At 43.9% G+C, this 277,691-nt stretch overlaps 1 protein-coding gene across 1 annotated transcript; it reads right to left on the bottom strand.

Moving 5' to 3' along the window:
• Positions 1–46,396: 46,396 nt before the first annotated feature.
• On the bottom strand, positions 46,397–233,021 carry COCH (cochlin). The gene is made up of 11 exons (XM_040411000.1): positions 232,565–233,021; positions 192,045–192,089; positions 123,249–123,405; positions 120,463–120,596; positions 106,578–106,640; positions 105,247–105,291; positions 76,370–76,517; positions 76,151–76,254; positions 58,444–58,670; positions 50,447–50,963; positions 46,397–46,617 (listed from the first exon to the last, which is right to left on the bottom strand). Exons 1-11 carry the CDS (start codon positions 233,019–233,021, stop codon positions 46,442–46,444), a joined length of 2,073 nt encoding a protein of 690 aa, XP_040266934.1. The 3' UTR covers positions 46,397–46,441.
• Between the last annotated feature and the right edge of the window lie 44,670 nt (positions 233,022–277,691).

The following is a 277,691-nucleotide window of genomic DNA, read 5'->3' as shown; positions in this document are numbered from 1 at the left end:
AATGGGCCCTAGTAGAGACCCGCGGGAGGTAAACCTCAATATCCAACCGGTCAGAGACTGAAAATCCCTGTAGGGGTACTACTTAACGTAAATTAAAATATATGTACTTTATTAGATCAATGTTAAAATATTGGTTTCTAACAAACCCTAAACCCCACAACACTAAAACTTTCAGGTGAAGCGCTGGTTAACTGCTTGTTTATTAAAGTCCCTGTAACCATGTGGCAAGAGGGAGCGTAGTTAGCTACTCGTTATATATGCAGCTAGTAATGCTCCAAGTGAGATGAATCCCTATAGGAGAGTGTGAGTTGGCTATGCCACACTCAGTGAGTCATCTTAGAGTTATATTTCTATCTCCAGGGTATCACCTCAAATGTGCATTGCTGGTTCACTGTATATTTAGTGCCAGCTAAGCTGTAGCGTACATGCACTTCCCAAAGGGCCACACTTGTTAGCAATTGGGTAATGGATATATTTCCATATATTCAAGGACCATGAACGCCCGTCACCTGCCTAAAATACGCGCCTAATACTACTCCCCACCCGATATGTTTCGCCGCAATGCAGCTTCGTCAGAGGTTCGGGATATTAGCATTGGCGCGCTACGAGGAGTCGAGTTATATTAATTAAGCCACACCCCCTGTTTTCCAGCGGTCCCTGCCCTGATTGGCCGCAGCAAAACGGATGGTCATGTGATCATCACGCCATCCAGATGCGTCCCCATTGGATTCATCTGGATGCGCACAGTGATCGCGTCAAACGAATGCGTCCCTATTCAATTTGGGTGCGATGCACACAGTGATCGCGTCACCAATGCGTCATCAGCGTGCGTTCCGCCCACTTAACCTCTATAATGGAGAGTCGCTGGATATGACGTTGCATGGTAAATAACACATAGAGAATGATTTATCCAGAGTGGAGTGGAGGTTTACCTCCCGCGGGTCTCTACTAGGGCCCATTAGTATTGTTTGTAATGATGGGGTGTTAATTACCCGTACTTTTGCCCAATATAGGAAGAACTGGTTTTCTCCTATTGAATTACAAATGGCAGGATTTTTGGCACAGGGCCTAAATAGAGAAGCACTATTAGCTGAAGCAGGTCAAGTATTCTCAAAACAACCCATCCCATTGAGTAGTACAGATATAACCACTGGCTTTAGGAATCTAAGCAAAACCTACAAACAATATTCCCGCTCATGGTGGGAAATAGTGAGCTTAGAAACATACATTGCTCAAGGCATTGTATATAGGGGCCTTAGGAACCCCTTGAGACCAAATAATCACACTGAGGATCCAGAATTTGTTAAGGGTTGGAATAATGTGATGACTGAGAATTCTCTTAGACTTATGCAATATATGGTTGAATACGAAAAACGACATCTGGAACGTGTATCTGAACAACTTACCCAAGAGCTTAAAGAAATACTCACCTTCAATCAGCAGCCTGAATTCAAAAATCAGGAAATTAAAGTCTAAAAACTGAGATCAAAGAAAGGAAACGCCGTAAATATATACGGGACAAATCAGATTTTGAGTCAGATCGTATATACTCCTGGAAAAATAGTAATAACGTACCAACCAGGAGAACCAAATACACTGATTACTCTGAATCAGAGACCTCTGGTACGGAGACGACCAGTACAATTGGTCCAAATAATCTTGGGACTAAGAGGAAAATCAGATACAACAGATATCGCAATTCGAAAAAAAAGCAGTAAATCCAGTAGAATGCACAACCCTAATACAAAGTGGTCAATCCTTAAACAATGGTGGCTCCTCCTTATTTTCATCAGTACTAATAGATGGTCAGCCATCATTCAGTGGGGTTTCAAAAACCCCCAGTATGAATATCTTGAAGAGTGCCACCACATTAATGACAGATCAGGGACCACATCTGGATCCCACAACAAGTGGTTCAATATTAGCAATGCCGATGGGACAATTTTCCACAAATCCTCCCGCCACACCACAAATAGCCCCCACAAACGGCAGAAACAGACAGTCTCGGATTGGGACGTTACTGACATACAGCCTCAAAGAAACTCAATACACTGTGATGGGGCAGGGAACATAATGGCATGTAATACACAGCATACAACTCAGGTCATAAATTTATCCTCTAAAAACCTCACAAAATCTCAAATTGATTTATTATGTAGGGGTCTCACATTCACACCAGTACCACAGTGTGATAAATTTAATTGGGTTAAAGATATTAATCTGTTCGCACGTAAACTTCACAAACAGCACTTGAGTTTTACACATTATTCACATAAACTAATGCAGAAGGAACAGAAGGCACTCCAAATCTTGGAGGGCTTATATGCGGAAGGTGAAGGTGCCTGTACTGGAATTGAACCCCCCTTAACTGATCTGAAACCCCGATCTAAATGGACCCCAGCGTTCTCTCATTATAAAAATATAGAGACCTTTGGCGACATGGTCACTGAGGAAATAACTGTAAAAATAAATAAACTGGGTGGCTCCATCAATCTGGGGAGTGAAGAACTAGCAGCCCTGGAACTCTAAAAGAGGACAATGATATTGTGATCAAATCCAGTGACAAGGGGGGCAACATAGTGATACAAAATCGTATCTATGATTTGATGGTGGAACGGTTGTTAAGTGACGATAAAGTCTATGAGATTCTAGATGAGAATCCTACAGACAGGTACCTTTCGGAACTGCATGGAATTTTAAAGGAGGCTGGGGATGGCCATTTAATTTCAAAAGAAGAATATGACTTCCTGTTTAATAAACACCCCACTATTGCAACTTTCTATGCACTTCTGAAAGTGCACAAAAATAAGGTCCCAATTCCGGGTAGACCCATAGTATCTGGGAATGATGCACTCACTCAACCTGCCAGCGAATATGTCGACATGATATTAAGACCTTTCGTGATGGCCTTACCGTCCTATATAAAGGACACCAATGATGTTTTATCAAAAATTAGTCACGCTATCGAAATCCACGTTTTTGGCTAGCCTCGATGTTGAGGCCTTATATACCAACATTGAGCACAAACTAGGAATACAGGCGGTGAGGTCTTTTTTGCACACTAAAAGCACTTCTTTTCATGCACATAATGATTTTGTTTCACGGTTCTTACAATTTGTTTTGACGCACAATTACTTTCTATGTAATGGTACTTTCTTTCACCAGATAAACGGGACCGCGATGGGCACACCCTGTGCACCGACCTTCGCAAATTTGTTTCTTGGGTGGTGGGAGGACACAATTGTTTTTTCTGAGGCTATGGATCCGTATACAAAGCATATCAGCTATTGGGGAAGGTTTATCGATGATGTTCTGGGAGGGGGGGGAGGCATGAATTTGTGGATATATTAACCCCTTCCCGACTGCAATCTGTATATATACGTGATATTTGCACATGCCCCGTGCAGCTATCACGTCTATAAACGTTAAGACAGTTCTTTAATCCAAGCGCTGCAAAACGCTTGGATTAAAGCCTCTGCCCCTGCCCTGCTGCTGTCACGGACAGCATACAGTCCAGTAATGCCGGCAAGGGACCAATCAGAGTGGCCCCTTGCCGACAATCGATCCGATTGGTTAGTCTGTGCAGACTAACCAATCGGATCACGGCAGTGAAAAAATGCCGGTTTCAGGCTCTGATCTGCGCTCTGCAGATCAGAGCCTGAAATCAGGTAGTGTCCTCGTAATACCCCCCCCCCCCCGATCTGTGCCCCTCTCCTGCCTCCTGCGCTCATCTCCTGCCTCTTGCGGTCCGCCCCCTCCCCGCCCCATGCATTAGTCCTGCCCCAGCCTCCCTCAATGGCATGCTGGCGGCCGAATCACCCCCGACCCCCCCCCCTTTCCAGCGCTGCCCCTGATCCTGTGCCCCTGCTGTGTGTGATGGCGGCGGGTCCATTCCTGAGCCGCCGCCATCAGCAGAGAGTGTCAGCTCTATGCTGACACTCTGCTGTAACCCCATAGATGCAGCGGCATCCATGGGGTTAATAGAGGGAGGGGGCTCCCTCTCTCCACCATCGGCGCTGCGATTGCAGCGCCCGATGGTTGCCATGGCAACCGGATGCTTTCCAAAAGCGTCCGCTGTTGCCACCTACAGGGCATCTGATTGTATTATACTTTGCAATGCAAGAGCATTGCAAAGTATAGTACAGCCATCAGCCCCACTGGATCTTCAAGATCCAAGAGGGACTTGATAAAAAAAAATGTGAAAATAATAAAAGTAAAAATAAATAAATAAATAAAAATGTAAAATTAAAAAAATAAATTGCCTTTTCCTATAAAAAATAAAAATACACATATTAGGTATCACCGCGACCTCAACGACCGTCTCTATAAATATATCACATGATAAACCCCGTCCGATAAACACCATAAAAAAAAAAAAAATGTGTAAAAAAAGCCATTTTTGTCACCTTACATCACAAAAAGTGCAACAGCAAGCGATCAAAAAGGCTTATGACCCCCAAAATAGTACCAATCAAACCGTCACCTCATCCCGCTAAAAATTATACCCTATTTAAGGCTACTTTCACACTAGCGTTCGGAGCGGATCCGTCTGATGTTTCATCAGACGGATCCGCTCCGATAATGCAGACGTTCGCATCCGTTCAGAACGGATGCGTCTGCATTAAAACTTAGAAAATTTTCTAAGTGTGAAAGTTGTCTGAGCGGATCCGTTCAGACTTTACATTGAAAGTCAATGGGGAACGGATCCGCTTGAAGATTGAGCCATATTGTGTCATCTTCAAGCGGATCCGCCCCCATTGACTTACATTGTAAGTGTGGACGGATCCGCTCGCCTCCGCACGGCCAGGCGGACACCCGAACGCTGCAAGCAGCGTTCAGGTGTCCGCTCACTGAGCGGAGCGGAGGCTGAACGCTGGCAGGCGGATGCATTCTCAGTGGATCCGCCTCCACTGAGAATGCATTGGGGCCAGACGGATGCGTTCGGGGCCGCTCGTGAGCCCCTTCAAACGGAGCGCACGAGCGGACACCCGAACGCTAGTGTGAAAGTAGCCTAAGACAATCGCCCAAAAAATAAAAAAGCTATGGCTCTCGGACTATGGAGACACTAAAACATAATTTTTTTGGTTTCAGAAATGCTATTATTGTGTAAAACTTTAAATAAAAAAAAGTATACATATTAGGTATTGCCACGTCCGTAACGATCTGCTCTATAAAACTGTCACATGACCCAACCCCTCAGATAAACGCTGTGAAAATAAATAAATAAAAACTGTTCCAAAACAGCCAATTTTTTGGTCACCTTGCCCCATAAAGTGTAATAATGAATGATCAAAAAATCCTATGTACCCAAAAATGGTACCAATAAAAACCTCAACTCTTTCTGCAAAAAACGAGCCCCTGCAGAAGACGATCAGCAGAAAAATAAAAAACATATGGCGTTCAGAAAATGGACACACGAAAACATAATTTCTTTTTCAAAAATGCTTCATTATGTAAAACTGAAACAAACCAACAAAGAAAGTAGACATATTGGATATCATTGCGTCCGTAACAACCTGCTCTATAAAAATAGCACATGATCTACCCTGTCAGATGAATCTTTTAAAAAAAAATTAAAATAAACGGTGCCTTTTTTCGGTTACCTTGCCTCACAAAAAACTTTATATAGAGCAATTAAAAATCATATGTACCCCAAAATAGTACCAATAAAACGGGCACCTTATCCCCTAGTTTCCAAAATAGGGTCACTTTTTGGGAGTTTCTACTGTAAGGGTACATCAGGGGGGCTTTAAATGGGACAAGGCATCTAAAACCAGTCCAGCAAAATCTGCCTTCCAAAAACCATACGGCGTTCCTTTCATTCTGCGCCCTGCCGGGCGCACTTACATCAGTTTACGACCACATGTGGGATGTTTCTGTAAACCGCAGAATCGGGGTAATAAATATTGAGTTTTGTTTGGCTGTTAATCCTCAATGTGTTAATGAAAAAAATTTAATAAAATGGAAAATCTGCCAAAAATGTGAAATTTAGAAATGTCATCTCCATTTTCCTTTAATTCTTGTGGAACACCTAAAGGGTTAACAAAGTTTGTAAAATCAGTTTTGAGTATCTTGAGGGGTGTAGTTTCTACAATGGGGTCATTTATGGGGGGTTTCCACTTTGTAAGCCCCACAAAGTGACTTTAGACCCGAACTGGTCCTTAAAAAGTGGGTTTTGGAACTTCTAAGCCTTCCAACGCCCTAAAAAAATAAAATGACATTTTCAAAATGATGCCAACATAAAGTAGACATATGGGAAATGTTAAGTAATAAATATTTTATTAGGTATGACTTTTTGTTTTAGAAGCAGAGAAATGTAAATTTAGAAAATTGTGAATTTTTTAAAATTTTTGGTAAATTTGGGATTTTTTCATAAATAAAGGTGAAATATATTGACTCAAATTTTTGACTATCATGAAGTACAATATGTCACGAGAAAACAATCTCAGAATAGCTTGGATAAATAAAAGTGTTCCACAGTTATTACAACATAAAGTGACGCATGTCAGATTTGTAAATTTTGACCTGGACACTGGGGCATCAATGACCCTTGGTCATGAAAGGGTTAAACAACAATGATATTGGGATGCATTTCACGTGTGAAATCCACTCAGATTAAATTTACTTTCTGGACCTGAAGATCCAGAAGGATGAAAATGGTCAGATCCAGACAGATATCTTTCGCAAATCGACATCAACAAATAGTTTGCTTCACTGGTCGAGCTGGCATCCAACTGCCCTGAAAAATGGCATACCGTTTGGGCAGTATTTACGTGCCAGAAGAAACTGCTCGACGGATGAATTATTTAAAATTCAAGCAGATGATTTATACAGACGATTTCATGCATGGGGTTACCCCCGAAAAGCTCTAAAAAGAGCCTATAACCGAACAAGGGATATAAGGAGGGAGAACCTCCTGGTTTGTGGAGATGTTCCCTCCGGGACCTCCCAGGACAGCAGAACCATTCGTTGTATATGCACTTTTGATGGCCACCATCATCTCATGACCAATATCCTGAGCAAGTACTGGAAAATACTTACGAGTGATCCGGACTTGCGTCAGGTTTTGCCGCCCCATCCAAGTGTTACTTTCAGGCGGGGACCTAACTTGAAGGACCAATTAGTGCATAGTTTTCTCCCTAAAATTGGACAGGACAATAGCACTTGGTTAAAATCCAAGGTGACAGGTTCGTACCCATGCGGGAACTGCACTTTTTGTAAGTTCTTCCCCAAAATAAAAAGATTCTCAAAACCAGTGGACGGGCGAGAATATGAAATTAGAGAATGGTTCAATTGCAAAAGCAGTGGGGTAGTCTATATAGCTTTGTGTACATGTCCCAAACTATATGTTGCAAAGACAGTGCAAGAACTAAGGAGGAGGATCTCTGGCCATATCCGTGCAATAAATACAAAAAAGGACACAACACTATATAGACATATCTCATATGCTCACAGTGGAAACATTGATGTTTTGAAATTTTGGGGCTTAGTCTCAGGTCAAACTGGGTCCCCGACTTGGTAACATTGACCTAAAACTTCTTAAAGAAGAGGCCAAATGGATTTATAGACTACATAGCATGGCCCCAAATGGCCTAAATGAAGGCTTCTCATATTCTGCTTTTATATAATGACTGGCCCTGTACCAGATGTGCAATTCAGAGAGGTTGTGAATTGCAATATGACTGTCATTGAATGGTATTTATATATACTGATAGTTGAAAGAATAGTTAATTCATACCCTACAAATGAGGAGTAGCCATAGGTGGAATCTGTCTGGAGTGCTTAAACAGTAAAAAAAAAGTGGGATTCATGTGATGGAATGATATCCAACTATGGGCCATGTATATATACTCAATCCATGTATAGAATTGTGAACTGCCAATATTAAATACTATATAGTTCACAAACTCAATCTCGAGTGTAGATCTATGACATATACACTCACCTAAAGAATTATTAGGAACACACTATTTCTCATTAATGCAATTATCTAGTCAACCAATCACATGGCAGTTGCTTCAATGCATTTAGGGGTGTGGTCCTGGTCAAGACAATCTCCTGAACTCCAAACTGAATGTCAGAATGGGAAAGAAAGGTGATTTAAGCAATTTTGAGCGTGGCATGGTTGTTGGTGCCAGACGGGCCGGTCTGAGTATTTCACAATCTGCTCAGTTACTGGGATTTTCACGGACAACCATTTCTAGGGTTTACAAAGAATGGTGTGAAAAGGGAAAAACATCCAGTATGCGGCAGTCCTGTGGACAAAAATGCCTTGTGGATGCTAGAGGTCAGAGGAGAATGGGCCGACCGATTCAAGCTGATAGAAGAGCAATGTTGACTGAAATAACCACTCGTTACAACCGAGGTATGCAGCTGTGAAGCCACAACACGCACAACCTTGAGGCGGATGGGCTACAACAGCAAAAGACCCCACCGGGTACCACTCATCTCCACTACAAATAGGAAAAAGAGGCTACAATTTGCACGAGCTCACCAAAATTGGACTGTTGAAGACTGGAAAAATGTTGTCTGGTCTGATGAGTCTTGATTTCTGTTGAGACATTCAAATGGTAGAGACCAAATTTGGCGGAAACAGAATGAGAACATGTATCCATCCTCTGATGGCTACTTCCAGCAGGATAATGCACCATGTCACAAAGCTCGAATCATTTCAAATTGGTTTCTTGAACATGCCAATGAGTTCACTGTACTAAAATGGCCCCCACAGTCACCAGATCTCAACCCAATAGAGCATCTTTGGGATGTGGTGGAACGGGAGCTTTGTGCCCTGGATGTGCATCCCTCAAATCTCCATCAACTGCAAGATGCTATCCTATCAATATGGGCGAACATTTCTAAAGAATGCTATCAGCACCTTGATGAATCAAGGCCACGTAGAATTAAGGCAGTTCTGAAGGCAAAAGGGGATCCAACACCGTATTAGTATGGTGTTCCTAATAATTCTTTAGGTGAGTGTATAATGGGATGAGCACTGACGATGACCCCCAATAGAAAGAATAAACACCTTTCTCCACTCTGAATAAATCATTCTTTATGTGTTGTTTACCATGCAACGTCATATCCAGCGACTCTCCATTATAGAGGTTAAGTGGGCGGAACGCACGCTGGTGACGCGATCAGTGTGCGCATCGCACCCAAATTGAATGGGGACACATTCGTTTGACGCGATCACTGTGCGCATCCAGATGAATCCAATGGGGATGCATCTGGATGGCGTGATTATCACATGACCACCAAGCACTCATGGACGCGCCACATTTACGTCACATCCGTTTTGCTTTGGGAAGTGCATGTACGTTACAGCTTAGCTGGCACTAAATATACAGTGAACCAGCAATGCACATTTGAGGTGATACCCTGGAGATAGAAATATAACTCTAAGATGACTCACTGAGAGTGGCATAGCCAACTCACACTCTCCTATAGGGATTCATCTCACTTGGAGCATTACTAACTGCATATACACTCACCTAAAGAATTATTAGGAACACCTGTTCTATTTCTCATTAATGCAATTATCTAGTCAACCAATCACATGGGAGTTGCTTCAATGCATTTAGGAGTGTGGTCCTGGTCAAGACAATCTCCTGAACTCCAAACTGAATGTCAGAATGGGAAAGAAAGGTGATTTAAGCAATTTTGAGCGTGGCATGGTTGTTGGTGCCAGACGGGCCGGTCTGAGTATTTCACAATCTGCTCAGTTACTGTGATTTTCACGCACAACCATTTCTAGGGTTTACAAAGAATGGTGTGAAAAGGGAAAAACATCCAGTATGCGGCAGTCCTGTGGGCAAAAATGCCTTGTGGATGCTAGAGGTCAGAGAAGAATGGGCCGACTGATTCAAGCTGATAGAAGAGCAACATTGACTGAAATAACCACTCGTTAAAACCGAGGTATGCAGCAAAGCATTTGTGAAGCCACAACATGCACAACCTTGAGGCGGATGGGCTACAACAGCAGAAGACCCCACCGGGTACCACTCATCTCCACTACAAATAGGAAAAAGAGGCTACAATTTGCACGAGCTCACCAAAATTGGACTGTTGAAGACTGGAAAAATGTTGCCTGGTCTGATGAGTCTCGATTTCTGTTGAGACATTGAAATGGTAGAGTCCGAATTTGGCGTAAACAGAATGAGAACATGTATCCATCCTCTGATGGCTACTTCCAGCAGGATAATGCACCATGTCACAAAGCTCGAATTATTTCAAATTGGTTTCTTGAACATGACAATGAGTTCACTGTACTAAAATTGCCCCCACAGTCACCAGATCTCACCCCAATAGAGCATCTTTGGGATGTGGTGGAACGGGAGCTTTGTGCCCTGGATGTGCATCCGTCAAATCTCCATCAACTGCAAGATGCTATCCTATCAATATGGGCCAACATTTCTAAAGAATGCTATCAGCACCTTGTTGAATCAATGCCACGTAGAATTAAGGCAGTTCTGAAGACAAAAGGGGGTCCAACACCGTATTAGTATGGTGTTCCTAATAATTCTTTAGGTGAGTGTAGAACGAGTAGCTAACTACGCTCCCTCTTGCCACATGGTTACAAGGACTTTAATAAACAGGCAGTTAACCAGCGCTTCACCTGAGAGTTTTAGTGTTGTGGGGTTTAGGGTTTGTTAGAAACCAATATTTTAACATTGATCTAGTAAAGTACATATCTTTTAATTTACGTTAAGTAGTACGCCTACAGGGATTTTTCGGTCTCTGACCGTTTGGATATTGCTATTATTTAAGTCCCACTAAGTGACTTCAGACATGAACTGGTCCTTAAAAAGTGGGTTTTGGAAATGTTCTGAAACATTTTAAAATTTGCTTCTAAACTTCTAAGCCTTCTAACATCCCAAAAAAATAAAATAACATTTACTAAATGATGCAAACATGAAGTAGACATATGGTAAATGTAAAGTAATAACTATTTTGTGAGTAACCACTGTCTGTCAGAGAACCAGAGAAATTCTAATTTAGAAAATTGCGAATATTTCCCAAATTTCTGTAAATTTTGGATTTTTATATAAATAAAGGTAACACATATTGACTCGAATTTATGACTAACATGAAGTACAATGTGTCACGAAAAAACAATGTCAGAATGGCTTGGATAAGTAAAAGTGTTCCAAAGTTATTACCACATAAAGTGAAACATGTCAGATTTGCAAAATGTGGCTTGGTCCTGAAGGTAAAAACTGGCTTGGTCTTGAAGGGGTTAAGGAGCGACCTGGCCTGTATCCACCAGTTCCTGTTTCCTGTCCTATGGATAGGACGCTTTCTGTGGAGAGCTACAAAGGCTTCAGGGCCCTGTCGGTGTATTATATCCATAGGGGTTACCTGGTACGGTGTAAGTCTCCACTGGGAGCCGCCTAAAGTCTGGATTTCCTCCCTTCCTGGCTAAGCCGAGAGGGGGATCCGCTTGCAGTCCAGCGTTACCGGGAGGTACTGCTGTCACGCCGGAACCTCCTGGCAGTGTTCAGGAGGTCCGGGGCCTCTTCCTCCCGCATACAGCTTCCCTTGTGGCATTACAGAGGCAGGGGGCGGAGTGGGGCTCTTGTTCTCGCGTTTAGGCGCGGACCAGAAGTGACATACGGCCACTTCTGGTATTTGGAACGCACGGCGTTCCGGAAGTAGTGGAGCAGAAGGCCACAGGTGGATTTCTCCAAGGGACCTTACCTGGGGTATTTAACCAAGTTAGTGTGCAGGTGGAAGGGTGCCAGCCAGCCTGAGAGGACGTCTACAGACCTCGTTTATGGAAGACTCTCCATCTCTACAATATACTATGGAAGAGGAGAGTGGTCAGTGCACTGGTGATCAGGACAACCTCGATACGCGATCGGTATTCCTGGTGGGGTAAGGGGGTTAATCTCCAGTATTATTCTTACAAGTTCCCTATTTTAAAGGGGCCATTCTGTTTATTTCTAGAATACTAAAAAGATCCCTAGGAAGGCGACTGCTAGGACACGTGGAAAAGAATGCGTAACTTGTAGGATAAAGTTAACCCCCTCCTGGCCAAAGTTGCTTTGCCATCACTGTATTATTGCATCATTTATGCAAAGTATCAAGAACATGGTGAAATCCGAAATTGCAGATTCTATGAAAGAATTTAAGAAACTCCTTCCATCTTCACCCCCGGGCAAACAGGCTCATTCTAGTCGCTTTTCAGATTCGGATTGTTCTGAGGCAGAACAGGGGGAGATCTGCGGTAGTTCGGATTCATCATCAGAAGAGGAATCAGTGGGTAAACCACTATTTTCCCATGATGACACAGACTCCTTGCTTAAAGCCATTAGGGCCACAATGAAGGTGGACGAATCCAAAGAGCAAAAGACAGTCCAGCAGATTATGTTCGGTGATCTGGGTCATAAAAAAACAAGGGTTTTTCCTATAAATGAGAACATAAAATCCCTAATTCAAAAATAATTGGAAAGACCAGACAAAAAATTCTTCATCCCAAAAAATGTTAAAAGGAAGTATCCTTTTGATGAGGGGGGAATACTCTTCCTGGGATAGGCCTCCTAAGATAGACGCTCCTATTGCCAAAATCTCCAAGAAATCAGCCTTACCGTTTGGAGATCTAGGGGCTTTAAAAGATCCAATGGACAGAAGAGATGGCAAATGCTCTGCAAACAAATGTGGATAGGGAAATGAATTAAAAAAACATAAGACATTAAAAAAATTAGGAATGATGTAGGAGGAAGAGGCTGAGGAGGCGGTGAATGGGAGGATGTGGCCGTGTAGGCTCACGTGGCGGTCTAGGTGGAAGCGGCGGCGAAGGAGGAATAGGTAGCCAACACAGATGTGTGTTAGTTTGCATTTTTACATAGGGGTATCCCCCAAAATATTGGGACATATAAAATAAAAAAAGGAATGTCTACTTGAGTACAAGGATGGATGGTTGAGGCTGTTAGAACTGTCTATTCTGCACAAGGTACAGACAAGTCCTGAGGGATCCAAGCCTGGTTCATTTTAATGAACGTGAGCTTGTCCACGTTGGCTGTGGACAGGCGGCTGCGTCTGTCTGTAATGACGCCTCCTGCCGTGCTAAATACACGTTCAGAGAGTGCACTGGCTGCAGGTCAGGCCAGCACCTCCAAGGCATACAGGGCAAGCTCTGGCCATGTGGACAATTTGGAGACCCAGAAGTTGAATGGGGCAGAACCATCAGTCAGTACGTGTAGGCGTGTGAACAGGTACTGTTCCACCATGTTGTTCAAATGCTGCCTCCTGCTAACACGCTCCATATCAGCAGTTGGGGCTGGTTGTTGCGGCGAGGTGACAAAGCTTTTCCACATGTCGGCCATGCTAACCCTGCCTTCTGAGGTGCTGGCGCTGACACAGCTGCATTGGCGACCTCTTCCTCCTCCCCTGCCTTCGCCTTGTGCTTCCACTTGTCCCACGGCATCAGTCGGGAATGCTCTCAGAAGCACGTCTACCAGCGTGCGCCTGTAGTCGCGCATCTTCCGATCACACTCCAGTGAGGGAATTAAGGACGGCACATTGTCTTTGTAACAGGCAACCAGCAGGGTGGCCACCCAGTAGCCAGCACACGTTAAAATGTGGGCAACTCTGCTGTCGTTGCGCAGGCACTGCAGCATGTAGTCGCTCATGTGTGCCAGGCTGCCCAGAGGTAAGGACAAGCTGTCCTCTGTGGGAGGCGTATCGTCTGTGTCCTCCGTATCCCCCCAGCCATGCACCAGTGATTGGTCCGAGCTGCGTTGGATGCCACCCCGCTGTGAACATGCTTCATCCCCATCCTCCTCGTCCTCCAGTAGTGGGCCCTGGCTGGCCAAATTTGTACCTGGCCTATGCTGTTGCAAAAATCCTCTTTCTGAGCCACTTCTAAAAGACTGGCCTGAAAGTGTTAGAGGTGACGCCTCTTCCTGGGCCACATGCTCTTCCATCATCGCCCTAAGTGTTTTCTCAAGGAGACATAGAAGTGGTATTGTAACGCTGATAACGGCGTCATCGCCACTGGCCATGTTGGTGGAGTACTCGAAACAGCACAACAGGGGACACCGGTCTCGCATGGAGGCCCAGTCATTGGTGGTGAAGTGGTGCTGTTCCACAGTGCGACTCACCCGTGCGTGCTGCAGCTTAAACTCCACTATGGCCTGCTGCTGCTCGCACAGTCTCTCCAGCATGTGCAAGGTGGAGTTCCACCTGGTGGGCACGTCGCATATGAGGCGGGGGGCGGGAAGGCCAAAGTTACGCTGTAGAGCAGACAGCTGAGCGGCGGCAGGATGAGAACGCCGGAAGCGTGCACAGACGGCCCGCACTTTACGCAGCAGCTCTGACATGTCGGGGTAGTTGTGATTGAATTTCTGCACCACCAATTCAGCACATGCGCCAGGCAAGGGATGTGCGTCAAACCGGCTAGTCCCAGAGCTGCAACGAGATTTCGCCCATTATCGCACACCACCAGGCCGGGCTTGAGGCTCACTGGCAGCAACCACTCGTCGGTCTGTTGTTGTATACCCCGCCACAACTCCTGCGCGGTGTGGGGCCTGTCCCCCAAACACATCAGTTTCAGAACGGTCTGCTGATGTTTACCCCTGGCTGTGCTGAAGTTGGTGGTGAAGGTCTGTCGCTGACCGGATGAGGAGGTGGTAGAAGAGGAGGAGGAAGCCGAGTAGGAAGGGGGAGGCAAAGAATGATGCCCTGCGATCCTTGGCGCCAAACAGCTCTCCGCCTGGGGCCCAGCCGCCACTACAATTACCCAGTGTGCAGTTAGGGAGATATACAGGGTGGGCCATTTATATGGATACACCTTAATAAAATGGGAATGGTTGGTGATATTAACTTCCTGTTTGTGGCACATTAGTATATGTGAGGGGGGAAACTTTTCAAGATGGGTGGTGACTATGGTGGCCATTTTGAAGTCGGCCATTTTGAATCCAACTTTTGTTTTTTCAATCGGAAGAGGGTCATGTGACACATCAAACTTATTGGGAATTTCACAAGAAAAACAATGGTGTGCTTGGTTTCAACCTAACTTTATTCTTTCATGAGTTATTTACAAGTTTTTGACCACTTATAAAATGTGTTCAATGTGCTGCCCATTCTGTTGGATTGTCAATGCAACCCTCTTCTCCCACTCTTCACACACTGATAGCAACACCGCAGGAGAAATGCTAGCACAGGCTTCCAGTATCCGTAGTTTCAGGTGCTGCACATCTCGTATCTTCACAGCATAGACAATTGCCTTCAGATGACCCCAAAGATAAAAGTCTAAGGGGGTCAGATCGGGAGACCTTGGCGGCCATTCAACTGGCCCACAACGACCAATCCACTTTCCAGGAAACTGTTCATCTAGCTGGCACGTTCCCTGAGTTTTTCCAGCACCACCACCACATTATGGGTGTCAGGTCCGAGCATTCCTAGATGAACAGCTTCCTGGAAAGTGGATTGGTTATCGTGCATTGTTTTTCTTGTGAAATTCCCAATAAGTTTGATGTGTCACATGACCCTCTTCCTATTGAAAAAACAAAAGTTGGATTCAAAATGTCCGAATTCAAAATGGCCGCCATGGTCACCACCCATCTTGAAAAGTTTCCCCCCCTCACATATAATAATATGCCACAAACAGGAAGTTAATATCACCAATCATTCCCATTTTATTAAGGTGTATCCATATAAATGGCCCACCCTGTAGTGTCCCTGGCCGTGCTTACTGGTCCACGTATCTGTGGTTAGGTGGACCTTGCCACAGATGGCGTTGCGCAGTGCACACTTGATTTTATCCGATACTTGGTTGTGCAGGGAGGGCACGGCTCTCCTGGAGAAGTAGTGGCGGCTGGGAACGACGTACTGTGGGACAGCAAGCGACATGAGCTGTTTGAAGCTGTCCGTCTCCACCAGCCTGAATGACAGCATTTCAAAGGCCAGTAGTTTAAAAATGATGGCATTCAGGGCCAGGGATCGAAAGATTTACGCTTTCTATCAAAGGTTTGTGAGATGGAGAGCTGAACGCTTCCGTGTGACATGGTGGAGATGCTTGGTGACGGAGGTGGTGTTGTTGGTGGCACATCCTCTGTTTGCTGGGCGGCAGGTGCCAACGTTCCTCCAGAGGCGGAGGAAGAGGCAGAGGGAGCAGGAGGGGCCTGAGCCCTTTCTTGGTTTTGAAGGTGCTTACTCCACTGCAGCCCGTGTCTTGCATGTAGATGCCTGGTCATGCAGGTTGTGCTAAGGTTCAGAACGTTAATGCCTCGCTTCAGGCTCTGATGGCACAGCGTGCAAACCACTCGGGTCTTGTCGTCAGCACATTGTGTGAAGAAGTGCCATGCCAGGGAACTCCTTGAAGCTGCCTTTGGTGTGCTCGGTCCCTGGTGACTGTGGCCAGTAGCAGGCAAACTGTTTTGGCGACGGCTGCTCTGCTTTTGCACCCTGCTCCCGCTTTTGCTACGCTGTAGGCTCGGTCTCACCACTGCCTCTTCCTCCGAACTCTGAAAGTCAGTGGCACGACCTTCATTCCATGTGGGGTCTAGGACCTCATCGTCCCCTGCATCGTCTTCCACCCAGTCTTCCTCCCTGACCTCCTTTTCGGTCTGCACACTGCAGAAAGACGCAGCAGTTGGCACCTGTGTTTCGTCATCATCAGAGACGTACTGAGGTGGTATTCCCATGTCCTCATCAGGAAACATAAGTGGTTGTGCGTCAGTGCATTCTATGTCTTCCACCCCTGGGGAAGGGCTAGGTGGATGCCCTTTGGGAAACCCTGTCTTCAAACAGCATAAGAGACTGCTGCATGACTTGAGGCTCAGACAGGTTCCCCGATATGCACGGGAGTGATGTGACAGACTGATGGGCATGGGTTTCAGGCGCCACCTGTGCGCTTTCTGCAGAAGACTGGGTGGGAAATAATGTGAACGTGCTGGATCCACTGTCGGACACCCAATTGACTAGCGCCTGTACTTGCTCATGCCTTACCATCCTTAGAATGGCATTAGGCCCGACCAAATATCGCTGTAGATTCTGGCGGCTACTGTGACCTGAGGTAGTAGGTTCAGTAGGACGTGTAGCTGTGGCAGAACGGCCACGTCCTCTCCCTGCACCAGAGGCTCCACCAACACCACCACCACGACCATGACCGCGTCCCTATATTAGATGTTTGCCTCATAGTTAGCATTCACAAAGCAAAGTAAAAAGTGGTTAAGTTGTCACGAGGGTGTCAAAAGCCACGCCTGACTCCATTATACCCGGGGTCAGAAAGTCGCAGCGGGTGGCTGCGCGCTCTATGTAGAAACATAGTGCTGTTTCTTTATGGTAGCTTTCTGGGTTTGCCTTGCAACCCTTTTTGGCTCACTCAGGGATCCGTAGCTCCTTCTCCTCAGCTGTTTCTTGTCCAGCACTCCCAACCTCCTTATATTCCCCTCTCACACTTCTCTGGTTGCCAGATATAGAGCTTCCTGCCTGGACTTCTATACTGACCTACTGGAGCTGTGTAACTGTGTTCCCTGGTTGTTGTTCCAGAGTGTTACCCTCCGGATCCCTGTGGGCCTTGGTGGTCTGCTGTTGTCGCCCACCTGGGATTATATGTTTTGTCTGTATTGTCTGTCCTCTCCTTGGTGTTTTCCTTTAGTGTCAGTGGTGCGGACTAGTTCACTACAAAGGGCTCATCTTAGGGAAAGCCAGGGTTTAGGCACGTGATCGGCGTACGGGTGAGGAACCCGTCTAGGGACGTCAGGGCAGTCAGGTGCCAGCCGCAAGGTGAGTCAGGGGTCACCACCTTTCCCTCTCCCTTGGACAGGGCCTTCCCACTTCCCTCCCTTTGCGTGACGCCGGTCATTACATTATATCTGGCCCTTATTTTGTGTAGGTAAAAAAAAAAAATATTTTCTTTCTACCTACTTAGAATCCAGTATGGATCCAGTTGCTGCTTTGTCAGAGCAACTTCAAGGCCTGTCTTTGGAGGTGGCAGGATTGAAGGCGTTGGTCCTCCAGCAACAGCAGCAATTACAACAGACCGCAAGCCCAGCGGTTGCTACAGGTAACCAGGTTGTTGTGGAACCCAAGGTTGTTCTTCCTGACAGATTTTTTGGGGGAAGGGACAAATTTGTGACGTTCCGTGAGGCCTGTAAATAATATTTTAAGCTGCGCCCTTACTCCTCTGGTAATGAAGAACAGCGGGTGGGGGTTGTTATTTCCCTGCTGCAGGGGGACCCGCAATCCTGGGCGTTCTCTTTACCCGCTGATTCCCAGGCTCTCCGGTCAGTGGATGAATTTTTTGGGGCCTTGGGTCTCATATATGACGACCCTGACCGAGTCGCACTGGCTGAATCAAAATTACGGAGACTCCTACAGGGAGAGCGGCCAGTAGAGGAGTATTGCTCAGAGTTCCGTAGGTGGGCTACGGATACCCAGTGGAACGACCCGGCTCTCAGGAGTCAGTTCTGCTCTGGGTTATCCGAAAGGCTTAAGGATGCGCTTGCGCTGTATAAGACTCCCTTTTCCCTTGATGCGGTTATGTCCCTTGCTATCACTTAGTCTGTACGGACTTAGACGAGCCTATGCAGCTAGGAGGAACTACTCGTCAGGTCCGTCCTCCTGAGGCTTGCCGTAGGCGTGGGGTTTGTTTTTTCTGTGGGGAGAGGGGTCATTTTATTAATGTCTGTCCTTCCTTCCTCAAAAACAAAAAAAACGTCGGAAAACTACTAACCCCAGGCTGTGTGGAGGATGTCAGCCGGGGGGTATACGTTTCCTCCATACGAACATCGCAATTTGTGTTGCCAGCGGTTGTTGTTTTTGGCGTTAAGATAGTGACTATTTCTTTTTTTCTAGACAGTGGAGCAGGAGTAAATTTGATAGATGCCCATTTTGCCCACACTATGGGTTTGTCTCTCTGTACGCTACAGAGACCTATTCCCATATTCGCTATTGATTCTGCTCCTCTGTCTCAGAGAAACCTCACTCACATTGTCCATAACTTACACCTTCGGGTAGGGGACCACCATAACGAGTTGCTTTCATGTTATGTTCTGGAGGGGCTTCCCACTCCGGTGGTGTTGGGTCTTCCCTGGTTGGTAACACACAATCCAGTGGTGGATTGTCAGGCCAGGGAGATATTGGAGTGGAGTGAGCATTGCAGAGAAAATTGCTTAAATAGCAATTGCTTAGTCGCCTCCATAGCTACCCTACCTACATTTATTTCGGACTTTGAGGACGTTTTTTCTGAAAAGGGTTGTCAGAAGTTACCACCTCACCGTCCTTATGATTGCCTGGTTAACCTGATTCCCGGTGCAAAATTACCCAAGACCAGGTGCATGTCAGACAGGTACTGCAGGTCCTACGGACGAATAAATTATATGCTAAAATTGAAAAGTGTGTCTTCGCCGTTCAGGAAATACAGTTCCTAGGTTATTTATTATCTGCTTCAGGTTTCCGTATGGATCCTAGGAAGGTCCAGGCAATTTTAGATTGGGATCTTCCTGAGAACCTCAAAGCACTGCAACGGTTCTTGGGCTTCGCTAATTTCTATAGAAAATTCATTAAAAATTATTCGGTGATTGTAAAACCCCTTACTGACATGACTAGGAAGGGGACTGATTTTTCTAAATGGTCTGACGCCGCTAAAATTGCTTTTTCCTCTCTAAAAGAGAGGTTTACCTCGGCACCTGTACTAATCCAACCTGATGTCTCCCAGCCTTTTATTGTTGAAGTAGATGCATCAGAGGTGGGAGTGGGGGCTGTGCTGTCTCAGGGTCCGTCTCCTGGCAAATGGCGTCCTTGTGCGTTCTTTTCTAAAAAACGATCTGCAGCAGAGAAGAACTATGATATTGGCAATAGGGAACTATTAGCTATTAAACTAGCATTTGAAGAATGGCGTCACTTTTTAGAGGGGGCAATCCACCCCGTCACTGTGATTACGGACCACAAAAACCTTCTGTACCTCGAATCAGCTAAGCGTCTCACCCCTAGACAAGCTAGGTGGTCGCTATTTTTTACCAGGTTTAACTTTGTTATTACCTATCGTCCTGGGGCAAAAAGTACCAAGGCAGATGCACTATCTCGTTGTTTCCCTGGAGGGGGTAATGTGAGTGATCCGGTACCCATTCTACAAAGAGGAGTGGTTGTCTCTGCGGTACACTCTGTTCTGGAGGGGAAGGTGTTAGAGGCCCAGGGGGACGCCCCGGTCTCTTGCCCCTCAGAGAAATTGTTTGTACCGTTGAACCTGCGTCTCGAATTATTAAAGGAACATCATAATTCGGCACTTGCTGGGCACCCGGGTAGTAAAGCAACCTTGGAGCTATTGTCTCGTCGTTTTTGGTGGCCAAGGTTGCGTCAGGATGTAATGGATTTTGTGTCTTTCTGTTCTACTTGTGCGCGCGCGAAAATCTCTCATACACGTCCTGCAGGGTCTTTATTGCCACTTGTCATTCCCAATAGACCATGGACACATCTGTCAATGGATTTTATCACTGACTTACCTTTGTCTGCGGGTAAAACAGTTATCTTGGTAGTAGTGGACAGGTTTAGCAAAATGGTACACTTCATTGCGTTACCCGCACTACCTAATGCTAAGACTCTTGCTCAGGTATTCATCAGTGAAATCGTGAAGCTTCACGGGGTCCCTTCCGATGTTGTTTCGGATCGGGGAACCCAGTTTATTTCTAAGTTTTGGAAAGCTTTTTGTTCCCGTTTGGGGGTACACTTGTCCTTTTCCTCAGCTTTCCATCCTCAGTCGAATGGACAGACTGAGCGTACCAACCAAAACCTTGAGACATATCTAAGATGTTTTGTGTCTGAAAACCAAGAGGTGTGGTCATCATATTTACCGTTAGCCGAGTTTGCCATAAATAATCGCCGTCAGGAATCTACTGGCAAGTCACCATTTCTTGGTGCATATGGTTTTCATCCCCAATTCTGTTCTTTCAAAGAGGGGGGGTCTTCTGGGGTTCCCGAAGAGGAACGGTTTTCATCATCTCTTTCATCGGTATGGCAGAAGGTGTAAGCTAACTTGAAAAATATGGGAGGTAAATATAAATGCATGGCTGATAAGAGACGGTCGCCAGGTCCGGACCTAGGAGTGAATGACTATGTGTGGTTGTCTACTAGGAATATTAAATTAAAGTTCCCTCTTGGAAACTGGGTCCTAGGTTCATTGGTCCTTACAAAATAGTAGCCATCATTAACCCCGTGGCTTTTCGCCTGGAGCTACCTCAGACTTTTAAAATCCATAACGTCTTCCATAAGTCGTTACTCAAGAAATATGTTCCACCTCTAGAACCGTCACCGATGCCACCCCCTCCTGTTGTTGTGGATGGTAATCTAGAGTTTAAAATATCCAAAATTGTTGACTCTCGTCGGGTCCGCCGCTCTCTTCAATATCTGGTGCATTGGAGGGGTTACGGTCCCAAGGAAAGAATGTGGGTTCCAGCGTCTGAGGTAAACGCCAACAGGTTAGTTCGGGCTTTTCATGCCTCTCATCCTGAGAGACCTAGTCCTGAGTGTCCGGAGGCCCCTCGTAGAGAGGGGGGTACTGTCACGAGGGTGTCAAAAGCCACGCCTGACTCCGTTATACCCGGGGTCAGGAAGTCGCAGCGGGTGGCTGCGCGCTCTATGTAGAAACATAGTGCTGTTTCTTTATGGTAGCTTTCTGGGTTTGCCTTGCAACCCTTTTTGTCTCACTCAGGGATCCGTAGCTCCTTCTTCTCAGCTGTTTCTTGTCCAGCACTCCCAAGCTCCTTATATTCCCCTCTCACACTTCTCTGGTTGCCAGATATAGAGCTTCCTGCCTGGACTTCTATACTGACCTACTGGAGCTGTGTAACTGTGTTCCCTGGTTGTTGTTCCAGAGTGTTACCCTCCGGATCCCTGTGGGCCTTGGTGGTCTGCTGTTGTCGCCCACCTGGGATTATATGTTTTGTCTGTATTGTCTGTCCTCTCCTTGGTGTTTTCCTTTAGTGTCAGTGGTGTGGACTAGTGATCCCACCGCTCCGTTCACTACACAGGGCTCATCTTAGGGAAAGCCAGGGTTTAGGCACGTGATCGGCGTACGGGTGAGGAACCCGTCTAGGGACGTCAGGGCAGTCAGGTGCCAGCCGCAAGGTGAGTCAGGGGTCACCACCTTTCCCTCTCCCTTGGACAGGGCCTTCCCACTTCCCTCCCTTTGCGTGACGCCGGTCATTACATAAGTCTGTTAAAAATAATTAACCGCCAATAAAAACCCTGATGTAGGATATTGCACAAAATATTTTTTTTTAACTCTATATGACCAGCAGTATTTGTGGCCTAAATTTCACAGAAACGTATGCACGTCTAATCCCAGATGTGCAGTATATCAGAGAGTTTTTTAACCCCAGTAAGCACAAAGCCGTATTTCTGGCCTAAATGTGACAGTCACTTATGCACGTCTAATCCCAGATGTGCAGTATATTAGAGGGTTTTTTCACCCCAGTGAGCACAAAGCCGTATTTGTGGCTTAAATGTGACACTCACTTATGTACGTCTAATCCCAGATGTGCAGTATATCAGAGGGTTTTTTCACCCCAGTAAGCACAAAGCCGTATTTCTGGCCTAAATGTGACAGTCACTTATGCACGTCTAATCCCAGATGTGCAGTATATGAAACAGATGTATTTTTTTCACCCCAGTAAGCACAAAGCCGTATTTCTAGCCTAAATGTGACAGTCACTTATGCACGTCTAATCCCAGATGTGCAGTATATCAGAGGGGTTTTTCACCCCAGTAAGCACAAAGCCGTATTTCTGGCCTAAATGTGACAATCACTTATTCACGTCTAATCCTAGATGTGCACTATATTAAACAGATGTATTTTTTTCACCCCAGTAAGAAAAAAGCCGTATTTCTGGCCTAAATGTGACACTTACTTATGCACGTCTAATCCCAGATGTGCACTATATAAAACAGATGTCTTTTTTTCACCCCAGTAAGCAAAAAGCCGTATTTCTGGCCTAAATGTGACACTCACTTATGGACGTCTAATCCCAGATGTGCACTATATGAAACAGATGTTTTTTTTTCACCCCAGTAAACAAAAAGCTGTATTTCTGGCCTAAATGTGACACTCACTTATGCATGTCTAATCCTAGATGTGCAGTATATGAAACAGATGTATTTTTTTCACCCCAGTAAGCACAAAGCCGTATTTCTGGCCTAAATGTGACACTCACTTATGCACTCAAGTAGTATGACGCTTGTTGATTGACTGCTTTGCAGCCTTTCAAAAAGCGCCATAAAAATAGCCAAACACCGAACCCGAACTTTTACGTAAATTTTCGGGTTCGAGTCCGAGTGCCGAAAACCCTAAAGTTCGGGTTTGCTCAACTCTAATCACAATCTTTGCAGACTGGGCCTGGAAAAGAGTCATGGCTTCCTGAGAAGAGTCATGGTTATTCATGAAGTCTTGCTCTCCTTTCCCACCTGCTGATGACTGACAGTCTTCTACCTAGTTTTCTCCCTTTCTCTCTAGGAGAGAACTGACAATCATCAGCAGATGGGTGAGAAAGCAGGAAAATATGAATAACCATGCCTCTTCTCAGGTAGATTTGACTCTTTTCAAGGCCTGTGCTGCAATGATTATGATGCTGGTTCTCGGGAGCCACTTAGGCTACTTTCACACTGGCGTTTCTAGGTCCACTTGTGAGATCCGTTTCAGGGCTCTCACAAGCGACCCAAAACGGATCAGTTTAGCCCCAATGCATTCTGAATGGATAAGGATCTGTTCAGAATGCATCAATTTGGCTGCGTTTGGCCTCCATTGCGTTTTTCAGACGGTCACTAAAACGCAGCTTGCAGCGTTTTGTTGACCGTCTGACGATGCGGAGCCAAATGGATCCGTCCTGACTTACAATGTAAGTCAATGGGGACGGATCCGTTTTTCACTGACACAATATGGTGCAATTGAAAACGGATTTGTCCCCCATTGACTTTCATAAATAATGCAAACGGATCCATTATCAACGGATAAAAGCGTTTGCATTATAGGTGCGGATCCGTCTGTGCAGATACCAGATGGATCCGCACCTAACGCAGGTGGGAAAGTATCCTTACTTTTAGCTCATGAATGACACCGCTGAAATCAGCATTTCTGTCACTATTTTATGCTGTCCTCAGTGAGGTCAGAATAAAGTTGATGACAGGTTCCCTTTAAGCTCATTTCCAAGTACAGCTTCTAATGTGGTACATTGCTGCCATCTTGTGGCCATATCAGTATGTTACACTGTAAATCCTATCCTATGGCTTGTTAGTTTTTTTATTATTAAATTGATCCAACTTGATTTTAGATGTAATGCCTTCCTTCTGAAAGTGAACTTTTCTGTCTCTGAGATTGCTTGCTGGAAAACTTTTCTGCTAGATCACCTTCAAGCGGAGATGTTGTTGTCTTGGTAAAGGGCTTTGTATGGTCATAGCCAAATACTGAAGTGCCAGCTGACTTATTGTTGCAACAAAGGGAGCCTGACACAAGTAGGCCCTATAACCAAAGAAACGATCACATACAATAGCATTGAAACCTTTTCAGTGCCTCTGCCTCAAGTGCCTAAGTTCCAATGAATCTGCAGTGGTTGGGTTTGGGGTGGCCCCAACGCTGCGCTGGATCCCCGACCACTGTTGTGGTGTCACCATGTGTTGCTGCTCTCTGGAAGAGATGGTAAGGCATAGTGCACCCCAATGGGAAATAAGTCCAGAGAGTCAGGGTCTGCAGTAAACCCAGGGTGCTTCTTTACTGGAGGAGTTCAGGTACAAAATACAGGCGAGGCATAGGGCTGGCTTCTCCAGTCTCCTCCTTGGCAGAAGAAGGGTTTAATGCTAAGGAAAAGCCTGAGCTAGCTGTCCCTCTCTCTCTCTCTCTCTCTCAGAAGGCTGGTACCCTGGTCAAAGGCCCACGGTCTGTAGCTCAGTAGTCCAGGTGGCTCCTTGGTCACAGGAGCTCAGCATCGTCTTCTGGTCACTCATGCAGACTGGCAGAGTCTTCCCCTCCAAGCATTGGTCCCTAACTGCAGAACACTAGGGGCTCTGACCGTTCCCCTTTTATATACAGTTTCCAGCTGAACTAGAACCTTCTAGTGGGAGGGGTGGAGTGGAGAAGCTCCGCACAAACAGTTGCAAAGTTACCATTTCCATCTCTCATAGACTTACATTAGTGCTCAAATGATACTGAATTGCAATGGTACAGCAGTTTTTCCAGACACAGTGCTAAACCAGACAGTCATAAGGTCAGTCTGTCTGGTTTTAGTGGTAAAAAACATCTGGCTTTTTCCCTCCAGAACATACTCTTCTTTAAACCCTATGGCAGCTGTGGAAAATTACCAGCTACTTATTCAAAGTCCCAAAAGTCTCTGTGTTCATTAACTCCTTTCCACAGAGCCTTGCAAATGCAGTGCAAATTAACAGGATATATATCACAACATATACAATACATTTACACAGTATTAACAGTGTAACTTGCACTGTTAATACTGTGTAAATGTATTGTATATGTTGTGATATATATCCTGTTAATTTGCACTGCATTTGCAAGGCCCTTTCAGATGAAAAAGTTAAGTTTATAACTTTGCATAGGGGAAGTAGGCAAATGTCCAGACTTCACAGTACCCCTGCTCCAGGGCACTACAAATCATAACCAGTGTTCCCTCTGAGCTTTGGCCTCTGCTGAGTGGGGTTGGTTCGGAGCTGGGCAATGTTCCATCAAAGGTGGGCGAAATGAAAGCTTAAAATAGATCATTGTCACTTCTGAGAAATATGTGAAGAGGTTATGCAAATGAGTCCTTGGCAAGCTCTGCCTCTAATGCCTTTTAGGAGCTCTCCATAAGGAGATATATTACCCCCGGAATTGGAGAAATAGTTATGCAATAACTAGAGTTGAGCAACGTGAGCTTCGGATTTTTAATCTGAAGTCGCTTCGTTCCAAACCTCAGAATAATACTGTATGGAGATTTGTCTCCTTACAATATTAGACTCCAATGAGCCAAAGTAAGTTATTCATGAAGTTGCGCGAGACTTCATTGAATAACTTCGGTAGTTGATTATTAAAGTGGAAAACCACTTTTAAACTTGAAACCGAGCTCTGCTTCGGTCCCGACTAATACCTTGGAACCGAATCCGAGTTTCAAGTTTTAAAGTGGCTTTCCACTTTAAAAATTAACTACCGAATTTTTTCAACGAAGTCACGCGCAACTTCGTGAATAACTTACTTTGGCTCATCGGAGTCCATACATTCTAATCGAATCTCCGTACAGTATTATTCCGATGTTTTGAACGAAGCTACTTCGGATTAAGCGTCCGAAGCTCTCTTTGCTCAATTCTAGCAACGATCCTCATCACACCCTTAAATATGTGAACTGCAATGCCAACACGAAAAGGAAAATAAAGGCATAAAGTAGAAAACTATTCCCATAGTTAGGAACATAAATCACTTTATCAGTCAGGGATGAATGTATGGTAGCACTGTATAAGCACTAATAAAAAATACTGTCATACAGTGACCATATAGTGGTCAGATACCAAGTGGTATTATCATGCTGCAGTCTGTAAAATAGAATACAGCTCTGACCACAGGCAGACTACACATCAATTGGAGGAACTGTCGGCTCTGTTAAAATGTAATTTTATGTAATGTTAATTTTCTTAAACGCTTATTTCCCATGAAATAATGAACCTGTATTGACTATTCTTTCATGGTGTTCCTCTGTTATTCTTCCTGGAAATACCTTTTTTTTGTTTTTTCAGAGGACTGTATGCCTAAACACTGACAGTGAGCATCACGCCGTGTAGTAAAAAATCCTGTTGACAAGTGGAATCACATTAGGCCTAGGATACATGGATACTTTCTGTAGTGCTGTTGACTGATTTTAGCTGCATCACAAAAAGTCTCCTTGGAGACCAAGTCGTAAGGCTGTATTAGGGTACTTTCACACTAGCGTTTTTATTTTCCGGCACTTAGTTCCGTCATAAGGGCTCAATACCGGAAAAGAACTGATCAGTTTCATCCCCATGCATTCTGAATGGAGAGAAATACATTCAGGATGTCTTCAGTTCAGTCACTGAACGGTGTTTCGGACGGAGCATATACTACAGCATGCTGCGGTATTATCTCCATCCAGAATTCCGGAATGCCATATCCGGCATTAATTTACATAGAAATGTATTATTCCCGTATCCGGCATTAAAAATACTGCAATGCCAGATCTGCATGCGCAGACTGGTAAAAATGTGAAAAAATATATGACAGATCCGTTTCTCCAGATGACATTAGGAGAGACTGATCTGTTCTTGCAATGCATTTGTAAGACGGATCCGCATCTGGATCTGGCAGCCATGGTAAAGTGTAGTGGGGAGCAGGGGAGCAGTATACTTACCGTCCGTGCAGCTCCCGGGCGCTCCAGAGTGACGTCAGGGCGCCCCACGCGCATGGATGACGTGATCTCATGGATCACGTCATCCATGCGCATGGGGCGCTCTGACGTCATTCTGGAACGCCCCGGGAGCCGCACGGACTGTAAGTATACTGCTCCCCCGCTCCCCACTACTACTATGGCAACCAGGACTTTAATAGCGTCCTGGCTACCATAGTAACACTGAACGCATTTTGAAAACGGATCCGTCTTCAAATGCTTTCAGTTCACTTGCGTTTTTCCGGATCCGGCGTGTAATTCCGGCAAATGGAGTACACGCCGGATCCGGACAACGCAAGTGTGAAAGAGCCCTTAGACAGCCAGATCAGGCAGGCAATTGTCAGGGGTAAAGAAGAGCGAATCGAGCTTTGGGTCCAAGATCCGAATCCTCATCCCTCTAAACTTCATTTATAGTCACCGTACAACATTAAAATGTATGCACTCTGGCGAGGCAAAGTAAGTTATCTTCAGTGATTATCTTCGGCATTTGATTAATAAACTTGAAAACCGTTTTAAAACAAACATCCGAAGTCTGCTTTGGTACAGATTGGTACCTCGGTAACGAAGCTGAATTCGGAAACAAGTTTTACAATAAAATGTTTTTTAAAGTTGAAAAATCAAATCCCGAAGTTATTCACCAAAGTCCTGCGAGACTTAGGTGATAACTCACTTTGCCTTGCCAGAGCGCATACATTTTAATGCTGTATGGAGACGGATCACCGTTCAGCATTAAAACGAAGTTTGGAGTGCAGCAACTTCGGATCTTGGATCCGAGGCTCACTTCGCTCATCTCTTCCCAGCAATTGTCTGCTTGTCAGCAGAGGAGACCGCTGCTATTGCATGTAGTGATCTCAGTTTAGAGAGGACCGATCGCGAATGCCATCGCACGCACCCATATGGAGTCATCACTTACCGGCAGCAGACCGTGATTACACAGAACAATTTGCTTCCTGCAACTGATTTTATTTTTTAAACCTGTAGAAAGATTGGCAATATTACACTGACAGATCATCGCTAACGAGCATTACTAGGAATGCTTGTTGCGATCATCTGGCAGACAATCTGCCTGTCTAAGGGCTCATGCACACGACCGTATGTATTTTGCGGTCCCCAAAAAACGTATCCGCAAAAAATATGGATGACGTCCATGTGCATTTCGTATTTTCCAGAAAGGAACAGCTGGCCCCTAATAGAACATTCCTATCCTTGTCTGTAATGCGGACAATAATAGGACATGTTTTATTGTTTTGCGGAACAGGCATACAGAAGCTTTTTTTTGGGGGGGGTTTGCGTATCCATTGAAATGAATGGTTCCGCATATGGGCCGCCAAAAAAAAATTGACACGGAAAGAAAATATGTTCGTGTGCATGAGCCTTAATAAAGCCTTTATTTATTAATTACCTGGAGGAATACTAAAGAAATGTCACAAAGAGTTCTAAGCAAAAGTATTCCAAAGTTATCTCAGATGATTGTCATGCGCCTGGTTGCTTGACTACACTTTAGTAAACCAGAGCATTGCGGGGGAAAAAAAGTATGCAGCATGGTATACATCTATTGCAATGTGAGGCAATCTGTGACATATCCAACAGTTGGATAAATCCAGGCCATAATACAGTGAATAGACCCTAAGGGCATGCTTGCACATCTGATTTTGAAAATATGCTTAAAAATATCCGCACAGACCTTGCTGATTTTCTTCGTGGTTTTGGCATATTTTTTCAGCTTCCCATTCATTTCAATGGGAGAATCAGTATGTATTCCTCTCCTAGAGCATATTGCTTGTTTTTCACACTTTTTTTTTAGCTTTTTTTCACAGTTTTCCACACCAAAAAGAACCTCTAAAAATATAGTAATATAGTCTGTTAGGCTGAAAAAAGACATCTGTCCATCCAGTTCAGCCTGTTATCCTGCAAGTTGATCCAGAGGAAGGCAAAAAAAAAAAAACCTGATATATTTATACATAGTTATTAGATCTCCCCTCAGTCGTCTTTTTTCTAAAGTAAATAACCCTAATTTAGATTTTTCTGGGTACTGTAGTTGCCCCATTCCAGCTAATACTTTAGTCGTCCTCCTCTGAACCCTCTCCAGCTCTGCTATGTCTGCCTTGTTCACAGGAGCCCAGAACTGTACACAGTACTCCATGTGTGGTCTGACTAGTGATTTGTAAAGTGGTAGGACTATGTTCTCATCAAGGGCATCTATGCCCCTTTTGATGCACCCCATGATCTTACTGGCCTTGGCAGCAGCTGCCTGAAGCTGGTTTCTCCAGTTATGTTTGCGCCCACTAAAATTCCTTTTCCATGTCAGTGTTAGGCCTCTTTCACATGACCGTTTTTTTCCCCCCGTTTACGGGCCTTTTTTTTGCGGTCCGTATACGGTCCGTATACGGAACCATTGATTTCAATGGTTCCGCAAAAAAAACGGAATGTACTCCGTATGCATTCCGTTTCCTTATTTCCGTTTTTCCGTTCCGTTTTAACATAGAACATGTCCTATATTTGGCCGCAAATCACGTTCCGTGGCTCCATTAAAGTCTATGGGTCCGCAAAAAAACGGAATGCATACGGAAGTGCATCCGTATGTCTTCCGTATCCGTTCCGTTTTTTGCGGATCCATCTATTGAAAATGTTATGCCCAGCCCAATTTTTTCTATGAAATTACTGTATACTGTATTTGCCATACGGAAAAACAGAACGGAAAAACGGAACGGAAACGGAAACAAAACGGAAACAAAAAACGGAACAACGGATCCGTTTAAAACGGACCGCAAAACACTGGAAAAGACATACTGTCGTGTGAAAGAGGCCTTACCCAGTGTTTTACCATTTAGTATGTACGGTTGACTTGCATTATTCCTTCCCATGTGCAAAACCTTGAATTTGTCAATTAGAGGTGGTACCTGCTTTTTTTCCATGCTGAAATAACAGCGTGGATAAAAGCAGGCTGTGAGCTCTGAGCTGCGATTGGCCAGCGCTACAGCAGAACAAGGGCAGACTCCGCCTGCCATAACTTAGTGACCGAAATCTCCGCCTGCCATAACTTAGTGACCGAAGATACCGGAGGGCATAACGGGAGAACGGAGCGGCGCCCAGGAATAATAGTAAGTGCAGTGAGATCGCCGGGCGCCGCTCTACATGTCAGCATACTTAGTTCACAATGTCAGGATTGGTGAAAGGTCCTCTTTAACCACCTCAGCCCCCAGTGCTTAAACACCCTGAAAGACCAGGCCACTTTTTACACTTCTGACCTACACTACTTTCACCGTTTATTGCTCGGTCATGCAACTTACCACCCAAATGAATTTTACCTCCTTTTCTTCTCACTAATAGAGCTTTCATTTGGTGGTATTTCATTGCTGCTGACATTTTTACTTTTTTTGTTATTAATCGAAATTTAACGATTTTTTTGCAAAAAAATGACATTTTTCACTTTCAGTTGTAAAATTTTGCAAAAAAAACGACATCCATATATAAATTTTGCTCTAAATTTATTGTTCTACATGTCTTTGATAAAAAAAAAATGTTTGGGTAAAAAAAAAATGGTTTGGGTAAAAGTTATAGCGTTTACAAACTATGGTACAAAAATGTGAATTTCCGCTTTTTGAAGCAGCTCTGACTTTCTGAGCACCTGTCATGTTTCCTGAGGTTCTACAATGGCCAGACAGTACAAACACCCCACAAATGACCCCATTTCGGAAAGTACACACCCTAAGGTATTCGCTGATGGGCATAGTGAGTTCATAGAACTTTTTATTTTTTGTCACAAGTTAGTGGAAAATGATGATTTTTTTTTTTTTTCTTTTCTTACAAAGTCTCATATTCCACTAACTTGTGACAAAAAATAAAAACTTCTATGAACTCACTATGCCCATCACGAAATACCTTGGGGTCTCTTCTTTCCAAAATGGGGTCACTTGTGGGGTGGTTATACTGCCCTGGCATTCTAGGGGCCCAAATGTGTGGTAAGGAGTTTGAAATCAAATTCTGTAAAAAATGACCTGTGAAATCCGAAAGGTGCTCTTTGGAATATGGGCCCCTTTGCCCACCTAGGCTGCAAAAAAGTGTCACACATCTGGTATCTCCGTACTCAGGAGAAGGTGGGGAATGTGTTTTGGGGTGTCATTTTATATATACCCATGCTGGGTGAGAGAAATATCTTGGTCAAATGCCAACTTTGTATAAAAAAATGGGAAAAGTTGTCTTTTGCCAAGATATTTCTCTCACCCAGCATGGGTATATGTAAAATGACACCCCAAAACACATTCCCCAACTTCTCCTGAGTACGGAGATACCAGATGTGTGACACTTTTTTGCAGCCTAGGTGGGCAAAGGGGCCCATATTCCAAAGAGCACCTTTCGGATTTCACAGGTCATTTTTTACAGAATTTGATTTCAAACTCCTTACCACACATTTGGGCCCCTAGAATGCCAGGGCAGTATAACTACCCCACAAGTGACCCCATTTTGGAAAGAAGACACCCCAAGGTATTCCGTGAGGGGCATGGCAAGTTCCTAGAATTTTTTATTTTTTGTCACAAGTTAGTGGAAAATGATGATTTTTTTTTTTCATACAAAGTCTCATATTCCACTAACTTGTGACAAAAAATAAAAACTTCCATGAACTCACTATGCCCATCAGCGAATACCTTGGGGTCTCTTCTTTCCAAAATGGGGTCACTTGTGGGGTAGTTATACTGCCCTGGCATTCTAGGGGCCCAAATGTGTGGTAAGGAGTTTGAAATCAAATTCTGTAAAAAATGACCTGTGAAATCCGAAAGGTGCTCTTTGGAATATGGGCCCCTTTGCCCACCTAGGCTGCAAAAAAGTGTCACACATCTGGTATCTCCGTACTCAGGTGAAGTTGAGGAATGTGTTTTGGGGTGTCTTTTTACATATACCCATGCTGGGTGAGATAAATATCTTGGTCAAATGCCAACTTTGTATAAAAAAATGGGAAAAGTTGTCTTTTGCCAAGATATTTCTCTCACCCAGCATGGGTATATGTAAAATGACACCCCAAAACACATTCCCCAACTTCTCCTGAGTACGGAGATACCAGATGTGTGACACTTTTTTGCAGCCTAGGTGGGCAAAGGGGCCCATATTCCAAAGAGCACCTTTCGGATTTCACAGGTCATTTTTTAGAGAATTTGATTTCAAACTCCTTACCACACATTTGGGCCCCTAGAATGCCAGGGCAGTATAACTACCCCACAAGTGACCCCATTTTGGAAAGAAGAGACCCCAAGGTATTCGCTGATGGGCATAGTGAGTTCATGGAAGTTTTTATTTTTTGTCACAAGTTAGTGGAATATGAGACTTTGTATGAAAAAAAAAAAAAATCAGCATTTTCCACTAACTTGTGACAAAAAAAAAAAAATTCTAGGAACTCGCCATGCCCCTCACGGAATACCTTGGGGTGTCTTCTTTCCAAAATGGGGTCACTTGTGGGGTAGTTATACTGCCCTGGCATTTTCCAGGGGCCCTAATGTGTGGTAAGTAGGTAAATGACCTGTGAAATCCTAAAGGTGCTCTTTGGAATATGGGCACCTTTGCCCACCTAGGCTGCAAAAAAGTGTCACACATGTGGTATCGCCGTATTCAGGAGAAGTTGGGGAATGTGTTTTGGGGTGTCATTTTACATATACCCTTGCTGGGTGAGAGAAATATCTTGACAAAAGACAACTTTTCCCATTTTTTTTATACAAAGTTGGCATTTGACCAAGATATTTCTCTCACCCAGCATGGGTATATGTAAAATGACACCCCAAAACACATTCCCCAACTTCTCCTGAGTACGGCAATACCAGATGTGTGACACTTTTTTGCAGCCTAGATGCGCAAAGGTGCCCAAATTCCTTTTAGGAGGGCATTTTTAGACATTTGGATACCAGACTTCTTCTCACGCTTTGGGGCCCCTAGAATGCCAGGGCAGTATAAATACCCCACATGTGACCCCATTTTGGAAAGAAGACACCCCAAGGTATTCAATGAGGGGCATGGCGAGTTCATAGAAATTTTATTTTTTTGGCACAAGTTAGCGGAAATTGATATTTTTAATTTTTTTCTCACAAAGTCTCCCGTTCCGCTAACTTGGGACAAAAATTTCAATCTTTCATGGACTCAATATGCCCCTCACGGAATACCTGGGGGTGTCTTCTTTCCGAAATGGGGTCACATGTGGGTATTTATACTGCCCTGGCATTCTAGGGGCCCTAAAGCGTGAGAAGAAGTCTGGAATATAAATGTCTAAAAAATTTTACGCATTTGGATTCCGTGAGGGGTATGGTGAGTTCATGTGAGATTTTATTTTTTGACACAAGTTAGTGGAATATGAGACTTTGTAAGAAAAAAAAATAATAATTCCGCTAACTTGGGCCAAAAAAATGTCTGAATGGAGCCTTACAGAGGGGTGATCAATGACAGGGGGGGTGATCAATGACAGGGGTGTGATCAATGACAGGGGGGTGATCAATGACAGGGGGGTGATCAGGGAGTCTATATGGGGTGATAACCACAGTCATTGATCATGCCCCTGTAAGGCTTCATTCAGACGTCCGGATGCGTTTTGCGGATCCGATCCATCTAACAGTGCATCCGTAAAAATCATGCGGACATCTGAATGGAGCTTTACAGGGGGGTAATCAATGACAGGGGGGTGATCAGGGAGTCTATATGGGGTGATAACCACAGTCATTGATCACGCCCGTGTAAGGCTTCATTCAGACGTCCGGATGCGGTTTGCGGATCCGATCCATCTATCAGTGGATCCGTAAAAATCATGCGGACGTCTGAATGGAGCTTTACAGGGGGGTAATCAATGACAGGGGGGTAATCAATGACAGGGGGGTGATCAGGGAGTCTATATGGGGTGATCACCACAGTCATTGATCACGCCCCTGTAAGGCTTCATTCAGACGTCCGGATGCGTTTTGCGGATCCGATCCATCTATCAGTGCATCCGTAAAAATCATGCGGACATCTGAATGGAGCTTTACAGGGGGGTAATCAATGACAGGGGGGTGATCAGGGAGTCTATATGGAGTGATAACCACAGTCATTGATCATGCCCCTGTAAGGCTTCATTCAGACGTCCGGATGCGTTTTGCGGATCCGATCCATCTATCAGTGCATCCGTAAAAATCATGCGGACATCTGAATGGAGCTTTACAGGGGGTTGATCAATGACAGGGGTGTAATCAATGACAGGGGGGTGATCAGGGAGTCTATATGGGGTGATAACCACAGTCATTGATCATGCCCCTGTAAGGCTTCATTCAGACGTCCGGATGCGTTTTGCGGATCCGATCCATCTATCAGTGCATCCGTAAAAATCATGCGGACATCTGAATGGAGCTTTACAGGGGGGTGATCAATGACAGGGGTGTAATCAATGACAGGGGGGTGATCAGGGAGTCTATATGGGGTGATCACCACAGTCATTGATCACGCCCCTGTAAGGCTTCATTCAGACGTCCGGATGCATTTTGCGGATCCGATCCATCTATCAGTGCATCCGTAAAAATCATGCGGACATCTGAATGAAGCTTTACAGGGGGTTGATCAATGACAGGGGTGTAATCAATGACAGGGGGGTGATCAGGGAGTCTATATGGGGTGATAACCACAGTCATTGATCATGCCCCTGTAAGGCTTCATTCAGACGTCCGTATGCGTTTTGCGGATCCGATCCATCTATCAGTGCATCCGTAAAAATCATGCGGACATCTGAATGGAGCTTTACAGGGGGGTGATCAATGACAGGGGTGTAATCAATGACAGGGGGGTGATCAGGGAGTCTATATGGGGTGATCACCACAGTCATTGATCATGCCCCTGTAAGGCTTCATTCAGACAACCGGATGCGTTTTGCGGATCCGATCCATCTATCAGTGGATCCGTAAAAATCATGCGGACGTCTGAATGGAGCTTTACAGGGGGGTGATCAATGACAGGGGGGTGATCAGGGAGTCTATATGGGGTGATCACCACAGTCATTGATCACGCCCCTGTAAGGCTTCATTCAGACGTCCGGATGCGTTTTGCGGATCCGATCCATCTATCAGTGGATCCGTAAAAATCATGCGGACGTCTGAATGGAGCTTTACAGGGGGGTGATCAATGACAGGGGGGTAATCAATGACAGGGGGGTGATCAGGGAGTCTATATGGGGTGATCAGGGGCTAATAAGGGGTTAATAAGTGACGGGGGGGGGTGTAGTGTAGTGTAGTGGTGCTTGGTGCTACTTTACTGAGCTACCTGTGTCCTCTGGTGGTCGATCCAAACAAAGGGGACCACCAGAGGACCAGGTAGCAGGTATATTAGACGCTGTTATCAAAACAGCGTCTAATATACCTGTTAGGGGTTAAAGAAAACACATCTCCAGCCTGCCAGCGAACGATCGCCGCTGGCAGGCTGTAGATCAACTCTCTTACCTTCCGTTCCTGTGAGCGCGCGCGCCTGTGTGCGCGCGTTCACAGGAAATCTCGCGTCTCGCGAGAGGACGCGCCGGCGCGTCCAGGAGGAATGAATCAACCACCTCCAGGACGCGTCTGTGCGGATACATGGATCGGATCCACAAAACACATACGGACATCTGAATGGAGCCTTATAGGGGGGTGATCAATGACAAGGGGGTGATCACCCCATATAGACTCCCTGATCACCCCCCTGTCATTGATCACCCCCCTGTCATTGATCACCCCCTTGTAAGGCTCCATTCAGACGTCCGTATGATTTTTACGAATCCACTGATACATGGATCGGATCCGCAAAACACATACGGACGTCTGAATGGAGCCTAACAGGGGGGTGATCAATGACAGGGGGGTGATCACCCCATATAGACTCCCTGATCACCCCCCTGTCATTGATCACCCCCCTGTAAGGCTACATTCAGATGTCCGTATGTTTTTTACGGATCCACGGATACATGGATCGGATCCGCAAAACACATACGGACATCTGAATGGAGCCTGACAGGGGGGTGATCAATGAAAGGGGGGTGATCACCCCATATAGACTCCCTGATCACCCCCCTGTCATTGATCACCCCCTGTCATTGATCACCCCCCTGTAAGGCTGCATTCAGATGTCCGTATGTTTTTTACGGATCCACGGATACATGGATCGGATCCGGAAAACACATACGGACATCTGAATGGAGCCTTATAGGGGGGTGATCAATGACAGGGGGGTGATCACCCCATATAGACTCCCTGATCACCCCCCTGTCATTGATCACCCCCCTGTCATTTTTTTGGCCCAAGTTAGCGGAAATATTTTTTTTTTTCTTACAAAGTCTCATATTCCACTAACTTGTGACAAAAAATAAAAACTTCCATGAACTCACTATGCCCATCACGAAATACCTGGGGGTGTCTTCTTTCCAAAATGGGGTCACTTGTGGGGTAGTTATACTGCCCTGGCATTTTAGGGGCCGAATGCGTGAGAAGTGGTTTGAAATCAAAATCTGTAAAAAATGGCCGGTGAAATCTGAAAGGTGCTCTTTGGAATGTGGGCCCCTTTGCCCACCTAGGCTGCAAAAAAGTGTCACACATCTGGTATCCCCGTACTCAGGAGAAGTTTGGCAATGTGTTTTGGGGTGTCTTTTTACATATACCCATGCTGGGTGAGAGAAATATCTTGGCAAAAGAAAACTTTTCCCATTTTTTTATACAAAGTTGGCATTTGACCGAGATATTTATCTCACCCAGCATGGGTATATGTAAAATGACACCCCAAAACACATTGCCCAACTTCTCCTGAGTACGGCAATACCAGATGTGTGACACTTTTTTGCAGCTTAGGTGGGCAAAGGGGCACACATTCCAAAGAACACCTTTAGGATTTTACAGGGCATTTTTTACACATTTGGATTCCAGACTTCTTCTCACGCATTAGGGCCCCTAAAATGCCAGGGCAGTATAACTACCCCACAAGTGACCCCATTTTGGAAAAAAGACACCCCAAGGTATTTCGTGATGGGCATAGTGAGTTCATGGAAGTTTTTATTTTTTGTCACAAGTTAGTGGAATATGAGACTTTGTAAAAAAAGCATGGGTATATGTAAAATGACACCCAAAAACACATTCCCCAACTTCTACTGAGTACGGTGATACCACATGTGTGACACTTTTTTGCAGCCTAGATGCGCAAAGGGGCCCAAATTCCTTTTAGGAGGGCATTTTTAGACATTTGGATTCCAGACTTCTTCTCACGCTTTAGGGCCCCTAAAATGCCAGGGCAGTATAAATACCCCACATGTGACCCCATTTTGGAAAGAAGACACCCCAAGGTATTCAATGAGGGGCATGGCAAGTTCATAGAAAAAAAAATTTTTGGGCACAAGTTAGCGGAAATAGATTTTGTGGTTTTTTTTTCTCACACAGTCTCCCTTTCCGCTAACTTGGGACAAAAATTTCAATCTTTCATGGACTCAATATGCCCTTCAGTGAATACCTTGGGGTGTCTTCTTTCCAAAATGGGGTCATTTGTGGGTGTTTGTACTTCCCTGGCATTTGAGGGTCTCCACAATCATTACATGTATGGCCAGCATTAGGAGTTTCTGCTATTCTCCTTATAATGAGCATACGGGTAATGATATTATTATTTTTTCGTTCAGCCTCTGGGCTGAAAGAAAAAATTAACAGCACAGATTTCTTCATTCGCATCGATCAATGTGGATCCTGCGCAACCTGTGGTCTAGCAACACGGGGCCGGGTACGCCTGGTGCTATCAGGGACCTCAACCTCCTCGTCCGAACTTTGGGTCAGACTGCCACTGCCTTCTACAGGTTTATATTCTGACCCGCTAGATTCGTCAGATGAGGGTTCCCATTCCTCATCCGACTGGGTCAGAATCCTGTAGGCCTCTTCAGAAGAATACCCCTTGTTTGCCATTTGGTCAACTAAATGTAGGGGGTATTCCCTGAGACTACCCAAGAAAAAAAGCAAGCCTGTCTTACAAATGGGAGGCTAGCGAAGTACCGGAGGCCGCTGCGATAAAAAATGTCAAAACTGATTTTTTTTATCGCCGCAGCGCTTGTAAAGTGATTGTGCAGTGATCAAAAAATAGTATTTTTTTGTCACTGCGGCGGGGCGGGCGTGGGTGAACGCACGTGTGGGCGAACGATCAGGCCTGATCGGGCAAACACTGCGTTTTGGGTGGAGGGCGAACTAAGGTGACACTAATACTATTATATATCTGACTGTGATCAGTTCTGATCACTTACAGATACTATAAAAGTACAAATGCTGATTAGCAATATGCTAATCAGCGAATCAGTGACTGCGGTGCGGTGGGCTGGGCGCTAAACGATCGCTAACTATCTAACCAAGGGACCTAAACTATCCTAAACCTAACAGTCAATACTAGTGAGAAAAAAAAGTGACAGTTTACACTGATCACTTTTTTCCCTTTCACTAGGTGATTGACAGGGGCGATCAAGGGGTGATCAAGGGGTTAATTGGGGTGATGGGGGGTGATCTGGGGCTAAGTGAAGTGTTTGGTGGCTACTCACAGTGATGTGTGCTCCTCTGCTGGAACCAACTGACGAAAAGGACCAGCAGAGGAGCACAGAAGCCAATTTAACACCTTATATTTATAAATATAAGGTGTTAGATGGCTTCTGATTCGATTTTTTTAAAATCGCCAGCCTGCCAGCGATGATCATTGGCTGGCAGGCTGGTGACGAAACGCTCCTTTAACTTTTGCCAGCCCGCAATGCGGATGCGCGGGCCGGCTGTGAGCGTAATCTCGCATCTTGCGAGATGACGTGTATATGCGTCCAGGAGGAATGAATCGACCCCGCCAGGACGCATACCTGCGTTAGGCGGTCGGGAAGCAGTTAAGCACTACTACTGGGTGTAATCCATCTGGACCAGGAGCCTTGTTCACATTTACCCTATTTAACTTCTCTTGGATCTACAGTTAGCCAATTGAGTATATCACTGGATGTACTAACAGCCCCGGCGCCACAGATATCAGCTCCTTTCTCTTCTTTTGTATATGCAGAGCTAAAAAAAAACATTTAGTAACTCTGCCTTTTCCTTATCTTCAGTGATACCCCCCCTTTACCATTATTTAGCTGACCTACCTGCTCAGGCCTAGGTTTTTTAGTATTTATATATTTAAAGATTTTTTGAGGATTTGTTTTGCTGTTCGTTTTGTATTTTTGCTAATTTTATCTACTTTTTACAGATTTTATTAAGCCCTTTGTAATCTTCAAACGCTACAGCTGACCCCTCAGATTTGTATTTTTTAAATGCTCTCTTTTTGTCTTTTATTGCCCTTTTTACAGCAGCTGTAAGCCATGGGGGGTTTAATTTTAGCTGTTTATACTTGTTACCTAACGGGATACATTTTTTAGTGCAATTACTCAATGTGGATTTGAAGCTCTCCCATTTATCCTCAGTATTATTATGTGACAGTAGCTGCTCCCAGTCTATGCCCTGAAATGCTCCCCTCAACCCAGGGAAATTAGCCTATTTGAAATTCAGTGTCTTTGCTCTGCCTGACAGAGTTTGCTTTTTATAGTTTAGGGGGAATATAATTATATTGCTTTTGGCTTGTGATTTGGTAGCCAAAAGCAGGAGTAGGTAGAAAACACAGAAGACATGCAAATATTCCATTCACGTGTCATCTCTGGTTTGGATCCACTCCTGTTTTTTTTGGCATTAGAAATACTGATGGATTACTGACCAAATGCTGACCAGTGAAGGCGTATGCTCAACAGACAGGATCCGTTTTTTCGGGGTTATTGTTCTGACGGATCAGAGGAAGGGCAAAATAATCAGTGACGTCAACACAAACTTACTGCTGACACCCTCTGAACTCTGTCGGGGGGCTCTACTTGTATAAGCGTTTAATAGAACAGGTTCTGTAGACATCTATGTGGAATCAGCTGTCGACGGTGTAAAAGGAGTGCGCTTCTGCAGGGTCCCACTACGTGGCTGTGGGCACCGCAAACTTGTTTTTATTGTGTCTTAATGTCTTATATTATGTCTGTATGCGGTACTTCATCTCATGTCATATTCTCTCATGTCACAATGTGATTCTTCATGTAAGATCCTTTACACAGGCTTAGTTAGGGTGCACTACACTAGTTTCTCCACAAGATGGGGCAGTGTTACAGTGTATATATAGCTTAGCTCAGGCCCAAGTTAGGCAGGTTCAGACAAGTTTAGTCAGAGAGCAGCCATGAAGTAGCTGCCTGCTGGAGGGAGGCCTGCTGCCTCTCTGCTCTCTCCCTGTTGGCTCCACAGCCCAGGGTAAATGCCACAAGATTCCACCCAGAGGTGAGAAGTCCACTTCTACAGCTCACTCTTCCGGGGTGACCAGTGTCCAGCTACTAAAGCAAGTATTCAAGGGAATTTTTATATTGTCTTAAAGTCAAAGGATAGCACACGGCCATACTTAATGGCTTCCCAGGCACCTTTGCAAGTAGGTGTAGGACACAGCTTCCGGCATACACACCTCCAGTTTAAACCCTGAGGACAGATGGGCCATCTGTCAGAAAACACTGGAAAAATAGAAGTTCAAGGACTCCGCAAACCACCTTCAAGTCAGGTTAGAATCAGGCGAGAGTTTTTACCAGCCAAAGACTTTTATTTCTTCAAAGCCTAGTCTGAAGCAGTAGCTTTCTTATATATACACAGGACTAAGAGCCTGTTTCTTCTGAGGACTTACATTTCCCTACCCCTGTATGCATGAGACTGTATTTCATACTGGCATGTACCAAAGACTGTTTTATAAATTGGATGGAATTGTTACCAGGAGCAACGTTCAGTAAAAGGTATCATTTGGATTGCACCATCCTTGTCTCAATCTTCAGTTCCTCAATTAACACTACAGTTAATGGTTGTACCACCACAAAAGGTACTGGCGTCACGACTACAAGGGACCTTGCCATAGGCACATTAATACAGACCATCAAGGGCACCTCGAACCACCATCTGGCCTGTGTCCCTTACACCAGAGCGTGCCCCAGAAAATTCTTGTGCCGTTCTCCTCTTCACTTATGCAGGCCTGCCCACAGACGGCGTGACCGTAAGTAACCAGAACTGTATTTACCTCGGCCCACCTATTGCTCACACCGTGACCTCACGTATAATTCCCCTGTTTGGTCTGGCATACCGCACTTCTTTTTCACACTAACATCTACCTGTAAGGCTGAGTTCACCCTTGAGTTATTTGGTCAGTTTTGGCCCCCTGACTGCCCTAATAAGTGAAGTGTGCAGTGACTCTAAGAGCGACGGCTGTCATCTGCATGTCATACGGACTCATAGTATTATTTCACTACCACAGCAGACTCCCTATGCGTGTTACTGAAAGGCACAGTGTTCTACACCACTATAAAGGCTCTCTGCAGACAGGAAATAGCCTTTTTTTAACGCGATTAAAAATAATTCAGCGAACCGGCCGAATCGAATTTTTGACAAATTCGCTCATCTCTAGCCATAGCAAAATAAAAACTCCAGTATAAAATCACCACTAGATGGTATAGAACTCCATTGTTGCTAAGTAGATATAATTCTGAAGTTTCTAGTGTATGCTGGAGATGCGGACAGGGCATTGGAAACTATGAACATATATGGTTCTCCTGCCCTTCTCTAACCAGCTTTTGGAAGGATATATGTAATGTGATTAACAAGATTTTTGACACGGATATTACTCTGTCTGTTAACTTGGTTTTGTTTAACCTATACAACACGCATCAACAAGTCGTAAAATCAGACCTATGCGATTACTTCCTAAATGTAGCTAAGATACTTATTCCAAGGAGATGGCTTCAGAAGGATCCTCCGACTTTGAACGACTGGTTCACTAAATTTTTCAAAGTGTATAATTTTGAACGAAAAAGATGGCTTACGGCACACAGATCTGATAAGTTCAAGAAGATTTGGGAAAGATGGCTTGTTGCAGAGAAATCAGACATCTTTTCTTCATGGATTACAACAGATGGACACTAAAATATACCTAGATAGCTTTAGGTTCACGAGTGATTAGTCTACCAACAGATCCTCATTTATTTGAGTAAGATAGGTCAGGTTAATTCATGCTTATTTTAGATAGTGATAGGGCATTATTGATTAATAACCATGCTCCCCTCCTTGCCACCCTTTTCTCATCTCCCTCCCCTCCCAATTTACTTGATGCTGTTTTATATGATTTATATTGATAATTTGTTTTATTTATCTTGCGACAATGTATGTTGTTATGCTCAGATTGTCTATGTAATCTGCTTTGTACTTATGAAAAAAATAAGTATAAAATCCAAATAAAATAATAATTCACACAAAATAAAAATGCCTGTTTTTTTATCTCCTCTCCTCCCAAAAAATTTACTAAAAAGTGGTAAAAGTCTTACACGCTCCAAAATGGTTCCAATAAAATATATAGATCATCTTGCAAAAAATGAACCCACACATAGCTCTGTAGATGAAATATAAGAAAGTTGTGGGGGTCAGAATATGCCGATGCAAAGAAAAAGTTTTTTTTCTTGTGTATTAAAACATAAGAAAAACAATATAAATGTGGTATTGCTGTAATCACACTGACCTGGAGAATAAAGGTAAAATGTCAGTTTTACCACATGGAAAACACCATAAAAACAAAACCCATAAAACTATTGTGGAATTATGTTTTTTCCCAATCCTACCACATTTGGACTTTTATTTCAGCTTCGCTCTACATCGTACGCAATATAAAATGGTACCATTAGTAAGTACAACTTGTCTCGCAAAACACTAGTCTCCCTACAGCTATGTGAATGGAAAAATAAAAAAGTTATGGTTCTAGGAAGTGTGATAAGGTGGAAGTGTACAGTGTAGGAAGGTGTGTATATCCCACTCAGATACCTCAGCTGGGTGCGATAGCTGAAATCCGGGATACAATAGTCTCAGCAGCATGTAGGTTGCTGAGACAAGGTTGTTTTTGGTATATTCTGTGCTGGATTTTAGTTGGATTGGCAGATAGGACTGGAAGTGGGATCTGCCAATCCTCACCCTTTCAGGACGGGTGTTCCCACGGTCAAGAGAGGATCGCAGGTGAGGTCTGTGATAATCAGACTGGGATAAAGCACCTCCCAGGGTGTCAGTTAGGAGAGTGTGTTATCCGGAAACACAGACCTGCTGAGGCTCTGTGTGTGTGGTCTCCGCTGAGCTAGGCTGAGGGGCCACGAGGCTGGGAGATAGCCTGTAATTTGTGGGACGCAGTGATGCCTGCGGCACAAGGGTCACAAGGCCAGAGTTGGGAGGACTGCTGGACCACAATCCCCCAAAGGGACTTGAATTTGCACAGCTTGGAGGCTACTGGACTATTGGGCTGAGAAAGCCGCTCCTGAGACAGTGTGTGAACTGTGATGTATAGGTGAGTCAGAGAGACACGTCATATGTTTTAGTTAGAGCCTAGACAGGCAAGTGTTTATTATTTTGTGTGGATGTCCCACGTGATGAGTTGAAGCTGCGACTTCATTACCTGTTTTGCAGAAGTGTCCAGAATAAAGCACGAGTTTGGACATTCTACCCTTGTCTGGTGAAGTAATCTGTGATGGCGACCCCCTAAGAGTAAAAAAACTAAAATTGGCCAGGTCCTTAAGGGGTTAAGCCGGATTAAGAGTTCCCAAACTGTAATCCATATGTCTAGGGGTTAGAAAATAGTACAGACTGGAAGCAATTAATTAAAGGGGTTGTCCAGGATCAAACACATTTTTTTAAACATGCAATATCACCTTGTCTAGCAGTTTCAATGTCCCCCTGTTGGTTTTCAAAAATTTCAGCAATGTTTACATTTCTGTAATTTCCGGCCGCAGTGCCTTGTGGGTCCCATCGCCGCTGCCAGGCTATATGTCACAGCAGTCTCCACTCCTCCGTGTATGTAATCCCCTCATTGCTACTCCGCCTCCTGCCACTCATATGTAATGTAGATGGGAGGTGTGGACTATGCTAAATAGCACAGTTCTCTGCCTCCTTCTTTACAGGATAACGCTCCTGAATGACCGGTGACGTCACTGGCCCAGAGGGGCATTACCTAGCACTGCCAGTTACCGCCTACTAACCTGTGTGTAACCTCTGTGTGACGTCACCGGGCCCCTTGCGAAGCGGCAGAAGAGGCTTCACTCTCCACATAGGAGCCTGGTACGTCACTAACATTTAGAATATCCTCACTTCTGGCTCGCAATTTGGATCTGATGAATCGGGGATCACAATAGAAAAATAAAGATAACACACAGATATATATGCATTTAAGGTGACTTTGGTGCTATTAAACAAATGTCACCAATCCCGGACAACCCCTTTAATATCCAAAGATCATGTAGTAGCAAAACGTATTTGGTTTTTGATTCCTATTTCTGCACCATTCTATGCTTTTGGGTTCTTCCTTAAAGGGGTTGTCTGGGTTCAGAGCTGAACCCATAATTTTACCCAGGCAGCCCCACCTAGCTTGAGCATCGGAGCAGGATCACGCAGGGCAAGAGCTCTTTTATTTACTATAACACACTGCCAGGTGACGTCACCGGCTCTGATGGGCGGAAGCCTCCTCCTGGCAGGCCGAAGGAGAGCCCAATATGTCACCGGAACGCCACAAAATGCCTTTGCCCTGCGCAATTCAGCGTAGGGCAAAGGAGAGCATCGGAGCAGCTCTGAACCCAGACAACCACTTTAATGGCTTCCTATACAGTTCTTTGGAAAATGATACACAGCAGTAAAACCAAATGATTGTCCACCGTCGGTTTTAGGAATAATTTCGAAAGGAATGTTTAGCCAATGCATTTATTTGATAGTAACATTACATACTTGTGCTAATGTGTCAATCTTCAGTTATCAAACGTATAAATATATATACAGGTAAATGTACTATACAGGTACATCTTCGTATAAATACTGAACACGGTAGATAATTGTGGTCATCTGTGCAAAAAAAAACCTCAGGGTGGGATATTGGTTTATTGTAATCCTGGTTAATATTTTGTTTTATTTTGCTTGTTTATGCAGAATTTCAATGAAAGAAATTTTAGAAAGATTACAAAGATTTAAAATGAGTTTTTCCACTTTTGTTTTGTTGCATGCAGGTTTTGGAAATAATTTCAATCTGTTTTTGAACACTACCTGTCCACATTCACTTTTGTACTTACATTGAAGCTATTCTATGATATTACTGCGCCTGGTGTTGCTTTCTATATTGCACAGATTACTTGCAGATGATGGAATAGGTATGGAATGGTATTTTTCACATTCCCAAGGTGAGCAAATTTTATTAAAAATTTCTTTTTAAATAAAAATCCTGTCTGACTACTTTACAAGACAGATGTTGGTGAGTTGGATTACTGGGAAACAGTGTGCTATTCTCAGTGCTTTTCTTCTCATTGTCTTAAATATAACACACTTCTTATCTTATACTTTTTGCCTGATTAAAGTTGGTTATTAGGACTCCATCTTGTGTGTCTCCGTACATTTGTATAGACATACACTGTAGAAAATTAAGAACCATGTCAATCAGGGACAATCCTTCTGATTTAATCACTCTTTCGGTATAATTGCTGCGTCATACTCTGGGAACAGAAAAATGGTATACCACAAATAATGCATTTCTTAAACATACTCTATAATGTCAATGTGCAGACATACATTGCTGCACTACAGGTAGGCTGTGCATATATCATGTGCTTTTAGCAATAAATTCACAGGGCCATATTTATGGTCAGTATACTTTGTGTCAGAACCAAGATTGGATTCCATTAGAACCGGTGCAGTAAACATTTCCTGAGGAACAGTTTTCCTGTTTCTTACATACACCATAAATTGCTGTGTGAATGCAGCCTTAAGCAAAAAGCAGTGGGTGGATTTTAACTGATGTGATATGCATATATGCAAAGGTCTTAATGAAAGCCTATAAAGATGGATTATTTACATTTTACAAAATGATCAAACTTTTTGACAAATGATATCAGCTCATCTGATATCTGTACAGGTAACGTGCATAACATATCACCTAGATAAAGAGGCTAAATTTGCAAGGCTTCCTTTTTAACAATCCTTTCTAGGGAGATGTTCTGCCTCATAATTTCACTTCTGTGAATCCAGATAATCTCTACAGATGCCGCGAATAATGCTGGGAACAATTTGCTCCAGCCCTGGGAATTCTCTGGTGAAGAATGTGTGGGAATTCTTGGGTTCAGATGCCATATCCTTCAGGTCTTCTAAAGGCGCCCATGCGACACCAACAGTATAGACTGTTACTCCTAAAGGTATATGCAGAAAGAAAAGGTTATAACAAACACTGGTTTATAATATTAATGACATTCAGTAACAATTGCCTTTTTCTTTTATAAGGGGTAATTATACATTCAAATCAACCAAAGCTCCACTGTCAAATGTCTTTCAGAATACATTTTCTAGCTGATAGTCCATTTCTGAGGAGCAAATCTGCCTACTCTCTCACCTTACAACTTATAGGAGTTATTTCAAGACTATAAGATGCCCCCCCCCATATGCTGGGCCCCTCACATTGAAAATACTTACCTGGCTCCCCGCATCACTCCTGGCTGCTTTTCCCTGACACCGGATGTTTTCATCCGCACACAGGGAGAAGCAGCAGTGGAGGTGCGAGGACCACGAGCGGCGCAGGGAGTGGGGAGCCAGGTAAGTATATTCATTGTGAGGGGCCCAGCATATGGGGGGGGGGGGGGGCATTTTATAGTCTTGGATAACCCCTTTAACTAATATAATTTGCTATTCAGGAACCTCTTCTCCTTTGGAGGCTCTAATGACCGCTATGTTAAATGTAACTCTACTATACAAGAAAAGAGATTGGAAATGTAGTTGTTGTTTCAGTTTAAAGAGTAACTAAACTTTTGAATACATTTTTGTGAACATGTCCCTAATGCCCTAATAACAGGTTTTGTAATATACTTTATTAAGGTATTTTGTATTTTTAAAAGAATTTCCCGCCCTAAAGTGCATGACTTTTCTGTACACTGCTGACTTATTCTGTAATATTATTTTGCTTAGTCCTCGATATACACAGCGATGAGGAGGTGTGGACCAAGGTATCAAGTCAATTGGACAATCATAAGGATAATAGGGTGTGTGAGGCAGTGACAGGCCTCACGGCTGCTAGGGGAGAGATATGGCAGGAGTTTCCATTTCTTCGCTGTCAATCAGCAGGTCAGAGGCTGCACCAGGTGGAACAATCAGTCTGGGATAAGAGCCCAGTCCAGACTGTTAGGAGGGGGAAGAGTCTGTGTGCAGCAGAGGCCTGGCAAGGCTCTGTACAAGTGGGCTCAGCCGAGCTGGCTGAGGGGCCATGGGGCTAGGTGTTAGCCTGAACTTTGGGGGACTCCGCGAGGTCTTGGAATAGACGGTCGCTAGGCCAGAGTCAGGAGGACTTCTGGGCCACAATCCCCCAAAAGGTACTGGACTTTGTTACAGCCTGGAAGTGCTGGATTGTTAGGCTGGGTAAAGCTGCATGTTCTTCCCGTGTGTGAACGGGGCTTTCAGTGAGGTAGGGAGTCCTCATGTTTAGTTAGAGCAAAGCCGGGCAGGTGTTTTATTTGTATTGTTTGTTTTAGTTTTGCTAAGGTGCCAAATAAAAGCAATGTTTGGCCCCTAACCATGTGGTCGATGAAGATCATTGTGAGAATGACCCCCAAATAAGAGGTGATCCCTTCCAGGTGGCAGGGACTCTTTCTTGTCAAAATCATCAAGAAAACTATAGTATGCTACTGGTAGAGTTTGGGGTAAAAGTTGAGGTCGAGCAGGCTGAACAGAAGCTGGGTAGTTGGAATGACGGGAAGGTCCCCAATATAGAATTAGACTGAGACCAGGGTTTGGAACTGGATCGCATATTGGCCAACAGTGAGTGAGCCTTGGTGCAGAAGCTATCCAGGAAATGTTATTAGTGACGCGATCATTCCTCTCCCAGAGCAAGTTTATCCAGGCTTCAGATGGTGTAAGGAGGCAATGGCTGCTGCTGGTGGCTGCGGTAATTGTAAGGGTATTAAGGTGGGCATCGACATTATACAGGGATGACAATATTTGCTCTTGCTGTTCACACTCCTAAGCCATTTCTAGAACTAGATTTGGCAGACCCATACTGGTGGGCCAGCGGGATCCATGGCCTGAGCTTACTCTTACAGACAGTGCACGTGGACTCACTGTGCCAACTAACCGCTTTGGCTTGCGGCTATACCTAAGGGCATTACGTTGGTATGTCCCAGATTTTTACTCCATACAGGGATCTGGACTTTGTTGCAGGTTACCTCTTAGAATAGTCCCAGTGTAGTTGGCAGCTGAACCAAGGGAGTCAGAGACACCAGTGCAGAGCACCAAGTGATCAGGCAAAATATACCTAATTAGACACAGGCAGAAATCCGGACAGGCTGAGTTTGTGCATATCCGTTAAAGTGGTCTAAGTTCGGGGGCAGGCAGCAATGGTTTACTACAGTAGACAGGCTAAGGTTGGAGCAGGCAGTGGACAATCAGAGTCAAAGAACAGACACAGGCACGGTACACAGGCAGGAAAACAGAAAGCACATCTTCACTGAAATACTAGCACGCTAGAAATATAAAACTCAGGCACCTTTCTACTGAGGAGGGTGCATCAAATTCCCAGGCACATCCAGCCATTGGCTAGTGAAACATTTAAATGTGCATGTGCTGGCCATTTAAGAGGCCAATAGCGTGCATACGTGCCCTAAAAGCTGGGAGATCTAGCAGAGGATGCCTAGGCTGCAGCCTGAGTACACTGTCAAGAATGGCAGCGGCTGGAAGCACTGCCAGCACCAGAATGAGACCGGATCATGGCAGGGTGAGTAACGCGCAGCTGGCTTACTTTCCTCTGTGGGCACAGACCACCAGCGCCACAAACTACAAGACTGTATATCCAATTTAAAATAGCATGTGTTCAAAGTTTTTTTGTGTCATTTGTTTCAGTCACAAAACTGATGATTTAAAAGCTCAGGTATGTTGTCACATTGAAAATGGTATCTGAGCTGCCAGAAGCATGTTATAGAGCAGGAGAAGCTGAGCAGATTGAGGCATAGTTTTGGGGGAAAGATGCATTATTAGTTGTATTTGATTCATTTAAATTCCTGCTTATTCTTGTCATATCAGTGATTGACAGCCTCTCCTCTATGACATACAGCGATAGCTGTCAATCACTGATAGGACTGCCTCCTTGATGTCAAAGTATAGTATGAGCAGGAATTTAAATGAATGAAATACAGGTTAGGGTCCATTCACACGTCCTCAAATTGCGGATCATGGAAACACGGACATCAGCCATTTTGTGGACCGCACATGGCCAGCACTACAATAGAAAAGCCTTTTTTTGTCCGTGGCTGTGGACAAAATTAGGACATGTTCTTTTTTTTTGCGGGGCTGCGAAACGCGCGTCAAGGAGAGTTTCACCACCATCCCCGTCACTCTTAGGTGTGATATTATCGCATTTTACGGTGCATTGCTATGTCTACACTACTGACAGTTATAGAGACTAGTAGAGCACAGTATAGGTTTGAGGTGTAATATGCCCTATATCTATTTAGATTAATACTATTGCTACTGATAACTGGTCAGTGGTCACCATTTTGTGAATAGGCAGCTCCTTCATTATTAGCTGTGTAGACGGCATTAGTCATATTATAGTATGAATTAGATAGGGGTTGATACAGTGGTGAAATCTGTGTGTATTCCCCACTGATATTATGTTACATGAATCATGATGATATTATTATTATTATTTAATCATGTCTAATAAAGAGTATTTTTATGGTTAAATGAAATCAATTTCACTCATTTTTGTTGGATAAGTATCAATACCAATTATATTCATGTAAATATGAATGCATTTATCTACCTAGTACTGTGTTTATAGAAAGCCATATTGCTATACCACAAGTAAAAAACAAAACAGTCATTGATTGATATTGTCAATATGAAAACTGTGGATAATCAGTCACAACCAAAGCCTGAAAATGCAGCAATGCCAGGAAAAAATATAAACGTGGTTTGGAATCATCATCTGACATTTTGTAGTTGCAGCAATTTTAACAATACTTCAGTTTCATTTACCTGCTCTGTGTGCTGTGATGGCCGGACCCCTGACATCATCATATGACTGCCCATCAGTTATAATAACCAGAAAATTTTTGTTGTGTCCATCCTTGGTTGGCTCGAACACATTGCGTACAGTAAAACTGATGGCATCCCCGGTAGCAGTTCCTCCACTCATGTATCGGATGTTGTAAAGGGCTCGTAACACATCATCCTTGTTGGTGTAATCATTCAGGCCAAACTCTAGGCGTTGATCGTAGGTAAACTGTACTGCAGCCACTTTTGCCCCCACATCAGAGACCTCAAATGCACGTACAATGTTACTCATGAATTCCAACATAAGGCGGAAATTTTGGTCACCTACGCTACTGGAGCCATCAATCAGGAAAGCAATGTTGACAGAGTTGTAACAGGTCTTGCTGCAGAGAAGCCGTTCATGTGTACACAACTTCTGGACCAATGGCTTTGCATACTTTGCTGTGCCAAACCAGTTTTGCATATGGAAGGAGAAAAAACTGTTGTTCTTGCAGACAGCCTGGAAAATACAAGGTAGAGTGATTTTGTTGTAAAACTCTCAAACTATTCAACTATAGCTTACAATACTAAGGTTCAGTTCACATTTGCGTATGGTTTTTGTTATAAGTGGAAACCACAATGCAGCGCCAGATGCTTCATATGACGAACACAAGCTGTACCTGATGAACCAAATTGTGTTGGTTTCAACAGAAGAATATATATATATAAATATATATATTTTTTTCTTCTTTTCTTCAGAAGAATATACAATTAAATTGTATATCCAATAGTTTCAGATTGGGGGATGCTCACCAGCTGACTGGAGCCTGGCCTGCTGGCTACCTCTCAGCGAAAACCGTGGTTTTGTATGAAAAGACAAATTGGCCGGCTCACATTCATTTGCATGTGTCTTTACTTATACTTATAACAATTCATAAAATACATAAACACATTTACTTTTCATACAATACATAAAATCATTTAATACACATAAAAATAATGCTTTCAATTTAGTGATCCCAGTCCTTTAAATGCGGAGCTCACGCATATAAAATTAAAAATATACCAAAAATAATACAAAATGCGGTTATTAATATATTGGTTAGATTTTGCAACCAGATGTTGTCGGGTTATTTTTGTCACATAAGGTTCTCAATGGAGAATAAATTAGAAGCACATCGTTGTATTTGTTTCTCTTTATCTACCAGCTTACTTCGGGTTTATGTTGTTAGATAGTCTTTAACACATTAGTGTAACAACAGATTTGACCACTTTATTGCACTGTTATAACTTTAGTTGTACTGTTGGTTAGTACTTAAAATAGCATACTTTTTTAGTCCTCTTGCTGTTGTAACAGATTTTAGTTATGTTGTTAGTCAATAGGAAGTTGACCATAGATGACAAAGAATGGGGAGGATCCAGTGGATTCACTGGTGTGGTTATTATAGGAGAACTCTGCCCAAGGTAGCAGAGATACCCAGTTGTCGTGTTGTGCAGAACATATTGACTACCCTGATACATCTAGAAATACAGTGGATATAAAAAGTCTACACACCCCTGTTAAAATGTCAGGTTTCTGTGCTGTAAAAAAATGAGACAACGATAAATCATTTCAGAACTTGTTCTACCTTTAATGTGACCTATAAACTGTACAACTCAATTGAAAATGAAATATTTTAGGTGGAGGGAAGAAAACAAAACAAAAAAAATAATAATGTGGTTGCATAAGTGTGCACACCCTCTTATAACTGGGGATCTAGCTGTGTTCAGAATTAAGCAATCACATTCAAAATCCTGTTAAATAGGAGTCAGCATACACCTGTCATCATTTAAAGTGCCTCTGATTAACCCCAAATAAAGTTCATCTGCTCTAGTTGGTCTTTACTGAAATGTTCTTAGTTGCATCCCACAGCAAAAGCCATGGTCCACAGAGAGCTTCCAAAGCATCAGAGGGATCTCATTGTTAAAAGGTATCAGTCAGGAGAAGGGTACAAAAGAATTTCCAAGGCATTAGATATACCATGGAACACAGTGAAGACAGTCATCATCAAGTGGAGAAAATATGACACAACAGTGACATTACCAAGAACTGGACGTCCCTCCAAAATTGATGAAAAGACGAGAAGAAAACTGGTCTGGGAGGCTACCAAGAGGCCTACAGCAACATTAAAGGAGCTGCAGGAATATCTGGCAAGTACTGTCTGTGTGGTACATATGACAACAATATCCCGTATTCTTCACATGTCTGGGCTATGGGGTAGAGTGGCAAGACGAAAGCCTTTTCTTACGAAGAAAAACATCCAAGCCATGCTACATTTGGCAAAAACACATCTGAAGTCTCCCAAAAGCATGTGGTAAAAGGTGTTATGGTCTGATGAAACCAAGGTTGAACATTTTGGCCATAATTCCAAAATATATGTTTGGCACAAAAACAACACTGCACATCACCAAAAGAACACCATACGCACAGTGAAGCATGGTGGTGGTGGCGGCATCATGCTTTGGGGCAGTTTTTCTTCAGCTGGAACTGGGGACTTAGTTAAGCTAGAGGGAATTATGAATAGTTCCAAATACCAGTCCATATTGGCACAAGACCTTCAGGCTTCTGCTAGAAACATGAAGAGGTACTTGTCACGGCTGAGGATGGGAAAATCCTCAGCTGTGCGATGCCCGAAGATGTAAGGCGGCTCGGTCAGGACGACAGGATTAGGGAGCAGGTCACCTCCTAAACGCATCCCTAACCTGACCCTGACTCCTAGCTACATGAGCCAACCTTGATGGTAGGAGGGCTCATGCACCAGAACCTTGAAGTCCCTGCTAGCCCTCAAGATGGCCCTAACCTAGGAGCAGGGTAAGACGGCCTGTTCCTTCTGAACGCGGAGGAACAGGGGTCTCACTGGCCAAGCTGCAAGGAATGGGGGAACACATACAACATACAGATATGACAGGGGAACTACAGGGGAACTAAACAAGTTCCACACGTACCTGTCACAGCCACGCTGACTGGAACCCATGCATGCACTACTCATGTCCACAGAACACAAGTTGCACTAAATAGGAAACAAAGGGAAACATCAACTGAACATCATGCAAACATAACTAATACTTCACAGATAAACCTATGACCACAAGGGTGGCCCCCACTGGCAGATGATATACACAGGAGGCTGCTCCAGCTACTCATGGCTGAAGCAACCCACTGAGACATGCCAAACACTGAGGCTTTATAGGCCTAAGAGGCCACACCCACACAGACACACCCAGTGTCTCACACACACAGAAAGGGAGTTAACCCTCCCAACACCAGGGAAGGGAAACCACCACTTAAAGGGGAAGTGACCAAACCAAGATCACACTGTGGCTGTTGCCGCAGGCAATGACATGGGTGGCTACCATGTCCTGGGAGTCAGCCAGCAGGCCGGGACACTGCCACCACATGTACACATCCAACCAAACGTTGCCACGGGCAGCCACAGTGAAGGGAAGAGTCCTAGTGCACACACAACACAAAACACAGTGCACAACAGACAAACAAACACAACACCCAACATGAGTGCTGTTAGGTGCAACCGCATGCAATGCAGCAAGCTGCCCAGCACCGCTCAGGCTGCTCTGCTGAAACTAACACCATACAACTAGTTGCCCGCGGCAACCACAGGTGAGGCCACAAACCAGCGGCCCTCAGCTGTGATTGAAGACCTAAACCATACCGCAGGCAATTGCATGCGGTTGAGGAGTCACGACAACGACCCAAAGCATACATCCAAATCAACAAAGGAATGGCTTCACCAGAAGAAGATTAAAGTTTTGGAATGGCCCAGCCAGACCCCAGACCTGAATCCGATTGGAAATCTGTGGGGTGATCTGAAGAGGGCTGTGCACAGGAGATGCCCTCGCAATCTGACAGATTTGGAGTGTTTTTGCAAAGAAGAGTGGGCAAATCTTGCCAAGTCAAAATGTGCCATGCTGATAGACTCATACCCAAAAAGACTGAGTGCTGTAATAAAATCAAAAGGTTCTTCAACAAAGTATTAGTTTACGGGTGTGCACAATTATGCAACCATATTATTATTATTATTTTTTTTTTTTCTTCCTTCTACCTAAAAGATTTCAGTTTGTTTTTCAATTGAGTTGTACAGTTTATAGGTCACATTAAAGGTGGAAAAAGTTCTTAAATGATTTATCTTTGTCTCATTTTTTTTTACATCACAGAAACCTGACATTTTAACAGGGGTGTGTAGAATTTTTATATCCACTGTATGTGGCTGAATTGATTATACGTGACCGAATACAACATGTCACTCACATATTAACTATTGACTAACAACATAACTAAAATCTGTTACGACAGCAAGCAGACTAAATAAGTATGCTATTAACACCTTAAATACTAACCAACAGTACAACTAAAGTTATAACAGTGCAATAAAGTGGTCAAATCCGTTGTTACACTAATGTGTTAAAGACTATCTAACAACATAAACCGAACTAAGCTGGTAGATAAAGTGAAACAAATACAATATGCTTCTAATTTATTCTCCATTGAGAACTTTATGCGACTAAAATAACCCGACACCATCTGGTTATAAAATCCAACCAATATATTAATAACCGCATTTTGTATTATTTTTGGTATATTTCTTTATTCATCCATCCAGCATTAAAACGATAGATAAAGGCTAATGTTTTGGCCTGTCCCAGACCTTGTTTACAGCCTATATATATGCACTATTCACAAAAAGTGTCGGGTGAAATTTATAATATTCTGTATTCTGAACTTTTTAAACACTGTACTTTTTACATGTTCCATATCATGCATGTAGGGCATTTCAGTAGAAGCATGTAATGGTGATTTCCTCCTCAAACAATTTATTGAAACAAAGGCCAACAACAATGGTGGGTATACCCCCACAAAAATGTCAATGGGCATCAACTACAGCTTGACAAAGACGTCTCTGTCTGTTCACAAGTCGACTTATTGTCTGCTGAGGCATGACATCCCACTCTTCTTGAAGGACTGCCCTCAGGTCATTGAGGTTCTGGGATACAGAGTTCTGAGCCTCTACACGGCAACTCAGCTGATCCCATAGGTTTACAAAGGGATTCAGATCTGAGAAAGTGCAGGCCACTCTATTTGAAGTACCCGAGTCTCAAGCAGCCGTTCCCTAATGATGAGCTGGCACATTCTCGTCCATGAAGATAAAATTAGGCCTGTGTTGTTCATGCAGAGGCACAATGACTGGATTAATGATGTTATTCAAGTAGTATGGGCTTGTCATTGTACCTTTCACAAAGTGTAGGTCAGTTCTGTATTGACTAGACACACCTGCCCACACTGTAACACCACCACCACCAAAGGCTCGTCTGGGGACAACAGTGGCTGATGCATAACTCTCTCCTTGATGCCACCAACATCGTTGGTGGACATTATTTCTGCTCAACGGGAATCGAATTTCATCAGTGAACAGCACTGAGGCCCACTGGTCCATCGTCCAGTGTAGATGCAAGACGATGACGCCTGTGGTCAGGTACCCTTGCAGGTCATCTAGCAAACAGGCCACACTGATGAAAATGGTTTCGAATGGTCTGTCGTGACACTTGGGTGACTCTCACTTCCCTTAAATGTGCCAGAGTTGTTTGGTATTCATCATCCGGTTCCGCAGGGCATTGATCACAATGAAGAGGTCATCAGTGTGGGATGTGGTCAAAGGACGTCCACTCTGTGCCTTTCTGTGACTCCTCCAGTCTCTGTGTATCTCTGTTGCAACCTGCTGAAGACACTCTATGACACTCTAAGCTCAGTCGCCACTTCCGTCTGAGAACATAATGCTTGAAGCCTTAAAATGGCGAGATATCGTTGATCAGTTGTCTTGGTAAATCGTCTTGGTCTCATGATGTCAAAATGTGAACAGCATGATGAGGAGGACTGTTTAAATACCAATTCTAAGGACCAGGAAATTTATTGGGTAATTCATTGATCAAACACCTGTTGTGAATTTTGCCATTAAGCTCCTTGTTATATAACAGCAAGTTGTGCAAAAAGTACTGAAACATTGAACAGGTTCATTCAAAGGTTTAGAGAAGGTCACATTAAGTTCACCTGTAAAGGTTAGAGTGCATTTTAGGTTCATCCCGAAATTTCACCCACAAGCCAAATATCCCTAACTTTTTGTGAGTAGTATATATGTATAATTATTAAGTAGTATATAACAATAGACATAATATTATAGTCATACTCCATTAAAACATATATAACTGTTTCGAATGGTATATAACATCATAAAATATGTCCTATCAGCCATATGCCGCTGTAAATTATATGAACATGAGCCCACATTATTGGAGTATAGTACTATAAACATTATGAACAGTATTAGAAACAGTGTCTGTAGCTTACACTATCCATAGCTATATTAACATGATAATGAAGGGAACACCCATGTCTCAGTAATGTATGTCTACAATAACATGGCTGATCTAAATAGTGGTATAGAACAGTGATCAGGGGCGGACTGGCCATACACCCTACAGGGAAATTTCCCAGTGGGCAGTTGCCCAGGGGGCTGCCCGAGGCCTCCTTATGGCCGCCAGTTGGATGTCGAGTCAACTGATACTCTCAGTAGTAATTAATGTCAGGGGTATCAGATACCTATGTGCCTGGCTAATGGCTGCAGATGCCTTCCTGAATTGAACTGTATTGCTGTCCCCAGGAAGGTGATACAATTGAATACTGCAGTGGGGGAGGGGGTTGGGGGGCAGTATATTGTGCTGCAATGTGATATTGCTGGCCTGACGACTTTGGGTTTCCCTATTTGTGTTGTCCCTGCCTACTTGTGTTGCCCAGTCTTCTGCCAGTTTGGACCTGCCTACAAAATGGGGCCACTTTTAGTTTTTCCCTGGTTCATGTTAAGCTTCCAGTACACCCCTGACGATGATACAGTAAAAAGATAGAACAGAAGAACAAAAATGTAAGTCACATTGTGTAGCAACATAGTTATTCAAGAACTGTAAAAGTATGGCACATCTAAGTACATCAGTGACAGCAGAATGAAGTAAACCATCAAGCAAGCATGATGGCCTATCGACAGGACTTTGTTTTCTGTCCAGCATAACGGAAACCAGATGGATCCTTTAGGCTTTCCCATAGGCTTCTATTATGACGGATCAAAACAGAATGCCTCTTAAAGGCTTCCATTTTGATTTCTGTCTTATGGATTCCATTGTTTTCCGTTATAACCATGTTATAATGGGAAGCCATAATGGAAAGCCAAAAAAGATGATTTGGCTTTGTCTAGTCCTGTAACTTCATCCCTAGCTCTCTCAGCCGCCCTGCCACTAATTGACAGCTTTTATCCTTTTGCAACAGGGGCAAGTGGGCCAGGAGAGCCTGGAACTAAAAAAAATTCAGGACTCATTAGCATGCGCTAGGGTTGTTCAATATAAGATTTTCACAAAACAGCAGGGTCGTTGACGAAAGTGACCCAGTGTTTTGCTAAGCGGATCTGTCACTAGTTTATTCTGCCCTTAGGTCACATAAAACTGGTGATAGATTCCTGTCACCACAAAATGCTATGCAATCTGCAGGCAGCATGGTATAGAGCAGGAAAAGCTGAGCAGATTCATATATATTTTTGTTGGGAAAGATTCAGTAAAATTTGTAATTTATTTATTGATATCTTAACTTTTTCTAACATCTATCGGTACAGGGAGGAGGTGTTATCAGTGACTGGCAGCTATCTCTGTATGCATAGTTATATACACAATGCTGTTCACAGGAGGGGTAAAAAGTAAAGATATAAATATATAAAATACTAATTTTACGGAATCTTTTCCCACAAAACTATATATCAATCCACTTAGCTCCTCCTGCTCTATAACATGGTGCTTTCAGATTGTACTGCACTTTGTAGTGAAAGGTTCTCTTTAAGTAACACAGTATCCATGATGCATTGCTATGGCAAGAGTGTAGCTTTGCTAATTGTATGTTTGTCCGTTATCACCTTGTCTATAAATGCCACATCCTGAACCATTCCAAGCTCTTCTGGAGATGGAGGAGCCACAGACACAATGAAGACATTGATGCCATATTCACGGGCTATTATACCCGCCTCTTCGATGTTATCAGAGGGCCAACCATCTATAAACACCACCATTACTTTTGGGATTCCTTTTCGCACTCCATTTGCGTTAGTGAAGAAGCTTTGGGCAGTGTGTTTCACGGCCTTTCCTTTCCAAAGAAGGTAGAAATTAATATTCATCAGTAAATTAAACATTTTATTCTTACATTAAAATCCTTTTAGAGATCAAGCCAGTCTGAAAATACAGAGAACATGTACATGCATATCCTGATCATTAGATTAATCAAAATGGGTGCAGTTGCCTGTAGACACCAATCAGGTTGCAGCTTTCTTATTTAAAATGAAAACACACATGCCTAGTTTTTGCCTAAACTTGGCTGCAATTGGAGGCATGACGTGACAAGTTACTGCATGAATGTAGATACCAAAGACCATGCTGCAACAAAGGAAGAGATGAATTCTCATCTCTAATTACCAACTGAAGAAACTCTTCCATTCTGTTTTTGGATATTTAATCTCTCATCAAAAATAAATCCATTAAGTGTAATGTTTACTTAAACATTGTAACTGAATGAAGAATATTGTGTCAATTGTAATTATTAATTATGTTGCATCTACTGAAGACTATGTCCACCCTCCAATGTCTACAAGCCAAATTTAAAATGCCCTACTGCTCCTATGTGCACCTTTGTGATTCTATAGGATATTGCCATCACACTCACTTTCCATTATTGTTTTTACTAACCTACCAAATGTAAGGCCTCCTGACTCTCCCCAGCATCTGTGAGGATTGAAATGTCAGATATCAACAGTCTAATCCTTTTGTTCTCAGGGAGAAGAGCTGCTGTCAGAGGACCCTGGCAGTGGCTTTATCCTCTCGACTATTAAGAACACATACATACTTGGCCAAGACGAGCTTGCATGTGTATGATGGCATCAGGAGAAATAATCATTGGCCAAATGAGTGTTAGGTCAACAGCTATCTTATGTCCATGATGACGACTCTCAAAATCATAAAGTCTCCTTACATATAAGTGTATGTAAGTGCAAATGACGTTCATATATCTCTAACAGGTAAAAATCCTAACATCCTCTTTGGATCATGCAAACAGACATCATTTCAACTTTATGGCAACTTTAAAAAGGACCTGTCGACACAAAATGCAATGCAATCTGCAGACAGTATGCTATAGAGCAGGAGAAGCTGAGCAGAATATTATATAGTTTTGTGTATTAAGTAAAACTTGTAATTTATATATTTATATCTCTTCTTTTTCTGAACTTAAGACCAACCCTGTGCACAGCTACGAGTGACTGACAACTACCTCTGTATACACAGAGAATGCTATCAATCACTGATAACTTTTCCACCGTATACAGCTCAGAAAAATCTGAAATTTAAAAACATAAATGTTATAGTGGCTGCCTGTGGCTGTCTATGTTCTGCTTACCTTTCTCAGCATTTTGGACCCCCTTCCACTGTCTCCTCTCGCCGGGCTTGCTCTGTCCCTCCATGCTGGCTGCAGCCTGCTTCCTGGCACAGCCTTTCATCCTCTGCCCATAGGGTGCATGCTCCCCTGCCTGTGTACCAATTTCTGCCTGTTTACTAGACTCTAACCCTTCTTGACCTGACCTGCGCCTAACCTCTCTATTGAACCTTTACTGCCTGCTCTGACTTTGAAATGTTTATTAAACTCTGCCTGCCCTGACCTTGGCCTTTCGCTAACTATGGTCTTGGCTCACCCCTCTGTGCTCTGTACTGATGTCTCTGAGTCCAATGGGTCAGCTGTCAGTCACACAGAGACTACTTCAAAAAGTAGGAGACTGGTGGTTCCCCTACAGAGAAGTCCAAATCCCTGTACAGGAGTTAACGGGTGAAAACCAGGGGACTACCAGAATAATGCCTAAAGCCATATCTGTTGCTTGACACTGATTCCACACCTACTGCCATAACTGTTTTCTCAGACCATGGAACCTGCTGGCCCAAACAAGCCAACCGAACATTTGACTACTGCCGCTCTGGCACTGTCACACAACCACCTCTGACAGTCACAGTCTCTGGTGCGTCCAGTCTACGCCTTCCACTTTCCCCAGGCTATGAGAGGGACCCTAAGATTTTCTAAGCATTCCTGAACCAGGGCAACATAGACTTTGAGCTACAGGAACACTAGTGTCCTACTGACCGGTCCAATAAAGCTTTCCTGATTTCTCTCCTGCTCCGTGAAGCACTTGCCTGTGGAAACACAGCGACCCACTGATAAGCATCCTCCAGGAGTACTTGGCTACATTTCGTAAAGTCTTTTTCTTGCCTAGTTGTACCACTTCAGCAGCCTCATCCCTTCTGCACCTCCACCAGTTCAACCTCACAGTTTGGCAGCATGCGATAGAGTTATGCACTCTTGCATCACAGCTGTCATGGAACAATGAGGCCTTGGTAGATTTCAAGGAGGGGCTGTCTGGACACATAAAAGATGAGTTTTCTGGTTGAAACTTTTCATCCACATTGAACTACTTGATCACCCTTGCCACCCACGTTGACCTCGCAAGGAGTCTGTGCGTGAGAAAAGAACTCCCAGACAGGCACCAACATTTCAGAGGCCCTGCTTCAAAACCTGCCCAGGAATCCATTCAGGTGGACAAAGTCAGACTGTCAGAAGAGGAGCGCAGAAGCAGTAATGACCTGTGTATGTACTGTGGACTGTGGAAGTAAGGGACATTCCTAGTGTTGGGCGAGCATGCTCGGCTGAACACTAGTTCGGCTCGAGCATCGCAATGCTCGGCACATCGCGGTGTTCGGCCGAATACCGCGTGTGCTCAAGCACAATGTTCGAGTCGCCTCTCCGCACGTTTATTGCCTGCTACGCAGCCAATAAACGTGCAGGTAAGTACTGCTTTTAACTGTAATGCCGTAGCCATGTTGGCTGCTGGCATTACAGTGATTGGCTGTCCGGAATGCGTCATCAGGTGCTATATAGCACCCGATGACACGTGCTCGACTCAGTATTAGTCAGGGAGAGCTGGAGAGCAGAAGGGAGAGATAGTGTAGAGATTGAAATAGCAATATTTTCGTTTTTATACTTGTTATAGACCCAAAAGTGCTTTTAAGGACTATTGTGCGTGGCAGCAATATATATTTTTAGTGCAACCTGCACTAAATTGCTAAAACTTGTTAGAGATCCAAAGTCCTTTTAAGGACTATAGTTGTATCTGGCAGCAATATATATTTTTAGCGCAATCTGCGCTAAATTGCTTGCAATTGTTTGGTCGCTGCAGACAGCGACATTATCTGCGATACCTCTCCTGTCTAACGTGTGCGCAGCCTAAAAATATCCGTGACATCCAGTGTACTTTTTCCATAGACGGTGTCCGCTGCGGATAGTTACATTACCTGCGCTACATCTCCTGTATAACGTTTGCATATTCGAAATATCAATGACATTCAGTGTAATTTTTTTCGCCGCTGGTGACAGCGACATTATCTGCGCTACATCCCCTGTGTAACGTGTGCGCAACCTAAAAATATCTGTGACATCCAGTGTACTTTTTCTGTAGATGGTGTCCGCTGAGGACAGTTAAATTACCTGCGCTACATCTCCTGTATAACGTTTGCGTATTCGAAATATCAGTGACATTCAGTGTAATTTTTTGCTGCTGGTGGCAGCAACATTATCTGTGCTACATCTCCTGTGTAACGTTTGCGCAGCCTAAAAATATCTGTGACATCCAGTGTACTTTTTCTGTAGACGGTGTCCGGTACAGACAGTTACATTACCTGCACTACATGTCCTGTTTTAAGTGTGCGCATCCTAAAAATATCTGTGACATCTAGTGTACTTTTTCTGTAGACGGTTTCTGGTACAGTCAGTTACATTACCTGAGCTACATGTCCTGTATATCATTTGCGTATTCGAAATATCAGTGACATTCAGTCAAATTTTTTGGCTGCTGGTGGCAGCGACATTACCTGGGCTGTACCTCCTGTATAACGTTTGCCCATTCTAAATATCAGTGACATTAATTCAGTGTAATTTTTTATTAGCCGCTCGTGACACCGACATTACTTGCGCTATACCTCCTGCTTAACGTGTGCGAATCCTAAATATCAGTGACATTCATTCAGTGTAATTTTTTATTAGGCGGTGGTGACAGCGACATTATTGCGCTATACCTCCTGTTTAACGTGTGCGCATCCTAAATATCAGTGATATTCATTCACCGCAATTTTTTATTAGGTAGTGGTGACAGAGACATTACTTGCACTATACCTCCTGTTTAACGTGTGCGCATCTTAAATATCAGTGACATTCATTCAGTGTAATAGAAACATAGAAACATAGAATGTGTCAGCAGATAAGAACAATTTGGCCCATCTAGTCTGCCCAATATACTGAATACTATGAATAGCCCTTGGCCCTATCTTATATAAAGGGTGGCCTTATGCCTATCCCATGCATGCTTAAACTCCCTCACTGTATTTGCAGCTACCACTTCTGCAGGAAGGCTATTCCATGCATCCACTACTCTCTCAGTAAAGTAATACTTCCTGATATTACTTTTAAACATTTGCCCCTCTAATTTAAAACTATGTCCTCTTGTAGCAGTTTTTCTTCTTTTAAATATTCTCTCCTCTTTTACCTTGTTGATTCCCTTTATGTATTTAAAAGTTTCTATCATATCCCCTCTGTCTCGTCTTTCTTCCAAGCTATACATGTTAAGGTCCTTTAATATTTCCTGGTAAGTTTTATCCTGCAATCCATGTACTAGTTTAGTAGCTCTTCTCTGAACTCTCTCCAAAGTATTAATATCCTTCTGGAGATATGGTCTCCAGTACTGCGCACAATACTCCAAATGAGGTCTCACTAGTGCTCTGTATAGCGGCATGAGCACCTCCCTCTTTCTACTGGTAATGCCTCTCCCTATACACCCAAGCATTCTGCTAGCATTTTCTGATGCTCTATGAAATTGTCTGCCTACCTTTAAGTCTTCTGAAATAATGACCCCTAAATCCCTTTCCTCAGATACTGAGGTTAGGACTGTATCACTGATTTTATATTCTGCTCTTGGGTTTTTACGCCCCAGGTGCATTATCTTTCACTTATCAACATTACATTTTAGTTTCCAGATTTTTGACCATTCCTCTAGTTTTCCTAAATCCTTTTCCATTTGGTGTATCCGTCCAGGAACATCAACCCTGTTACAAATCTTTATGTCATCAGCAAAAAGACACACCTTACCATCGAGGCCTTCTGCAATTTCGCTGATAAAGATATTAAACAATATGGATCCTAGAACAGATCCCTGAGGTACCCCACTGGTAACAAGACCATGGTCTGAATATACTCCATTGACTACAACCCTCTGTTGTCTGTCCCTCAGCCTCTGCCTAATCCATTCAATCCATATGGGAGTCCAAGCACAAAGACTGCAATTTATTGATAAGCCTTCTATGTGGGACAGTATCAAAAGCCCTACTAAAGTACAGATAAGCGATGTCTACTGCACCTCTGCCATCTATTATTTTAGTCACCCAATCAAAAAAATCAATAAGATTAGTTTGACATGATCTCCCTGAAGTAAACCCATGCTGTTTTTCATCTTTAAATCCATGGGATTTTAGATGTTCCACAATCTTCTCCTTAAGTATGGTTTCCATTAATTTCCCCACTATTGATGTCAGGCTTACTGGCCTATAGTTGCCCGATTCCTCCCTACTACCTTTCTTGTGAATGGGCACAACATTTGCTAATTTCCAATCTTCTGGGATGACTCCTGTTACCAGTGATTGGTTAAATAAATCTGCTAATGGTTTTGCTAGTTCACCGCTAAGCTCTTTTAATAGCTTTGGGTGTATCCCTTCAGGCCCCTGTGACTTATTTGTATTAATTTTAGACAGCTGACTTAGAACCTCTTCCTCTGTAAAGACACATGCATCAAAAGATTCATTAGTCTTCCTTCCTAACGGAGGTCCTTTTCCTTCATTTTCCTTTGTAAAAACTGAACAGAAGTATTCATTGAGGCAGTCATCTTCTTCCATATACCTTCCTTCTTTTGTTTTTAATTTGGTAATTCCTTGTTTTAGTTTCTTTTTCCATTTATGTATCTGAAGAATGTCTTATCGCTTTTTTTCACTGACTGAGCTAATTTCTCTTCTGCCTGTGCTTTAGAAGCTCTTATAACTTGTTTGGCCTCTCTCTCTGTCTAATCTTATAAATTTACATGTCATCCTCTTTTTTAGATTTTTCATAATTACTAAATGCTATCTTTTTGTTTTTAATGATTTTGGCCACTTCTGCTGAGTACCACAGTGGTCTCTTCCTTTTTTTTGCTTTTACTGACAAGCCTAATGCAATTATCTGTTGCCTTCAATATTGCCACTTTTAAGTAGTCCCATTTCTCCTGGACTCCATTGAAACTGTTAGGGACTCATATACCACTAATCTAATTTTAGGAAAGTCAGCTTTTCTAAAATCTAAAACTTTTGTTTTTGTGTGGTGTGACTCAGTCACTGTACTTATAGTAAACCACACTGACTGGTGATCACTAGATCCCAAGCTTTCCCCTACAGTAATATCAGATACCAAATTCCATTTGTGAATACTAAATCTAAAATGGCCTCCTTCCAGGTTGGCTCCTCAACTACTTGCTCTAGAGATAATCCCAGTAGGGAATTTAGAATATCTGTACTCCTGGCAGAACTAGATATTTTGATTTTCCAGTTTACATCAGGAAGATTAAAGTCTCCCATAATGATAACTTCCCCTTTCAATGTCATTTTAGCTATTTCCTCAACTAGTAGATCACCTAATTCTTTGACTTGGCTAGGTGGTCTATATATCACACCTACACGAGTTACCTTATGATTACCAAGCTGCAAGGTAACCCAAACTGACTCTAAATTAGTCTTGCTAACTTGTATTAAATTAGATTTTACACTATCTTTCACATACAGGGCCACCCTCCCCCTTTCTTGCCTTCTCTGTCTTTCCTATATAGAGAGAACCCTGGTATTGTTATATCCCAGTCATTACTCCCATTGAACCATGTCTCAGTAACAGCCACTAAATCTATATTCTCAGATACCATTATAGACTCAAGTTCATTGATCTTATTCCCTAAACTGCAAGCATTTGTAGACAAGATTCTGAGCTTGTTATTTCTTAACCTATGTGCTACTGGCATCTTCTGGCACTGTTCTGGGAGGCTGTCGGACTGCTGGATTATCACTTTTTTGCCCCCCTTTCCTAGTTTAATTGCTCCTTAGCAAATACTTTGAACTGTTCACTGAGGACATTCGTTCCCTTGAGAGAAAGATGCAAACCATCTTTCTTGTACAGTTCTCTTCCATTCCATAATTTTTTATTAGGCGGTGGTGACAGCGACATTACTTGCGCTATACCTCCTGTTTAACCTGTGCTACTGTACATGTGACACACTTGCATACCGTGTGACAAACCTGTGCTACTGTACATGTGACATACCTACATACCATTTAATATGCGCAAGGCGAGCAGTAAGGGATGGGGAAGTGGCCGTGATGCTGATGGTGCAAGCAGAGGCCGTGGCCCTGGGCGAGGTGAAACTGTGCCTGCTGCCAGAGCACAAGAAACACACTTATCCACGATACCTAGCTTCATGTCCCAGTTTGCAGGGCGGCGCAGAACACCACTCTTGAAGTCAGACCAGTGTGACCAGGTGGTCGGTTGGATTGCAGCAATTAATGCTTCCAGTCGGTTAAGCACCACCCTGTCTTCCACAAAGTCCAGTCTCAGTAGCCAAAAGTCTGGTCAACAGAATCCTCACCCTGACTCATTCCACCCACCATGGAAAGTCTTGGAAAACAAGTGATCCCACACTCGGATATTCCGAGGAGCTGTTTTCATCGCCAATCCTTAATTTGGGCCTCTCGCCAAGCCCTCTTCAAGAGGGACATGAGGAGGGACATGGAATGTGCCCTGATTCCAAAACTTTGGAGCATCCTCAGTCAGAAGAAGATAAAGGCGGGGTACAGCAATTAGTGTATCACAAGGTTCATGATGAGAATGAGACACAGTTGTCAATATTTGAGGTTGTTGTTAGGTCAACAAGTCAGGAGGATGACCAGAGTGAAGAAGTGGAAGAGGAGGTGCTGGATAATGAAGTCACTGACACAACCTGGGAAGGTGGCAAGACAAGAGAGGACAGCAGTACAGAGGGGGAGGAATCCACAGCACCGCAACAGGCTGGAAGAGGCAGTAGGGTGGCAAAGGGGAGAAGGTGGGCCACACTAAACAGGCCTGCAACTGTTCCCCAGACCACCATCTTGCGGCAATATCCCTTGCCAAGGGGTAGGTGTTCTGGCGCTTTTTTGAGGAAAGTGCGGACGATAAAAGAATTGCCATTTGCAACCTGTGCCATACCAAAATGAGCAGATGTGTGAACACTAGCAACCTCACCACCATCAGCATGATCCGCCACATGGCATCAAAGCACCGTAATAGGTTGGCTGAATGCCTGGGTCCACAACCAGTGTCTGCAGGTCACACCACTGCCTCTTCTTCCCCTGTGTTACCTGCTGGCCAATCCCCTGTCGAAGACGCAGGCCTGGATGCCTCCTGCCATGCACCTAGACCTATACAAGCACCATCAGCTTGCACATCCATTTCTGTGCCCCAGCGCAGCGTACAGATATCTTTACCCCAGGCCTTTTATTTATTTTATTTATTTATTTTATGCACTTATATAGTGCTACTATATTCCATAGCGCTTTACAGACATTAGCATCCAACTGTCCCCAATGGGGCTCATAATCTAAGGTTCCTATCAGTATGTCTTTGAACTGTGGTAGGAAACCGGAGCACCCGGAGGAAACCCACGCAAACACGGGGAGAATATACACACTCCATGCAGATGTTGCCCTTGGTCAGATTCAAACCTAGGACCCCAAGGCACCAGTGCTAACCACTGAGCCACTGTACTGCCTTTGAACAAAAGCGTAAATACCCACTAAATGCGCACCTTTCCAAATTGCTGGCCCTGGAAATGTTGCCATTTAGGCTTGTGGACACTGAGGCTTTCCGCAGCCTGATGGCGGCAGCTGTCCCGCGGTACTCTGTCCCAAGCCACCAATATTTTTTACGGTGTGCAGTCCCAGCCTTACACCAGCATGTGTCCCATAACATCACCCGTGCCCTGACCAACACAGTTATTGGGAAGGTCCACTTAATGACTGACACATGGACAAGTGCTTTTGGCCAGGGACACTACATTTCCCTGACCGCACACTAGGTGAATGTTGTGGAGGACGGGAGCGAGTCATACCCTGGGATGGCACAGGTGCTACTGTCGCCAAGGATTGCGGGCACTACTTCCATCAGGGTTTCCGCCACCACCTACGTTAGTGGCTGCAACCCCCCCTTCTCCTCCTCTGCCTCCTCCTCCACTTCCACCTATGAATTATCAATCAGTCAGTAGCTGGAAGCAGTGTAGCACTGCAGTGGGGAAGCGTCAACAGGCCATGCTTAGGTGACAAACAGCACACTGCAGCAGAGCTGTGGAAGGGGATAAGGGACCAGACTGAGCTGTGACTCTCGCCACTCAACCTACAACCAGGCACGGTTGTGTCTGCTAATGGCTGATAACGATAACTTGGTGTTGGCTTTGGAGCTTGGCAAGATCACACACATACCATGCCTAGCCCACGTGTTCAACCAAGAGGTTCAGCGGTTTCTCAAAACCTACCCCAATATGCCTGAGCTACTGGTGAAGGTGCACCGTGTGTGCCCATTTCCGCAAGTCATCGACAGTTTCCACCGGTCTGGCAACGTTGTAGCAGCGATTGCAATTGCCAGCTCAGTGACTGTTGTGTTACGTGAGCGCGCGCTGGAACTCCACGTTTCACATGTTGACCAGGCTGTGTGAGCAGCAGAGGGCAGTAGTGGAATACCAGCTGCAACATGGTCATCGCCTTTCCAGTCAGCTTCCGCTCTTCACAAGCTACGAGTGGGCATTGATGTCTGACCTCTGTTAGGTTTTACACAACTTTGAGGAATCAATACAGATGGTGAGCGGCGATAACTCTATTATCAGCGTAACCATCCCACTTCTGTGTCTACTCAAACGCTCGCTGATCACAATTAAGGCGGATGCTTTGCATGTGAAAGAGAGGGAAATGGGGGAAGAAAGAACACAGGGTGATAGTCAGACCACCCTCAGTTCGTCTTCTCAGCGCAAATTGGATGATGATGAGGTGCAGGAGATGGTTGCCTCCGCTACAGAGGGTAGTACCCATGGAAGTTTTATTCCATCTGTTCAGCGTGGATTGGTAGAAGAGGAGGAAGAGGATGAGGAGATTGAGAGTCATCCTCCTGATGAGGACAGTGAAGTCTTGTCTGTTGGGACTCTGGCCCACATGGCTGACTTTATGTTAGGCTGCCTTTCCCGTGACCCTTGCGTTGTACGCATTTTGGCCAACACTGATTACTGGTTGTTCACCCTTCTCAACCCCCACTACAAAGAGAACTTCTCATCTCTCATTCCTGTGGTGGAGAGGACAAGCAAAATGGTGCAATACCAGAAGGTCCTTGTGGAAAAGTTGCTCCAAAAATTTCCAGCTGACAACGCTGGCTGCAGAGTCTGTAGTTCCTTGGCGAACCAAGGAGGGGAGACGAGTGGAACACACAGCAGTTCCAACAGAAGCAGGGCAACACTCTCCAAGGCCTGGGACAATTTTTTGACACCCCGCCAGCACCCTCAACCTGATGCGCGGCCTAGTGTCACAAGGAGGGAAACATTTTGGAAGATGGTGAAGGAGTACGTAGCAGACCGTGTCAGCGTCCTCAGTGATCCCTGTGTGCCTTACAACTATTAGGTGTCCATGCTGGACACGTGGCACGAACTGGCCATCTACACCTTGGAGGTGCTGGCCTGCCCCGCCGCCTGCATTTTGTCAGAGCGTGTATTTAGTGCTGCTGAGGTGCATAATAACTGATAAGCACATCTGCCTGTCAACTGAAAATGCTGACCGGTTGACTCTTATAAAAATGAAGAAGGCCTGGATTTCCCCTGACTTCTCTACTCCACCAGAGGAAAGCAGCTGAACATAAAGGCACTCTAAATGTGTCTTTTATGGTGTTATAAATACATTATATTCCCATGCACCGCTTCCACCATTAAAAAGGGTATATGGTTCAATCTCCCATTTCTGGTCCTCCTCCTCCATCATATCAACATGTTATTAAGCTGCCATCGCTCCTAATGTTTTAGATGGTCAGCTCGGCAGCAGGCCCTCGCCCACAAATTTTTTTAGATGGTCAGCTCGGCAGCAGGCCCTCGCCCACAAAATTATTTAGATGGCCAGCTCGGCAGCAGGCCCTCGCCCACAAAATCTTTTAGATGGTCAACTCGGCAGCAGGCCCTCACCCCTAATGTTTTAAATGGTCAGCTCAGCAGCAGACCCTTACCCCTAATGTTTTAGATGGTCAGATCAGCAGCAGGCCCTTACCCCTAATGTTTTAGGGGGTCACCAGCAGGCCCTTGCTCCTAATGTTTTTGAGGGTCACCAGCAGGCCAGCAATCATAATTTTTCAAGGGTGTGCATGATGCCCTCCTTTATGTGTAATAAAGGGTGTATTGGAGTGCCGGTTCCTTGTAATTTTTGGCAGCCCTTTCCCTTAGTGCATAGGCTTCATGAGTGTAGGAGTCCCACTACCTGAACAATTGTACCACAATGTGAATGAGGCCCTCCGTTATGTGATATACAGGTTGTATCGGAGTGCCTCTTCCTTGTAATTTTTGGCAGCACTTGCACTTTATATACAAGTAAATATACAGGAAAGAATATTTCCCCTAAAATCGATTTTATCTTCGGTTTGGTGCGTATTATTGTCAGTCTGTAAAAGTGGCGTACTACTCGGACAACATCGTTCCCAGCAGCGACCTGGGAGTCCAAGATGCATCCAGACATCCTCCCCATGCTGTTCCAGAACCATTTCAGTGGTGTTTCCATCAATTTCTGTCCTTTTACTATGAACCAGACACCCTTTCCTCTTCAGAGCAAGGGGTGCCTGGTTTATTGCTCGGTTTCTCCCATTGACTTCCATTGTGCTCGGGTGCTTGGTAGAGCACCCGAGCATCCCGAGGTGTTCTACTCGAGCAGCCGAGCACTTTGGTGCTCGACCAACACTAGACATTACATCAGGACTTGTCCCCACAAGGAAACTCCAGTGCCTAGGAGAACCCTGGGCAAGAATGTCCACTCTCCACAACTAACAATTACAATCATCCTTTTGTGTGGCAATGGGCAGTTTACTGAACAGGCCTTCCTGGATTCCAGTTTGGCAGGTTTCTTCCTGGACCAGGCCTTGGTGATCCAGCACCACATATTCACCATGTACCTGAAGAAGTCCTTAGTGGTGACATCTGTCAACAGAGTACCTCACCCAGAACATATCCAGTATGCCACTGTGTCCTTGGATCTCCAGGTAGGAATTCTGCATTCTGAGAAGATCTCCTTGTATGTCCGGCCTAGATCTGTGAGCCCACTGCTGTTGGGGTTACCCTGGCTCTGCCTTCATGCCCCTGGTCAAATGGGGAGTTTCTTTATTGGGGCTCACAATGCCTGACTGTGTTCCCAGTCTGGCAATCCCAGGCCTGCAGGACTTGCCTCTCTCTCATGCTTGCTATTCAGATGATTTTAACAAGGAGGAGGCTGAGACTCTGCCACTGCATCATTCCTAAAACTTCCCTAATGACCTGTTGCCTGGAACTACTCCACCACATGTCCTGGTCTACACACTGTCTCTGCCTGAGACTTAGGCTATGTTCGATTAAAGAGAGAGAGAACCTTATGGGGGGATTTACCTGGAAGTCATTCTCTCCTGCTAGAGGCTGTTTTTTAATTAGTGTGGGGGATTAGCTCTCTTTCGGGAGTCATTCTCACAAATATCTTCGCCAGACACCAAGATTAAGGTCCAAACACTGTGCTTTATTGCGGCACATCTGCGTAAACATAAACAGTTATACAAAGTAATAAACACTCGCCCGACTGGGCTCTAACTAAACATAACACGGTCAAAACATGGGGCTTTCCCAGCCCAATGTCTATCAGCCTCCTGGCTGTACAGAGCACCGTTCACAAATGGTCTCAAGTCTAGTACCTTTATGGGGAAGTGTGGCCCAGTAGTCCTCCCGACTACTCGCACAAAGCCTCCAGCAGGACTCTGTTTTACAAAGACTCTCTCTTTCTCTTCGACTGACAGTCTGGGCTGGGCTCTTATCCCAGACTGATTGTGTCACCTGGTGCTGCCTCAGATCTGATGACTGATGGGGAAGACACAGAAACTCCTGCCATGAATCTCCCCTAGCAGCTATGAGGCCTATCACTGCCTCACATAACCCCCCCCCCCTTTGTTCAAGCCCGTAAGGGTGAACACTAGCATCAAATCCAGATGCTCGTGAACAGGCATCGACCTGGCCTACAGTCTTCCCCTTATTCTGCAAGACCCAGGACAACAGTGCTTAGTTTGTCACCCTCATGAGTTTATTACAGAGCCGATAAGACCTACTGGATTTTCTTGCCCATCTCATAAGCAGGTACTCTCTTTCACGAGCGAGGGTGATGCACTTTCGCACCCGTGGTCTCTCTCTTTTCTTTTTTCTGTGACTTCTGGGACTTCTCTCAGAAGATTTTTTCATATTACTGGCAGGCTTTCTTTTTTGATTTTCTGGCTTCTGCACACACTCCTCATGTCCTTTCTTGGACTGCTGCAGCTCTTGACCGAACTTTTCCCAGTCATGGTCGTGTCCCGACCCTTTCTCCTTTGCCTTGAGGGGCTCCTTCAGCAGAGCAGGCTTATCCCCGCTCGCTTCTTTTACATGCCTCCTGTTCACTTCTTCCTTCTTTCCAGCAGTGGTTTCTCCGACTTTGGCGGCAGTTTCAGAGACCTCAGCTTCTTTAGTGGGCTTTTCCTCTTTGGTAGTCGCTCCTTCGGTCACTGGGGCACCTGAGGACTTCATGTTCTCCAACACCTTGGCTTTAACGTCTTCAGCCTTGGTTTTCTTAGGACTGACATCATATACTTGTCCTCTTAAGTTCTTTTCCTCTTTCATCAAGGTAGGAGGTACCGGGGACACCGGGGTCTTCACCAGACTCGTTGACTTCTGTCATTTTCTCCAGAGGCTCATTTAGGACACTGTTCTTCTTACGGGAAGAATTCAGGAGAGCCAATCCACAGTAGTAGACTGCATCTGCATACTGGTCGTCCAACTCCTCGTATTTCTTCCCTAGCAGGCTGCTCGCTACTTGGACTGCTTTGCAGACGGAGGGGACATCTTTTGGGACCAGGTCCTGGCTACCCACTGCCGTGAGTCTCTTGACCTTTGCATCCACATCAGCCCCATCCACCGGTTCAGCAGAAAGATCTTCCGTCTTCTCTGCCTCGGTCGGCACTGCAGCGCCACCATCTCCAGATCCCTTCTTAACAGGCTCTGGCTTAGACTTCTCCAACTCATAGATGTTCTTCCCATCATCCTTTGAGCTCACAAGATCCTCCATCTCTGTTCTGAGTTGCTTGTTCAGCCTTTCAAACTCATCTCGCTCCTCTTGCGCTTCTTCAATGGCTCTAGCCAAGGATAGGGCCTTGGTCTCTTTTTCCCGAGCACCCTCCTTCGCTTGGTCATGTTCTTCGGCATATCGGGCCAAGATGTATTTCTCTTGAGCCCGGGGCTGGTCAAACTTTTTCTGTTTTTTCTTAGTTTTTTTGCACCAGTTTGTTGGAAGCTCCCGCTCTTGGTCCAACTGCTCCACGCTGGGTTCTGCTGAAGCAGATATAGGAGCATCACCAATCTTTTTTGGAGACCCTGTGGGGGTTCCACCCAGAGTCCCTTCAAGCACTTTATCTGTATCTACCGCAGTTTTCTGTATTTCTTTGGCACCTGTGCTCTTCACCTGCATATCAGGCCGTAGACCCTTCATCTCACTCATTTCCTTTAGTCTCTTCCATTGACCCCTATACAGCCTTCTTTGGTGACTCTGTGAAGACAGCTAGTCTTTTCTTTATCAGATCTAGGGACTGTATAGAGAGGAAGGAAACATCTTCCTTCCTAATTTTTATTAGCCAATGGCTGGTAACCTTGTTGTACTTATGGCACCCTCTCCTGTGGCAAGGTGCCTGAGCAATAGGTTCCTTGCTGGATAGTCTGTCTGCCTGTGTAATGACTTCAACCAGTTTACTGGACTCTAACCCTTTTCTACCTGACCTTTCTATTGGCCCTTCACTGCTAGTCCTGAAATCGGAATGTTTATCAGATTGCTCATACTCTGCCTGCCCTGACCTTGGCCTGTCCCTGAATATGGTTTTGCTTCAACTCTTTTTGGTCTGTACCAATGTCTGCAACCCCTGTGCGGTCAGGTGTCAATCATACAGAGACCACTTCAGGAGGTAGCAGAATGGTTGTTTCCCTGCAGTGAAGTATAAATCCCTGTACAGGAGCTACTGGTAAAAACCAGGCGACTGCCTTTAGGAATAGCACAAAGCCAAAGCTGTTGGTTGACACAGCAGCTCCACACTCACTGCTGTAATAGAAAATGACAAGCTTTACTGCATCTTTTTGCACAAGACTATATATCAATCTGCTTATCTCCTCCTGCTCTATAACCTGCTGCAGATTGCAGTTCATTTTATAGTGACAAGTCCTTTCAGGGCTTCATCTACCATGAGGCAAAATGAGCATCTCACCTCGAGCAGAGGACCCCTCTATTCAACCTCATAGGTCACAGGCCACTAGGCCTGAAGCCTATGAGGCTGTAGAATGGTGCTGGGGGGGACTACAAGGGATCATTTTAATTACCAGGGGCACTACAGCAGGGCTTTATAAATGCTGGGGCTACTAGAAGGGGCATTATGAATACAGGAAGCACTGCAGTGGTATATTATAACTACAGTGGGCACTGCAGTGTGCATAATAAATTCAGAGGATACTACAGGAAACATTTTAAATACTGGGGACACTACAGGGGGGTCTTTATAAATACTGGGGCCACTATATGGGGCATTATAACTACTGGGAACACTATAGGGTGCCTTATTACTACTGTGTGCTTTATAGAGGGGCCTTTTGGGGATGCTATTATTATTAGGCATAGTATGGAGGGCATTGCTACTTATGGGGGCACTCTTGGGGAGCATTACCACTACTGTGGGTACTGTGGGGACACTGTTACTATTAAGGGCAGTCTAGGAGCTCTATTACTATGGGAGGAACTATCTGTATGGCACTATTGTTTTTGCAGTATAGTGTTCGTGGGCATTGGAGAGCACAGTAGGCACAGAATTTGGGGGTAGCAGCAAAATAACACATAAAAATGTGTGGCAAACTATGCAGAGATGTGAGACAGCTAAAAAATGTCATCAAGGTGGTCTGGTCCAGATGAAGAAAGAGAATGTCTGTCTACATCACAGGAGAGTGATTAAATGGCCAAAAAGAAAGGAGACAAGGCGCTCATAGGTGGTGGTGAACAAGATATGTTGTTACTTACTCCTAACCAGGGTGAGTGATTGCTACTCACCTTGGTTTAGTTGCACTGTGTGCAGTGCAATTCCGGTAGAGTTAAAATCGTAGGGGTGATCTGGGTTGGTGCAGCCGAATATCGTCCAAGTTGACCATGGGCGGGAGCCAAGCCGCCGCTTTGGTGCGTATTGTGATATATGAAGGGGAGCTCGTCTGCACTTGGTTTGTGCGGTGAGCGGATGGACACATGGCGCAATTCACAACCCAATTGAGGATACAAAGTATTTTTTATTTTTTGTTTAGCAAAGACGACGCATTTTGGGGTACGCAGGACCCCTTTATCAAGTCTGTATCCTTGTCACCTTTCCAACAGGAGTGCCCCCATTAAGCCTATGGTGATAAGGATACAGACTTGATAAAGGGGTCCTGCGTACTCGGAAACGCGTCATCTTTGCTAAACAAAAAATAAAAAATACTTTGTATCCTCAATTGGGTTGTGAATTGCGCCTTGTGTCCACCCGCTCACCGCACAAACCAAGTGCAGACGAGCTCCCCTTCATATATTACATCACAAGAGAGACATCACTGGAGGTCACAGGTTTGTAGTGCTGTATTATCCTGTATGTAATGTCCATCCAAATATGTCTTTAGCAGTAAGGCTGGGGGGAGTGGTTGGATTGAGAATTTGGCACGGGAAGGGGCGCCATTTAAATTTTAACTTCAAGCAGCAGAAAGGCTGGGTCCTCTTAAAGGGAACCTATCAGAAGATTCATATTGCCTAAACCATGGACAAAATGAACAGGCTCCCTTGTTACACATACAATGAGTTACCTGCAAATCTAGCTTGGTCACTACTTCTGGGTTCCAACTCCATTGCCTACTCCGTGGGTCCCAGCAGCCAGAGATTGGCTGCAGTGCTCATGTGCTCGCCATCAAAAGGATGTTGATGTCGGGAAACCAGAGACCTGCTTAGGAGGCAGTTGAGTGGTGAAGCCAGAGCCCAGAGGCGTAGACCAAGTAAGTATGATCACCTCCATGAATCTGGACCCTCTGTGAGGTTTGAAAAAGATGGGCAACCCCGTAATGCAAAAATTTAATTACTTTCATCTATTTCCCTCCCATTTCATTTATTATTACTACTGACCTATGTTGGAGTTTCCTCCTCTGAAGCTGATTTCCTTTACTGCAAACACAACATCCTTTGCTGAGGTGAAATTTTTCAAAAAGAACTCTGTCTTTGGTAGCTCACTTAAATAGAAGAATTTAGGCAAAACAGGGTTATGTAGTGAACAAGACGTCTAAATGTTCTCTGTGAATGGTGCATCCCATTTATTTTATCAGCTATGACAGCATGGCATATTACCTGGCTTGTACAACTCCTACATGAGGACCATCTGTGCCAATGCCTAGCGTTAGGGCAACTTTAGCCACGAAATTCTTTTGTAGGTTGAAGCGACGCTGTCCAATGTTATTGCTGCCATCTAAGAGAAAGGCGATTTCTGCTTTGCAGTCTGTATGTAAAATAGACAAGAAGCAACAACAATAGTAGTTCTTTACGTATTAAATGTGGTTTACAAAAAACTAATACACATATATTTCATAAGACCAACTATTACTATGGTTTTAACAGATATACTCATGTCGTTACTTACCTCATGTACATCTCTCCCATGCTTTTTTTTCCACTGTGGATACCTCTGGCCCATTTTCAACTTGTAAGCAAATAACCTTGATTTGTTTCCATCCTGTATGTAGCACTTCCTGTTGCTGTATCCAACCAAATGCATGATATACTTCTCCTTTGTCGGTCACATTTCCAGCACCGCCCTTAACAACACTTGGCTAGTTTATAGCTCCTCCCAACCAGCTAGTTACATACTCACACTCCCCTATCACTGGCTCTGTTGCTGCTTTGACATGCCCATGAACATAACATCACAGGAAATAAGAAAGAGCTACATGGACATGGTCATGGGACCACAGCCCAGAAAGAAAGATAGGAGCAATAAGGGTAATAGAAATACATTACAAAATTACAGGAACCTTCATAAACGGTTATTTTAAAAGATGTTGATGCAAACCAGAAAACCCCTTTAACCCCTTCAACCACTGTGACTTACCTGTACGTCACAGTGGTTCAGTGAATTTATGGAGCAGGCTGCTGCCGTGAGCCCGCTCCGGCTGTATCATACAGCAGGCACCTGCAGCAATGATGGGGAATGGCGATCCCACTAAACCACGTCATTTAACCCCTCGGGTGCCACGATCAACACTGATAAGGGCACCTATGAGGTATAGCAGAGGAATGCGGCTCACTCTGCTTTCCGATCGGAGACCCCGCAGTGAAATCGTGGAGCTACGATCGGTTACCATGGTAGCCTGGACACTGCTGAAGCCTTCCAGGCCTGCCATGGTAAGTTCCCTTCTGCTCTTTGCACAAGGTACAGTGCAGCAGGGGCAGTGTAAAAATCCTCTATTAAGCCTCATTCACACGTCAGTGTTTTGGTCAGTGATTTCCATCAGTGATTGTGAGCCAAAACCAGGATTGGAGCCTCTACAGACCTAAGGTATACGGGAAAGATCTGCACCTCTTCTGTGTTTAGAGCCGCACCTGGTTTTGTCTCAAAATCACTGATAGAAATCACTGACCAAATCACTGACATGTGAATGAGGCAATAGGATGAATAGGAAAAGGGACCAAAAGATCCCAGGTTGTATCCCCATAAGGGGGGATAATAGTTATTAAATAAAAAGTGAAAAAAGTAAAAAAAAGAAAGAAAGAAATAACCATTAAAATATTACAAGTTTAAATCCCACACCTTTCACAATTTTACATATAAAAATATAATAACAATAAAAAATAAACATATCAGGTATTGCTGTGTCCAAAAATGTCTGAACTATTAAAATTAAGTTATGGCTGTAAGAAAATGGCAAAGTAAAGAATTTTTTATTTTTTTTAAGTACTAAAACAAACAATCTATACAAGTTTGGTATCGCCGTATCCATATTGAGCTAAAGAATAAGGACATCATGTCAATTTTAGCACACAGTGAACACTGTGATGTCAAAACCCCCAAAACCTTAGTGGAATTGTGTTTTTTTTTTCAATTTAACCCCAAAAAGAGAAATTAAATGGTGCCCTTATCCCGCAAAACATAAGCCCTCATATGGCTATATGTACAGAAATTTAAAAAAAGTTATGGCTACTGGAATGTGGGGAGAAAAAAACTAAAATTCAAGACAAAAAAAAGGGCTGGGTACTTAACCCTTTCAACCCCGGGTATGTTTTCACCTTCCTGCCCAGGCCATTTTTTGCAAATCTGACATGTGTCACTTTATGTGGTGATAACTTTAAAACGCTTTTACTTATACAGGCCATTCTGAGACTGTTTTCTCGTCACATATTGTACATCATGACAGTGAAAAATAAGTAAAAAAAACCCATTTTTATTAATAAAAAAATAGCAAATTTCCAAATTTCTATTTCTCTACTTTTATAATAGATAGTAATACCTTCAAAAATAGTAATTACTTTACATTCCCCATATGTCTACTTCATGTTTGGATCATTTTGAAAATTACATTTTATTTTTTGGGGACGTTAGAAGGCTAAGAAGTATGGAAGCAAATCTTGAAATTTTTCGAAAATTTCCAAAACCCACTTTTTAAGGACCAGTTCAGGTCTGAAGTCACTTTGTGAGGCTTACATAATAGAAACCACCCAAAAAGGACCCCATTTTATAAACTACACCCCTCAAGGTATACAAAACTGATTTTACAAACTTTCTTAACCCTTTAGGTGTTCCACAAGAATTGATGGAAAATGGAGATTAAATTTCTGAATTTCACTTTTTAGGCAGATTTTACATTTGAATCCATTTTTTTCCAGTAGCACATCAAGGGTTAACAGCCAAATAAAACTTAATATTTATTACCCTTATTCTTCTGTTTACAGAAACACCCCACATGTGATCGTAAACTGCTGTACGGGCACACGGCAGGGCGCAGAAGGAAAGGAACGCCATATGGTTTTTGGAAGGCAAATTTAGCTGAACTGGTTTTTAGATGCCATGTCCCATTTGAAGCCCCCCTGATGCACCCCTACAGTAGAAACTCAAAAAAGTGACCACATTTTGGAAACTACTGGATAAGGTGCCAGTTTTATTGGTACTATTTTGGGGTACATATGATTTTTTATTGCTCTATATTACGTTTTTTGTGAGGCAAGGTAACAAAAAAAATTATGTTTTGGCACCGTTTTTATTTTTTATTTTTACAGCGTTTAACCGAGGTCATGTGACTTTTTTATAGAGCAGATCGTTACGTACGTGGTAATACCTAATATGTCTACTTTTTCTTATTTATTTAAGTTTTATACAATAATAGCATTTTTGAAACCGAAATAAGGATATTTTAATGTCTCATAGTCTGAGAGCCATAGCTTTTTTATTTTTTGACCTATTCTCTCAGGTAGGGTCTCATTTTTTGCGGGATGAGGTGACGGTCTGATTGGTATTATTTTGGGGGGCATATGCCTTTTTGATCGCTTGCTGTTGCAATTTTTGTGATGTAATGCGACTAAAACTTCTTTTTTTTATAATTTTTTTTCTTTTTACGGTGTTCATCTGAGTGGTTAGGTCATGTGATATTTTTATAGAGCTGTTTTTTACGGACGTGGCGATACCTACTATGTATACTTTTTTTTTTATTATTTCACTTTAGCACAATAATAGCAGTTTGGAAGCAAAAAATAATCATATTTTAGTGTCTCATAGTCTGAGAGCCATAGCTTTTTTATTTTTTGACCGATTCTCTCAGGTAGGGTCTCATCTTTTGCGGGATGAGGTGACGGTCTGATTGGTACTATTTTGGGGGGCATATGCCTTTTTGATCACTTGCTATTGCAATTTTTGTGATGTAATGTGACAAAAATTGCTTTTTTTTACACAGTTTTAATTTTTTATTTTTTTATGGGATTTATCGGACAGGGTAGATCAGGTGATATATTTATAGAGCCGGTCATTACGGACGTGGCGATACCTAATATGTGTGGGTTTTGTTTCTTTTTTCTGTTTTTTATTATAAAATAAGGGGAAAGGGGCGTTTTTTTTCTTTTTTACTTTATTAATTTTATTTCTTTATTAATTTTATTAAAAACACATTTTTTTTACTTTTCTTTACTTTACTTTATTTATGACATTCACTTTTGGGGGTCTGATCCCCCCTGCAATGCATTACAATACATCTGTATTGTAATGCATTGCCTGTTAGTGTATGACACTGAGTCATACACTAACCCGATGCCGTGCAAGGCATTGGGCAGTCTCTGCACGGCATCGGGCTGCCTTGTAATGCATCGGGTCCCCGCCACAGCAGCGCGGGGACTCGATGATCTCCCTCACCCGACAGTGCTGACGCGGCATAGAAGGGGTCAACCCACCGGCATTGGCTTTTACAGCGATGCCAGCGGATATAGCAGGGGCCTGGCTACCACGGACTGCCGGACCCCTGCAGTGATCGCGCGCGATCACTATGACGTACTATTACGTCAAATTCCGGGAACTCAGTGGTTCCCATGACGTAACAGTACGTCAAAGGTCGGGAAGGGGTTAAGGGGTTAAAAGGCTTCTGTCAGCAGATTTGTACCTATGAAACTGGCTGACCTGTTACATGTGCACTTGGCAGCTGAGGGCATCGGTGTTTTTTCTACATTACTGGAAAAATTATGATTTAATATATGCAAATGAGCCTCTAGGAGACATGAGGGCATTGCTGTTACTTTTAGAGGCTCAGCTCTCTCTGCCACTCCCTGTATTATAATTGATATGGCCAGGCAGTGTAAATGTCATCATACCTGGTACTGTTAATCAATGTGGAGATGGTGAGGCAAAGAGAGTAGAGCGTCTACACGTAATGGAAACTACCCAGTTGCTCATAGAAGCTCATTTGCATACATTAAAACATTCTCAGCAATGTGGGCACATATGACCATGGGACCAACAGAAATGCCTTCAGTTGCCAAATGCACTTGCAACAGATCTGCCAGTTTCACAGGTACAAATCTGCTGACAGATGCCCTTTAAAGCTACGTGCATAGACCCAGAGTTGACACTGGTGGTTCGAACATATTATCTGCCACAGGATAAAAATTTGTCATGTTGTTCCCCTATTAAAAACTTCCTTGTCAAACTCTGCCATCAGTTCTGCCTGGTGATGATGTCAATGACACTGTGCATATCTTCTGATAGTGTCACAGTCCCTCAGGGGACTGATGTCAGGAGATCAAGGAGACTGGCTGAGCGTGGAGGAATCTAACAGCCTCCTTGATTCAGTGTTGATAGGGTTAATGACCACTTCCCTTGTCTCAGCTGTTGCTCAGTGATCGCCACTTCTACCCTTTATAGTCTGACACCACCCTTCTGACTATGTGGTAGATTGCTTCATTTAGTTTTGGAAAGAGCTGGAGTGTGGTTCTCCCTGAGTTCCTGCTCATCCTTCTACAACAGAAGCTAAGTGTCTTGCTTGTTTATATTTTGTCTTTTCCCCTTGGTTGTGGTTACTGGGACTCAGGGAGATGCTTGTTCCTTCATCTTGGAAGGAATGGGTTGTCTCAGCCCTGCCAATATCTTTAGGGCTCCTCAGGGTCTCCAGGTTACTGTGTAAGGGCATTTCTACCTTCAAGTGGTGCCCATACGGTTAAGAGTCACGGCCAGGAGTAGGGTTCTTTAGGTGGTGACCCTTTACCTTCTCTAGCTTTGAGGCCTAGTGGCTTTTCCCTTCCCCCCTGGTTGTCGGTGTGGTGTTTACTCCTTTACCTCATACGTGATATAATCTACCGCCATAACCGCCATTTTTTGTTCAGGTCAGTGCAGCTATGGATTCTATGTCTGCACTGGTCGAACAGATGCAGGGGCTGTCTTTGGAGGTAGCAGACCTCCGCGCGACAGTCTTACAGATTCAGAAACCACAGGCGGCTGGTTCCGGTGGTGGGTACCATGCCTGCCCTGAACCGAAGGTGGCTCTCCTGGACAGATTTTCTGGAGGTAGTGACAATTTTATCCGGTTCAGGGAGTCATGTAATTTATACTTTAAGCTGCGTCCATACTCTTCTGGGAACGAGAGTCAACGTGTGGGTATGATAATTTCTTTGCTTAATGATGACGCCCAGTCGTGGGCTTTTTCTCTGCCGAACGGATCACCATCCCTCCAGTTGGTAGATGAATTTTTTAGAGCCTTCGGTCTTATTTACGATGACACGGATCTGATCTTTCAGGCCCAAACCAAGTTACGTGGTTTACGCAGGGAGAGCGCTCTGTGGAAAACTATTGCTCTAAATTTAGGAGATGGGCTACGGATGCGGAGTGGAATGATGCTGCTCTCCGTAGCCAATTCTGTCAGGATCTATCTTAGAGGCTGCTGGACGCGTTGACCTTTCATGAAAATCCTGAGTCATTGGAAGCAGCTATGTTCCTTGCTGTACGTCTTGATAGATGCCTGAGAGAGAGATCTAGAGGTCCTCACCCTCAAGACGTACTGTCAAACAAGGTGGCGGCTTTCTTTGACACTTATGGTAAAGAGACACCTGTGGTTGTGCCTTGTGATGTGCTTGTGCAGTTAGAGGGAGCTACTCTTGAGACTGCTGGCAGGAGCTTTGGTCATATGAAGGGAATCAGTTTTTGTTGTGGAAAGAAGGGACATTTTGTAAATATTTGCCCGCACATTCAGTGTCAAGGTGAAAAAAAAAGAAAAACATTTAATCCCCAAATAACTATTTGTGGTGTGGGTAGGAAGCAAAAAAACGTACTTTTGTAATTTACTGGTAGCACCCGATTTCTCTGTCTGCCGAGGTGGCGCTTGTCACGACTATGCTGTGGTCGTGACTCTTAGAGTCTGCATGCAGTTGTCAGCGGTTGTTTTGTTGTTCACCGCAGCTGTGGGCTGTGAGTGTTTGGCCTCACGTGCGGTTGCCGCTGGCAACATGGTGTTCTTGGCAGTGTAGCAGCCTGAGCTTGTTGCTGGGCTGCTCACTGTCTATGCATGCGGTTGCCTATGGCAACTTGTGTTTATATGTGTGCACATTTCCTGTTTGGTGTGCACGGGGTTTATGTGTGTGTGCACTTTCCCTTTAAGTGGCTTTACTTCCCTGTTTGGTGATGGAAGGGTTAACTCCTTTCCTAGTGTGTGTGTGTGTGGGTGTGGCTGCTTGGCCTATTTAGCTCCTGCTGGAAGGCAGAAGTCTGAGGGGTACTCCAGGCATGTTGCTGGAGTCATCTTCCTGGTAGCCTTATGCCATCTCTCCAGTGAGGGCCACCCTTGCGGTCATAAAGAATGTTGTGATGTTTACTTTATGTTCCTTTGATGTCTTTTCTTACTGCAGCTATATGGATCTGGTTTCCTGTGTGAGTCATGTTGTGTGCTGTGTCCGTTTGTGTTTGGTCCAAAACGGTGGAAATCGAGGTATTTATCGATAGTGGGGCTGGGGTTAACCTGATCAATGGACAGTTCGTTCACTTTCATGGGTTGACTACTAGTGCACTAGAGAAAAGCATTTCTGTATTTGCTATTGATTCTGCACCTCTTACCCAAAAATGCCTGTGGCAGGTGGTAAATGACATCCATTTAAGAGTGGGTGATTTCCATCAGGAATCTATCTCATGTTATATGTTGGAGCCTGCTCCGATGGTTTTGGGCTTACTATGGTTAAGCAAACATAACCCTACTATCGACTGGCAAGCGAGACAGATTGTCGATTGGAGTGATTTTTGCATGGACTGTCTTAATATGTCTTTCTCTGTTGTCACCACTAAAACTGTACCCTCGTTAATTTCCGAATTTTCTGATGTGTTTTCTGAGAGTGGTAACCAGGAGTTACCCCCGCATCGGGAGTATGATTGTCCCATCAATGAAATAAAGGCTATGCGAGAGTATACCACCGAGAGCTTGGCGAAGGGTTATATCAGACCATCCAAATCCCAAGTGGCTGCTGGTTTTTCTTTGTAAAAAAAAAAGATGGTACCCGTAGACCATGTCTGGACTTCCGTGAGCTCAACTGTATTACCGTCTGTGATCCTTACCCCCTTCCTTTGATTCAGGATTTGTTTAATCAAATTGTCGGTGCCAAGGTGTTCTGTAAATTGGATCTGAGGGGGGCATATAATTTGGTAAGGATCAAAGAGGGGGATGAATGGAAGACGGCCTTTAATACCCCTGAGGGTCATTTTGAGAATCTGGTCATGCCTTTTGAGTTAGCCAATGCTCCAGCTGTTTTTCAACACTTTTTCAATGACATCTTTCATCATCTGGTGGGGAGATTTGTTGTTGTATATCTGGATGACATACTAATTTATTCTCCAGATATGGAGCCTCATCAGGATCATGTGAGACAGGTATTACAGATCCTAAGAGAGAATAAATTGTATGCGAAGATGGAAAAATTTGTTTTTGCTGTTCAGGAAGTGTAATTCCTGGGTTACCTGCTTTCATCCTCAGGTTTTCGTATGGATCCCAAGAAAGTCTGTGCGGTGTTGGACTGGGATCGACCTGAAAATCTGAAAACGCTTTTGCGGTTTTTGGGATTCACCAACTACTACCATAAATTCATCTTGAACTATTCGACTGTGGTTAAACCTTTAACAGACATGACTAGGAAGGGGGAAGATTTCTCTGTTTTGTCTGAGGCGGCATTACAAGCCTTTTCTGCTGTGAAGGAATGTTTTGCTTCAGCCCCTATTTTGGTGCAACCGGACGTGTCTCAGCCATTCATTGTAGAGGTTGACGCATCCGAGGTAGGGGTGGGAGCAGTTTGTCATAAGGTCCTTCACCTAGTAAATGGTGCCCATGTGCTTTTTTCTCTAAAAAACTCTTGACTGCTGAAAGAAATTATGACGTGGGTAATAGGGAATTACTGGCCATTAAGTTGGCTTTTGAAGAATGGCGCCATTGGTTGGAAGGAGCAATTCATCCTATTACAGTAATTACTAATCACAAAAATCTGAGTCGGCTAAATGACTGAATCCAAGGCAGGCCAGATGGTCGCTGTTTTTCACCAGATTTAACTTTATTGTCACCTACCACCCTGGGGTTAAGAAAGTCAAGGCAGATGCTTTGTCGTGCAGCTTTCCTGGGGGGGGGGGGGGGGGGGGGTGATACTAAAGATCCTAGTCCTATTTTGTCTGAAGGGGTAGTCAAATCTTCCCTATATCCTGATCTTGTTGCTAAGGTGTTGGAGGCCCAAGAGGATGCACGGACTCTTGTCCTCCAGAAAAATATTGTTTGTTCCCTCAGACATACGTCACAAGGTATTTGAGGAACATCACTGTACTGTCTGGGCTGGACACCCTGGGATTAGATCCACTGTCGATCTCCTCTCACGCAGATTTTGTTGGCCGGGGTTGTGTAAGTGTGTTGAGGACTATGTGTCAGCCTGTTGTACCTGTGCTCGTGTTAAGGTGACACATACTCGGCCTTCTGGATTTCTTCTTTCGTTACCCACCCCTTCAAGACCTTGGACGCATTTGTCCATGACTTTATCACAGATTTACTGAATTCTTCGGGAAAAAATGTGATCCTTGTGGTAGTTGATCGGTTTAGCAAAATGGTGCATTTTATAGCATTGCTTGCTCTACCTAATGCCCAAACTCTAGCACAGGTGTTTGCAGGGCCGGTGCAAGGATTTTTGCTGCCCTAGGCAAAGATCCATTTTGCCGCCCTCTCATGTCACTTACTCACTGACAGACACACACACACACTGACAGACAGACACGCACTCAGACACTCACTGAATGACGTACACAGAAACTCACTGACAGACACACATACACTCACTGACAGACAGACATAACAGACATACACTCACTGACAGACACACACTCAGACACTCACTGAATGACGTACACAGAAACTCACTGACAGACATACTCACTGACAGACACATATACACTCACTGACAGACACACACTCACTCACTGACAGACACTCACTGACAGACATACACCTACCCACTGAAACACACTCACACACACGGAAACTCACTGACAGACACTCACTCACTGGCAGACAAACACACACACATATACTCACTGACAAACATACAGACACTTACTGACCGACAGACATCCACACTCACTGACATACACTCACTCACTGACATACAGACACTCAATGACAGACACACATACATTTACTGACAGAAAGACAGACATACATACACTCACTCACTGACATAAATACACAGGCAGACACTCACTCAGTCAAACACTTAAACACTCACCTCCCTGGGGTCCAGTGTGGTGCAGCTCCTCAGTCCTCCAGCGTACCGTTTAGTATGCCGGGGCCAGAATGACGTCATATTCTGGCATCACAGAGGGCGCACGAGGGAGGAGTGGGGAGCTGCTAGAACAGCCTCCCTTGCCGCCTGCCTCCTCTCCTCCGGTAATTTACTGGCAGAGCAGGCACCTACCATCAGGGTAAGCAGATGCCTGCTCTGCCATATTTAAGAAGGACCTCCACCTCATGGCCCCCCTGTAATGGCGCTGGGGGCGGCTCAAGAGCCGCTCGCCCTGTCGTCTAGGGCTGCAGCCCCAGTCAGGGGGAGCCTACCAGGGCGCCCCCAGCAGGCCGGCGCCCTAGGCGAACGCCTAGTTCGCCTATATGGTTGCGCCGGCCCTGGGTGTTTGTCGATAACATTGTGAAACTACATGGCATTCCCTCTGATGTGTTGTCTGATCGGGGGACTCCGTTTGTTTCCAGATTCTGGAAAGCATTCTGTACTCGACTGGGGGTACAATTGTCCTTTTCTTCGGCTTTTCATCCTCAGTCGAACGGACAGACAGAGCGCACCAATCAGAATCTGGAGACTTACTTGAGATGTTTTGTTTCGGAGAACCAGGAGGAGTGGTCTTCATTTTTGCCGTTAGCTGAATTTGCCATTAATAACCGTAGACAGGAGTCCACTGATAAGCCGCAGTTTTTTGGGGCATATGGATTCCATCCGCAGTTTGGCACATTTTCTTATTCCCAAACTTCCAGTATTCTTGAGGAGGAACGATTTTCCTCTTCTTTCTCTTCGATTTGGCAGAAAATTCAAAATAACCTGAAAAAGATGGGCAACAGCATGTGGCTGACACGAGACGTATGAATGGTGATTCTGTGTGGCTATCCACAAGAAACATTAAGCTTAAGGTACCTTCTTGGAAGTTGGGCCCAAGATTTATCGGGCCATATAAGATCACTGCCATTGTTAACCCTGTAGCCTTCCGTCTTGAACTTCCTCAGGCTTTGAAAATTCATAACGTATTTCATAAGTCGTTGTTGAAGAAATGTGTCGAACCTGTTGAGCCGTCCTCCTTGCCTCCCGCTGCTGTCATGGTGGACGGTAATTTAGAATTTCAAATCAGCAGGATTGTCGACTCCCAAGTTCTCCGTAGATCCCTCCAGTATCACGTCCACTGGCAGGGTTACGGACCAGAGGAGAAGATATGTGTTCCAGCGGCCGATGTTAATGCGAATCGTCTACTGATAGCCTTTCACAGAGCCCATCCTGATAAGGTCGGTCCAGGGTGTCCGGAGGTCACCCGTAGAAGGGGGGGGGGGGGTACTGTCACGGTCCCTCAGGGGACTGATGTCAGGGGATCAAGGAGACTGGCTGAGCATGGATGAATCTAACAGCCTCCTTGATTTCTCTTGATTCAGTGTTGATAGGTTAAATGGCCACTTCCCTTGTCTCAGCTGTTGCTCAGTGGTCATCACTTCTACCCTTTATTGTCTGACCCCACCCTTCTGACTATGCGATAAATTGCTTCATTTGGTTTTGGAAAAAGCTGGAGTGTGGTTCTCCCTGAGTTCCTACTCATCTTTCTACAACAGAAGCTAAGTGTCTCGCTTGTTTGTATTTTGTCTTTTCCCCTTGGTTGTGGTTACTAGGCCTCAGGGAGACGCTTTTTTCTTCATCTTGGAAGGAATGGGTTGTCTCAGCCCTGCCAATATCTTTAGGGCTCCTCAGGGTCTCCAGGGCTTCCAGGTTCCTGTGTATGGACATTTCTACCTTTAAGGGGTGCCAATACAGTTAGGAGTCAGGGCCAGGAGTAGATAAAACAGTGAAGCAGGCAGTTTTCAGCTAAGAAAACACAAAATGGCGCACCATAGGGTAATAGCATACGTGCAGATTAAAAATGTCTCAAATAAGGAGGCTCACTTGTGTGGTTGTGCTATACTTAGGCACAACTCTAGTGAAAGCTCATCAGGGGTTACTTCGATCCCCCTTTTTAGGCAGGTGGTGTGCTGCCAGGGATGCAGGTGCTTCAAATCAGGGATGCCTGGGGTCCCTCAGAAGATAAGTCGATAAACAGAAAAAGTATCCCACGGCGCAAGAAACCATCCGATAGTTTGAATAAAATTCTGTAATTTTATTCAGCAAGTGGTACAACGTGTCTGTAGTCCCCTTCATCAGGAGTAGGGTTCTTTAGGTGGTGACCCTTTCCCTTCCCTAGCGTTGAGGCCTAGTGGATTTTCCCTTACCCCCTGGTTGTCGGTGTGGTGTTTATTTCTTTACCTCATCTGTGACAGATAGTCATGGAAAAAGGTGCTGAAGGTTTTTATACTGTAAGTTGGTATATATCACAGTCTAGTATCCTAGGATGCAGAATTTTTTGTAAAAGATTTTTGTTCATTTTTTTATGAATTTTTTTATTTTCTCTCTCCCCTATTTCCTAGCTAAGCTTTTGAACGCAATGACTGCAATAGCAAGTAATGTCAGAGTAAAAACACTGACATATAAAGCTATGGGTAAACACCTGTGTGATGGAGTTAACAATCAGCGTGTTTAAAAACACTGCGCCATCGCATGTGTTATGCTTTTTCATATTCCAAAGCTACCAAAAATGTACCTTATTGGGGACAGTTGGTGTTTAAACACACAGTTTTGTGGGACAAAAATAGTGGTTTGTTGGGGGACCTAAAATCATGCCTTAACCCCTTAAGGACACAGCCCTATTTCACCTTAAGGACCAGGCCATTTTTTGCAAATCTGACCAGTGTCACTTTAAGTGCTCATAACTTTTAAACGCTTTGACTTACCCAGGCCGTTCTGAGATTGTTTTTTCGTCACATATTGTACTTCATGTCACTGCTAAAATTGGGTCAAAAAAGTTAATTTTTTTGCATAAAAAAATACAATTTTTACCAAAAATTTTGAAAAATTAGCAAATTTCAAACTTTCAGTTTCTCTACTTCTGTAATACATAGTAATACCCCCAAAAATTGTGATGACTTTACATTCCCCATATGTCTACTTCATGTTTGTAGCATTTTGGGAATGATATTTTATTTTTTGGGGATGTTACAAGGCTTAGAAGTTTAGAAGCAAATTTTGAAATTTTCAGAAATCTTCAAAATCCCACTTTATATGGACCAGTTCAGGTTTGAAGTCACTTTGTGAGGCTTAGATAATAGAAACCTCCCAAAAATGACCCCATTCTAGAAACTACACCCCTCAAGGTATTCAAAACTGTTTTTTCAAACTTTATTAACCCTTTAGGTCTTCCACAAGACTTCATGGCAGATGGAGAAACAATTTTGAAATTTCTTTTTTTTGGAAAATTTTCCAATATAATCAATTTTTTCCAGGAGTAAAACAAGGGTTAACTGCCAAACAACACTCAAAATGGGTTGCCCTGATTCTGTAGTTTGCAAAAACACCCCATATGTGGTCGTAAACTACTGTTTGGCCGAACGGTAGCACATAGAAGGAGGGGAACACCATATGGGTTTTGGAAGGCAGATTTGGCAGGACTGGTTTTGTTTATACCATGTCCCATTTGAAGCCCCCTGTTGCACCCCTAGAATAGAAATTTCAAAAAAGTGACTCCATCTAAGAAAGTACACCCCTCAAGGTATTCAAAACTGGGTTTACAAACTTTGTTAACCCTTTAGGTGTTCCACAAGAGTTAATGGCAGATGGAGAAACAATTTTGAAATTTCTATTTTTTGGAAAATTTTCCAATATAATCAATTTTTTCCAGGAGTAAAACAAGGGTTAACTGCCAAACAACACTCAAAATGGGTTGCCCTGATTCTGTAGTTTGCAAAAACACCCCATATGTGGTCGTAAACTACTGTTTGGCCGAACGGTAGCACATAGAAGGAGGGGAACACCATATGGGTTTTGGAAGGCAGATTTGGCAGGACTGGTTTTGTTTATACCATGTCCCATTTGAAGCCCCCTGTTGCACCCCTAGAATAGAAATTTCAAAAAAGTGACTCCATCTAAGAAAGTACACCCCTCAAGGTATTCAAAACTGGGTTTACAAACTTTGTTAACCCTTTAGGTGTTCCACAAGAGTTAATGGCAGATGGAGAAACAATTTTGAAATTTCTATTTTTTGGAAAATTTTCCAATATAATCAATTTTTTCCAGGAGTAAAACAAGGGTTAACTGCCAAACAACACTCAAAATGGGTTGCCCTGATTCTGTAGTTTGCAAAAACACCCCATATGTGGTCGTAAACTACTGTTTGGCCGAACGGTAGCACATAGAAGGAGGGGAACACCATATGGGTTTTGGAAGGCAGATTTGGCAGGACTGGTTTTGTTTATACCATGTCCCATTTGAAGCCCCCTGTTGCACCCCTAGAATAGAAATTTCAAAAAAGTGACTCCATCTAAGAAAGTACACCCCTCAAGGTATTCAAAACTGGGTTTACAAACTTTGTTAACCCTTTAGGTGTTCCACAAGAGTTAATGGCAGATGGAGAAACAATTTTGAAATTTCTATTTTTTGGAAAATTTTCCAATATAATCAATTTTTTCCAGGAGTAAAACAAGGGTTAACTGCCAAACAACACTCAAAATGGGTTGCCCTGATTCTGTAGTTTGCAGAAACACCCCATATGTGGTCGTAAACTACTATTTGGCTAAACGGCAGGACATAGAAGAAGGGGAACGCCATATGGTTTTTGGAAGGCAGATTTTGCTGGACTGGTTTATTTACACCATGTACCCTTTCAAGCCCCCTGATGCACCCCTAGAGTAGAAACTCCATAAAAGTGACCCCATCTAGGAAACTACGGGATAAGGTGGTTGTTGTTTTGGGACTATTTTAGGGGTAAATTTGATTTTTGGTTGCTCTATATTACTCTTTTTGAGGCAATGTAACAAAAAAATTAAATTCTAAAATTGTTTCTACATTCGCTATTTAGTTTTGTGGAACACCTAAAGGGTTAACATAGTTTGTAAAGTAACTTTTGAATACCTTGAGGGGTGTAGTTTCTTAGATGGGGTCACTTTTTTGGAGTTTCTAGTCTAGGCTACATCAGGGGGGGCTTCTAATGGGACATGGTGTCAAAAAAAAAACTGTCCATCAAAATCTGCCTTCCAGAAACCATATGGAGTTCCCTTCGTTCTATGCCCTGCCGTGCGGCTATATAGCCATTTACGACCACATATGGGGTGTTTCTGCAAACTACAGAATCGGGGCAATAAATATTTAGTTTTGTTTGGCTGTTAACCGTTGCTTTATTACCGGCAAAATGGATTCAAATTGAAATTTTGCCCAAAAATAGGTGTTTTGGCACCGTTTTTATTTTATATTTTTAACACCGTTCATCCGAGGCGTTTGGTCAAAAGTAATTTTTATAGCGACGACTTTTACGCACGCGACGATGCCCAATATGTATGGCTCTCAGACTTTGGAGACACTAAGCAGGCATTCTAAAACTGCGGCCCTCCAGATGTTGTAAAACTACAATTCCCACCATGCCCTGCTGATGGCTGTAGGTTGTCTGGGCATGCTGGGAGTTATAGTTTTACAACATCTGGAGGGCCGCAGTTTGAGGATGCCTGCACTAAAACTAATATTTTTTGGGGAAAGAAAAATTGTTTCTGTGTCTCCAAAGTCTGAGAGACATAGTTTTTTATGTTCTCTAGTGGACTGTTGGGGATTATAAAAATTTAGTACTCCATGGAAGTGTGATACTCCCTGAAGCAATCGATAACGCAGAGGCCCGGATGATCGGGGCACGTGTCACACTGAGTGGTGGTGTCCTTCCGTATCCCCCTCTTGTGACACACTCTGCATCTTTTTTGGGTTCGTCCCTTCTTTCCAGTATGGGGGACCACACCTGGAAAGTGTTGGCCAGGGACGATCCGGGCGCCTCCAGTTCCCGAGGTACTCCGGCCTGCTCTTTCCCGGTCCGAAAAGATCAGGTCTTTGAGGACTGCCTCATAGAACTGGAGGAATGTCTCTGTGTTGCCAGCGCTTCGGGATAGTACAAAAGAGTTGTACATGGCAACCTGTACCAAGTAGACCGCAACTTTTTTGTACCATGCCCGGGTTTTGCGCATGGCATTATATGGCTTGAGGACTTGATCAGAGAGATCAACTCCTCCCATATACCGATTGTAGGCGACGATACAATCGGGCTTGAGGACCGTTGCCGCGGTACCTCGCACAGAGACGGGGGTGGTGCTGTTACCGTGGATTGTGGACAGCATAAGGACATCCCTCTTGTCCTTATACCTGACCAGCAACAGGCTTCCACTGGTAAGGGCACGGGTCTCACCCCTGGGGATGGGTACCTGGAGGGGGTGGGCAGGGAGGCCGCGTTGATTTTTCCGCACGGTCCCACAAGCGAACGTGGATCTGGCGGCAAGGGACCTGAACAAGGGAATGCTGGTATAAAAGTTGTCCACGTACAAGTGGTAACCCTTATCCAGCAGTGGGTACATAAGGTCCCACACGAGTTTCCCGGTAACACCCAGAGTGGGGGGACATTCTGGTGGTTGAATCCGGGAATCTCGCCCCTCGTACACACGAAATTTGTAAGTGTACCCTGAGGTACTCTCACAAATTTTGTATAGCTTCACGCCATACCTCGCCCGCTTTGTGGGAATGTATTGGCGGAAACTGAGTCTCCCCTTGAACGCAACGAGAGACTCATCAACCGCGACCTCCCTTCCAGGTACGTAGGCCTGCTGAAATGTGGCCCCAAAGTGATTGATGACCGGCCGTATCTTGTACAGCCGGTCATAGGCAGGATCACTTCGGGGGGGACATGCTGCATTATCGGAATAATGCAGACATTTCCGGATGGCCTCAAACCGGGAGCGTGTCATGGCCGTACTGTACAGTGGGGTCTGGTAGAGTATGTCCCCACTCCAGTATTGTCTGACACTGGGTTTTTGCACTAGACCCATATGCAGCACGAGGCCCCAAAATGTCCTCATCTCGGCTGCACTGACCGGCGTCCAGCCACCGGGTCTAGCCAAAAATGAGCCCGGGTTTTGAGCGACGAACTGTTGGGCGTACAGATTCGTCTGCTCCACCATCAGATTCACCAGTGGGTTACTGAAAAAAAAACTAAAAAAGTCCATTTCAGTAAACCCCACTGTGGGAATCTGGATTCCTGGATTGCCAGCAAAATCCGGAATCTCGGGCTCAAAGTCCACTGGGGGACACCAGCTAAGTTCATCGGCAGGGGGCTCCGATGGGCTTATTTGGTGGGCCGGGAAACCAGTACGAACCCCAGGGCGGCTCGTACTAGGGTGGGCCACAGGATCCCTAGCATGTGGGGCCCCTGGCTCCGCCTGGCGGCGTCTCCGCTGCCTTGGTGGCTCATCGTCATCCGATGATGATGAGGAGGATGCGGATGACAAAAGGAACGTGGGGTCATCCTCATCCTCACTGGGGCTCTCGGAGTCGGAGGCAATCTGGGCGTATGCCTCCTCCACCGAGAACATCCGGCGGGCCATGGGTGTGTGTGTGTGCGTGTGTATGTGCGTGCGTGTAAACCTTTATTCTATGTGCGTGTGTGTGGGGGCACGGGTGTTCACGTACTAAAAAGTCCAGGCAAAAAAAATGGGCAAATGTTAGAAAAAAAAAAAAAAGTTCAAACTTGCTGATCAGCGGTTCAACGCTGATCAGCGGTCGGTGGGGTGGTGGGGCGGGCGATGCGCTAACAGTGGCCGGACGCTAAGAGTGCCGGACAGTCAGCGCACGCAGAAAAAAAAAAAAGTGGTGGTGGGGGAAGGGTCTGGTGGGGGGGGGGGGGGGGGTTGGTGGGTGGATTGGGGGGGCTGGTGGGGGGGGGGATGCGGGGGGGCAAGTGGCAGGGGGGGTCTGGGGTCTGAAAGCTGAAACAAAAAAGTTTAATATAAATGTGCTTTTTTTTTTTTTTTTTTTTTCTAACTTTTCCCTTCTTTCCCTGCCTAACGGTGCCTCTCCCTCACTGACCCTAACCTACCTGGGTGGCGATGGGTGCAGGAGGGTGATGGATGGCGATTAGGGGGACACAGGAGCTGGTGCTGGACGATGCTGCACGGTCAGGGTGCTGGACAGGAAGAGGAGGGGAGAGAGGAGCGCAGGAAGTTTGAATCTCGCGCCTCTCTCCCCTGCACCAATCAGCACCCTGGACAGCGGCATTCAGCACCAGGGCCAGCACCGCCTCTCCAAATCCTCGGACTGCGATAGGTGGTGTATAATTACGCCACCGATCGCAGTCTTTTTCCGGTTCATCGGGTCACAGGACACCCGAATGGACCGGAAACGCAGAAAACCGCAGGTCTGAATTGACCTGCGGTTTTCTGCGATCGTCGATGCGGGGGGGTCAAATGACCCCCCCCTGCATTGTTACAGGATGCCGGCTGAATGATTTCAGCCGGCATCCCGTTCCGATTAACCCCCGCGGCGCCGGCATCGCTATTTAAAGCCATGACGTACCGGTACGTCATGTGTCCTTAAGGACTCGGGAAACATGCCGTACCGGTACGTCATGTGTCCTTAAGGGGTTAATGGGGGCAGAATGCCTGCCCATATGACATGCATAAGTGTTACTTGTCAGAAGAAAACGTGGCTTGTTGGGACAGAGTTAACAGGGGCAGAATGCTTGGCTGTATTTGTATTACCCCAGATATGGGGGTATTACTATCATGTTCTTTAATTGCTGCATTCTTATATGTCATATGCAATTCTATGTAATGTTATGTTTTTCACATATCCTATGTCATTTTATCCAGCAGGGGGAGATATTAGTTGGTAGTGGCTAGCTGTGACAGGGTTTTACCACCCTGTTCCACCCCTCCTGGTAGAGTGGGCTGGTCTGACTTTCTGCCAGGAGGGGGGAACTCTAGTGTAATTAGGTGGAGAGGGGACGAGAGAGGTCCTGTCCAAATAGTGAAGGAGTGAGAAAGCAGCTCATACAGCACCAATTCCCAAGAACTATATTGTTTCACCTCTAAGTAAAGTGCAGGATTCAAATTATCCCTCTCCTGCCATAGAGTTGGGAAGTAGCTCGTAGGCCACCCACTTTCAAGAACTGAAGGAAAAACCCAAGTGAAGCCTTGAGATCCCAGACAGCAGAGTGAGCTGCGATATTGCTTTTACAGACACTGCTGTGAAGTGAAAGACTATAGCTAAAGACACTTATCATCAGAATACCACTAGGCCAGCAACATCTAAGTGCAGAACTGCAATCATCCAATCTGCCATCATGAGTCCTCGGCTGGTGCCAGAGAAGAAATGCACTAAAGCCTGCTGCTACTGTATGTTTTTCAAGTCCTACGATGCACTTAGTAAAAAGGACTTTGTTATATTCAACTCTGACCTCATTCTTCATTGCTAGAACTTCAATGCAAAGTACCCCAGAGAGCGATGGCCTGAGTTAGGATACCATGACACTACATCAGAGCCACTAACACTCCCATCCTCTACACCGGCTCCTACAGGGACTTGCTGTATATTTTATACACTCAAAGGTAATAATTGTCAGAAGATAGAGTGGCTCTTTTAATTGGAAGAACAGTGTGGATGTAGAAAGGGTAGGGTAATCATGGCATGTGGTCACAACAATATTGGCAGCAGTAGAAACATAGCATGGGGTAGTAGTAGGGGCAGCTGTGTATCATTAATAATGGTAGCATTAGGGGATTTGCAGTAAGAAGTAGCAGCCATGGCAGTAGCAGCAGCCAAATGGTCCAAGTTGTCAGGAAGGCAGAAAGCAACCGTGGAACAATGGCGGTGATGGCATGATGGCAGTAGCAGCCATAGGGTAGGGAAATTGATGGTAGGCAGGTAGCATGATGGTAGGCAAGATACGAAAACTTCAACAAAGTCAGATCTGTTCATAGGCCTCAGCCAGAGGGGTGTGAAAATCCTGTTGGATTCATGCTTCATCATAAAAGTGATGTTTTGGACACTGGTAGAGGACAACTTAGTCCGTTTGGGTGTTACCACACCTCCTGCCATGCTGAAAACACTCTCTGAGATGACACTGGAGGCTAGGCAAGAAAGAACAGTTCAGACCACTGTTCCAGTCTGCCTGCCCAGAAGTCCATGGGGTCATGGAGCAAGGTATGTGAGAAATAAGACTGAACCTGGGCGTTGAAGTGCTAGGTCTCCATTTGCTGAACTGTCTCAGCCTGTCACGGAACATGAAAAAAATGTTCCATCATGTTGAGGAGACCGAACTGGTCATGACATGCTGATGTCAGGTGTCTGATCACCAAAAGCTGTGGCAAGCTCTGGACACAGTATTTCCTGGTAATAAAGTAATGTGGCCTCCCTTTTGGCAAGAGGAAAACATTTCTCAATTTTGCTTTGATAGCATGGCTACCCAGTAATGATCAGACTGCTTCATGGGAATTATATGCCTGTCAGTGAATAAGCAAGCAACCATAGTGTTTTGCCATTCTGGCCAGTGTGCCTGAGGAGCCAGTTCTTTCTGACTCTGCCCACCCCTGAGATGATTGGATGTTGTGTCCTGTGTCATCATCATCCTCCTGCTCCTCCTTCACTGACTCCTCCTCCATGGGATTTGCTTGTTCTCCAACAGCTACAGGACGGGCAGCAAGATGTGTTAGCTGTTCTTCGGCAGTTGTCCCCTGCTGCATGAGCATCTTTTCTAAGATAAATATCAGGGGAATTACATTGTTTATGTCACAGTTGTCCCTACTGACAAATTTCGTGGCATCTTCTAAGGGCTTCATTATGTGACAGGCGTATTGAATGAGCTATTACTGCCTGTCCTGACCTCGAAACAACACATGCTCCCTGACAGGGGTGGACATACCCCAGGGGCCCAGTGTTGGAGGAGGTCCACCGCCGCCCACAGCACCCATGACAAGAAAATAAAGCTGTAATTCTCTTAGGAGAAAGGGCCTTTGATGACATCATTGCAATGTGACCAGTAATATATCAGTTACTGGTCACATGGCAAAGACATCATCAAAGGTCCTTTCTCTCTGCCAGAAGTGCTTCAGAAGAAGTTTTCCACAATTTGAGTTTTTGTGAAGATTACATTCAGAAAAGGTGACAGAGGCTGTTATCCTATTATACTGTGGGCTACTGCATACTATGGAGCGTTATACACTGTGGGGTGCTGACTGTATAATGTGGGGTGCTGTATACTGTGGAGTGCTATATAGCATATTGTGGCTGCTGACTGTATACTGTGGGGTGCTGTATACTGTGGGGGTGCTGTATACTGTGGGGTTGCTGACTGTGTACTGTGGGGTGCTATGCTGAATACTGTGGGGTGTTATACTGCATACCGTGGGGGTTCTGTATATGGGGGAGTGCTATACCGAATCCTGTTGGGTGCTGTATATTGTAGGGTGTTATATACTATGAGGGACTGGAGGTGTTATACTATATACGTCAATTCAACAAATCAGTTCTTTATTTCATTAAAAGTCTTCTGACCACTAAACACCCAGAGGGCTTTTGTAGTGTATTATTCTGTGTGTTCCCTCCTGCACGAGGGATGTGGTTATGTGCACTGTCATCACTAGTCCTCTGACCACTAAACACCCAGCGAGCTATGGTAAGGTATTATTCTGTGTGTTCTCTCCACAATGAAGAGAGAAAGCTTGTGTTGGGCTCCAGCAGTTCAGGCACAGCAGTTGGTGCTCCTGCAGCAAGCCCCCCTGGCTCCGACCAATAGATAACACTGGCTGAACTGCTTCTCTATGTTCTTGTGACTGACGTTTGTACCTAATCCTGTCAGCCAATCACAGACAGACAGCCTCACAGAGACAATTGCAAGGAGTAATTGCAGACTAAATAGTATGGCAGCAACTACACTGCCAGGTGGTAGTTAAGCTTGCGCACCATTGGATTGCTAGGCTCATAGAGTTATTTCCTGGCCACACATTTCATTATCGATGGCTGACGATGGACAGGAGGAGACTGAGCAGGAGAAGCAGTAAATGATGAAGACGATGAGAAAAACATCATACTGCCCATGGACGCTACCTGACTGCTGCAAAAGAGAAGGAGGAAACTCCTGTTGCCATAGCTGGCAGACTTGGCTGTTTTCCCACTGGATTGGGTGATGCCGCTTCATGTGGTTCAATAGAGCTCTGGTGCCTATATTTGTGTTTTACTACTGAAACTACTAGATGGGAGATACTCCCACAGACCTAATGGTAGCTGAGTTTGACTTAGGACTGGCACATTTTTGGGCCTAATGAACCCACAGTATCAGCTTTATCACCGGTTCCTAAAGCAGATCTGGCCCTGGCAGTTCTTTGGGAGGTTCTAACCCTACATTGCCACCTCCTCCACCTCACCACACTGTGATATATCATGGTGGGCTCCTTGGCCCTCCTTCCAACTTCCTGTACTTGCCTAGAGTGCCACTGTCACTACCACTGCCCCCACCGCCAATACAGTGGCTACGTGTGCCGCTATTACCACCAACACAGCTATGCATGTGGTCTCCCACCTCCTCCTCAAGGCAGTCCAAGCACCGACTGCTCTCACACAAGTCATCAACAAGGAACTTCTCTTGACTATCTGCTGTAGGGCATGGTAGGGTTTTGTGGCCTCTTAGAAAAAAAAATAAGGGAGCCCCACTAGGAGGGGGTAGTGAAGACCAGAGAGAATGCCACTAAAAGGCTTCTCTGTGGCTGCAAGGGGAGTAGCAGGAGGAATGCTTTGACCCCTGGCTCCAAGGTGTCAGACTCAGACTCATGTCATCCTGCTGTGACTGAGAGGAGGAGTGAGCTATCCAATACACAATCTCATCCTCTTTCTCTTCAATTATGTTTTGCCTTTCTGAAGCTAGGGAGATGTCTGGCCTACTACTACTACTACTTCTGGCTGGATAGCTGGTGCTGTTACTACCCACATTCTGGCTCAATATAAACTCACGATTTTCCTAAATGAAATGTCACAGGTTTGGTACACAGTAACACAAATTATGGAACAGTTCTGGCAAAATTGCAAGCATGTTTTCTGTAACTTGAAGACTGAGGCATTGTTAACACCTTAATGCCCAGCGGCGTAAAGATGGCATCCGCTCCTGAGCGATGCGGGCGCCATAGCCGCAGGTGGCCGCCTGATTCTTATAGTAGACACCTGCGGCTCATGTCCGCAACCGGCAGTAATGCCGATCACGGACATTTAACCCCTCAGATGCCGTGGTCAATCCTGACCATGGCATCTGAGTGCGCTGAAAACCGAAAGCGCGCGCTTCCAGTTATGCTCCGGCTCCCCCGTGCGGTGATCAGAGGAGCCGGAGCGTTTTTGCAGCAGATCCTGTCTTAGTGAATGACAGGACGCTGCTGCATAGTATTTCCTATGGAGCCCTTGCCTGTAATAGGGCTCCATAGGAAAGTATTGTAGTAAAATCATCATAGATTCCAATGCAAGTGCATTGGAGTCTATGATAATAGCAATCTAATGAATAACTATGAAAAGTGTAAAAAGAATGTTTTTAAAAATAAATAAAAAACATAAAAATTTAAATCACCCCCTTTTCCCAAAATAAAAATAAAAGAACAAAAAAAATACACATCATTGGTGTCGCAATGTGCGAAAACTCCCATAGTATAAAAATATATTCCCCATACGGCAAACAGCAAAACGGAAAAAAGCGCCCAAATGGCCCATTTGCCGTTTTAGGTCGCTTCATTTTCTACTAAAAAATGTAATAAAAAGTGATCAAAAAGTCATAAACGCCCTAGAATGGTGTCACTAAAAAGTCCAGATCACCCCGCAAAAAATGAACTCCCATACAGCTCCGTATACATAATTACAAAAAGTTATAGGGGTCAAAATATGGTGACAAAAAAATAAAACTGATTTTTTCCCACTTTAAAAAATTTTTATTACTATCAAAACGCAAGAAAGACTATACATATAAGGTATCTCCGTATTCGTACTGACCTGTAGAATAAAAGTAACCAGTCAGTTTTATTGTACATCGAACGTCGAAAATAAAAAACCCGTAAAACTGTGGTGGAATTGCTTTTTTCTTGCAATTTCAACCCATTTGGAATTTTTTCCCCGCTTTCCACTACATCATATTCAATATTAAATTGTGGCGTTGGAAAGTAAAACTTGTCCTGCAGAAATCAAGCCCTCATATGGCTATGTGAACAGAAAAATAAAAAAGTTATGGTTCTTTTTCTACTGTATAAAATACGTTGGAGACTTGTAATGCGATTATTCCCCACACACATACACCAACAATATAACAATGCATGAAAGGCGGTGTATGATTTGACTACTGTGTAAATTGCTTTAAAAACGTTTCAGAAAAGATCTTTCTCTACTGTAAACTTGTAATGCGATTATTCTACCCCCTTCCCACCAATATAATGTAAATTGTGTTTAATTTTACTTGTATAAAAATGACGTTATTGACGTAACATGCTTTTGCTATAATGTAATGTATTTAAAGGGGTTATCCAGGAATTAATAAAATTATTTACTCTGCATCGGGACTTGTATACTTTACTTGTCCACATGGATGAATAACTACCGTCTGAAATAACATTTAACTCTTCTCAGAAATCCAATTATCAGAAACTTATTTCAGTGTTTCTGTATCTTCTACAGGATACATTCTAAATGACACATAGTACAATATACATATAAATCGATACATTGTTACACATAAATAACACATTAGATGAATCATTGGTTAAAATATGTTTCAAATCTAAATATACCACACAGAAATATATAGACTATAATTACGAATATATAAATTGCACCTCTTTCATGACCTTGTAATGAAGTAAACTGACACGCTGCAATTAGAATGTTATTTCTCCTAGACACAAGTCTGTAGGCCCCGTTATAATACTAACAGATAAATCACAGCTGCTGGCAATAAGTTTTAAGAAATGATACCATATATTCACTATAAATTTTTACCCAGACTGAACTTGGTTTGAACTCATCTTGGCCTGTTATAATCGTACTGAAAGATTTTGTAACTCTGGTTCAGTCTGTCTTTACTCTTAAAGGTGATGAGTATCCATTTTAATTCTAATATGATCAAATATCAATATACGATTATGAAAATGCACAACACTGAAAATACTCAAATATTACCTTGTTATTAATATATTCCTAAATACATTTCATTAGTTATAATGGCTTGATTTGTATAGAGAGCAATCATCAGGAGAAATAAAATGGCTACTGTCTTAGGACAAGTTACTTCACAACATTGAGCATCTGAACTGCCTCATCCTCCTCTCTGCTCGTCAGGGATTATGATCCTGAATACAGCTGATAAGATCTTGAGCTGAATCTCTGTAGGAATGAAGTTCACGAGGAGACAAGAAACTTGTCCTCCTGTGTGATTAGGACAGGTTTTGTGTGAACAGGACGGCAGCCATTTTACTTCTCCTGATGATTGCTCCTTAGACAAAGCAAACCATTATAACTAATGAAAGGTATTTGGGAGTATATTTATAATAAAGTAGTATTTCAGTATTTTTTTTTCTTAATTCCCTTAGAACACCTTTAATGACACCAAACAGATATTATACACTGCAAAAATTTGGAACTTACTAACAGTAACATTAGGTCTGAAGAATGCCTATTATTATTTTCCATTTTATCCATTACATTAGAAATATCTGCTAGAAGGCAAAAGAGAATGGACAGGATCATCTTATTGTACCACCTTTACCTGTGGATTTTTAGTATGATAAAGAAACAAGATGTAATCGCACAGAGGACTACAGGAATTTCATGCTGAATATACAGTAGACATAGTAATTCGGACCTCAATGGTGATATCACAGATTATCTTAACATCTGAAGAATTAAGGCTACTTTCACACATGCAGCACAGCAAACCGGCAGGCTATTTCTGGATCCAACATAACCTGATAGTACCGCTTACTAGAGATGGCCTTGCAGTTCGCCCGGCGGTCGTTTTGCTGCTAACTTTACGTGTTCGTGATTCGCCGAAAATGCGAACATATGGCGATGTTCGCATGCATCATATTATTTTGCATTGCGCCGAACTTTGACCCATGACACATCCATCAGGTGGGACAGGAGAGCCAATTGAGACGTTTCAGCACATGGACACACCCTCACCCTATAACAGAACCCGATCTGGCAGCCATTTTACATTCTGTGTTTTGTCAGTGTTGGGAGAGGTTGGTTTGTGGAGCAGGGACAGACTGTTAGGGGCACCAAACGCTAAATAATAGGGCCACAAAAGTCCTTTTAAGGACTGGTATAGGTGTGCTATCGATAGGTGGGAATGGAGAGGTGTGATATACTTATAATATACTTTCTAACATAGAAAGTATATTATAGTGCATTTGTATTGTGTAGCAGTTGTGTGCGGTTCTGCTGCGATACCTCAAGTATATACAGGGACAAGCGCTATTGGAACAACTATTTTGAACAGGTGTAATATACCTGTTGCCCCCCCAAAAACTGATTTAGGGGTGCAATATACCTGCTTCCACAAAATACTGAATGAGGGTTGCGATATACCTGCTTCCACCAAATATTGATTGAGGCCTGCGATATACCTGCTTCCACAAAATACTGATTAAGGGGTTTTTATATACCTGCTTCCACAAAATACTGATTGAGGGGTGCGATATACCTGCTTTCACAAAATATTGATTAAGGGGTTCTATATACCTGTTTCCACAAAATACTGATTGAGGGGTGCGATATACCTGCTTCCACAAAATACTTATTAATGGGTTTGATATACCTGCTTCCACAAAATACAGATTGAGGGTTGCGATATACCTGCTTCCACCAAATATTGATTAAGGGTTGCGATATACCTGTTTCCACAATATGCTGATTAAGGGAATATACCTGCTTCCACCAAATATTGATTGAGGCCTGCAATATACCTGCTTCCGCAAAATAGTGATTAAGGGGTTTGATATACCTGCTTCCACCAAATATTGATTAAGGGGTTCTATATACCTGCTTCCACAAAATAATAATTGAGGGGTGCGATATACCTGCTTCCACAAAATACTGATTGAGGGGTGCGATATACCTGCTTCCACCAAATATTGATTGAGGCCTGCGATACACCTGCTTCCACAAAATACTGATTGAGGGGTGGGATATACCTGCTTCCACCAAATATTGATTAAGGGGTTTTATATACCTGCTTCCACAAAATACAGATTAAGGGGTGCGATATACCTGCTTCCACCAAATATTAAGGGGTTCTATATACCTGCTTCCACAAAATACTGATTGAGGGGTGCGATATACCTTCTTCCACCAAATATTGATTGAGGCCTGCAATACACCTGCTTCCACAAAATACTGATTGAGGGGTGTGATATACCTTCTTCCACCAAATATTGGTTAAGTGGTTCTATATATCTGTTTCCGCAAAATAATGATTGAGGGGTGCGAAACACCTGTTTCCACAAAATACTGATTAAGGGGATTAATATGCCTGCTTCCACCAAATATTGATTGAGGCCTGCGATGCACCTGCTTCCACAAAATACTGATTAAGGGGATTGATATACCTGCTTCCACTAAATAATGATCGAGGCCTGCGATATACCTGCTCTTCCTTAAGGACTTTGGCACAGGTTCATTTTGAAAATGACATGCAGAGGAAGAGGCAGGCCGTTCCACAGGGGTGGTAGGGGTCAGGCAGGTGCACCAGGCCGGAGCCTAAGTGGGAAGTTGGAGAAGGTGCATGTGATTACATCAAAGGACGCACAAGAGTTGGTCGAGTGGCTCACTCAGCCTTTCGCTTCTGCACCCTCCTCATCCTCTGTATCTGCACCCTCTTCACTCCCTGCTGTGTGCACCCCCAAAGACACCACCACCACCACCACCATAGCCCCTCCACTCGAGTCAGACAGAGGAATTATTTTCCCATCCATTCATAGACCATTCTTGGCATCGGATGAGGAATAGGAGGTAGCAACGGCCCCCACCGAATATGAGATCATATGAGAATATGAGATCGAATATGAGATCATTCTTGCAAACAACCCATCGACAGCCGCCCTCCGGATCCAGCCTCAGGGAACGTCTAGACTGACAGGTGTCCGACTACATTGGGTTAACGACCGATGTGGACGTTCTGAGAAGCGAGGAACCCCTGGACTACTGGGTGTGCAGGCTTGACCTGTGGCCAGAGCTGGCACAATTTGCAATGGAACTCTTGGCTTGCCCCTCGTCGAGTGTCCTGTCCGAAAGGACGTTCAGCGCAGCAGGGGGGATTGTGACCGATAAGCGCACTCACGTAGCTCACAACAGTGTGGACTACCTCACATTTCTAAAAATGAATGAGGCATGGATCTTGGAGGAATTCAACACCTGTGACGACCACGTGTAATTGAATTTCCTCATACCAGCCAACACATATCCGCCACCACGCAGAACAAAGAATGGTCCTTGTCTTATGTATATACAGCGGCATAAAAGGCCTTTTCTGTCAGATGAATGCCTAATTTTTTGGGGCCTCTACTCCCAAAAAATACAAATTCATATTTTTTGTGGGAATTTTTGCCATTGATAACCCTCTGGTATGTCACTGTCCATATTGTGGGACTATTTGTGCACTTCTAGTAAGTATTTGATAGCTGCAAATATTTGTCGCCTGCCATTAAAGTGAACGGGGCCTGCCCAAACGCACGGTTCGCGAACATTTGATCACGAACACGCGTTCGCGAAATGTCCCTGCCGATGTTCATCCATCACTACCACTTACCTGCTGGACTACACTGACTATAATGGGATCCAGTCGCTCCCCATCATAAATGCAGGGATTCAACCGGACAAAAACTGTGTTTGCGGCAATTTTAACCAACCAAATTCTGGCATTTATGCCGGGGAGCAAGTAGCATTATCTGGCTATGCAAGATCCAGAGAACTTCGGCAGGCTGTTCTCTGCTGGAACAGCCTGCCGGATTGCTGGGCAGCATGTGTGAAACTAGCTTAAGCTCTTTGCGTCAGTATTTTCTGCTTCCACTAATACACTGTACCTTTATTGCCAGTTGACTTCTCTGGTGTCTTCTTTTGGCGTCGGGCTACAAAACCCACAAAATATAGTACTTAAAAGTCATGTCTTCTTTTCTATAATCTACATATTGTAAGCTATTAATTAAATTGACATTATTAGTATTATTAATTCGAAAAGTCAAATTCTATATATACAAACAAAAACAACACTACCTCATACAAAATCCACTAGTCTACCTTTTATTGTACTATTAATTCACTCGTGGTCTCTGCAGCAGCCATGTGAACAGCTCTGTTCTTACACACTGAACGAAATCCCAGCACAATCTGAACAACAATCTGCCGCTGTGTTACATGGAGCCAATCAGCTGCGCCTCTCAGCTGTATGCAACATCATAAGACACCAAACTTTCAGGCTTTTTTATGCTATTTCTGAAGCCAAAATTAAGTGTGGATCATAATAAACAGAAAGTATTAAGCACAAATACTACTTCTCTTTTTTTGTATTCACTCCTGGTTCTGGCTTCAAAAACTGCATAAAAAAACCTGAACGTGTGGTGGCCCCCTGAGGTGCGTCAAAAAAAGAATTTAAATAGCATGCCGTTTTTGCAACAACATACCTGTGTTTTTGCTGCGTCATCCAACACAGTGCACTTCAAATCTAACTTTATTTTGTAAATATTGTAATTCAGCTTTGTGATTTGCTTTTTTCCCTTTGCTTAAAGAAAACGCACCATAAACGTAGCACATGGGTTTTTAGTGAGTTTTTTTGCTGTGCCAAAATTGCAGCAGGTTGTGCTAGCTAATAAGTACATCTCTTAAAACAGTTTTACAGGATTTTTTTTCTGATGACATCATCAGTATCTGATTGGTGGGGGTCCAACACCTGGGACCCCCACTGATTAGCTGTTTTGAGAAGGCAGTGGTGATCCTGTGAGCGCCGTTGCCTTCTCGCAGCTTATCAAGTACAGTACCGTACATTGTATAGCGACTGTGCCTTGTTTTGCACTCAGCCCCAATCATATCAACATGTTGTTACAGGAGCATCAGTGCCTTCTGACAGCTGATCGGCAGGAGTCTTGGGTATCGAACCCCCACCGATCAGACACTGATGAGAAAATCTTGGAAGACCCATTTAGGTCTTTGTATTGAGCCTTCGTCAAACAGATTTGTCCCATTAAATGATACCTCTGGCAGTTGGGTATCACTAAGCACATTATATAATTTGGCATGTAGAAATTCTACATGTCTGGTCCTCATTTATCTGACATCAGCAGTCTGGAAATATTTTGGGGGGCACCTATACACATTAGATTTGTCAAGCAAGGTGGATGTGCAGACACTTATTACTCACATGCAGCAGATGCCTGAGTAGATACAGGTTTTCCAGAGACCTCCATCCCTCGAGTCTTATGTTCTAAATAAAATGAAAAAAATAAATAAAAAATAGACATACACAGCATATATGGTAAGATGTTCTCACCTCTTCTGAATAACTCATTGAAACCTACTTGGGATTTTAATTTGTTATTGTAAATGTGGACCAAAGGCCTAATACCTTTTTTAGAGAATGCCAAAAGAGACACATTTTTAAATTATGATTTTATTTTCCCCTCCACATAAATTAAAATAAAACATCTCTTTGAGAGGACAACCCCCATCTATTTGAGAGGATAATTCTACAAAAAACTATTTGGTGGCAGAATGTATTCATTTTTTTAAATATCCTATGCATATTGCCCCTATTCTTTGAGAGACCCACAGCAGTAGAAGACTATGTACGCAGGAATTTAAGAAATGTATGTAGAAATTGACAACTAGGTGTTACCATTCACGTTGTTAAAAAGGTATGGCCCTACACAGCACTGTGAAACAAAGTGAATGTGAATCCGCTGTGCCACTTGAACAGATTTGAATTGGTGCTACTCCTAAGGGTATTGTCTAAGTAGCCTCTCTGGTCTTCACCCAGAAATCAGGTAAAGCTGTAAAGGGTCAAATCTAGCCGAAATTGGTACACAGAACAGGCAAACAAGTGAATGGCACACTGTTGCATGAAACTAGCATACTAGAATCTATTGCTTCAGCACCTTCCCATAGGAGAAGGTGCCTTAAGAACCCCAGGGTAGCCAGCCATTGGCTGGTCAAGAGTAGGGTGCGCTAGCACCCTATTGATAATGAGAGGCATTGCTGGAAAGAAGCAGGTCTCAACCTGTGTGAGAGGAAAGAGTAAGGAGAGAGGAATGCTGGTCGGACTGGATTGTCACAGCTATGGAATGGGTGAGCAAGTTGACAGCCATGCCGACAAGTAGGAGAGGAGCATCAGTAGGCATGGACCGCTGCCAGCCATAACAGTACCCAACTTCTAATGCCCCGTTTTCTTTGGTCCAGACTTCTGTCAAAGATTTTTGTTAGAAGGGATGTTTCAGTAATGTTTTTAGCAAGTTCCCAGAACCCCTCCTTTGGACCAAAACCTTTCCATTTCACCAAATAGTAGTTTTTTTCACCATCTTCTTTACATCCTGGATGCTCTTAGCTTCAAATTAATTCCTAGGACCAACAGGAACAGAAGCAATGACAGAGGATCTGGAGTATTGATTAAAGGGGTTTAGCAAGCTCCTGATATTGATAACCTATCCTCAGGATAGGTCATTAATATCCAATTGGTGTTGGTCCGATACCCCAGCACCCCCACCAATCAGCTGTTCTCCGCAGTCTCTGCTGCTGGAACTAGCACGATGAGTGAAACAGGAAGCACAACTCCATGAAAAGTGTAGTGGCCATGCTGGGTTACTGCTGTGCAGCTCCCTTTAACTTCAATGGGAGCTAAGCTGACGTAACACAACACAGCCACTACACTTTGAATGGACCTGTCTGCTTCCTGCTCCATTGAAGAGCTAGTTCCTGCAATGAAGGCTGCAGGGAACATCTGATTGGTGGTGTGTGAAATGTCTGGCTATCACCGTTTAGATGTTAATGACCTTTCCTGAGGATTGATTATTAATATCAGGAGCCTGGAAAACCCCTTTAAGTATTAAAGGTTTGAGGTGAGACAGGAGTTAGGGATATAGAGAGATGGTGGTAGTCACAGCCTATGACAGATAGGATTGATTGGTTTCAATATGTCCAATGGGCCCAGAAAGTGAGGGGTGAATTTTTGGGAGTGTACCTTTCAAGCAGATATTCTTAGACAACCAGACCTTCTCCCCAGGAGAGAAGTGCAGCAGCACCTTTTATCTCCTGTCTGCAGACTTTTTCATACAAACTGATGCTTTGGCCAAGACAGTTCTTGTACCGTGCTATATCTGTAGGAAATCCCTGAAAGTGGCCTCTAGAGATCTGCAACTGGTACATGAGAGAAGATAGTGATGGAAAGAGGAATATATAGGTGCTGACCATAGGCAGTGAAAAATGGTGATTTGCCTGTAGACTCACTTAAGTGGTTGTTGTAGGAGAATTCAGGCCAAGGAATCAAGGATAATTTTCCAGAATCAAATTAGTTTACTCCAGCTGATCATTGTATTTGGGGTGGTAGGCAAAGAAGTAGTCAATCTTAATGTCTTATAACCTGCAGAGAGACATCCCAAATATTGATGTGAATTGTACTCCTCTGTCAGAGACAATGTGTTGAGACAGGCTGGAAGATATGTTCGATGAACAAGTTGGCCAGCTGCCTGCAGAAGGAAGCTCAGATAAGGGCACAAAATGTGCCATCTTGGAAATACGATCTACTACCACCCATATCACTGTGCATTCTGAAGATGGCGGTAAGTCAGTGATAAAATCCATCCGCATGTTGCCACAGAGCTTCTGGAGCAAGCAAAGGATGGAGTTATGTGATTTGTTCTGGGCACATGTAACACAGGAAGGCAACAAAGTCTTGGACATCTTAGGAAAGGGAAGGCCACTGGTAGTATCTGGAAATTAGGACTTGCATCTTACGAGAGTCAGGATGTCCTGCATTTATGTCTCTAGGTTAGAGCTGTCTTCTGGCCACAGGAACATATGTCTTCCCTAGAAAAATGTCTTGGTTGATTCGGATAGGTGCCACTGAGATGATGTGCGCTTGTCTTATTGTAGTAACAGGAAGATCAAGCTGTTTGGAGAGGATCTTATAGCCTTTACCTTTAACATGTTTGTCTATAATTTTCTATCTAATCTCCTGAGACAACTCTCTCCTTAGCTTTCATTGGTCCATGTTCAGTGTGGTACACACCATGATATCAAACAGTACAGTGACTACTTTTCAACTTTTAAATGGGCAGACTGACTAATTACAAGTTTAAAGACACCAGTGATGCTAATTACAGGACACACCTTAGTTTAACATGTTCCTATGGTCAAATTATTTTCAATCTTTTCTAGAGGCACCATAATTTTTTTGTCCAGGACAGTTTCATTAGTTTCTTTTTTTAAATAATTCAGTTGAATCCCAGTTTAATCGGAAATTATATAACTCAGGAAGGGTAGGGAGATTTTCTTCATAAAGTAATTTTTCGAACTTGGAGTACAGTTTCTCCTGTAGATGCTAGAAGACAATGTCTCCAGTGCAATGTCAGGTCAGAAGAGAAGACTACAATGTCATCCAGATAGACCACAATGCAGATGTAAGGAAGACAATGGAAGACATCCTTTGCAAATGCTTAGAAAAACTGCAAGAGTGTTACAGAGGCCGAAATGCGTGACATGGTACTTCCCCTTGTCACCCTCGCATATACCAATCAAGTTGTAAGCCCCTCAGATATTGAACTTAATGAACAACCTGACTCTATGAATCCAATCAAAGAGCTCAAGAATTAGGGGCAAAGGATATTTGTTCTTCATCTTGATCTTGTTCAGACCACAGTATTCTATACACAGTCCTCCGTCTGGAGGAAGAAAATGGCCCCAGCTGGAGAGGAGGACTTCCAGATGTATCATCTCTCAAGGTTCTTCTTAATATAGACTCACATAGCCTGGTACAAAGCAGAAGGTCAATGGGACAGTTGTAGGGCCAATGCTTGAGGCAGTGTCTTGGCTTCTTTCTTGTTAAACATATTGGCATAACTGACATAAGACAGAGGTAGATTCTGTGGAACCTGTGGACCCTGGACAGGCCGAACAGAAGCTAGACAGTAGGAATGACAACTTGGACCTCAGCGCAGAATCTACCCACTGTCCCATTTAATCACAAGAGCATGGAGATGGAGTCACTGCAATCTCAGCAATAGTGTGTTAATAGACACAGGCAGAACATAGGAGATCTTCTCCAAACATTGAATACCTACTTGGAGGTCCATGGACACAGTGGCATATTGGATTGGTTCCGGAAGCAGTAGTCCATTGACTGAGGGCACAATCAAAGATTTCCAAATGCACCTTAGGGATGCGGCATTGGGTCACCAAGACCTGATGCAGGAAGATCCCTGCTAATCCAGAGTCTAGAAGGCCTGTTCGGTAAATGAGACATCCTCACAAGACAGTGACACAGGAATAGTCAATTATGAAGAAAGCTTAACTTCACCTAGGATGGTCTCTTCAATCGACCCTAGCTGCTGGAATTTCCTAGCCTGAGTGTGCAGTTCAGCAGAAAATGACCCTTGTCACCACAATAGAGACACAGGGTACTGCTGTGTCTATGCCTGTGCTTCTCCTTGGGCAACTTGACTCTGTCCAAATGTATAGGATCTCAAGCATAAACAGGAGTACCTGGAAGCACCGGGAAACTGTAAGTGTCACGCTGGACAGGATACAAGATACACAGAATACAACCAAACAAGTGTCTAGGCAAGAAGCTAGGGATAAAGGTCACCTCCTGACAAATCCCGACCACCACAGATATTTTGTAAGGTCCAATAAATCTTGGACCAAGTTTCCAAGATGGTACTCTCAGTTTAATATTTTTAGTAGATAACCACACCAGATCACCCACACACAGGTCCGGACCAGTCATACGTCTCTTGTCAGCCATTCGCTTATACCTCTCACCCATCTTCTCCAAATTCACTTGGATCCTCCGCCAGATAGAAGACAAGGCAGAAGAAAATCTGTCCTCCTCTGGCATCCCAGAGGAACTAGTCCCAGAAAAGGTACCAAACTGAGGATGAAAACCGTATGCGCCAAAAAATGGCGATTTACCCGTGGACTGCTGCCTACGGTTATTCAAAGCAAACTCTGCTAGGGATAAGAATGAGGACCAGTCCTCCTGATTCTCAGCCACAAAGCACCTCAAGTAGGTCTCCAGGTTTTGATTAGTACACTCTGTCTGCCCATTAGACTGCGGATGAAAAGCCGAAGAGAACGAAAGTTGAATGCCAAGCCAAGAGCAGAACCCCCTCCAAAACCTGGAGACAAACTGCGTGCCCCTATCAGAAACCACATCCGAGGGAATGCCATGTAATTTTTACGATATTATCAACAATAATCTGAGCAAGAGTCTTGGCATTGGACAGACTAGCTAACGATTCAAAGTGAGCCATTTTACTAAAACGGTCAACAACCACCAAAATTACTGTTTTCCCGGAGGAACTCGGCAGATCCGTAATAAAGTCCATAGACAAGTGCGTCCAAGGACGAGACGGAATAGACAAAGGAAGAAGTGAAACAGAAGGTCGAGTGTGAGCAACCTTTGACCGTGCACAGGTTTCACAGGCTGCTACGTAATCCTCAACACTCTTATGTAACCCGGGCCACCAGAACTTCCGGGACACAAGATCAAAGGTGGACTTACCACCAGGATGTCCAGCAAGGACAGTATCGTGATGTTCCTTGAATAAATTGTATCGCAGTCCATCAGGAACAAACAACCTCCCTGGGGGACAAGAACCAGGAGCCCCCTCCTGGGCTCCCAACACCGCCATCTCCAATTCGGGGTACAGAGCGGAGACCACCACCCCATCAGCCAAAATCGGAGCAGGATCCTCTGAATCACATCCCCCAGGAAAACTGCCAGACAACGCATCTGCCTTGACGTTTTTAACCTACGGGCGAAAAGTAACCACAAAATTGAACCTGGTAAAGAACAGTGACCATCTAGCCTGTCTAGGATTCAGGCGCTTGGCAGATTGCAGCTAAGCCAAATTCTTATAATCAGTATATACCGTAACGGGATGAGACGCCCCCTCCAACCAGTGACGCCATTCCTCAAAGGCCAATTTGATGGCCAGCAATTCCCTATCTCCTACATCATAATTCCTCTCGGCGACTGAGAGCTTCTTGGAAAAAAAAGCACACGGAACCCATTTGCCAGGAGATGAACCCTGCGACAGCACTGCTCCAACCCCCACTTCAGATGTATCAACCTCCACCACGAATGGCTGAGACACATTGGGCTGCACCAGAATGGGAGCAGACGCAAAACATTCCTTAATAGCTGAAAAGGCCTGCAATGCCTCATCCGACCAGACAGAGACGTCAACGCCCTTCTTAGTCATATCGGTCAGAGGTTTTACAATGGTAGAATAGTTCAAGATAAATTTTCTATAATAATTAGTAAACCCCAAAAACCGCATCAAAGCTTTCTGATTCTCCGGTTGGTCCCATTCCAGAACCGCCCGGACCTTTTGGGGGTCCATATGAAAAACAGAGTCAGAAAGCAGATATCCCAGAAGCGGAAGCTCCTGCACAGAAAACACACATTTCTCCAATTTGGCATATAATTTATTCTCCTGAAGGATCGACAAAACTTGTCTCACGTGATCCTGATGGGTCTTCAGATCAGGAGAGTAAATTAGAATGTCATCCAAATAAACTACCACGAACCTCCCCACAAAATGATGGAAAATGTCATTAACGAATCGCTGAAATACCGCTGGCGCGTTAGTTAACCCAAAAGGCATAACCAGATTCTCGAAATGACCCTCGTGCATGTTGAAGGCAGTTTTCCACTCATCCCCTTCCTTGATTCTGATCAGATTGTAGGCCCCTCTTAAATCCATCTTAGAGAACACCTTGGCTCCAACAATTTGATCAAAAAGATCGGAGATCAAAGGAAGGGGATACAGATCACGGACCGTAATATGGTTCAATTCCCGGAAATCCAAACAAGGTCTCAGTGATCCATCCTTTTTCTTTACAAAGAATAAACCAACTGCAACCGGAGACTTAGATGGCCTAATATGACCTTTTGCCAAACTCTCGGCAATATACTTCTGCATGACTTCTCTTTCAGGTTGAGAAAGATTGTAAAGCCGAGACTTTGGCAACTTAGTTCCTGGGATGAGATTAACTGGACAATCATAGCCACGATGAGGGGGCAATTCCTGAGCCCCACCCTCCGAAAAGACATCCGCAAAATCTGAGAGATACTGAGGTAAAGCCGTAGTAGACACACCAGAGATAGATGTGCCAAGACAATTGTCCGAACAAAATTCACTCCAACCAATGATCTGTCTTGCTTGCCAATCTATAATTGGGTTATGTTTTGTCAACCACGGTAAACCTAAGACTATAGGAGCGGGCAAGTCCTTCATGACAAAACAAGACATGATCTCAACATGTGAATCACCCACCCTTAACTGAATACCATGAGCAATATGAGTGAGACTCCTTTGAGAAAAAGGGAAGAATCAATTGCGAAAACCGGGATCTCTCTTTCTAAAGTGCAAGTACTTAGACCCAGATTTTGAAGAAAAAGAAAATCAATAAGGTTTACCCCAGCACCACAGTCAATAATTACTTTAATAAAAAATTGGAAGGAGAAAACGAGTATTACAGGGAGCTTGCATACCTGCTTGCTCCATCACCCCATTCACACTGCCAAGAGTCAGGGATGTTTTTTTTTTCTTCTTTAAGTAAACCTCTTTGTGATTCTTTCTCATCAACATGCGGTTTAACAAAAGGACCACTTTTCTCACAGTAATAACATAGTTTATGCAACCTCCTAAAGTTCCTACTACCAGAACGGATAGACACCTGACTTAGCTGCATGGGTTCCTCCCCTACCCCAGAGTTACATGTCATATCACCCTGGGGAGCAGGTGAGACGAAACCACTCACAGAAGGGATCCCTTGCGAGGAGGGAACCTTACACCTCTCTCTAATACGTCTATCTAACCGTACTGCCAAAGACATAGCATTCTCCAATGTATCCGGGTACTCATGAAAAGCAAGGGCATCTTTCAATCTCTCAGATAACCCCTGACAAAACTGACTACGTAACGCTGGGTCATTCCACTCTGACTCAGTAGCCCATCTCCTAAACTCAACGCAGTAAGCCTCTGCAGTATGTTCACCTTGTAATAAATTACGCCATTTAGATTCCGCCATCGAGACCCGATCTGGATCATCATAAATTAATCCCAAGGCTTTAAAAAATTCTTCCACTGACCGGAGGGCCAGAGAACCGGACGGCAGAGAAAAGGCCCAGGATTGCGCGTCCCCTTTAAGCCGGGATATGATTATCCCTACCCTCTGACTCTCATCACCAGACGAAGATGGACGCAGCCGAAAATACAGCTTTAAAGTTGATAAAGTCATCCACACTCCCTGCAAATCTATCAGGGAGAGCGACTTTAGGCTCCCCATAAATTTGACTTCCTCATATTGTACCTGATGCCAGAGCATTCTGACACCGTGTGACCGAATTACACAGATCAGCAACCTCTAGGGATAATCCCTGCATGCGATCAACTAGCGCATCAATTGACTCCACAGTTGAGAAATGGCAGTCAAAGTATTGGCGGGTTATAATGTCACACTGGACAGGATACAAGATACACAGAATACAACCAAACAAGTGTCTAGGCAAGAAGCTGGGGATAAAGGTCACCTCCTGACAAATCCCTACCAGCTCTCCCTAGACTTCTATGCCCACGTTCAGACCCTGAAGGTGGGAATGAATGTGTCCCCGTGCCTAGGCTGAAGATACCCTAAAATCCCTAAGATGGTGAAAGGGGGAAAGAGGCAGCCTGCTCCCTCAAGACCTGGAGGGGGCAGGCGTCTCTCAAACAGCCTAGACAGACAATCACAAGAAAAACAAAACCAACTTATCTTATTAGTGAGCAGGAACAGCAAATCCTTCCTTCCTTCCTCTCAGCAAGACAGAAGCTATAACCCGCACAGGATACTGGGAGTGGGCGTAATTTAAACTCATACCAACGACCCCACCCAGTGCACCTGAAGGGAGGCGGATACAGCTCCACTCCAAAACAAAAACAAAAGGCTACACACGTGCTTCTAACCTGGCAGACCTCCGAACATAACCTGAGCAGGGCATGACAGTAAGATTGCCCTGGAGGAGTCATAGTAGGGAAGAGGCAGCAAAGACTGTCTTACCGGGCTCTTAAATTACTTTGTGAAAGTCCCACAGATTATGATTCAGAGGGTCACTCCATTCCCAGGGAGGAGTGGCCAAGGCTAAAGCTTTTTCAGACAGTAAGGACACCAAGATGGTAACCTTGGACCAGTTGGTGGGGAACTCATGAGCCTTTAACCCAAAGTAGATGGTGCATTGTTTCAGGAACCCACAAGTGGACTTGAGATCCACCTCATAATGTTCTTGCAGAGGCAGATACAGTCTGGATACTTCAGGAAGGAAGCTGGCTGTGGTTGTGCTGCAGATGCCGCTGCCTGAGGAGCTGGAACTGGAAAAGGGATCCATGGCATGAGTTAACTGAAAAAGCAGAGGGGGATCAGCTGTGGCACTTAAAAAGATCCGACTTGAGGCAACTCCTAAGGTTGCTATCTAAGTAACCCCCTGGTCTTCAACCTTTAACCTCTGTACAGGGATCTGGACTCTGCTGCAGGGAGTCTATCAGGCCGCTCACTTTGTTCAGGTGAATGCTGACCCACAGGGTCAAGACACTGATGTTGATCACCAAGGGATCAGGCAAAACTGTAGTCAGAGGCAGAAAGAGTATGTGCAATTTGATAAACAGTCAAAGGTCAGGGTGGGCAGCCCAAGGTCAGTATGGAGATCAGGTTGGGGTCTGGTCAGACAGTTAAGGGTCAAATTTAGAAGTCAGGCAGAAGTTGGTACATGTAAAATGCAAGCAAACTAACAGCACACCTTTATAGGAAACTAGCATACTAGATTATATTGCTCAGGCGCCTTCCCATACGAAAAGGTGCCTTAAGCACCCTATAGTAGTAGGCACCAATTGGTTGGGGAAGATTAGGGTGTGCAAGCGTTGGTGCTTTAAGAACCATAAAGATTGTGCCCTATAGGCAGTGAGAGGCATTGTGGGCAGGAATCAGGCCTGAGCCTGCATTGGAGGACTTTATTACTCAGGCAGGGAAAGGGGGATGCTGGTGGAGCAGACCCCCACAGCCCTGGGTCTATGGAGCAGGTGAGAAAGGCAGCAGCTATGCCTACCAGCAGGAAAGGAGCGATGGTATGCACAGGTCACTGCCAAAACTTGATTGAACAGTGATCTCCAGTTATCAGTTTATGAATACATTTCTTGGAGGAATAACAGATGAAATGATACAATGATGAACTCTAAGAATAGATACTCCAGATTTGTTATGCCATGTGGAATACTTAATAATACTTGTCTGCAAGCGATGAACAGATGGCTCACTCTGGTTCACCACGACTGGTGCTCGGGTTCAGAGAAACACCCCTAGTTCTGGATTGTGAAAGGTTTGAGAAGTTGAACCGGCACTCAAAACAATTGAGACTCACATGGAAATGGAATGAAAATGTTTAAAATGTATTGACACTGCAACATGTATACATAAAATAAAATATATAAAATATATAAAAAAGACATATAATTATGTCTAGGACCAAGGTTGGTACAGAAACGTCGCGTTCAAGGTTCGCTGTATCAAGAAAGCTGCATCCGTATCCTCCCAGTGGGGATGACTCTTTGGATCACAGCTGCTATGGTAAAGCGAAATCTACTTTGGGCGGCGTGTACACAGCTATATTTCAGATTATAATAATCATTAACAAATGGCCTATGATGTAGACACATACAGGTCCCATGCGAGGTATAGTTGTTTCAAAAAGGCAAACATATGCAGCACTTTAAATAATGAATCGCTGTGCGTATTTAACTCTATGGCTCCTCATCAATAGAAGAATTTATGATTTTGGTAGTCTTCTCCCTGCAGGTCTGAATTCAGATTTAGAGATCTTTGGCTTTAATTGAATTACTGACCACAATGAAACTATGAGGGCATATATACATAGAAAGAAACCATTGACAACATGTTTATACACCCGACCTATAAATAAGGACTATAGGCATGACATCACGTTGGAACCTATCAGATGGATGAGGAACAATTAAGAGAAGGGATAATATTTAGATACACCACAAAACCCCAAAAACATTTGCAAAATGTATATAAGCACCATAGGTGTGATATCATGGTGGAGGATCCCACATGGATGAAGAACAATTAAGAGAAGGGATAATACTTAGATACATCACAAAACCCTAAAAAACATTTGTAAAATGTACTCATGAAAACTCACCAATATGGCATGAGAAATGAGGCCTTTATGATATAGAGGCTCATACAAACAAGTAAACTTGGAAAATTATGGGGAATCCTCTGGTAGTCACGAATAACTATGTGCCTGAAAGAAACGCTCTATACAGAGGATAAACAGGGCCATTCTGCACATCCCATGAAAAAAACGCAACTATAAAAATAAGACGCATAAAAAACGCATGCAAGAAAATCCACTGATACCAGAGGGGAACTGAGTAAAAGACGTTAGGTTACCATTAGGGTACACTCTCTGTGAAAGTTTTCTCCCAAAAGAATGAAAAAATGGTGGAGGAAATGTTCAAAATGATATGATGGAATTAAAATGTCTGTAAAAATACCTGTGCAATATCTCAAGCAGAGGAAATTCATGCAAAATATTATTGAAGAGCGAAAAACGCATTGGAGAGGTGGACACCATTCAGATTGAAAGGAATGAGACGCCGAGCTGTCTAGAACATTGTAACGGTCACGTACACACACACACACACACACACAGGGGGAGGATAGTGACCACTGCGCTCCACCCTCACCCCTGGCCCTGCCTACTTGCCTCACAAGTCCTGATGACAGGGGACAACTGGATGGCAGTCCCTAACTTAGTATACGTGCGGGAAGGACAGACAAGACAAATAACGGATAGTGAACGGACCGGGTCAAAACCAAGAGGACAACGCAGTACAGAGGGATAAGCAAAGAAAGGTCAGGAGAAGCCGGGGTCATAAATACCAGGAGAGTCGAGAAGTACCAAAGGAGTCCGCAAAGAATAGTCAGGTGGAAGCCGAGGTCAATATACCAGGAAGGATGTGCAGTACAGGAGGAGCAGGCAAAGGATCGTCAGGGAACAGGATTAGGTAAGTACACAGGTATCCAACAACTGCCAGGAACCTAAATTAACAGGCAACCTGTGGCCAGCAGGCTGCATGTATTTATAGTGGGGAGTGAGGGTCATGTGACGTGGCCAGCGTCACATGACCGACAGACCGACCAGTCGAGCACCGAGTGATCAGCTCGGCGCTCACGGCAGACCTAGAAGCAGGGATCCTCCCAGCTAGCAAAGCCGCCCTGGGAACGAGGTCAAACACAGATCCTCGCTCCCGAAGCTAAGCAGCAGGTCTGCGGCTGATGGGAGACCGAGTGTGCCTTCGGTACCCCGTTACACACATATTTTAAAATTGGAAATATGGAGGTCTATACATTACTCAATGTTGGACATAGGTTTGTCCCCTGGGAAATACAAAACATCCTATGTATGAAAAAATATACGGCACTATGACGAAAAATGGCATGATGAAGAAATAGCATGATGACCAGTGAAAAGACCAATAGAAAGCAAGTCCTGAGTATTGCAACACAATTTCCAACGAATTAAATTAATTAGCCAATAATAAAGGGAATAAAAAAATCGAGACGACATAGACCACAGGTTACCCACTGAGGAAGAGATAAGCTATCTCGAAAACGCGTCTGGGCGGACTACCTGTGTGACAACCAGTCTCGATTCTACATGGCCATGTACTAAAAGCCGAAAATTTACTGCCAAAGAAGCTCAATAATCTTCTTATCCTGCTCACGCATGTAAAGATTCGAAACTGACTCTCGCGAGAACTAAGACGAGATGCCGGCAAAATCACAAACCGAAACTAACGCCACCACAGCGGAGAGCGGTCGAACTGTGGGACGCCACAGTAGGAACCCCCACATACCGAACAAGGAGAACCAACGAGGCATACCGTGAGTAGAGATATAACCTGGATAAATTATATTGGGACTTTATAGAGACCATATCCTCGAGACAAAAAGCCCTATATATGTGGGCTAATTAGACTCGCAGCACGGTTGGAGTCACACATTTGGTGTGCTCAGACTCCTGAGAGAGTCGAAATAGATGGACAATCTGAACATTGTTTGATGTGGAGCCATAGAGTTAAATACGCACAGCGATTCATTATTTAAAGTGCCGCATATGTTTGCCTTTTTGAAACAACTATACGTCGCATGGGACCTGTATGTGTCTACATCATAGGCCATTTGTTAATGATTATTATAACCTGAAATATAGCTGTGTACACGCCGCCCAAAGTAGATTTTGCTTTACCATAGCAGCTGTGATCCAAAGAGTCATCCCCACTGGGAGGATACGGATGCAGCTTTCTTGATACAGCGAACCTTGAAGGCGACGTTTCTGTACCAACCTTGGTCTTAGACATATTCATATGTCCTTTTTATCTATTTTATCTATTTTATTTTATGTATACATGTTGATGTAGTGTCAATAAATTTTAAACATTTTCATTCCATTTCCGCGTGAGTCCCAATTGTTTTGAGTGCCGGTTCAACTACTCAAAACTTACTAATACTTACCAACAGGAGAGCAGATTTTGGGAAGGTGTATACTGAGACTTAAATATTGAAGCAAGTATATAAATGCATTTGAAGGCATTGTATTACTTACAGAATAACTGCATTTAAAAAAAAAATATGTCAGAGGAGTAAGAAATGCGCAGAGCACTGCCTCCCCTCTGTGTTGAAGTGAAGACTAGCTCCAGTCCGTCTTCAGCAGGGAGGAGAGACAGGGCTCTATCTGAGCGCTTCTAACACCTTGTTTCAGCACTCAGACTACCATCAATGAAAACCTTTGATTGGAGTTTTTTTTTAAGTACAGGTACACTTTAACACTTACTAATGTATATTCTTAATTTGTGTTCATCATACATTTTCATTAAAGGCATAAGATATTAAAGATTCTTTAGAGTTAAAGAATTGTGTGGCTTATTGATGCATTCAATAACAAGTATGTTACAAATTAATGTACTTACTGGATACAGAGAAGGAGGTAGACCATTTGCTGAGTGTCTGGGACTGCACTCCATTAGCATAGACTGCGAGATAATTTTGTCGTCCAGGAAGCCTACGTAGTGACACTGGTCCGCCATTGCTGGCTATCACCCCCCTTGCAAAAGAAAAATGGAATGAAAATGTGCACCAGTTTAGGCAGAATCAGGCAGAATCCTGTCAGACATTCCATCATAGCTTGCTCTGTCCTGACATGAGGCTATCATGCACTGTTATCTCTAATCTGATTGGGTCAGTGCTCTACACCATAAGCATCTGATTGGCTTTGTGTTTGTGTCTTCATGTATAAAACATTGAGAAAGGAAAACCTGGACTCTAACGTACACCAACTCCTTGTGTGCTTATTGTCCCCCGGCCAGTGAATCGCTTGAGGAGCGGATAGAAATTGTGTTGATGTCTGGTGAACGCAGTAACCGGGTCATTGCAGCAGATTTCAATGCAAGACACCCTACGAGACCACCCATCTCCCATGCTACAGTTAGCAAACTGCTTGCTAAGTTTCGTGAAACTGGTTCAGTGTTGGATTTGCCAAAATATGGACGAATGAAATCTGTCTCTAATGAAGAAACATCAGTGGCTGTCCTAGCTTCATTCAGCAAGAGCCCACAGCGTAGCACTCGCCGCATGTCACTGGAGAGTGGCATTAGTTGAACATCCCTTCGGCGGATATTAGCTACTCACAAATGGCACCCATACAAACTCCAGCTACTGCAGCATCTCAACAAGGATGACCCAGATCGGCGCACTGAATTTGCAGAATGGGCAAAACAAAAATTGGAACAGGACCCTCAGTTTACGCAGAAGATTTTGTTCAGTGATGAGGCAAACTTTTATGTGAATGGTGAAGTTAACAAACAAAACCACCGCTATTGGTCTGACACTAACCCACATTGGATAGATCCCTCCAAGACTGTTGGAACAAAAAAATTGATGGTATGGTGTGGTATATGGGGTACAAAGATAGTGTGGCCATTCTTCATCAATGGAAACCTCAAGGCCACTGGATATGCGAAATTGCTACATGATGATGTGTTTCCCTCTTTATGCACTGAAGCTGGCACGTTCCCTGAGTTTTTCCAGCAAGATGGTGCACCACCACATTATGGGTGACAGGTCCGAGCATTCCTAGATGAACAGTTTCCTGGAAAGTGGATTGGTCATCGTGGGCCAGTTGAATGGCCCCCAAGGTCTCCCGATCTGACCCCCTTAGACTTTTATCTTTGGGGTCATCTGAAGGCAATTGTCTATGCTGTGAAGATACAAGATGTGCAGCACCTGAAACTACGGATACTGGAAGCCTGTGCTAGCATTTCTCCTGTGGTGTTGCTATCAGTGTGTGAAGAGTGGGAGAAGAGGGTTGCATTGACAATCCAAAACAATGGGCAGCACATTGAACGCATTTTATAAGTGGTCAGAAACTTGTAAATAACTCATGAAAGAATACAGTTACGTTAAAACCAAGTTTTTCTTGTGAAATTCCCAATAAGTTTGATGTGTCACATTACGCTCTTCCTATTGAAAAAACAAAAGTTGGATTCAAAATGGCCGACTTCAAAATGTCCGCCATGGTCACCACCCATCTTGAAAAGTTTCCCCCCTCACATATACTAATGTGCCACAAACAGGAAGTTAATATCACCAACCATTCCCATTTTATTAAGGTGTATCCATATAAATGGCCCACCCTGTAGTTCTGCTTCCTTCTCTGAAGACAGAAAATACCCAGTCAAAGATCACTGCAGAAAGAAAGAAGGAATGAAGTTGGACATTTGGCATCTGGATTGGCCACTGGCAATGACAAAGTCCAATGACAAGAGTTTTAGGAGTATTACAGATAATCACAAAGTGAAGTTAAGGTGTGCTTGAATGGACAGACAAAAATCAGAACAAGTTAAGTAAAACCAGATGTTTGAATATAAAGGACAATATGGTACATAAGAACAAGTTAAGTATCAAATCTGGGTGCCAGAACAAGGATAGACGACCTTTAATCAGGAAGTATATACCACATAGTAGCCAAGGATCAATAACTTAAACCTCCTGGGCTAGAAATAAAATATGTAACATGACCCCTTAAATATCACTTGACATATATAGCACTGACTGCAATCTCTGCACCCTCTCTAATTAGGCCTCATATAAAGTCACTTGCTATTTAGACCTACTGAATATGTCCGAGAATCTAGAGAGTACTCTGGAATGGATACTTTCTCTTCTCTACTTAAATCTTGATCTTACAACAAAAAATCTGGGTTTAAATTACTACTGGCTCTTCATTGTTAAAGGGGTTGGCCTACATTACATGTGATAAATCTATCACCGCTGGGAGTCGGATCATTGGGACTCCCACCAATCAGAGTGGGGATCTATGTATGAGCAAAGTGGTAGTGTATGACGACCGCACCATTCACTTCCATGGGACTGACGCAGATAGCAGAATGCTGAACTCAGCAGTTCTATTTGCATGCCCACTACTGTTTACACAGGGGACTCAAGGACCCCCGTTTTTGTGATCAGTGGGGTTCCAACAGTTTGAGCCCCAGTGATCATATATTATCCTTTGGATTGATGATGCATGTTGTTTCTGGACCATTCCTTTGAAACAACACCACAATAATGGTGGCTGTGTAGTTGCAGGTAAGCTTGTTTCATATGCTAATATGCTAAAATAGTGCTTCATTGAAAACAAACCAGAAAAAAAAAAAATGTCAGTTGACTTAAAATGAAATGGGTGATATATCAGACATACCGGTGAATTGCTGCACCACATATGCTGGATATTCCTGCATAACCTACATCTCCATATACAGAGAGTTGCTGCTCAGTGCACCCTGGGGGACAGAGAACTTGGGCGGACTCTCTTTTCAAATCCATTCCTCTCATGGAGCAGGTTACAGGCACCGGAGCTGCAGGGGAGATAGAATTGTTAGAAACTTAATAGATAAGTACACCGTACAATAATTTTACTACATTCACATGTTATCAAGTGACATCAACATTGCAAATGTCACACTGATTCTCCAGTCAACTGATTATAGTGAATGAAGTCACAAAAGAATCCAGCGATTTTGATTTCTAGACTGTTTTGTCACATTTGGGGCACCTTGCAAGTCACGATGCGACCATAATCACTATCTTTATGTACAAAGTAGTAGTTCGACATTGCATTCTTTTGTGACGTGACTACAAGCTGCAATGTAGACCAAGCCATTGGCAGAGCAGGGAGCAGCTGTAGAGAGCAGCTCCCACTTAGGAGGGCCCAGCACAACTAGACATATACAATTGACTATTTAAATGGATGCCATGTAACTCAACACTTCATCTATGTGTTATCAACTGACGGCTGATTGCAAGTGGTTCCTCAGAGAAAGGGTTCTCCAGATGGGACTGAGTATGTGAACCCTTATGCACAGTTTTATATCTTTGACATATGATACACTTTTAACCAGAGTCAGACTGGGGTACTTAGGGCCCACCAGTGTAACAGATTCTGGGGGCCCACCTTAGGGCTCCTGCATACAAACTTTTTTTTTCTATGCCTATACTGTTCACTTCACTTCAATGGGGCCGCCAAAAAATAAAATAAAAATTACTCCGTGTCTGTATGTCCGTATGGTCGTTCTGCAAAATGATAGAACATGTTCTATTATTGTCCACATTACAGACAAGGATAGGACTGTTCTATTAGACAAACATACAAACATATATGTGGCAGAATTTACACATATATGGATATCCTGCACTTAAGTTAGTCAGAAACAAGACACATGCAGCGCACACCAATCACTTATTGGACACATGTGGCACACAAGACACTTATACATGGCTCACATGCCACTGATGCATATGTCACATGCTGCCCATACACCACTGATACATAGAACATATATAGCGCAAACCAATCACACATAGGAAACACGCAATGCACACACCAAGACATTTATGCCTAACCCTATTAAGTGTAGCACACCTAAAGGGGTTAAAGTTGTTGTCTCACATCAGCAATTGGCATTTATCATGTAGAGACTTTTTCCACTTTTCTAGTTATCCTGTATCCACAGGATCGGGGATGAATGATAACTGATCCCTGTTCTTGATTGAGTGGCAGGTCGAGCATATGCCCTGCCTCTCCATCAATTCTCTATGGGGTCGCCAGAGATGGCAGAGTACAGCGCTGGCTATTACCAGTGGTCCCAAAGACAATGACAACCCCTTTAAATCCTCCACCACTCCACCACCAGTATCTCTTTACATGGCAGCAGTGATGCCTGTAAATACAGAATATCATCACTACCGCCATGTAAACCATACATGTCAATACTGGAGAATGTGACGCACTCTGCAGAATTTTTCAGTCATAAGTCCAAACCTGTTTGCAGGTTATAACCTTTAACAAAGCCCAAGCAAAGGTGCTAGAAGGCACAAACGGAGGGTCATAACTGAAACAGAGGCCTTAGGTAATCTGAGGCAGGATAATAGTGGGGATCCTGGAGCAGGGGTAACTGGAGAAGAGGCAATATTAGCGGTGCATTTAGAGTGGGGGCATCTGGAGTTGTGGCACTAATTGGGGTGCACCTAAAGCAGAGGCATTAGGGTTGCCTGAGCCAGGGTAAATGTGGCGATCCTGGAGCAGAGGTATTAGGGGGGCAACTGGAGAAGAGGCAATATTAGGGGTGCATTTAGAGTAGGGGCATTGGGGGGTATCTGGAGCTGGGGCACTAATGAGGGTGTACCAAAGCAGAGGCATTGGGAGAACCTAGGGCAGAGTACCCCCAATGCCACTCTGAACTCTGCAGAGAGCAGTACACATTCATAGATCTGTGTCCGCTATAAACAAACCCCCTATTTCCCCCTTACAGTCTCCTACAGCTCTGTACTGTCACACACCTGAGAAATCAGCCAAGCACCGCAGAGGAGAATGTCTCTTTAGCAGCCACAGTTTTCTGGCAGCAGGGAGGGCAGGAGAATGGCCAGACATGTTCTCTCCTCCTTCACTGCCTGCAGCTGGGAAGTTTAGAAGATACTGCTGGGCCTCCTGTACAATTTATACCAGTAGGAGGCTGCATCGCTGTTCGATACTGCCACCTAGTGGCTACAATAATAATAATCTCTCCTGAGAAACAAGAGAAATAATTACTCCTCCGTCTTATCTCTGGGCGCAGGAGACTGGGGGCCGACCGAGGAATCCCCCGCCTCCCCGGTGGGCCATTCCGAGCCTGCTTTTAACAGTTTTTGAACTATTAGTGAAAAGTTATCCAGAATCCATATTGGTCATGTTCAAAGGTGAGCATATTCTTAAAAGGGCTATACACATCTAAAGTGAATATGAATATGATATGGCAAATCATATGAATCATGCCTGTCTGAGAATAATTCCATATATTTGTAAGCTATTCAATGTAAATGTACTGTAAATGAAACACTCAAGTCTTCAGTCTTCCACTTTATATGTACTGTATTTAACCACAAATAATCAGAAACTACAAAGGTAACAAGTAATGCAAGAGAAATCATGGCTTATACCTCCATCATGGCAGTCTGGACCCTGAAATGTCTATATCATATTAAAGGGGTTTTCCGACTCCATCCAAACTTTAGAATGCATTTAAAATAAAGAAACCCACTCACATCTTCACTGCACTGAGGGTCCTGTCCTCGCTGCGTTTGGCCCCATGTAGACTAGAAGTGTGATGTCCAGTACTGCTGCAACAATTCACGGGCCTCAGCATTGATGTGTTCCCGAGCAGCACATGACCACTGTGCCTGTGCATATGGGCAGTACCATATAGCATTCAGGTAAATAGTTTTATATTATTTTTATTTTATTTCATGCAGTATCCAGATAAGTCAGGGAAGCCCACAGATGTTTGCGGATTTTAGCTAAATAAAAAGCTCACATAACTCTAGTAACCAGTGTCAGACAGCGGCTGCCAAGGTCAATATGATTATAGGTTGTATCAAAAGTGGCATAGATGGCCGTGATGAGAACACCATTCTCAAGCCTTACTAATCACTAGTCAGACCACACATGGAGTACTGTGTACAGTTCTGGGCTCCTGTGAACAAGGCAGAAATAGCAGAGCTGGAGAAGGTCAAGAGGAGGGCAACTAAAGTAATAACTGGAATGGGGGGACTACAGTACCCTGAAAGATTATCAACTTTATTTAGTTTGGAAAAAAGACAACTGAGGGGCGATAATTACTATGTAAAAATATAATAAAGGGGATGTCTCACTTCAGCAAATGAATCAAGCCAGCAAATAAGGCATTATGTACAATAATAATACATTAAAAAGAGCCTTGTTTTAACTTTGTCTACATGATAAATGTAATTTGCTGAAGTGAGGCAGTCCCTTTAAGGATCAGTACAGAGATTTCTCCCAAGATCTATTTATCCCCAGGACTGTGAATGTGACAAGAGGACATCCTCTGCGTCTGGATGAAAGAAGGTTTGTACACAAACATAGAAGAGGATTCTTTACGGTAAGAGCAGTGAGACTATGGAACTCTCTGCCTGAGGAGGTGGTGATGGTGAGTTCACTAAAAGAGTTCAAGAGGGACCTGGATGTATTTCTGGAGTGTAATAATATTACAGGTTGTAGTTACTAGAGATGGGTCGCTGATCCAGGGAGTGGAATTGTCTGATTGGAGTCGGAAGGAATTTTCACCCTAAAATGAGGAAAATTGGCACACAGTTTTTTTTTTGCCTTCTTCTGGATCAACTTTACAGGATCACAGGCTGAACTGGATGGACGGATCTCTTTTTTTAGCCTTATAAACTATATTCATAACTGGGTGAAAGGGATGGAACTGTGCGCCATACTAATTAGTGTTGGGTGAAACTGGGTGAAAGGGATGGAACTGTGCGCCATACTAATTAGTGTTGGGCGAGCATGCTCAGCCGAACACTAGTTCGGCTCGAGCATCGCGATGCCCGGCACATCGCGGTGTTCGGCCGAATACCACGTGTGCTCGATCGCGTTCCTCCCCGCACATTTGTTGGCTGCTACACAGCCAATAAACATGCAGGTAAGTACTGCCATTCACTGTACTGCCGTGGTGTAATGTTGGCGGCTGGCATTACAGTGGTTGGCTGGCCAGAACGCGTCATCGGGTGCTATATAGCACCTGATTACTTGTGTTCGGCTCAGTATTATTCAGGGACAGCTGGAGAGCAGAAGGGAGAGATAGTGGTGTAGGGATTGAAATAGCAATATTTTAGTTTTTATACTTGTTATGGACCCAAAAGTCCTTTTAAGGACTATAGTTGAATCTGGCAGCAATATATATTTTTTGCGCAACCTGCGCTAAATAGCTTACAATTGTTTGGCCGCTGCAGACAGCGACATTATCTGCGCTACATCTCCTGTCTAACGTGTGCGCAGCCTAAAAATATTATGTGACATCCAGTGTACTTTTCCGTAGGCGGTGTCCGCTGCGGACAGTTACATTACCTGCGCTACATCTCCAGTATAACGTTTGCATATCCGAAATATCAGTGACATTCAGTCAAATTTTTTTGCTGCTAGTGGCAGCGACATTACCTGCGCTACATCTCCAGTATAACGTTTGCCCATCCTAAATATCAGTGACATTAATTCAGTGTAATTTTTTATTAGCCGCTGGTGACAGCGACATTACTTGCGCTGTACCTCCTGTATAATGTTTGTGCATCCTAAATATTAGTGACATTTATTCAGTGTAATTTTTTATTAGGCGGTGGTGACAGCGGCATTACTTGCGCTATACCTCCTGTATAACTTTTGTGCAACCTAAATATCAGTGACATTTATTCAGTGTAATTTTTTATTAAGTGGTGGTGACCGCGACATTACTTGCGCTATACCTCCTGTTTAACGTGTGTGCATCCTAAATATCAGTGACATTCATTCAGTGTAATTTTTCTATTAGGCGGTGGTGACAGCAACATTACTTGCGCTATACCTACTGTTTAACGTGTGCGCATCCTAAAAATATCTGTGACATTCTGTGTACTTTATTTGCGCATACACTTACAAAACTTTTGCTACTGTACATGTGACATACTTATAAGCATATATACCATTTAATATGCGCAAGGCGAGCAGTAAGGGACAGGGAGTGGCCGTGCTGCTGATGGTGCACGCAGAGGCCGTGGCCCTGGGCGCGGTGAAACTGTGCCTGCTGCCAGAGCACAAGAAACACACTCATCCATGATACCTAGCTTCATGTCCCAGTTTGCAGGTCGGCGCAGGACACCCCACTCCAGTGCAACCAGGTGGTCGGTTTGATTGCAGAAGATAATGCTTCCAGTTGGTTAAGCACCACCCTGTCTTCCACAAAGTCCTGTCTCGGTAGCCAAGAGTCTGGTCAACAAAATCCTCACCCTGATACTCCTTCCACCCACCATGGAGAGTCTTGGCAAACAAGTGATACCACACTCGGAGCTGTTTTCTTCGCCATTCCTTAATTTGGGCCTCTCACCGCTTGAAGAGGGACATGAGGAGATCTTGTGCCCTGATTTCCAAACTCTGGAGCATCCACAGTCAGAAGAAGATGACGGTGGGGAACGGCAATTAGTGTTTCACGAGGTGGATGATGATGATGATACACAGTTGCCAATAAGTCAACCGCAATTAGTGTCTCAAGAGGTTCATGATGAGGATGAGACACAGTTGTCAATAACTGAGGTTGTTGTTAGGTCAACAAGTCAGGAGGATGACCAGAGTGAGGAAGTGGAAGAGGAGGTGCTGGACGATGAAGTCACTGACCCAACCTGGGAAGGTGGCAAGCCGAGCGAGGACAGCAGTAGAGAGGGCGAGGGATACGCAGCACCACAACAGGCTAGAAGAGGCAGTGGAGTAGCAAAAGGGAGAAGGCGGGCCACACCAAACAGGCCCACAACTGTTCCCCGGAGCACCCCCCTTATGGCAATCTCCCTAGGGGTAGGTGTTCTACAGTCTGGCGCTTTTTTGAGGAAAGTGCGGACGATAAAAGAATTGTCATTTGCAACCTGTGCCGTACCAAAATAAGCACGGGCGTGAACACTAGCAACCTCACCACCACCAGCATGATCTGCCACATGGCATCAAAGCAACCTAATAGGTGGGCCGAACGCCTGGGTCCACAACCAGTGTCTGCAGGTCACACCACTTCCTCCTCTTCCCTTGTGTTATGTGCTGGCCAATCCCCTGTCCAAGACACAGGCCTGGATGCCTCTCGCCATGCACCTGGACCTTCACAAGCACCATCAGCTAGCACATCCACTTCTGTGTCCCAGCGCAGAGTACAGATGTCTATACCCTAGGCCTTTAAAACGAAAATGCAAATACCCAGCCACCCACCCACAGACCATAGCACTAAATACCATAGCACCTTTCCAAATTGCTTGCCCTGGAAATGTTGCCATTTAGGCTTGTGGACACTGAGGCTTTCCTCAGCCTGATGGCAGCGGCTGTCCCGCGGTACTCTGTTCCCAGCCACCAATATTTTTCACAGCGTGCAGTCCCAGTCTTACACCAGCATGTAACATCACCCGTGTCCTGACCAACGTAGTTATTGGGAAGGTCCACTTAACGGCTGACACATGGACAAGTGCTTTTGGCCTGGGACGCTACATTTCCCTGATGGCACACTGGGTGAACATTGTGGAAGCCGGGAGCGAGTCGTACTCTGGGATGGCACAGGTGCTACTGATGCCAAGGATTGTGGGCCCTACTTCCATAAGGGTTTCCGCCGCCACCTACGCTTCCTCCTCCACTTACACCCTATGAATTATCATCATGCAGCATCAGTCAGTAGCTGGAAGCAGTGACGAACTGCAGTGGTGAAGCGGCAACAGACCTAGCTTAAAATGATCTGCTTAGGTGACAAACAGCACACTGCCGCAGAGCTGTGGCAGGGGATAAGGGACCAGACTGAGCTGTGGCTCTCGCCACTCAACCTACAACCAGGCATGGTTGTGTCTGATAATGGCCGTAACTTGGTGGCGGCTTTGAAGCTCGGCAAGCTCACACACATACCATGCCTAGCCTACGTGTTCAACCTAGTGGTTAAGTGGTTTCTCAAAACCTACCCCAATTTGCCTGAGCTACTGGTGAAGGTGCGCCGTGTGCCCATTTCCTCAAGTCATCGACAGCTTCCGCCGGTCTGGCAACGCTGCAGCAGCGTTTGCAATTGCCAGCTCACCGACTTTTGGGGGGCGATGTGAGCACGCGCTGGAACTCCACGTTCCACATGTTGGCCAGGCTTTGTGAGCAGCAGAGGGCAGTAGTGGAATACCAGCTGCAACGTGGTCGTCACCTTTCCAGTCAGCTTCCACTCTTCACAAGCAGCGAGTGGGCATTGATATCTGACTTCTGTGAGGTTTTACGCAACTTTGAGGAATCAACACAGATGGGGAGGGGCGATAACTCTATTATCAGTGTAACCATTCCACTTCTGTTTCTACTCAAACGCTCGCTGCTCACAATTAAGGTGGAAGGTTTGCATATGGAAGAGGTGGAAATGGGGGAAGACAGTACACAGGGTGATAGCCAAACCACCCTGAGTTTGTCTTATCAGCGTGAATTGGATGATGATAAGGAGGAGGAGGAGTAGGAGACGGTTGCCTCCGCTACAGAGGGTAGTACCCATAGCAGGTTTATTCCATCTGTTCAGTGTGGATGGGCAGAAGAGGAGGAAGAGGATGAGGAGATTGAGAGTCATCCTCCTGATGAGGACAGCGAAGTCTTGTCTGTTGGGACTCTGGCACACATGGTTGACTTTATGTTATGCTGCCTTTCCCGTGACCCTCGCATTATATGCATTAAATGGTGCAATACCAGAAGATCCTTGTGGAAAAATTGCTCAAAAAATTTCCAGCTGACAGTGCTGGCGGCAGAGTACGTAGTTTCTTGTGAAACCGAGGAGGGGAGATGAGGGGAATCACAGCAGGGGCCTGGGGCAGGGCAACACTCTCCAAGGCCTGGGACAGTTTTATGACACCCCGCCAACACCCTCACCCTGATGCGTGGCCTACAATTACAAGGAAGAAAAAAATTTGGAAGATGGTGAAGGAGTATGTAGCAGACCGTGTCAGCGCCCTCAATGATCCCTCTGTGCCTTACAACTATTGGGTGTCCAAGCTGGACACGTGGAATGAACTGGCGCTCTACCCCTTGGAGGTGCTGGCCTGCCCTGCTGCCAGCGCTTTGTCAGAGCGGATATTTAGTGCTGCTGGGGGCATAATAACTGATAAGCGCATCCGTCTGTCAACTGAAAATGCTGATAGGTTGACTCTTATAAAAATTAACAAGGCCTGGATTGCCTCGACTTCTCTACTCCACCAGAGGAAAACGGCTGAACATAAAGGCACTTTAAATGTGGCTTTTATGGTGTATTGAATACACTGTATTTTCATGCACCTCTTCCACCACAAAAAAGGGTATATGTTTCAGTCTTCCTTTTCTCGTCCTCCTCGCTCCTAATGTTGTAGAGGGTCAGCTCAGCAGCGGGTCCTCAACCATAATATTTTAGAGGGTCACCAGCAGGCCCTCACCCATAATGTTTTTGAGGGTCACCAGCAGACCCTCAACCATAATGTTTTAGATGGTCAGCTCAGCAGCAGGCCCTCGCCCACAAAATTTTTTAGATGGTCAGCTCAGCAGCAGGCCCTCGCCCACAATTTTTTTTAGATGGTCAGCTCGGCAGCAGCCCCTCACCCCTAATGTTTTAGATGGTCAGCTCAGCAGCAGACTCTCACCCCTAATGTTTTAGAAGGTCAGATTAGCAGGCCCTCGCCCCTAATGTTTTAGAGGGTCACCAGCAGGCCATCAATCATAATTTTTCAAGGTTGTGTATGATGCCCTCCTTTATGTGTAATAAAGGGTGTATTGTAGTGCCGGTTCCTTGTAATTTTTGGCAGCCCTTTTACTTAGTGCATAGGCTTTATGAGTGTAGGAGTCCCACTACATGAATAATTGTACCACAATGTGTAATTTTTCAAGGTTGTGTATGATGCCCTCCTTTATGTGATATACAGGTTGTATCGGAGTGCCTCTTCCGTGTAATTTTTGGCTGCACTTGCACTTTATATACAAGTAAATATACAGGAAAGAATGTTTCTTAACCATTTTTCCTCTAAAATCGATTTAACTTCGGTTTGGCGTGTATTATTGTCAGTCTGTAAAAGTGGCGTACTACTCGGACAACATCGTTCCCAGCAGCTACGTGGGAGTCCAAGATGCATCCAGACATCCTCCCCATGCTGTTCCCGAACCATTTCAGTGGTGTTTCCATCAATTTCTGACCTTTTACTATGAACCAGGCACCCTCCCCTCTTCAGAGCAGGGGGTGCCTGGTTTAATGATCGGGTTCTTCCATTGACTTCCATTGTGCTTGGGTGCTCGGCTGAGCACCCGAGAATCCCGAGGTGTTCTACTCAAGCACCCGAGCACTTTGGTGCTCAACCAACACTAATACTAATCTCTTAGTTGAAAAAGTCTAGATATTTTGGTAAGTACTCATTTGTATTCAAGTAGTGGGAGTCTTGAGGGGAACGTTCAGTCAACTTCATTTATTTATTGTATGCACTTATATAGCTGACATATTCTGCAGCGCTTTACAGACTTTAGCCTTAAGCTGTCCTCAATGTGGCTCACAATTTAAGTTCCCTATCGGTATGTATCTGGAGTTCATTTGGATAATCTGAATGCACCATGTATATGCAATCTGAATGCACCATGTAATTGAGCAGGATAATCTGAGCAGACGGATGTATATTTTTGTTGGAAAAGATTTGCTCGTTAATCGAGTGATCGACAGTACCTTTAAATGGACAGAATCTGTCCAATTATCTGCTCGTCTAAATTCACCTTAAGTTTGCATACAGAGTTAGCTGTCAACACCTCCTCCCTGTACTGATAGTTCTTAGAAAAAGCAAAGATATAAATGTATAAGGCTACTTTTACACCAGCGTTTTTGCTGGATCCATCATGGATCAGCAAAAATAATTCTGGCATGATAATACAACTGTCTGCATCCGTTATGAACGGATCCGGTTGTATTATCTTTATAATAGACAAGATGTAATGAACACTATTAAAAGTCAATGGGGGCGGATCTGTTTTCTATTGTGTCAGATTGTGTCAGAGTTAAGCAGATCTGCCTCTATTGACTTACATTGTGTGTCAGGACGGATCCGTCTTGCTCTGCACCCAATTGCAGACAGAAAAACGCTGCTTGCAGCGCTATTCTGTCCGCTATGGGGACACAACAAAATGGAATGGAATGCATTCTGGTGTACTCCCTTTTAATTCAGTTCTGTTTTGTCCCCATTGACAATGAATAGGGACAAAACGGAAGCGTTTTCTTCCGCTATTGAGATCCTATGACGGATCTCAATAGTGGAAAGGGAAAGTGCTGATGTGAAAGTAGCCTAAATTACAAGTTTTACTGAATCTTTTCCCACTAAACTATATATCATTCTGTTCAGCTCCTCCGGCTCTATAGCATGCTGCCTGCAGATTCATTGCATTTGAACACAGCTCCTCTTTAAAGTCTGTATTTGTTCTAGAGTCACTAGGGTATTGTGGCTGGAATGGTGAACAGAATTCCTGTGGAATAGCATATTAATAAGGTTCCTGGAGTGCTGCCAGTTAGGTTCACTATAAAGTTGAAGATTGTGCCTGGGTCTCTTCGTACGCACCTACAGTATATCTGCATCATTGACAATTGTGTCCAGTGAATTTTTCATTCTTCTGTGCTTTCCATCTTTGAAGGTTTCCATTTGTCTTAAAGCCGCACTTTCATGTGCTAAGATTTCTGGCCCTGTTTTTTAGTGCATTTTCTGTCAATTCCTTTTACATTTTGGACATTGGAATGCAAGCATGAAGAAAATCTTATTGTTTGCGCCATATATCCTACTCAAAGACTAATTGTTACAAGTCATATTTTATGGTAACAATGATGCAACTGTCTAGTGATTTTTATTGTACTTCATCTAAATTTTTATGTCACACACAAAGGTGTGGTCAACAAGTTTCATATTACTTGCCACAACGTTGGCAATATTTTATAGAATATGGGTTTGAGGATATGTCAAGAAAAAAAGAAAAACTATATCCAATAGCCAATTTACTGCAAACTAAGAACCAGATACTTCTATAAAGGGATCTTTGCTCAAAACCACAAGCACAGGTGCAGCCAGACTTCCACTCTCCACCTAATGCCAATAGCTTCCATTGCTGTCATGGCTGAACTAGAATGGAAAGGACTAAAACTCATTTGGCTTTTAGCAGAGGCATAGCAGAGGCCTGAGGGGATGCAGCAGTCCCTAAAATCACATTAATTTTATAGTGTTTCCTTACTGATTTTCTGGACAAATGTTCAATTTCATGTTCCAGTTCTCTTTATTGGAACAATTGAAAAACAGATGGATGCAAAATGGAGCAAAACAAATACGTAACCCACTGGTGACATATGAAAATTCCACACATTTCTAAAAGGTCAACATTTAGAGTTGAGGGGACCAGTGTGGTTTGTGTAGGTAATATTTTGCTATACACAGATCACAGAAAGTAAGTATGTATACATTTTCAATTGAAATAGAATCACTGCCTAAGGAAAACATTAAAATAAACTTAAATATGGATTATTCACATATAATCACTCGCATGAATCTTTGAAGTAGTATTTTAGTGATCTGGATAAGTTAAAACTTAGCTTTTAATATAGCTCTTGTAAGATAAATGAGATTTTGTTCCTCAAAATGAAAAGAAGAGAGGTAGGTAATCGTAGATTGCTGGCAGTGTCCTATGATATAACAGGACTTGTACTGAGAGCAATACTAGAATGTCCACAAAGGCAAGAAGTGAAATGACTGATGTATTCCAAGCATGATGTTTCCAGGTCTAGGCAGTTAGGGTGGTGCACATCAGTATTCAAGCCACAGGTGGTCGGGTTTGGCACTAGTAGGCGCCAATATCCGACACATCAAGGTGGACATACAACAAGTATTAAACAACAAAAAAATCTATATACACAACGACAAACACAACACAAAAATGACATGGATGTTTAGATATCCGTGTTAAATGTTGTACACTAGTACATCCACAGCAATTAGGTGCACGGCGGCACCGCTTAAGAGAAAGACACACCACCAGGTGTCCTACCGTACAGGTTAGATGTACTCCAGGCACCTGTGTTCTTGAGTCTTTGTCAGGCAGGGTGGTCCTTTTCGGGCAGTTGGAGGATATTTAAAGGGAATGGAAACGATGTTTTTCCTTTTCTATCCCTAATTGGCCCTCACAGCCCTACAATAAGCCTCCAAAAACTAGCCACGGGGTGTCCCACTATTTGGGCTCCCGTCCGGAACCTAGCCCTGGAATTGTGGTCCCTAAAAAGGCCCTACAAGGATCCCTACATGCACGTTTCTGGGGTAGGGGGAAGAACCCCTCCCCTCATCAGGGGATATAATTTCTAAGGGCCAAAAATGGTGGCTCTCCTATAGAACGAGGCGCACAGGTGGATGTGCGACCAGCAACGGGAATGAAAGAGAGGGGACAGATAAAATAAAGTTCCCTCCCTTTTGTCACTAAAGTGGAGCGCACAGATAGGTGCACAGCCGCAATGAAGATAGAGAAGGGGGGACAGATACAAGCGCCCCTTGTCCTCTTGTGGTGCACAGGTTGGTGCCGCAGGCATATGTCTTACCTGATCTGGAAGTGTACGCGTCCTCTCTTTTAAAGGTTCGTGCCTGAAATGATATGTCCAGGCCACGATGCGCAAAGATAGTTATTGGACTCCAGTGTGCAGCCTCCATAGGTCAATATTTATATCTATGTTGTGCCAGCAAACCTCGTGCTGGCAACTTCACTCCCATAATGGGGCTGCAATCAAAAAGGTGCTGTTGTTTTATTTGCATGTCGTCAGTCAGATACTGTTACTAGCGACATGCAAAAAAAAAGGAAGATAGAGTATACATCGGGCGTCGGACAAATTAATGTACGTTGTACAGGCGCACAATATAAGCCTACAAATATAAAAAAACCGGACAAAGCATAAATATATATATATTTTTTTGCCCGTATGTACGGGCATATTGATATGTAAGCTCCGTATAGAGGTGGATCTGTGGGCAGCGGAACATGTGTCCAACAGATTCACTCAGCAGCCCTGATGTGGGTATACAGCTTACCCTGATGTGGGTATATAGCATAGATTATTTAGTGGTATTTTTTGCGGTCTTGTTAATTTCATTTTTTAACAGTAGTCAACAATAAGTGACACCTGGTAATTAGTAGGTATTACATGCCATGTCTCCCAGGTAGCCGAGATTTTATAAGGCAGGATGAGGCAGTTTTAGGTCTTTATTTTAATTAAATCTGTATAAGAGACAGAGACCTGAGGGGGTATTCTTAAAGGAAGCAGCCAAAGTGGAGAGACTCATTCAAACCTTTGGGGGATACCGTGTCCAGTTGGAAGGTCCAACGTGCTTCTCGTTGAAGCAGGAGACGGTCCCAATCGCCACCACGTATTGGAGGTGGGATTTTGTCAATTCCGATGGCTCGGATGCAGTTCGAGTCTCCACCATGGTGTTCATTAACATGTCGGGCCACTGGGGTGTCGCGTTCATTCGTGATATCGCCCAGATGTTCTCCTAGACGTCTACGCAACTCCCTCTTGGTTTTGCCGACGTATTCGAGTCCGCACACGCATGTGATCTTGTAGATGACACCGCGTGTGCGGCAGTTGATAAAATCCTTAATAATAAAGGACTTATCTAAATTCGAGCTATGGAAGGTCTTACTGCTCTGTAGGATTTTGCAGGCTACACAGCCACTACACCTATAGCAGCCATTGATCTTGCGATCCAGCCACGTCGCTGCTTGGGTCACCGGGGTGTAGTGGCTGTGCACCAGCATATCTTTTAGGCTGCTCCCTCTCCTGAAGGTAATTTGTGGGTAATCAAAGATGACTTTGTTGATCTCGGGGTCCATCAATAGGACAGGCCAGTGTTTCCGGAGGACATCCCTAATTTGTCCTGGCGCGTCATCATAGGTCGCAATAAGGCGGATCTTCTTTTCCGTCTCCTCCTTTCTAATTTTAGGTACTAGGAGGTCGGGGCGACTTGCTGTTAATGCAGTTTGATAAGCTTGTTTAAGAACCTTGTTGGGATATCCCCTGTCCAAAAACCGATTTTGTAAGGCCTTAGCCTGTTCGACGAACTCTGACCTGCTGGAACAGTTGCGTCTGAGGCGCAAATACTGACTCTTTGGAATCCCTCTTTTTTGGGAGAAGGGATGGCCACTGTCCCAGTGCAGGACAGAGTTCGTCGACGTCGGCTTCCTGTATATAGTGGTGTCGAGTTCATTAGAACCCCCCCTAGATATCTTAATATCCAGGAATGCCAAACTATCAGAATTGGCCTCAGAGGTAAAGCGTAGTCCCACCGTGTTAGTATTGAGTCCACGGACAAATTCAAAAAAGGAAGCTTTCGTGTCATTCCAAATGACAAAAATGTCGTCTATGTACCGTGCCCACATGAGTATGGGCCCGGTACATGACGACATCACATCCCCAAAGACTGTGGTTTCTTCCCACCAGCCCAGGAGCAAATTGGCGTAGGACGGCGCACATGAACATCCCATCGCCGTGCCCCTGAGCTGGTGGTAGATCCTGCCGTTGAAGAGGAAAAAGTTGTGTGTCAACAGGAATTCCAGCACTCTGAGCACAAATTGACTATGGGCCCTGTACTGTATGCCTCTTGTGTTCAGGTAGTACTCAACCGCCTTGAGTCCTACCTCGTGCGGAATCGAGGAATACAGGGCCTCAACGTCTATGCTACCCAGAGTGCTCTCTTCCTCAATAGTCACACCGTCGATCCTCCGCAGAAGATCCATACTGTCACGAATGTAGGACGGGAGACACACAACAAACGGCATTAGGATTTGATCTATATAGACACCAATATTCTGACACAAACTATTAATTCCTGACACAATGGGGCGGCCTTTGATAGGGCTAGTCCCCTTGTGGATCTTTGGAAGGCTATAAAATGTAGCCATAGTTGGGTTCCGTGGATACATAAATTCAAATTCCTCATCTGAAATAATTTTTTCTTCCTTTGCTGCTAGCAGAATTTTCTTTAGCTCCCCCAGGAACGCCACTGTGGGGTTGTGTGTAAGCACAGTGTAGTTGTTTTTGTCATTAAGGAGTTGTTGACACATGCTGATATAGTCGGGAGTGTTGAGGATCACGGTGTTCCCACCCTTATCTGAGGGTTTTAGGGTAACACTGGAGTCTCGCTTGAGGGACTGTATAACATTCCATTCCTCTATAGAATAATTACGATCTGTAGGGAATGGTCGGATCTTAGAAAGGTCCCTGCAGACTAACTGCAGAAAGACGTCCAGGCAGGAAACTTCGGCTGCCGGTGGCATCCTTTTGCTGCTATTCCCCAGGGAAGTGAAGGGGCCTTCCCCCCTGTCCTCACAGGGGGTCTCAGAAAGACCAAAAAGTAATCTCACATCTTGAAGCATGTCCGGTGGAATACCCAAATACCCCTTACAACAACAGAGATGACAGTTCTCAGTAAGGGACTTACCTTTGTCCCAACACAACGGTTTGACAAATTCGGATGGGTTAAAGATCTTCATCTCTTTATCCGCAAGCTGCGGTGGCACAAATTCCACCTCAATGCGGATAAACGAAGCTGTCGGGATTTGGGTATTCCACCGGACATGCTTCAAGATGTGAGATTACTTTTTGGTCTTTCTGAGACCCCCTGTGAGGACAGGGGGGAAGGCCCCTTCACTTCCCTGGGGAATAGCAGCAAAAGGATGCCACCGGCAGCCGAAGTTTCCTGCCTGGACGTCTTTCTGCAGTTAGTCTGCAGGGACCTTTCTAAGATCCGACCATTCCCTACAGATCGTAATTATTCTATAGAGGAATGGAATGTTATACAGTCCCTCAAGCGAGACTCCAGTGTTACCCTAAAACCCTCAGATAAGGGTGGGAACACCGTGATCCTCAACACTCCCGACTATATCAGCATGTGTCAACAACTCCTTAATGACAAAAACAACTACACTGTGCTTACACACAACCCCACAGTGGCGTTCCTGGGGGAGCTAAAGAAAATTCTGCTAGCAGCAAAGGAAGAAAAAATTATTTCAGATGAGGAATTTGAATTTATGTATCCACGGAACCCAACTATGGCTACATTTTATAGCCTTCCAAAGATCCACAAGGGGACTAGCCCTATCAAAGGCCGCCCCATTGTGTCAGGAATTAATAGTTTGTGTCAGAATATTGGTGTCTATATAGATCAAATCCTAATGCCGTTTGTTGTGTGTCTCCCGTCCTACATTCGTGACAGTATGGATCTTCTGCGGAGGATCGACGGTGTGACTATTGAGGAAGAGAGCACTCTGGGTAGCATAGACGTTGAGGCCCTGTATTCCTCGATTCCGCACGAGGTAGGACTCAAGGTGGTTGAGTACTACCTGAACACAAGAGGCATACAGTACAGGGCCCATAGTCAATTTGTGCTCAGAGTGCTGGAATTCCTGTTGACACACAACTTTTTCCTCTTCAACGGCAGGATCTACCACCAGCTCAGGGGCACGGCGATGGGATGTTCATGTGCGCCGTCCTACGCCAATTTGCTCCTGGGCTGGTGGGAAGAAACCACAGTCTTTGGGGATGTGATGTCGTCATGTACCGGGCCCATACTCATGTGGGCACGGTACATAGACGACATTTTTGTCATTTGGAATGACACGAAAGCTTCCTTTTTTGAATTTGTCCGTGGACTCAATACTAACACGGTGGGACTACGCTTTACCTCTGAGGCCAATTCTGATAGTTTGGCATTCCTGGATATTAAGATATCTAGGGGGGGTTCTAATGAACTCGACACCACTATATACAGGAAGCCGACGTCGACGAACTCTGTCCTGCACTGGGACAGTGGCCATCCCTTCTCCCAAAAAAGAGGGATTCCAAAGAGTCAGTATTTGCGCCTCAGACGCAACTGTTCCAGCAGGTCAGAGTTCGTCGAACAGGCTAAGGCCTTACAAAATCGGTTTTTGGACAGGGGATATCCCAACAAGGTTCTTAAACAAGCTTATCAAACTGCATTAACAGCAAGTCGCCCCGACCTCCTAGTACCTAAAATTAGAAAGGAGGAGACGGAAAAGAAGATCCGCCTTATTGCGACCTATGATGACGCGTCAGGACAAATTAGGGATGTCCTCCGGAAACACTGGCCTGTCCTATTGATGGACCCCGAGATCAACAAAGTCATCTTTGATTACCCACAAATTACCTTCAGGAGAGGGAGCAGCCTAAAAGATATGCTGGTGCACAGCCACTACACCCCGGTGACCCAAGCAGCGACGTGGCTGGATCGCAAGATCAATGGCTGCTATAGGTGTAGTGGCTGTGTAGCCTGCAAAATCCTACAGAGCAGTAAGACCTTCCATAGCTCGAATTTAGATAAGTCCTTTATTATTAAGGATTTTATCAACTGCCGCACACGCGGTGTCATCTACAAGATCACATGCGTGTGCGGACTCGAATACGTCGGCAAAACCAAGAGGGAGTTGCGTAGACGTCTAGGAGAACATCTGGGCGATATCACGAATGAACGCGACACCCCAGTGGCCCGACATGTTAATGAACACCATGGTGGAGACTCGAACTGCATCCGAGCCATCGGAATTGACAAAATCCCACCTCCAATACGTGGTGGCGATTGGGACCGTCTCCTGCTTCAACGAGAAGCACGTTGGACCTTCCAACTGGACACGGTATCCCCCAAAGGTTTGAATGAGTCTCTCCACTTTGGCTGCTTCCTTTAAGAATACCCCCTCAGGTCTCTGTCTCTTATACAGATTTAATTAAAATAAAGACCTAAAACTGCCTCATCCTGCCTTATAAAATCTCGGCTACCTGGGAGACATGGCATGTAATACCTACTAATTACCAGGTGTCACTTATTGTTGACTACTGTTAAAAAATGAAATTAACAAGACCGCAAAAAATACCACTAAATAATCTATGCTATATACCCACATCAGGGTAAGCTGTATACCCACATCAGGGCTGCTGAGTGAATCTGTTGGACACATGTTCCGCTGCCCACAGATCCACCTCTATACGGAGCTTACATATCAATATGCCCGTACATACGGGCAAAAAAATATATATATATTTATGCTTTGTCCGGTTTTTTTATATTTGTAGGCTTATATTGTGCGCCTGTACAACGTACATTAATTTGTCCGACGCCCGATGTATACTCTATCTTCCTTTTTTTTTGCATGTCGCTAGTAACAGTATCTGACTGACGACATGCAAATAAAACAACAGCACCTTTTTGATTGCAGCCCCATTATGGGAGTGAAGTTGCCAGCACGAGGTTTGCTGGCACAACATAGATATAAATATTGACCTATGGAGGCTGCACACTGGAGTCCAATAACTATCTTTGCGCATCGTGGCCTGGACATATCATTTCAGGCATTAACGCGATGATATTGGAAATATAATGTGCGCGCACTACTGCGCATGCCCAGCGACCATTCGGCGTATGGGCATGACACACAAAGTAAGGGCAAAACGCCATTCCCGCCTGCCGCCGTACTAGGGGAAGGGCTGACGTCATCATGGCGTGCGACGCGCCGATACCCCGGCGCGAACCTTTAAAAGAGAGGACGCGTACACTTCCAGATCAGGTAAGACATATGCCTGCGGCCCCAACCTGTGCACCACAAGAGGACAAGGGGCGCTTGTATCTGTCCCCCCTTCTCTATCTTCATTGCGGCTGTGCACCTATCTGTGCGCTCCACTTTAGTGACAAAAGGGAGGGAACTTTATTTTATCTGTCCCCTCTCTTTCATTCCCGTTGCTGGTCGCACATCCACCTGTGCGCCTCGTTCTATAGGAGAGCCACCATTTTTGGCCCTTAGAAATTATATCCCCTGATGAGGGGAGGGGTTCTTCCCCCTACCCCAGAAACGTGCATGTAGGGATCCTTGTAGGGCCTTTTTAGGGACCACAATTCCAGGGCTAGGTTCCGGACGGGAGCCCAAATAGTGGGACACCCCGTGGCTAGTTTTTGGAGGCTTATTGTAGGGCTGTGAGGGCCAATTAGGGATAGAAAAGGAAAAACATTGTTTCCATTCCCTTTAAATATCCTCCAACTGCCCGAAAAGGACCACCCTGCCTGACAAAGACTCAAGAACACAGGTGCCTGGAGTACATCTAACCTGTACGGTAGGACACCTGGTGGTGTGTCTTTCTCTTAAGCGGTGCCGCCGTGCACCTAATTGCTGTGGATGTACTAGTGTACAACATTTAACACGGATATCTAAACATCCATGTCATTTTTGTGTTGTGTTTGTCGTTGTGTATATAGATTTTTTTGTTGTTTAATACTTGTTGTATGTCCACCTTGATGTGTCGGATATTGGCGCCTACTAGTGCCAAACCCGACCACCTGTGGCTTGAATACTGATGTGCACCACCCTAACTGCCTAGACCTGGAAACATCATGCTTGGAATACATCAGTCATTTCACTTCTTGCCTTTGTGGACATTCTAGTATTGCTCTCAGTACAAGTCCTGTTATATCATAGGACACTGCCAGCAATCTACGATTACCTACCTCTCTTCTTTTCATTTTGAGGAACAAAATCTCATTTATCTTACAAGAGCTATATTAAAAGCTAAGTTTTAACTTATCCAGATCACTAAAATACTACTTCTAAGGAAAACATTAAAATAAAAAATAACTTTATTGGGGAATCTATTAATAAATGGGGAAAACACCTTAGGCAAAAGCCCAGCACATGGGAACCTGCTATCATGGGATATGTGTGTTGCCCCGAAACCTGGAATTAATTATCTTATATTTGGTGTGGTGAAACACACACCACACCTGTTTAGACAGATCCTCAATTAAAGAGGGGTCCTCCACTGCTTCTTTGAAACAAATATAATTACAGTGTATTAATTGTACCAACTGACTCCAGACTCACATTAAGAATGATAATAATGAGGCTATGTGTAGCGTTGGTCCAGAAACTGGGGTACAAAAAAAAACACACCATGGGACCAATATGTGTGGGTGACAGCATAATACTAGATCTGGCATTGTGCAGGCTGCCAGTTAGTAAAACCTGATCCAGGCTAAATGCCCTGCATACATTGTTAAATAATCATCGTAGCCGCAGGGGCGTAGCTAACGGCTCATGGGCCCTGGTGCAAGAGTTTAGCTTGGGCCCCCCTTCCCTCAGTGCGTTGTGTGTCTTTTTATGTGGAACAAGGGTCTTTCGGCCCCCTCAGGCTCCTGGGCCCGGTAGCGACTGCTACATCTGCACCCCCTATAGCTACGCCCATAATTGTAGGCTACTTTCACATTGGCGTTATTGCTACATAATTTTGAGATCTGACAGGGGATCTCAAAACCACAGCAAAACGCTTTTGTCCTGTATTACAACTGCATCCAACACCATTGACTTAAGTGGTTTTTGGTGCTACTGTAGATCCGTCTTGTTCAGTTTCCTATGTCACACACAAAAATGCTGCTTGCAGCGATTATGTGTCCAGTGTCGGAACGCAACAAACCGAAACGGAATGCATTCTAGTGCACTCCATTCTGGTTTGTTCAGTTTTCTCCCCATTGACAATAAATAGGGACAAAACTGAAGCATTGTGCTGCGGTTTTGAGAGCCTGTGCCAGATCTCAAAACCGGACAGCCTTAGATCTGATGAAACTGTTGTACTGTAAATCCATGTCAAAATGGCTAAATAATCCTTTTGAAAGTTTTCCTATCTGATTTTAAAATAAGCATCAAGACCAGCTAAAAAATTTAAGCGCTCATAGGCCCAGTGTATTCACGAGCTAAATGCAATCTCCTCCCACCTAGCCTAATTGACAAGCTCTTTTTCTCCAGAAGGTTATTTGATCCTGGAAAGACATGGTGGATCCCAACTCTATAGGTTCCTTGGATTATAAACGATTGGCCTTAGGTATAGTCTGAGTTTCTAGGTGCTCCCTAACATGTTGGTCGGTCTGGTGGCCAAAGTCATAGCTTCCTCCAAGGAGGGGGCCTCAGATAGTTAACTAGAAGATCCTTGAAAGTCTCTGACAAGTCTGATGACAACAGAGAGCTGGATCATTCCATTGGGAAACTATGAACCACCTTCTAAATTCAGAACATGATTCTTCAACAGGGTGATTACCCTGGCCGAGAGAGATGAGATTCACTTTAAGAGAACCTGTCATTATAGCTGGCCAGCTAAGACCTGTCCCAGGTTGCTAACATAGCTTATATGTTTATACAGCTAGAGCTGCCAATAACCTTAATACAGTTCCTATGCGACTTCAGAGTTATTTACAGCGACTTCATGTTTGGATGTCATATAACTGTTATATATTGTGTTCACAAAAGCAGAAAAGATAATATGCCTTTAACCACCTGCCATTTGGGCCATTTGCCCCCTTCCTGACCAGGCCAAATTTTGCAAAACTGACATATCTCACTTTATGTGGTAATAACTTTGGAACGCCTTTATTTATCCAAGTCATTCAGAGATTGTTTTCTCGTGACACATTGTACTTCATGATAGTCATAAATTTGAGTCAAAATATTTCACCTTTATTTATGAAAAAATCGCAAATTTACCCAAAAATTTGAAGAATTCGCAATTTTCTAAATTTCAATTTCTCTGCTTTTAAAACAGAAAGTGATACCTCATAAAATATTTATTATTTAACATTCCCCATATGTCTACTTTATGTTGGCATCATTTTGGAAATGTCATTTTATTTTTTTAGGATGTTAGAAGGCTTAGAAGTTTAGAAGCAATTCTTCAAATTTTTAAGAAAATTGCCAAAACCCACTTTTTAAGGACCAGTTCAGTTCTGAAGTCACTTTGTGGGGCCTTCATAGCGGATACCCCCATAAATGACCCCATTGTAGAAACTACACCCCTCAAGGTATTCAAAACCGATTTTTACAAACTTTGTTAACCCTTTAGGCGTTCCACAAGAATTAAAGGAAAATGGAGATCAAATTTTTAAATTTCACTTTTTTGGCAGATTTTCCATTTTAATCAATTTTTTTCTTTAACACATCGATGGTTAACAGCCAAACAAAACTCAATATTTATTACCCAGATTCTGCGGTTTACAGAAACACCCCACATGTGGTCATAAACTGCTGTATGGGCACACGGCAGGGCGCAGAAGAAAAGGAACTCCACATGGTTTTTAGATGCCATGTCCCATTTGAAGCCCCCCTGATGCACCCTTACAGTAGAAACTCCCAAGAAGTGACCCCATTTTGGAAACTAGGGGATAAGGTGCCAGTTTTATTAGTACTATTTTTGGGTACATATGATTTTTTGATCATTCATTATAACACTTTATGGGGCAAGGTGACCAAAAAATTGTTTTTTTTAGCACAGTTTCTATTTATTTATTTTTACAGCGTTCACCTGAGGGGTTCAGTCAAGTGACATTTTATAGAGCAGATTGTTACGGACGTGGCGATACCTAATATGTATACTTTTTCTCATTTATTAAAGTTTTACACAATAATAGCATTTTTGAAACAAAAAAATTATGTTTTAATGTGTCCATGTTCTGAGAGCTATATTTTTTTTATTTTTTGAGAGATTTTCTTATGTATTGGCTCATTTTTTGCGGGATGAGGTGACGGTTTTATTGGTACTATTTTGTGGGACATACGCGTTTTTGATCACTTAGTGTTGCACCTTTTGTGATGCAAGGTGACAAAAATTGCTTGTTTTGACACAGTTTTTTTTTTTTTACGGTGTTCACCCGAGGGGTTAGGTCATGTGATATTTTTATAGAGCTGGTTTTTACGGACGCGGCAATACCTAATATGTATACTTTTTTTTATTTGTTTCACTTTAACACAATAATAGCATTTTTTAAACCAAAAAAATGATGTTTTAGTGTCTCCATGTTCTAAGAGCTATAATTTTTTAATTTTTTGAGAGATTTTCTTATGTAGGGGCTCATTTTTTTGCGGGATGAGGTGACGGTTTTATTGGTACCATTTTGTGGGACATACGCGTTTTTGATCACTTGGTGTTGCACCTTTTGTTATGCAAGGTGACAAAAATTGCTTGTTTTGACACAGTTTTTTTTTTTTTTTTACGGTGTTCACCCGAGGGGTTAGGTCATGTGATATTTTTATAGAGCTGGTTTTTACGGACGCGGCAATACCTAATATGTATACTTTTTTTTATTTTTTCTATTTTTAACTTTTTTTTTTCATTCCTTACTTGGGGACTTTTTACATGTGAAACTTTTTTTTTTTTTTTTATTTTCAACCTTTTATTTTTATTTTTTTTATTTTACACTTTTCGTCCCCCATAAGGTCATACAAGACCTCTGGGGGACATTTGCTTCACTTTTTTTTTTTTTTTTCACTGTTGATTTCTCCTGTAACTGGGGCTGACATAGTAGCCCCAGTTACAGGACAAATGCACCCCTAGAGAGGCTGTACAGCAGCAATCCAGCGCTGTACAGCCTCAGAGCAGGGCTGATCGAGGTCTGTGAGAGACCTCACACAGCTCCTGCACACTCCGGTCCCGGCAGTCACATGAATTAAAGGAAAATGGAGATCAAATTTTTAAATTTCACTTTTTTGGCAGATTTTCCATTTTAATCAATTTTTTTCTTTAACACATCGATGGTTAACAGCCAAACAAAACTCAATATTTATTACCCAGATTCTGCGGTTTACAGAAACACCCCACATGTGGTCATAAACTGCTGTATGGGCACACGGCAGGGCGCAGAAGAAAAGGAACTCCACATGGTTTTTAGATGCCATGTCCCATTTGAAGCCCCCCTGATGCACCCTTACAGTAGAAACTCCCAAGAAGTGACCCCATTTTGGAAACTAGGGGATAAGGTGCCAGTTTTATTAGTACTATTTTTGGGTACATATGATTTTTTGATCATTCATTATAACACTTTATGGGGCAAGGTGACCAAAAAATTGGTTGTTTTAGCACAGTTTCTATTTATTTATTTTTACAGCGTTCACCTGAGGGGTTCAGTCAAGTGACATTTTATAGAGCAGATTGTTACGGACGTGGCGATACCTAATATGTATACTTTTTCTCATTTATTAAAGTTTTACACAATAATAGCATTTTTGAAACAAAAAAATTATGTTTTAATGTGTCCATGTTCTGAGAGCTATATTTTTTTATTTTTTGAGAGATTTTCTTATGTATTGGCTCATTTTTTGCGGGATGAGGTGACGGTTTTATTGGTACTATTTTGTGGGACATACGCGTTTTTGATCACTTAGTGTTGCACCTTTTGTGATGCAAGGTGACAAAAATTGCTTGTTTTGACACAGTTTTTTTTTTTTTTTTTTTACGGTGTTCACCCGAGGGGTTAGGTCATGTGATATTTTTATAGAGCTGGTTTTTACGGACGCGGCAATACCTAATATGTATACTTTTTTATATTTGTTTCACTTTAACACAATAATAGCATTTTTTAAACCAAAAAAATGATGTTTTAGTGTCTCCATGTTCTAAGAGCTATAATTTTTTAATTTTTTGAGAGATTTTCTTATGTAGGGGCTCATTTATTTGCGGGATGAGGTGACGGTTTTATTGGTACCATTTTGTGGGACATACGCGTTTTTGATCACTTGGTGTTGCACCTTTTGTTATGCAAGGTGACAAAAATTGCTTGTTTTGACACAGTTTTTTTTTTTTTTTTTACGGTGTTCACCCGAGGGGTTAGGTCATGTGATATTTTTATAGAGCTGGTTTTTACGGACGCGGCAATACCTAATATGTATACTTTTTTTTATTTTTTCTATTTTTAACTTTTTTTTTTCATTCCTTACTTGGGGACTTTTTACTTTTTTTTATTTTTTTATTTTCAACCTTTTATTTTTATTTTTTTTATTTTACACTTTTCGTCCCCCATAAGGTCATACAAGACCTCTGGGGGACATTTGCTTCACTTTTTTTTTTTTTTTTCACTGTTGATTTCTCCTGTAACTGGGGCTGACATAGTAGCCCCAGTTACAGGACAAATGCACCCCTAGAGAGGCTGTACAGCAGCAATCCAGCGCTGTACAGCCTCAGAGCAGGGCTGATCGAGGTCTGTGAGAGACCTCACACAGCTCCTGCACACTCCGGTCCCGGCAGTCACATGACAGCCGGGCCGGAACAGTGTCTGCAGCGATCCAGAAGGCAGGGACACCTGGGCACTGTCCCTGCCTTGTCTTAGGGTTGCCCTGCTGTCACTGACAGCGGGCAACCCGATCAGCAGCTGCACGATTAGCGTGCAGCTGCACTTTCTGAAAAGACGTTCTGGAACGTCCGTTCAGAAATAGACGTCCACCCATAGGGCGTTTATATCCTATGGGCGGACGTAAAGCGGTTAAGATTCATTATATGGATGTGAGGTAAGCTCAATGACACAGCAGAAACAACAGAAAGCATAAAGTAAAACTGTTGTTGCTGGGCAGGAGTCTAGACCAATCGCAGCCAGCCTCACACACAGCCTGTGTCACGGATGGCTTACAGGAAACAAGACAATACCATATAAACAATGTCTCTCTGGATCCACAACTAAGGAACAAAGGGAGACCCCTGCAATAGAGCTGCCGCTCTCCCTCACTGCTCAGCCTATGCGAACACCCCAAAGGTGGATGGCCGCATATCCACGTTCCTCGGCTATCTATTACCTGAAGACCCTACAATAGTGAAGGGACACGACCACCGGCTCCCTACACTGACACGGAGGGAGTCAGGGTCACCTGGATCCAGAAAAGACAAAAACATAAATACATAAACAGCACTTATCTGCAGACGACTGACGACTGAGGACTGAGGACTGGGAACTGGGAACTGGGAACAGCATGCACACACACTCCAGGAAGTTGTATCAGCCGCACACTACTGCATTATGGGGAGGAACTTAAAGGGTAGCGATCAGTCTGACTGCATGACAGCTGAGATAGACTAACGAGATGAGAAACTAAACCAAAACAAAGAAATTCAAGGAGGAGGATCTGAGAAGCTCCTGTGAGCGCTTCTCAGCTGTCTGGCTGTGACAGTACCCCTCCCTCTAGGAGTGGACTCCGGACACTCAGGGCCCACCTTCTCAGGATGGGACCTATGGAAAGCCCTGATGAGACGAGAGGCCTTAATGTCCGTCACTGGGACCCACATCCTCTCCTCAGGACCATAACCCTCCCAATGAACGAGGTACTGGAGGGAATCGCGGACAAGACGAGAATCCACAATCTTAGAGACCTGAAATTCAAGATTACCATCAACCATAATCGGAGGAGGAGGCAAAGGCGAGGGTACAATAGGTTGAACATAAGGTTTCAATAAGGACTTATGAAAAACATTATGGATCTTCCAAGTCTGAGGAAGATCAAGACGGTAGGCAACAGGATTGATGACAGACAGGATCTTGTAAGGCCCAATAAACCTAGGACCCAACTTCCAGGAGGGAACCTTCAATTTGATATTCTTGGTAGACAACCACACCAGATCACCAACATTCAGGTCCGGACCAGGCACACGTCTCTTATCCGCCACACGCTTATATCTCTCACTCATGCTCTTTAGATTATCCTGAATCTTTTGCCAAATAGATGACAAAGACGAGGAGAATCTGTCCTCATCAGGCAAACCAGAAGAGCCCTCTCCCGAGAAAGTCCCAAACTGCGGATGGAACCCATATGCACCAAAAAATGGTGACTTATCAGAGGACTCCTGACGACGGTTATTTAAAGCAAACTCAGCAAGGGACAAAAAAGAACACCAATCCTCCTGATTCTCCGCCACAAAACAGCGCAGATATGTCTCCAGATTCTGATTGACGCGCTCTGTCTGGCCATTCGACTGCGGATGGAAAGCAGAAGAGAATGACAACCGAACCACCAAGCGAGAACAGAAAGCCTTCCAGAATCTGGAAAAAAAACTGCGTGCCCCTATCAGAGACTATGTCTGAAGGAATCCCATGCAATTTGACAATGTGGTCAATAAATGCCTGCGCCAGCGTCTTAGCATTGGGCAAACCAGGGAAAGGGATAAAATGCACCATTTTGCTAAAACGGTCCACCACCACCAGAATCACAGACTTCCCCGAGGAACGAGGCAAGTCCGTTATGAAGTCCATGGACAGATGTGTCCAAGGACGGGAAGGAATGGGCAAAGGAAGGAGAGGACCTGATGGCCGTGAATGAGGGACCTTGGCACGAGCGCAAGTCTCGCAAGCTGCCACAAAACCCTCAACCGACTTACGAAGCGCAGGCCACCAGAATCTCCGAGCGATGAGATCCAGTGTGGCTCTTGCCCCCGGGTGCCCAGCAAGGACCGTGTCGTGGTGTTCTTTAAAAATCTTGTGTCTCAAAGCGAGAGGCACAAACAACCTCCCAGGAGGACAAAGATCAGGAGCTTCTGACTGGGCTTCCTGCACCTCTGCCTCCAATTCAGGAAAAAGAGCAGAGACCACCACACCTTCAGCCAAAATGGGACCCGGGTCTTCAAAATTCCCACCTCCTGGAAAACAACGTGACAGGGCATCTGCCTTCACATTCTTAACCCCAGGGCGGAACGTAACAACAAAATTAAACCTTGAAAAGAACAAAGACCATCTGGCCTGTCTCGGGTTCAGACGCTTGGCTGACTCCAAATAGGCCAGATTTTTATGGTCAGTAAACACGGTAATAGGGTGTCTGGCTCCCTCTAGCCAATGGCGCCATTCCTCAAAAGCCAACTTGATGGCCAACAATTCCCTATCTCCCACATCATAATTTCTCTCTGCGGAGGAGAGTTTCTTTGAGAAAAAGGCACACGGTTGCCATTTGGCAGGAGAGGAACCCTGAGACAAGACCGCACCCACCCCTACCTCAGAAGCATCAACCTCAACTATGAAGGGTAACGAAATATCAGGTTGTACTAGGATGGGAGCGGAAGCAAAACTCTCCTTGATATTAGAAAAGGCCTTACGCGCCTCTACCGACCAGGAAGAAAAATCTACCCCCTTTCTGGTCATATCAGTGAGTGGTTTAACAACAGAGGAATAATTCAAAATAAATTTCCTGTAATAATTGGCAAAGCCCAAAAAACGCATCAGCGCCTTCTGGTTCTCAGGAAGCTCCCACTCAAGCACAGCGCGGACCTTCTCGGGGTCCATGCGAAAACCAGAAGCGGAGACAAGAAACCCCAGAAATTGGATTTCTGGAACCGCAAACACACATTTTTCCAGTTTCGCATATAATTTATTCTCCCGCAGAATGAGCAAGACCTGACGTAAGTGTTCCTTATGAGTCTTGAAATCAGGAGAAAAAATCAAAATGTCATCCAAATACACTAATACAAATTTTCCCATTAAATGATAAAAAATGCTGTTGACGAAATGCTGAAAAACGGCTGGGGCATTCATCAAACCAAAAGGCATAACCAAATTCTCAAAATGGCCCTCAGGGGTATTGAAAGCCGTCTTCCATTCGTCTCCTTCTCTGACCCTAACCAGGTTGTATGCCCCTCTTAGGTCTAAATTGGAAAAGACTTTAGCCCCAACAACCTGGTTAAACAGGTCCGGGATCAGAGGAAGCGGATAAGGATCACGAATAGTGATACTGTTCAGCTCCCTGAAATCCAGACAAGGTCTTAAAGAACCATCTTTTTTCTTAACAAAGAAAAAACCAGCGGCAACAGGTGACTTCGAGGGTCGTATGTGTCCTTTTCTCAAACTCTCAGAGATATAAGCCCGCATAGCGACCCTCTCAGGTTGGGAGAGATTGTATAAACGAGATTTAGGCAGCTTGGCGCCTGGGATGAGATTAATAGGGCAATCATACTCCCTGTGCGGAGGCAAACCCTGAACTCCACTCTCAGAGAAGACATCCAAAAATTCAGAGAGGAAAGGTGGTACAGTCTTAGTAGAAACCTCAAAAACAGATGTTATGAGGCAATTCTCTCTGCAAAAGTTACTCCAACCATTTATTTGCCTCGCTTGCCAATCAATGGTGGGGTTATGTTTAGTGAGCCAGGGTAGCCCCAACACTAGAGGAGTAGGCAAACCGCTAAGGACGAAACATGACACATCCTCAACATGAGCATCACTCACAATTAAACGGATATTGTGAACTATGCCCTTTAATGATTTCTGAGAAAGTGGAGCTGAATCAATAGCAAAAACAGGAATATCCCTTCCCAAAGTGCATACCTGGAAACCATGAGTTATTGCAAATTGATTATCAATGAGGTTGACAGCTGCTCCACTATCCACAAAAATCTCACAAAAAATGCTCTTGCTCTCTAGCGCCACCCTAGCAGGCAGGACAAAACGGGAACTACAAGCAAACGGAAAACCTTCAATTTCCGCCTCAACTCTGCCAATAGTAACAGACGGAACATTTTTAAAAGATTTTTTCCTTTTTGTCTCTTTATTACTCCCAGAAAACTGCCTGAATCTCCTTGAGGGACAAACATTTGCCAAATGATTTATACCTCCACAACAAAAACAAACCCTCCCATGCGGGCTGAATCTTCTTTTGTCAGAGGCATTCAACCCCAGCTGCATGGGCTCCTGCTCAGAAGGGGCTGACAGCGACTGAGACTCCTGCGCACAGAATGAGACCGCTGCACTGTTCCGAGACTGAGTAGGACAGGAAGGAGAGATCTCTCGTCTCTCTCTAAGACGCCTGTCAATACGAACGGCCTGAGACATAGCAGAGTCCAAGGAGATAGGCCTCTCATGAAAGGAAAATGCATCTTTCAATCCCTCTGAAAGACCATGGCAAAATTGACTTCGGAGTGCAGCATCATTCCAACCAGTATCAGCTGCCCATCTCCGAAATTCGGAGCAGTATATCTCTGCGGATTGTTTACCCTGGCATAACAGACGTAGTCTAGACTCAGCCAGAGCAATACGATCCGGATCATCATATATCTGACCCAGGGCTAAAAATAATTCATCCGCGGAGGGGCCGTGAACCCTCCAGTAGCGAAAAGGCCCAAGACTGAGCGTTACCCCTGAGCAGTGATACAATGATCCCCACCCTCCGTTCTTCATCACCAGAAGAATGGGGAAAGAAGGCGAAAATGGAGTTTGCAAGCCTCTTTAAAACGCACACAATTCTCACTACCCCCAGAGAACGTATCCGGGAGCGAGATCTTGGGCTCAGCACAAACTCCATGAACGCAAGCTGAACCGGTCACTTGAAACTGAGAAAAAATCCTATGGAGATCAGCTACCTCCAATGAAAGACCCTGGAGGCGTTCAGCCAAAAGTGAAACCGGATCCATGCTTGAGACGGTTTTGGCGGCTGATAATGTCACGGATGGTGTACAGGAAACAAGACAATACCATATAAACAATGTCTCTCTGGATCCACAACTAAGGAACAAAGGGAGACCCCTGCAATAGAGCTGCCGCTCTCCCTCACTGCTCAGCCTATGCGAACACCCCAAAGGTGGATGGCCGCATATCCACGTTCCTCGGCTATCTATTACCTGAAGACCCTACAATAGTGAAGGGACACGACCACCGGCTCCCTACACTGACACGGAGGGAGTCAGGGTCACCTGGATCCAGAAAAGACAAAAACATAAATACATAAACAGCACTTATCTGCAGACGACTGAGGACTGAGGACTGGGAACTGGGAACTGGGAACTGGGAACAGCATGCACACACACTCCAGGAAGTTGTATCAGCCGCACACTACTGCATTATGGGGAGGAACTTAAAGGGTAGCGATCAGTCTGACTGCATGACAGCTGAGATAGACTAACGAGATGAGAAACTAAACCAAAACAAAGAAATTCAAGGAGGAGGATCTGAGAAGCTCCTGTGAGCGCTTCTCAGCTGTCTGGCTGTGACAGCCTGTGGGGGAAACCATAGCAGGAGCTGCTAGAATCATTACATCAGAGGAGAGGAGCTGAACAGACATTCACTCCACTAAGAGCTGTGTTTTATGGAAGCAGAGAGGCCAAAATAGGTATTTATAACTGAATGGGATTTTTCATAAATCTTACTTTTGATACATCACAGATTAGACATAGATTATACAAACCTCATCTCTTGTGGAATGCAGTACTTCGAATTTACATATCTCACACCCTGCCAGTGCTGGACACAATAGCAGCCTCCCTGAACAAAAGGCTTTTTAACATCTCACCTCACATACAATGACAGAAAACTATGATAACCTATTCAACTTATTAGCATGTAGAGAAAAACCTGTTCAATGTAAGATAACCCTTTCCATGTATTGTATATAGCAGATACCAGTATTGTTTAACAAAGTTTCAACTGTATCTTGACAAACATGTTTCCCAAGGCCTGCTAAGAACTACCAGGATTGTTCCAATTGGATCTTGAGAGACAATATGCTCCCACCCCCAATAAGCCCTATAAATATGTGCTGGGAAATAAAGATTTCAGATATTTAACAACCTATGTTAAGTCTGGGTTGATATTTGTCTCCTGATCAGAAGCAAACCGGATATTCGTTGCACAGGGAAATATTCACGGGTTAGAGGTCTGATGCCTCATCATATAACCATCATAAACCTGCCTGAGAAAAACCGCTAACAATAACAGTGATATGTTCCTATTGTTAATGTAGTGATTAGAACTGTATACTGAACCAGTTATATGTGTGTTTACTTACAGTTCCACCAAGCCACATATTGCAAGCTACAAATTACAACCATACAAATTGAAAATTGCATACAAACTGCAAACTGCTCATACCAGATCATAAGCAATTGTATAGAGCAAACTGCAAACCAAGTTGAGCAAGTAAGAACTATTGGTTAACCTCAGATATACCTCTCAGAGAGATCATAAAGTGCTTAAATAACTTGAAGTGAGTGTACAGATACTCAAGAGAGAAATATATCCACCATTTTATGTTGAATGACAAGATTGAACAGTTACATAGTAACATTGTACATAAGGCCGAAAAAAGACATTAGTCCATCCAGTTCGGCATGTTAACCTGCAAGTTGATCCAGAGGATGGCGAAAAAAAACAACCCTGTGAGGTAGAAGCCAATTTTCCCCACTTTAGGGGAATAAAAATTGCTCTTACTGTAAAGAAGCCTCTTCTATGTTTGTGTACAAACCTTCTTTCCTCCAGACGCAGAGGATGTCCCCTCGTCATAGTCAAAGTCCTGGGGATAAATAGATGATGGGATAGATCTCTGTACTGACCCCTGATATATTTATACATATTAATTAGATCTCCCCTCAGTCGTCTTTTTTTTAAAGTGAATAACCCTAATTTTGATAATCTTTCAGGGTACTGTAGTTGCCCCATTCCAGTTATTACTTTAGTTGCCCTCCTCTGGATCTTCTCCAGCTCAGCTATGTCTGCCTTGTTCACAGGAGCTCAGAACTGTACACAGTACTCCATGTGTGGTCTGACTAGCGATTTGTAAAGTGGTAAGACTATGTTCTTTTCACGGGCATCTATGCCCCTTCTGATGCAACCCATTAACTTATTGGCCTTGGCAGCAGCTGCCTGACACTGGTTTTTGCAGCTTAGTTTGCTGTTTATTAAAATTCCTAGATCCTTTTCCATCTCCCAGTCCGTGCATTCTCATTTTATATATTATCCTTTTATGTGGTACAGTGTCAAATGCTTTGGAGAAGTCCAGATATATGACATCCATTGTTTCGCCGCTGTCAAGTCGAGAACTTACCTCCTCATAGAAACTGATTAAATTAGTTTGGCATGACCGATCCCTCACGAAGCCATGCTGATATGGCGTTATTTGCTTATTTCCGTTGAGATGCTCTAAGATAGCATCTCTCAGAAAACCTTCAAACAGTTTACCCACAACAGATGTTAAACTTACCGGCCTATAGTTTCCAGACTCTGTTTTTGGACCCTTTTTGAATATTGGCACCACATTTGCCATGCGCCAATTCTGTGGGACATTCCCTGTCAGTATAGAGTCCGCAAATATCAGAAATAAGGGTCTGGCTATGACATTACTTAATTCCCTTATGATACGGGGGTGTATGCCATCCGGTCCTGGCGATTTGTCTATTTTAATCTTTTTAAGTCGCTGATGTACTTCTTCCTGGGTCAGGCAGGATACTTTTAATGGGGAATTTATTTTTACATTCTGCATGTCATCTGACAGTTTATTTTCCTCAGTGAATACATTGGAGAAAAAAATATTTAACAGCTTTGCTTTCTCCTCGTCACTCTCTGCGACTTCCCCCTCATTACTCTTCAAAGGGCCGACACCTTCAGATTTATACTTTTTAACATTTATAGAATTGAAGAGCATTTTAGTTTTACTCTCTTTAGCAATTAATCTCTCGGTCTCTAGTTTGGCCGCTTTTATTTGTTTTTTTACATGTTCTATTTTTTTCCTTATAGTTTTTCAGTGCTTCCGTGCTACCCTCCTGTTTTAGTGATTTATATGCTTTCTTTTTGTCATTTATTGCTTTCTTTACAGTTCTATTTATCCACATTGGTTTCTTTTTGTTCCTTAACCTTTTATTCCCATACGGTATGTACCTCTCACAATGAGATTTTAGGATGTTTTTAAAGATATCCCATTTTGTGGCTGTATTTTTATTTTTGAGGACTTTGTCCGTTGGTTAGGCCTATGGCCTCTATTAGTTGGCTAAATTTAGCTTTTTTGAAGTTTGGTATTTTTGTTCCTCCCTGTAGAAACGCTCTTTTGAATGATAATTGGAAGGTTATTACTTTATGGTCACTATTTCCCAGGTGTCCACCAACCTGCACGTCTGTTGCTCTGTCAGGCCTATTGGTTAATACTAAATCCAGTATGGCCGTCCCTCTAGTCGGGTCCTGAACCAGTTGGGAGAGGTAATTGTCTTTGGTTATTGCCAAGAACCTGTTTCCCTTATGAGATATACAAGTTTCAGTTTCCCAGTCTATATCTGGGTAGTTGAAGTCCCCCATAATAACCACTTCATTATGATTTGCCGCCTCGTCTATCTCGTTTAGTAGTAGATTTTCTTTGGACTCTGGTATATTAGGTGGTTTATAGTAAACTCCTATTAGTAATTTATTGTTGTTTTTAGCTCCATGTATCTCTACCCACAGTGACTCCACAAGTTCATGTCCCTCATTTATATATTCCCGGAGTGTGGGCTTTAGACAGGACTTTACATAAAGGCAAACCCCTCCCCCTCTCCGGTTTTGACGATCCTTTCTAAACAGACTGTAACCTTGTACATTAACTACCCAGTCATAGCTATCATCCAGCCATGTCTGTTATTCCCACTATGTCATAGTCCTCCTGACACATCACTAATTCCAGCTCCCCAGTTTTATTAGTCAGGCTTCTGGCATTAGTATACATACATTTGAGAGGTTTATGTATATTTTTTACCCTACACCTTTCCTTCTGAACTGTTCTAGTCCCTCCTTCCATTCCTTCCCCAGTCCCACTACCTTGCCCCCGGTCTCTTTCTGCACTATCTTCCCCTCCTATAGTGTAATTTCCCTCCCCCCCAGTCCCTAGTTTAAACACTCCTCCAACAGTCCTTAAACACTCCTCCAACCTTCTAGCCATCCTCCAACCTTCTAGCCATCTTTCTCCCCAGCACAGCTTGTTGAACTACCATCTTATGCATACCGCCATTTTGTGAAATCTTTTCAACTTGTGTTATGTACATGGACTATCTGCTGTGGAAGCGGCAGTGTTATATATGAAGAAAAGTTGAAGTGAATAAAGAAGTTTATTCAAGCATTTGGTGTGCTCTTTAAACCTACTGTTTCCATAGAACGGCGCTAGAAGAATTACAGAGTAATACACAGTCTGGTTAGACTAAAAGTCAGAAATATCAAAATTCTTCTAATGCCACAGCACAAAAAGCACTTCATAGTGCTGCGCCTGCCACAGTGGAACTATTGCCCTCAGAGGGTAAAGTGATAGCCCTCCTCAACTTGCACAGTAAAGAGCGTATTAGAGCAGCGGAGCGCCAGCATATACCGCCATGCAGCAACTGTTCCCTCAGTGAGCAAGCAAAGACATCTCAGCAGAGCTAACATAAAGGCCATAGAACATGCGCATTAGTCAAACTGCAGCCGACTCTTAAAGTTGCAGAACGGCAAAGGCAAGATAGTCAGAGAAAGAGTGCCAACCCTCCTGCGATCCCTAGAGAGAGAAAGAGACGCATGGTCGGAGGCCAAAGTCCAGAGCTAGAGTGCCTGCACCGCTATCCACGGAGAGACCACGTACTGCAGTCAGCTAGTTTCCCGCCACTAGGCCCAAAGCCTGCAGAAGCGTATCCAAGCCAACGCATCGCAAGTCATTACAGATCCTCGCAAGTCATCACAAAGCATCACAAGTCTACACATAGCATTGCAACTCAGCGCAGAGCATCACAAGTCAGCGCAGAGCATCGCATCACATCAAGAAAAGACAAGTCTCCTTTAAGACAACCTTCAGATCGCAGTATCCTGCTCTTCAGAATAAGGTCAGAGTTTTCCTTTATTACTTATTATTGCATATAGGCTTTGGCATAAAGAGACATTTTTGTGTTCAGATAAAGAATTTTAAGTAAAACAAAGGACAGTTTGTATTACACGGACTCTATTGCATTTAAAGTGAAAGTCTTTTATTGCCTGTATTTATCGCTGTTACATTTAAAGTGAAAGTCATTTATTTCTGCATTTGTCAATATTGCATTTAAAGTGAAAGGACTCTTAATATTTATATTCATTGTTATAGCATTTAAAGTAAAATGTCTGAGCCTAGTATTACCATGCCACTGTTAGAGGATACAAAGATAGATAGAGTAGAGGGGGAAGAGCAAGGGAACCTATCTGAGGTAGAAGATTCTTTTGCAGCAGTAGTCTTGCCTCAAACAAATATAGCCCAAGCAGATGAACTAAGATGTTCATCACGTGCCAGAAAACCGACCCCAAAGATGCTGGAAAAATTGGAGCAAGAAGGAAAAAAGTTCGCCAGAATGTATGAGAAGAGGAAATCATACATTAAAGACATTCGTAGAAAGCTAAAGCAAGAAAGTATAAAAAGGAACTTGAGTGATATGGTAGAGACGGTAGAAGAATCTGAATCAGAGTTTATGGCAGCATATGTCAACCTGTGGTCACTTACGACACCTTCCCAGGATATTGTAAGGAACATGGACACATGTACTGCGGTCACTAAAGATTTGGTAAAGCTCATGAGAGAACTATCATCTGCAGAAAACTATGATGAAGTTAAAGCAAGAAGTAGAATGAATGAGCTTTTTATGAGAGACTATGCTAGGTCCTTAGGGGGAACCACAATCTCAAGTGGGACTTCCTTAGCTAGCACAAGTGCTACCTGTATATCAGAGTCCTTAAATACTTCAGCCAAAAGAAAGGAATCAGCTGAACAACTTGCTGTCAAGATAGCAGAAATTGAAATGGAAGCTGCCATCGAGGTGCAGCGCCAACTGATAGCTGAAAGGGAAGCTAAAATGGAGTCACAGCGCCATCAGATGGAATCTGAAATGGAGGCACAACGCCATCAGATGGAAGCTGAAATGGAGGCACAACGCCATCATATGGAAGCTGAATTGAAAAGGCAGAAGGAAGTTAAGATCATAGAAGCCAGACTCAGATATGAGTCAGAGTAGTCATAGGTTCAAATCTGTACTAAGTGAGGAAACTCCTACTTTCCTTCATACGCCTAGGAGAATGGAAGGAAATCTTCAGCTTGTAGTGAGGAAATAAGTCATTATTCTTCCATCCCTGCTCAGAAAGACAAAGAGAGGCCTAGTCCAGTGTTAGGAAAAAGGTGTGTGAATTTACCCTCTATCTCTACCGGAAAAGATGTAGAAAAAGACTCACCTAATTCAGAACTAAATGAGAAAATAGAACTGGATGATTCTATTCCTAGATGCCACGGCAATGTGTCCCAGCAAGACCACAGAGAACAGTCCTAGCTAGACTTCCCGTTCCGGAACCTACTGTATTTTCAGGAGACATACTGAAGTTCATACAGTGGAAGGCAAGTTTTGAAATGATCATTGAGCATCATTGCTTCAGTCCAGTTGACAAGTTATTCTACCATCAGTTATATGTTGGTGGAGAAGCCAAGGAAGTTCTTTAAGGTAACTTCTATAGAAAAGATGAAGAAGCCTACAAACAAGCCTGGGAAAAATTGAATGCAAGATATAGTCATCCTTTCTTAGTAGAGATAAACTGAATAACTGGCCTAAAATAGGTCCTAAAGAACACTTCAGACTCCAAAAGTATGGTGACTTCATGCAAGCATGCAGCAATGCCATCCCACATGTTCAAGGACTGGAAGTACTGAACGACTATCTAGAAAACCACAGGATGCTAACTAAGCTACCTGAAGAAGTGGCTTCTAGATGGAATCGGTATGTGACTAAACAGTTAGATCTAGGAAAGAACTTCCCAAGTTTTAAAAAGTTCTCTAAGTTTGTCAATGAGGAAGCACGGATAGCATTTAATCCAGTAACATCATCTTATGTTTTAAAATCCTTACAAGAAAGGCCTGCAAGCGAGATAAGACGTGCAAGAGCAACTAGTTTGCAACCAACACAGCAGCTAAAGGTCTAGATACCTATGAGAGCAAGTCCAAAGTCACTACTGAGAGACAGAACCGACAAATCTTCAGACCACCTTCAAGTGTATGTTCTATGGAGTGAAATTGAAGGAGAAGTCCCAAGAAGAAAAGATAACATTTGTGCTGGATAACCAACTGTGCTTCGGATCCCTAAGAAAAGGCCATGTTACTAAGGAGTGTAAGAAAAAGGCCACATGCCGCATTTGCAAAGGACGCCATCCTACACCACTACATGAAGAATATCCAAAGAAGGATAAATCCTCAATACCTAAGGATACTAAGGAAGAAAAGAAAGTATTGGTATTCTATTGCAGAGTGAGGGAAGGATAAAGCAATGGCACATCAATGGTTGTACTAGTGTGCATTTCAAATCCTAAAAGGAGGAATAAGAAGGTACAGTATACGCCTATGCGCGACTGGATTCCCAGAGTGATGTCACCTTCATTGATCAAGAAATCTGCAAGAAATTACAAGTGGCCACAGAACAAGTGAAGCTAGAACTCACCAAAATGACGGGGAGAGACACATTAGTGAACAGTCAAAGGATCAAAGGACTGAGCGTTAGAGGACTTCATTCAAACTGCACATTAGATCTACCTCCAGCTTATACAAAGACGATATACCTCTAGATCGAGATCGCATACCTACCTGTGAAACAGACAATGAATGGGAGCACCTATATGTCATATCTCAGGAAATTTCCCGCTGAAGGAGTTTGGTGTTGGACTGTTGATAGGATACGATTGTCCCGAAGCCTTGGTACCACGAAAGGTAATTGCAGGAGGAAAGGGTGACCCCTATGCTGTTCAAACTGATCTAGGAGGGGGTGTTGTTGGAGGAAAACAGCAGATCGCAAACTTAAGACAGGTGACAGGATTGTGTCATTGAAAATCTGTCCAAGAGTTACCAACTGTAAGTCCAGCAAAAGTAATCAAGATCTTTGAATCCGACTTTGCAGATATAAGTTCTAAAGAAAAGAGTGTATCCCAAGAAGACATAAAGTTCGTACACACTGTAGAAGAAAATATTCAGCTGAATCAACAAGGTCATCTTGAAATGCCCTTACCTTTTTGAGAACGACCTCGTCTGCCAAATAACAGAAACCTTGCCCTAGCAAGATTGAAATGTTTGAAGAAAAAGATGAGAAGAGATCCCAAATTCAAGCAGGATTATTTTAGATTCATGGGAGGCATCCTCGAAGAAGGACATGCAGAGAAAGTTAATAACAAACCTAAAGAAGGAGAAGTGTAGTACATCTCATATCAAGATGTTTACCACTCAAAGAAACCAGATAAGATTAGAGTAGTATTTGATTGCTCAGCAAAGTACAATGGTGTTGCATTAAAGGAGCATTTACTAAAAGGATCAGATCTTACAAACACTCTGCCTGGAGTACTCTGTAGATTCAGAAAGTATCCCGGAGCGGTCATGTGTCACGTTGAATAGATGTTCCACCAGTTTCATGTGAAGAATGAAGATAGAGACTTCCTGAGGATATGGTGGGAGGATGGAGATACAGATACAGAGCCAGCAGAATACAGAATTAAAGTACACTTGTTTGGAGCAGCATCATCTCCAGGTTCCGCCAAATATGGTATGAAGTACCTGGCTAATAAGAATGAAAAGGATTGCCCATCAGCAGCAAATTTTCTGAAGAAGAACTTTTATGTAGATGATAGTCTCATAAGTCTAGAGTCTACAGAATCTGCAATCAAACTAGTGAAAGAAAGCCAAGAGTTATGCGCAAGAGGAAACCTGCGCCTTCACAAAACAAAACAACAGAGAGATACTGGAATCAATACGTAACTCTGATTGTGCAGCAACAATGAAGAATGTAGATCTCAATTATGATCATCTTACAGTTCAGAACGTACTTGGATTGGGATGGAATGTAGAGAAAGATAAGTTCTTTGAAGTAGGGTTGTCCCGATACCGATACTAGTATCGGTATCGGGACCGATTCCGAGTTTTCTCGGCGGTACTCAGCCGCCGATACCCCGCCCCGATACATAAATAGAATACTATGGGCGTAACTATGGGCGGGGCCCGGTGCAGTCACTGTACTCTTACACCGGGCCCCGCCGCTCACCGAAGTATTTATAAACGTGAATCCTTATCCTGTTGTTAAGTTGAACTAACGCTGCCCTCTCCCATGTTCCCATGTCCCCCCTGTATCCCCACAGCACTTACTTAAGCTTCCATAGCAGGCAGAGCAGACGGCAGCAGTAACGTCACTCACTGACGTAGAGCGCCTGCTCCGCCCACTTTATGAGTGAAGCAGGCGGAGCAGGCGCGCGACGTCAGTGAGTGACGTTACTGGTGCCGTCCGCTCTGCCTGCTATGGAAGCTTAAGTAAGTGCTGTGGGGATACAGGGGGATACAGGGGAACATGGGAGAGGGCAGCGTTAGTTCAACTTAACAACAGGATAAGGATTCACGTTTATAAATACTTCGGTGAGCGGCGGGGCCCGGTGTATTGGGGGACACTGTTATGAGGGGGATCTGTGGATGACATATAGCAGTGTCATCCACAGATCCTCCCCATAACAGTTCCATCCACAGATCCCCCACCAAATAACAATGCCATCCTCAGATCCCCCCACCCCATAACAATGCCATCCACAGATATCCCACCCCATAGCAGTACCATCCACAGATCCCCATAACAGTGCCATCCACAGATCCCCCATAACAGTGCCATCCACAGATCCCCCATAACAGTGCCATCCACAGATCCCCATAACAGTGCCATCCACAGATCCCCCATAACAGCACCATCCACAGATCCCCATAACAGTGCCATCCACAGATCCCCCATAACAGTGCCATCCACAGATCCCCCATAACAGTGCCATCCACAGATCCCCATAACAGTGCCATCCACAGATCCCCATAACAGTGCCATCCACAGATCCCCCATAACAGCACCATCCACAGATCCCCATAACAGCGCCATCCACAGATCCCCCATAACAGTGCCATCCACAGATCCCCCATAACAGTGCCATCCACAGGTCCCCCATAACAGTGCCATCCACAGATCCCCCACATGACAGTGCGTCATCCACAGATCCACAGATCCCCCAAAACGGTCACATGACATTTAAAAAAAGTATCGGTATTCGGTATCGGTGACTACTTGAAAAAAAGTATCGGTACTTGTACTCGGTCCTAAAAAAGTGGTATCGGGACAACCCTACTTTGAAGTATCTATTGAATAGAAAGTTGCAACTAGACGAACCATTCTTTCCACAATTGCTTCTATATTTGATCCATTGGGATTCTTGGCCCCAGAAGTCCTTAGAGCAAAAGAAATACTGCAAGGATTATGCAGACAGAAGTTGGGATGAGATGAGCCCATACCTGAAAATTTGAGGCCAAGGTGAGAGAGTTGGATAAGAGACTTGCAAAACTTGAGAGAAGTTCGAATACCCAGATGTTTTGTACATCATGATTTTGGAAAGTACAAGAAAATAGAACTTCATCACTTTTCAGATGCCAGTAGTTATGATTATGGCCAGTGCTCCTACATCAGAGTGGTTATGGGGAAGGCCAGAGTTGCACCTACCAGTATTCAGACAATACCAAGACTTGAACTGACAGCAGCCGTAGCTTCAGCATCATTAAGCAAGTTTCTGAGAGATGAATTGGAATTGGAAATAGATGAAGAATATTTTTGGACAGACTTACAAGCTGTCCTAGGATACATAAACAACGAAGTTCGAAGATTTTATATCTTTGTCGCCAACAGAGTTGAGAAAATTTGGGAAATAACAAATCCGGAACATTGGCATCACATTAACACAAAGCATAACCCAGCAGATCATGCTTCAAGAGGCCTGAATGTAACAGAATTGAAAAATTCGAATTTGTTCACAGTCCCAGAGTTCCTTTGGAAAAAATAAATCACGCCCAGAAAAGGTTACACAGAATTGTCTATGGGTGATCCAGAAGTAAAAGTTGTACAAACATTGAGCACTGCTGCCAAGTGTCAAGATGACATACTTGAAAGACTAGCCAGATGTTCAAAATGGAATACAGTCATAAATGTAGTAGCTCGAATTCAACGTTTGGCAAATGGAATCAGAAAGAAGGAGTTGTTGTCATAAGACTCATTCAACAGAGATTCTACAGTGAAGAGTTGAAGAGACTTAGTCAAGAACCTAAAAGGCTTCCAAACAACCACCCATTGTACAAGCTAATCTTGTTCTGCAGGATGGTATACTGAAGGTGGGAGGGAGACTGGAAAATGCATCATTACCTAGCAGAGTGAAGAATCCAGCAATTCTACCCAAAAACTCTACCTTCACTAGATTGATTATTGATCACTACCACAACATATCCTTGCATCAAGGAATAAGCTTTACCCAAAGCTGTTTGAGAGAAGGTGGTTACTGGATTGTGAAAGGAAGCAAAGTTATAGCAAAGTATATAAGTAAATGTGTAGTCTGCAGAAAGGCACGTAGACCTACAGAAGAACAAAGAATAGCAGATTTACCGGCAGATCGTGTAAACCCATCACCACCATTTCTTTATAGCAGAATGGATTGTTTTGGCCCATTTATCACCAAACAGAACCGCAAGGAGTACAAGAGATATTAACTAATATTTACATGTCTGAGTTCCAGAGCAATTCACCTGGAAATGTTAGAAGATATATCAACTGACACATTCATCAACGCCTTGAGATGTTTCATAGCCATTAGAGGTACCGTCAGAGAGCTTAGATCTGACCAAGGATCTAATTTTGTCAGAGCAAAGAATGAATTGAAGAAAGCTCTAAAAAAGATCGATAAAGAAAAAGTAACTGAGTATTTGTTAGAGAAACTGTGTGATTTTCATATGAATGTTCCACATGCAAGCCATACAGGAGGAGTTTGGGAAAGACAAATCAGAACTGTGAGAAATGTGTTAAATTCAGTGTTGAAAAAGAACGCCCGAAGAATAATTGATGCTTCACTTAGGACCCTATTCTATGAAGTAATGTCTATTGTTAACAGTCGTCCACTTACAGTGGATAACATCAACAATCCAACAAGTTTGGACCCTTTAACTCCCAACCATCTACTTCACCTTAAGTCGGATTACATACAGCCACCACCTGGCAAGTTCACCAAAGAGGATTTATATGCTAAAAGGAGATGGCGAAGAGTTCAATATCAATCAGAACAGTTTTGGAATAGATGGAGGAAAGAGTACTTATCCAATCTTATGCTAAGAAGTAAATGGCAAACGTCCAGAAGAAATGTCCAAGTTGGTGACATAGTGTTAGTGAAAGAAGAAGATTTACCTAGAAGTCAATGGAAATTGGCCAAAGCTCTAGAACTTCAAAAGGATGAAGACAAACTAGTAAGAAGAGTGTTGTAACAAATAGGAGACTCAAAACTTAACAAAAAAGGAAAACATCTCACTACTCCACTCAAGTTGGAACGTCCTATACAGAAGTTAGTTGTTCTACTTGAGAGTGATAAAGACACTTGGAAGTTGAGAACCTGATGGAAAATTCCTCAAATTCATGTTCAAGTCCTATCACTAAGAACATAGAATTATAGTTAATTTTGGTGGGAGGGTAGCTGGCCAGCTAGGACTTGTCCTTGTTTGCTAGTATAGCTTATATGTGTATACAGCTAGACCTGCCAATAGCCTTAATACAGTTCCTATGTTTATGTGTTAAAGACAAAAGCAGAGTTATTTATTGTGACATCATGTTTTGGATGTCATATAACTGTTATATTTTGTGTTCACAGAAGCAGAAAAAGATAATATGCCTTTAAGATTCATTTTGTAATGTAAGCTCAGTGACACAGCAGAAACAACAGAAAGCATAGTGTTAATCTGTTGTTGCTGGGCAAAAGTCTAGACCAATCACAGCCAGCTTCTCACACAGCAAGAGTTTTCACCAATCACAGCCAGCCTCACACACAGTCTGTCTGGGAATTCCCCTAGTAGGAGCTGCTAGAATCATTATTCACCAGAGACAGGAGCTGAAGAGAAATTCACTCCACTGAGAGCTGTGTTTTTATGGAAGCAGAGAGGCCATAAATAGTTCCACCAAATTGCAAATACAAATTGCAAATTCAAATTGCAAATACCACACGATATCACCTTGCCACTCTGTGGTATCCTCCTGCTTCTGCTGCCATATCCACATTATGTCACCTTGCCACTCTGTGGTATCCTCCTGCTGCTACTGCTGCTGCCATATCCACATTATGTCACCTTGCCACTCAGTGGTCTGATGATGCTGCTGCTGCCATCTCCACACTATGTCACCTTGCCACTCTGTGGTATTCTCCTGATGCTGCTGCTGTTGCTGCCACCTCCACACTCTGTCATTGGGCCACTCTGTGGTCTCCTCATGCTGATTACACCTCATCAATATGTCATAGGTCTGTGGACTTCTCATGCTGTTCCCACCCTCCCCACTTCATGATGACTGGGCCAGTATCTTGCATTTTGGCCGGGCTGACATCATCATTTTTTTTTACCTTTCTTCTGATCTGTCAGAATGAAGGAAAAATGAGATGCACAACGGATCCTGTCTGTGCAGCAGCTATAAGGCCTGTATGGTCCCATCAGAATTGGCTTATGATTTGGTAGCCAAAAGCAGGAGTGGGTACAAAACACAGAAGACATGCAAATATTCCATTCACGTGTCATCTCTGTTTTAGATCCATTCCTGTTTTTTTTGGCATTAGCAATACTGATGGATTATTCAGCAAATGCTGTCCAAGTGAAGGCGTATGCTTAACAAACAGGATCCATTTTTTGTGGGTTATTGTTCTGACGGATCAGAGGAAAGGCAAATTAATCAGTGACATCAACACAAACTTACTGCTGACACCCTCTCCACTCTGTCCGGGGGGCTCTACTTGTATAAGCGTTTAATAGAACAGGTTCTGTAGACATCTATGTGGAATCAGCTGACGAGGGTATAAAAATACTGCGCTTCTTCTTGACGCTAACAACGACCTGTAAGGCTGAGTTGATGCTTCAGTTATTTGGTCAGTTTTGGCCCAGTGACTGCCCAAATAAGTGAAGTATGCAGTGATTCTAAGAGCGACCCCTGTCATCTGCATGTCATACTGACTCACAGTATTATTTCACTTCCACAGCAGACTCCCTATGCATGTTACTACAAGGCACAGTGTTCTACACCACTATAAAGGCTCTCTGCAGCCTGGAAATAGCCATTTTTTAATGTAATTCGCCGCAAATTAATTTGGATCGAAGCAAATTTTTCCAAAAACATTCAGCCAACCGGCGAATCGAATTTTTAAAAAAATTTGCTTATCTCTAATCCCAATATTTGTGAGTACTGTGTATCAGCAAGCAATGGTGCCTTTATCTATGTAACAGCAGCCTGTGATTGAATAATATATATATATATATATATATATATATATATATATTGTGGGGACGCAGTATAGAGGCAATCACAAAGTCTTTAACTTAAACAGTTCAGTGTTTATTCACACAGAAGGCAAAACAAAATGACAGCTCGAAGTCTTGGTGTACGTTCACACCATGGAAAGTCCACCGAACAAAAACATTCACCTTGTTAGCAGTTTTTCATCAGCGGTCCCCAGCAGGCTTTAGGGGCCTGTTTTCCAGCATGCGGCTCTCAGCCCTTTTGCACAGCACACATCTTCAGATCCCAAAACACAGAGACAGCTTCACTGTGAGATGGAGGATAATCCACACCACCTGACAGTGCTAACTGCTTTATACAGGGAGTGCAGAATTATTAGGCAAGTTGTATTTTTGAGGATTAATTTTATTATTGAACAACAACCATGTTCTCAATGAACCAAAAAACTCATTAATATCAAAGCTGAATATTTTTGGAAGTAGTTTTTAGTTTGTTTTTAGTTTTAGCTATTTTAGGGGGATATCTGTGTGTGCAGGTGACTATTACTGTGCATAATTATTAGGCAACTTAACAAAAAACAAATATATACCCATTTCAATTATTTATTTTTACCAGTGAAACCAATATAACATCTCAAAATTCACAAATATACATTTCTGACATTCAAAAACAAAACAAAAACAAATCAGTGACCAATATAGCCACCTTTCTTTGCAAGGACACTCAAAAGCCTGCCATCCATGGATTCTGTCAGTGTTTTGATCTGTTCACCATCAACATTGCGTGCAGCAGCAAACACAGCCTCCCAGACACTGTTCAGAGAGGTGTACTGTTTTCCCTCCTTGTAAATCTCACATTTGATGATGGACCACAGGTTCTCAATGGGGTTCAGATCAGGTGAACAAGGAGGCCATGTCATTAGATTTTCTTCTTTTATACCCTTTCTTGCCAGCCACGCTGTGGAGTACTTGGACGCGTGTGATGGAGCATTGTCCTGCATGAAAATCATGTTTTTCTTGAAGGATGCAGACTTCTTCCTGTACCACTGCTTGAAGAAGGTGTCTTCCAGAAACTGGCAGTAGGACTGGGAGTTGAGCTTGACTTCATCCTCAACCCGAAAAGGCCCCACAAGCTCATCTTTGATGATACCAGCCCAAACCAGTACTCCACCTCCACCTTGCTGGCGTCGGACTGGAGCTCTCTGCCCTTTACCAATCCAGCCACGGGCCCATCCATCTGGCCCATCAAGACTCACTCTCATTTCATCAGTCCATAAAACCTTAGAAAAATCAGTCTTGAGATATTTCTTGGCCCAGTCTTGACGTTTCAGCTTGTGTGTCTTGTTCAGTGGTGGTCGTCTTTCAGCCTTTCTTACCTTGGCCATGTCTGTGAGTATTGCACACCTTGTGCTTTTGGGCACTCCAGCGATGTTGCAGCTCTGAAATATGGCCAAACTGGTGGCAAGTGGCATCTTGGCAGCTGCACGCTTGACTTTTCTCAGTTCATGGGCAGTTATTTTGCGCCTTGGTTTTTCCACACGCTTCTTGCGACCCTGTTGACTATTTTGAATGAAACGCTTGATTGTTCGATGATCACGCTTCAGAAGCTTTGCAATTTTAAGAGTGCTGCATCCCTCTGCAAGATACCTCACTATTTTTGACTTTTCTGAGCCTGTCAAGTCCTTCTTTTGACCCATTTTGCCAAAGGAAAGGAAGTTGCCTAATAATTATGCACACCTAATATAGGGTGTTGATGTCATTAGACCACAACCCTTCTCATTACAGAGATGCACATCACCTAATATGCTTAATTGGTAGTAGGCTTTCGAGCCTATACAGCTTGGAGTAAGACAACATGCATAAAGAGGATGATGTGGTCAAAATACTCATTTGCCTAATAATTCTGCACGCAGTGTATAAGCCTCCCAAGACCCAGCCTGGAATGGGGGTAGTAGCCAGCCACCCAGCACTTTGGCTACTCCCAGTAAGAGCCGTCCCAGATCAGACTGCAATAATGACATTTCAGGGAAAAAACGGCTCTTACCTCACCAAGGCCAGGAACCTCGGTGACACATACCTACCATCAATGACAACCCCTTGTTCATTCCTAGAGTATATATATTTAGACATTTTCACAGGAAAACAGTAGATACAGACATACACATGTGTATATATATATATATATATATATATATATATATTGGGGGTTTCACTCTGGTAGACAGGATTAGCGGACACACTATAGAGGCAACAACAAGTTCTTTGGATCAAACAGATCAGTGTTTTATTCACACTTTAGGCAAGTGACAAAACAAGCAGTCATAATCAAACAAAAAGTCACCTTGCGATGTTGGTGGTAATTCACACCATGCGGCAATTCTGCCTCAAAGAGTCCTTGACCATAGAAGCACCAACCTGTTTTCACGCCAAACAGGTAGCAAGCCTTCATCCAGACACAAGGCTCCCAGTTCCCAACACAGAGACCTGGCTTCTGAGCCCATCTGCCTATTTAAGGACAGCCAGGTGCTGCCAAAACCCGGACCAGCACTTAAAATCCCGTCCGGTATTTTACCTCACCTGTCTGTAAATGAGCCAACAGCACATGCTGGGAGGAAAATACCTGTTTTCCAAGACAAAACCTCTCACTGTGTCACAATATATACTGTATATATATATATATATATATATATATATATATATATATATATATAGAGAGAGAGAGAGAGACACACGTGTAAACTTACAGGCGGCTGCTGCTTCTCTATTCTGTCCTCCAATAAGTGTTTTAGATGCTGAAGGACCTTTGATCATGTGACCTGTACATGTGATCAAAAGGTCTCTCAATGCTCCAGAATACAGCATAGCATTTTGTCATGGTTTTTGCCACCTCAAAAAAACGGGAGAATGCCGCAATGTACAGTAAACCCTACAATTTAGCCTCCCTCCCTGCACTGCCTTGCATACAGATATGTGACATAACTGTATTCAGGACTGTGCAGGAGTGCAGGGCTGGGGATTAATACCAGTATTATTATAATATTTAGTAGGTGATATGAACCAGAGATGAGTTATTACTTCTGATATATTCTCATCTTCTGGAAGTCCATCTGAAAAGCTTCTCAATGTCTGCTGTGCACCAGTGCCAATACATCTGAGGTGTCAGGCATTACCATGGGGCTATAGTGTCCCATCCAGGAAATCTCGTTACTACTACTTTTGTTAACAGGAGGATGCTAATTTGAATCCTATCAAAGGTGAGTGTGTATTAGCTCCTATCGGTCCAGACTGAATGGCATCATACAGACAATCTTGCAGAATGGCCTGAAAATATACAGAGTGACACAACATAGATATAAAATCATACACAGATAATAAAAGTGATGAAAAAGGTTGTCCATTTCTCACATGATCCATCAGAAGAACAGAAAAATAAAGATAAAAAATGGATCCTGTATTTTAAGCATTTGAATGCACATTTGTCATATGTTCTAACCATTTCTGTCTGAGATTCATTTTTTTAGCCAAAAAAAAGTCCTACGTGCAGGACTTTTTTTTTCCTGTCTAAAAAATGGATATCAAATAGAAATGGCTAAAATGTATGCCAAATTTGCATCCGAATGCTTAAAATATAGGATCCGTTTTTTTCTTTATTTTTCTGTTCTTCTAATGCAGGCATCCTCAAACTGCGGCCCTCCAGCTGTTGCAAAACTACAACTCCCAGCATGCCCGAACAGCCTACAGGTATCAGCCTACAGCAGGGCATTGTGGGAGTTGTAGTTTTACAACAGCTGGAGGGCCGCAGTTTGAGGATGCCTGGTCTAATGGATCAGAAGAACAGAAAAATAAACGGTGGTGTCAACCCGACCTTAGCTGTGTCTAGTATAGGAGTTCAGCTGCATTCACTTGAATGTCATTAAGCTGCAATTCTACACACAGCCCATGAACAGATGTGACGCTGTTTCTGGAAGAACATAGGATTATATATTCTAGTCATGGGTAACTGCTTTAAATCTGGAGAATAGTATACAAGGTATTGAGGGAATACATTGTCTGAACCGCAGTGTGGTCAGTCTGTTGGCATCCATTCTGTCACTTCCTCTCTGTGGCTTTGTTGCATTTTGCATTGATGGGTCTTTTTTCAGAGCGGATATAGATTGTTTTCCTTTATTTTACTCCCTTTCACTCTGTGCTGCTGATTTTTAAGTAATGTGTCTCCTGCAGTGTGCTCTCTAAAGAAAGCTATTGGCAAAGAAAAAACCCTGTACTGTTTTCTGAATTTATACATTCCTTTTCCCTCTATAAAAATACCCTGGATAAAGTTACAGACTATTACAGCTTGAAAATTAAGAAAGGTGGACTCAGGGAAAAGAATCATTCTCATCCTTTAAAAGTGTAAAAAAAAGGGTTTATTGTTCATCATGAAGCAGAACAACAAGTAGCAAAACATTTATATTGCAAAGGGTATTCCCATTGTAGACATTCATAGCATATTCAAAATGTTTAATAGATGTGGGTCCCAACTTCTCCAAAATGGGGGTCCTTAAACTCCCTTCCTGTACTGTGAATATTGCTACTCCATTACATATGACATAAATATCTAAGTAAATACCCCTTTATCCAAATGATTAACTAGTTTTGTGGACATTTTTATTTTACACTCCTAGCTAAGAAGAATTTGATTTCCCTAATGATCATTGTAAATCAAAAGTAAATACAAATGTGCTTTCCAAATCCTCATACAATGAACATTTAATGGCTCCATTTTGTATGGAGCCATAATAAGGCATCCACAGATGCACACATTGCTTTACTGCACTTCCATATGTCTCCAATTTCATATAAAGACATACAGCAGTTTTTCAATTGGATTCACGTAGAAAAAATGTGCAGTGCTTCATTGCATTCCAGAGGCATTTTTACTTAGAAGCATGATGTCTAGAGGAGAATACTTCCCACATAATGGTGTACAAAAGGTCTTAGGCCTCTTTCACACGGGTGTCACGGATTTTCTCCGGATGCGTTGCGCGCGCATTGCGGGAAACCCGCGCGAGTGTGCACGCAATTTCAGTCAGTTTTGTCTGCGAATGCGTTGCGTTGTTCAGTTTTTTCCGCAAAGCGTTTTAATGCGTTTTGCATGCGCGTGATAAAAAACTGAATGTGGTACCCAGACACGAACCCGCATTTCTTCACTGAAGTTCGGGTTTGGGTTCGGTGTTCTACAGATTTTATTATTTTCCATTATAACATGGTTAAAATGGAAAATAATAGTATTCTTTAATACAAAATGCTAAGTAAAATGTCCCTTGAGGGTTAAAAAATATGAAAAAAATTACTCACCTGATCCACTTGATTGCGTAGCCGTTATCGTCTTATTTTTTCTTCTCGCAGGACCTGCCTTTATGTTCATAAGCTTTCCTCTGGTGGAGTCCAGAAGTCATGGTCAATCCAGGCCTTATTCATTTTTATAAGAGTCAACCTGTCAGCATTTTCAGTTGACAGGCGGATACGCTTATCTGGTATAATGCCACCAGCAGCACTAAATAACCTCTCTGAAAAACGCTGGCGGCAGGGCAGGCCAGCACCTCCAGGGCGTAGAGCGCCAGTTCGTGCCATGTGTCCAGCTTTGACACCCAGTAGTTGTGGGGCACTGAGAGATCAATGAGGACGCTGACATGGTCTGCTATGTACTCCTTCACCATCTTCCAAAATTTTTCCCTCCTTGTGACACTAGGCCACGCATCAGAGTGAGAGTGCTGGCGGGGTGTCATGAAACTGTCCCAGGCTTTGGAGAGTGTTGTCCTGCCTCTGTTGGAACTGCTGTGTGTTCCCCTTGTCTCCCCTCCTCGGTTGGCCAAGGAACTACAGACTATGTCGCCAGCATTGTCAGATGGAAATTTTTGGAGCAATTTTTCAACAAGGATCTTCTGGTATTGCACCGTTTTGCTCATCCTCTCCACCAGAGGAATGAGAGATAAGAAGTTCTCTTTGTAGCGGGGATCGAGAAGGGCGAACAACCAGTAATCCGTGTTGTCTAAAATGCGTATAATGCTCAGGTCTCTGGAAAGGCAGCTTAACATGAAGTCAGCCATGTGTTCCAGAGTAGTGATGAGCGGCAGGTGCCATATTCGATTTCGACGAAATTTGCGAATATTCGATAGAATATTCGTTTCATATTCGTCATTATTCTAGTTATCGCGATTAATATGCGATTTAAATAGTCACGTATTGTGATTTTAACTTAAGGCTACTTTCCTATTGGTTTGATATCTAGAATTAGCGAAGATGACGAATATGACGAATGTATTCGTCATATTCCCCCAAACGAAGATAACAAAATATTCTCCATCTTCGTTTTAGCTACCTATTCGTCAGCTTCGCTAATTCTAGCAATCAAATAGGAAAGTTGACTATAGAGACAGCTAAGTTTAATTCGCTATGCGAATATACCTATTCGTCAACTTCGCTAATTCTAGCAATCAAATAGGAAGGTTGACTATAGAGACAGCTGTGTTTAATTCGCTATGCGATTATATTACTTTTCTTTTTTTCTTCTTTTATAAATAGAATCATTATAATAATTAAGAATTATTTATAACTATTCAATTTTTTTTAAAATCAAAGTAATATAATCGCATAGCGAATTAAACTTAGCTGTCTCTATAGTCAACTTTTTGATTGCTTGAATTAGCGAAGTTGACAAATATGGAGCTAAAACGAAGATGGAGAATACTTCGTTATCTTCGTTTTGAGGAATATGACGAATAAATTCGTCATATTCGCTAATTCTACCAAGCCAACCATAGTAAACCAGGTCCAAGTCGAAATAGCAATGCGATTAATTCAAGTTATAATAAACGAATTGCGATTTCAACTTAGCACTGCTATATTCCATATTCGTTATATTCCATATTCGTTAGTTCTAGCCTAATATGGAATATAGCAGTGCTAAATTGAAATCGCAATTCGATTATTATAACTTGAATTAATCGAATTGCGATTTCAACATAATTCTCAAATCCGACAGTACATTCTAGTATGGAGAAGTTCCCATGGTGATGGGGACGCTCCATGAGCACGGAAGTCGTCAGAAGCGGCAACAGGCACTGACTGGAGCAGCCAGGAAGCCAGGAATCCTAAGGACAGGTAAGAATTACTTTTGGGAAGTGGGTAAGAAAAAAATATAACAATAAAAAAAAATATATATATATATTCGAAATATCGAATTTATAGCACTATATTCTAAATATTCGCGAATTAGTGAAGTGCCGATATTCTCAAAAAAAATTTGATATTCGAATATTCGCGCTCAACACTATTCCAGAGTACCAATAGGCAAGAGTTCGCTGTCGTAATCAGGAGGATCACTCTCAATCTCCTCATCCTCTTCTGCCCACCCACGCTGATCAGATGGAATTAAACTTCCATGGGTACTACCCTCTGTAGCGGAGGCAACCATCTCCTGCTCCTTCTCCTCCTCTTCATTGTCCAATTCGCGAAGACGAACTGAGGGTGGTCTGGCTATCACCCTGTGTGATGTCTTCCCCCATTTCTACCTCTTCCACATGCAAAGCGTCGTCCTTAATTGTGAGCAGCGAGCATTTGAGTAGACACAGAAGTGGGATGGTTACACTAAAAGCATTATCGCCTCACACCATCTGTGTTGAGTCCTCAAAGTTTCTTAAAACCTCACAGAGGTCAGACATCCAGGCCCACTCCTCGCTTGTGAATTGCGGAAGCTGACTGGAAAGGCGAAGACCATGTTGCAGCTGGTATTGCACTACTGCCCTCTGCTGCTCGCAAAGTCTGGCCAACATGTGGAATGTAGAGTTCCAGCGCGTGCTCACGTCACACAACAGCCGGTGAGCTGGCAATTTCAAGAGCTGATGCAGCGTTGACAGACTGTCTGAATCTGTCGATCACTTGTGGAAATGTGCACACACGCGGAACACCTTCACCAGTAGCTAAGGCAAATTGTGCTAGGTTTTGAGAAACTGCTGAACCTAAGACGTGGGCTAGGCATGGGATGCGTCTGCGCTGGCAGAGCTCCAAAGCCGCCACCAACTTACGGCCATTATCAGACACAACTATGCCTGGTTCTAAGTTGAGTGGCGAGAGCCACAGCTCAGACTCTGGTCTCTTATCCCCTGCTACATCTCTGCGGCGGTGTGCTGTTTGTCCCCTAAGAATATCAGCTTCAGCACGGCCTGTTACCATTTCCCCACTGCAGTGATACACTACTTCAAGCTACCGACTGATGATTGACTGGTGCTGCACGCGGATAATTCGGAGGTGGAAGTGGAGGAGGAGGCAGAGGAGGAGAGTGGGGGTTGGAGCCACTAACGTAGGTGATGGCGGAAACCCTGATCGACGTAGGGCCGGAAATCCTTGGCGTCGGTAGCACCGGTGCCATCCCAGGGTACGACTCGCTCCCGACCTCCACAACATTCACCCAGTGTGCCGTCAGGGAAATGTAGCGTCCCTGGCCGAATGAACTTGTCCATGTGTCCGTGGTTAAGTGGACCTTCCCAGTAACTGCATTGGTCCGAGCACGTGTGATGTTACAGGACGCATGTTGGTATAAGGCGGGCACAGCACACCTTGAAAAATTGTGGCGGCTGGGGAATGCGTAACGTGGGACAGCCGGTCGACATCAGGCTGCGGAAGGCCTCAGTGTCCACAAGCCTAAATGGCAACATTTCCAGGGCCAGTAATTTGGAAAGCTGAGCATTTAGTGCTATGGCCTGTGGGTGGGTGGCTGGGTATTTGCGCTTGCATTCAAATGCCTGTGGTAAGGACATTTGTACGCTGCACTGGAACACGGAAGTGGATGTGGTCGCTGATGGTGCTTGCGAAGGTCCAGGTGTAGGCCGGGAGGCATCCGGGCCTGCATCTTGGATAGGGGATGATTGGCCAGCACATAACACAGGGGAAGAGGAGGCAGTGGTGTGACCCGCAGACACAGATTGTGGACCCAGGCGTTCGGCCCACCTATTACGGTGCTTTGATGCCATGTGGCGAATCATGGTGGCAGTGGTGAGGTTCCTAGTGTTCACGCCCCTACTCATTTTGGTATGGCACAGGTTGCAAATTGCAATTCTTTTGTCATCCGCACTTTCCTCAAAATAGCGCCAGACTGCGGAACACCTACCCCTTGGCAAGGCAGATTTCCGCAAGGGTGTGCTCCGGGGAACAGTTGCGGGCCTGTTTGGTGTGGCCCGCCTTCTCCCTTTTGACACCCCATTGCTTCTTCCAGCCTGTTGCGGTGCAGCAGATCCTTCCCCCTCTGTACTGATGTCCTTGCTCGGCTTTCCACCTTCCCAGGTTGGGTCAGTGACTTCATCGTCCACTACCTCTTCTTACACTTCCTCACTTTGCTCATCCTCCTGACTTGTTGACCTAACCACTACTGATTGACAACTGTGTCTCATCCTCTTCATCAACCTCTTGAGACAGTAATTGCCGTTGAGCTATTGTCAACTGTGTCTCATCATCATCCACCTCATTAAACAGTAATTGCCGTTCCCCCCGTCATCTTTTGTGATTGTGGATGCTCAAGAGTTTGGGAATCAGAGCACAAGATCTTTCCCTCTTCAAGCGTGCTTGGCGAGAGGGCCAAATCATATAATGGCGCTGAAAAGAGCTCCTCAGAATATCCGAGTGTGGGATCACTTGGTTGCCCAGACTCTCCATGGTAGGAGGAAGGAGGATCAGGGTAAGGATTGGGATGAGCAGACTCTTGGCTACTGAGACTGGACTTGGTGGGAGACAGGGTGGTGCTAAACTGACTGGAAGCATTATCTGCTGCAATCCAACCGACCACCTGGTCGCATTGGTCTGACTTCAAGAGTGGTGTCCTGTGCAGCCCTTCAAACTGGGACATGAAGCTAGGTAGCGTGGATGATAGTTTTTCTTGTGCTCTGGCAGCAGACACAGTTTCACTGCGTCCAGGGCCACGGCCTCTGCGTGCACCATCGGCATCACGGCCACTGCCCGGTCCCTTTCTGCTTGCCTTCTTCATATTAAATGTTATATATGATTGAAAGTCTGTCACATGTACAGTAGCATAGGGTTTGGAAGTGTATGCGCAAAAAAATGTAAAAAGGTATTTGGGATGTGGAAACGTCACACAGGAGATATCCCGCAGATAATGTCAATGCTGTCACCAGTGGGTAATGAAAAATGACAGGGAATGTCACAGGTATTTAGATGAGGAAACGTTATACAGGAGAGGTACCACCGGTAATGTCACTGTCCGCAGCGTCTACGCAAAACAGTACACTGCATATCACATAAATGTTTGAAGCGCACACATTACACTTTAGATGTGGCCGTGGTAATGTCACTGTCAGAAGCGGTCACCGTCTATTGACAAAGTATACTGTATGTCACAGATACATTTTTGAAGCGCACATGTTACACTGCAGATGTGGCACAGCTAATGTCACTGTCCGCAGCGGACACTGTCTACGGAAAAAGTACACTGGATGTCAGATATTTTTTAGATGTGCATACTTTACACTGGAGATGTGGCGCAGCTAATGTCACTGTCCGCAGCGGACACTGTCTACGGAAAAAGTACACTGTATGTCCCAGATACATTTTTTCAGCGCACACATTACACTGCACATTGGCACTGGTAATGTCACTGTCAGAAGCGGATACCGTCTATTGAAAAGTACACTGGATGTCAGATATTTTGGGGATGCGCACACTTTACAAAGGAGATGTGGAACAGTTAATGTCACTGTCCACAGCGGACACCGTCTGTTAGCCCACGGGCCTGTGTCGGCGTCACTGCCCCTATCAACAGGCATGGGCGCCGGGCTCCCTCTTTTCCCTCCTGCCGCCCAGCTGACAAACACGGGCAGCAACTAACTTAACTCTGCTACATGTGATCCATGCCAGTGTTTCCTTGCTGCTGGAGACTTGCACTGGTGTTGAAGCTTGCATGGGTGTGTCTCTCTTCACCTAAGAGGCAACACACACACGCCGTCTATCTCAGCAGCCAATGGCCGGATTGCAGCAGGTATTTAAAGGAACTTCCTACTACAGGAAGTTGCCTGAGCAACCTCAGTGTCTAGCCTGTCTAGTCCCTGTGCAAAGGTGTTTATCTTGTCTGCCTTCCTGTGTACCGAATCCTGCTATTATACTCCTGGACTTTGCTTTCTGCCACCTGCCTCTGACCTCGGACTTCGTTTATGGACTTTGCCTGTTTGCCGCCTGCCCCTGACCTCGGATCTTGTTGGCTGACTTTGCTTGATTGCCGCCTGTCCTTACCCGTACCTCCAGGCCTCATAAGTCCCGAGCACTCTGACCCCCTGGTCAGCTGCCACTGACTTGGGGACTACTCTTGAGTGGCACCTGGCAGCTACCCTACGGCCCAAGCCTCTCCCCACCATCAGGGGCTCTAGTGAATACCAGGTAGCTGCTTAGTTACGCCGCTCCGGAGTATACCCAGTCAGTGGGGCAGTGGGTCCACACTCGCTTTCATAACACCGTCTACGGAAAAAGTACACTGGATGTCACCGATTTTTTTAGGATACGCACACTTTACACTAGAAATGTGGCACAGCTAATGTCGCTGTCTGCAGCGGCCTAACTATCGTACGCTATTTAGTGCAGGATGCGCTAAAAATAGATATTGCTGCCACACACAATAGTCTTTAGAAGGACTTTTGGGTCTGTTAAGTTTTAGCAATTTAGCGCAGGTTGCGCTAAAAATATATATTGCTGCTGCCACACACAACAATAGTCCTTAAAAGGACTTTTGGGTCTCTGAAAAGTTTTTGTAATAAAATGATTCCTATTTCACTCCTTACACTGTCTGTCCCTTCCTCAGCACAGCTCTTCCTGACTAAGAATGAACCGCACATGCGTCATTCTTAGTCAGGGAGATGGATTAGGTTTTTGTCCAATTTTTAAAAAGCAGTGAAGTTTTTCTGGGTTAGAGGATTCATTTCAAAAAACCCTATCAGGGAATTCTGGATTGATAGAGTGGAGGTTTCATGTCCCCAATCTATTTTAAACAGTGGCTACTTCTGGAGGAACTGGCATGTCACAGACAGCCCAACGATTTTGATGGGTACCATGTAATGCTGACACAGAACCCAAATTTTTGTGATTGGTTCAACAAATAGACACTTACCACCTATACTGTTGAAAGATTCATACTTACCTTCTCCCCACAGCTCTGGTCCTGCACACTGGGCCCCATGTGTCCATTTTCTGGTCCATGGCTTTATGTATTTCTAGGTATGGTATGGTCATCTGCTCAACCGCAGTCAGCCACTGGCTTTAGCGGTGATGTTTCTCTTGAGGGTATGTCCCTGCTGAAGCCTGTCAATGGCTGCAGTGAAGCAGATAACCATGCACAGTGCTCAGGACTGGAGCAGTGGGAAGATGTAAGTATAAATCTTTTAATAGGGAAAGCAGGTTGTGGGCATCAATTAAAACTTATATATTCTCCAACAACCCAAATAAGGTTGCGGCAACTTATAAAAATAACAAAGTTTAAAACAAACTATAAATTAGCACATTTAGTTTAATTGATTATATCAAGTTTTCTTTTCAGATTCTGACATGTTTGGCTATTATACACTACTCACAAAAAGTTTGGGATATTTGGCTTGTAGGTCAGATTTCAGGATGAACCTAAAATGCACTCTAACCTTTACAGGTGAACTTAACCGCCTCACGTCCGCCCATAGGATATAAACGTCCTATGGGTGGACGTCTATTTCTGACAGCACGTTTTAAAACGTCCTGTCAGAAATAGCAGCTGCACGCTAATCGTGCAGCTGCTGATCGGGTTGCCCGCTGTCAGTGACAGCAGGGCAACCCAGAGATAAGGCAGGGACAGTGCCCAGGTGTCCCTGCCTTCACGATCGCTGCAGACACAGCGCTCGCCGAGCGCTGTGTCTGCAGAGCAGGAAGCGTTGTGCGCTTCCTGTTCCGGCCCGGCGGTCATGTGACCGCCGGGACCGGAGAGTGCAGGGGCTGTGTGAGGTCTCTCAGAGACCTCGATCAGCCCTGCTGTGAGGCTGTACAGCGCAGGATTGCTGCTGTACAGCCTCTATAGGGGTGCATTTCCACTGTAACTGGGGCTACTATGTCAGCCCCAGTTACAGGAGAAATCAACAGTAAAAAAAAAAAAAAAAAGTGAAGAAAATGTCCCCCAGAGGTCTTGTATGACCTTATGGGGGACGAAAAGTGTAAAATAAAATAAAAATAAAATAAAGTGTTGAAAAAATAAAATAAAAAAAAGGTTCACATGTAAAAAAAAAAAAAAATCCCAAGTAAGGAATAAAAAAAAAAAAAAAAATAGAAAAAATAAAATAAAATAGACATATTTAGTATTGCCGCGTCCGTAAAAACCAGCTCTATAAAAATATCACATGACCTAACCCCTCGGGTGAACACCGTAAAAAATAATAAAAAAAACTGTGTCAAAACAAGCAATTTTTGTCACCTTGCATCACAAAAGGTGCAACACCAAGTGATCAAAAATGCGTATGTCCCACAAAATGGTACCAATAAAACCGTCACCTCATCCCGCAAAAAATGAGCCCCTACATAAGAAAATCTCTCAAAAAATAAAAAAACTATAGCTCTTAGAACATGGAGACACTAAAACATCATTTTTTTGGTTTCAAAAATGCTATTATTGTGTTAAAGTGAAACAAATAAAAAAAGTATACATATTAGGTATTGCCGCGTCCGTAAAAACCATCTCTATAAAAATATCACATGACCTAACCCCTCGGGTGAACACCGTAAAAAAAAAAAAAAAAAAACTGTGTCAAAACAAGCAATTTTTGTCACCTTGCATCACAAAAGGTGCAACACCAAGTGATCAAAAACGCGTATGTCCCACAAAATAGTACCAATAAAACCGTCACCTCATCTCGCAAAAAATGAGCCCCTACATAATAAAATCTCTCAAAAAATAAAAAAACTATAGCTCTCAGAACATGGACACATTAAAACATAATTTTTTGGTTTCAAAAATGCTATTATTGTGTAAAACTTTAATAAATGAGAAAAAGTATACATATTAGGTATCGCCACGTCCGTAACAATCTGCTCTATAAAAATGTCACTTGACTGAACCCCTCAGGTGAACGCTGTAAAAATAAATAAATAGAAACTGTGCTAAAACAACCAATTTTTTGGTCACCTTGCCCCATAAAGTGTTATAATGAATGATCAAAAAATCATATGTACCCAAAAATAGTACTAATAAAACTGGCACCTTATCCCCTAGTTTCCAAAATGGGGTCACTTCTTGGGAGTTTCTACTGTAAGGGTGCATCAGGGGGCTTCAAATGGGACATGGCATCTAAAAACCATGTGGAGTTCCTTTCCTTCTGCGCCCTGCCGTGTGCCCATACAGCAGTTTACGACCACATGTGGGGTGTTTCTGTAAACCGCAGAATCTGGGTAATAAATATTGAGTTTTGTTTGGCTGTTAACCATCGATGTGTTAAAGAAAAAAATTTATTAAAATGGAAAATCTGCCAAAAAAGTGAAATTTAAAAATTTGATCTCCATTTTCCTTTAATTCTTGTGGAACGCCTAAAGGGTTAACAAAGTTTGTAAAATCGGTTTTGAATACCTTGAGGGGTGTAGTTTATACAATGGGGTCATTTATGGGGGTATCCACTATGTAGGCCCCACAAAGTGACTTCAGACCTGAACTGGTCCTTATAAAGTGGGTTTTGGCAATTTTCTTACAAATTTGAAGAATTGCTTCTAAACTTCTAAGCCTTCTAACGTCCTAAAAAAATAAAATGACATTTCCAAAATGATGCCAACATAAAGTAGACATATGGGAAATGTTAAATAATAACTATTTTATGAGGTATCACTTTCTGTTTTGAAAGCAGAGAAATTGAAATTTAGAAAATTGCAAATTTTTCAAATTTTTGGGTAAATTTGGGATTTTTTCATAAATAAAGGTGAAATATTTTGACTCAAATTTATGACTATCATGAAGTACAATGTGTCACGAGAAAACAATCTCTGAATGACTTGGATAAATAAAGGTGTTCCAAAGTTATTACCACATAAAGTGAGATATGTCAGTTTTGCAAAATTTGGCCTGGTCAGGAAGGGGGCAAAGGGCCCAGATGGGAAGTGGTTAATGTGACCTTCTCTAAACTTTTGAATGTCATGTATAACTGTTCAATGTTTCAGTACTTTTTGCACAACTTACTGTTCACTAACAAGCCACAACAAAATTCACTACAGGTGTTTGATCCATGAATTGCCCAATAAATTTCCTGATTCAATTAGAATTGGTATTTAACCCCTTAAGGACACGGCCATATTTCAACGCTTTGACTTATCCAGGCCATTCTGAGATTGTTTTTTCGTCACATATTGTACTTTATGACACTGGTAAAATGGAGTCAAAAAAATTCATTTTTATTTATAAAAAAATATAAAATTAGCAAATTTCCAAGTTTCAATTTCTCTACTTCTTTAATACATAGTAATACCTCAAAAAATAGTTATTACTTTACATTCCCCATATGTCTACTTCATGTTTGGATCATTTTGGGAATGCCATTTTTTTTTTTTTTTGGGACGTTACAAGGCTTAGAAGCAAAGTTTAGAAGCAAATCTTGAAAATTTTTCAGAAATTTTCAAAAACCCAATTTTTAGGAACCAGTTCAGGTCTGAAGTCACTTTGTGAGGCTTACATAATAGAAACTACCCAAAAATGACCCCATTCTAGAACTACACCCCTCAAGGTATTCAAAACAGATTTTACAAACATCATTAACCCTTTAGGTGCGCCACAAGAGTTATTGGCAAATGAAGATGAAATTTCAGAATTAATTTTTTTTTTCAAATTTTCAATTTTTTCCACTAAGAAATCAAGGGTTAACAGCCAATCAAAACTCTATATTTATTGCCCTGACTCTGCAGTTTACAGAAACACCCCATATGTGGCCGTACACTACTGTACGGCCACACGGCAGAGCGTAGAGGGAAAAGAGCGCCGTGTGGTTTTTGGAAGGCAGATTTTGATGGACTGGTTTATTTACACCATGTCCCATTTGAAGCCCCCCTGATGCACCCCTACGGTAGAAACTCCCTATTTTTTGGACCATGTTAATCTGGGGGGTTATATCATGTTTTTTTTTTATAGAGGAGATTCTTACGGATGTGGCGATACCTAATGTGTCAACTTTTTTACATTTATTTAGGTTTAACACTATTATCCTTTTATTAAAAAAACTAAAACATTTTAGTATCTCTAAGAGTTTTTTTCAGTTTTTAGCCGATTATCTTAGGTAGGGGCTAATTTTTTGCGGGATGAGGCGACGATGTTATTTGCGGGATGAGGGGACAGCGCTCTGGGACAGTACAAAAGAGTTGTACAAGGCAACCTGCACCAAGTAGACCGCAACTTTTTTGTACCATGCCTGGGTTTTGCGCATGGCGTTATATGGCTTAAGGACTTGATCAGACAGATCAACTCCTCCCATATACCGATTGTAGTCGACGATACAATAAGGCTTGAGGACCGTTGCCGCGGTACCTCACACAGGGGTGATGCCGTCACCGTGAATTGTGGACAGTACAAGGACATCCCTCTTATCCTTATATCTGACCAGCAGCAGGTTTCCACTAGTAAGGGCACGTGTCTCACCACTGGGGACAGGTACCTGAAGGGGGTAGGTATGGAGGTCACGCTGATTTTTCTGCACGGTCCCACAAGCGGACGTGGATCTGGCGGCGAGGGACTGGAACAAGGGGATACTAATATAAAAGTTATCCACCCACCTTATCTAGCAGTGGGTGCATAAGCTCCCACACAAGTTTCCCGCTAACACCCAGAGTGGGGGGACATTCTGGGGGTTGAATACGGGAATCTCGCCCCTCGTACACACAAAACTTGTAAGTGTACCCTGAGGTACTCTCACAAAGTTTGTACAGCTTCACGCCATACCTTGCCCACTTAGAGGGAACATACTGGTGGAAAATGAGTCTCCCCTTGAAAGCAATGAGAGACTCATCAACCGTGACCTCCCTTCCAGGTACATAGGCCTCCACAAATTTGGCCCTAAAGTGATCGATGACCGGCCTGATGTTGTACAGGCGGTCATAGGCAGGATCACCTTGGGGGGGACATGCTGATTTATCTGCATAATGCAGGCATTTCCGGATGGCCTTAAACCGGGTACGTGTCATGGCCATACTGTAGAGTGGGGTCTGGTAGAGGTGTCCCCACTACAGTAATGCCTGACACTGGGTTTTTTGACTAGGCCCATGTGCAGCACAAGGCCCCAAAATGTCCTCATCTCGGCTGCACTGACTGGAGTCCAGCCACCGGCCCTAGCCAAAAGGGAGCCTGGATGTTGAGCAACGAACTGTTGGGCATACAGGTTCGTTTGCTCCACCATCAGATTTATAAAGTGGTCGCTGAAAAAAAGACTAAAGTAGTCATATTCAGTGAAGCCCACTGTGGAAATCTGGATTCCTGGTTGGTCCACAAAATCAGGAATCGCGGGCTCAAAATTCTCTGAGGTACACCAGACAAGTTCACCGGTAGGTGGACTGATCTGGTGGGTCGGAAAACTAGTACGAGCCCCAGAACTGCTCGTACTAGCGAGGGCCACAGGGTCCCTGGCACGGAGGTCCTCTTGATCCACCTGGCGGCGTCTCTGCCGCCTTGGGGGCTCATCATCGCTAGATGATGAGGAGGACGCAGATGACAACAGGAAAGTGGGGTCATCCTCGTCCTCACTGGGGCTTTCGGACTCGGAGGCAAGCAGGGCGTATGCCTCCTCAGCCGAGAAAGTCCGGCGGGCCATAGGGGAGTGTGTGTGCGTGCATGTAAATCTTTATTCAGTGTGCGTGTGTGTGGGGGCACGGGTGTTCGCGAACTTTGCCCTACAGCTAAAAATAAAAAATAAAGAAATAAAAAATTTAAAATAAAAATATAAAGTTACAAATGCACTGTGGGGTGGGCGATGCACTAACAGTGGCAGGACTCAAAGAGTGCCGGCCACAGTCAGCGCATGCAAAAAACAAAAACAAAAAAACTTTCTCCCAAAAAAGTGCGTGGGGGGGGCAAGCAGCAGCACCCCTGGGGGGGGGGGGGGTCTAGTGCTGTGGATCCCAAACACCCGATCAAGGTGCTAAAAGTGCTTTCGAAAAAAAAAACGTCTTTTTCCGCCTATCTTTACTATCCCTGCGCAAATGGCCTATCCCTACCTGTCCCTACAGACTACAGTGCCTGATGGCACAAAAAACTATTTTTTTAACTTTTTTTAGGGCAGCATACCCGGAACTCCACTCTCTCCCGCTCCACGGACCGGTATGAGCGGGGAGAGGAGCTCCGGCAATTCAAATTTGCAGCTCCGCCTGCCCAGCATCCTTGCCAGCCAATCAGATGCGATCCTGAGAGGTGGCGTGACCGCCACCTCTCAGGATCGCAGGACGGTTATTGGTGGTGTATTATCACACCACCGATCACCGTCCTTTCCGGCTTATCGGGTCATCAGAGACCCGGAAACGCAGCAAACCGTAGGTCAAATTTGACCTGCGTTTTGCTGCGATAGCCGACACGGGGAGGGGGGTCCTGCATTGTCCCAAGGTGCCTGCTGATTGATTTCAGCAGGTACCGGGTTCCGATCACCGCCCGCCGCGCGGCGGTGATCGGAACTACACATGACGTACCAGTACGTCATGTGTCCTTAAGTACCGGGACATCATGCCGTACCGGTACGTCATATGTCCCTAACAGGTTAAACAGTCCTCCTCATCATGCTGTTCATTTTGACATCCTGAGACCAAGACGACACCTAACAATTGATCAACAGTACTTCGCCATTGTAAGGCTTCAAGCAGGATGTTCTCAGAGATAGGTTGCAACAGAGAGAGACTGGAAGAGTCACAGAAAGGCATAGAAGTGGACGTCCTTTGGCCACATCTCACACTGATGACCGCTTCATTGTAAACAAATCCCTGCAGAAACTGATGATGAATGCCACACAACTCCAGGCACATTTAAGGGAGGTGAGAGGCACCCAAGTGTCTCATCAGGCCATTCAAAACCGTTTATATCAGAGTGGTCTGTGTGCTAGACGACCTGCTGTTCACTGATGAAAGTCGATTCATGCTGAGCAGATATGATGGCCGCTAACGATATTGGAGACGTAAAGGAGAGCGCTATGCATCAGCCACAGACGAGCCTTTGGTGGTGGTGGTGTTACAGTGTGTAAGTGTGTCTACTCAATATAGAACTGCCCTACACTTTGTGAATGGTACAGTGACAAGCCCATACTATTTGTATAACCACATTAATCCAAACATTGTGCCACTGTTTCAATAAATTGTTTGAGATGAAGAAATCACAATTGCATGCTTCTACTTTCATGATATAATATCACTGTAGCGTGAACTTTTAACAGTTTCCATAAATTTCACCCAAAAGCCAAATATCCCTAACTTTTTGTGAGTAGTGTATATTTTTTATGTATGAGTGGTATAGCCATGCAATGTGCCTAAAGCCAGAATGTGCTGTTTCTATAAAGTGCGTTATTCTGTACTAAATGATTACTGTATTCATATAACATACATTATACTCAACTGAACAATATTTCCTGTTGTAATTGAAATGCGTCTACACTTATAAATAAACTTTATTAAAAGCTATTGTAAATGTGATTCAATTTTTTTTTCTAATATATATATATATATTTTTTTACTTTTCCTAGCGAAATAGGTGCCTGAAGTGCCCTTTAGAATCTGTACTCTTGTACACCGCTCTTTATGAGGTTATAGATTCTCCTTGGTCACATTGAGCACTATACAGGCCATAGCATCTCTGCTCCTGCCTGTACCAGCACTGCTCTGTTGAAGCCTGGCATAGACAGGCTATGGCTACTTTCACACTAGTGTTAATATTTTCCGGGATTGAGATCCGTCATAGGGTCTCAATACCGGAAAAAAAACGCTTCTGTTTTGTCACCATTCATTGTCAATGGGGACAAAACATAACTGAACAGAACGGAGTGCTCCAAAATGTATTCCGTTCCATTTGGTTGCGTTCCCATACCAGAGAGCAAACCGCAGCATGCTTTCTGTCCTGGGATGCGTCATGACCCACAATGCAAGTCAATGAGGCGGATCCGTTTTCTTTGATACAATAGAAAACGGATTCGTCCCCCATTGATCTTCGATGGAGTTCTTGACTGATCTGTCTTGGTGATGGTACAGATAATACAACCGGATCTGTTCATAAAGGATGCAGATGGTTGTATTATCAGTAACAAATGCGTTTTTGCTGAACCCTGCTGGATCCAGCAAAAACGCTAGTCTGAAAGTAGCCTATGTTAGGCTTCAGCAAAGCGCGCACAGGCAGGACATTGTTGTGCTATGTGAATTCCTGCCCTGCACTCGCTCTGCTCAGCTCTGCTAATAGTCTGCAACGATATGCTATGCACACAAGCGCAGGGCAGGAGCTCACATAGCACATCACTTCTCCTGCCTGTGCCTGTTCTGCTAAAGCCTGACATAACCCATCTATGCCACCTTTTAGCAGAGCAGCTCTTATATAGGCGAAAGGAGTGATGCTAGGGCCTGTACAATGCTCAATACGGCCCCAGGGGATTCTTCCTCCATACACAGCAGTGTTAGGGCTCATGCACACAAACGTATTTTCTTTCTGTGTCTGTTCCTTTATTTTTTATTTTTTTTTGTGGACCGTATGCGGAACCATTCACTTCAATGGGTCCCCAAAAAAAACGGAAGTTACACCGTGTGCATACCCTTTCCTGATGTCCATATTTCCGTTCTGCAAAAAAATAGAACATGTCCTATTATTGTCTGCATTACGGACAAGGATAGTACAGTTCTATGAAGGGGCAGCTGTTCCATTCTGAAAAATATGGAATGCACACGGATGTCATCTGTATTTTTTGCGGATCCGTTTTTTGCGGACCGCAAAATACATACGGTCGTGTGCATGAGCCCTAAGGGAGTACAAACTCTAAGGCCCCCTGCACATGACCGTTTATTTTTTCATTTTTTTGCGTTCCATATATGGTCCGTATACGGAACCATTCATTTCAATGGTTCCACAAAAAAACTGAATGTACTCCGTATGCATTCCATTTCCGTTTTTCCGTTCCATTGAAAGATAGGACATGTCCTATTATTGCCCGGAAAATCACGTTCCGTGGCTACATTCAAGTCAATGGGTCCGCAAAAAAACGGAACACATACAGAAATGCATCCGTATGTCTTCCGTATCCGTTCCGTATATGCCATACGGAAAAACAAAACGGAAACACAACGGAAAAAAAAAAGGAACAACGGATCCATCAAAAACGGACCGCAAAACACTCAAAAAGCCATATGGTCGTGTGCAGGAGGCCTAAAGCACAATAGGCAACTGAACTTCAGGTACCTATTTCTCTAGGAAAAGTAAAAATAAAAGTATATTGAAAAAACTAATTTAATCATATTTACAATTGATAAAGTAGTTTTTTTTAATATGTTTAGGCACACTTTAAGGTTAGGGTGTGCACTGGTGTGAATTTAAGTTTTGGTTGCTTGAGACAAGCATCATTATCATTGTGATGTGACGGCAGAATACACAAAGTTGCTTAATGCTGCACCACTTATTATCACTATTAGGGATGAGAAAACTTGTGTTTTACAAGTTCGGGGTTCGGGTTTTATTACAATTCCGTTATGGATTCCGATACCACGGGCTATGACGGAATGAATAACGGGAGACCTTTAAGAGGCATTCCGTTTTGCATTACGTCATAGAAGTCTATGGGCCGCATAACGGATCCATTTGGTTTGCATTATGGAGGAAAGGACTCCTGCATAACAGAAACCAGACGATTTTTGCCGACCGTTTTGCTGCATCTTACCAACTTTTGTTCTTTTATATATTTTTACTGTATTGAGATATTGTAAAATGTGTACAAGTACAAAACTAGTCCTAATTATTCCCAATATATTTTGTTTTTCAAAATATTGCCTTTTGTGGTATATGAACCAAAATATATAGAATACAATTCTATGAATGATAAATGAAAAATGCAATATGGTGTATCTGGCACTACAATTATCACTTACAATATAACTTCTGCATACAATTCTATGGAGGAAAGATCTAAATATTTAATACAAATATACGTAAAATACAAAAATCTCTCTGCTGTTTCCTTGTATAGTCCACCTGATGTAAATTATATCTACTGTAGGTCCTTATGAATGTGTATTTCATGAAGACTCTAAAGAAGAAACTTTGCAGTCTTTCCTTGTAGATAGTGTTGGGTGAATCGGGTACGGACTGCTGTATCCGAACCCGAATAGTTTGAAAACTTCATTAACAATATAGCCTCCATACTACTGCAAAAGGTATGGGCTCTGTGGAGGTCTTTGCGATCTTGCTGCAAATATCCCTTCTTTTTCTCGCATCTATGACCTGACACTTTAGTTATGCGCTTAAATTACGATGCCAAAATCTGAAGCTCATTAACAAAGGTGAGTTCAGCTTTGGATTTTGACACTGTATTTTAGGAGAATAAGAGAAGTGTCACATCACAGACGTGAGACAAAGCAAGTCTCGTGATATATGCTGCAAGATCGCCCATACATTTTACTGTAGTACGGAGGCTAAATCTCATTCATTGTCCCTACTTCTAAATTCATAGAAATGTATAGCTATATACAGTGGGATGCGAAAGTTTGGGCAACCTTGTTAATCGTCATGATTTTCCTGTATAAATCGTTGGTTGTTACGATAAAAAATGTCAGTTAAATATATCATATATGAGACACACACAGTGATATTTGAGAAGTGAAATGAAGTTTATTGGATTTACAGAAAGTGTGCTATAATTGTTTAAACAAAATTAGGCAGGTGCATACATTTGGGCACTGTTGTCATTTTATTGATTCCAAAACCTTTAGAACAAATTATTGGAACTCAAATTGGCTTGGTAAGCTCAGTGACCCCTGACCTACATACACAGGTGAATCCAATTATGAGAAAGAGTATTTAAGGGGGTCAATTGTAAGTTTCCCTCCTCTTTTAATTTTCTCTGAAGAGTAGCAACATGGGGGTCTCAAAACAACTCTCAAATGACCTGAAGACAAAGATTGTTCACCATCATGGTTTAGGGGAAGGATACAGAAAGCTGTCTCAGAGATTTCAGCTGTCTGTTTCCACAGTTAGGAACATATTGAGGAAATGGAAGACCACAGGCTCAGTTCAAGTTAAGGCTCGAAGTGGCAGACCAAGAAAAATCTCGGATAGACAGAAGCGACGAATGATGAGAACAGTCAGAGTCAATCCTTTGAATTTTTACATACAACAATAAAGTTGTGTGAAGATGCCCTTAGGAAGTGGAATGTTTATGTAGCCAACGGAGACATTTTAGCATTACATTTATTGCTGTGTAGAAAATGATAATGTTGAGTGCTATATGCATAAATTATAGGCTATATGGAGTATTTCTAACAACATAAAAATATAGTCATGTGTAATTCTGCTGTAGTTTATCTAATTCCAGTATTAGTCTAGAAAATAGACACACTCACATTCTCCTGGGTTAGGGTCAGCTGCTGTTGACTGCACCAGAATGCCTAAAATAGTAATGTTTCAGATTTTCATCAGTTAAAATGTTATGTTTAGGATTTTTTTTTTCATTTCATATATTTTTCAAAAGGTCAGGGCTTATTTTTGTTTGTTTTCCAAAGCCCTATAAATGCAGCAATATTAAATGATAAACTTCATAATTCTGGCTGCCTCAGGTTTTCCACTAGTGGTAGCATACTGTAGCTGTATTTCTTTTTTATTTCACTGAAATGCTGCATAAGGTTGTTGTCACACATAGCTTTTTATGGCAGATTTTTTTTAGAAGTTTTTGATGCAGCTTTTTGAGCAAAAACAAAGGGGATACAGCAAGAAGAAAAGATGGATATCCTTCCTTCATAGCTCTCATTCCCTTCCAACACAGTTCTGGCTTAGGCTCAACAAACTGCAACAAAAAAAATGCTACAAAAATATTTGTTTTACACTTCCTCCTCTAAGGGCTCATGCACACGAACATATTTTCTTTCCATGTCTGTACTGTTTTTTTTTTGCAGTTTGCAGACTGCATTTCAATGGGTCCGGAAAAAAAACGGAAATTACTCCGTATGCATTCCGTTTCCGTATGTCTGTTCAGCAAAAAAATAGAACATGTCCTATTATTGTCCGCATAACGGACAAGGATAGGACTGTTCTATTAGGGACCAGCTGTTCTGTTCCACAAAATACAGAATGCACATAGACATCATTAGTATTTTTTGTGAATCTGTGTTTTGCGTACCACCAAATATATACGGTCGTGCGCATGAGCCCTAAATCTGACTTTGGCTGCTGCCCCACATTCAGATTTTTTGTGTACATTTTTGAAGCCAAAGTGGATTCAAAGAGGTGCAAAACTATCTGCCCTTGATACATTCTCTTCCTTTATGACCCACACCTGATTTTAGCTTTAAAAACTGATTTAAAAACCTGCTTGTCTGGCAACACATTTCCCTTTAAGTTCCATCTCTAGTCAGCTGCAGACAGCAAGAACAGTATTCCCATGTTAGATGTTTATAGCATATCAACTGTATATGCTACATATATATCTGTTAGAGGTGGGTGCAACCTCTGGAAGCCTCCTTTATCAGTCATTTTTGGCATTATGAATATAATGGTGGGAATACTGTGTTCAGGGTACAGCTACACGGGGCAGTGTTTCTGCATTGGAATTTCTGTAGCGGATTTTGCTTTGAATTGTTGCAGATTTTACTGTTGATTTACTGCAGATTGCACCCTATACGAGTTGCAAAGAGTAAAATCCGAGCTGGATATCTGCAGCAAACACTGACATGTCTATTTACACTACAGATTTTTTTTTCATAGCATGTGAATGAGATCTCTTAAAATCACAAGCACTCTGTTGGTATTGTAAGACATTAGTTGAAGAGCCCTCCAGTATTAATAATGCCCTTACAGAGCCCCTAGTAGAAATAGGGCTCCCCTATTGTTCCTTCAGTGGTAATAAAGCTATCAACTGACCCCTCAGTAGTAATAAGGCCCCCACAGTGCTCTCAGTAGAAATAATTCGGATCTATAAGTCCCTCCTATAGAGCCCCCAGTAGTAATAAGAACACCTAATGTCTCCTGGATTTTAAATGCCCACACCGTGCCCCCAGTATTTATAATATCCCCTACTGTTATAATGCTCACCCTGCAGTGTCCCAGTATTTATATCGCCCCCTACTGTTATAATGCTTGCCCTGAAGCCCTCCCAGTATTTATAATGCCCCCTACTGTTATAATGCCCACACAGTGCTCCCAGTATTTATATTTCCCCCTACTGTTATAATGCTTGTCTTGAAGCGCCCCAGTATTTATAATACCCCCTGCAGTGCCCCTTGTAGTTATATTCCTCCATTTAATATCCTCAAAAATTATAATTCCTCAGCCCCTCCACCATACAGTCCCATGTAAATAACAATATTCCCCTTCTCCACCATAGAGTGCCATGTAAATACCATCACACCATCTCTCCAACCCCCTCCAATATACAGTCCTATGTAAATAACATTCCTTTCTATCTACTGCCCCCTCTAAAATACAGTCCCATGTAAATAACATCACACCATCTCTCCTGCTCCCCTCAAAATACAGTCCTATGTAAATAACATAACCCCCTCCCCAGCCGCCTTCAACACACAGTCCCATGTACATAACATCACCCCCTCACTATTCAGTCCCATGTAAATAACATCACTTCCTCCCCAGACACCTTCAATATGCAGTCCCATGTAAATCACATTACCCCTCAACATTCAGGCCATTGTAAATAATATCACTCCTTCCCATAGCCGCCTACAACATATAGTCCCATGTAAATAACATTACCCTGCCCCAGCCACCTCCAACATGCATTCCCATGTAAATAACATCGCTCCCTCAACTTTCAGTCCCATGTAAATAACATCACTCTACCTCACTGTCCCAGGTAAATAACTGCCCTCCCTCCAGCCCTAACATACAGTCCCAGTTAAATAACTACAACTATCATCATTGCTCTGCCTCTCACATTGAGTAATCTATCCTTCACTTACCTCTCCTTATCTAGCAGACCTCACCACAGCTTCTTCCCAGGACTTCTCTTCACTGCTGAGCCGTCCTCTCCTGCACTGGTCACATGACGGTGACATCATCACAGTGTCATGCCCTGCTCAGGCTATGTGCGGAGGTCTGCCAGATTAGCAGCACGTGTGTAGCCTTTTTGTTTTGTTTTGGAGTTGAGCTATATCCGCCTCCCTTCAGGTGCACTGGGTGTCGTCGTTGGTTTGAGTTTAAATTATGCCCACTCCCAGTGTCCTGTGCGGGTTATAGCTTCTGTCTGGCTCAGAGGAAGGAAGGAAGGAAGGATTTGCTGTTCCTGCTCAGTAAAGATAAGTTGGTTTTTGTTTTCTTGTGGTTGTCTGTCTAGGCTGTTAGAGAGACGCCTGCCCCTCCAGGTTCTGAGGGAGCAGGTTGCATCTTTCCCCCTTTCATTATCTGAGGGATTTTAGGGTATCTTCAGCCCAGGCACGAGGACACGTTATTCCCACCTTCAGGGTCTAAACGTGGGCATAGAAGTCTAGGGAAAGTTGGTAGGGATTTGTCAGGAGGTGACCTTTATCCCCAGCTTCTTGCCTAGACACTTGTTTGTTTATTTTCTGTGTATCTTGTATCTTGTCCGCCGTGACATTATAACCCGCCAATACCTTGATACCATTTCTCAGCTGTTTTGAGATGGAGTCAATTGAGGTGCTAGTTGATCTCATGCAGGGATTATCCCTAGAGATTGCGGATCTGCGTAATTCGGTCACACAGTGTCAGAATGCTCTGGCATCAGGTGCAATAGGAAGAAGTCAAATTTATGGGGAGCCTAAAGTCGCTCTCCCTGATAGATTTGCAGGGGGTGTGGATGACTTTATCCGCTTTTAAGAGTCATGCAAGTTGTATTTTTCGGCTGCGTCCATCTTCGTCTGGTGATGAGAGTCAGAGGGTAGGGATAATCATTTCCCTGTTAAAAGGGGACACACAATCCTGGGCCTTTTCTCTGGCCCTCCGGTCGGTGGAAGAATTTTTTAAAGCCTTGGGATTAATTTATGATGATCCAGATCGGGTCTCGATGGCGGAATCTAAATTGCGTAATTTATTACATGGTGAACATACTGCAGAGGCTTACTGCGTTGAGTTTAGGAGATGGGCTACCGAGCCAGAGTGGAATGACCCCGTGTTACGTAGTGAGTTTTGTCACAGGTTATCTGAGAGATTGAAAGATGCACTAGCTTTTCATGAGTACCCGGATACATTAGAGAATGCTATGTCTTTGGCAGTACGGTTAGATAGACGTATTAGAGAGAGGTGTAAGGTTCCCTCCGCGCAAGGGATCCCTTCTGTGAGTGGTTTCGTCTCACCTGCTCCCCAGGGTGATATGACATGTAACTCTGGGGTAGGGGAGGAACCCATGCAGCTGGGTCAGGTATCTATCTGTTCTGGTAGTAGGAACTTTAGGAGGCTGCATAATCTACAGTACAGACCAAAAGTTTGGACACACCTTCTCATTCAAAGAGTTTTCTTTATTTTTATGACTATGAAGGCATCAAAACTATGAATTAACACATGTGGAATTATATACATAACAAACAAGTGTGAAACAACTGAAAATATGTCATATTCTAGGTTCTTCAAAGTAGCCACCTTTTGCTTTGATTACTGCTTTGCACACTCTTGGCATTCTCTTGATGAGCTTCAAGAGGTAGTCCCCTGAAATGGTCTTCCAACAGTCTTGAAGGAGTTCCCAGAGATGCTTAGCACTTGTTGGCCCTTTTGCCTTCACTCTGCGGTCCAGCTCACCCCATACCATCTCGATTGGGTTCAGGTCCGGTGACTGTGGAGTCCAGGTCATCTGGCGCAGCACCCCATCACTCTCCTTCATGGTCAAATAGCCCTTACTTTCAAAGTTTTCCCAATTTTTCGGCTGACTGACTGGCCTTCATTTCTTAAAGTAATGATGGCCACTCGTTTTTCTTTACTTAGCTGCTTTTTTCTTGCCATAATACAAATTCTAACAGTCTATTCAGTAGGACTATCAGCTGTGTATCCACCTGACTTCTCCTCAACGCAACTGATGTTCCCAACCCCATTTATAAGGCAAGAAATCCCACTTATTAAACCTGACAGGGCACACCTGTGAAGTGAAAACCATTTCAGGGGACTACCTCTTGAAGCTCATCAAGAGAATGCCAAGAGTGTGCAAAGCAGTAATCAAAGCAAAAGGTGGCTACTTTGAAGAACCTAGAATATGACATATTTTCAGTTGTTTCACACTTGTTTGTTATGTATATACAGGGAGTGCAGAATTATTAGGCAAGTTGTATTTTTGAGGATTAATTTTATTATTGAACAACAACCATGTTCTCAATGAACCCAAAAAACTCATTAATATCAAAGCTGAATATTTTTGGAAGTAGTTTTTAGTTTGTTTTTAGTTTTAGCTATTTTAGGGGGATATCTGTGTGTGCAGGTGACTATTACTGTGCATAATTATTAGGCAACTTAACAAAAAACAAATATATACCCATTTCAATTATTTATTTTTACCAGTGAAACCAATATAACATCTCAACATTCACAAATATAAAAAATAGTGGTAGGTTGTGGTGGCTCACTAGCAAGTAGTTAAGGTATGGTGCTGCAAGCTCATATAGAGGGAATCACCCCACCCTCTCTTAAAGGCAAATGTAGTAATAGAGTAATGAGCGAGCACTCATACACTTGGCAACCAAATTGACATGTGCAGAAAATATTTATTATATCCCCATAAAATACAAGTAATAAAATTTATAAGAACAATGTAGCAATAATATACAACATTACAATCACATATATTGTGGTAGATATGATCAACACTATATTCATATGACTCAATAGTGTCGATAAATTCAATAATATATATCACACCAAGAAACTTCAAGTATATGCTGTTATTTGGGAAAGAGGGGGTATTATCTTCTAGCGCTCTATCCCAATTTGGGAAACTGAATGTCACTGAAAATGCTGTAGGTGTATTCACTGGGAGCGCAATATGTTCATAAAGTGTCCACAGGAATCCTGATAATGTGAAAAGTCTCTTATAGCATATCCTTTTATGGTCGATATGAGCTTTGGATTGAAGAAAACTTTAAATCGATATTTGGCTTACCGTCTAGCGTCTGCTTTCTCCCTATTGCTTCAATGGAGCTTTAAATATTTGCCGGCTTATTCAGTCGCTCCATACAGCAAGCTGGTTTAAATTTCGCGGGAGTTCCAAAGATCGCGGGAGTTGCCACTCTGTTCCGCAATTTCCTTTGGTGCAGCTTTCGACGATAAGAATAGTTAATCCTTTACTGTAGAGATTTTCTTCTGTATGGCCATACAGTATTATCGGAGGCTTTTCAATGCAGGTACATCACTTGTTTCACCATACGCGTTACGGGTAGATTCACTCTCCCTTCCTCAGTGGTCAAGTGTCTGCCTGCTCTGCCTCCATTTTTATCCATTCCTTTGATTGCTTCCCAAATCTCGGACACCTGTTGTTCATGCTACTCCCAGTTTGCAAGGGAATCCTCCCACATAATCAAGGGATAATTCTATACAGCCTTGATTTAAATTTTTTTTTTTTTTTTTTTCCCCCTTTTCCTCTTGCAGTTTCCATGCGTTTTTTATGCGTTTTTTTGGGGACACATGCGTTTTTTGGCCCAGATGTCCCAATTGGTGTGATATATCATTATGTGAAATATAAACTTGATATCTGATTGCCAACACTTATAAAATGACTTTTTATAACAAAATATTATTAAACAAATTTTCAAGATTAAAATATCAATATAAGAATATAAAACAATAAATAATAAATGTGAGGAATCTTGAAAGTTTCATAGGAATCCTAGAGTTTGATACAATTATTCGGATTTGATAGAGAAAAAAGGGTGGGTATCTCGGAGCCAAGGACACGTCGCAGCGCCGATAGACGGCCTAGCATGCGACGTGCCGTCGGCCTCGAGACATCCAACCTACATAAATCCAAAAATTTCCAACTCCGAATTAAGGCCTTTCGGTTGTAGAGATCCAAATTCATAAATGCGTCTGGATTCTATCCTAGACATTTGTCTGATAAAATCACCGCCTCTCCAGTGTTTCTCCACCTTCTCCAGTGCCGTAAACACCAGACTTGATGGATCCTGATTATGCATCTCTTTATAATGTTTAGATAGGGAATGTTTATCGTACCCCTTCCTGATGTTGGCAATATGTTCGGCCACTCTTTTTTTGAATGGCCTCTTGGTACGTCCTATATATTGTAATATTGTCTGTTACAGGGGCACTGGAGAAGGTAGATAACTCCACTGGAGTCACATGTAAGACAATCTTCTATCTCCCAATTATAGTTGTTCTGAGTCGAGGGGACATTAGTCGTCAGGCGGGGTTTTTTATTCATTCTACAACCCATACACCTTCCACATTTATAAAAACCCTTCAAACTCAGCCAAGTTCCTGAAAAACTCAACTTATTCTGTTTCCACGGTTTTACGGTAGGGGCCACCTTGATACCTAGATTGGGTGCCCTAGTGAAGGTAATCGTCGGAACAGTCGGGAGTAAGTGTCCCACAATTTTGTCATTCAACACATGGTGCCAATGGGTTTTAATAATTTTCTGAATCTTCCTATAATTCTCATTAAATGGAAGAACAACTCTCATGGCTTCTTTATTTAGTGTTTTATCTTCCTCATTATCCATCTCATTTTTATCTTTATTGTCCTCCTTATTAAAGAACTCTCTTCTATCTAATTTCCTAATTTGGTTGAGTGACTCCTCCACTAAGTTTTCAGGATATTTCTTCTCAATAAATTGTCTTTTCATCTCAATGGCTTCCATCTCAAAAGTATGTCCCTCTGTGCAGTTCCGCTTAATCCTACGGAACTGACCAGAGGGAACATTTGTCAGCCATTTCGGCAGGTGACAGCTAGAAAAATCGATATAACTATTTCTAGCTGTGGATTTACAAAATGTCTCACATATATATTTATTATCAGATTGTGTGATTAATAAATCCAAGAATTCGGTGCTCTCCTGTATGTTTGAGGTAAAGACCAGATTTAAATTATTAATATTGATTGTTTCTAGGAATTTTTCCAATTCTTCTTTACTCTTTTTCCAGATGAAGATCACATCATCTATATAACGGCGCCACAGGGCCAGATCCGTCCCCAGCCTTGGCTTGATGTGGTTATATTCCCACTCGGCCAAGAATAAATTAGCATAGCTGGGGGCGAATCTGGTCCCCATGGCGGTACCCTGCTTCTGCAGGAAGAATTCCCCCTCAAAAAAGAAGTAGTTGTGGCTCAGGATATACTCTATTCCTTTCGTTATAAACTCTTTTTTTATTGCTCCATACGAGCCATCTCTTATTAATTGCATTTTTACAGCATCAATTCCTTGCTGATGTTCAATCACAGTATAAAGTGACTGAACATCAAGTGTACCCATAATCCATCCAGTCTGGACATCTAAGTTTTCCAGAATCTGTATGATTTGGGTCGTATCTTTAATATAGGAATTGGTTTTCTTGACTATTGGCTGTAACTGTACGTCTATATATTTGGACAGGTTGGATGTGATAGATCCAATCCCTGAGACGATAGGGCGTCCTGGGGGATCATTCGGATTTTTGTGCACTTTGGGCAGACAGTAGAAGCATGGTAGCCTCCTCTGTGTGCCCAAAATGAAATCCAGTTCCTGCTGTGATATCGTACCATTATCCAATCCGTCCATACTGTATCTCCTGAGCTCCAACTCAAATCTCTCAAGGGGGTCTCCCCCCAATTTTTGATAGGTCTCCCCATCTGAGAGTTGTCGGAGACATTCCCTATTATAATTAATTGTGTCCATCACCACTACCGCACCTCCCTTATCCGCGGGGCGTATAGTGATGGAGTGGTTTTTTTGTAGTAGTTTCAATGCCTCAAACTCTCCTCTGGTAAGATTGTTTGTGGCTCTTGGTCTAGCTTTTAGTTTGCAAATATCTTCCTCTACACACTTCTGAAAGGCTCCTATTTCTTTGCTGATTTCACTCCTTGGGAACATATTTGATTTATTTTTTAGGAGGTTTTTGTTAGGGTTTTTTGTCTTTTTTACGTTTTTTTCAACTATCACTTTCTCATTCCTCACAATTGGATTTTTGATAAAATATTTTTTGAGGCAGATATTCCTTATTAGTTTTTGTACTCCTATATACGTAGAGAATTTATCCATCTTATTGGTGGGGGCAAACTTCAGACCTTTCTCTAACAGATTATTTTGGGTTTTAGTCAGGGTGGTTGAACTTAAGTTAATTATTGCGCTGAGATCCGTTGCTAGTGATGTCTTTTGTGATATGTGTCTCTTCCTCTTACTTCGTCTTGTCTTTCTGACCCTCCTCTGTGTCTTGAGTGTTGGTATCTTACTTGTTCTATGTGGTTCATCTTTTGGGGTGCATGGTGATCCTGTCTCTGTGATATGTGATGTTGTCCCTTCCCTGTGTTCTGGTATTGATAAGTGCTCTTGGGTCTTAAATTGTAGTGATGTGTCGGTGATTCTAAACTGTGATTGGGAGGTGTCTTTTCTCTGTGCCGTATTCGTGCTCTGTGATGTGCTGGGGTATGATCTAAAAAATGCAGATCAGACAGCTCCTCATATCTGTTAGTCACAGAGATTGAGTAGCTGTCTGATAAGCCCTGCCGATCCCTATTCCCTTCCCTTTTCTTCCCTTTTGGGATCTCATTCTGTGATAAGGGAATTTGTTCCCCAGATCTTTCACCCTGGTGATTTCTCTGTGTATTCTGGTGTTTTTTAGTTTTTTTATTAATGATCTCACTCTCAATTTTATCTAATCCACTACATGGCTGACAAATGTTCCCTCTGGTCAGTTCCGTAGGATTAAGCGGAACTGCACAGAGGGACATACTTTTGAGATGGAAGCCATTGAGATGAAAAGACAATTTATTGAGAAGAAATATCCTGAAAACTTAGTGGAGGAGTCACTCAACCAAATTAGGAAATTAGATAGAAGAGAGTTCTTTAATAAGGAGGACAATAAAGATAAAAATGAGATGGATAATGAGGAAGATAAAACACTAAATAAAGAAGCCATGAGAGTTGTTCTTCCATTTAATGAGAATTATAGGAAGATTCAGAAAATTATTAAAACCCATTGGCACCATGTGTTGAATGACAAAATTGTGGGACACTTACTCCCGACTGTTCCGACGATTACCTTCACTAGGGCACCCAATCTAGGTATCAAGGTGGCCCCTACCGTAAAACCGTGGAAACAGAATAAGTTGAGTTTTTCAGGAACTTGGCTGAGTTTGAAGGGTTTTTATAAATGTGGAAGGTGTATGGGTTGTAGAATGAATAAAAAACCCCGCCTGACGACTAATGTCCCCTCGACTCAGAACAACTATAATTGGGAGATAGAAGATTGTCTTACATGTGACTCCAGTGGAGTTATCTACCTTCTCCAGTGCCCCTGTAACAGACAATATATAGGACGTACCAAGAGGCCATTCAAAAAAAGAGTGGCCGAACATATTGCCAACATCAGGAAGGGGTACGATAAACATTCCCTATCTAAACATTATAAAGAGATGCATAATCAGGATCCATCAAGTCTGGTGTTTACGGCACTGGAGAAGGTGGAGAAACACTGGAGAGGCGGTGATTTTATCAGACAAATGTCTAGGATAGAATCCAGACGCATTTATGAATTTGGATCTCTACAACCGAAAGGCCTTAATTCGGAGTTGGAAATTTTTGGATTTATGTAGGTTGGATGTCTCGAGGCCGACGGCACGTCGCATGCTAGGCCGTCTATCGGCGCTGCGACGTGTCCTTGGCTCCGAGATACCCACCCTTCTTTCTCTATCAAATCCGAATAATTGTATCAAACTCTAGGATTCCTATGAAACTTTCAAGATTCCTCACATTTATTATTTATTGTTTTATATTCTTATATTGATATTTTAATCTTGAAAATTTGTTTAATAATATTTTATTATAAAAAGTCATTTTATAAGTGTTGGCAATCAGATATCAAGTTTATATTTCACATAATGATATATCACACCAATTGGGACATCTGGGCCAAAAAACGCATGTGTCCCCAAAAAAACGCATAAAAAACGCATGGAAACTGCAAGAGGAAAAGGGGAAAAAAAAATAAAAAAATTTTTAAATCAAGGCTGTATAGAATTATCCCTTGATTATGTGGGAGGATTCCCTTGCAAACTGGGAGTAGCATGAACAACAGGTGTCCGAGATTTGGGAAGCAATCAAAGGAATGGATAAAAATGGAGGCAGAGCAGGCAGACACTTGACCACTGAGGAAGGGAGAGTGAATCTACCCGTAACGCGTATGGTGAAACAAGTGATGTACCTGCATTGAAAAGCCTCCGATAATACTGTATGGCCATACAGAAGAAAATCTCTACAGTAAAGGATTAACTATTCTTATCGTCGAAAGCTGCACCAAAGGAAATTGCGGAACAGAGTGGCAACTCCCGCGATCTTTGGAACTCCCGCGAAATTTAAACCAGCTTGCTGTATGGAGCGACTGAATAAGCCGGCAAATATTTAAAGCTCCATTGAAGCAATAGGGAGAAAGCAGACGCTAGACGGTAAGCCAAATATCGATTTAAAGTTTTCTTCAATCCAAAGCTCATATCGACCATAAAAGGATATGCTATAAGAGACTTTTCACATTATCAGGATTCCTGTGGACACTTTATGAACATATTGCGCTCCCAGTGAATACACCTACAGCATTTTCAGTGACATTCAGTTTCCCAAATTGGGATAGAGCGCTAGAAGATAATACCCCCTCTTTCCCAAATAACAGCATATACTTGAAGTTTCTTGGTGTGATATATATTATTGAATTTATCGACACTATTGAGTCATATGAATATAGTGTTGATCATATCTACCACGATATATGTGATTGTAATGTTGTATATTATTGCTAAATTGTTCTTATAAATTTTATTACTTGTATTTTATGGGGATATAATAAATATTTTCTGCACATGTCAATTTGGTTGCCAAGTGTATGAGTGCTCATTCACAAATATACATTTCTGACATTCAAAAACAAAACAAAAACAAATCAGTGACCAATATAGCCACCTTTCTTTGCAAGGACACTCAAAAGCCTGCCATCCATGGATTCTGTCAGTGTTTTGATCTGTTCACCATCAACATTGCGTGCAGCAGCAACCACAGCCTCCCAGACACTGTTGAGAGAGGTGTACTGTTTTCCCTCCTTGTAAATCTCACATTTGATGATGGACCACAGGTTCTCAATGGGGTTCAGATCAGGTGAACAAGGAGGCCATGTCATTAGATTTTCTTCTTTTATACCCTTTCTTGCCAGCCACGCTGTGGAGTACTTGGACGCGTGTGATGGAGCATTGTCCTGCATGAAAATCATGTTTTTCTTGAAGGATGCAGACTTCTTCCTGTACCACTGCTTGAAGAAGGTGTCTTCCAGAAACTGGCAGTAGGACTGGGAGTTGAGCTTGACTCCATCCTCAACCCGAAAAGGCCCCACAAGCTCATCTTTGATGATACCAGCCCAAACCAGTATTCCACCTCCACCTTGCTGGCGTCTGAGTCGGACTGGAGCTCTCTGCCCTTTACCAATCCAGCCACGGGCCCATCCATCTGGCCCATCAAGACTCACTCTCATTTCATCAGTCCATAAAACCTTAGAAAAATCAGTCTTGAGATATTTCTTGGCCCAGTCTTGACGTTTCAGCTTGTGTGTCTTGTTCAGTGGTGGTCGTCTTTCAGCCTTTCTTACCTTGGCCATGTCTCTGAGTATTGCACACCTTGTGCTTTTGGGCACTCCAGTGATGTTGCAGCTCTGAAATATGGCCAAACTGGTGGCAAGTGGCATCTTGGCAGCTGCATGCTTGACTTTTCTCAGTTCATGGGCAGTTATTTTGCGCCTTGGTTTTTCCACACGCTTCTTGCGACCATGTTGACTATTTTGAATGAAACGCTTGATTGTTCGATGATCACGCTTCAGAAGCTTTGCTATTTTAAGAGTGCTGCATCCCTCTGCAAGATATCTCACTATTTTTGACTTTTCTGAGCCTGTCAAGTCCTTCTTTTGACCCATTTTGCCAAAGGAAAGGAAGTTGCCTAATAATTATGCACACCAAATATAGGGCGTTGATGTCATTAGACCACACCCCTTCTCATTACAGAGATGCACATCACCTAATATGCTTAATTGGTAGTAGGCTTTCGAACCTATACAGCTTGGAGTAAGACAACATGCATAAAGAGGATGATGTGGTCAAAATACTCATTTGCCTAATAATTCTGCACGCAGTGTAATTCCACATGTGTTAATTCATAGTTTTGATGCCTTCAGTGTGAATCTACAATTTTCATAGTCATGAAAATAGTCATGAAAATAAAGAAAACTCTTTGAATGAGAAGGTGTGTCCAAACTTTTGGTCTGCACTGTATGTTATTACTGTGGAAAAAGTGGTCATTTTATTTTTGCTTGTCCTTTTGTTAAACCGCATGTTGATGAGAAAGAATCACAAAAAGGTTTAACATCCCTGACTCTTGGCAGTGTGAATGGGGTGGTGGAGCAAGCAGGTATGCAAGCTCCCTGTATTACTCGTTTTCTCCTTCCAGCTATGGTGGCGCTAGACTCAAGAATTTTTTTTGTTGAAGTATTCATTGACTGTGGTGCTGGGGTAAACCTTATTGATTTTCTTTTTCTTCAAAATCTGGGTCTAAGTACTTGCACTTTAGAAAGAGAGATTCCGGTTTTCGCAATTGATTCTTCCCCTCTTTCTCAAAGGAGTCTCACTCATATTGCTCATGGTATTCTGTTAAGGGTGGGTGATTCACATGTTGAGATCATGTCTTGTTTTGTCATGAAGTACTTGCCCGCTCTTATAGTCTTAGGGTTACCGTGGTTGACAAAACATAACCCAATTATAGATTGGCAAACAAGACAGATCATTGGTTGGAGTGAATTTTGTTTGGAGAATTGTCTTGGTACATCTATCTCTGGTGTGTCTACTACGGCTTTACCTCAGTATCTCTCAGATTTTGCGGATGTCTTTTCGGAGGGTGGGGCTCAGGAATTGCCCCCTCATCGTGACTATGATTGTCCAGTTAATCTCATCCCAGGGGCTAAGTTGCCAAAGTCTCGGCTTTACAATCTTTCTCAACCTGAAAGAGAGGTCATGGGGAAATATATTGCCGAGAGTTTGGCAAAAGCTCATATTAGGCCATCTAAGTCTCCGGTAGCAGTGGGTTTATTCTTTGTAAAGAAAAAGGATGGATCACTGAGACCTTGTTTGGATTTCCGGGAATTGAACCGTATTACGGTCCGTGACCCGTATTCCCTTCCTTTGATCTCTGATCTTTTTGATCAGATTGTTGGAGCCAAGGTGTTCTCCAAGTTGGATTTAAGAGGGGCCTACAATCTGATCAGAATCAAGGAAGGGGATGAGTGGAAAACGGCCTTCAACACGCACGAGGGTCATTTTCGAGAATCTGGTTATGCCTTTTGGGTTAACTAACGCGCCAGAGGTATTTCAGCGATTCATTAATGACATTTTCCATCATTTTGTGGGGAGGTTCGTGGTAGTTTACTTGGATGACATTCTAATTTACTCTCCTGATCTGAAGACCCATCAGGATCACGTGAGACAGGTTTTTACGATCCTTCGGGAGAATAAATTATATGCCAAATTGGAGAAATGTTTTCTGTGCAGGAGCTTCCGTTTCTGGGATATCTGCTTTCTGACTCCGGTTTTCGTATGGATCCCAAAAAGGTCCTGGCGGTTCTGGAATGGGACCGACCGGAGAATCAGAAAGCTTTGATGCGGTTTTTGGGGTTTACTAATTATTATAGAAAATTTATCTTGAACTATTCTACCATTGTGAAGCCTCTGACCGATATGACTAAGAAGGGCGCCGATGTCTGTCTGGTCGGATGAGGCATTGCAGGCCTTTTCGGCTATTAAGGAATGTTTTGCGTCTGCTCCCATTCTGGTGCAGCCTGATGTGTCTCAGCCATTCGTGGTGGAGGTTGATGCATCAGAGGTGAGGGTAGGAGCAGTGCTGTCGCAAGGTTCATCTCCTGGCAAATGGGTTCCGTGTGCTTTTTTTTCCAAAAAGCTCTGGGTCGCCGAGAGGAATTATGATGTATGAGATAGGGAATTGCTGGCCATCAAATTGGCCTTTGAGGAATGGCGTCACTGGTTGGAGGGGGCGTCTCATCCCGTTACAGTATATAAGGATCATAAGAATTTGGCTTACCTGCAATCTGCCAAGCGTCTGAACCCTAGACAGGCCAGATGGTCACTGTTCTTTACCAGGTTCAATTTTGTGGTTACTTTTCGTCCGGGGGTTAAAAACATCAAGGCTGATGCCTTGTCTCGCAGCTTTCCTGGGGGATGTGATTCAGAGGATCCTGCTCCGATTTTGGCTGATGGGGTGGTGGTCTCCACTCTGTATCCCGAATTGGAGATGGAGGTGTTGGGAGCCCAGCACGGGGCTCCTGGTTCTTGTCCCCCAGGGAGGTTGTTTGTTCCTGATGGACTGCGATACAAAGTATTTAAGGAACATAAAATAGTGGTAGGTTGTGGTGGCTCACTAGCAAGTAGTTAAGGTATGGTGCTGCAAGCTCATATAGAGGGAATCACCCCACCCTCTCTTAAAGGCAAATGTAGTAAAAGGAAAATGAGCGAGTACTCATACACTTGGCAACCAGATTGACATGTGCAGAAAATATTTGAAGAATCCATCTTCAATCCAAAGCTCATATCGAGCTTAAAAGGATATGCTGTAAGACACTTTTCACATTATCAGGATTCCTATGGACACTTTATGAACATGTTGCGCTCCCAGTGAATACACCTACAGCATTTTCAGTGACATTCAGTTTCCCAAATTGGGATAGAGCGCTAGAAGATAATACCCCCTCTTCCCAAATAACAGCATATACTTGAAGTTTTTTCGTGAGATATATACTATTGAATTTATCGACACTATTGAGTCATATGAATATAGTGTCGATCATATCTACCACAATATATGTGACTGTAATGTTGTATATTATTGCGACATTGTTCTTATAAATTTTATTACTTGTATTTTATGGGGATTTAATAAATATTTTCTGCACATGTCAATCTGGTTGCCAAGTGTATGAGTGCTCGCTCATTTTCCTATTTAAGGAACATCACGATACTGTTCTTGCTGGACATCCTGGTGGTAAGTCCACCTTTGATCTTGTGTCCCGGAGATTCTGGTGGCACGGGTTACGTAAGAGTGTTGAGGATTACGTAGCAGCTTGTGAAACCTGTGCACGGTCAAAGGTTGCTCATACTCGACCTGCTGGTTCACTTCTTCCTTTGTCTATTCCGTCTCATCCTTGGACGCACTTGTCTATGGACTTTATTACGGATCTGCCGAGTTCCTCCGGGAAAACAGTAATTTTGGTGGTTGTTGACCGTTTTAGTAAGATGGCTCACTTTGTATTGTTAGCCAGTCTGCCCAATGCCAAGACTCTTGCTCAGATTTTTGTGGATAATATCGTGAAATTGCATGGCATTCCCTCGGATGTGGTTTCTGATAGTGGCACGTAGTTTGTCTCCAGGTTTTGGAGGGCGCTCTGCTCTCGGCTTGGCATTCAACTTTCATTCTCTTCGGCTTTTCATCCGCAGTCGAATGGGCAGATAGAGCGTACTAATCAAAACCTGGAGACCTACTTGAGGTGCTTTGTGGCTGAGAATCAGGAGGACTGGTCCTCATTCTTGTCCCTAGCAGAGTTTGCTTTGAATAACCGTAGGCAGGAGTCCACGGGTAAGTCGCCATTTTTTGGCGCATACGGTTTTCATCCTCAGTTTGGTACCTTCTCTGGGACTGCCAGAGGAGGACAGATTTTCTTCTGCCTTGTCTTCTATCTGGAGGAGGATCCAAATGAATTTGGAGAAGATGGGTGAGAGGTATAAGCGAATGGCTGACAAGAGACGTATGACTGGTCCGGACCTGTGTGTGGGTGATCTGGTGTGGTTATCTACTAAAAATATTAAATTGAGAGTACCATCTTGGAAACTGGGTCCAAGATTTATTGGACCTTACAAAATATCTGTTGTGGTCAATCCAGTAGCGTTTCGTCTGGATCTTCCGCAGACTTGGAGGATCCATGATGTGTTCCACAAGTCTTTACTGAAGAGATATGTGAAACCGGTGGAACCATCGCCATTGCCTCCTCCCTTGTTCTGGTTGATGGAAATTTAGAGTTCAAGATCTCCAGGGTTCTCGACTCAAGAGTTCTTCGGGTTTCCCTTCAGTATCTGGTACACTGGAGGGGATACAGCCCTGAGGAGAGGATGTGGGTTCCGGCTGTGGATGTTAGTGCCAGCCGACTGGTGAGGGTATAAAGTTGGGCCGGGGTGTCCGGAGGTCACCCGTAGAAGGGGGGGTACTGTCATGCCCTGCTCAGGCTATGTGCGGAGCTCTGCCAGATTAGTAGCACGTGTGTAGCATTTTTGTTTTGGAGTTGAGCTATATCCGCCTCCCTTCAGGTGCACTGGGTGTGGTCGTTGGTTTGAGTTTAAATTACGCCCACTCCCAGTGTCCTGTGCGGGTTATAGCTTCTGTCTGGCTCAGAGGAAGGAAGGAAGGAATTGCTGTTCCTGCTCAGTAAAGAAAAGTTGGTTTTGTTTTCTTGTGGTTGTCTGTCTAGGCTGTTAGAGAGACGCCTGCCCCTCCAGGTTCTAAGGGAGCAGGCTGCCTCTTTCCCCCTTTCACCATCTTACGGATTTTAGGGTATCTTCAGCCCAGGCACAAGGACATGTTATTCCCACCTTAAGGGTCTAAACGTGGGCATAGAAGTCTAGGGAAAGCTGGTAGGGATTTGTCAGGAGGTGACCTTTATCCCTAGCTTCTTGCCTAGACAATTGTTTGTTTATTTTCTGTGTATCTTGTATCCTGTCCGCCGTGACACAGAGGTCCTTTTCCGCTACTGAATTTAGCACTGATTACATAACCTGTGATGTCATCACAGGTCCTTCAGCTCTTGCAGGGCATTAGATTCAATTGTATTGCCGTCCTGAGGATGGCAATACAGTTGTATCTAGCAGGCAGGCAGTACATTCGGGGCCTGGGACAAAACATCAGGGGCCCAGGCCCCGAATGTTTTAACCTAGCAACACCCCTGGTAGCAAGTATGTGCAAAGTGAAAAGAAAATGATACATGGTTTTCAACATTTTTAATAAATAAAAATCTGGAAAGTGTGGCTTGAAATTGCATTCAGTCACCTGTATTGACACCCTTAAAGAGGACCTTTCACTAGAATAAAATTTCTAAACTATGCATACAGACATGGAGAACAGTGCCCAGGGATCTCCCTGCACTTATTATTATCCCTGGGCGCCGCTCCGTTCTCCCGGTATAGGCTCCGGTATCTTCATATGTTCGGCTCGTAAGTGCACAGAGATCCCTGGGCGCCGCTCTCCATGTCTGTATGCTTAGTTTAGATTTTTTATTCTAGTGAAAGGTCCTCTTTAAATAAAATCCAGTGTGACCAAGGACAGCATTAATTGGAGAAGCAGCCAAGGGGCCCATGGTCATTCTGTCTGCAGGAGCTGGAAAGATCGACAGCTCAGTGTGGGTTCAGATCAGCCGTTATGGCTTTTCGTTATAACATGGTTATAACGGAAAATAACGGAATCCATTCCTTTTTGATCTGTCATAATACAAGTCTATGGGAAGCATGACGGATCCATTATGCAGGAGTCTGGTCCTGCATAACGGAAACCAGGACGGATCCGTTATGCTGCCCATAGACTTGCATTATGACGGAATGCAAAATGGAAGCCTTTAAAAGGCATTTCATTTTGCTTTCCATCATAATATAAGTCTATGGGAATCATAACGGATCTGTCAGATTCCCTTTATGCAGAACGGACAAAAAAGTCCTGTCAACAGAACTTTGTTTTTCGTCTTGCATAACGGGAACCAGACGGATCCGTTATGGTTCCCATAGACTTCTATTATGACAGATCAAAACGAAATGCCTCTTAAAGGCTTCTGTTTTGACTTCCGTCTTATTGATTCCGTTATTTTCCGTTATAAACATGTTATAATGGAAAGCCATAACGGAATACATAACGCTGATGTGAACCCACCCTTAGATGGAAGAATCTGTCCACCCTATTAGTTGTGTACTTCACAAACTTGGCCTTTATAGAAGAGTGGCAAGATGAAAGCCATTTTTGAAAGTAAGCCATAAGAAGTCCTGTTTAGAGTTTGCCACAAGCCATGTAGGGGACACGAAAAACATGTGGAAGAAGGTGCTCTGGACAGATGATACCAAAGTTAAACTTTTTGACTTAAAGGGTTTCTGTCACCCCACAAAACTCTTTTTTTTTTTTTTGGATAGTTAGATTCCTTATAGGGCGATATAGGAGAATATAATAGTCTTACTTACTTTCATGCGGCTGATTCTTTATAAAACAAAGTTTTATAATATGTAAATGAGGGCTCTACCAGCAAGTAGGGCGTCTACTTGCTGGTAGCTGCTGCAGAAATCCGCCCCCTCGCCGTGTTGATTGACAGGGCCAGCCGTGATCTCCTCCTCCGGCCGGCCCTGTCAGTAGTTCAAAAATCGCGCGCCTCTGGTCATTCGGCGCAGGCGCTCTGAGATGAGGACGCTCGCCTCCTCAGCACTCCCTCAGTGCGCCTGCGCCGATGACGTCTTCTCTTTCGGTGATGTCATCGGCGCAGGCGCACTGAGGGAGTGCTGAGGAGACGAGCCTCCTCATCTCAGAGCGCCTGCCCCGTGTAGCTGTACCCTGAACACAGTATTCCCACCATTATATTCATAATGCCAAAAATGACTGATAAAGGAGGCTTCCAGAGGTTGGACCCACCTCTAACAGATATATACACTCACCTAAAGAATTATTAGGAACACCATACTAATACGGTGTTGGACCCCCTTTTGCCTTCAGAACTGCCTTAATTCTACGTGGCATTGATTTAACAAGGTGCTGATAGCATTCTTTAGAAATGTTGGCCCATATTGATAGGATAGCATCTTGCAGTTGATGGCGATTTGAGGGATGCACATCCAGGGCACGAAGCTCCCGTTCCCCCACATCCCAAAGATGCTCTATTGGGTTGAGATCTGGTGACTGTGGGGGCCATTTTAGTACAGTGAACTCATTGTCATGTTCAAGAAACCAATTTGAAATGATTCGAGCTTTGTGACATCGTGCATTATCCTGCTGGAAGTAGCCATCAGAGGATGGATACATGTTCTCATTCTGTTTACACCAAATTCGGACTCTACCATTTGAATGTCTCAACAGAAATCGAGACTCATCAGACCAGGCAACATTTTTCCAGTCTTCAACCGTCCAATTTTGGTGAGCTCGTGCAAATTGTAGCCTCTTTTTCCTATTTGTAGTGGAGATGAGTGGTACCCGGTGGGGTCTTCTGCTGTTGTAGCCCATCCACCTCAAGGTTGTGCATGTTGTGGCTTCACAAATGCTTTGCTGCATACCTCGGTTGTAATGAGTGGTTATTTCAGTCAACGTTGCTCTTCTATCAGCTTGAATCAGTCGGCCCATTCTCCTCTGACCTCTAGCATCCAAAAGGCATTTTTGCCCACAGGACTGCCGCATACTGGATGTTTTTCCCTTTTCACACCATTCTTTGTAAACCCTAGAAATGGTTGTGCGTGAAAATCCCAGTAACTGAGCAGATTGTGAAATACTCAGACCGGCCCGTCTGGCACCAACAACCATGCCACGCTCAAAATTGCTTAAATCACCTTTCTTTCCCATTCTGACATTCAGTTTGGAGTTCAGGAGATTGTCTTGACCAGGACCACCCCCCTAAATGCATTGAAGCAACTGCCATGTGATTGGTTGACTAGATAATTGCATTAATGAGAAATAGAACAGGTGTTCCTAATAATTATTCAGGTGAGTGTATGTAGCATATACAGTTGATATGCTATAAACATCTAACATGGGAATACTGATTTTAATTATAAAATTCTTGCTGTCTGCAGCTGACTAGAGATGGAACTTAAATGGAAATGTGTTGCCAGACAAGCAGGTTTTTAAATCAGTTTTTGAAGCTACAATCAGGTGTGGGTCATAAAGGAAGAGAATGTATCAAGGGCAGATAGTTTTGCACCTCTTTGAATCCACTTTGGCTTCAAAAAATGTACCCAAAAAATCTGAATGTGGGGCAGCAGCCAAAGTCAGATTTAGGGCTCATGCGCACGACCGTATATATTTGGTGGTACGCAAAACACAGATTCACAAAAAATACTAATGATGTCTGTGTGCATTCTGTATTTTGCGGAACAGAACAGCTGGCCCCTAATAGAACACTGTATGTATCAAAAGAACAAAAGCTGAAAATATAGACCCTAATGACCCCTATACACTGCCCGAGTATTGGGCAGATCATTGCTAATAGACGTTCGTAAGAACACTTGATAGCTATGATCTACCAGTGTAAAGGAGCCGCCGATTATTCGATGAAGAAAATGCTTGTTCATCGTTCTGTCTAAACAGCCTCTGCATCTGGCAAACAATGAATCTGTATGGGGACGAGTAATGGCATTAGCGATCACTCTCTCCCATACTGTGAAGGAGATTGCTGCATGTAAATGTAGTGGTCTCTCTCACTGATGAGCAGGCGCTTCCTGGGAAAGAATACTGCCTTCCCAACAATTGTCTGCTCAACTGAGCAGTGTAAAGGGGCCTTTAACTTAGAGGACCTTTCATCAGTTTAGCCCTAGTTTAATTATGGTCTTACCTTATAGGGCGGCCCCCACTGATGCCATGGCCCTTTTTTTTCCAAAGACTTCCCTGTTCGTGTGCCGTTGGCCCCGTTGATTTCGACACCTTATATTATAATGAGCCGACTTGGTTATACTAGGCAGAGACTCGCAGTTTCGCTGGGGGCGGTTCTCTTCTGACTGTCTGTGAGCGCATCCAATCAGAGCGCACCGCTCTTAGCCAGGGAGGAGCTCATTCTCCCTGGCTAAGAGCGGTGCGCTCTGATTGGATACGCTCACCTCCAGGGAGAAGAGAACCGCCCCCAGCGAAACTGCGAGTCTCCGCCTAGTATAACCGAGTCGGCTCATTATAATATAAGGCGCCGAAATCAACGGGGCCAACAGCGCATGAACCGGGGGGTCTTTAGAAAAAAAATATGCCATCGCATCAGTAGGGACCACCCTATAAGGTAAGACCATAATTAGACTAGGGCTAAACTGATGAAAGGTCCTCTTTAAATGTAGTTTAAAGAGATGGATGCAGAAATCCAAATTACCAGCACAATTATCATTATTACGGTATATACAACATTTTAATAATACAATAAAAGTGAGTAAGCAGTCAAAAAGGAATATGTGTGTGCACTTGAAAATCTCCTTAGTACAGGATTATTTAGATTAAAGGGGTTCTCCGGGCTCTCCTATATTGACCTATCCTCAGGAGAGGTCATCAATATCATATCGTCGCGGGTCCGACTCCCGGCACCCCCCCAATCAGCTGTATGAGGATACGGTGAGCGCAGTGCTTACGTACTGTCTCCTTTTTCTCTTCCTGCTCTCTGCTGTTTTGCCATAGACAGCGGCAGTGAGCAGGAAGAGAGAAGGGAGAAGCCACATGCGCACTGCGCACGCCGTCTCCTCATACAGCTGATCGTGGGGGTTCCGGGGGGTAGACCTCCTGTGGACAGGTCATCAATATAGGAGAGCCCGGAGAACCTCTTAAAAGTTACTTCAACAGACACACACTGTAATATATTTGTATGAAGAGCCCTGCTGATAGTGTTCCAGACTGGAAGTGAAGTAGCTGTATGATCTGAAAAATCAATGCTCCCCATATTTTTCCAAATATATCTCTTCAAACTAACTTACCAAAAATCACCAATGTAGCGATGAAATGCATCCTGTTTATGGGTGTGAAAATCCTGAAAGAAAAGGGGACAGGATTAGGTTACTTAATGTACTATGGGTATGTTGTATAGGTATAAAACACAGGTGTGTACAGTATATATATATATATATATATATATATACACATATACACGCACTCCTCAATGTTGAAATTGCAGCACCAAGAAGGACAAGCCATACAATTATACAAATCAAGAAAGTACCAGGTGCTGCTAAGATCTGCAGATCATCAAATTTTCAAGCACTTAGCTCTAATCTCTGGCATGTGGGAGTGGCATAAAGCCCCTGATGTGGGATGATAGGTTGATGCCTCTTGTTAGTCATCATGCCTGTTACTTTCACTTGTCACAAACTGAGAGGGACAAAATCCTTGAACTGAGAGATCTTGGTTTATCACTCCAGCGGATCACTCTGCACCTAGGCCAACATCTCAGCACTGTTCAGCGTTGCTTGCCCCGGCGGTTAGGAGAAAATGACTAACTGGAATGGTGGAAGAATGGTGCTTGCATCAGAAGGTGTTTGCATGACATTGGGCTATGAGCCAGATGTCCAGCTATGGGTGTTCCATTGATTTCATGTCACCACTCTCAAAACGGCAATGGTGGCTGGAATGGAGGGCAATCCTTTTCACCTGAGTCCCTCTTTTATTTCAGATGCAATGATAGCCAGAGATTGGTCAGGAAACCACATGGGCAACGCCAGGAAGAAGCCTTTCACAAGGGAACTTCACACTGGCATCAATTGTGGTGTGGAGGTGGCATAATTTACAGTAGTTAGACCCCTCTAGTCTTCATTTCAGGTATACTAACAGCTCAGCATTACATTGCTTTCGTTGTGAAACCAGTAGTAGGGCTATTTCTCCAAAGTGTCCCAGGAGCCATTTTTCAACAGGACAACACCAGGCCACAGGTTGCTCGTGCCACAGTGAGCAGTCTGCATGGCCTAAACTTGCTACCATGCAAATAGGAGGGAGCCGTCCCATCGAAGTGAATGGGATGGAGGAGCTCGCTGCTGCAATGTTGACGATGAGCAGGTAAACAGTGAGAAGAACACATCGCTTATAGAAGCGTTGCATTCTCTTCATACAGCTGACCGTCAGGGGCCCAAAGATAGTTCATAAACAAAGGATAAGTGGAGAACCTATTTAATAACATAATTGATAGCATGGCAAGGCATGTATTTCTGCACATGGCGCTCATGCTCGATACTGAATAAATTGAGATGTTTTGAATATTCTGTTTCTTTTTTTTTTGTATATTATTAACATGTCTAGTGATCCTGTGGTTTCCATGATTCTACAATGTTTCCTTCTTGGTTTGGCAAGTTCAGTGTTGAAGAGTGTATATATATATCATATATTCAGTGCATTCTTAAAGTCTTCAGACCATTTTACTTTTTTTCAAATTTTTTCACATTGTTGAGACCTTGTGCGAAAAAAAAATCAGTTTTTCGCATTCAGCAAAATCTTGAGAAAGATAAAATTTTCAGGAAAAACTAAAATTTCGCATGGAAATAAGTATTCAGCCCCTTTGCTATGACACTTGAAATTTAGCTCTGGGGGCCTCCCATTTCACTTGATCATCTTTGATGTGCTTCTATAACTTGATTGGAGTCTACTTGTGGTAAATTCAATTGATTGGATATGGTCCGAAAGACATACCCCTGCCTATATTGTCTCTCAGCTGTCAAATCATATCAGAGAAAATATCCAGCCATGATGAGGGAAGAGCTTCCTGTAGAGCTCAGAGACAGGATTGTGTAGAGCAGGCATGGCCAACCTGAGGCTCTCCAGCTGTTGTAAAACTACAACTCCCACTATGCCCCGCTGTAGGCTGATAGCTGTAGGTAGCTTGGGCATGCTGGGAGTTGTAGTTTTGCAACAGCTGGAGAGCCTCAGGTTGGCCATCCCTGGTGTAGAGGCTCAGATCTGGAGAAGGGTACAAACCATTTCTACTGCACTGAAAGTTCCCAAGAACACAGTGGCCTCCATAATTTTTAAAGGGATTGTCCGCTTTTTTAAATTGATGACCTATCCTAAGTATAGGTCATCAATATAAGAAGGGGGGCAACTTCCAGCACCCCCCTGGCCAGCTGTTTGAAGAGAAAGCAGTGCTCATATGAGGGCTGCCTTCTCTTCACTGTTTGCCTGCTTGCTGTAACAACTGTAGCAGTGAGCAGGTGTAATTGCTTCTTAGCAGTCACTTTAATGGAATGGCTCTGTAGTATTCACTTGAATAGGAAGGAAACATCCTATTGAAGTGAATGGGATGGAGTAGTTGTAATTGCACCTGCTAGGGTTGCAACAGCGAGCAAGTAAACTGTGAAGAGAAGGCAGCACTCGTACAAGTGCTGCTTTCTCTTCAAACAACTGATTGGCAGGGAGTCACCCACCCCCCCCCACCAATCTGATATTGATGTCCTATCATGAGGATAGGTAATCAATTTAAAAAAGCGGACAACCCCTTTAAATGGAAGAAGTTTGGAACAACCAAGACTCTTCCTAGAGCTGGCTTGCCCACCAAACTAAGCAATTCAGTGTGCGCTGGACCTCAGACTGGGCCGAAGGTTTAGATTCCAACAAGACAATGACCCTAAGCACTCAGCCACGACAACACAGGAGTGGAATAAGGTGCATTTACATGTGCCAAGTTAAAGCCCATTGTCGGGACAGAAGCGTTTGATCTGCTGCCCAGAAATGATAATTTATGTGCCTGCAATAACGATCATTTCCCCCAATGAACTAGCTTTTCACTCATTCATTGAGTGATTGGCTGCTCCTTTACACAGGGAGATTGTTGGGAACGAGCGTTTGGAGGAACGTTCATTCCCAATAATCTGCCCGATTATCTGTACGTGTAACTCCACCTTTAGGCTGGGTTCACACTTGAGCGTTTTACAGCGCGTTCAAACGCGCTGTAAAACGCTCAACACATGAAAACCAATGCTTCCCTATGGCCCTGGTTCTCACTTGAGCGTTTTACAGCGCGTTTGAACGCGCTGAAAAACGCCCTACGCTCAAACAAGTTCTTGAGCTTTTTTGGGGCGTTTTGACGCGCGTTTGTGGCCATAGGACACTGCAGTCAATCACACAAACGCGGGTCAAACGCGCGTTTACTATTGCAAAAAACGCGCATAAAAACGCGTGACAAAAACGCGCGTTAAACGCGCATATAAAATGCGCTCAAGTGTGAATCCAGCCTAAGGCTCAGTTCAGACCTGAGCGTTTTACAGCGCGTTCCTACGCGCTGTAAAACGCTCAACAAGGAGAAACCAATGCTTCCCTATGGGAATGGTTCTCACCTGGGCGTTTTACAGCGCGTACGATCGCGCTGTAAAACGCCCGATGCTCAAACAAGTACAGGAGCGTTTTTTTGGGCGCTTGTCGCGCGTTCCCGTACATAGACTTTCGGGAACGCGCGACACTGTGTGTACGCTTGTCTCTGTATGCGCGATTGTAAACGCCCGTACAATCGCGCATACAGAGCGCTCCTTTCAGAACGCTCAGGTGTGAACTGAGCCTTAGAGACAACTCTGTGAATGTCCTTGAGTGGCTCAGTGAGAGACCTGGCCTGAACCAAATCAAACATGTCTCCATTCAACCTGATACAGCTTGAGAGCATCTGCAGAGAATGGCTGAAAATCCCTAAGGCTGGGTTCAGACCTGAGCAAATTTGATATGCGCGTTTAACGCGCGTTTTTGTAGCGCGTTTTTATGCGCGTTTTTTGCAATAGTAAACGCGCGTTTGACGCGCGTTTGTGTGATTGACTGCAGTGTACTATGGCCACAAACGCGCGTCAAAACGCCCCAAAGAAGCTCAAGAACTTGTTTGAGCGTAGGGCGTTTTTCAGCGCGTTCAAACGCGCTGTAAAACGCTCAAGTGAGAACCAGGGCCATAGGGAAGCATTGGTTTTCATGTGTTGAGCGTTTTACAGCGCGTTTGAACGCGCTGTAAAACGCTCAAGTGTGAACCCAGCCTAAATTCAGGTGTGCAAACCTTGTAACATCATACACCAAGAAGACTGGAGGCTGTAGTCACTGCCAAAGGTGCTTCAACTAAGCCCTGAGTAAAGGGTCTGAATATTTATGTCAATGCAAGGTTTAAGTTTTTCCTTTTTTTAATAGATTGGAGGCTTGGGCAGAGAAGTGGCAGATGAGGTTTAACACTGACAAATGTAAAGTTATGCACATGAGAAGGAATAATGCAAGTGGGAAAAATTGGCTTCTACCTCTCAGGGTGTTTTTTGTCTTCCTCTGGATCAACTTGCAGGATAACAAGCTGACATGGATGGGCAGATGCATTTTTTTCAGCAGCCTTAGAAACTATTGGGGTAATTTATCAATCTGAAATATGCCAAATTAGGCATATTTCAGGTACAGATTGATGCACCGCAATCTGCGACTTCTTCCCTCTCACGCCAGGTCAAAAATTGTGAGCGGGGAAGAGGGTGGGCCGGAAGACCTGTCTCATTCACCCTTTTCTACGCCTGTTTCAGGCATACAAAAATGTCTAAATGTAAGACAGCTTGGAAGCTGTCTTACATTTAGAACTGGCAGAGGATCCGCCAAAGTTATAAGGAGGCCGGCGCCTCTTCATAACTCTGGCGGAACCACCGCCAGCTTAGGGCTTTATGAAGACCGGAGTCTAAAACGCCAGCCTTAATAAATGTGCCCCTATGTTACTAATATATTAGCAAAAATGTCAAACGTTCTGTTTTCAATTTGTCATTATGAGGTACTGAGTGCAGAATGATGGGGAAAATTTGAACTTTTTCTTATTTTAGCAGAAGGCTGCAACATAAAATGTAAAAAGTGAAAGGCTCTGAAGACCTCTGAATGCTCTCTCTCTCTGTATGTATATATATATATATATATATATATAAATAAAAATAAAAAATTCCACTGCACATCCAAAGTAAAACATGTGTTTATTCAACAGAAAGCAACGTTTTGGTCCTCTCAATAGAACCTTTCTCAAGCAATCTTCCATTGAGAGGACCGAAACGTCACTTTCTGGTGAATAAATGCTCGTTTTACTTTGGATGTGCCGCAGATTTTTTTTTTTTTTTTGCATACATAGTAGTGGATTGCTTCTACAGCAGCTGGCACTCCATCTTTACTAAACAATACTGTGGTGCTGCTCATTGTGACGAAAGCATCTTTGTCACTGGGATTTGGAGAGGACTGCTTGTCAGCCTCTTGCCCTGTGACTATGGCCCCTGGGACACTATTTGGGCACATTGGATTTTAAAGGCACTGTTTATGCCCCTTGGACTTTTAACTGGAACAGATTCAAACATGTGGCGGCCACATGTCTTAAATTGTCCAGCAGTGTTTTGCCTTCGAGTGTATGGTACTATTTTGGGCACGGGACCATGTGCACGGTGGGGCAAAAATAAGACTTCCAGGAAATTCCTGAAACCCTAAACCGATCTGGGTGATTTTTGGATAGTTTGTTCACCCAGATCGAGGCTATCGTGGGATGTGACTTTTATGGGGATATGTGGTGTTTTTGGGGTGTTTTCTGTGGTTTGGAAAAATGTGTGTTTTCTGCCTGAGTGATTAAGTTAATTGTGTTTGTTAATTGTATCACAGGCAGAGCCCATTGTATTTAGTTGATTGCATTACAGACAATGCCCATTGTATTTAGTTGATTGCGTCACAGACAATGCCCATTGTATTTAGTTGATTGCGTCACAGACAATGCCCATTGGATTTTGTTAATTGTATCACAGGCAGAGGGGGGTTTGTGTACATTAGCTGGGAGTGTCTAACTGTACAATACTGTGTTGATTGGCTGTTGTGACTTTGTGTCCTGTGCTCCACAAGGTCCACGTGGGTGGTAACCTTGTGGGGAAAACTGTATATAAGAAATGCCTTTGTGCTCATTAAACAGGCCTGCTTTACCCCTTCATGAAGTCTTGGCTCATGTTTGGGGGATGGGATAATTACACTCTTGGGGATTGCTATATCACAATACTCCCCTGAGTATAAGCTCTTGTAAGAGCTTGTTCCTGGTTCCTGCTCTCTGGATTTAGGAGAGGTTCACCTACTAGAAGCTGAAGCTCAGTCTTGGGTCCAGCGTGGGTGGAGGACGGCGAGACCCCAACCAAACTGCGGCAGTTCGTGGGGTCTGTGGTGGTTATGGTGTCCGGTGGAGTGCTTGGAGCCCTCGGGAAGTGCTAGCAGCATCCGTCAGCGAAAGGTGTCCAGTCGGGGTTTCAGGCGTTCCGTTACACTAATTATTTTTTTTCTTGGCATATATATATATATATATATATATATATAGTTATGTAATATGATATAGACAGATATGCATATTCAATCTCATATACAAATAATTCTATGTACTAATACTGCGCCAAATGTTAGTTCTGCAACTATATTTAAAAAGGAACTGTCAGCTCTCATTTGCCTTTTTCAGTAGATACACGTATTCTCCTTGAAATAATTTTGGAGCATTTTATCTCTTCTAGTGTTCCTCTGTTATCCCTTCTGTAAATAAAAATCTTATAACAACCTTCAAATTATACTGCTATTAGAGAAACAAGGGAAGAGTTGATATTTTTTTTTTTAAAGGGGTTGTCCCATCTCAACGTTTATGGCATATTGCTAGGATATGTCACACATTTCTGAAGTGATGAGAGAGAGCAGCCGCGCATGTGCTTCCATCCTCAATTCACTGCTATGAGACTAATGCTCAGCTATTTATGGAAGTCCCATAGCAGTAAATGGAGATAATGCCACACATGCAACAGGGGCCATGTTCTGAAGATAGGAGCTGGTCGCAGAGGTGGGACCCACAGTTGTGGCATATACTACCGATATCCCATAAATGTTGACATGTGACAAACAATTTAACTTTCATACTTGCGTACTTTAATTCCGGCAGGCAGTCAGTCAGAAAAATGCATTGCAATACCGGATCCGTTTTTTTCCGATGTCATCAGGCAAAACGGAGCCGGTATTTATTTTTTTCACATTTTTAAAGTTCTGAGCATGCGCAGACTGGAATACCGGATCCGTCAATGCGGAAATTTGAATGCCGAATCCGACACGAATACATCCCTATGGAAAAAAATGCCGGATCCGGCATTCAGGCATGTCTTCAGTTTTTTTCGCTGGAGATAAAACCGTAGCATGCTACGGTTTTATCTTTTGCCTGATCAGTCAAAATGACTGAACTGAAGACATCCTGATGCATCCTGAACGGATTACTCTCCATTCAGAATGCATTGGGATATGCCTGATCAGTTCTTTTCCAGTATAGAGCCCCTGTGACGGAACTCAGTGCCGGAAAAGAAAAAACGCTAGTGTGAAAGTACCATTAGAAGTTTGGAAGCAAATCTTGAAATGATTTGGAAAATTTCCAAAACCCACTTTTTAAGGACCAGTTCAGGTCTGAAGTCCCTTTGTGAGGCTTACATAATAGAAACCACCCAAAAATGACCCTATTTTAGAAACTACACCCCTTAAGGTATACAAAATTGATTTTACAAACTTTGTTAACCCTTTAGGTGTTCCACAAGAATTAATGGAAAATGGAGATGAAATTTCAGAATTTCACTTTTTTGGTAGATTTAACATTTTAATAAATTTTTTCCAGTAGCAAAACAAGGGTTAACAGCCAAATAAAACTCAATATTTATTACCCTGATTCTGCTGTTTACAGAAACACCCCACATGTGATCATAAATTGCTGTAGGGGCACATGGCAGAGCGCAGTAGGAAAGGAACGCCATATGGTTTTTGGAAGGCAAATTTAGCTGAACTGGTTTTTAGATGCCATGTCCCATTTGAAGCCCACCTGATGCACCCCTACAGTAGAAACTCAAAAAAGTGACCACATTTTGGAAAACTATGGGATAGGGTGCCAGTTTTGTTGGTACTATTTTGGGGTACATATGATTTTTAATTGCTCTATATTACATTTTTTTTAAGGCAAGGTAACCAAAAAATTGATGTTTTGGCACCATTTTTATTTTTTTATTTTACAGTGTTTACCTGAGGGATTAGGTGACTTTTTATAGAGAAGATTGTTACGGATGTGGTAATACGTAATATGTCTACTTTTTCTTATTTAAGTTTTACACAATAAAATTTTTGAAACCGAAATAATGATATTTTAGTGTATCCATAGTCTGAGAGCCATAGCTTTTTTATTTTTTGACCGATTCTCTTAGGTAGGGTCAAATTTTTTGCGGGATGAAGGTCTTAGTGGTACTATTTTGGGGGGCATATAACTTTTTGATCACTTGCTGTTGCAATTTTTGTGATATAATGTGACAAAAATGGCTTTTTTTAACATGTTTTTTTTTTTTTTTACGGTGTTCACCTGAGTGGTTAGGTCAGGTGATATTTTTATAGAGCTGGTTGTTACGGACGTGGCGATACCTAATATGTATACTTTTTTTTTTTCACTTTAGCACAATAATAGCAGTTTTGAAGCAAAAAATAATCATATTTTAGTGTCTCCATTGTCTGAGAGTGATAGCTTTTATATTTTTTGACCGATTCTCTTAGGTAGGGTCTCATTTTTAGCGGGATGAGGTGACGGTCTAATTGGTACTATTTTGGGAGGCATATTCCTTTTTGATCACTTGCTGTTGCATTTTTTGTGATGTAATGTGACAAAAATCAAGAATTTTTTTTTACACAGTTTTTTTTTTCTTTTTACGGTGTCCACCTGAGGGGTTAGGTCATGTGATATTTTTATAGAGCTAGTTGTTATGGACGTGGCAATACCTAATATGTATATATTTTTTTTATGTATTTCACTTTAGCACAATAATAGCAGTTTTGAAACAAAAGAAATTATGTTTTAGTGTCTCCATGTTCTGAGAGCTATAGTTTTTTTTAATTTTTTGGGCAATTGTCTTAGGTAGGGGCTCATTTTTTGCAGGATGAGGTGATGGTTTTATTGATACCATTTTGTGGGACATAAGCCTTTTTGATCGCTTGGTGTTGGACCTTTTGTGATGTAAGGTGACAAATGTTTTTTTTTACACCGTTTATTTATTTCTTTTTATGGTGTTTATCGGACAGGGTGGATCATGTGATATATTTATAGAGTCGGTCATTACGGACGCGGTAATACATAATATGTGTGGGTTTTGGGTTTGTTTTCAATTTTTTATAAAAAAATAAGGGGAAAGGGGCTTTTTTTTTCTTTTTTACTTTATTAATTTTATTACTTTATTATTTTATTAAAAACCCTTTTTTTCCTTTACTTTACTTATGATGTTCACTTTTGGGGGTCTGATCCCATTTTCAATGCATTACAATACATCTGTATTGTATTGCATTGCCTGTTAGTGCATGACACTGAGTCATACACTAACAGGTTGCCTAGGAGACCCAGCCTGAGGCAGGGTCTCCTCGGCACCCGTAGAAGGCAGTTCCCGATGCCGTGCAAGGCATTGGGCAGACTCTGCACGGCATCTGGCTGCCTTGTGTCGCATCAGGTCCCCGCCACAGCAGCGCGGGGACTCGATGCGATCACTAACCCGACACAAACCCCTTCTATGTCGCGGTCAGCGCGGACCGCGGCATAGAAGGGGTTAATCCGCCGGTATCGGGCCCCTGCAGTGATCACGCGCGCACCACTCCGGTGCCCGCGCGATCACTATAACGTACTATTAAGTCAAATTGCGGGAACGCAGTGGTTCCTATGACGTAGTAGTACGTCATAGGTAAGGAAGGGGTTAACAAGTGGGAGGCACATATGCAAACTGTTGTAATTCCTACACCGTTCACCTGATTTGGATGTAAATACCCTCAAATTAAAGCTGACAGTCTGAGGCTAAAGCACATCTTGTTTGTTTCATTTCAAATATATTGTGGTGGTGCATAGAGCCAAAAATGCTAGAATTGTGTAATAGATTTTAGGTGTGAGCCTGCTGGTGAGCTGACCCTGTAAAATATTTTAGGTGCGGGCCTGCTGGTGAGATGCCCCTCTAAAGGGTTGTAGGTGAGGGCCTGCAGGTGAGATGACCCTCTAAAACATTATATGCGAGGGCCTTCAGGTGAGCTGACTCTGTAAAAGATTTGAGGTGCGGGCCTGCTGGTAAGCTGACCCTCTAAAAGGTTGAAGCTGAGGGCCTGCAGGTGAGCTGACCCTCTAAAAAATTATATGCAAGGGCCTTCAGGTGAGCTGACCCTGTAAAAAATTATATGCGAGGGCCTGTTGGTGAGTTGACCCTGTAAAAGATTTTAGATGAGGGCCTGCTGGTGAGCTGACCCTGTAAAAAAGTAATATGTGAGGGCCTGCTGGTGAGCTGACCCTGTAAAACATTATATGCGAGGGCCTGCTAATGAGCTGACCCTGTAAAAGATTTGAAGTGCGGGCATGCTGGTGAGCTGACCCTCTAAAAGGTTGTAGGTGAGGGCCTACAGTTGAGCTGACCCTCTAAAACATTATATGCGAGTGCCTTCAGGTGAGCTGACCCTGTAAAAGATTTAAGGTGCAGGCCTGCTGGTGAGCTGACCCTGTAAAACATTATATGCGAGGGCCTGCTGATGAGCTGACCCTCTAAAAAATTATATGTGAGGGCCTGCTGGTGAGTTGACCATGTAAAAGATTTTAGGTGCGGGCCTGCTGGTGAGCTGACCCTGTAAAAGATTGTAGGTGAAGGCCTGCTGGTGAGCTGACCCTGTAAAAAAGTAATATACGAGGGCCTGCTGGTGAGCTGACCCTGTAAAACATTATATGCGAGGGCCTGCTGGTGAGATGACCATGTAAAAAATTATATGCAAGGGCCTGCTGGTGAGCTGACCCTGTAAAAGATTTTAGGTGCGGGCCTGCTGGTGAGATGACCCTCAAACATTATATGCGAGGGCCTTCAGGTGAGCTGACCCTGTAAAAGATTTGAGGTGTGGGCCTTCTGGTAAGCTGACCCTCTAAAAGGTTGAAGCTGAGGGCCTGCAGGTGAGCTGACCCTCTAAAAAATTATATGCAAGGGCCTTCAGGTGAGCTGGCCCTGTAAAATATTGTAGATGAAGGCCTGCTGGTGAGCTGATCCTGTAAAACATTATATGCGAGGGCCTGCTGGTGAGCTGACCCTGTCAAAGACTTTAGGTACAGGTCTGCTGGTGAGCTGATCCTGTAAAACATTATATGAGAGGGACTGCTGGTGAGCTGACCCTCTAAAAAATTATATGCGAGGGGTTGCTGATGAGCTGACCCTCTAAAAAATTATATGTGAGGGCCTGCTGGTGAGTTGACCCTGTAAAAGATTGTAGGTGAAGGCCTGCTAGTGAGCTGACCCTGTAAAAAAGTAATATGCGAGGGCCTGCTGGTGAGCTGACCCTGTAAAACATTATATGCGAGGGCCTGCTGGTGAGATGACCATGTAAAAAATTATATGCAAGGGCCTGCTGGTGAGCTGACCCTGTAAAAGATTTTAGGTGCGGGCCTGCTGGTGAGATGACCCTCTAAAAGGTTGTAGGTGAGAGCCTGCAGGTGAGCTGACCCTCTAAAACATTATATGCGAGTGCCTTCAGGTGAGCTGACCCTGTAAAACATTTGAGGTGCGGGCCTGCTGGTGAGCTGACCCTGTCAAAGACTTTAGGTGCAGGTCTGCTTGTGAGCTGACCCCCTAAAAAAATATAGTTGAGCTGACCCTGTAAAAGATTGTAGGTGAAGGCCTGCTGGTGAGCTAATCCTGTAAAACATTTTATGTGAGGGCCTGCTGGTGAGATGACCCTCTAAAAAATTATATGCGAGGGCCTGCTGGTGAGCTGACCCTGTAAAACATTATATGCGAGGGCCTGCTGGTGAGCTGAACCTGTCAAAAATTTTATGCGAGGGCCTGCTGGTGAGTAGACCCTGTAAAAGATTTTAGGTGCGGGCCTGCTGGTGAGCAGACCCTGTAAAACATTTTAGGTGAGGGCATGCAGGTGAGATGACCCTCTAAAAATTATATGTATGGGCCTTCAGGTGAGCTGACCCTGTAAAATATTGTAGGTGAAGGCCTGCTGGTGAGCTGACCCTCTAAAACATTCTATGAAAGTGCCTGATGGTGAGCTGACCATCTAAAAAATTATATGCGAGGGCCTGCTGGTGAGCTGACCCTGTAAAACATTATATGCGAGGGCCTTCTGGTGAGCTGACCCTCTAAAAAATTATATGCGAGAGCCTGCTGGTGAGAGGACCCTGTAAAACATTGTAGATGAGGGCCTGTGGGTGAGCTGACCCTGTAAAACATTGTAGGTGAGGGCCTGCTGGTGAGCTGACCCTGTAAAACATGCGAAGGGCATATATGCGATGGCATTATATGCGACGAATAAGCACGTGTTGCTATGTCTGCTATGTACTCCTTCACCATCTTCCAAAATGTTTCCCTCCTTGTGACACTAGGCCACGCATCAGGGTGAGGGTGCTGGTGGGGTGTCATGAAACTGTCCCAGGCTTTGGAGAGTGTTTTCCTGCCTCTGTTGGAACTGCTGTGTGTTCCCCTTGTCTCCCCTCCCCGGTTGGCCAAGAAACTCCGGACTCTGCCGCCAGCGTTGTCAGATGGAAATTTTTGGAGCAATTTTTCAACAAGGATCTTCTGGTATTGCACCGTTTTGCTCTTCCTCTCCACCAGAGAAATGAGAGGTGAGAATTTCTGTTTGTAGCGGGGGTCGAGAAGGGTGAATAACCAGTAACGTGTTGTCTAAAATGCGTATAATGCGCGGGATGCTGGAAAGGCAGCCTAACATGAAGCCAGCCATGTGTGCCAGAGTACCAACAGGCAAGACTTTGCTGTCGTCATCAGGAGGATCACTCTCAATCTCCTCATCCTCTTCTGCCCACCACGCTGAACAGATGGAATTAAACTTCCATGGGTACTACCCTCTGTAGCGGAGGCAACCGTTTCCTGCTCCTCCTCCTCTTCATCGTCCAATTCGCGCTGAGAAGACGAACTGAGGGTGGTCTGGCTATCACCCTGTGTAATGTCTTCTCCCATTTCCACCTCTTCCACATGAAAAGCGTCGTCCTTAATTGTGAGCAGCGAGTGTTTGAGTAGACACAGAAGTGGGATAGTTACGCTGATAATAGCGTTATCGCCACTCACCATCTGTGTTGATTCCTCAAAGTTTCCTCGCTTGTGAATAGCGGAAGCTGACTGGAAAGGCGACGACCATGTTGCAGCTGGTAATCCACTACTGCCCTCTGCTGCTCACAAAGCCTGGCCAACATGTGAAACGTTGAGTTCCAGCGCGTGCTCACGTCGCACAACAGCCGGTGAGCTGGCAATTTCAAGTGCTGCTGCAGCGTTGACAGATCGGGTGAAGCTGTCGGTGACTTGCGGAAATGTGCACACACGCGGCGAACCTTTACCAGTAGCTCAGGCAAATTGGGGTAGGTTTTGAGAAACCACTGAACGACTAAGTTTAAGATGTGGGCTAGTTATGGGATGTGTGTGAGCTTGCTGAGCTCCAAAGCCACCAACAAGTTACGGCCATAATCAGACACAACCATGACTGGCTCTAGGTTGAGTGGCGAGAGCCACAGCTCAATCTGGTCTCTTATCCCCTGCCACAGTTCTGCGGAGGTGTGCTGTTTGTCCGCTAAGCATATCATCTTCAGCACGGCCTGTTGCTGCTTCCCCACTGCAGTGCTACACTGCTTCCAGCTACCGACTGATGACTGACGGTGCTGCAAGCGGATAATTCGGAGTTGGAAGTGGAGGAGGAGGCAGAGGAGGATTGGTGGGGTTTGAAGCCACTAACGTAGGTGCTGGCGGAAACCCTGATCGACGTAGGGCCGGAAATCCTTGGCGTCGGTAGTACCTGTGCCATCCCAGGGTACGACTCGCTCCCGGCCTCCACAACATTCACCCAGTGTGCCGTCGGGGAAATGTAGTGTCCCTGGCCGAATGCACTTGTCCATGTGTCCGTGGTTAAGTGGACCTTCCCAGTAACTGCGTTGGTCCTGGCACGTGTGATGTCATGGGACGCATGTTGGTGTAAGGCGGGCATGGCACGCCTTGAAAAATAGTGGCGGCTGGGGAATGCGTAACATGGGACGACTGCCGACATCAGGCTGCGGAAGGCCTCAGTGTCCACAAGCCTAAATGGCAACATTTTCAGGGCCAGTAATTTGGAAAGCTGCGCATTTAGTGCTATGGCCTGTGGGTGGGTGGCTGGGTATTTGCGCTTGCGTTCAAAGGCCTGTGGTAAGGACATTTGTATGCTGCACTGGGATATTTTAGGGATGCGCACACTTTACACAGGAGATGTGGCACGAACTGTCCGCAGCGGCCTATTACACGGTATTTAGCGCAGGATGCAGTAAAAATATATATTGCTGCTGTCACACACAATAGTCCTTAAAAGGACTTTTGTGTCTCTGAGAAGTTTTCCATATAAAAATCTTCCTATTACACTCCCTACACTGTCTGTCCTGTCCTATTTACAGCTCTCCCTAAATGAGCTGAACATGCGTCATCGGGTGCTATATAGCACCCAATGATGTGTTCTGGCCAGCCAATCACTGTAATGCCAGTAGCCAACATGGTTACTGGCATTACAGTGAGGGCATGTCACGCCTTGTCCTGTGAATCTACGGAGGTCTGTCAGACTGGCTGCACATGTCTGACTTCTCTGTTTGTTTTGGTTTGGGTTTGAGCTGGATCCACCTTCCCTCAGGTGTACTGGGTTTGATTGTTAGTGAGGCTATTTATCCCTCCTTCCCCCAGTGGCCTGTGCGGGTTATAGTTCTTTCCTGTGAGCTCTGAACATGTGGTGGATCGTTTGCTCCAGCTCTGCTCAAGATAAGTCCTCTCCGTTATTTCCCATTGTGTCTTTATCTAGGCCTCTAGGGAGACGCTTGCTTCCTCCAGGTTTGAAGAAGCAGGTTGTCTCTTCCCTTTTCCCTACAGCTTAGGGTGTATAGATTTAGGCATATCCACCATTATGGTATGCACATGGGCACAGCAATTTAGGGAAAACTTTTAGGTATCGCTAGGAGGTGACCCTTTTCTCCCTAGCTTTTGGGCCTAGTCATTTGTTCTGTTTGTTTTCCTGTGTTTGGTTATTTCCCCGCTTACCTACCTATCGTGACAGGGCAGTACTTACCTAGACATTTATTGGCTGTGTAGCAGCCAAGAAACGTGCGGGGAGGAGACTCGAGCATGGCGCTCGAGCACATGCGGTACTTGGCCGAGTACCGCCATCTGCCAAGCATCGAGATGCTCGAGCCGAACAGGTGTTCGGCCGAGCATGCTTGATCAACACTACTCACAATAACTGATGGAAATAACTGACCAAATAACTGAAGTGAGAACTCACCCTAAGGCCTCACGCACACGGCCGTTGCCCGGCCGCGGCCGTATTGTGACCCGCAAACAGCAGGTCCACTATATACGGGCACCGGTCATGTGCTCACTTGAATGGGTCCGCAATCCGGAGCTGTGGTACGGAGGCACGGAACCCCGCGGAAGCACTACAGCATGCTTCTGTGGTGTTTCTGTCCAAGCCTCCACACCACAAAAAAAATAGAACATGTTCTATTTTTTTGCGGTGCGGACGGATCACGGACCCATTCAAGTTTAATACTAGGTCTCGATTCGTCCCGGCCGCCGCATGGACGTTGCCCGTGCATTGAGGACCACAAATTGCGATCCTCAATGCACGGAATGGTCGCACAACGGCCGTGTGCATAAGGCCTAACAGTTCAGTAACAGTACACCAGAAATTGTATGCTAGCTCATAGCTTTTCTGGCACATGGACTGACAGAATATGTACACTTCTTTTTATGACTTCTTACAGCCTGCTAATAAATTTTCCACCATTTTAATGCCATTTTTGGAGTTATTTTAAAAAATCTGCATGCTGAAGGCATGCTCTTTTTTGTATGTGTTTGAACACTTCCTTAGATTATGTTCACTCCACATGTGCCCTATATCAGGTCAGATATATACAGCAAAGAAATGGGATGTTAAGCTGACCATACACTTTAGATAGCTGTCGGTTGAACACACATTCATCCAACAGCTATTCCTCCTGACCCCCTCTCATCATACACAAGAATGGCCAAAGGGGAGGAGGCCGCTGCCAGACATTTGTGGTTGCAGCTCATCTCCCCTGAAAACAAAGAACTGGGCATGTTGAAATCCAACATCACATTTATGGATGAGCGAACTTCAGTTTTTGAAGTTCGAGTTCGGTTATATTGTGTATAGATGGAGGACACACAAAATATCTAGGGCAATGTGGACTAAACAATAAATATTTATTAATATATATACAGTATATAAAACCTATTTATACATAGATAGATAAAAAGTCAACAATCCATACCATAAGGAATCAATAGTAAATCAAGAGTCATATATATGCAGGATAAATATGATACTTCAATAATTGGTCAATGTCAAATAATTGCACTTGGTTATAAATGAACAGATCGTTCATATGAAGCAGCGTATCTGTAAAGAAAATGTCCTGCTCAGCAGATCCACACCTCTTCAAGATCTCAAATGAAAGCACCTGTTTTTCTCACAATTTTAACAGCACTCCGTGGTTCACTTTTCACACCCAAACTTGTTAGAATGCGGACACATACACACAGATATTTTTTGTGTACATTACCGGTCCGGTGGGTGTTGTGGCTGCACAATAGGAGTTTCACTGCCGGATTGAGGAGTCGGCGTTGGATCTTTCAGCGTGGAGTCACGTTATGCTTGCACTACGTGGCGTCCCACGTGTGTTAAAGTGAATCACGTGACTCGGTCCATCAGCTGTAAAATGATGCTAGTACTAGTAATCTCTGAAAAAGCTGGTGCCGGAAGAGAAGAAAACGGCCAAAATGTAACTTGTAAACGGTCAATCCTTATTGTATATCTTTGATGAGATGGCTCCTTGTTGGTCCTTGCTGTGTACCAAACGCGTTTCCGAACAACACTGTTCCTTCTTTGGCTCAGCTGATTCGATATCCTATTGAGGGAGCCTCGAATGTGGATTGCAGATAACTGGGAAAGGTTCGACTCTGCCCAATGCAGAATCACCCCGATCTCTGCTAGGAGGGGAAGTGATCTTGTGCCTCCCTGCTCGTTGATGTAAAGTACCGCAGTCATATTGTCTGACTGGACTTTCACCACTTTGCCCCGGATCTGAGGGGCGAAGTGAAGGAGGGCTAACCGGATTGCTCGGAGATTGGATGAGAGAAGCCGCTCCTGAGGAGACCAAGTTCCATGAACTTGAGTGTCGTCTAGGTGAGTGCCCCAGCCTACTTGGGATGCATCCATAGTCAATATGATCCAGGTTGGCTGGGTCATAGACCTTCCATCTAAAATATGGCACCACCATCTGAGGGAATACCGAGTTCGCCAAGACAGGGAGCACAGGGAGTTTAGCCCGGCAGGGCTGCCATTCCATTTGGAGAGGACCTCCGACTGTAAGGGACGGAAGTGCCATAGAGCCCATGGGATTGCTTCCGCAGATTCTGATATGAGCCCCAACATCTTCATGAGAGTCCGGATTGGGACTCGACGGGGAACGGAAAGGAACTCTGCCGTGTTCTGAATCCGGGATCTTCTTTCTGGGGTCAACTGGAGAGACATCCCAGCGGAGTCAATTATGAAGTCTAGATATCTTACTGAAGTCACCGGGCGTACGTTCGACTTCTGCCAGTTGACGATCCAACCTAGGCGGAACAGAAAGGAGATTGCTACCTGAAGATGTTGAGTTAGGACCGCTAGAGAACAGGCTTTCAAAAGCCAGTCATCCAGGTAAGGAATGATGGTCAGTCCTTGAAGTCTCAAAGCCGCCACCACAGAAACCACCACCTTGGTAAAAGTGTGAGGGGCAGAAGAAATGCCAAAGGGAAGGGCAACAAACTGAAGATGCTTGACGACACTGGAAACCTGGACGCGATCCTGAGATACTTCCTAGAAGCAGGATGGATCGGGATGTGCAGATATGCATCCTTGAGGTCCAGGGTTGCCATCACGTCCCCAGGATTGAGGACGTGGACTACTGACCTGATATTTCCATACGAAACTTCACCTTCCTGATGAACCGATTAAAATACCTCAGATCGATAATCATCCGGAGATCTCCTGAAGCTTTGGGAACCAGAAAAACTGGTGAATAGATCCCTAGGCCCCGTTCTCCTGCCGGAACCTCCTCCAGAGCCCGCTTGCAGATGTAGTCCTGAATGTAGGCCTCCAGGATCGCCTGCCTGGTAGCTTGTAGAAGGTTGGTTTTGACAAACCTGTCCAGAGGAATAGAGGTGAGGTTGATTAAATATCCCTCGGAAATGATGTTCAGGACGAAGGGATCCGAGATCTCTCGGATCCACTCTTCCCTGAAGTGGGAAAAATGACCCCCGACAGGTACATGAAGCATAAGAATGGGGAAGCTTACAGGCAGAATGGGAGTAACGGGACTTATCCAAGAGCCTCGAAGAGGCCCGTAGTCAGGAGGTGGATTTTCCATCCTTGGCTCCTCCACGAGAGCGCCTCGAACCCCTTTGCTGCGCTCTCCAGTCCCTTCGAGACCTTGCTTGCTGGCCAGACCTACCTCCACGGTCTGGTCTGCCCTCAAAAGGACTGCTGGGGAAGGCTCTTCCCCTTCCTGTCTGAAAGGCCCTCCATAATCTTATCCAGCTCCGAACCGAACAAACGGTTGGGCTCAAATGGGAGGCCACATAAGCTGTACTTTGAGGATTTGTCAGCGACCCAAGGCTTAATCCATAAAGGCCTACGGGACGCAGATACCGGGACCATTGATTTGGCCGCTAACTTTAACTGGAGCTGTGCGGTATCGCACAAGAGGTTCCGTAGCCAGGTTGATGGTTTTGAAGGCAGCCAGTATGTCATCTCGGGAAACCCTCTGGTCCACGTCAACTTGAATTTGATATAGGCGAGACCAGAAGAACCTAGAGACCTCAGAAGCCATTATGGCTGTGGAAGCGGAAGCCGCAGCTGCCGTATAACCCCGTCTTAGGGTGCACTCTGCTCTTCTGTCAAGGGGATCCTGCAGGCTAGACCCATCGTCTGCAGGAACAAGAGTGCACTTGGACAACTTGGCAATAGCCATGTCCACCTTGGGAATGGACCCCCATGAATCCACCAAGGGTTTAGCCATCGGGAACATGGATTTAAACTTCTTTGTTAAAACCAGACCTTTCCACTCTGTATGCATGACAGACAGGAGGGTCTCATCAGCTTTGAAGACACAAGGTGCCCGACTAGCGGGATCGGAAGGCTCCCCAGGGTCAACATCATGGTCCCCCGACCTGTGTCTTTTCAGGGGGGAAAAAACACGACGACACCTCCTCCTCATCCGAGGAGGAAGAACCTAAGGAGACCACAGAAGGTCTCTCCACCGGGACAGAGGTCTCCATAGGGGCCTGGGTAGGCATAGGAAGCCTTTCATCCAGCAGCCCTATGACTCCCTTAATAGAGCCATCCACTTAAGTCTTCACCTATTGATACATCTCCTGCATCATAGGTTCACTAGAGGGCTGGACCCTCGAACGTCAGCTGTCACATCTGGAGTAGGGACAGCTGTCCTCCAGCAGGGCGCTACAATCGTAGCAGGATAGATGCTTCCTCTTGGAACTCGCTTTCCTGCCTTCCGAATCCCGCAGAGAAGACATCACTGCGGGAAAAGAGGGACAAATAAGACATTTGTAAATTACCTATCTCAGCGAGAAAGGTAGGAAACAGACCGGAGGCAGCTCCGAATAAGAACCGAAGGAAAAAAAACACCACAAGTGGAACAACACCAACTTCAGGACTCTGATAGCTAGCTTAAAAAGCATGTGCAGCCAGAGACCGAACTGGTGCACACTGCTTCCTTAAATAGGGGAAGGGGAGGGCTCAGACCAACCCCCTCCCCCGCCCACAGAGGAAAAATCTACAGATTTAACAAAAAATCCCTACAGGATCACAGTAAATCCTCCATCAGGAGGAAGCATGCCCAAAAAAATAATAAAATTTCCGAGTGAAAACGGAGAATCCCCGCATCACTTCCGGAAGATGGCGGCGCCCAGGGACCGAGAAACCTGGAATGAGGACGCCACCAACATACCTCAGCCAGGCTGCCGGCCAAACTAACAAGGTACATAAAGAAAAGGGCAACCCCGTTACCCAACTGAAAAAAGGGTCCCCGCGCTTTCCAAAGACAGGAAGGGGGGATCAACTGCCTAGACCACCTGTCCGGGAGGACAGAAAAAAACACAGTGGGCTGGGGGTTGATTCCCTCCTTTTAAGGGGATACTTAATTGTTAAATTGAGTTGTTATTCTTGGGCTCATTAAACATTCCGCCGGTCCTACCAGTCCACAGGGGGTGGTTAACCCCATATGTGCTGCTGGTAGGACATAAGGGAATCTTTCTTTTTACTGACGTCTGCCATCAAGGAAAAGTCAGGATCCCCTTTCCCCCATAGACAATAAACTAATGTGTATGCCAACTGTATACAATCATACATTATGCAGTTAGTATAAAGATGCATGTGGTCGGAGACATCCATTTTTAAGAAGGGGAGTGAAGTTTTTGTTAGATTAAAAATACTTAGACTAATGGGGTCATTTATAAAACTGGTGTAAAGTATTGCTGACTTAGTTGCCCAAAGCAACCAATCAGATTCCTCCTTTCATTTTTGACAGCTCCTTTGGAAAATGAAAGGTGTAATCTGATTGGTTGCTATGGGGAACTAAGGTTACTTTCACACTGGCGTTTTGGCTTTCTGTTTGTGAGATCCGTTCAGGGCTCTCACAAGCGGTCCAAAACGGATCAGTTGTGCCCTAATGCATTCTGAATGGAAAAGGATCTGCTCAGAATGCATCAGTTTGCCTCCTATCAGTTTCCATTCCACTTTGGAGGTGGACACCAAAACGCTGCTTGCAGCGTTTTGGTGTCTGTCTGACGAAACTGAGCCAAACGGATCCATTCTGACACACAATGTAAGTCAATGGGGACGGATCCGTTTTCTATGACACAATCTGGCACAATAGAAAATGGATCTGTCCTCCATTGACTTTAATAGTGTTCAAGACGGATCCGTCTTGACTATGTTAAAGATAATACAAACGGAGGCAGACGGTTGCATTATCTGAGCGGATCCGTCTGTGCAGATCCATGACGGATCCGCACCAAACACGAGTGTGAAAGTAGCCTAAGCCAGTTCTACCTTACACCAGTTTGATAAATAATATTCTTGTAACAGTCCCAATCTCTGCACTTCACAATCCGTTTTTCTAGCAGTTATCTAGTAACACAGCTGTTAGAAAGGATTTTCCATCTTATTCAGTTATGCCATGTTATACAGCTGATCAGTGAGGTTTAATCACAAGGACCATCTTCAGTTTTTAGAATGAATTGGCTGGCGGTGCCAGTACTAACACTATACAGGAAAGAAGTCTGAGGTGGACAAAATGCTTTTTGCGGTGAAGATCTCGGCGGTTGGATCTCACCAATCAGCAAGTTATGTCATGTCCTAGCACTATGTCATAACTTACATAAAAAGTTGAACACCCCTTTAATGACAACATCACTTTGTACAGAACTGATACATTTTCCCTGAACAGAATTGTGAATTTCAGTAATTTGTCACCATAAAGGCCCCAGTTCTTTCATAGACTACATGACAATTTAACCCATTTTGTTTATTCTAACATATATTTATGGGTTTTTAGCCCTTGTGTGTGTGAGATTTGGAAACTAGACTGTGTAATGCAATGGATGGGAATGATGCAAACCCATTTTCAGTAGACCTCTGCAAGATATAAGCTAAAGGTGTAGCTCACACACAGCAGACTTGTTGCAGAAATGCCTGACGCTCTCCCTTTGCAGAAATCCAGGCACATGCTGCAGAGGCAACACCGTTCAGATGTACAGATGTTCACTGATGATGTTTCTGCAACAAATCTGCTGCATTAGAAGAACCAAGTAAGCAATAACATATCACACTTTATTATCCCTCCTTAGATCGAGTTCAATTTGTTCGGTTATAGACAGTTGTAAAACAGAAGACATAAGGTATAATGTTTGTCATAATCTTCGTATTTCAATCAAGGTAAAAAAAAAAAGACATATCTTTATGTCAATTGCTTTAAAAATAACCCTCACACCTCTAAATTTGCTACATCTGATCACCGCATTGGGCAATCAGGTACACCTCACACAAAATACAGCACATTACTACACAGCACACACTATATAAAATAGCTAACCTACAAATATACTGAACATAGACATCTTATACAGACATTGGGACGATTTATTTGTGCAGACTTAAAAATGTAGACAAGCCGTGTGATACCTTGGAGGTAATTGGATATGTATTAAAGTTGCTTTATACTTTCCGAACATTGTTAGCCTAGCAAGATATAGAAATATTCAGAGCCAACAAAAACGTATCACACCTGGCTAGTAAAACCGAGTTTGTAATAGAACTATTCTAACTCCAGTTACCTGCAGCTTCTCTTCTCTGTGTATTACATTATACCAGGGCCAATCTCAGTGCTTGTACCCACCTTTGGTAGTTGCTGCAGTTGTGAGATGATTTAGAGCAGGGTGTGTAAGGTCTGTTGTGTTCTGGGCTGTCCTTTCTGATGTGTATTATGTGTGCTGTACGTGTGCTACTTATAAGAACATCAGGTCCACAGTGAGGAGGGCTTGCAGGGGGAGGCACTATAATGGGGCGGAGGTGAAGAAGGTGTATTGCACCCCTCTAAAAATCAGAAAACTTTAACCCAAAGCATCATACAGAATTGTATTTAACTATATAGAGAACTTTTGTATAGTATAGAACAGCATACTGTACTATATTCCCCTACATAGCATTTCAAACCTAATGCTTGGATATATTTATTGTGCTACTAGGCAAAATACAACTGTATATATAATGTTGTAGGCAATGATGAATAATCATTATATGCACTGTGCTGATACCACTGTAATGAATGCTATGCAGTATTTTACAGGTTTGTAAGCCACACATCTGGTATTATGTCTGATACAGATAATGTGCCTTGTGTTTCTAGTGCAGTAGTGAGCAGTTTACCAATCACTAAAGAGTTCAGCGAAAATACGTGTTGCATTAAGAAGTATCAGCAGTGAGATATAAATTGATTTTCATAGTTCTGTACAGATATGTAAGTGTATGTATAAGAGAGGCATAGTTTACTAGAAAAAAACTGTATATAACTTATTTTTACTCCTCATGTTATTCTTCGAAAAAATAGAAGGCACCAACTTAGCCAATGTCTCTCAATTAGAGATGAGCAAATCAATTCAGCATTAATTGGATTAGTTACAAATTTCCCAAAGGTTTCGGATTTTTGTGAATCCTAAACATTTGTGATTCATGCCATGTGAATAGCTCAAAATGGTGGCTGGCATTTTATAGATCAGAAGATAGAGAAGAAGGATCATGTGATCTTGCCTGGTGGCCCAACGGACATCCTTTTTAATGCCTTTCAGACAGCCCTCCCTTTGGCACAGCCAATCATGAGGCTCTATAGGTTTAAGTCACTGAGGGCAGCTCAGTCCTTTGAATCCAGAGGAGGAAAGCAGGCTGGTTTGAGAGCTGCATTTATACAAGCAGGCAAATAACACGAGTTTGTGAGCGTTCGCGTGTTTGACTTCAAGTGTGTGTTTGTATTAAGTGTGTGACTTTAGATTACGTGACTTGAGATCAGGGACTTTAGGAAAGGACTACAGTAAGTTAGATTCTTCTCACTGCACTATATTGTATTTTTTCTCTTTTCTTGCGTAATCCCCATTTAGTATGTGTTCCATTACTGAGAGCGCAGTCCAGTGCACATCTTGTCTAATGTAAGCAGTCCTGGAACAGCCGTTTGAGGGTGAATATCTTAGTTCAAAATTTTAGCAATTTTTAGCAATTTTAGCAATTTCTTTGGAATCGCACATTGTGTATCTAACCGGGCGAGTTTCAACACTGAGAAGCGTTGACAATTTGGAAGAGTTTGTTGCTCACTATAGGGTAGATGTGGGGGAGGGTGGTATCGAGGAGGCTCAGGAAAGTGAGGTAGCTAGCTGGATAACAGTTAGAAAGTGGGGTAGGGGGAAGAGTGCCAGGGAGGCTAGCCCTGATCTGACACCCCAACAAGTTTGCAAGGTTGGCAGATGAGGGGGATGTCAGTTCAGGGAGAGCACTGCTGCAGCCAAACCCTTCCCCTGCCAGTCAGGGGAATGTCAGCTCCAGTAAGCAGAGAACCAGGAGAGCAGGGCAGGCCAGACAGGTGCTGGTAGTGGGAGACTTAATTATTAGTGGTACAGATAGGGCGATCTGTCACAAAGACCGGGATCATCAAATGGTGCGTTGTCTTCCTGGCGCTCGAGTTCGACACATCACAGATCGGGTTGACAGATTACTGGGAGGGGCTGCAGAAGATCCAGCAGTCATGGTCCATATTGGAGCCAATGACAAAGTTAGAGGTAGGTGGAGTGTCCTTAACCTGTTACGGACACAGGGTGTACAGGTACGCCCTGATATCCCAATACTTAAGGACACAGGGCGTAGCTGTACGCCCTGTGTATTTCCGATCACCACCACGCGGCGGGCGGTGATCAGAACTGGGTGCCTGCTGAAATCAATCAGCAGGCACCCTGGGTCAATGTTGAGGGAAGTCCTGTCACCCCCCCGTATCGGCGATCGCTGCGGATTAACCCCTTCTATGCCGCTACCGCGGCATAGAAGGGGTTTGTGTTTGAGGGAGCGCATCGAGTCCCCGCGCTGCTGTGGCGGGGACTCGATGTCTCAGAAGGCAGTCCGAAATCATTGTGTAAAACTTGTATAAATAAAAGTAGACATATTGGGTATCGCCACGTCCGAAATAACCTTACATCACAAAAAGTGTAATAGCAAGCGATTAAAAAGTCATACGCACCCCAAAATAGTGCCAATAAAACCGTCATCTCATCCCAAAAAAATTAGCCCCTACACAAGACAGTGGCCCAAAAAATGTATAAAACTATGGCTTTCAGAATGTGGAGACACTAAAGAAATGCTTTGTTATGTAAAACTGAAACAAAAAACCAAGAATCGTAGTCATATTTGGTATTGTCGCGTCCATGACAACCTGCTCTATAAAAATACCACATGATCTAACCTGTCAGATGAATGTTGTAAATAACAAAAAATAAAAACTGTGCCAAAACAGCTATTTCTTGTTACGTTGCCTCACAAAAAGTGTAATATAGAGCAACCAAAAATCATATGTACCCTAAAATAGTACCAACAAAACTGCCACCCTATCCCGTAATTTCCAAAATGGGGTCACTTTTTTGGAGTTTCTACTCTAGGGGTGCATCATGGGGGCTTCAAATGGGACATGGTGTCAAAAAACTAGTCCAGCAAAATCTGCCTTCCAAAAACCGTATGGCCTTCCTTTCCTTCTGCACCCTGCCGTGTGCCCATACAGCAGTTTACGACCACATTTTGGGTGTTTCTGCAAACTACAGAATCAGGGCCATAAATATTGAGTTTTGTTTGGCTGTTAACCCTTGCTATTATCCATGAATTCTTGTGGAACACCTAAAGAGTTAACAAAGTTTGTAAAATCAGTTTTGAATACCTTGAGGGATGTGGTTTGTGAAATGGGGTCATTTTTAGGTGGTTTCTATTATGTAAGCCTCACAAAGTGACTTCAGACCTGAACTGGTCTTGAAAAAGTGGGTTTTGCTTCTAAACTTCTAAGCCTTGTAACCAGGGGCGGACTGAGCGGTCGGGCACTTCGGACGTGGTCAGAGGGCCCGGCAGGGAAGGGGGCCCGCGGCCGCCGGCCGCAAAAAAAGAAATGCCTTTTTTTTTTTTTTTCACCTGTGAGTGTGACCTGTGATGACCTGTCACTGTCACCTACTTGAACCCGCCACCCTCCGGCGCTCCTTGTAGACGTCACGTCACTTAGTCAGGACAACAGTCAGGGCTACCTTCCGCCGGCCCCCCCCAGCCTGCGTGTGCGTCTGAGGCAGAGTCTGTCTGAGATTCATTCATTGGCGCTCAGCGCGCCGCTCAGGCTGCCTCTGCACAGGGGGCGTGACTCGGGAGTCGTGAGTAGACACACACAGCCAGCAGCCGCGGCCCGCGCCCGAATTAATTGAATCAGAATTATCAGATTAGATCAGATGATTCATTAAGTCAGTGACTTAATGAATCATCTGATCTAATCTGATAATTCAGATTCAATTAAATGGCGGGCGGGCCCCCCCCCCCCAAACACCCCAGTATAAGAATCATAATTGGTGGCTCAGTGCGCCCCCCCCCCCCTAGTATAAGAAACATTGGTGGCTCAGTGGGAAGTGCCAATGAGGGTTAAAAAATAATTTAAAAAAATTAACTCACCTCCTCCAGTTGATCGCGTAGCTGCCGGTCTTTCTTCAGGACCTGTGGTGACGTCACTGAGCTCATCACATGACCCATTACCATGGTGATGGATCATGTGATATATCATGTGATGAACCCAGTGATGTCATGAAGAAAGAACAGAAGACGATCAATTGGAGGAGGTGAGTTAATTATTTTTTTATTTTTTAACCCTCATTGGCACTGCCCACTGCGCCACCAATGTTTATTATATTGAGGGGGGGCGCACTGCGCCACCAATGTTTATTATATTGAGGGGGGGCGCACTGCGCCACCAATGTTTATTATATTGAGGGGGGGCGCACTGCGCCACCAATGTTTATTATACTGGGGTGTTGGGGGGGCGCACTGCGCCACCAATGTTTATTATACTGGGGTGTTGGGGGGGCGCACTGCGCCACCAATGTTTATTATACTGGGGTGTTGGGGGGGCGCACTGCGCCACCAATGTTTATTATACTGGGGTGTTGGGGGGGCGCACTGCGCCACCAATGTTTATTATACTGGGGTGTTGGGGGGGCGCACTGTGCCACCAATGTTTATTATATTGGGGGGGCGCACTGCGCACAACGATGGGGCGCACTGCGCACAACACTGCGCATGCGCTGGGAGCCTCACCAGCGGTTAGGGTAGGGAAAAAGCACTGGCCCGTACGTAATTTTTCCCTTCCCTAACCGCTGGTGAGGCTCCCGGTGCATGCGCAGTGTCGGCCGGTGTTCAGCTGAGAACATCCATCCGATCACTGCGCCTGCGCACTGGCCCATAGTTTTTCCCTACCCTAACCGCCGGCGAGGCTCCTGGCGCATGCGCACTCTGCTGTGAAACTTCCCTAACCTGACGTTGTGCGCCTGCGCGGCGCTGCACACCTCCTCACGTCATGTCCGGTGCGACCGGAAGTGACGAGGGTAGGGAAATCTCACGAAGTAGGGAAGTATAACATTACACCGGCCTTTGGGGTGTGCGGGCTGGTAACTACTTGGTTGGATAGTCAGCCAGCCTATGCCATGATGCCAGCAACAAGCAGTGTTTGTTTGTTTTTTTTGGGGGGGGGGGGCGCCACAAGGTTAGCTCGCACAGGGCGCCTGGACACCTAAGGCCGGCCCTGGCGGGTGCGGGCCGCGGCTGCTGGCTGTGTGAGAATTATCAGATTAGATCAGAATCAGACCTGATCCATTCAGTAGTCAGTCATATAAATTTAGCAGAGTTAGACCATCTGACAGGTGACAGACGCACACTGTCACTGGCACTCTGGCAGAGACGGCAGCCAGCAGCATCTCAGGAGACAACAGCACTCGGCAGACTTGGTCAGGACTTGTTACTTAGGGTAGGTCCCAATAGAATTTTTAAATGTTATTTTATAATAATTAATATGATCATTTTAATGATTTAAAATTAATTCTAAATGATGAGATGAGCGCCCAGGGGCCATCTGAGCGCAAAGCGCTAGGCTAGCTAGCCTATCGCACACACTGACTAGCGCCAGAGCATAGGCGCTCAGGGTTAGCACTGCACAGCATCAATGATGTGTTTACATTTTTTTATGGGGGGGTGATGCCGTGCTATTGCTAATCCTGAGCGCCTCTGCTCTGGCGCTAGTTTGTGTGACCATGACACTGACATGATGGAGCCTGGAGGGAAGGCCGGGGGGACAATGTAAATATCTGTACTCTAAGGCTACTTTCACACCTGCGTTCGGGTGTCCGCTCGTGAGCTCCGTTTGAAGGCTCTCACAAGCGGCCCCGAACGCAGCCGTCCAGCCCTAATGCATTCTGAGTGGACGCGGATCCGCTCAGAATGCATCAGTCTGGCAGCGTTCAGCCTCCGCTGCGCTCAGTGAGCGGACACCTGAACGCTGCTTGCAGCGTTCGGGTGTCCGCCTGGCCGTGCGGAGGCGAGCGGATCCGTCCAGACTTACAATGTAAGTCAATGGGGATGGATCCGTTTGAAGATGACACTATATGGCTCAATCTTCAAGCGGATCCGTTCCCCATTGACTTTCAATGTAAAGTCTGGACGGATCCGTTCAGGCTACTTTCAGACTTAGAAATTTTTCTAAGTTATAATGCAGACGGATCCGTTCTGAACGGATGCAAACGTCTGCATTATAGGAGCGGATCCGTCTGATGAAACAGACGCTAGTGTGAAAGTAGCCTGAGTATGTCACTGTATGTGACATGGGAATGGGGCCAGGCCGCCAGGAAGGGTCGGCCGGGGGGGGGGGGGGGGGGGGGGGGTGAATGGTGTGCCATGGCTGATTGATGTGTATGGACCTGGTGACTAGTGAAGACCCACTAGACCAAATTCCATTCTGGCACAAGCTACTGCAGGCAGGCAGCGTAAATTGCTTAAAAGAAAAACAAAGTTAATGTTGGTTATGGGCCAACTTAGGTCATTGGAGGGGCTTTTTGCTGAGGACAGAGGTCAGTAGGGAGACCATGACTGGTCTGTGGGCTATACAGCCCCATACAGCAAGTCATGATGTCTTATTGCCTTGTGATGTGTTCTTCTTAGGCCACGGCCACGTAAGAACACACAAGGCATCATGACTTGCTGTAGATGGGGCTATATAGCCCACAGACCGGTCATGGTCTCCCTGCTGACCTCTGAGTGAAGACCCTAGACCAAGTTCCATTTTTTTTGTTCTATTTTAATAGTATGGGCATTTTCAGTCAGGGTGATACCCATGATGTTTATATTTTATTGTTATTTAGGTATTTATATTTTTAATTATAGCCAGCCCCAGCCCCAGAGCCAGTCAGCTCCAGAGCCAGCCAGGCCTCAGGCCCAGTCAGAGCCAGCCAGGCCCAGAGCCAGCCAGCCACAGGTCTCCAGCCAGCAAGCCCACAGCCTGCCAACCAGCGAGCCCACAGCCAGCAAGCCCAGAGCCTACCAATCAGGAAGCCACAGCCTGCCATCCACCAACCGTAATTAAGGTAGAAGCCAACTTGGCCTAGGTAGCAGTGAGCTATGTTGTGTTGTTATATTGTGAATAGGAACCATAGTGTTGGATAGACCCCCCCTCCAGGACCCATTAGACGCCATTGTAGTCTCTAATGTGACCTGGGGAGGACTCTTTCTAAAACACTCTCTGAGATGTCCTCTGCCAGAAAGGCCCCTCTTGATGGCCCATTAGAAAGAGTCCCCTCCGTTGTAGTCTCTAATGGGGGCTGGAGGGGATTCTTTCTAATGGACACTGAGATGGCCTCTGTTAGAAATACCCCCATCCAAGTCTATTAGACTGACTCCATTGTAATGGGGCCTGGAGGGGATTCTTTCTAACACACTCTCTAAAGGACACTGAGATAGCCTCTGCCAGAAAGGCCGCCCTCGATGGCCCACGATCGTTGCCTCTGCCTCGTACCCCCCTCCCTGTTAAATAAAGACCCTTTATTTATTTAACTGATCCCTGCACCAATATCCCTCAGCACTGGGTTGATGCTTCGCACCCTCCGACGTCCAACAACGAGCAGGTGCTAATGCTTGCCAAATGACATGCACGCATTAGATCTCCCAATAGGAAACCAGTGCAGTGCGTGGCTGGAGGCGGGATAGGGGCATGACTGGAGGTGGGGCATGGGCGTGGCTGAAGGTGGAACATGGGTGGGGCCTGGAAGGGGGCCCTTGATTTATTTTGCCCGGGGGCCCTGAGGGTTCTCAGTCCGCCCCTGCTTGTAACGTTCCCAAAAAATAAAATGGCATTCCCAAAATGATCCAAACATGAAGTAGACATATGGGGAATGTAAAATAATAACATTCTTGGAGGTATTACTATCTATCATAAAAGTAGAGAAATTGAAATTTGAAAAATTTTAAAGTTTTTTGGTAAATTTGGTATTTTTTTATAAATAAAAATTACATTTTTTTTACTCCATTTTACCAGTGTCATGAAGTACAATATGTGATGAAAAAACTATTTCATAATGGCCTGGATAAGTAAAAGCGTTTTAAAGATATTCATACATAAAATGACACTGGTCAGATTTGCAAAAAATGGCCTGGTTTTTAAGGTGAAATATGGCCGTGTCATTAAGGGGTTAAAAATGATTTTAGGTATTTAGGTCACAAGCTTAGGGCAAGGACCTTAAAGGTAGTGTTTTCCGAAATACTATCTGTACCACAAGCCATACAAAAAAGGCAGCGGGAGATTAGGGAGGTTGACAAGTGGCTCAAGAACTGGTTTAGGAAGGAAGGGTTTGGGTTCCTCGAGAACTGGGCCGACTTCTCTGCTGGCTACAGGCTCTATCGTAGGGATGGGCTGCACCTCAATGGGGAAGGGGCAGCTGGGTTGGGGGAGAAGATGGCTAGAAGGTTGGAGGAGTGTTTAAACTAGGGACTGGGGGGGGGGGAGGATAATCACGTTATAGGATGGTAAGATAGTGCAGATAGAGACCGGGGGCAAGGTAATGGGACTGGGGGCGGAATGGAAGGAGGGACTAGAACAGTTCACAAGGAAAGGTGTAGGGTACAAAATATACCTAAACCTCTTTATTGTATGTATACTAATGCCAGAAGCCTGACTAATAAAACTGAGCAACTGGAATTAGTGGTGTGTGAGGAGGATTATGATATAGAGGGAATAACTGAGACATGGCTGGATGATAGCTAAAACTGGGCAGTTAATGTACAGAGTTACAGTCTGTTTAGAAAGGATCGCCAAAACCGGAGAAGGGGAGGGGTCTGATTTTATGTAAAGTCCTGTCTAAAGCCTACACTCCGGGAAGATAAAAGTGAGGGACATGAACATGTGGAGTCACTGTGGGTAGAAATACATGGTGGGAAAAACAAAAATAAAATAATGTGTTTATTATAATCCACCTAATATACCAGAGTCCACAGAAAATCTACTTCTAAACGAGATAGATGAGGCAGCAAATCATAATGAGGTCATTATTGTGGGGGACCTCAACTACCCAGATATAGAATGGGAAACTGAAACCTGTAAATCTTATAAAGGAAACAGGTTCTTGGCAATAACCAAAGACAATTACCTTTCCCAACTGGTTCAGGACCCTACTAGAAGGGCAGCCATACTGGACTTAGTATAGACCTGGGAAATAGTGACCATAAAGTAATAACCTTACAATTGTCATTCAAAACAGTGTTTCTTCAGGGAGGAACAAAAATACCAAACTTAAAATAAGCTAAATGTCACAGCCACTATCTCTGGCTGTGACCTTCCGTTCTTGCTTGTTCGGCGCTCCTCGCTGAAGTTCTGTTCCTGTGTATTATTTGTGGTTCTGTATGGGTTAACTCCCCTGTGTTCCTATTAGGAGTTAATCCTCTGTCTGCTCCATGGGTGTGGTCTCTCTGCTGCACCCATGGAACCTGTATATAAGGCTGAGGTTTCCTCAGTTCTGTGTCAGCTCTCCTGGTGTGTGTTGTCTTGTCCTGCTCTGCTCCTGGTTTGTACTCTTTCTCCCATGCTGCTGACCCATGGGATCCCTGTCTGTCTGTGCTCTGTGGGTTTCCCTACTTGTTCATTAACGTCGTCTGTCTGTTATCTGTTCTGCCTGTTATGTTTTAGTTACTTTGTGTTTATTCTGATGTCTGTGTTCAGCAAGCCTTTGCAGCAGAGTGGCATGACAAGGCCATGCAGTTTACTACTGGTGGAGCAAGTCCTTCTCTGCTCATTGCCACTCCTGCTCCCTTGCGTGAACTCCTGCTTGTATCATTAGTTGCTCTGTTTTGTATTTGCCTGTATGTTATGTATGCCTATGTGCCGTCGGTACCTTCTGATACCTGTTGTCCATTCGCTCCTGCTGTCACTGTCTAGGTCACGCTCCAGAGTGGACCCTGGCAACTTCCTGCGGCTAAGTCTAACCCTACCATCTAGGGCTCTAGTGAAAACCAGGAGTTGCTTAGTTACGCCCCTCTGGAGTATTACTAGACAGTGGCGCAGTGGGGGTTTTCTCCCACTGTGCTGACGGTACATAGAGCTCATGTTTTATCTGTGCTGCTTTCCATGTTTTTGTTTGTGCAATAAACTCTTGTGTCTGTACCTGATTTCCGTTTATTGCTTGACGACGCGGTGGTCTCTCCTGGGACCTCCAACTCGTGACAGAATGAACAAGTGAACTTTCACAGAGTTTTTTTTTGTCCTGTGTTTCTGCTTATCTGTAATGTGTGTGCTTTCTGTATTTCCCTCTGTATGCTGCCTTTAGGTATCGGATTTGGTTGCCTTGGTGTACTGGCTGCGGTGTTCTCCGTGTATGCTGGTTGCCAGGGGCGACGTCCGGTTTAACCTTTTTGCTTGCAGTTCTGCCTACGGCCGTGTTTTCCGTTATCGGCGCAGGTATCTGCTTCTGGTCCTGGCCTCCGGAAGGGGGTGTCAGCATGTCTGACCAATCAGTTCTTGGCAGACATGCCATTCTCCGGAGGGAGAGTGGAGGGGGAGGTGTTAGCACACTGCAGTTCACCATGACTTTTGTGGCCGTGTAGGCTGGCTGCATTACTCTTGGCGTACTGGCTGCATTTACCGTGTAGGCTGGTTGCTAGGGGCTGCGTGCTGGCTGCGGTCGTCTTATGTGTTCTGCGTGTGTACCTCTGTACCCCTTTGATTCCGAATTTCTTTGTATTCCAGTCTGGTTCCTGTTTCTGTCCCATGCCTCCGGAAGGGGGTGTCAGCATGTCTGACCAATTAGTTCTTGGCAGACATGCCATTCTCCAGAGGGAGAGTGGAGGGGGAGGTGTTAGCACACTGCAGTTCACCATGACTTTTGTGGCCGTGTAGGCTGGCTGCATTCCTCTTGGCGTACTGGCTGCGTTTACCGTGTAGGCTGGTTGCTAGGGGCTGCGTGCTGGCTGCGGTCGTCTTATGTGTTCTGCTTGTGTACCTCTGTACCCCTTTGATTCTGATTTTCATTGTATTCCTGTCTGGTTCCTGTTCCTGGTCCCAATCCTCCGGAAGGGGGTGTCTGCATGTCTGGCCAATTAGTTCTTGGCAGACATGTCATTCTCCAGAGGGAGAGTGGAGGGGGAAGTAACTTCTTGGTGCGGTTCACTTGCCGTGTTGGCTGGCTATCTTCCCCTGGCGTACTGGCTGCGGACTCTCCGTGAAGGCTGGTTTTCAGGGGTTGGGCTGGTTGCAGTTGTCGTGTGTGTGTTCCTGCCCTTGTACCTCGTCACCCCTTTGATTTCTATCCCCTTGTCTGGTTCTGTTTGGTTTGTTGCCCCACTTTTTCCCCTTTCTGTTTGGGAGGAGAGGGGGGGGGCTTTGAGGGGTGGGAGTGTCACAGCCACTATCTCTGGCTGTGACCTTCCGTTCTTGCTTGTTTGGCGCTCCTCGCTGAAGTTCTGTTCCTGTGTATTATTTGTGGTTCTGTATGGGTTAACTCCCCTGTGTTCCTATTAGAAGTTAATCCTCTGTCTGCTCCATGGGTGTGGTCTCTCTGCTGCACCCATGGAACCTGTATATAAGGCTGAGGTTTCCTCAGTTCTGTGTCAGCTCTCCTGGTGTGTGTTGTCTTGTCCTGCTCTGCTCCTGGTTTGTACTCTTTCTCCCATGCTGCTGACCCATGGGATCCCTGTCTGTCTGTGCTCTGTGGGTTTCCCTACTTGTTCATTAACGTCGTCTGTCTGTTATCTGTTCTGCCTGTTATGTTTTAGTTACTTTGTGTTTATTCTGATGTCTGTGTTCAGCAAGCCTTTGCAGCAGAGTGGCATGACAAGGCCATGCAGTTTACTACTGGTGGAGCAAGTCCTTCTCTGCTCATTGCCACTCCTGCTCCCTTGCGTGAACTCCTGCTTGTATCATTAGTTGCTCTGTTTTGTATTTGCCTGTATGTTATGTATGCCTATGTGCCGTCGGTACCTTCTGATACCTGTTGTCCATTCGCTCCTGCTGTCACTGTCTAGGTCACGCTCCAGAGTGGACCCTGGCAACTTCCTGCGGCTAAGTCTAACCCTACCATCTAGGGCTCTAGTGAAAACCAGGAGTTGCTTAGTTACGCCCCTCTGGAGTATTACTAGACAGTGGCGCAGTGGGGGTTTTCTCCCACTGTGCTGACGGTACATAGAGCTCATGTTTTATCTGTGCTGCTTTCCATGTTTTTGTTTGTGCAATAAACTCTTATGTGTCTGTACCTGATTTCCGTTTATTGCTTGACGACGCGGTGGTCTCTCCTGGGACCTCCAACTCGTGACACTAAATTTAGCCAACTAAGAGAGGCCATAGGCCTAACAAACTGGGACAAAGTCCTCAAAAATAAAAATAGAGCCACAAAATGGGATATTTTTAAAAGCATCCTAAAATCTAATTGTGAGAGGAACATACCTTATTGGAATAAAAGGTTAAGGAACAAGAAAAAAAACCAATATGGATAAATGACAAAAAGAAAGCATTTAAATTACTAAAACAGGAGGGTCGCAAGGAAGCACTGAAAAACTATAAGGAAAAAAATTTAATATGTAAAAAATAAAATAAATCAAACAAATAAAAGCAGCCAAACTAGAGACCGAGAGATTAATTGCCAAAGAGAGCAAAACTAACCCTAAAATGTTCTTCAATTATATACAGAGTAATGAGGGGGGAGTTGCAGAGAGATGAGGAGAAAGCAAAGCTATTAAATACTTTTTTCTCCACTGTATTTACTGAGGAAAATAAACTGTCACATGAAATGCAGAATGTAAAAGTAAATTCCCCATTAAAAGTGTGCCTGTCTGACCCAGGAAGAAGTACAGCAACATAGTAACGAGTATCCTAAGAGATCCCTATGAGAAGTTGCCTGAGCAATAGGTTTTAGTATGCTAGGTTCCTGAAAAGGTTTGCTGATTTAGCCTGTTTCCTAGATTTGAGCCTTCTCTACCTGACCTTATCTTTTCTCTGTTTTGACCTAGACCTCGGACTGTTTATTAGATCACACAAACTCTGCCTGCCTTGACCTATCTCTGACTACGGTTTTGTTTGATCCCTGGATGTTCCGCATTGATGTCTCTTGATCCCCGTGGGTCAGCTTGAACAATGACTACTCCTAAAGGTAGTGACCTGATGGTTCCATTGCAATGGAGTCCAGATCCCTATCCAGGAATAATGGTGAGGATTGGAGGGGCGGGGCACTTAGATAACGCCCTTAGTCGTATCCGCAAGACAAATCTGTTCAGGTGACACAGTGGATCCACATCTATTTGGCAACATGCACCTTCCCTATGGAGGTACAGCCCATCTCTACCATAGAGCCTGCAGCCAACAGAGAAGTTGGCCCATTTCTCAGGAACCCAAACTTTCTTCCTTCACCAGTTCTTGAGACTTCTGTTTACCTTCCTAATCTTCTGCTGCCTTTCTGGGGCACATAACATAGATATTATTTCAATAAATACTGCATTTGAGGTCCTTGCCCTGAGTTTGTGTCTTTATTGTCTTTTATTGTCTTTGCAATAATTTTGAAAGACCTTCACCTATCTCTAACTTTTTTATTGGTGCCAAAGTTCAGGAATGGGCAGGAAGAAGTGACATGTGTCACTTTATGTGGTAATAACTTTGGAACGCTTTTCCTTATCCAAGCCATTCTGGGATTGTTTTCTCGTGACACATTGTACTTCACGATAGTGGTAAATTTTGGTCAATATATTTTTATTTAAAAAAAATCCCAAATTTACCCAAAAATTTGAAAAATTCACAACTTTCCAAATTTCTGTTTCTCTGCCTTGAAAACAGATAGTGATACCTCATAATAGTTATCACTTTACATTTCCCATATGTCTACTTTATGTTTGGATCATTTTGTGAATGCCATTTAGTTTTTTGGGGACCTTAGAAGATTAGAAGCAAAAACCCACTTTTTAAGGAGCTGTTCAGGTCTGAAGTCAGTTTGTGGGGGTCACTTTTTTGGCAGATTTTCCATTTTAATAAATTTTTTCCAGTAACAAAGCAAGGGTTAACTGCCAAACAAAACTCTATATTTATTACCCTGATTCTGTATTTTACAGAAACACCCATTTGTGGTCATAAACTGCTGTACAGGCACAGGGCAGGACGCAGAAGGAAAGGAATGCCATATGGTTTTTGGAGGGCAGATTTCACTGCGATAATTTTAAGTTGTCATGTCACATTTGAACCAGTAGAGTAGAAACTGCAAAAAAGTGACCCCATTTTGGAAACTACGGGAGTTTTGTTATTTTAGGGTACATATGATTTTTGTTTACTCTATATTGCACTTTTTGTGAGGCACTCTTTCTATTTTTTGTTATTTTCAATGTTCATCTGACAGGTTAGATAATGTGGTATTTTTATAGAGCAGGTTGTTACGAACGCGACAATACCAAATATAACAACTTTTTTGGTTGTTTGCTTCAAATTTACATAATACATTTTAAAAAAAATCATATTTTAGTGTCTCCATATTCTAAAAGCCATATATTTTTTGGGTTACTGTCTTATGTAGGGGTCTCATTTATTTCGGATGAGATAACGGTTTGATTGGTACTATTTTGGGGTGCGTATGACTTTTTGATCGCTTGGTATTACACTTTTTGTGATGTAAGGTGACAAAAAATAGCTTTTTTGACACAGCTTTTCTTTTTATTTTTTTACGATGTTTATCTGAGGGGTTAGGTTATGTGATATTTTAACCACCTCAGCCCCCCTAGCTTAAACACCCTTAATGACCAGGCCACTTTTTACACTTCTGCACTACACTACTTTCACCGTTTATTGCTCGGTCATGCAACTTACCACCCAAATGAATTTTACCTCCTTTTCTTCTCACTAATAGAGCTTTCATTTGGTGGTATTTCATTGCTGCTGACATTTTTACTTTTTTTGTTATTAATCGAAATTTAACGATTTTTTTGCAAAAAAATGTCATTTTTCACTTAGTTGTAAAATTTTGCAAAAAAACATCCATATATAAATTTTTCTCAAAATTTATTGTTCTACATGTCTTTGATAAAAAAAAAATGTTTGGGTAAAAAAAAATGGTTTGGGTAAAAGTTATAGCGTTTACAAACTATGGTACTAAAATGTGAATTTCCGCTTTTTGAAGCAGCTCTGACTTTCTGAGCACCGGTCATGTTTCCTGAGCTTCTACAATGCCCAGACAGTAGAAAAACCCCACAAATGACCCCATTTTGGAAAGTAGACACCTTAAGGTATTCGCTGATGGGCATAGTGAGTTCATAGAACTTTTTATTTTTTGTCACAAGTTAGCGGAAAATGATGATTTTTTTTTTTTTCTTACAAAGTCTCATATTCCACTAACTTGTGACAAAAATAAAAAATTCCATGAACTCACTATGCCCATCACGAAATACCTTGGGGTGTCTTCTTTCCAAAATGGGGTCACTTGTGGGGTAGTTATACTGCCCTGGCATTTTAGGGGCCCGAATGCGTGAGAAGTAGTTTGAAATCAAAATCTGTAAAAAATGGCCAGTGAAATCCGAAAGGTGCTCTTTGGAATGTGGGCCCCTTTGCCCACCTAGGCTGCAAAAAAGTGGTATTGCCGTACTCAGGAGAAGTTGGGCAATGTGTTTTGGAGTGTCATTTTACATATACCCATGCTGGGTGAGATAAATATCTCGGTCAAATGCCAACTTTGTATAAAAAAATGGGAAAAGTTGTCTTTTGCCAAGATATTTCTCTCACCCAGAATGGGTATATGTAAAAAGACACCCCAAAACACATTACCCAACTTCTCCTGAGTACGGTGATACCAGATGTGTGACACTTTTTTGCAGCCTAAGTGGGCAAAGGGGCCCACATTCCAAAGAGCCCCTTTTGGATTTCACCGGCCATTTTTTACAGATTTTGATTTCAAACCACTTCTCAAGCATTCGGGCCCCTAAAATGCCTGGGCAGTATAACTACCCCACAAGTGACCCCATTTTGGAAAGAAGACACCCCAAGGTATTTCGCGATGGGCATAGTAAGTTCATGGAAGTTTTTATTTTTTTGTCCCAAGTTAGTGGAATATGAGACTTTGTAAGAAAAAAAAAAACATCATTTTCCGCTAACTTGTGATAAAAAATTCTAGGAACTCGCCATGCCCCTCACGGAATACCTTGGGATGTCTTCTTTCCAAAATGGGGTCACTTGTGGGGTAGTTATACTGCCCTGGCATTCTAGGGGCCCTAATGTGTGGTAAGTAGGTAAATGACCTGTGAAATCCTAAAGGTGCTCTTTGGAATGTGGGCCCCTTTGCCCACCTAGGCTGCAAAAAAGTGTTACACATGTGGTATCGCCGTATTCAGGAGAAGTTGGGCAATGTGTTTTGGGGTGTCTTTTTACATATACTCATGCTGGGTGAGAGAAATATCTCGGCAAAAGACAACTTTTCCCATTTTTTATACAAAGTTGGCATATTTATCTCACCCAGCAAAATGACACCCCAAAACACATTGCCCAACTTCTCCTGAGTACGGCGATACCAGATGTGTGACACTTTTTTGCAGCCTAGATGCGCAAAGGGGCCCACATTCCATTTATGAGGGCATTTTTAGACATTTGGATCCCAGACTTCTTCTCACGCTTTAGGGCCCCTAAAATGCCAGGGCAGTATAAATACCCCACATGTGACCCCATTTTGGAAAGAAGACACCCCAAGGTATTCAATAAGGGGCATGGCGAGTTCATAGAATTTTTTTTTTTTGGCACAAGTTAGCAGAAATTGATTATTTTTTTTTTTTCTCACAAAGTCTCCCTTTCCGCTAACTTGGGACAAAAATTTAAATCTTTCATGGACTCAATATGCCCCTCACGGAATACCTTGGGGTGTCTTCTTTCCAAAATGGGGTCACATGTGGGGTATTTATACTGCCCTGGCATTCTAGGGCCCTAAAGAATGAGAAGAAGTCTGGAATATAAATGTCTAAAAAATTTTACGCATTTGGATTCCGTGAGGGGTATGGTGAGTTCATGTGAGATTTTATTTTTTGACACAAGTTAGTGGAATATGAGACTTTGTAAGAAAAAAAATTAATAATTTCCGCTAACTTGGGCCAAAAAAATGTCTGAATGGAGCCTTACAGGGGGGTGATCAATGACAGGGGGGTGATCAGGGAGTCTATATGGGGTGATCACCCCCTGTCATTGATCACCCCCCTGTAAGGCTCCATTCAGACGTCCGTATGTCTTTTGCAGATCCGATCCATGTATCAGTGGATCCGTAAAAATCATACGGACGTCTGAATGGAGCCTTACAAGGGGGTGATCAATGACAGGGGGGTGATCAGGGAGTCTATATGGGGTGATCACCCCCCTGTAAGGCTCCATTCAGACGTCTGTATGTGTTTTGCGGATCCAATCCATGTATCCGTGGATCCGTAAAAATCATACGGACGTCTGAATGGAGCCTTACAGGGGGGTGATCAATGACAGTGGGGTGATCAATGACAGGGGGGGTGATCACCCCCGTCATTGATCACCCCCCTGTAAGGCTCCATTCAGACGTCCATATGTGTTTTGCGGATCCGATCCATGTATCAGTGGATCCGTAAAAATCATACGGACGTCTGAATGGAGCCTTACAGGGGGGTGATCAATGACAGGGGGGTGATCAATGACAGGGGGGTGATCAGGGAGTCTATATGGGGTGATCAGGGGTTAATAAGTGACAGGGGGGTGTAGTGTAGTGTAGTGTAGTGTAGTGTAGTGTGGTGTGGTGCTTGGTGCTACTTATTACTGAGCTACCTGTGTCCTCTGGTGGTCGATCCAAACAAAAGGGACCACCAGAGGACCAGGTAGCAGGTATATTAGATGCTGTTATCAAAACAGCGTCTAATATACCTGTTAGGGGTTAAAAAAAATCGCATCTCCAGCCTGCCAGCGAACGATCGCCACTGGCAGGCTGGAGATCCACTCGCTTACCTTCCGATCCTGTGAACGCGCGCGCCTGTGTGCGCGCGTTCACAGGAAATCTCGCGTCTCGCGAGATGATGCATATATGCGTGACTGTGCGCAGGGCTGCCGCCTCCGGAACGCGATCCTGCGTTAGGCGGTCCGGAGGCGGTTAATAGACCTGTTTTTCGGACACGAGGATACCTAATATGTAAACTTTTTTATTTTTTTCACTTTTAAGACATTAAAAGCATTTTTGAAACAAAAAAAGTCATGCTTTAGTGTCTCCACATTCTGAGAGCCATAGTTTTTTTTTTATTTTTTGCCTGATTGTTTTATGTAGGGGCTAATTTTTTGTGGGATGAGGTGATGGTTTGATTGGTACTATTTTGGGAGGCATACGCCTTTTTGATCGCTTGGTGTTGCACTTTTTGTGATGTAAGTTAACAAAGAAAATGATTGTTTTACCACAGTTTTTATTTAATTTTTTCTATGGCGTTGAGGTGAGGGGGTAGATTTTTATGGAGCCGCTCGTTACGGATACGGACCTAATATGTCTGGTTTTCTTTTTCTTTTTCTGAAACAATTTTATGTGTTTTATTTTGTGATTTTTTTATTTTTTTTTTTTTTTTACTTGATATTTTATATTTTTTATTATAAAAAACCCTTTTTTTACTTTTTATTTTTGTCCCACTCTGGGGTCTGATCCCCTCTGCAATGCATTATAATACAACCTGTATTGTAATGCATTGGCGGTCAGCTTTTATGCTGACAGCCTGCTTGTGAGACCCCGCCTAAGGGCTGGATCTCACAGGCTTTCGTAGAAGGCAAGCCCCGATGCCTATGGAAGGCTTCGGGCTGCCTTCTCTGCCATCGGGTCCCTGCCACTGCAGCTCGGGAACCTGATGGGGAAGCGAAGGACACCCGTACCCTCCGCGGACCCTCTGCATGCCGGTCTGCTTACAAGGGGTTAATACAGCAGCATCAGTGTTTTTACCGATGCCAGCATATGCAGCAGGTGCCCGGCTGTAAGTGACTGCCGTGTCCATGCCGCTGATTGAGCGGGCGCAGCTCCTGCACCCGCCTTATCAGCCCGCCGTACATGTACGGCACTCGTCCTTAAGTCACGTCCACCAGCGCCATTCATGTATGGCGAGGGTCCTCTACAGGTTAAACTGGAGCCAGAGTTAGTATATTTCTATCAACTCTTACTCCACACAAAACTAGCTTTGATTTTTACTCCACAGGCCTGGCAGCTACCCTACTTTGGCAATTCAGTTTGATGAAGAGTTTAGAGTCATCAACAAGGTTTTTCCCTCACTGTTGAATGAAGAAGAGGATGCAGGGAAAATGTAAGGTACTTAAGCCAGTCTAGTGCAGCCACAGAAGAGAGAGAAGACCCTGCCTCCACAAATAAGGTCCTAGGGCCTTCAAAGTGGAGGAGTATATTAAAGGGAACATGCCTCCATCAAAATGCAGTTTAAACTGTAAGCAGCATGTTATAGATCTGGAAGAGCTGAGAAGCTTGCTATATAGTTTTATTACAAAATATTGTATTTCATTAATTTAAATTCCCTCTCATTCTGAGCTTTGAAGTCAAGGAGGCAGTCCTATAATTGACTGGCAGCCTTCACTCTATGCAGAGATAGCTGTCAATCACTAATAGGACCACCTCTTTGACTTCAAAGTCCAGAATGAGTAGGCATTTGAATGAATAAATTTAAATTTATATGGAATATTTTCCTACAAAACTGTATACAGTGGGATGCGAAAGTTTGGGCAACCTTGTTAATCGTCATGATTTTCCTGTATAAATCGTTTGTTGTTACGATAAAAAATGTCTGTTAAATATATCATATAGGAGACACACAGTGATATTTGAGAAGTGAAATTAAGTTTATTGGATTTACAGAAAGTGTGCTATAATTGTTTAAACAAAATTAGGCAGGTGCATAAATTTGGGCACCACAAAAAAGAAATGAAATCAATATTTAGTAGATCCTCCTTTTGCAGAAATTACAGCCTCTAAACGCTTCCTGTAGGTTCCAATGAGAGTCTGGATTCTGGTTGAAGGTATTTTGGACCATTCCTCTTTACAAAACAGCTTTAGTTCATTCAGGTTTGATGGCTTTCGAGCATGGACAGCTCTCTTTAAGTCACACCACTGATTTTCAATTATATTCAGGTCTGGGGACTGAGATGGCCATTCCAGAACGTTGTACTTGTTCCTCTGCATATATGCCTTAGTGGATTTTGAGCAGTGTTTGGTGTCGTTGTCTTGTTGAAAGATCCAGCCCCGGCGCAGCTTCAGCTTTGTCACTGATTCCTGGACATTGGTCTCCAGAATCTGCTGATACTGAGTGGAATCCATGCATCCCTCAACTTTGACAAGATTCCCAGTCCCTGCACTGGCCACACAGCCCTTACAGCATGATGGAACCACCACCATATTTTACTGTAGTTAGCAGGTGTTTTTCTTGGAATGCTGTGTTCTTTTTCCTCCATGCATAACGACCCTTGTTATGGCCAAATAACTCAATTTTAGTTTCATCAGTCCACAGCACCTTATTCCAAAATGAAGCTGGCTTGTCCAAATGTGCTTTAGCCCACCTCAAGCGGCACTTTTTGTGCTGTGGGCGGAGAAAAGGCTTCCTCTGCATCACTCTCGCATACAGCATCTCCTTGTGTAAAGTACGCCGAATGGTTGAACGATGCACAGTGACTCCATCTGCAGCAAGATGATGTTGTAGGTCTTTGGTGCTGGTCTGTGGGTTGACTCTGACTGTTCTCACCATTCGTCGCTTCTGTCTATCCGAGATTTTTCTTGGTCTGCCACTTCGAGCCTTAACTTGAACTGAGCCTGTGGTCTTCCATTTCCTTAATATGTTCCTAACTGTGGAAACAGACAGCTGAAATCTCTGAGACAGCTTTCTGTATCCTTCCCCTAAACCATGATGGTGAACAATCTTTGTCTTCAGGTCATTTGAGAGTTGTTTTGAGACCCCCATGTTGCTACTCTTCAGAGAAAATTAAAAGAGGAGGGAAACTTACAATTGACCCCCTTAAATACTCTTTCTCATAATTGGATTCACCTGTGTATGTAGGTCAGAGGTCACTGAGCTTACCAAGCCAATTTGAGTTCCAATAATTTGTTCTAAAGGTTTTGGAATCAATAAAATGACAACAGTGCCCAAATTTATGCACCTGCCTAATTTTGTTTAAACAATTATAGCACACTTTCTGTAAATCCAATAAACTTCATTTCACTTCTCAAATATCACTGTGTGTGTCTCCTATATGATATATTTAACTGACATTTTTTATCGTAGCAACCAACGATTTATACAGGAAAATCAGGACGATTAACAAGGTTCCCCAAACTTTCGCATCCCACTGTATATGTTCAGCTCCTCCTGTTCTGTAACATACTGTCTCTGGATTCCACTGCATTTTCAATTGACAAGTTCTCTTTAAGGAGTTAATTGTTGCTAAATTGAAAGGCTAAGGCTCCATCTTTGAGGAAAAGGTTTAAGACTTTCTTCCTGTTAGAAGGAATCTAAGGATTGGATCCTGCCGCCTAGAGTTTATGTTTTCACATTGTCCAAGACGACCATTGTGTCTGCAGATAATGGTTCTAAATATGAAAGAACCCATGGATAGGCATATAGAATGAAACTTAAAGGGACACCAAACCTCTAAACACATAGAAAAACAAAATAAATATATATATATATATATATATAAATGTTCCCTCTTAGGTACCTACAAGAAAAGTCAAGGTGCAAAGTCCATAAAAGCAAATACTTAACAGCCCGATGTAAGGAGACAGTTCCCATAGAGGTGGAGGCCTGGCGTGCCCACATGCTGCAACATTTCGGGGACCAAACACAAAGTGCATTTATGCCTACAAGACTGTCAGCAAGTTGCAACAGCAAGCAGTTTTGCCAAAATTGTGCAGGCAGAGAGGAGCCCTTTTTTCCCTATCTGTGGCTGGAGACAACTGTGTGCACCAGCATGATATCACAAAAAAGGGAGTTTGGGGGAAAGGGGGAGGAGCTTTGTCATCTTTGAGTGCAATGGAGTTCATAGAATGTGTAGTGTGGAAGAATCTGCAGGAGGGAACCAGAGAAGCTCTAAGGCAATGATTACAGTAGAGATAGGAAAATATTGTTTGTTGTTTGCATTTACTTTGAGGTGAGTTTAAAGCATGAAATAAGCCACCAATAGGTGGCTAAAGATCTAAAGGTGTGCAAGATTTATCAAGCAACAATACCTGCTGTGATAAAACTGCTGCATGTGTAGAGTGTCTAGTTTAAGTTTGCACTCACCTAGAGACTACAGTATTAGAAAATCTGCTCCAATTTGTGAAACTAGCCTTAAGCTAATAGTAAGATAGTCACATTCACTGGAGGGGCGTGGCCTGACTGCTATGGTGTGAGGACGCAAGTTCCTTCGGCTCTGTATCATCCTGGCATTATCCTGTCTTTCTGACTGCACAGATCCTAATTTTCTTCAGTAAAGACCCTCGGTGAAGACTAACAACCGGTCTACGTACCAGAGACCCGATCATCTAACCTGCGATTGTCTCCGTCGCTGCCGGGCTGATCCTCCCCTTGTGTGCGGCCTGCACGCAGCAAGACACCCTGGACTGTGGACCTCCCGGTGAGAGCGGGAGGGGTGGGACGTGCAGACATTGTACCTGCTGGTGCCGGTGAGTGAGCGGAGCCTGGTGTTGCAGGTCAGAGTGACCCCCGGGCTCTCTGCTGGCTGGCCGGCTGAAGTTGAAAGTTTCCCCCACGTGTCTACTGTGACGGGCGCCATCTTTACCGGTGGTTCGGGGCCTACTCTTTCCATTTCTGGCCTGGCGGTGCTGTGGATCCTCCTGACTTCCTACCATTCAGAGCCTGCAATATAAGAGATATATACCTGGAGGGGAAGATTGATGAGCTGGAGGTGGTGAGGCGATCCCTTGTGCTGCAGAGGGGGCTCTTTCAACTCAGTGACGCAGCTGAAGTGCTTTTGTTCCTGGGGGAGGTGAAGGCTGGTGGTCCGCTATTACTGCCACTAGCAAAAGAGTGGCTGCCTTATGGGCCGGAAAACAGGCACCTCAGGACAGGCTATCCCGCCTAAATTAATGCTGGACAATATGAGTCAAACGGAAGATAGAATGGTTGGGGCCCTTTCTCCACAGCCGGAGGGTGATTTGGCGAAAGTTATGGCGGCCATCACTGGTTGTCAGACTGCACTCACAGTTAAAATTGACCATGTACAAGCGGATCTAACTCTCCTCAGGCACGATATTGACAAGATAAGAGAAAGAACGACTGAGGTTGAAAGGAGAATAAGTGACGTGGAAGATAGAGCTCAACGTGAAGATTCTGAAATTCACACCCTCCAGAATCAAGTCAAGACCCTAATGGCGAAAGTTGAAGACGCGGAGAACCGTAACAGACGGAACAATGTCCGCATTATGGGTCTACCCGAAAGAGCGGAGGGTACTGCACCTGAGGAGTTTGTGGAAAACCTCATTAAACAAGTCCTGAATCCAATAAATCTCTCAGGGACTTTTGCAATTGAACGGGCCCACAGGATTCCCACTCGGCCTCTGCCTCCGGGGGCCCCACCCCGTCCTTTTATTTTTAAAGTCCTGAACTATAGGGATCGAGATGCTGTGCTGGCGGCTGCCCGCCGTCTAAAGGACATACGTTTTGACAACACTAGGATCTCCTTTTACCCGGACTTCTCTACAGAGGTGCAGAAGCAACGCAAACAATTTACAGCGGTGAGGACCCGGCTGCGGGAAAAGGGACTTGTCTACGCCATGATGTATCCAGCGCGGCTCAGAATCCAGGACGGTGATCTGGTGAAATTCTTCACTAACCCTGAGGAGGCCTCGGACTGGCTTGACCGCAGGGGCTGAGTATAACGAGACGTCTGAGCTGGGGGTCTCAGTATTTTCTTTCAGATGACTACACTATATGATGGAGCTGAATGTGTAATGGTGAAGATACTTTGCTGTCTAGGTTAGGTTTAGTGGTTTACCTAGATTAGATGGTTGACTAAGGGTCTTCGTCCCTATTTTCTCTGAGAGACGAATGGGGGGAGGGTATTTAGGCTTGGATGTGTTGGGGTTATCTAGGCAGGGAGGGGGTTGGGGCCAGATGTTTTGGGCTTCTGGGAAGTTTTTGGATTTGAATGTGATGAGTGGGTATGAGTGTGTGAGTGTATGGCTTGGGTGGTGCAGGTTCTTTTGGGATTATTGTGTTTTCGAACCGCCATGATGACAGTCTGTCGGTTGGTCTCCTGGAATGTCAGAGGTCTTAATGACAAAATTAAACGTTCTCTGGTCTTTAATTTTTTACGTAACCATAACCCGGATCTGCTGATATTGCAGGAGACACATCTGCAAGGACGCAAACTCTTGGCACTACGGAGGCCGTGGGTGGACTCAGCATATCATGCTACATATAACTCTAGGGCTAGAGGTGTGTCAATTTTGGTGGCGAAATCCCTTCCCTTCCGGTTACATTCTGTGCATAATGACGTGTTGGGACGTTTTGTGGTTCTTCATGCTGCAGTCAGGGGCATTGACTACCTTGTGGTAGGTGTTTATGTCCCCCCCCCCCTTTCGGAGGGAAGTTCTAGATGAGATTATGAGACATGTAGCATCCTTGGCCCCGGTGCCTCTGATTGTGCTTGGAGACTACAATGCGGTCTTAGACCGTTCGCTCGATCGGCTTCGCCCCAGTGACACCCATAATGAAGCGTTAAGCCTCTGGGCCGAGGTGTTTGATTTAACGGAGGGTTGGAGGTATTTGCATCCGGAGAGAAGTCAATATTCCTGTTATTCTGCCTCCCACGCAGCTCTCTCCCGAATAGACTTAGTATTCCTTAGTAGGGACCTGTTGCCCTCTTTGACGGTACCTGATTATTTACCAAGAGGTATCTCTGACCATGCCCCCCTGTTGGTAATCCTGAAACAACCTCTTACGCCGGCTGAAAGAATATGGAGACTCAATAGTAAATGGCTGGAGGTCCTTCCTGTAGCTTGGTCTGCACAACAAGGTATGAAGGACTATTGGGAATTTAATGAGGGCTCAACTAACCCGTCAGTGGAGTGGGAGGCCTTTAAAGTGGTATTACGTGGTACTCTGATTCAGGCGATAGCTACACACAGGAAAGAGTTGAGTACTACTAGGACTAAGCTAGAAGGAGAAGTGGTAGAGAAAGAACAGGCCTTTATTGTAAACCCAAATGCAGAGAGTCGTAGGCTATGGGATGAGGCACAGAGGAAACTTAGTTTACACCTAACTGAGTATACCCAGAAGAAACTATTGTATCAAAGGCGCTTAGTATTTGCTGACGGAGATAAGAACGGGAGAGCTTTGGCCTTCCTAGCTAGGACGGAGACGCCTCAGACGGTGGTCCCGCATATAACATGTGGGGATGGTTCGAGGGTATATCGGCCGGAAGATGTATGTGAGCAGTTTGCCCAGTTTTACGCGGACCTGTATAGCTCTAAAATTAGCTTGACCCCGGAAGAGATCCGATCCTTCCTTCGAGCCATTCCCCTTACAGAATTAGCAAGGGCGGACTATAAATACTTAGATGGAGCTATTGATGAAGGAGAGATTAAAGCTGCGATTGGAGACATGGCAGTGGGGAAATCACCTGGTCCGGATGGCTTCCCAGTGGAATGGTATAGATTAGATGCTGAGGTACACTCTGCACGTTTGCTAAAATTGTTTAACTACGCCTATGAATCTGGTGGGCTGCCTTTATCCTTTGGAGAGGCTACTATTGTGGTTATTCATAAAGCTGGGAAGTCTCCGGACCATTGTGCGTCGTATAGGCCTATTTTCCTACTGAATACTGACGCCAAAATTTTAGCCAAAATTTTGGCTAAGCGGCTTAGTGGAGTAATCTTATCTATCATTGACCCTGACCAATCTGGTTTTATGCCTGGGAAGACAACGGATATTAACCTTAGAAGGCTATTTACAAACTTGCAGGTTAGGCATGATAATGCGGGCTCAAGGGTCCTGGCGTCTCTCGATAATGAGAAAGCCTTTGACTCGGTAGAATGGCATGTTATTTGGGAGACAATGTCCCGTCTTCATTTCCCTCTCTCCTTTATTAAATGGGTCCAGCTACTGTATCAGGCGCCCACAGCGCGTATCAGAGTAAATGGGTTTACTTCCCGATCTTTTAGACTGTATAGGGGCACAAGGCAGGGTTGTCCCATGTCGCCGCTATTGTTTGCCCTGATAATGGAACCCCTTACACAATTAATCAATAATAGCTCCTTGATAGAAGGGTGGTCGATAGCCGGGATACAAGAGAAGGTGTCGCTATATGCGGATGACCTGTTGGTGTACTTAGCTGATCCTGGCCCTTCCTTAGAAACCCTGCTAGACGTGGTAAATGGATATGGGAGATATTCTGGCCTGCGAGTGAACTGGGCTAAATCCAGTCTTTGCATAGTGGATGTAGATGAAGGGGTAGATATTTCTCCGGTGTCTCCCCTGAGAGTGGTGGACAGCTTTATTTATTTAGGGATTCATATTCATAGAGACCCTCGGCAATTCTGTCTTTTGAATCTGAGGCCCACTATGGAATACGTTACTCGTAAACTGGAAGCCTGGGAAAATTTACCCTTGACTTTAATAGGCAGAATTAACATTATTAAAATGGTGTTGCTGCCAAAGTTATTATACGTGTATAGAGCAGCTCCAGTAAAGATTCCTAAGTCCCATTTTGATGTTTTAGACAAAGTCATGTCTCGATTCTTATGGAGCCTTCAGTCCCCAAGAATAGCAAGAAAGACGTTGAAAGCCTCCTACTTACAAGGGGGTTTGCAACTTCCAGACATGTATATTTACTATATAGCGACACGCCTGATGTATGCGGATGCCAATAATCCAGCGGTAGTGTTGGAAGCAGCGCTAGTTGGGTCATATGAGGCTCTAACGAACCTGGTTTATAGGGGAGGCGGAACTCTGCTTTGTGGGAGATATACGGAGGCTATGGTGACGGTTATAGAGGCCTGGGCGAGATTTGTGAATACACACATGGATACCCAAGTAGGAGAAACCTGGTCCGTATATCCCACTATAGCGTAATAAGCACCTCCCTGAGCTTTTACACCTTTCAGATTTTGAATTCTGGCCTAAGAAAGGGCTTAAATATTTGACACAGTTGTTCCAAGATGGGGCCTTTCGCTCCTTTGGAAGTCTGCAGTCAGAGTTCCTATTACCTCGGACGAGTTTTTACCGGTTCCTCCAATTGAGACACGCTTGTGAGAAGCAATTCCAATCCTTGACTTTAAGCTTAAAGTGTGGTGCTCTTGAATCTGTAGCCAGGAGAGTACAACCGCACAAGCCAATTTCTTCCTTTTATGTTGAAATTATTAAAAGGCAAGAATCCCCAATCCAGCGATCATTCGTTAGATGGTCGGCGGATATCCCAGAACTAGAAGACTCTCACTTGGAGGAATGGCGTCTAGGGTGGAGGAAGTCTGTTATAAGCGCTCGGGACCAACTCATTCAGGTCAAGTGGATACATAGGGTATATCTGACCCCGGTGCGTTTGTGCCAGATGCGGCAGTTATCGAGTCCTGGATGTGACAGATGTGGGGGGGACAGAGGTTCCTTTTTTCACATGGTTTGGAGGTGTCCTACAATGCAGATATACTGGAAGGGAGTGTGCCTTTTTATTAGTGTTAAGTTGGGGCTTCCTGGGATCTGTGATCCAATAATATGCGTTATGGGGCTGGTTTCTGAAGTGACCCCATCCAAGTATAGTAGAATCCTGCTACGGTTACTAATGTTTTACGGTAGGAAGAACATATTGTTGAACTGGAAACCGCCTAAATGCCCCACAGTGGATCAGTGGGTGCAACTCATTAATAAAGACCTCCAGATGTACAAATTGACATACGAAGCTAGAGGGGTGCCTGATCGATTTGACAAAATCTGGGGAATATGGGTACAAGCGGAGGGCACAGTTTAAGGTTCATTGCTGATTGGGTCTGCACTGCCCAAGCGTGTGATTGTGTGTGCGGATGAGGGTGAGTGAGTGCAGAATTCTTTTTGTGATGACAGTAATATTCTATGATAAAGATACATTGCTGTTTTTTACTGTTGCGCAATATGATAATGACGGATTTATCTGCACCTGCTTATGTGTATGATTGTCATGCTGATTGTTTTTCCCTTTGGGATTGTTGTATTAACTGGTTTTCTTAAAAAAAATTAAATAAATAAAGGCTATTAAAAAAAAAAAAAGATAGTCACATAGTTTGTAAGACTTAAAAAAGACATCTGTCCATCCAGATGAGCTTGTAATCCTGCTAGTTGATCCAGAGGTGAGGTAGAAGCCAATTTTCCTTATTTTAGAGGTAATTTCTTCCTGACTCCGGTCAGGCAATAAGAACAACTCCCTGGATCAATGACCCATCTCTAGTAGCTCTAACCTGTAATAGTATTACACTCCAGAAATACATCCAGGCCCCTTTTGAACTATTTTAGTGAACTCACCATCACCACATCCTCAGACAGAGAGTTCCATAGTCTCACTGCTCTTACACTAAAGAATCCTCTTTTATGGTTCTGTAGAAACCACCTTTCCTCTAGACCAGGGGTGCACAACCTTTTCAGGTTGGGGGCCACATTATCAGACTGAAGGAATCCCATGGGCCGAAAATAAAAGTTAAAGGGGTATTACCAGCTGATATACTGTATTTATTGCATATTGTATATACAGTATACACCATAAATGTCTGCTTACACCTCCAGCACTCCCATCTAATGGGAGAATACATGAAAAATGCATGTGAGCAGCCACAAGACATAGACATACATGTCTGTCACCAGATGGTTGAGGGCCGCACAGAATGATATCGAGGGCCGCATGTGGCCCCCGGGCCGCAGGTTGTGCACCCCTGCTCTAGACGTAGATTATGTTCCACCCATTCCAGATATTACTTTAGTAATGTTTTACTTAGTTTCATGCTCTTCAAAAACTTCCTTGAATTTCAGCAAAACGTTTTGTCTCACAGTCTAAACTTTGAAATTAAATTGTAGAAAATGTAGCAAATTTCTAGTATTATTTTATTACTTAGGAGGAAACCTTCAGTGTCAAAGTGAGGTATATTGAACCCACCAGTGAAAATTATGCTGCAGGCTTGTCGTCAATTTCCTAAGCTATGGCCTTATCATCCTAGTTCATGTCAATACTTTTTGTGAATCAGCTTTATAAATTGTTCCTAATGCAGCACTAGGAGAAGGCAGAGCAGAGGGTGGGAGTGGTAGTGGCACTAATGATATGATGTGTTGCTATGGTCTCCCTCAGGCTACTGCTCCCTAGGGCTATGCAACGTAAGGTGGGGACACCCTTTCTTCTCTTGGGCACACCCTGATTCTGGATGCCCTGCCTTATGGTAGCTGCGGTGCCCCTGATTGTATGTAATGCATTGGCCAGCATATGTTGTGGTAGTCGTCAGAAAACCAGGCCAGAGGTAGAAGAATAAACATCACTTTTGACTTTTTTTTTTTTTTAAATGGAGGATTATCACTAATTAATAAAAAAATAAATAATAATAGTCAACACTGTATACACAACTGGTCAATCCAAGAAAAAGATGAAGACAACAATTGTAGCCTTCTTGAAGAATCTCGAAAAAAACACATGCGAGTCCACGGTGGGTGGCATTCTTAAAGAGGTATTCCAATATTCTATTCATGTTTTTTTCCTAAAAAACAAACAACACAATTGTTGAGAACATATATGATTATGGATGAGCAATCTGAGATATACAGTACAGACCAAAAGTTTGGACACACCTTCTCATTCAAAGAGTTTTCTTTATTTTCATGACTATGAAAATTGTAGATTCACACTGAAGGCATCAAAACTATGAATTAACACATGTGGAATTATATACATAACAAACAAGTGTGAAACAACTGAAAATATGTCATATTCTAGGTTCTTCAAAGTAGCCACCTTTTGCTTTGATTACTGCTTTGCACACTCTTGGCATTCTCTTGATGAGCTTCAAGAGGTAGTCCCCTGAAATGGTTTTCACTTCACAGGTGTGCCCTGTCAGGTTTAATAAGTGGGATTTCTTGCCTTATAAATGGGGTTGGGAACATCAGTTGCATTGAGGAGAAGTCAGGTGGATACACAGCTGATAGTCCTACTGAATAGACTGTTAGAATTTGTATTATGGCAAGAAAAAAGCAGCTAAGTAAAGAAAAACGAGTGGCCATCATTACTTTAAGAAATGAAGGTCAGTCAGTCAGACGAAAAATTTGGAAAACTTTGAAAGTAAGGGCTATTTGACCATGAAGGAGAGTGATGGGGTGCTTCGCCAGATGACCTGGCCTCCACAGTCACCGGACCTGAACCCAATCGAGATGGTTTGGGGTGAGCTGGACCGCAGAGTGAAGGCAAAAGGGCCAACAAGTGCTAAGCATCTCTGGGAACTCCTTCAAGACTGTTGGAAGACCATTTCAGGGGACTACCTGTTGAAGCTTATCAAGAGAATGCCAAGAGTGTGCAAAGCAGTAATCAAAGCAAAAGGTGGCCACTTTGAAGAACCTAGAATATGACATATTTTCAGTTGTTTCACACTTGTTTGTTATGTATATAATTCCACATGTGTTAATTCATAGTTTTGATGCCTTCATAGTCATGAAAATAAAGAAAACTCTTTGAATGAGAAGGTGTGTCCAAACTTTTGGTCTGTACTGTAGGCTTAACAGTTTTTTGTAATATACACTCACCTAAAGAATTATTAGGAACACCATACTAATACGGTGTTGGACCCCCTTTTGCCTTCAGAACTGCCTGAATTCTACGTCTGGCATTGATTCAACAAGGTACTGATAGCATTCTTTAAAAATGTTGGCCCATATTGATAGGATAGCATCTTGCAGTTGATGGAGATTTGAGGGATGCACATCCAGGGCACCAAGCTCCCGTTCCACCACATCCAAAGATGCTCTATTGGGTTGAGATCTGGTGACTGTGGGGGCCATTTTAGTACAGTGAACTCATTGTCATGTTCAAGAAACCAATTTGAAATGATTCGAGCTTTGTGAAATGGTGCATTAACCTGCTGGAAGTAGCCATCAGAGGATGGATACATGTTCTCATTCTGTTTACGCCAAATTCGGACTCTACCATTTGAATGTCTCAACAGAAATCGAGACTCATCAGACCAGGCAACATTTTTCCACTCTTCAACAGTCCAATTTTGGTGAGCTTGTGCAAATTGTAGCCTCTTTTTCCTATTTGTAGTGGAGATGAGTGGTACCCGGTGGGGTCTTCTGCTGTTCTGCAGCCCATCCGCCTCAAGGTTGTGCGTGTTGTGGCTTCACAAATGCTTTGCTGCATACCTCGGTTGTAACGAGTGGTTATTTCAGTCAACGTTGCTCTTCTATCAGCTTGAATCAGTCGGCCCATTCTCCTCTGACCTCTAGCATCCACAAGGCATTTTTGCCCACAGGACTGCCGCATACTGGATGTTTTTCCCTTTTCACAACATTCTTTGTAAACCCTAGAAATGGTTGTGCGTGAAAATCTCAGTAACTGAGCAGATTGTGAAATACACTGCGTGCAGAATTATTAGGCAAATGAGTATTTTGACCACATCATCCTCTTTATGCATGTTGTCTTACTCCAAGCTGTATAGGCTTGAAAGCCTACTACCAATTAAGCATATTAGGTGATGTGCATCTCTGTAATGAGAAGGGGTGTGGTCTAATGACATCAACACCCTATATTAGGTGTGCATAATTATTAGGCAACTTCCTTTCCTTTGGCAAAATGGGTCAAAAGAAGGACTTGACAGGCTCAGAAAAGTCAAAAATAGTGAGATATCTTGCAGAGGGATGCAGCACTCTTAAAATTGCAAAGCTTCTGAAGCGTGATCATCGAACAATCAAGCGTTTCATTCAAAATAGTCAACAGGGTCGCAAGAAGCGTGTGGAAAAACCAAGGCGCAAAATAACTGCCCATGAACTGAGAAAAGTCAAGCGTGCAGCTGCCAAGATGCCACTTGCCACCAGTTTGGCCATATTTCAGAGCTGCAACATCACTGGAGTGCCCAAAAGCACAAGGTGTAATACTCAGAGACATGGCCAAGGTAAGAAAGGCTGAAAGACGACCACCACTGAACAAGACACACAAGCTGAAACGTCAAGACTGGGCCTAAAAATATCTCAAGACTGATTTTTCTAAGGTTTTATGGACTGATGAAATGAGAGTGAGTCTTGATGGGCCAGATGGATGGGCCCGTGGCTGGATTGGTAAAGGGCAGAGAGCTCCAGTCCGACTCAGATGCCAGCAAGGTGGAGGTGGAGTACGTGTTTGGGCTGGTATCATCAAAGATGAGCTTGTGGGGCCTTTTCGGGTTGAGGATGGAGTCAAGCTCAACTCCCAGTCCTACTGCCAGTTTCTGGAAGACACCTTCTTCAAGCAGTGGTACAGGAAGAAGTCTGCATCCTTCAAGAAAAACATGATTTTCATGCAGGACAATGCTCCATCACACGCGTCCAAGTACTCCACAGCGTGGCTGGCAAGAAAGGGTATAAAAGAAGAAAATCTAATGACATGGCCTCCTTGTTCACCTGATCTGAACCCCATTGAGAACCTGTGGTCCATCATCAAATGTGAGATTTACAAGGAGGGAAAACAGTACACCTCTCTGAACAGTGTCTGGGAGGCTGTGGTTGCTGCTGCACGCAATGTTGATGGTGAACAGATCAAAACACTGACAGAATCCATGGATGGCAGGCTTTTGAGTGTCCTTTCAAAGAAAGGTGGCTATATTGGTCACTGATTTGTTGTTTTGTTTTTGAATGTCAGAAATGTATATTTGTGAATGTTGAGATGTTATATTGGTTTCACTGGTAAAAATAAATAATTGAAATGGGTATATATTTGTTTTTTGTTAAGTTGCCTAATAATTATGCACAGTAATAGTCACCTGCACACACAGATATCCCCCGAAAATAGCTAAAACTAAAAACAAACTAAAAACTACTTCCAAAAATATTCAGCTTTGATATTAATGAGTTTTTTGGGTTCATTGAGAACATGGTTGTTGTTCAATAATAAAATTAATCCTCAAAAATACAACTTGCCTAATAATTCTGCACTCCCTGTATATAGACCGGCCCGTCTGGCACCAACAACCATGCCACGCTCAAAATTGCTTAAATCACCTTTCTTTCCCATTCTGCCATTCAGTTTGGAGTTCAGGAGATTGTCTTGACCAGGACCACACCCCTAAATGCATTGAAGCAACTGCCATGTGATTGGTTGACTAGATAATTGCATTAATGAGAAATAGAACAGGTGTTCCTAATAATTCTTTAGGTGAGTGTATATGATCTCCTCTGCTATCATTCTTGGCAATACAATATTAAGAAGAGAATGATGAAAAATTTTGTCAATGATATACAGTGTAGCTTGAACAATAGCGTAGCTGGCTAAAGAACATAAACCCTTGACCAACCTTAGACATTCCCAGAAATTCTGTCAGTGAGTTATGTCAATCTTAAACCACAGACTGAACAGTTTTAAATATATGTTGTCTGATTTAGGGGATGTAATGCCATACCATTCAGATGTCTATGTAATAAATGAATGGCACAATGTCAGTTTACGCAGCTGGTAACCTGCTTAGATTTGTGCCAGGCTGTGGGCGACTTTAAAGTCTCTGCTCTATATGTTGATGCCAAGATTTCCCATGTCCTGTAAACATATTTTTTCCATGAAAGACATCTGAGCCTAGAAGTTACACCAAGTCGTGTTTTGATTAATACCGTGAATTCTGCTGTAATAAAGACTCTTCACAACATAGAAACTCCACTGTAAAATATTGGCAGATTTGCCATTAAAACACAAAAAGCACACTGCTGGCATAGGACTTGTGGCGAAACCAACCTCGCCACTAAGTTTTGGAGGGGCCGGGCTACCAGCCTCTTGCCCCAGGATTATGGCCCATACTAACTTTGAAGAAGAAGACAGACTGGCCGCACAGCTTAAATCTGTGGAACTGTTTTGGGCAGGAAAGTCATGCTTGCGGTCGGCCAAATGTGACTTCCATGGAATTTGGGAACCCCTGCTCGGATCTGGGTGATTTTTGGATATGTTGTTCACCCAGATCAGAGCTATCCATGGATGTATACATTATGGGGATATGTGGGGTTTTGAGGTGTGTGACAGAACCATCTGTCTTTGGAATTGTAGTGTATGTTATGTGAGGGTACCCAGATAGCTAATTGTATTGTATTCGTGTAGTCTGAGTGCCATTCACCTAATAATATGCACTCAGACTTGAGCTATCTGGGGAGATGTTAAATGTCTGTGTTTACTGTAAGGGTTGTGACATTGTATGTTTAAATGGTGATTTCTCTCCTGTTGTCCCCACATGTGTATTGGCGATTTCCCTTGGTCCTGAGAGATAATTGAATTACTCCTCGGGTGTCTCCAGGGCAGAGAGGAGGAAACCATGATGCATTGTGGGGATGTATTGTGTCTGTGTATCCAGAATTGCTGCATATCTGTCCTGTGTCACAGTCTTCCATCTGGTCCCCTAGGGGAGTGTCCACCAGATGGGGACCTGCATAAATACGGGCGGGTAGCCCTCAATAAAGAGTTCCTGTTTTATCCTTCATCATGTTGAGGCTGGTGTTTGGGTAACTGATCGACACTGGGGGATTGCTATACGCTGGGAGATTTGCTATACTCCCCTGGCTATAACTACTAGCTCTTGTAAGAGCTGTTCCTGCTCTTTGGATTTAGGAGAGGTTCACCCACTGGAGCCTGGAGCCTTGTCGTAGGTCCAGGGTGGGTAGGCGACGGCAAGACCTCAACCAAGCTTCGGCGGTTTGTGGGGTCTGCAGTGCTGACGGTGTCAAGTGGAGTGCTTGGAGTCCTCTGGAAGCACTAGGAGCACTATCGACGGAGGTACCCGGTCGGGGTGCTAGGCGTTCCGTTACATTGGTGGCAAGCAGTGGGATGGCATCCTAGTGTGAGGAGAAGCAGCTCGGAGACACAGTTCGTGGAGTATATTGAGGGCAACGCTAGTATCCGTACAGCGCCCCTGGCTACAGCAGCAGGATGGAATCAACTAGTCTTCGGACAGCGTTCTATGACGAGGAGGAGGAGGCAGCCGCAGACTACAGGGATGCAGACAGAAAGGAAGTCTGATATGATGCCCTGGAAAATGCCCAGCGGCGGCGAGGTGAGAGTCTCCCCAGTTATGAGCAGCAGCTACAGAAGCGTGTGGCGATGCGGATGGGTCTCTTGGGAGAGCAGCCCCTGGATGACTGGTTAACAGAGCTCCAGAGCATAGTATGTAAGGAGCTTTGGCTAGAGGATGCTTACCAGGCCCTAAGGTGACATGTCATTCAACATTCCCCCTGGGCAGCTGAACATGACAAGCCAGAGGGAGAGGAGTTTTATGGTCCTGGCTTGTTATGGGAGTCCTTTGCAGAGCCTGATTTCGGGAGCCCTGCATAGTCCAGACTTCAGAACATTTTCTACGAGAGGGAGGCTAGGCTGGATTGGGAGGACCCCCACGAGGTAGAGAAAGACCTGGCTCACCTAGCAACCCTGGAGTGGGAACTGGAGCAGGACTACCGAGATCTCTTCCACTCCATTGAGAGGGCTCAGCGAGAGAGCAGAGTGTCAGACCCAGGTCCAGAGCCCCTTAGCTGGGAGGATATTGTGGAGGTGTACTGGGAGGACCCGACTGAAGTATCCCCTGCTTCAGTACCAGCTACAGAGGTAGGGGACCTCATAGACTGGTCCTGGGGGGAAACCCATATGGCAGGTGGAGATGGGACCGAGCTCTCTCCACCAGCCCTACAGGGATGCTGGACAGTCGGACCAGATCCCCAACGGAAGCCAGAGTTTCAGGGAGTAGGTGTCACCGCCAGACATCTGTGAAGCTCTGACAGATGTTCTTTAGAACCTCCTGCTTGAGGTTCTTTTGTTTTGCTTTCGTTTTGTCATCTCGTTTCCCTCTCTCAGCTGTTATCTAGTTGCACTGATTGCATCCCTTTAAATCCCCTCCCATACTGCATCACTTTGCGGTATATACAACTTCCTGGAGTGTGTGAATGCTGGATGCTACAACTGATGCTGCTACAGATAAGTCTGTTCATTTATCTTTGTTTTCCTGTTTGCTTGATCCGAGGTGACCCTGACTCCCTCTGTATTAAGTGTAGGGAGCCGGTGGTCGTGTCCCCTCACTATTATAGGGTGTTCAGGTGTCATACAGTCGAGGAACGAGGGTATGCAAATTTCTACCATTGAGATTTTTGCATAGGCTGAGCAGTAAGGGAGAGAGCTAGGGCTTACAGGGCTTACCCGTTGGTTCCTTAGTTTTGAATCAAGTCAATCGGATCTTCATTTGTTTGATATAACAGGCTGGTTACAACTATAAGAAAACAGATGGGCGCACCATAGGGTAATTCTGTGGGTATACAATGATAGGCAGAGAAAACTGGCAAGGCTCATCTTGTGTAGTTGTGCAAATGTAGGCACAACACTATTGTAGGTAGATATAGTAAACCTGGATGTCTGGATATGGCGGTCTGCAGCCACGGAACCACGTGAAATCTTCAAATGGAGAAGCCTGGATCTCCAAGAGGATAATGGATGCAGAAAAACAAAATACGTCCCACGGCGCAAATTACCGTCAACCAGTCACCAGGATAAGGAAGGAATCTTTTATTGCAGCAATACAACGCGTTTCGGGGAATCACTCCCCTTCATCAGGTACAAAAAAGCTGCACAGGTGTAACAGCATGAAGCTACAAACATTTATACTTACAAAAGTGCTGCCTTGAGGAGGTCACAAGGTCAAAGGGGAGGGATTGAGGGTGTAGTCTGATAAATAGGGACGAATATAATGTGCATATCAGCAAATCCTTAAGACTGGCTGCCGATGTGCACATCTCAATTGTATTAGTACAATATAAAACCAAAAATCGCACTAATGACAAACTGTTTGGCAGAGGTTTCACTTGACTATGCCCATAAAGGGGCCGACCCTAAAGTGCATACAATTGGAAGCGCAAGAAAAAGGGCATAGTCGCGCACACTGATGATGCGGTCCCATGAAGTGTTCGGGACCCGCATCAAATGAGCGGGGTCAGGTCATGTGAAAACCGTTGCCTGGTTACACGGACGCTTTGACGGCGAAAAAGCCGTCTGCTGTAGAAAAAACTGGTAAGCGTCTTCCGGCCCGACGTCACGTGATGATAACCAAATCACGTGGAGGCCGCTACCACTAGTAACAGGGGACGCTCTCATCTGGAGACCGCTGCTGGATGACAGGGACACTCTCAGACCATAAAAGCAGTCCGCATGGGTCTAATTTATGGTAAGGATCATATACATGTATTAGTGCCCCACAAACATGATAATTAGATTCCTAGAAGAAAATACATAATATCACATATGATTATAAATATAAATATAAGGAGGTGGCATACAGTATATGACCTTAAAAAAGGAAAAAATTTAAAAATATTATTAATAAATAAATGATGCATAAAACGATATGTAAAAAATACATATACACATGTATACATACTGCTAAGAATAGAATTAAATAAATAATGCCACACATTGGAGGTGTCAGCTAAAATATTCTTTCTGGTGGAAAGAATATATATGAAAATATTAAATATGTAAAATATATAAAAATCGAGCACATGATCAATGACAGTCACCAGTAAGGAGTGTGTGGGATGGAAGTACGCATGCAGTTGTTAAAAATACACGCATACATCCAAACGTTCCCCCCAGGACTCCAACTGGTATGACTGCCACCGAAAAGTGCCATATTGGAAGTGCAGCCAAATGATGCACCTGCTAATTCATAAAAAGAAGGGTGGTTCGAGACAATAGATAAATGATCAGGGTCTGAATCTAATATGGTTGGAAAAAAACACATATACATACAGTCATGTGAAAAAATTAGGACACCCTTTGAAAGCATGTGGTTTTTTGTAACATTTTTAATAAATGGTTATTTCATCTCCGTTTCAACAATACAGAGAGATTAAAGTAATCCAACTAAACAAAGAAAACTGAAGAAAAGTCTTTTCAAGATCTTCTGTAAATGTCATTCTACAAAAATGCCTATTCTAACTGAGGAAAAAGATAGGACACCCTCACATGTATTCCCTCTTAAATTGGCTCAGATCTCACACAGGTATATCACACCAGGTGCACATAATTAGTAGATCGTTACTCTGCATGTTGAATGAGGCTTGCCCTATTTAAACCTCAGACATTTAGTTTGGTGTGCTCCTGACTGTTGAAGTGAGAGTGAGCACCATGGTGAGAGCAAAAGAGCTGTCAGAGGACTTCAGAAAAAAGATTGTAGCAGCCTATGAGTCTGGGAAGGGATTTAAAAAGATCTCACAAGATTTTGAAATCAGCCATTCCACTGTCCGGAAGATAGTCTACAAGTGGAGGGCTTTCAAAACAACTGCCAACATGCCCAGGACTGGTCGCCCCAGCAAGTTCACCCCAAGAGCAGACCGCAAGATGCTAAAAGAGGTATCCAAAAACCCTAAAGTGTCATCTCGAGAACTACAGCAGGCTCTGGCTACTGTTGATGTAGAAGTACATGCCTCTACAATCAGAAAGAGACTGTACAAGTTTAACTTGCATGGGAGGTGTGCAAGGAGGAAACCTTTGCTTTCCAAGAGAAACATCGAGGCCAGACTGACATTTGCCAGCGATAAAGTTGACAAAAACCAGGACTTCTGGAATAATGTTCTTTGGACAGATGAGTCCAAAATTGAATTATTTGGACACAACAGCAGAGGACATGTTTGGCGTAAACCAAACACAGCATTCCAAGAAAAGAACCTCATACCAACTGTGAAGCATGGAGGTGGAAGTGTCATGGTTTGGGGCTGCTTTGCTGCAGCAGGACCTGGTCAGCTCACCATCATAGAATCCACGATGAATTCTACTGTGTATCAGAAGGTGCTTGAAGAACATGTGAGACCATCAGTTAGAAAATTAAAGCTGAAGCGGAACTGGACCATGCAACATGACAATGACCCAAAACATACTAGTAAATCAACCAAAGATTGGCTGAAAAAGAAGAAATGGAGAGTCCTGGAATGGCCAAGTCAAAGTCCAGATTTGAATCCCATTGAGATGCTGTGGGGTGACTTGAAAAGGGCTGTACGTGCAAGAAACCCCTCAAACATCTCACAGCTGAAAAAGTTCTGCATTGAGGAGTGGGGTAAAATTTCCTCAGACCGATGTCGAAGACTGGTAGATGGCTACAAGAACCGTCTCACTGCAGTTATTTCAGCCAAAGGAGGTAACACTCGCTATTAGGGGCAAGGGTGTCCTATCTTTTTCCTCAGTTAGAATAGGCATTTTTGTAGAATGACATTTACAGAAGATCTTGAAAAGACTTTTCTTCAGTTTTCTTTGTTTAGTCGGATTACTTTAATCTCTCTGTATTGTTGAAACGGAGATGAAATAACCATTTATTAAAAATGTTACAAAAAACCACATGCTTTCAAAGGGTGTCCTAATTTTTTCACAAGACTGTATATATATATATATACATATATATACAGTGGGATGCGAAAGTTTGGGGAACCTTGTTAATCGTCCTGATTTTCCTGTATAAATCGTTGGTTGTTACGATAAAAAATGTCAAATATATCATATAGGAGACACACACAATGATATTTGAGAAGTGAAATGAAGTTTATTGGATTTACAGAAAGTGTGCTATAATTGTTTAAACAAAATTAGGCAGGTGCATAAATTTGGGCACTGTTGTCATTTTATTGATTTCAAAACCTTTAGAACAAATTATTGGAACTCAAATTGGCTTGGTAAGCTCAGTGACCCCTGACCTACATACACAGGTGAATCCAATTATGAGAAAGAGTATTTAAGGGGGTCAATTGTAAGTTTCCCTCCTCTTTTAATTTTCTCTGAAGAGTAGCAACATGGGGGTCTCAAAATAACTCTCAAATGACCTGAAGACAAAGATTGTTCACCATCATGGTTTAGGGGAAGGATACAGAAAGCTGTCTCAGAGATTTCAGCTGTCTGTTTCCACAGTTAGGAACATATTAAGGAAATGGAAGACCACAGGCTCAGTTCAAGTTAAGGCTCGAAGTGGCAGACCAAGAAAAATCTCGGATAGACAGAAGCGACGAATGGTGAGAACAGTCAGAGTCAACCCACAGACCAGCACCAAAGACCTACAACATCATCTTGCTGCAGATGGAGTCACTGTGCATCGTTCAACCATTCGGCGTACTTTACACAAGGAGATGCTGTATGCAAGAGTGATGCAGAGGAAGCCTTTTCTCCGCCCACAGCACAAAAAGTGCCGCTTGAGGTGGGCTAAAGCACATTTGGACAAGCCAGCTTCATTTTGGAATAAGGTGCTGTGGACTGATGAAACTAAAATTGAGTTATTTGGCCATAACAAGGGTCGTTATGCATGGAGGAAAAAGAACACAGCATTCCAAGAAAAACACCTGCTACCTACAGTAAAATATGGTGGTGGTTCCATCATGCTGTAAGGGCTGTGTGGCCAGTGCAGGGACTGGGAATCTTGTCAAAGTTGAGGGATGCATGGATTCCACTCAGTATCAGCAGATTCTGGAGACCAATGTCCAGGAATCAGTGACAAAGCTGAAGCTGCGCCGGGGCTGGATCTTTCAACAAGACAACGACACCAAACACTGCTCAAAATCCACTAAGGCATATATGCAGAGGAACAAGTACAACGTTCTGGAATGGCCATCTCAGTCCCCAGACCTGAATATAATTGAAAATCAGTGGTGTGACTTAAAGAGAGCTGTCCATGCTCGAAAGCCATCAAACCTGAATGAACTAAAGCTGTTTTGTAAAGAGGAATGGTCCAAAATACCTTCAACCAGAATCCAGACTCTCATTGGAACCTACAGGAAGCGT

The sequence above is a fragment of the Bufo bufo genome, chromosome 11 (assembly GCF_905171765.1).
Source record: "Bufo bufo chromosome 11, aBufBuf1.1, whole genome shotgun sequence".
Lineage (NCBI taxonomy): Eukaryota > Metazoa > Chordata > Amphibia > Anura > Bufonidae > Bufo > Bufo bufo.
The sequence above is the reverse complement of the archived record's forward strand: the minus strand, read 5'-3'. Positions and strand labels throughout refer to the sequence as shown.

What these genes read in the sequence shown, in the direction of transcription:
- COCH (XM_040411000.1), bottom strand. Translation starts at nt 233,021, where the DNA reads ATGGAAAATCCACCTCCTGACTACGGGCCTCTTCGAGGCTCTTGGATA. An exon ending in TGTGGTGCAGCAATTCACCG is followed by an intron (nt 120,597 to 123,248) that starts GTATGTCTGATA and finishes TTCTTTTGCAAG; the next exon opens with GGGGGTGATAGCCAGCAATG. An exon ending in GAAGTCAACTGGCAATAAAG is followed by an intron (nt 76,518 to 105,246) that starts GTACAGTGTATT and finishes TTTTACATACAG; the next exon opens with ACTGCAAAGCAGAAATCGCC.